General features: G+C 42.8%; 2 protein-coding genes across 12 annotated transcripts; one reads left to right on the top strand and one right to left on the bottom strand.

Moving 5' to 3' along the window:
• Positions 1-88712: 88712 nt before the first annotated feature.
• hsd17b2 (hydroxysteroid (17-beta) dehydrogenase 2) lies at positions 88713-200198 on the bottom strand. Of its 5 annotated transcripts, XM_068049177.1 has the most exons (8): positions 199752-200187; positions 195573-195649; positions 173037-173143; positions 113067-113279; positions 107167-107352; positions 100927-101064; positions 99143-99367; positions 88713-91188 (listed from the first exon to the last, which is right to left on the bottom strand). In XM_068049177.1, the coding sequence occupies exons 4-8, from the start codon at positions 113251-113253 to the stop codon at positions 91178-91180; spliced, it is 747 nt and encodes a 248-aa protein (XP_067905278.1). In that variant the 5' UTR covers positions 113254-113279; positions 173037-173143; positions 195573-195649; positions 199752-200187; the 3' UTR covers positions 88713-91177. The 5 variants fall into 5 exon arrangements, 4 of the variants coding, with proteins under 4 accessions (XP_067905278.1, XP_067905276.1, XP_067905275.1 ...); XM_068049175.1 differs by lacking the exon at positions 88713-91188 and having other exon boundaries at positions 95946-99367; positions 199688-200198; XM_068049174.1 differs by lacking the exon at positions 88713-91188 and having other exon boundaries at positions 95946-99367; positions 199752-200189.
• Positions 199916-224290, top strand: sdr42e1 (short chain dehydrogenase/reductase family 42E, member 1). 7 transcript variants are annotated; one of them, XM_068049171.1, is made up of 4 exons: positions 199916-200221; positions 212298-212384; positions 212826-212921; positions 220479-224290. In XM_068049171.1, exons 3-4 carry the CDS (start codon positions 212860-212862, stop codon positions 221575-221577), a joined length of 1161 nt encoding a protein of 386 aa, XP_067905272.1. In that variant the 5' UTR covers positions 199916-200221; positions 212298-212384; positions 212826-212859; the 3' UTR covers positions 221578-224290. The 7 variants fall into 7 exon arrangements, with proteins under 7 accessions (XP_067905272.1, XP_067905274.1, XP_067905268.1 ...); XM_068049167.1 differs by having other exon boundaries at positions 199918-200221; positions 212823-212921; XM_068049169.1 differs by having other exon boundaries at positions 199918-200074; positions 212823-212921.
• Positions 224291-226749: the final 2459 nt, after the last annotated feature.

The raw sequence follows: 226749 nt of genomic DNA on the forward strand, positions 1-226749 counted from the left end.
TGGAATTGTCAGTTGCTACTGTTTTTCTGAGGAAGGAGGATTCATCCCTGAGTGATTTGAAAAACTTAACCAAGGCTAGGCTAAAGAATTTGGAAGAACTGTTGGCATTAGAGGTAAAACCAGTAGCTAAGAAAGTAGACATAATTGAGGTCTTACAACCGGGTGAGGAAGGGGTTTCATCATGTGTGCATCACTTGATACTGAAAACCCCGTCCAGTGTAACAGAAGCTGACTTTTCCTTATCTTGGGGTGTCAAAAGAATTTGACAGTATCCCTGCAACACATCAGTCTCTTTACATCCCGGCTTATCCTTAAAAACTCTTTTAAATGTTGTGAAAAGCCTGGTTAGGTCATCATGTTGTTTTGCCTGTAAGTGCAAAAGCATATTGTCCAATTTTCCTGGCCATTCTGTATTCGCTAATCTGATAGTTGGAGGTTCAATCTGAGAATTTTGTAGGCCTGCTTCTGCCTCATCCTCATGATCCTTTTCCTTCTCAACAGTCCTGACTACCTGACATACCTGTACTGGCATATCCTCCTCCCTGGGATAATATTGCTTCAACATATTGATGTGACACAACCAGTTCTTCTTTGGTGATCAGGGACATCAATCAAGTAATCTACATTACCCACTCTTTTGATCACTCTATATGGGCCACTGAACCGTGCTTTTAATGATTCTCTCTGTAACGGTAACAACACTAATACTTAATCCCCTGTTTGAAAATCGCGGGCTTTTGCACTCTTGTCTGCCCATTTTTTCATATTGCTTTGGGATGCTTTAAGGTGTTCCTGAGCTACACCGGAAACTTTCGTGAGCCTTTCCCGCAACACAGATACATAGTCCAGTATCGAAGATTCATTCTTTTGTTCCAAGAATCTGTCTTTTATAGGTTTTAAAGGACCTCTCACTTCATGTCCGTAAACCAATTCAAAAGGACTGAAGCCTGTAGATTCATTTGGTGAGTCTCTGGTGGCAAATAAAAGAAAATCTAGTCCTTTATCACAGTCATGTGGATATTCATGACAGTATGTTCTAATCATTGTTTTGAAAGTTTGATGAAATCTCTCTAAAGCTCCCCGTGACTGTGGGTGATATGCTGAAGATCTCAACTGTCTAATCCCCAAATTGCCCATGACTTCTTGAAATAACTTAGACATGAAATTAGAGCTTTGATCCAATTGAACCTCAAGTGGTAACCCAAATCGCGTAAAAAATTTTGTTAACTTTTCTATTGCTATTCTAGCAGTAATTGTCCTCAAAGGAATGGCCTCTGGAAATTGAGTAGCCATATCCATGATAGTAAGTATGTATGGATATCCCGCTTTTGTTTTTGCAAGGGTCCTGCACAGTCTACCAATACCCTGCTAAATGGTTCCTCAATTACTGGCATGGGAACTAGTGGTACCGGTTTTACGGTCGAATGCAGTTTTCCCACCATTTGACATGTATGGCATGTCCTACAAAATTGTCCCTCATCCATTGTAAGACCTGGCCTGGCTTATGCGTAACTTGGTCTCCGAATTTCCACGTGTCCTGCAAAAGGAATGTCATGTGCTAACCTTAATCTCTGGCGATATTTAGGTGGTAGCACTATCTGTTCAACAACTGTCCAGTCTTTGGCCGCAGGTCTAAGGCGGTCTCCATTTCTTCCTCAAAACCCCGTTTGCCATACCATAACCTTTCAGAACTCCTTTCATCTCAGCTTCTGTCAGAGCTTTCTGTGTCATTCGGTGTATCTCTGGATCAGCTTGGTCTGTTAAACATCTCATTTGGATTATCTAAATCCCAAAATAAGGTTTCAGATACTTGGCTATCTGTTTGTGGTGCCACTTTTATCTCCGATAATGGATCCTGTTTAGCCATTGCTCGGGTGATTACACATGCAGAAAATATTCCCGGAACTTGTTCCTGTAATTGCTCTGTTTCCTTAATTTCACTTGGTTCCTCTGTAATTATAGGAGAAACTGATACTTTTGATCCAGCCAAATCATTTCCTAGGAGTAGATCAATTCCTCTACTGGCAAACTGTGGACAACTCCTACAGTTCTTATCCTGGATATTAAGTCACACTCTAAGCATACTTTATATAAAGGTACAGGTATATCCTCCCCGCCAATTCCATTAACTAGAACTTTAGCATTCAAGGTGCTCTCTGGTGGAAGCGTTGTATCTTTCCCCAGCAAGAGTGTTTGGGTTGCTCTGATATCCCTGAGTATAATGATAGATTTTCATGCCTCACTTACAGGATATCGTGTTACTTTCCCCTTTGGGCTATTTTATTCTTAATGTCTACATTCTCTTTTTTTTTTGTATCTGGTTTTATAGCTACTTGCCTTCCTTTCACTCTCCCACTTTCTATACTTCTCGGGTTTATGGGGGTGACGGATAAAAGGTTTTGGCTTATTCACAAGCTCAAAATTATCAGCAATTTCCACTGCTTGCCTAGCTTTCAGAACTTTCAGGTTATCTACATGAGTTCTCACTACTGAAGGAATGGGATTTTTAAATTCCTCCATGAGAATCGACTCACAAAGGTTCTCATCTTTAATGCCCGTATCCAACAGTCAAAATTAATTTGCTTCACCCTCTCAAATTCTACATACATCTGCCCAGCCAATCTTCGTAAATTCTGAAACTTCTGACGGTAAGCTTCAGGGACTAACTCATACACAGCGAGAATAACTTTTTTTGCCATCTCATAATCTGCAGAGCCTCTTTAGGAAGCATGGCATAAACTTCATGAGCTCTGCCTACCAACCTGCTTTGCATAAGCAGTGTCCAGTTTTCCTTCGGCCATTTCATCTGTTTGGCTATTTTTCCAAAAGATATGAAAATGCCTCTCCGTCCCTTTACTCAAACTTAGGAAAAGATGGTATAAATTTAATCAGCTTTTCGCTGAGTCCTGAACTGAATTCAGTTTCTTACTAGCCTGAACTTTCCCCAGATTCAAGACCACCCTTTGCCTTAGTTCTATCTTTTTAAATTCTAATTCCCTTGCTTCAAAGAACAGAGAAAAGTACAGCACAGGAACAGGCCAATCGGCCCTCCAAGTCTGCGCCGATCTTGATGCCTGCCTAAACTAAAACCTTCTGCACTTCCGGGGGCCATATCCCTCTATCCCCATCCTATTCATGTATTTGTCAAGATGCCTCTTAAATGTCACTATTGTACCTGCTTCCACCACCTCCCCCGGCAGCAAGTTCCAGGCACTCACCACCCTCTGTGTAAAGAACTTGCCTTGCACATCCCCTCATTTTCACTTTCACTCCGAAATTCAAGTCTAAGTCCAATTCTATTGCTTTTTATTTTTCCTGGTGAAACTTAAGTTTTTTCAATACTATTGCTGTTTCTTTCTCTGTTTCAAGTTTTTTTCATTTCTAATGGTATTCTAGCCAATTCTACTGCATCACTCTCTGACTTACTACCTTCTTGTTCCTCATTTTCTTCTTTTCTAATTCCAGGTATTGCACTATTAGGTCCATTATCACTGCTTTTTTGGCACCTGATTTCAATTCACACCCCAATTGGCCGCCAATTCTTTTAGTTTATTCTTAGTTAAAGTTATCAAGTCACTGAGATACATTTTCCTTATCCAGAAACTCTGCTGCAAATACTAATAGAATCATAGAAAAATTACAGCACAGAAGGAGGCCATTCAGCCCGTACCTTATTATACAAGAATTCTGTTTTTTATTTTCATAATTGGTGTTAGAGTTGGATCCCAACAATTGAGTTTCCAATTAATATGATCCCAGATGTGAGAGCAATTAATATGATGCCAGATGCAAGACCCCAATTTATGTGTTATCCCAGAGACGCGTAATTAATATGATTCCAAACATGAGCCCCAATTAGTCTGATTCTGATCCCGGATGAGCCCCCAGTTAAATATGTTATGACCATGGCGGGTGCAACACACTGTTAATTCAGTCCCATCACTCCACAGGTCACAGCATATTTATTAAATTTTACCAAAATCAAAAAAACAGCCAAATTAAACACTCTCGTATCCCCAGAATAAAACAGACCAAACCAGGTATCCTTAGACAACAGCAAATTAACTATTTCTTTAAAAAAAAACTAAAACACTATTCAGATAAACTTATGTCTAAAGATCTTATAACTGCTTGATTTAATCTAACTCCCGCATTCACGCACATACATTCAAAAAGAAGAGTGGTCTGGTTTTAAAGGTAGAGGTTTTAAAATTAGCTATCTCTTGAGAATAAAATAAATAAGTAAGTTTTTGCATTTTACGTTCCCGTTGAATGAGCTCTTCTGATGTGAAGATAATCAAAGTTCACTTGAAGTCCTTATCTGGATTTGATGTAAATACTCTGTTCTTGATTCAGCGTTCAAACAGTTCAGTTGCAGTAGCATTAAACAGTTCTTTCAACAATGAGCACAGCAATACAAATAATTTGTTGAAAAAGAAAAGCTTTTCTTCCTTGCTCGGGGAATTAAGTTAACTTGTATCTTTGTAGAATTTTTCTTGAGAGAGAATAGAGCAATTCCTTTTCCAGTGTGCCTCACTGGAAAAGATTTCAGAACAACTGCTTCAAACTGGTTTCTGCCAGTTACACACAGTCAAAATGGACACATCATACCATGTGACCTCTGTCTCTATAGCTGTTGCTCACTGTAACCAAAATGCAGCTGTGGTACACTGTCTCTCTAGATTTCTGGAATCTTCTCTCTCTTAAAGGTGCACTGTTTTTACCAGAGTCTTAAAGGCACACATACTTTTTAATCCGGGAAGAAAAAAATAATTCAGGTCTGTGACAGTATACCAGGCCAATGTAGAGAAAGGGCCCTGACCAAGAGTACGACAGATCAGGCTGTAGCTCTGACTGCAGCTGTAAGGCAAGATACCTGAGATTTATGAGGAATTCTTGTCAAAAGGAAAAGTAACTCCTTATCCCTCAAGTGAGGCAGGTAACCCATTGTTATACTGAGGGATACAGGAATCACCCAAACTCTCTCGCTGGGGAAAGACGTAATGTTTCCACCAGAGAGTGCATTGAATGTTTTAGTGAATGGTATCGGTGGGGAGGATATACCCGTACCTTTGTATCGGCTGCACCTAGAGTGTGATCAAAACAGTAACTGAAGGAGTTGTCCATAGTTTGCCTGTAGATGGAATTGGCCTTCTCCTGGGGAATGATTTGGCCAGGCGTAGGTAGTAGCTTCTCCAGCAGTCACAGAAAAACCAAGTGAAGTTAAAGAGACAGAACAGTTGTAGGAAAAGGTTTCAGGAATTTTTCCTTCATATGTAGTGGCCCGAGCAATGGCTAAACAAGTTCCATTGTTGGAGGTAAAATTGGCACCACAGACAGTTAGCCGAATATCTGAAACTTTCTTTGGGGGTTTGGATAATCTAAAGGAAATGTTCAGTAAGTCTTCTCTGACCAAGGCTTATTAAGCTGATCCATAGTTAAGTAAAGTGGTATAATTGGTTCTAACTGAAGCTGAGGCAAAGGGAGTTCCAGAAGGCTACTATAATAAAAATGGGATTCTGATGAGTAAGTGGAGACCTCCTCATAGACCTGTAGATGAAGAATGGATGGTTGTTCACTAGATAGTGGTACTGCCCAATAGCCCATCAAATTCCAATAACAGGACATGTGGGGAGCCGGAAGACCCAATATAGGTCAACATTTTTACTGGCCAAGTCTTTCCAAGGACGTGGGGTAGTTTTGTAAAATGTGCCATCTGTGCCAGATTGTGGGAAAACCGCCACCTGCTATAAAACCGGAACCTTTAATTCCCATACCAGTTTTTGCGGAACTGTTTAGTAGGGTGTTGGTAAACTGTGTAGGACCCTTACTTAAAACAAAAGTGAGACATCAATATATACTCACCATCATGGATATGGCTACTTGGTTCCCAGAGGCCATTCCCTTGAGAACAATTTCTACTAAAGTAGAGGTAGAGAAGTTAACCCAGTTCTTCACTAGATATGGATTACCGATTGAGATTCAGTCAGTTCAAGGTTCTAAAATTTTCCAGGAAGTTATGAATAGTTTGGGTATAACACAGTTAAAGTCTTCCGTCCACCACCCACAGACACAAGGACCTTTAGAACGTTACCGTCAGACCCTCAAAATGATGATCAGGGCATACGGTCATGAATATTCCCATGATTGAGATAAAGGGCTGGAATTTCTTTTGTTTGCCACTTGGGATTCACCTCATGCGTCTACTGGTTTTAGTCCTTTTGAATTAGTTTAGTTTGGACATCAGATAAGCGGTCCTCTAAAACTAATCAAAGAAAAGTTTTTAGAACATGGGATGAATATTCTGTGCTCGATTACGTATCCATGTTCCAGGAGCAGTTCACGAGAGCCTGCAAAGTGACTCAGGAACATCTTAAAGCTTCCCAAACAACCATGAAGAAATGGGAAGACAAGTGTGCCAAGGCCTGAACATTTCAACCAGGGTGAACTGCTGAAAGTATGGTTTAGTGGTCCATATAAAGTGGTCAAAAGAATTGGTAAAGTAAATTATTTGATTGATTCCCCAGATCGCCAGAAAGAAAATCGGCTGTGTCACATTAATATGTTGAAACAACATCATCGCCGGGAGGGGGATAAGCAAGCACAGGTATGTCAGGTAGTAGGGACAGTGAAGGATGAAAGGGATAGTGAACATGAGGCAGAAGGAGACCTAATTCTCAAATTGAAGCTCCCACTATTTGGTTAGCTAATACTGAATTGTTAGGGAGATTGGACAGTATGGCCTGAATTTTATGCGCCCACAAAGAGCGGGATGGTGGTGGACGGGGGCGGTGGGGGGCATAAAATGGAGGGGAGTGTCGGGGAGGCCCTTTCCAACCCACCCCTGCCTCTGCTGCCATTTTACGTGGGGTGGCGGTGGGAAATGGCTGGCCCGCCCCAGGCCAATGAAGGCCCTGAAGTGACCAATTGACGGCTGATATACTGTGCTGGCATGTCCTCCTCCCTGCATTCTTGTCTGCCCATTTTTTCATGTTGACTTGGGATGCTTTAAGGTGTTCCTATGCCCTACAAAACTGCTTTACGTCCTTTGTAAGGCCTGGCCAGTAATAATGTTGGCTTATACGTGATTGAGTCTTCTGAATCCCCCATATCCTGTAAAAGGAATGTCATGAGCTGACAATAATTGCTGGTGATATTTAAGTGGTACCACTATCTGTTCAACTGTCCAGTCTTCATTCCAAAGGTCTATGAGGTGGTCTCCATTTCCTCCACAAAACCCCGTTTTCCATATCATAGCCTTCTGGAACTCCTTTTGCCTCAGCTTCTGTCAGAGCCGTCTGTGCTATTCGATATATCTCTGGATAAGCTTGCTGTACCGCAGTTATAGAAGATCTGTTAAACATCTCATTTGGGTTATCTAAATCCCCAAATAAGATTTCAGATACTTGGCTATCTGTTTGTTGTGCCACTTTTACTTCCGACAATGGAACCTGTTTAGCCATTGCTCAGCTGACTACACATACAGGAAATATTCCTGGAATTTGTTGCTGTAATTGTTCCGTTTCCCTAACTTCACTTGGTTCCTCTGTAATTATAGGAGAAACTGATACTTTTGATCTGGCCAAATCATTTCCTAGGAGTAGATCAATTCCCTCTACTGGCAAACTGTGGACAACTCCTCCAGTTACCATCCCAGATATTAAGTCACTCTTAGAGTGCACATTATATAAAGGTACAGGTATATACTCCCCACCAATTCCATTAACTAAAATTTTAGCGTTCAAGGCACTCTCTGGTGGAAACGTTATATCTTTCCCCAGCAAGAGTGTTTGGGTTATTCCTGTATCCCTAAGTATAATGATAGATTTTCCTGCCTCACTTAAAGGATATGGAGTTACTTTCCCCTACGACAAAAATTCATTATAACTTTCGGGTATCTTATTCTGCACCTCTACACTCACTTTAGTTTTTGTATCTGGTTTTACAGCTGACGTTAAAGCTAAAGCCTGGTCTGTTGTACCCTCAGTCAGAGTCCTTTCCTCTGCATTAGTTTTGTGTACCCCACCAAGTCCTATGGGTTTACCTCGCAATGTCCAGCATTCTGAACGAAGATGACCCGTTTTGTAACAATGATAACACTTTGGCTGGCAAACCTCACTTCTACCCTCAGCACCTTCCTTTCTGACCTGAGGAGGTGATCCTGGGGCATTCCCAGCTGTTCCTTCTTATCCCCGGCTACTTGCCTTCCTTTCACTCTCCCATTTTCTATCCTTCTCGGATTTATGGAGGTGATGGACAAAAGGTTTTGGCTTATTCACAAGCTCAAAATCATCAGCAATTTCCGCTGCTTGCCTAGCTTTCAAAACTTTCAGGTTATCTACATGAGTTCTCACTACTGAAGGAATGGGATTTTTAAACTCTTCCAAGAGATTCAATTCTCAAAGGTTCTCATATGTGGTTTCCATCTTTAATGCCCGTACCAACGGTCAAAATTTATTTGCTTCACCCTCTCAAATTCTATACAGCTGTCCAGCCAATCTCAATAAGTTCCTAAACTTCTGACAGTAAGCTTCAGGGACTAACTCATATGCAGAGAGAATAGCCGTTTTGTCATCTCATAATCTGCAGTAGCCTCTTCAGGAAGCATGGCATAAACTTCATGAGCTCTGCCTATCAACCTGCTTTGCATAAGTAGTGTCCAGCATTCCTTCGTCCATTTCATTTTTTTGGCTATTTTTTCAAAAGATATGAAAATGCCTCTCCGTCCCTTTCCTCAAATGTAGGAAGAGCTTGTATGAATTTAAACAGCTTGCCACTGGGTCCTGGGCTGAATTCAGATTCTTCCCGCCTAGAACTTTCCCTGGATTCAAGACTACCCCTTTGTCTCAGTTCCATCTCTTTTAACCTAAATTCCCTCTCTTCTCTTTCTTTCTGGAATTCAAGCTTAAGGGCTGAATTTTACCCCCCACCCCCACCAAAGAGCAGGAAGTTGGAGGGGGTGGCGTAAAATGGAGTGGGAAGCTCGCCGAGCCCTTCCCAACCTGCTCCCGTCTCCGCCGCCACTTTACGCAAGGTGGTGGCAGTGAGAAATGGCCTGCCCACCTCAGGCCAATCAAAGCCCTTAAGTGGCCACTTAACGGCCACTTAAGGGCCTTCGCCCACCTCCACCGGGATTTTACCTGTGGCTGGTCGGGCAGCCGAGGACCAAGAGAAGCCACCTGACAAAAGCAGGCACCTCTCGAACGGCCCGAGGGGGGCCCTCATGAATGGGCACCCTGTGCCCAATGGAGGAACGCCCCCACTGCCCCAACCACCCCCAACACGCCCCCCTTCCTCCCAGTCGACCACCCTTGCCTCGACGGGGCCCGACCGATTAAAGCCTGGATAGGTTATAAAGTTAAAACCCGACCTAGGCCCAACCCGACAACAGCCAACCCAAACCTGAGTCCTTTAATTTTTTTAAATGCCGACTCAATCCGAAAATAACAAACATATTATTGAAACAGATAAAAATCGTAGATTAAAACAAAAACAATGCCAAACAAAACAGTACAGTCCAGCTCGACCCGACCCAAGCCCGAATGCAGAATGCAGACCCGACCCAACCAGAACCCAACACATGCAGTCGGGTTTGGGTCGGTTGGCCAGGCTTTACGACCGATTACCCCCGGCAAGGCAACCAAAACCTGCCTTTGTTCCAGTCTCTCCAACATCTTCTCTTCACGCTGGGCTGTAGTCCCAGCAATGGCCACCACTCCCTCAAGCGGATGGAAGGCCAATTGAAGCCCGGCGACCCGTAAAATGTGGGTCGGATCCCCAGGTGAGGTGGAAGCGGGTTCGCCACTGACTTTTCAGTCAGTGGCCGGCTTCCGTCTGCCCAGGGTAAAATCCCGGCCTAAATCTTTCCAATGCTATTGCTGTTTCATTTTCTTGTTCAAATTTTCTTAATTCTTTTTCCGCCTCAAATTTTTTCATTTCTAACTGAATCCTAGCCAATACCACTGCAACACTCTCTGACTTACTACCTTCTTTTTCTTCGTCGTCTTCTAATTTTAAATATCGGGCTATTATGTCAATTATCTCAGCTTTTTTAGCACCGAATTTCAATTCTAACCCCAATTGTGCTGCCAGATCTTTTAGTTTATTCTTGGTTAAAGTTATCAAGTCACTTAGGGACACATTCTCCTTTCCCAGAAACTCTGCTTCAACTCCTAATGCCATTCTGATGATACAGCCTTTACTCTTATATACAAGAAACCTGCTTCCTTTTATTATTTTCTCTTCCAAATTATTACTCCCCTTATAATTAACGTAATTGATTTGGATCCCGACAATCGAGTCTCCAATTAATATGAAACCAGACGCGAGAACAATTAATAGGATCCCAGAGATGAGCAATTAATAGGATACCAGAGATGAGCAATTAATGTGATCCCAGATGCAAGATCCCAATTTATATGTTATCCCAGAGACGAGCACCCCAATTAATATGTCACGACAGAGATGGGAGTAATGCACTGTCAATTCATTCCAAATACGTCACAGGTCGCAGCAAATTATTAAAGATTTCCCACCTACCGGAAATTAGCCAAATTAAACACTTCATTAACCCCCAGAATAAAATAGACCAAACCAAGTATCTTTAGACAACAACAAATTAACTATTTATAGAGTCAGAGTCGTACAGCATAGAAACAGACCCTTCGGCCCACCGCGTCCATGCCGACCATAATGCCTATCGATACTAATCCCACCTGCCTGCATTAATTCCATATCCCTCTATGCCTTGCTCATTCAAATACCTGTGCAGATGCCTCTTAAATGTTACTACTGTTCCTGCCTCCACCACCTCCTCAGGCAGCTCATTCCAGATACCCTCTATTCTTTGTGTGAAAAATTTACCCCTTTGATCCCCTTTAAACCTCCTCCCTCTCACCTTAAATCTATGCCCTCTAGTTTTAGTCACCCCTACCATGGGAAACAGACTCTGGCTATCTACCCTATCTATGCCTCTCATAATTTTATATACCTCTATCATGTCCCCTCTCAGCCTCCTTCTCTCCATGGAAAACAGACCCAGCCTATCCAATCTCTCTTTATAACTCAAGCCCTCCAAACCAGGCAACATCCTTGTGAATCTTTTCTGCACCCTCTCTAGCTTAATCACCTCTTTCCTGCAGTGCGACGACCAGAACTGCACACAGTACTCCAAGTGCAGCCTAACTAACGTTATGTACAACTGTAACATGACGTCCCAACTCTTGTACTCAATGCCTCGGCCGATGAAGGCAAGCATGCCATACGCATCCTTCACCACCCTGTTTACCTGTGTTGCCACTTTCAGGGAACTATGTACTTGCACCCCAAGGTCTCTCTGCTCAACAACACTCCCCAGCATTCACTGTATATGTCCTGCTCTGGTTTAGCTTCCCAAAATGCATCACTTCACACTTGTCTGCGTTAAATTCCATTTGCCAATCCCTTGCCCACTTTCCCAGTTTATCTATATCCTGTTGTAATCTTAGACAACCTTCTTCACTGTCCACTATACCACTAATTTTGGGGTCATCTGCAAACTCACTAATCATGCCCCCTACATTCACATCCAAGTCATTAAAATATATGACAAACAACAGAGGGCCCAGCACTGATCCCTGCGGCACACCACTGGTCACCGGCCTCCAATCTGAAAAACAACCCTCTACTACCACCCTCTGCCTCCTATCACCAAGCCAATTTTGTATCCAATTTGCTAGCTCACCCTGGATCCCATGTGTTCGAACCTTCTCCACGGTAAATACAGATGAGAAGTATTCATTTAAAACCTTCTCCATTTCCCGTGGCTCCACACATAGATTACCACACTGATCCTTAAGGGGACCTACTCTGTCCCTAGCTACCCTTTTACTCTTAATATACTTAGAGAATCTTTTAGGATTCTCCTTTTATCTTATCTGCCAGGGAAATCTCATGGTCCCTTTTCGCCCTTCTAATTTCCTTCTTAAGTGTAGTCCTACATCCCTTATACTCCTTGAGGGACTCGCTTGATCCCAGCTGCCTATACCTGACATATGCCTCCTTCTTTGTCCTGACCAGACCCTCAATATCCCTCGTCAACCAAGGTTCCCTAAACTTGCCAGCCTTTCCCTTCCATCTAATAGGAACATGCCGGCCCTGAACTCTTCCTATCTCACTTTTAAAAGCCTCCCACTTGCCAGACATCCCTTTACCTGTAAACAGCCTCTCCCATTCAGCTTTTGAGAGTTCCTGTCTGATGCCATCAAAATTAGCCTTCCCCCAATTTAGAACTTCAACCTGAGGACCAATTAGATTATTTTAGTTTATTACTTTATTAATAAACTAAATTTTAAACACTATTAAGATAAATTTATGTCTAAAGACTTTATAACCTCTTATTTATCCTAACTCCCCCATTCACACACGTACTTTCAAAATCTAACGGTTAACCGGTTTTAAAAATAGTGTTTTTAAAAATTAGCTGTTTCTTAAAAATAAACAAATAATTGGGTTGTAAGTCTATGTAAGTTACGTTCCTGGTTGATGACATGTCCAGATTAGAACAATCAGATGCCACTCGAAGTGTCCTTGCAAATTCAATGAAACAGTCTTTTCTTGATAGGCATTCAAAGCACTTCGGCTGCAGTAGGCATCTCACAGTTCTTTCAGGATGGAGTATAACAACAGGCCTATATTTGGATTTTAAAATTGGTAGTCTTTCAGTCGAACCTTTACTCCAGCAATAGAAATGTTCTCTTTAAAGGGGTTTTTTCTCCTTAGGCAATTAACACAGTCTGTAGCTCATTGTAGAATTTCTGTTGAGAGAATTCTCTTCCTTCAAGGCAAGCATGCTTCGCTGATCTCCCAGTTCAAACTGGTTTTGGCTGATTTTTATACACAGTTAAAAGTTACAGTAAATCATGAGACCTCCCACTCTCCTGCTATTGCCTAGGAAACAGGTGCAGCTGGCAGACTGTGCTTCTTAGTTTTTAAAGGCACACTGTTTTTAAACAGAGTCTTAAAGGCACACCATTTTAATCAGAGGAGGGAAAAACAGTTATGTGACACAACATATATTTAAATTTTTCCCCACTTACCGATACAGATTAGATTAGATTAGATTAGAGATACAGCACTGAAACAGGCCCTTCGGCCCACCGAGTCTGTGCCGAACATCAACCACCCATTTACACTAATCCTACACTAATCCCACATTCCCACCAAACATCCCCACCTGTCCCTATATTTCCCTACCACCTACCTACACTAGTGACATTTTATAATGGCCAATTTACCTATCAACCTGCAAGTCTTTTTGGCTTGTGGGAGGAAACCAGAGCACCCGATACGGTCAATCATAGACTCAATTTTTATCCCAGAATAAAGCACTCCAACCAGGTTTCTTTAATAAACAAGAAAATTATCAGTTTATTATATAACAAGTCTTAACGAGTAATGAAGTAAAGCAAAAAAACACAGATTAAAATATTAAAGTTCCATTATTGCCTTAGCCCCTCACACTCACACACATACACCAGTTAACTGGAAAAATAAAGGATTGTTTGTTTCAGAGCTCTATTACAAACAAAAAAAACACTTGGGATGAATACTTGCTCATTCTTGAAGAAACAGCAGATGAGATATGTTGTGTGCCAAAACAGGCATGCAGTCTGGCTTCTGTGTACAGGTAGACGGGTCACTCTGATCTTTTGGAACAGTTCTTTCTAGGCAGCATTGAGAATTAATTTAGCAGGCTTTTCTTCAAAGACAGGAGACGAGATGAGTTGACACAGTGGATTTCTCAGAGTCTTTTAGCGAGGTGCTGGAAAGCTGTGCTGGGATGTGGTCTTCTCTCCTTCCTTGGGAATTCTCAACTCTCCTTGGAAGTTCTATTTCCTTGGAAACTCTCTCCCTTTTAATACAGTTCAACCCCAACTCAAAACAATTCAAAAGCAAAACCAACAACAGGAGGTCAACCTCTTGACTTCCATTAGTCTTAACCTGTCACTTCTTTGTAAACAACTTGTCCAGGTGTTCAAAGTTCTCTGTTGTTTATTGAGTTGGAAGTCAGGTGGTTTCCTGGAAAGGCTTGTTGTTGTTGATTGAAATCATGTGGTTTCCCGGAAAGGCTTGTTTTCCTCAAAAGACCCCTCTGTGTCCCTTTTAAAAACCATTTACAGGACTGTTTTTCAAAGTCAAGTGGCCTTTACATGACCCACTTTGAAAACCCCAAAGTTTAACATTTCAATCTTTCAATAAATGAATCCTCAAAAAATATATTTAACAAAACACAGAGGCACTTTCGTAACAGTAGCCAGTGTTCCTAACTGTGTCGTTTATTTTGAGGATGTGCTGGTTTACAATGACACTTGGAAGGACCACTTGGAGCAACTAGAAGCTCTGTTTAGAAAGTTACAATCGGCTAATATATTGATAAACCTTGCCAAAAGTGAATTTGAAAAAGTGAGAGTAACCTACCTCGGGCATATAGTAGGGCAAGGACAGGTGTTGCCAAGGACAGCAAAAGTAGAAGCACTGGTGGAGTTACCTACCCCAAAGACTATGTGAGAAATCATGAGGTGTTTGGGGATGTATGGTTTCTACTGCAAGTTTGTACCAAATTATAGTACTATAACTGCTCCATTGACAGATTTGCTACCAAAATAAGAAAACCAAGGTAGTGTGGTCAGGGGAATGCCAAGCATCTTTAGAGAGGCTGAAAGTGATTTTGATTAATGAAGCAGTATTGGCTGCTCCAAATTTCACTAATTCCTTCCAGATAGCAATTGATGCTGGTGACTGGGGGTTGGTGCGGTCCTATTACAAGAGGATGGCCAGAATTTTACGCCACCCCCAACGAGCCGGATGGTGGCGGGGGGGTGGGGAGTGGTGGTGGTGTAAAATGGAGCAGGAGGCTCCAGGAGGCTTTCCCGACATGCTCCCGCCTCCCATTAAGAGGCCACTTAATGGCCACTTAAGGGCCTTTGCCCGCCTCCACGCGGATTTTGCGTTTGGCAAACAGGCATCCTAGAGCTGAGAAAAGCCGCCTGTGAAAAGTAGGCGGCTCCCGATCTGCGGCCTGGGGGTGGCCCTGCTCATCGGGCACAGGGTGCCTGATGGAGGGCCGCCCCCGCAACCCCAACCCCCCCCAGCACAGCCAGCTCCCATCCACTCAATGTGAAATCCCAGCCAATGAATCAGGTATAGAAAGGCCAGTGGGATACTTTTCCAAAAAAGCTAAATTGACACCAAAAAATATATTCAACAGTAGAAAAAGAAACCCTGGGCTTATTACTAGCTCTTAAGCATTTTGAAGTCTATGTCCACCATGACTACAGAGGGATACTGGTATTTACTGATCGTCACCTCCTAGCCTTCGTGGGAAAAGTTAAAAACCAGAATGCCAGACTATTCCGATGGAGTTTACTATTGCAACCTTATCACTTAAAGATTATCCACATAGCAGGAAAAGATAATGTAATTGCAGAAGCTCTGTCTAGAATCTAACATTGCTATGAGTTATCTGAGTGCCGTCATGCTAGGCCCCCACATGCCAAGAATGAGGCACATTAATTTTGTCAGGAACATTGATTTTAAACTGTTACTGGAGTGAAGAAAGGACTAGTTAAACAGATCGGCCATGGCTGGAAAAGACATTTGCATTTTAACAGACGGTGTTTGGAAGGACAAAGCAGCCATTCCCTGACATTCAACCCACAATGGACTTTTGATCACCAGACATTGAAGGTGGGGGAGTTCGCATTCCAGGTTGACTGCTAAGATAGCCGAATACACAAACGGACATGGTCAAACCAGTTACTCACATGACTAACCTGCTGGGCAAACTGTGTTTTTTGAATTTGTGCAGACAGTTTCGGCAGAAAGTCTGTTTCCTCCTGGACTGAGAAGATCTCTCTCCAGTCTGCTCCCATCTCTTTCTCACACGCCTCTGAATATACTGGAGACACATGAACCCTAAGAGAGAAAAGTCTCCTACAGCGAACAAGATTCAAGAAGAATACTGGGCCCCAATAAAAGCAAGATCTACCTACAATCAAGGACTCTACAGTGAGCTGGAAGAACCCTACCAACAACTCTTCAGATATTGCCTCAAACGTTTCCACTTTATTTTTTCTTCTCTTTTCTGTCTCTATTTGCATGTGTGTATCGCATATGCATGCTAGTGTGGGCGCGTCATGTATCCGTAGGCATCAACCGAATTAGAGTTTAAGTTTAATAAATTTCAGCTTTTCTTCTTTAAACCTAAGAAAGCCTGTTTGTGCTGGTTTCTTCACCTTATAATTGGAAAGCGGTGACCAAGCGGGAGCTAAAAACACAGTGTGTTTAAAATTAAACCCTGTTACAGTAAGACCAGGTGAAGGTTGAGAGGGACCCCTAGACACCTTTCTCACCTGGTCGTAACAGTGCAAAGATGGTACAAAGCAGAACTGTATTAGCTACAGGTAAAGAGTGAATGAGAATGAGTGTGTAAATTTGTTTTAATTTTTTTTTCATCTTCTGCTTCTTTTCACTCTTTGTAATGAAATGCATTTAAAAATGCCATTGCATTCTTCCAAGGATGGAGCTGCATTAAGGTGCTTCCATATTTTGTGTTTAGTATTCTTCCTTGAGTGCTTTTGTCTTAAAAAATCTAAAGGTATTTTTATGACCGGGTGAGGATGGGGTCTAGGTCTCCCCTCTCAGCCTTTTCCTGGTTTGGCCGTAATAGGGTTTAATTTTTAAAACACCATGTTTTCAGCTTCCCCTCAGTGTGTCCTTACTCACTGCTCTGTAGTTGTAATAGCAAGGAAATCAACCAGACAGGTTTTCTCAGATTTAAACAAGTAAGGTGTAAGTTTGTTCACCTTAAACCTCTAACTCAGTTAAAACTACTAAGAATGCGCGACGTGACCATGCCAGCATGCACACGCGATAAACACACATGCAAATAGAGACGGAGGAAGAGAAAGAATTGAAGGGGAAAGGGTTTGAAGCAATAGCTGGAGTTCAGTTACTGGCTTTGGGTTTGATGTAACGTCTTTGATTGAAGTTAAGTCTTGCAGTTCTTGTTAGGGCCCTGTGCACAATTTCAAATTTGTTTCGCTGGTCTTCTCTCTTGAAGCTTAGTTACTTCCATGGGTCCCTGGAAATTTGTGTGAGAGAGAGCGAGAAAGACGTGCTCTCTTCTTGAAGTTCAGTTGCAGTCTCTTCCCAAACTGTTCTGTGAGTATAATTCAATTAACTCCAGGTTGGCCAGCAGGTTAGTCATGCAACTGGCCCCTTGTTTGGAACAGCCTCTCCTGCGAGATTTGTGAATTCCCCCAAGCATAGATACTCTCAGTGGGGGGTGTGGAATGCTGGCTCAATGACTCTCAATGTCTCTTGATCATCACTATTGACAAAACCCATCTGGCCAATTGAATCAGGGAGGACTCACATTGTCTTTTTCATGCAACTGTCTTTTAGAATGCAAATGTGCAGCCATGTTTTCGGCCACTGTCGTGGTCTTTTAAACAAGTTATTTCAATGTCCAGTAACCGTTCAAAAATAATGTTCTATATGATGAAATTAATATGTCTCATTTTGGCAAGTGTGGTTTCTGTCACCGTATTCAAATTCATATCTTGCCTGGGTTGGTTGCCCTCCCACCCACAAATGGATAGAATTATATTGCATGTAAGTGTCACATAACTGACAGTAAGGAAAATTCCCCATCGGTCTGGAATAAATTCACACCCAAGTCTCAAAAATGAAAGTACAATCTTCCAATACAATGTGCCACCCAATTACTGATTTACTTGAGTTTAAATTTGACTATCCATTTGTATACATAGAATCTGTTACAGAAACTTGAGTGCTATTTATTTTTAATGATTGGGCCACCTGTTAAGTCACAAGTGATGTTGTGAATGAGTCATGGCTTGCAGTAAAAGTGAGATAAATCATATCCCACAATTCTTCATAATGCATTTTATGTGTTGCATACATTAAAGAAAAGAATTGTATTAAAAACTAAGAGATTGGGTTCAGTGGGCATTCAAGTCCTTTGCTTATTGTTTCTAGTGCAGCTAATATTAATTAGATTATTGTTTCACAAAGTGGATTGAGAGTGTTTACATTTTGAAGATCTTGTTGAAATGAAATTGCAGAAGTAATACAGTTTTCGTAATTAGAATAATAGAAATATCTACAATATATACACTCAATGCTGGATTTGTCCAAATTTAGCTTGATTAGCAAATTTTAGAGTCATAGAGAGATACAGCACCGAAACAGGCCCTTCGGCCCAATGCCAACCATCAACCACCCATTTATACTAATCCTACATTAATCCCATTTTCCCTCCCAAATCCCCACAATTCTCCTACCAACACTAGGGGCAATTTTTTACATTGGCCAATTTACCTATCAACCTGCAAGTCTTTGGCATGTGGGAGGAAACCAGAGCACCTGGAGGAAACCCACACAGTCACAGGGAGAACTTGCAAACTCCGCACAGGCAGTACCCAGAACCGAACCCAGGTCACTGAAGCTGCGAGGCTGTGGTGCTAACCACTGCACCACTGTGCCACCCTGAGAGATGATTCATACAATAAAATGATTCTAATTATATTTGATGCATAATTAAAATAGAATGTAATGTTGACACCAGATTTATTTAGCGAATTGATGCATGACATTGCGCTAGCAAAGTAAGTTACACCAATATGTTGAAAATTATGCCACATGCTTGTGTGATGCTCTTGAGTTGTCATTTCAAATTGCTGCCATCACTATCATCACCAGTGACATCCTACCACCCTGGAGTTCAAAATACTCTCTCCACACTCAATATAATTCTGGAAACACGCAATAAGTACTTGAACTGCTTGATGGTTTCACAGTTCAAGTGAATAAAGCATAAAAATTTCATCAGGCCACCATGAAACTGTGCTAAAATTTTAGTCAGAATGCTCTACTGATTTAACCAACTAAACACTCCATGTGCTCTCTGATTTACCACTTAGTTTTTTTTACCAAATGCTAAAGCTATAATTTTACCAACCTTTACTGAATATTGATGTGCATTGCCAGTGTACATTTTCATGCACCCTGACAAGCCTACATACAGCAATTAGCCCTTTAGTTGGATGTTGTGTTGATGGAGACCAATAAGTCCAGAGAACACGAGGTTAAATCTGACAGTCACCCTTGTTTGGCATTTGAAGTCTTGCTGAAAGCAAAGTTGTTGATCTGTTTCTGTCTTGTTTGTCCTTCATTTACTGACAGTGCAAATCTATCTAAAGATTTGTGCTGCTCTTGCAGAATCTTATTTATGCTCATGTGTAATTTTATATTGATATAAGGGGTAAAGCAAAATGTATAGAAAGCCTCCACAGTGCAGGTTTTATTGGATAATGGCTGTTATATTCTCAATGTAAAATTGAATTTGAAAAGAGTTGACTGACTTGTAAATCCCAATGATTGGTACTTTCAATTGCTTAATAAAATTTATTGTGTAAGTTTTTTACATTCTTGCGGCTCAGACTTTCTTTAGAATTTCTTGGTCTGTTTTACCATTGAATTAGATTACTTTGGCTGATTTTTGTGCAGTGGGGGCCTTTCTCTGCAGTGCTAACTGGAATCTAAAATTGCTATCTCCAGAGGCAATTTTTCTGCATTTGTAATGAATGTTACGTTCAACTATACATAACATTTATAACTGTTCCTTATTAACTCTCTTAATGTCAAATTACTTTTCCAGACATATTATGAAAGTGCTGCTGTAGTTTTTGTTACGTTTTTTTTGAGGACTCATATTTAAATTGTGGAGATGGATTCATTGGAAAGCTGAAGATTTTATAAATGCTGGACTTTATTTTGTTGTTGACAGTTCACTAAAAGGACACAGATATTGTTTGAATACAACTTTTGCTGGAAATCATGTGCTTTAAGCTCAATAAACAACAGAAACGTTGGTGGCCTGGGGGAGATGTTTACAGAGAAGCCACATGTCAAAGTTTATGGAGGTCAGGAGGTTGACTTTCTGTTTGTGATATTGTTTTAGTTCAGCTGGGGTGTAAACTGTTTTCAAGACAGTTGGTGTTTTGCCTGACAAGGAAACAGAAACCACAACTCATTTTGCCAACACATCTCTAAGAGACCCTGAGAAGGCCAATGTGTCAGCTCCTCTTTCCTCCTGCGATTCCCTGCGATTCAAGTGTGTGTTGGCTAAAACTCCTGCGATTCAAGTGTGTGTTGGCTAAAACTCCTGATGCCATATGTCTCATGGAATTGCTTCTGAAAAGATCCCAGTGACCCGTCTCCGTATACCTGGATGTCAGACCAAAAGGGACAACTGACTTCCTTCCATATCTTCTCTTTTTTCTTGAAGAATTAGCACGTATTTAGCCAAAGTATTTTTTTTGTCTTATTTTTGTAATAGACCTCCGCAGAGAGAATTTCTGTATTTTGTTTTCAGTGTGTGTGTGAGTGTGTGTGGGGGGAGTTTAAAAAGGGAACTTTCATATTTCACTCTGTGTGTTACTGCTTTGCTTCGTTTCTGGATAAGTCTTGTTTGATAATAAACTGATAATTTTGTTGTTTATTAAAGAAACCTGATGTGTGTATTTTATTCTGGGATAAAGAGTATATCATTGACTGAATCAGTATCTGGGTAAACATTAAAAAAAAAAGATATGTTGTGACCTGCGGAGAAGTGGGACTAGAGAAGACAGTGCACTCCTCCCACCTCGGTTGTAACAGACTCTGCAATAGTTTAACCTATTGAGTACCTGAACCATGCACAGCAAGAAACTTAACTTCACCAGCAACATACAAACTGTGGCTACAAGAGTATGTCAGAGGCTGGGTATTCTGCAGCGGTTGACTCACCGCCTGGCTCTCCAAAGCTTTTCCACCATCTATAAGGCACAAGTTAGGAGTGTGATGGAATACTCTCCACTTACCTGGATGAGTGTAGCTCCAACAATATAATAAGCTTGACACCATTCAGGACAAAGCAGCCTGTTTGTTTGGCACCCCATCCATCACTTTAAACATTCGCTCGCTCCATCACAGTTGCACCGCGGCAGCAGTGTGTACTATCTTCATGACATCAAATGTAGTTGGTCTGATTAGTAAGTTTGCAGACGACACAAAGGTTGGTGGAGTTGTGGATAGTGATGAGGATTGTCAGAGGATACAGCAGGATATAGATCGGTTGGAGACTTGGGCGGACAAATGGCAGATGGAGTTTAATCCGGACAAATGTGAGGTAATGCATTTTGGAAGGTCTAATGCAGGTGGGAGGTATACAGTAAATGGCAGAACCCTTAGGAGTATTGACAGGCAGAGAGATCTGGGCGTACAGGTCCACAGGTCACTGAAAGTGGCAACGCAGGTGGATAAGGTAGTCAAGAAGGCATACGGCATGCTTGCCTTCATCCGTCGGGGCATAGAGTATAAAAATTGGCAAGTCATGCTGCAGCTGTACAGAACTTTAGTTAGGCCACACTTAGAATATTGCGTGCAATTCTGGTCGCCACACTACCAGAAGGACGTGGAGGCTTTGGAGAGGGTACAGAAGAGGTTTACCAGGATGTTGCCTGGTCTGGAGGGCATTAGCTATGAGGAGAGGTTGGATAAACTTGGATTGTTTTCACTGGATCGACGGAGGTGAGGGGCGACATGATAGAGGTTTACAAAGTTATGAGAGGCATGGACAGAGTGGATAGTCAGAAGCTTTTTCCCAGGGTGGAAGAGTCAGTTACTAGGAGACATAGGTTTAAGGTGAGAGGGGCCAAGCTTAGAGGGAATGTGCGAGGCAAGTTCTTTACACAGAGGGTGGTGAGTGCCTGGAACTTGCTGCCGGGGGAGGTGGTGGAAGCAGGTACGATAGCGACGTTTAAGAGACATCTTGACAAATACATGAATAGGATGGGAATAGAGGGATATGGTCCCCGGAAGTGCAGAAAGTTTTAGTTTAGGCAGGCATCAAGATAGGCGCAGGCTTGGAGGGCCGAATGGCCTGTTCCTGTGCTGTACTGTTCTTTGTTCTTTGACACACTGCAACAACTCACCAAGTTTTCTTTTACAGCACCTCCCAAACCCACAACCTCTACCACCTAGAAGAAAAAGGGTAGTAGGCACAGTGCGAACACCAGCACCTCCAAGTTCCACTCCAAGTCACACACTATCCTAACTTGGAAATATATTGCCATTCCTTCATTGTTGCTGGCTCATAATCCTGGAACTCCCTCCCTAACAGCACTGTGGGTGTACCTTTACTACATGGACTATAGTGGCTCAAAGGCAATTAGGGATGGGGAATAAATATTGGCCTTGTCAGTGATGCCCACATCTTGTGAATGAATTAAAGAATACTCCCAAACTGTTACGTGTTCCTTGCTGAGTCTATTGAACTAAGCCATGGTACTGTAGCTGGCCAGAGTGCCTTCGGTTAGAAAGAGGATATTTGGCAGTGTTAGTTCTGGAAATGTGTGGATGCCTGATGGAGACAGTATTATTTGTTTTGATGTGCCAAGGGTCAAGTAGCCTGACAACACTGTCTAGGCCCTTGGAAGTGGGGTGGAATGGGCTGCTGATGACAGAAGTACTGGAGGGCAACTACTTAAAGATGCTACCATACCCCAGCTAGACAATGTTGCTTTTAGGAAAGGAGCAGGGAAGAGGATAATTGGCTGGAACAAGGACAGGAAAAGTAGTTTTTCTTTGTAGTTACTTCAGGCAGAGGAATAGATGAGTAAACAATCCTAAAACAGAAATGCCATGAAACTGCAATATATCTTCTTACCAATTTCACACATTTAAGGTTGGTCAACCAATAGTCTCTGCCTGAGCTACATATATAAAACATCAAACAATAAATAGGTTATGATGTGAATTTTTAAAATGATTGTTGCAATAAAGTAGTCAAGATTAAATAAATATGAAACAATACTGCGACAGAATGGTAGACTTAATATGCCTGTGGGCAAGAGAAAGCAATCGTATCTAGTTAAGGAAAGTAATTTAATGTAGTACTTTCTATTAAATCAGATAAAATACATTGCACTTGTCATTAGGCTTTCTATATTTCTCTCTTAAGAAGATATTAATGTTAATATGCTGCACACAGTAAGTTCTTGATTTGAGAGTAGTAATCCACAAAGAATGTGAGTGGAAGTGAGAAACTTTTCTTGAGGGAAGAGGGAAAATAAAAGGGTGAGTCTATCTTGCAGTGTTACTGTGCTACCACATTTAACGAGGGGACACAGTTTCAGAATAAGGAGTCTCCCACTTAAGATGGAAATGCAGAGAAATTTCTTCTCTCAGAGTGTTGTTAATCTTTGGAATTCTCTACCCCAGAGCAGTTGAGGCTGGGTCGTTGAATACATTCAAGGCTGAGTTAGACAGATTTTTGATCTACAAGGGAGTCAAAGGTTATGGGGGGCAGGCAGGAAACTGGAGTTGACACCATGATCAGATCAGCCATGATCTTATTGAATGGTGGAGCAGGCTCAAGGGGCCAAATTACCGACTCCTGCTCCTATTTCTTATGTTCTTATAACCGCACTTGGAGGGACAGCTGTTAGAAAAATTCAGTATCTGTGTCTATAATGTGGCAGAGAATGCTTTTGCATTATCAGTGGTTTAATTCATGGATTTCAAGCATTTCAACTTGAGTCTGTTGCAAATGGTTTTCATTTTCGTATCCATAGTAGTATACACACCTCCTCCCCTGATCATTTTTTGGAAACTAAGCATTGTTTTCAAAGATACATGGTAACTAAAATTTTAGCTCAGAAGTTGCTCATTAATTTTGAATTCTGTTGTGACATAGTTGTATACTGTTGAAGTAGTTATTGTTTAGTAGCTGCAGTCATCTACCTAATATCAAATTCATACTAACTTGCCATTTTCACACCAAAATCCATTCTGAACAGCAGAGTTTTTGCATTCAGCCAGTAGCTGATGGAAGAGATCCACTTGCAAGCAACTGTCTCGAAGCCCACTACATAGTGTTGGATTTTGAATTATTTTGGTGTTCAACCTTTTGCTCTCCCCGCTGCAACTTTGGAGGTGGGCAGACCATATAATCGGGCAGGATGGTGGCAAGGGAGGACCCCACCACCTTGGGCCTCCACCCAAATTAAGTCTCAGGTGGGAAGGCCTGTGAACGGCCTTCCTGCCGCACCACCAATTGAGGTCCTTAAGTGGGCAATTAATGCTCAATTAAGGGCCTCATCCCACTGCCACTGGAATTAGCCTGGCGACAGACAGGCCTGTCGCCGTACGTGCGGATTATCTGCCGGCTGCGGGGGGTCAGCGAGCCTTGTTAAAAGGCCCTTATGCCTGAACAAGGGATCCAGCATTAGAAAGGGGGGGTGCTGTCTGCTGAGAGCCAACCCCCACCCTTGCTGCCAACCTCCCTGCAGCCATCCCCTCCACAACCTCCACCCCACGAAACTCCTCCTGCCCTGACTTACCTGTGGCCTGGTTGCAGTGCCTCAGGTGAGTCAATTTCCTGCAGCAACCACCGCCTCTGTGGTGGCACTGCTCAGTTAAAGAGCTGCTGGTCTCTGATTGGCCGGCAGCTCTCAGCAGGCAGAACTTCCATCGCCGGGGTTTTTAATCCTGGGGAGGCCCACTGCTATCCATTTGAATGCCTGTTCGGTACTTGACTTGGTGGACCTTCCCTAGAACAGCAGACAAAGAGTTCTTACTGGTGCTTTAACCGGTGGCCGAGATCTCCGTCACCCAGGTAAAATCCCGGCCAATATTTCAGTTTTAGAATTTGTGCCCCAGTAGTCTGTTGCCAGAATAATCTTATATTTGTCTTTGAAAATATTCTGTTGCTTATTTCTTATTGACACTTACAGGAACGTACTAATTTTAAGAGGTGAAAACCTGCAACTTTCTTCTTCACAGAGCAGCACATTAGTACAGAAACATGCCTTGGATATTTTTAATTCATAATTTCTTTTGACAGGTTTTGCACACATCCAATTGAGGTAGGTCAGTGCTGGGGATTGGAACACTTTGTCACTTTTGAACTATTCAGTTCGATCCTGTCTGACCTGTACCTTAACTCCATTTATCCAACTTTGCTTCATATCCCTTGATACCCTTACCTAACAAAAACCTATCAATCGTCATCGTGAAAATTTCATTTGACCCAGCATCCATAGCCTCTTGGGGTGAAAATGCCAGATTTCCACTAGGTGTGAAGAGTGCTTCATAATTTCATCAATCATAAATAGCCTAGCTGTAATTTTAGAATTATACTTCCTTGTTTTGGAGTTCCCCACCAGAGCGAACAGTTTCTCTATTTCTATAAAGGCTAACATTCCATTTGCCATTTTGATGGGTTTTAATCTGCCTGTGTTTTAGCTTTTTGTAATTTGTGTACATGGACACCGAAATCATTTTGCTTCTCCCGCAGCTCCTAGTCACACACAATAACAACAGCTTGTATTTATATACCACCTTTAACATCGTAAAACATTCCAAGGTGCTGAGCCACTTAAGGAGATATTAGGACACATGACTAAAAACTGGTTAAAAAGGAAGGTTTTAAGGAGTGTTTTAAAGGAGGAGAGAGGTTTAGGGAGGGAATTCCAGAGCTTGGTGCCTAGGCACTCAAATGCATGGCTGCCAAAAGTGGAGCGATTAAAATTGGGGATGTGCAAGAGACCTGAATTGAAGGAGCCTAGAGATCTCAGAGGGGTGTACAGCTGGATGGGATTACAGAGATAGGAAGAGGGGCAAGGCCATGTTGGTGTTTGAAAACCAGAATGAGAATTTTAAAATCTAGTCACTTGCTGTACCAGGATCCAATGAATTCAGGAAATATTCTAATTTGCCTTTCTCAGATCCAGAATAGATGACCACATTCAATTCCATCTGTCATAGTTTTGCCCACTCACTAGGCCTGTCTATATCCCTTTGTAGCTTCCTGTTCCCAAATACGTAACTTACTGTTTCTCCAAACTTTGTGCCATCTGCAAATTTAGAATCTGTCCAAGTCATAAATATATATGGTGAAAAACTGAGACCCCTGTACAGATACCTCATTGGCTTTCTAAATATATGATTTGAATACATTTTAACAGTCTAACAGGGACATAGTCTGACAAAAAAGTTAGAGCCAGGCCATTAAGGATGTTTTGAACACTCTTCTGCAAAAAGCAATTGCTGCTAGATCAATTGTTAATTTTAAATCTGTAATTGATAGATTTTTTATTAACCAAAGGTATTAAGGGATCTGGGGAAAAGGCAGGAATATGGAGTTAGATTGCAGATCAGCCATGATCTCATTGAATGGCAGAACAGACTCTATGGGTTAAGTGGCCTACTCCTGTTACTATGTTCCTATAATAGTGACGGTTTGATCTGCTCCCCACTCTTAAGTTCTTCCTCGATTTGCCCATTGGAAAATAAATTTATATTCTTGCAAAAAGACTTGAATTAGAGGGAATTGTCCCCTTACCACAGATTTTTACTTATGTGGAACAGACTTCCAAGTTGAACGGTTAATGGTAACTCACTTAATACTATTCCAAAAGAGATGAATGAATATTTGTATAGTAATGGGTTTGAATGTTATAAGCATAAGTACAGATTGAGATGTTCTGCATAATATGATGATTTCTGCACTACTGAAATAATGGAAATGTACCAAGTGATATTACTAGTGAAGAATAGAAGTGAAGACTTCAGCCAATTCGATTCACTCCGCGTGATATCAAGAAACGACTGAAGGCACTGGATACTGCAAAAGCTATGGGCCCTGACAATGTTCTGGCAATAGTACTGAAGACCTGTGCTCCAGAACATGCTGCGCCCCTAGCCAAGCTGTTCCAGTACAGCTACAACACTGGCACCTACCTTGCAATGTGGAAAATTGCCCAGGTATGTCCTGTACATAAAAAGCAGGACAAGTGCAACCTGGGCAATTACCGCCCCATCAGCCTACTCTCAATCATCAGTAAAGTGATGGAAGGTGTCATCAACGGTGCCATCAAGCAGCACTTGCTTAGCAATAACCTGCTCAGTGACGCACAGTTTGGGTTCCGCCAGGGCCACTCAGCTCCTGACCTCATTACAGCCTTGGTTCAAACATGGACAAAAGAACTGAACTCAAGAGGTGAGGTGAGGTGAGAGTGACTGTCCTTGACATCAAGGCAGCATTTGACCGAGTATGGCATCATGGAGCCCTAGCAAAACTGAGGTCAATGGGAATCAGGGGGGAAACCCTCCGCTGGTTGGAGTCATACCTAACGCAAAGGAAGATGGTTGTGGTTGTTGGAGGGCAATCATCTGAGCTCCAGGACATCACTGCAGGAGTTCCTCAGGGTAGTGTCCTGGGCCCAACCATCTTCAGCTGCTTCATCAATGACCGTCCTTCAATCATAAGGTCAGAAGTGGGGATGTTCGCTGATGATTGCACAATGTTCAGCACCATTCGCAACTCCTCAAATACTGAAGCAGTCCATGTAGAAATGCAGCAAGACCTGGACAATATCCAGGCTTGGGCTGATAAGTGGCAATTAACATTTACGCCGCACAAGTGCCAGGCAATGACCATCTCCAACAAGAGAGAATCTAACCATCTCTCCTTGACATTCAACAGCATTACCATTGCTGAATCCCCCACTATTAACATCCTAGGGGCTACCATTGACCAGAAACCGAACTGGAGTAGCCATATAAATACCGTGGCTACAAGAGCAGGTCAGAGGCTAGGAATCCTGAGGCGAGTAACTCACCTCCTGACTCCCCAAAACCTGTCCACCATCTACAAGGCACAAGTCAGCAGTGTGATGTAATACTCTCCACTTGCCTGGATGGGTGCAGCTCCAACAACACTCAAGAAGCTTGACACCATCCAGGACAAAGCAGCCCGCTTGATTGGCACCCCATCTACAAACATTCACTCCCTCCACCACCGACGCACAGTGGCAGCAGTGTATACCATCTACAAGATGTAGTGCAGCAATGCACCAAGGCTCCTTAGACAGCACCTTCCAAACCCGCGACCTCTACCACCTAGAAGGACAAGGGCAGCAAATACATGGGAACACCACCACCTGCAAGTTCCCCTCCAAGTCACACACCATCCTGACTTGGAACTATATCGCTCTTCCTTCACTGTCGCTGGGTCAAAATCCTGGAACTCCCTTCCTAACAGCACTGTGGGTATACCTACCCCAAATGGACTGCAGCGGTTCAAGAAGGCAGCTCACCACCACCTTCTCAAGGGCAATTAGGGATGGGCAATAAATGCTGGCCTGGCCAGCGTCGCCACATCCCATGAATGAATTTTTTAAAAAGAACTAATAATGTAGCATGTATTCTTCCAGAGTTTTTCTTGGTTTGCTTTTGGGTGGGATGTAGCGAGCAGGTTTGAGATATCGTTTTTCAGGTGATTAAAGTATTTAGAGACCATGATGATAAACAATACACAGTCTCTGTTTAATACATTTGATACTTTTTGATTTCCTGTATTAGTGTAAAGAATTGACTTGACACTCAACTTTGTAATGAAATTAGAACTCATTAGCAAAATGTTAATATTTAAAAGCTGGAAAATTTGCATAATGTTAGTTGTTTTATGAAAATGCTTTAAGTCCGATTCCTTCTCAAAAGAATCACATCTGTTGGTTTGTCCCCTACAATGGTTTGTGACTTGAGTTATTCAACACTCACATAACCGGTTAAGTGTTAATTTACATGAATCACATTGTATTAATGTTTCTGTTGAATCCAATGTGTTGTGCATCAGAAGATTATTTACTAAAAGTAGCTAAAAACCTGTAGTAATGGTTCTATACCGTTTGGCATAGTATTCAGAAAGTTAGGCATGTTAAATTCACTGCTCAGTGGGTTATTAACAATATGGATGTGCATAAGAACAGACATTTTCTTGTACTTTATGCTGTGCTAGAATGCCCAGAAGGTCACCTTCATTCCCTCTAGATGATTAGTTGCTTTGAAGTTGTGTCCATGTCCTTGTCACACTAAACCACACTGAAACGTAAATGTATGGATGACAGTTATCTGATTTAAGTTCCTTTCTCTGATGAAGCAAGCACTATATTTGTTTATTTTTTAGAAGCAAGGAGCATTAACACTGAGGTTCAAGGGCGATGCTGTGTGTTTATTGATTTTAATTTACAGTACATTAAAATAAGACCGCCTTGCATGTTTGAGGTAATCTCAGAATTTAAACCTACATGCACAATAAAAACAGTACATCACAGTTATTAATGTATTAGCTTTAAAACATTTCAAAGCTCATCATCCAGCTGCCCCACGATTTGCTGCAGCACTATAAAGTGCTTATCATGCCTCAAACGAGATGATACACCGCAGGCCTTAATGTAACATGTTTTATTATACTGCTATACCCATTACGAAATAAGGCTTTTGAGCTTTAACTCCAAACTTGCATATGTTTTATGCTCCTAATAGATTACTCATAGAGGTCTCAGGTCTGAAGTATAGCTGAGATGTTTAGCTGCTCACCTGATATGAATAAAACAATTCAGCTACTTATAACCTGCTGAACTCAACCAGAGGCCAATTGAAATTGATTCCAAATTCCACGTCAGTAAGATTATTTAGTGTGAAAACTGATGAGTGTTATTTATATATACTGTTATATATAGTGTATATATAGTGTTATTTATATATAGACTGTTATTTATATACTAACAATGCCTCTGACGTTGTTTATGATAGATTTGTTGATGCATTGTTTTATAGGGATAGAAGTAATACACAATGTGTTATTCTGATGCTAGGGTGCAGCTGTCCTTTCAAAGCCCAAAAGTCTTAATTGTTATAAATAAGTCTAGTTTTAGGTTACAGTTTAGTAGCACTGTGCATCTTAAGGTTGTGTTGCATCTGTATTGAAGTGTAATGTATGGAGTCTTGTGCCTGCATGGTTTCAGCTAGCATTTTAATATATTGCTATTAGATAATATGCTATTTTATAAGAATGGAATTATTATACTATGTAATGCACCATTTATGAATATGCTGTTAAGGTAGATCTGTGTCTCTTGAAGGCTAGACGTTTCAATGCTATAAGTAATCAGAGCCTCAGGTCGATCAGACTTTAGCTGCATTTTGGCCAGGAAACTGCAAATTGAAATTCAATAGCTCGTCAGCTTCAGGTTCATACTTGAAAGTATGCAGGACATTAAGATTGATTTGTGTCTGTGCAAAAGTGTGATGACTCTGAGCTCAGAAGTAACTGTTTAAATTATGTTATTTGGTAGGCAGATATAGATATTAAAATATATTCTTTTACCCCTCCCAAAATTTAGTATTGAGCACTTCCATATCTAACAATGAGGAAAATCGGATCCCTTTATTCATTTGGACAGGAAAATAGTGAACAACTAGCCTTTTGGTAGTACAGAACTTGAGTATTGCTAAAAATAGAGGCATGTTGTCGAAGCTTTTCATCTTGCACTCATCAGGACAATCCACAAGAATACCAATGTAAGGGAAAGCAACAACTTTATACTGTATGAGAATGCTGATTGGTTGGCAAGTGGTCTCTGACTGGTCAAGGCATTGCCCTGAGGAATGAAACAGCAAATGGCTGTCACTTATTTTGTGCGCCCCACTGTGTCCAACATTCGAGCCGATTCCACAATTGGATAAGAGATTTGCTAAATAATCTTCAGTGTGATAACAATTATGCTGACAGCCAATTTAAGATTGTCAGTAGGGCTCGCAGTGCGTTGAATTTGCGCATACTGGAAGCTACATATATTAATACACAGGGCCCTGTTATTTGCAGACAGAAAGAACATGTACAAGCATTGCACCTGTTTCAGCGAAACAAAATAAGTGACAGCCATTCGCGCCAGGTTTAAATTTCAAACAAAGCTTTTCAGTTAACTGTCAGTCACGTAAACTGGTGCATTCTCCATGGCAATGCCTCTACCAATCACAGTTCACTTGCCAACCAATCAGCAGTCTCTTCTCATAGAGTATAAAGTTATTGTTTTCCCTTACATTGGTATTCTTGTGGATTGTCCTGATGAGTGCAAGATGAAAAGCTTCGAGAACATGTCTCTATTTAAATAGTGAACCCTACTAATCTATAAGGTTTGAAACTGGTCATTTCTTTTTCCTGGAAGCTAGTAAAAATATGTTTAAAAAGGGTGTTAAGATCCCTTGAGATTAATAGCAAGTATTTCGGTATCCATTTGAAAATCACATACGCTGTGAGATGTGAGTCTGGTCAGACAGACAGCTGGGGCCGGATTTGCAAAGGGCATGGTGTCGGGACCTGGAATTCATTTGGATGCCAGGTTCCTGACCTCAATTTGAAAATCCAGCCCCCAGAGTCAGAAGAAATACAACAAGATGAAAATAGAAAAAAAAAGCACAAAGAAAAGTAAATAGCGTGCAAAACTGGGTTAAGCAGACATATAAAGAAAGTGCCTGTCAGTATCTGAACTGTTTGTCATTTCTGTAATGTTACATATACTGTCATTGGTATATAGATGAGAAAAGCAAAAAGGCAAAATATGAAGTGTCTGATTATGATCTGAGGTATTAATTAAAAATATTCTTGCTCTTGAAGACTATATTGTAATGAAGGAATAATTTTCAAATTAAATAACGTGGTTTCGTTCCTTTGATGTAAATCCATGGTGTGTTGAAGCAATATATTGAAGCACCTGGCTTAGCATTATGGAATAGTTACACTTCCAAACCCCAGCTGTGTTGCTTTTTGATATTTCCTATCGCTCTGTGGGAAGCTCTAAGCAGGAACTACACATGTCTCCACAGGGAAGAGAACAAAATCAACAAATCATGGATCAAGCCAGAGAGAGTGAGCCCTGAGAGAGAACAGTGTGGGAGACCCACAGTTAAAAGCAGTGGGAGGGAGTCAACGGGAGTCAGAGTGAGCATGTTCCAAAGAAAGAAATGGAAATTAAAGTGTCATGTCACAGGAAAGCAGGTAGGTGATTGGTTGGTGAGTGTTTCTCTTTCTCTCTAAACTAAGGTGTTTGTTTAAACAATGAGCAGGGAGATTGCGCAAAGGAGATTAAGGGGAGATTTGATAGAGGTGTACAAGAGTATGACAGATTTAGATAAGGTAGACAAAGAAAAACTGTTCCCATTAGCTGATAGTACAAGGACTAGGGGACACAGATTTAAGGTTTGGGCAAGAGGTGCAGGGGGGATGTAAGGAAGAACATTTTTATGCAGTGAGTGCTGATGACCTGGAACTTACTGCCTATGAGGGTGGTGGAAGCAGAGACGATGAATGATTTCAAAAGGAAATTGGATGGGCACTTGATGGAAATAAACTTGAAGGGATATAGGGATGGAGCAGGAGGATGTGACTGGATTGCTCTACAGAGGGCTAATATGGAGTTGATGGGCTGAATGACTCTATGTGTTGGTTAACATGGCAGATGTATCCACTGAACCCTGAATAGCCTTTCTCTCAATTTCCTGCTCTTTTCTGTCTCCGCTCCTGAAGGCAGTGACTCATGATGGTAAAGTGGATCGATGGATGACTCCACAGTGCTGATAACCTTCGCACAGCTCACTCAAGGAGTCATTCTTCTTGTACATGATTTCCAGGTTTGTAGGGTAGATGGCTCCAAAATATATTAACTGGGCCCAAAGGTGGTAATTGTAGTTCAGTGAGAATAAATGTAAAATAATTAGTACAGGAGCAAAGAAACTGAAAGCTAGAATATGTGTTAAGTGGCAGGTGGCTAAATTATGTTGATCATATAAAATATTGGCTATAGTGGAGAAATTTGTTAAGTCTTCAGGGTACTTGGCGGCAATAAACATGCAAATAAGGGCAGTAAGCTTGCAAAACCACATTGCTAATTTTGTTAAACTTTTAAAACCATTTCACAAACTGGAAGTCTACCTTACTTTTAATATTAAAGAGATTAACTTACAGACCAGGAAGATCCCAGGTTTTATCTGTGCTAACCACTACAGCAATAGTAGGGATGCTACAATTGGTCTCAGTGTCCCTAGTTATGGAGCGAATAACAGCCAGCCTTCTACACTTGATCACTATTTGGTGATCACTGGTCATAAAGTCATTTGTGTCTGGAAGTCAGTTAAGAATAGGATTGTGTTCAGTTGTGATGTTTTTTACAGCTGAATAGTTTGATGATACTGCTGTCCTGATTTATGCATGAGGAATGGGCACTTGGATGAAGTGCCAGAGGGCTTCCAGTATTTATCAGCAAGAGGTCAACCCTTTCAGGAGTGGAAAAATAAATAAATTAACTTGACAATTAAGAGACTGAACTGAATTTCAGTTGTAATGCGATGTACATTTTCAATTGCAAGCCAGTCAAGCAGGGCCCTGGGGAAGAATCTGCAGGTGCTTATATTGAGATTAGTTGAATTAAATAGGGCAAATGAAGGTCAGCCTGCAGTGAAACTAGGTTGCATTGTGCTGATCAGTGCTAGTCCATGGATAAACAGAAAGTTGAAACATTTACAGTATTCTTTACCTTCTGTTAAAGCTTTATTTGACAGAAAACTGACAAATGCATGATCTCTATGGATTGCTTGGAAGACTTGCATTAGTAGAATGCCTTTCATGACCACAGGATGTCCCAAAGAACTTTACAGCCAATTAAGTACATTTTAATTGCAGTCACTGTTGTAATTTAGGATACGCTGCAGCCAGTTTGTGCATAGCAAGGTCCCACAAACAGCAATGTGATAATGAGCAGATTATCTGTTCTTTGCCATCTTGATTGTGGGTTAAATATTGGCCATGATGCTGGGGCTAACTCCCCTGCTCTTCTTCAGAATAGTGCCATGGGATATTTTATATCCAACTGAGAGGGCAGACAGGTCCTTGGTTTAATGTCTCATCTGAAAGACTTGATTTATCCATTTAGCGGAATTTAGCGTTGGGTAAACATTTGTAACATTCGTTGTAAATACCAACCTGTATTATTGAAAATGGAACTAGAGGTTTAAGAAATGTGAAACCAGTTGAAGAAAGATCACAGGATGTCCAGCAAAGAGGCAAGTTGAATCCAAACAGCTGATTTGTCGAGTTGGCATGCATTCGAGTTAATTTTGCTGTTATGTTGCCCAGTTTGGATGGACGATTTTGTTTTTTAATCTTTTAAATTACAATATTATCATAAATTATGTGTTCAAATTGTTATATTTACAAACTTATCTATAAGCTTAAAAATCCATATGCTGTTTTAGAATACCTGGAAATGCCATAGTTAAGCAAAATATGTAGAGGTTAGCCTTCACCTGCATTCTTTAACATCTTCAGTTTGGTTTTCCCTGTGTCCCCCTCCCCCATATCCCCTCTTTTTCATGCATTTTGGATTTTTTTTACTCACTGCAATGATTTTCTATATTTAAAAACATTTAACTGACATATTCTGCAGGTGTCAAGTGCAATATAATATTGCTACCACAATAGTGCCTTATAGTACCTTTGATAAATTGAGATTTTGTTTTGCCATTATGTGTAATGTGTAACAACATCAGCAAGTTCTGCTTTTTAAATATTTCCCATATTTTCGTTCACCTTGTTGGAAGAGATCATAGGGCATCAATTTCTCTTCAATAAATTAAATTAAAAAAACAGACACAAGGTTTATAGATTATTGCAGAGGAGATTAAATGTGGCTGGCAGATTAGAACATTACCTGAGTATTTATCGAGGTCAAAGAATGGTTAAGCAATGAAAAGGCACAAAAGCAGAAGTTTAAGACCAGAATGACGACAGGAGCACAGCAATTTGCAACTGAACTAATCAAGCAGCTGGCAAGCTAAACTAATAAAGATGGAACATCTGCCATAAGTGCTGCAAGAAAGTAACAATATGAAAATATTACCAAGCAACAAGATGACCTTTTCCTTTATTGTTTTGCTGAGATTCAACTATAATATTGAAGTAAAATATTACCCTGCATGTAAACAATAAAGTAAATTAAAATTCTGGGACATCTATTTTGACCCTAAACAATTTCAGGATTCGAAACACACACTAATATCTCTGCACCTTTTGGTTCAGTACTTATTTAAAGCGTATATCAGTGTAAAAATGTCATCTGTATTATGAGAAGTACAGGTACCCAGCAGGTTTGCTAAATCTGCATCTTATAGTGCTTTAGAATAGCTGTCAATCCCAACCTCAAAATATTTCAATACAGTGACATTTCCATGTACTGCAGTGCCCTTGCTGAGTAAGGGTCAATTTCCAGCAGATCCCCTTCTTCTGCCAAGAAAATGGCATGTTCTGAGAGTACGTGTATGTGTGTGTGTGTAAGTATATGTATATACATTTATGTATAATTTTTTAAAATATATGAATAGCTAAACATATCCATTTGTTTTTAAACTGCTTGAGAATCCTTAAATACAGCAGGGACAGGATATCAGAGGAAAGGAAGCAACTGGCAAGAATGTGCGAGACTGTCAGAGTGCACTCCATGTCGAGATAATGGCTTATGTTGCAAGTATGTGGGATAAGATATCTTTGATGTTTTTTTTACCACAATGCACACAAGTGACTGGTGGACTTCTATCACGAAGAGACCAGGTACATTTAGAAGGTTGAATTAATCTAGTGTAAAAGTTATAATTAACTATTTAACATGATTTCATTCATGCCATTGTAATTGGCAAGGAGAGTATGCACATTTTAGTGTAGCCATGATAGTACAGATTAACTAGAAATAACTGTTTTGAATAATTAACTCTCAAACTTCAGTCTACTTTGCCATTTTCTCCAGCTATTCAGCTCACAGACTGATGCTGAAACAAACCATAATATCGCTATTAAATTTGTTATGTATGTCAAGTACATCTTATTAGAGCATCAGCATTCTGACATGCCTCTAGGTGGCATCTCAAAAATTTTCCATTCTAAAAGCAGCTTTCTTGCAGCCATACCTTCAGCTGCATATGCTGGAGATATGGTTCGGAGGGACCGGAGCGTGCACCAAAAACGGCAAGGAATGAGCAGGCATGATGAAACAAAATAAAAGCAAATTACTGCAGATGCTGGAAATCAGAAATAAAAACAATAAGTGCTGGAAATACTCAGCAGGTCAGGCTGCATTGTTAAGAGAGAAGCAGAGTTAATGTTTCAGGTCAGTGACCTTTCATCAGAACACTTGATGATGAACGGTCACAGACCTAAAACGTTAACTCTGCTCCTCTCTCTACAGATGCTGCCTGACCTGCTGAGTATTTCCAGCACTTTCTGTTTTTATTGTGGTGAAACAGAAACTGGTCATGTGGGAGCGGCACTCCCTCTACATTGCGGGTAAGAACCTGGTCATCAGGTGCAGGGCGCTCTCGGTGTGGCTGTACGTGGCGCAGGTCTGGCCCATACCCCACTGCTGCGTTGTGGCAGTCACCTGAGCCATTTTCTGCTTTGTCTGGAGATCGAAAGTGGACTGTGTCCACAGGAACACGATGTTCAAACCTCTAGATAAAGGGGGAAAAAATGTACCCAACGTTCGCCTTCATCCTAATGGCCACCTTTGTCTGTGGCTGCGTCAAGCTGTGCATTGAACCCCGGTACGCAAACACCAAGTGCAACCATGTGCTGAGGTTCTGTCTATCTCCAGTGTAGCGAAGGGTGGGCCTGGCCATGTTGCCGTGGAATGCTCCATTCAGTTAGACAGTGCCGTACCACCTATCTTTCGTGGAAAAGTTTGTGCAGAAAAACGCCTTTGACCACAAGTTCATCAGGCAGTGGTCTGCACGTAACGTCCTCAAGGCCCTGCGGGAAAAGGAAATGGTGTATCCTGTCGGATGGTTCCCCAAGCAGACTGTCAAACTCATTTGCCAGAATGCCTCATCACCAGAGCTTTCAAACAAGCACCAAGACGTAATAAAAACAAGAAATGCTGGAACCACTCAGCAGGTCTGGCAGCATCTGTGAAAAGAGAAGCAGAGTTAACGTTTCGGGTCAGTGACATCCCAGGGATGCACACCAAGATAAACATCAACTGCTGCTGGAGGACTGCCAACTCGGTGAAAGATGCATTTGGTCTGCCTGAAACTTTTTGGTCTTCCAGTGCAGAGAGTCGTCCACGACCGAGTGTTGCAGACTGGCACATTCCAAGGTCCAGGACTACGTACTGAGGGACGCACTAAAGCTTGAGACAACTGCCGCAAAGACTCAATGGGGAAAGGCCACTGTGTAATGTCCTCCCATCATTGTGAACTGAGGGGTTGAAACTCATGTAAAACCCCACTGGCTGTATGCACCCGAGAGCATTTTTTGGTATGTAACAAAAGGAATGGCAAGAGTTGTGAGGCACCTCACGTTCTGTATCAAAAGAATCTGATCTCCATTGCACTTTCTGAAATGTCCAATTCGAATCGTTTTGAAATGTATTTTTTTTTACAAATTTTATAAATATTGTATATTTTTGGAAAAAAGAACTACCTTCAGCTGCATATCTCTGTCAATCGATGGGGCTTCAGAAGCTGCAGACCCCCATACCTATTCCTGCACCATCAGTGATGCACTGAAGGACACTTGCTTTGTCTTGAATTTCTGTATGCAATCACACAAGGGATCCACTTGTGAAAGTAATAAAGCTATTCCAACATCAACAATGCTGTTATGTAATCTTAACTTGTACTAAAACACATACTTCCCTTCCTTACAGCACTGTTGCTGTACCTATACCCCAAGGACTGCAGTGGTTCAAGAAGGCAGCTCACCACCACCTTCTCAAGGGTAATTAGGGATGGGCAATAAATGCTGGCATAGCCAGTGATGTCCAAATCCCATGAATGAATGTAAAAGAAAACTTAAAATTCAATTTGAAATTCAAAAAACGTCTGACTACTATTCTTTCCCTTTACACATTATACTTTTTTTCTTATTTTAACTTTTTTTTGACTTCTAGACACTTGTAACCAGTCTTCTGAAACCAACTGCTAAGTGTAAAAATGTATTCTTTTTAAAAAGCTGAAAATCTGCTACAAATGCAATTTTATAGTCCATTAAAATCTAGAAATGCCATAATTACCACTTCCCTGCCCACATTCCACTGACAGTAAATGTTTTCTGTTATCTCCATGAGCTTTTTGAAAACCTAAAGGAGTAAAGTGTTTTTGGTTGGGATCTTCAGAGTTGGAAAGAAAGAAGTTATGGGCTGAATTTTATCAGCACGCCAAGCTCCGTGGTGGCACGGTGTGAAGTCGGCGACCTTCCAACATGGAAGTGCCACCACAGAGCCCCTGCAATATTACACGCAGGGTCTCATTTAAATGGAGGGGGCAGAGCGGCCACCCCCAATGACATAAAGAGGGTGGCCGCCACATCCCTGGCAACAGCATCCGGCTTCACCGTGCCAGTGCCATTTTTAAAGGTGCTGGCTGCCAGAAATTACAAATAAAATGTCAGATAAACATTCCATCCCCTTTTCAACACCATCCCCCCCCCCCCCCCCCACTGAGTTATCAATCAATAAAATAACCATCTTCCCGAAAAAACAATTTGTAAAATTACGAACTTTCATCCCCGAGCTTCAGTATCTTTGAACCTCGACCCCTTCCCACCATCCCATTGGAGTTCCGAAGGCACGCGAGTTGCGGCTGGTGTGGGACGGCCGCCGTCAGCAGGTAAGTTTACCTGCATTTTAATTATCCTCATTTTAATATTTTAACGAAGGCCCCGCCGCCAAGCGGCAGCAGGGCTGCACCAAGGCCTCACTGCTATGTCTGGCGGGGCCTTCTTGCCATCGTGGGTCGAGGCGGGCCACTCCCACTAGCATTTTGCGGGCCTCCCCACCACAACCCACGGTGTCGAGGGGCTGGTAAGATTCATCCCTATAGGTGCATAGTGCATTATCATCCCTTCAGGACATCCCAAAACTCTGTAAAGCCAATGAAATGCTTTTGAATAGCAGTCACTGTAGTTATGTAGGCTAATGTGGCTGCCAATTTTTGCACAACAGGGTTTCACAAGTATTAAATAAGATGAATGAAAAATTAATCCATTTTTAATGGTGTTAATAGAGAAGGAAATGTTAGCCAAGAAACTAGGAGAATTTGTTGCTATTGTTTGAATTGCATCAGGGGATCTTTTGCATCCACCTAAGCAGCAAACAGGACCATTTCATCAAAAAAAAGCATCCGTGAAAATTCTACATTCCTTCACACTGTATTAAAATGTCAGACCAGATTATGTGGTCAGGTCCCAGAGTGGGGCTTCAGCTCACAACCTCCTGACTCAGATGAGAATGCTACAAAGTGAGCCAAGCTGCCACATTAAAATCTAATGCAATCGAAAATAAACAAGCTCACTGTCTTCTCTCACGTTTTTCCACTTGCCAAGTCATGACTTAACATATTCTAGCAAAAACATAGAAGCTTTACTTCACACGTTTGATAACCTTGCAATGAGTTTGGTTGCAATCTATTGTGAAAGATATATGCTGCACGTTAAGCTCCAAGCTGGCCTTCAGGAGGTTGGGAGGCGCTTGCTAATGTTAACCAATTACATGCTTTGGTTTACTAATGACTTCTGGGAGCAGTTTTGATACTAGTGGACTTTGCAAGGCTATTTGCTATCTCTCTTTGTTTTATGGGTCTAAGAGCATCATTAAAAATTAATTTCTTTTCAATACTTCCTGCTGGCTTGCAACAGAACAACAAATTTTCAAAAACAGGATAGAGTGGGGGAAAATTATTAATTTTAATCTTTTTGTGCAATCTGTCTTTGGTTTTCAGCAAGTTATTTTACAACACTTTAATGCTGTCACAAGGGACATTGAATGCTTTAAACTACGTTGAAGTTGAAGTTATTTGTATTCCTTACTGCAGAACAGTCCAGGATGATTAAAAATATTTCTAAATGCCACAAGTTCCAAGTCCATGTCCATTAGTTTTCATTACAGGGTTACATGTTCCCCTTGCATAACATTCTTACAAAATTTGAGTCATTTAGAAAGAATATTGGGTGTGATGATTGTTCTACAATGCATTTTCACTTCTTAATGAATTTTTGTCAGTGCTCTGACTGTTAGCAAGAATCCATTAAGATATTCACATAATATTTCAGAGCTATGTTATTGTACAGTGCAAAGGATGGTAAATAATGTCAGACTGGATTAACTGGAAATAAATTAATACTAATCTGTAATATTTAGAATTAAAATAGGCAGCTATTTTCAAAATTGATCTTAGTGCACCGTTTTGAACATGATAAATGTTGATTCTAAAATGGGTTCATTCATATCACTGTTGCTCTTGTTTACATGGTACAATACTAGAAATACTAGTCTAAATTAGACGTTTACATAGTAAAATCAGAATTTAGAAAATTCATGAATTCAACCTACTGTACATGTTAAAGTGAAACTGACAAATAAAAAAATGGTGCTTGAAACAAAACTGCTCACCAAAGTATGAGTTATATCGAAGAGGCACTTTTCAATTGAAAGGTTACTATGTTATGGAAATAGAATGCTAAGGCAGTGGGGTTATTCTGCTGAGACAGGATAAACTATCGAGTAGCAACAAATTACTGTTGACTAACTCATTGAGAAACCACTTTTAATGATCTAATTCTTTGAGTTATACAACACTATTTAATCATCAAGTTCTAGGAATGTGTCAACATTTAATCAACAATTTTTTGAAAGCCAGCCCTTTCTTAAAAAAAAATCAGCACCAACAGTGGATACCATTATAGAAAGGTTCTACTAAATCATAGAAACTGTTTACTAATGAAGAGCATGCATTTTCAGCAGACATTATTCATTTTATGTGTTCACCCTATGTCAGCATTATGAGACCAAACCTGTTGAGAAGATATAAAATACGTGCAAGTGAATTAGGGCATTGATTCTTCATACTTAGATCCAAAAGTAGGTGACCTAAATGCGGATGCGTACTTTATTAGTGGTGACTACAATGTAATCAGCTTTAAGATCCAACTAGAAAGGGAAAAAGTCAGTACAAAGACAAAAACACCAGATTGAATTAGGGCAAATATTAGAAAATTGAGGAGTGAGCTAGTTGAGTTGCAACGTATGGAGAAATTGGATCACCGAACTGTAACAATGGGATGTTTTTAAAAATGAGATTACAAAGGTACAGAATAAATATATTCCATTAAAAAAAGAAATTATTAGTAGATTCAGGATGCCCTGGATAGAGGTTTGAAATCAATTAGAACTGAAAAATAACTACAATAATAAATAAAGTGAGAAAAATAAGAGTTTAACTGTGGAATAAGGAAAGTTAAACGAGAGTAAAAGCAAAGCAAATCAAAAACATCAAAAAGAGTAAAATATTGTTCTTCACACTACTGGAAGAATATTGAAACTTTAGAGTGAATGCAATGCAGATTCAGTAGGATTCTGCCTAGAATAAGGAAATGTAAATGTGAAGAAAGTTTTCATAAATTAAGGATTTTTCATTGAACATTCCAGATTATGGGGCTATATGATACAAGAGCTTAAAATTATGAAATGGTGGGATGAAGTAGACTAAAGTAGACTATTTCTAGTATTTGAGAGGACATGGATGTAAGAGATGTGAGGATGGGAAAATCACTTCCAGGATTAGGGGTTGAGGCTGAAAGAATTCCGGTATTTGAGGTTTGATTGAACTGGTGGATGATGGAAAAGGGAATAAAGAATGTGGAAATAGGAAGGGTAAATGTGATTTGGATTATTTGCTCATGTGGAGAGTAAGCACCTACAGGGACTAATAGGACCGAATGCCATTGTTGTAACTTTTATGTATTTCCATAATCAAAACCAATCTATGTTCCTGACTTTGTGAAAATGGACCATTGTGTTTGAACTGTGTTTCTTCCCTGTAATCCATGCTCTGTTTGAACTGGGGATGCTCAATCATGTCTCGGATCGTAAGCAGAGGAAATTATCTATTTTTTAGAATTTTAGTCCTTCATCTCGAACACATTGCACAAGCTTTCTTCACATCAAAACAGAAGTGTGCGCCTATATCACCTTTAATGTTGAAAAATGTCCCAGAAAAAAAGTGAAACCAAGACAAAGGAAATATTAGGAAGAGTTATGAAAACCTTAGTCAAAACAGCAGGTTTTAATGAGGTTGGAGAGGTGGAGAGGTTCAGGGAAGAAATTCCAGCTTAGGACCTGGACAGCTGAGACAGGGTTGTCAATGATGAGGAAGAGTGAGGGATACACAAGAAGTCAGAGCTGAAGGAATGTAGACTCTTGGAGGTTGGAGGAAATTACAGAGATGGAGAGTGGCAAGGCCGTGAGGGATCGGAATATGATTTTATATTGAAGGTGTTGAGGGAACCAGTAGTCCATCTAGGTCACCACGGGGTGATGGATCTTTTTTCTTAATTTATTCATTCACAGGATGTGAGTATTGCTGACAAGGCCAGCATTTATTGTCCATCCCTAATCACCCTTGAGACAGTGGTGATGAGCCACCTTTTTGAAGAGCTGCAGTCCATGTGGGGAAGGTGCAATGCTGGCATTTTTTTTTGCTCGGCCATTTCAGAGGGCAGTTAAGAGTCAACTACATTGCTGTGCATCTGGAGTCACGTATAGGTCAGCCTGGTAAGGTTTGCACAGCATATGTCCTTCTCTAAAGGTCATTAGTGAACCAGTTGGGTTTTTATGGCAATCAATTAATTTTATGGTCACCTAGCTTTTTAATTCTAGATTTATATAGTTAACTGAATTTAAATTCCCCAACTGCCATGGTGGAATTTGAACTCCTGTCTCCAGATTATTAGTCCAGGCCTCTGGATTACTAGTCCAGTAATATAATCAATATGCTACACTACTTTGAGTGCTGAATAAAAGACTTGGTGGGTGTAATGATATGGACAGGAGAGTTTAGAATGATCTGAAGTCTATGGAGCATGACGGATGAGAGGCTGACCAGGAATGGAATAGTCAAGCTTGGAAGTGAGTAATGAGTGAGTAATGAAATATAATGTTTTCAGATTAGTTTCTACAGCATCCAGGGACTAGAACTAGAATTGCAGAACCAATTCCCAAAAAAGAATATGCAATATAAATGTTCGATTGAACTGAAAGTTTAGCATTCTTCAGGTTCGTACTTTTTTTCTGATTGATTATTGGATTCTAAGCTTCTAAACTCTTACATGAGTCACAAATTTAAGAAGTCTTATTGAAATGCTTATTGTTCTCCTTGTTATAGGTTATATTATTTGCATTCCTTCTGTTTGTGTCAACATTATAAAATGCTTCTAAGCTTAAATAAACCAAGTTGGCTTTTGGACATCTGAACTTTTCTATGTGACAACCAGTTAAACAGTCATCACATTGTTACAAATATGTGAAGATTTCCTTAGTAAAATTCTTTTTGAGTATGTCAGAAGCTGAAGGTCACACAGATTCTGTTTCAGTTTGCCTTCAAGTCTTTTTATATTGCCCTGGATTTTGTGGTGGTAATGATGGTGAAACTGTCAGTATTCGCTGTCATTACTCCATTGAAACTGACAGCAACTTCAGGAGCCCATTCATGCACAGAATAAAATAGTCGGTGATTTCTACGCTTCTTTGGAGAGTGTGATGTTGAGGACACCCAGAGTGCAATCCATTAGCAATCAGTAAATTGATGAGAACTTCTCCTTTGACACTATTAGTGGCACTGTAAAAACCCTAGAGAAAGTTGCACTTTGTTGAAGGAGGTGTAACTGGGTTTTTAGCAATTCATAAATTCATAATCACTGATACACGTCCTGACAGGCCTTGAAAAACTGTTATATTGGTGGAATGTCAAATTTTTCCATTATGGTAAATCCCACATTTTAAAAATATTTTTAAGGTTTGTTTATATTAGCTTCTATCTAAATTCAATCATAATTTTTTCGCTATCTAAAAATGTAAATTAATAGTAATGGGATTCACTGCTTTTAACTTCCTGGTTTGCCATCAATGCAAATACTTTATGATTAGATTAGATTAGAGATACAGCACTGAAACAGGCCCTTCGGCCCACCGAGTCTGTGCCGAACATCAACCACCCATTTATACTAATCCTACACTAATCCCATATTCCTACCAAAAATCCCCACCTGTCCCTATATTTCCCTACCACCTACCTATACTAGTGACAATTTATAATGGCCAATTTACCTATCAACCTGCAAGTCTTTTGGCTTGTGGGAGGAAACCGGAGCACCCGGAGAAAACCCACGCAGACACAGGGAGAACTTGCAAACTCCACACAGGCAGTACCCGGAATCGAACCCAGGTCACTGGAGCTGTGAGGCTGCAGTGCTAACCACTGCGCCACTGTGCCGCCCTCCTTGCTGACATCGCTGCTGCTGCACACCTGGAGATTCTCTTGAATTGGCACCAGATTTTAACAGCTGTCAGGAAAGAGGAAATCCGCACCAGACATATCGCTAGATCTTTGTGGGCAGCTTTCGTCAAGGTCAGCGGTAAGCACCATTGCTTCGCCACTGACTGCAAAATTTATCCCATTATATTTTAGTCAACATCAGTAGAGATTAAAAGTGGAAGCAACTCTATACATCACAGATGGCTACTTAGTCATATAGTTCAATCAGATCAGTACAAAAATGTACGCTTATAATGTTGCTCTATAAACGTCCATTTCAGGCAACCTACATCAGGCAGGGTGACAGCAACCAGAATGTCACCTTTCAACGTGTCCATGGAATCATGCTAATTGGCCCACTGCACGTTTGCTGACTCTCTGAAAGAGTGCTCCACTTCGTGCCATTCCTTGCCTCATCCGCGATTGCACCCATAGAGTATAAAAGGGATTTACTTGTTCTGCTTCTGATTTAGCATGAAGCTGAGAAGCTATCCTAAATCAGAGGAATATTTTTCTCCGTGAGGACCAATTTTATACCTGATTGGGTCCTTTCTGATTGTGGAAGATTTCACGCATTCTAAATTTCAATTTCATTTTGTTTCCCTAGGCTTTGTTAGGCTCTTAGGGTGTTTCCCTTTCTTTTTAAATTGTTTTGACTTTAATCGTGGTGTTTGCGCTCCTCCTGGAGGTTTCCCACACGTTCCAGGAGTTCCTGTGCTTTCTCTCCATGGTCTGGTTGAGTAATGGCTTCCAACTCCCGAGTCACCTTTTCACTAATGATCGACCTCTCTCTCTGTTTTTCTATCCCAGTGCACCGTTATCGAACAATGTCCCCTTTTAAAATTCTCTCACCTGATCCTGGACCATCGCCCGGTACTGTGCCCCGGAACCCAATCTCTGGACCTGTATGTTTTGTTGCAGACCAGCATGCTTCTGTTGCGCAGTCTGAATGCCTGCATGGCTGACTCACCGACTGTCCACGTCTTCTTTGGCTACAGAGCAGCTCTGGAGTTCTTTGCAGTCCCCAACAAGATCTGCTGTTCTCTTGGCACTAATTCACAAGGTAAGATGTTTCCAGTACTTTCTGGGCATTTTAATCAGTACCACCACAAGTGTTGTTGTTGTAGTTGTAGCATAGCTAGGGCTTGGTTGATAAAGTCTCGGATATGGATAAGGTTAACTAATAACTCTTATTATTTACACATCTCTATTTACACTTTCCACAAACCTCTCTAGCTAGCATCCTTCATGCTGTTATTCTCTTCTAAAGCCCATTAGCATGTGACTATTACATTATCATCACTACAGTGGGAGGGTTGGTCTCACTGTCTCCAACATTAACCCTTTCAGGTCCTTATATTACAGTGTGTAGTGGTAAATTTTGGTAGAAGGAACGAGGAGAAGCAATATAAAATAAAGGATTGTTATGACCAACCACTCAAGTCAAAGCCCCCAATCAAAATCTACGATTCTGAGTGTGGTGAGAGAAATGCACCGCTAATTCAGTCCCGTCCTTCCACAGATTGCCTAACATATCATTTTAAACTTTCCAAATTAAAGAAAGACCCAGCCAAATTGTACCATCCATTAACCCCCGAATGAAGCTAACCAAAGCAGGTGTCTTTAGATCAACAAATTAAATGTTTAATTAGAAAAACTAAATTCTTAAACACTACTAAGATATAAACAACATTTAAAATAGAAAAAATTAGAATCCTTGAATTTTTACGTTCCTGCCAATGTGAAATCTTCCAATGTGGAATAGTCCAATGTGGAATAGTCCAATGTGGAATAGTCCAAGGTTGCTTGAAGTCCTCACAGCCGTCTGATGGGGAGAAAAAAGGTTCTTCAACAGTAGAACAGTCCGTAGTCTAATTCAGCTGTTGAATTGATGCTGTTCTTTTCCAGCGATGAATTTCAACAATTACAGTTCAGTAGTCAAAGGAATTGGTTCTTCTCTTTTAAGAAATTAATCTGGCTTGACATCAGAATTCTGAGAGTATAATAAATAGGGCTTAAAAAAACCAAGAGAAAGCTCCCTTTTTCTTCAGTATATGCTGGTCCAGCTGTCTGTCTGTGTCTGAGAGTTGCTACAGTCTGTTTCCACTATAAGCCAGGTCAAGATTAAATTGTAACATAGGGTTGGATTTTACCTTAGGCGGACAGGACTTCGCCACCGACGTAAAAGTCGGTGGCAAACCTGCTTCTGCCTAGCCTGGGGATCCAACCCGCATTTTACGGGTCCCTGGGCTTTATTTGTCCCAAGGCAGGACTTCCACCCACTTGAGGGAGGTGGTCCTGCCTCAGTGACTAAATGTTAAGCAATAAGTTCCACCCGAATATTTTGGTTTTAAATTTTTCAAAGGTTGTCCCAATTAACCTATTTCAAATTTCCAAACAAAGTCTTCCAATTGTTTCGTGTTTTCCTTCCATGTGTCCCTATTGTCCATCACCTCAGCCAGGTGAACTGCACAGCTAGGAGCACTATTCTCTGAGAAGTTTCTCGAGTACCCCTTAACTTATGTGGCATCACTTGAGACTGGAAAAGCCTGTCCAGTGTAACAAAAGCTGATTTTTTTCTTACTCTGGGGTGTCCAAAGAGTTTGGCAGGTTTCCTCTAACACATTTGTCTCTTTAAGCCCACACTGTCCATACAGTCCTTTAAATGGAAATTTGGGTAGGAGTCTGCCTTCTTTATCGTAGTGACTTTTTTTATAGTCCCTGCCAGTTTGAGCCAGCCCACAAGGTTTAGATATCAAGACCATCTGCGAATTCCAGCTGTCCTGACTAGGTTCAACTAAGCTGCCCTTCAGTATGCATTGTACCTCTACTTCCACTTGGGCCTGTCTGTCTAGACCTAAGCGACAAGGATGTTGTTTTAAAGGAATGGTTTCCCCTATACCCACATCATGTGTGGCTAAGGTTGTACATCCTGGCTTATCCTTACAAACTTTTTGAAACGTTGTGAAAACCCTGGTTAGGACTTCATGCTATTTTGCCTTTAAGTGTAAAAGCCTATTGTTTAATTTGCCTCGCCATTCTGTATTCGCTAATTGGAAAGTTGGAGGTTCAATATGAGAATTTCCTTGGCCTGCTTCTGCCTCATCCTCACTATCCTTTTCTTTCTCAACAGTCCCGATTACCTGACATAACTGTATTGGCTTAGCCTCCTCCCTGTGGTAATATTGTTTGAGCATTTTAATGTGACACAACCGGTTCTTCTTTCAGCTATCAGGGGTGTCAGTCAAGTAATCTACCTTACCCACTCTTTTGATCACTCTATATGGGCCACTGAACCATGCTTTTAATGGTTCTCCCTGTAATGGTAAGAACACTAATACTGCATCCCCTGGTTTTATGGTAGATTGTGGTTTTTCCACCATTTGACAGGTATGGCATGTCCTACAAAATTGTCTCACATCCATTGTAAGACCTGGCCAGTAATAATGTTGGCTTATGCGTGATTTGGTCTTCCGAATTCCCCTTTGTCCTGCAAAAGGAATGTCATGTGCTAACCTTAATAATCCTTGGCGATATTTAGGTAGTACCACTATCTGTTCAACAACTGTCCAGTCTTCATTGGCAGGTCTATGACGCAGTCTCCATTTCCTCCTCAAAACCCCGTTTGCCATATAATAGCCTTCCAGAACTCCTTTCACCTCAGCTTCTGACAGAGCCATCTGTGCTATTCAGTATATCTCTGGATCAGCTTGCTGTGCTGCAATGATAGACGATCTGTTAAACAACTCATTTGGATTATCTAAATACTCAAATAAGGTTTCAAATGCTTGGTTCTCTATTTGTGGTGCCCCTTCTGCCTCCAACAATGGATCCTGTTTAGCCATTGCTCAGGTGACTACACACGCAGGAAATATTCCCAGAACCTGTTCCTGTAATTGCTCCATTTCCTTAATTTCACTTGGTTCCTCTGTAACTATAGGAGAAACTGATACTTTTGATCCAGTCAAATCATTTCATAGGAGTAGATCAATTCCCTTTCCTGGCAAACTGTGGACAACACCTACAGTTACAATCCCATCTCTTTTAGCTTAAATTTCCTCTCTTTCTCCCTGTCTTCCAATTCATGTTTTTTCCTTTCTAACTGAATCCTAGTCAATACCACTGTATCACTCTCGGTCCGACTACTTTTTTGTCTCTCGTATTCCCTTTCTTGTTCCTCGTATTCCCCTTCATCAGTATTATCATCATCATCATCATCTTCTTCTACTAATTCCAGATGTTTGGCTATTATGTCAATCATCTCTGCTTTTTTGACACTTAATTTCAATTCTAACCGCACTTTCGCTGCCAATTCTTTTAATTTGTTCTTAGTTAAAGTTATCAAGTCACTCAGGAAAACATTCTTCTTTCCCAAAAACTCTGCTGCAACCACTAATGCCATAACAATGGTATAGACTGTACCTTATTATACAATAGACCTGGTTCTTCTATTTTTTTTTTGTAATTGGTGTTAGATTTAGATCCCAACAATCGAGTTTCCAATTGCTATGATCCCAGACGTAAGAGCAATTAAATATGATGCCAAACACAAGACCCTAATTTAAATATGATATCCAAGAGATGAGTAGTTAGTATGATTCCAAATGTGAGACTTCCAAATTAGTCTCATTCTGATCCCAGACACATCCCTCCACAGATCGCCTAACATATCATTTTAAACTTTCCAAATTAAAGATCCAGCCAAATTGTACCATCTATTAACCCCCGAATGAGGCTAACCAAACCAGGTGTCTTTAGATCAACAAATTAACTGTTTAATTAGAAAAACTAAATTTTTAAACGCTAATAAGATATAAACATTTAAAATAGTAAAAAAAATTAGAGTCCTTGCATATCTTCCAACGTGGAATAGTCCAAGGTTGCTTGAAGTCCTCACAACCATCCGATGGGGGACAAAAAGGTTCTTCAACACTAGAACAGTCCGTAGTCTAATTCAGCGGTTGAATTGATCCAGCGATGAATTTCAACAACTACAGTTGAGTAGTTTAGTTACGAGATACAGCACTGAAACAGGCCCTTCGGCCCACCGAGTCTGTGCCGACCATCAACCACCCATTTATACTAATCCTACACTAATTCCATATTCCTACCACATCCCCACCTGTCCCTATATTTCCCTACCACCTACCTATACTAGAGGCAATTTACAATGGCCAATTAACCTATCAACCTGCAAGTCTTTTGGCATGTGGGAGGAAACCGGAGCACCCGGAGGAAACCCATGCAGACACAGGGAGAACTTGCAAACTCCACACAGGCAGTACCCAGAATTGAACCCGGGTCACTGGAGCTGTGAGGCTGCGGTGCTAACCACTGCGCCACTGTGCCACCCCCAAGTTAACCAAGTTAAAGGAATTGGTTATTTTATTTTAAGAAATTAATCTGGCTTGACATCAGAATTCTGAGAGTATAATAAATAGGGTTTAACTAAACCAAGAGATAGCTCTCTTTTCCTTCAGTATATGCTGGTCCCGCTGTCTGTCTGTGTCTGAGAGTGAGTACAGTCTGTTTCCACTATAAGCCAGTTAGTCTATGGGCCAAGTGCTGGAAAATGGGATTAAAATAGGTAGGTGCTTGATGGCCGGCACAGACACGATGGGCCGAAAGGCCTGTTTCAGTGTTGTATGACACTATGACTCTATGACTCTAATATTAAATTGTAACATTGTATCTCTCGATTTTCAGTTTCTGAGTGGCTGTGTCCCGAGGCAACAAGAATGCATTCTTTGACTCAGTCTCTGGAGCTTGTTGCCTTAAAGCAGTACTGTTCCTTTTTCAGCCTTAAAGGTACACCACATTCTTCCTGAAAAAAAAACTACAGGATCATTACAGGATATAATTCTAAAGGGGGTGCAGGAGCAGAGTAACCTGGGGGTGTATGTGCACAAATCATTGAAGGTGGCAGGGCAGGTTGAGAAAGTGGTTAATAAGGCAACCGGGATCTTGGGCATAATAAATAGGGGCATTGAGTACAAAAGTATTGAGGTTGTGGTGTATCTTTATAAAACACTGGTTTGGCCTCAAATGGAGTTTTGTGTCCAATTCCGGGCACCGCACTTTAGTAAGGACATGACGATATTAGAAAGGGTGCAAAAAAGATTGTCTAGAATGGTTCCAGGAATGAGGGGCTTCAGTTACATGGGTAGGTTGGAGAAGCTGGGTTTGTTCATCTTAGAGCGGAGAAGGTTGAGAGGTTATTTGATAGAGGTGTTCAAAATCATGAACAGTCTGTTCCCATTGGCGGAAGAGTGGAGAACCTGCGAACACTGAATTAAGGTGATTGTGAAATGAAACACCATTTTGAAATGTGTTTCATTACAATGTAAAAAATAGAAATTGAAAAACATGAACATTTTTGTCACATTTTTGCAGCATACGCCACCAATAATTTACAGAGTTCGTTTTATATCATCGCCATCTACATACATTAACATGGTTAAATCCGTGACAAAGCATCAGCGATAACGTTATTTTCCCCACAATATGTACAATATGACACGGAACACAAAAGTCCGAGTGTATCAGGCCTGTGTCCTCAGTACCTTGCTCTATGGCAGCGAGGCCTGGACAACGTATGTCAGCCAAGAGCGACGTCTCAACTCATTCCATCTTCGCTGCCTCCGGAGAATCCTTGGCATCAGGTGGCAGGACTGTATCTCCAACACAGAAGTCCTCGAGGCGGCCAACATCCCCAGCTTATACACACTACTGAGTCAGCGGTGCTTGAGATGGCTTGGCCATGTGAGCCGCATGGAAGATGGCAGGATCCCCAAAGACGCATTGTACAGCAATGGTATCAGACCCACCGGCCGTCCATGTCTCCGCTATAAAGACGTCTGCAAACGGGACATGAAATCCTGTGACATTGATCACAAGTCGTGGGAGTCAGTTGCCAACGTTCGCCAGAGCTGGCGGGCTGCCATAAAGACAGGGCTAAAGTGTGGTGAGTCGAAGAGACTTAGTAGTTGGCAGGAAAAAAGACAGAGGCGCAACAGGAGAGCCAACTGTGTAACAGCCCCAACAAACAAATTTCTCTGCAGCACCTGTGGAAGAGCCTGTCACTCTAGAATTGGCCTTTATGGCCAGTCCAGGCGCTGCTTCACAAACCACTGACCACCTCCAGGCGCTTATCCATTGTCTCTCGAGATAAGGAGGCCAAAGAAGATGAAGAAGATGTACAACCCTTAGATAATAAGGCTGTAACAACAGACTCCATCAAATGATTCTCGCATTTTGTTTTTTAAACTTTTCCACAAATGTTAATTATGGTCAGTGTCTATTAATATCTCTTTATAGTCCTGGCGGACATATACCTCAAAATGTTTGAGAGCCAGTAAAAGTCCCAATATTTCTTTTTCCACAGTGTAATTTTTTTTGATGACAATTCAGTTTTCTGGAAAAATACCCTATTGGCTTCTCTATGCCCGATTCATCATCTTGCAATAGGACTGCACCAATACCCAGGTGTCCAGCATTGATCGCTAATTTAAAGGGTTAAGCGAAATTTGGAACAGCCAACACTGGTTCATTAGTTAGGATTGCCTTCAGCTTTTCAAAAGCTGCCTGGCATTCATCTGCCCATACCACTTTGTTTTTCTTTTTTTGTAGCAAGTCAGTTAACGGAGCCGCCACAGTTCTAAAGTTTTGTACAAATTTCCGGTAAAAACTGCACATCCCGAAAAACCTCATTATTTCCCATTTAGATTTAGGAATAGGAAACTCCATTAAGGCTTATACCTTTGCCATTTTTGGCAAGACCTGACCTTGCCCCACTATGTGTCCGAGATAAGTTACTCTTGCCTTTCCAAATTCACTTTTTTCCAAATTTATCACTTAGGTCCATGGCTTGTAACCTTTTAAACAGAATTTTTAGCTGGTTTAGGTGTTCTTGCCAAGTGTTACTGTATATTAGTACATCATCGAGATACACTACACAGTTGGGAACACTGGCTACCACCTGATTCATTAATCTTTGAAAAGTGGCTGTGGCATTTTTTAGCCTGAATGGCATCACCCGGTATTGATAAAGACCGTCAGGTGTTACAAAAGCTGATATCTCTGGCTCAAGGAGTCAAAGGAACTTTCCAGTATCCCTTTAACAAGTCAATCTTGGTAAGAAACCTAGCACTGCCCACTCTGTCGATACAGTCTTCTAAATGCGGAATTGGGTAGGAGTCTGCCTTCGTTACTGCATTGACTTTTCTATAATCTATACAAAATCGGGTTGACCCGTCAGGTTTAGGTACAAGAACTACTGGCGACCTCCAGCTACTCTAACTAGGTTCGATCAGATTGTTTTGCAGCATGTACTGGATCTCTGCTTTCACTTGGGCCTGTTTGTCTGGACTCAAGCAGTAAGGATGGTCTTTTAAAGAAATGGTTCCCCCCATATCCACATCATGTGTGGCGAAGTTTGTACATCCTGGCTTATCCCTAAAAACTCTATGAAACATTTTGAAAAGCCTAGTTAGGTCTTCATGCTGTTTTGCCTCTAAGTGAAAAAGCATATTGTCTAATTTTCCTATCCATTCTGTATCCGCTAATCTGAGAGTTGGAGGTTCAATCTGAGAATTTCCTTGGCCTGCTTCTGCCTCATCCTCACTATCATTTTTCTTCGCAACAGTCCTGATTATCTGACATACCGGTACTGGCTTATCCTCCTCCCTGCAATAATATTGTTTGAGCATATTGATGTGACACAACCAGTTCTTCTTCCAGCAATCAGGGTTGTCAATCAAGGTATCTACCTTACCCACTCTGTTGATCACTCTATATGGGCCACAGAACCGTGCTTTTAAAGGTTCTCCCTGCAACAGTAACACCACTAATACTTCATCCCCTGTTTGAAAATCACGGGCTTTTGCGTTCTTGTCTGCCCATTTTTTCATATTGCTTTGGGATGTTTTAAGGTGTTCCTAAGCTACACTGCAAGCTTTCGTGAGCCTTTCCTAGAACACAGATACATAGTCCAGTATCGAAGATTCATTCTTTTGTTCCAAGAATCTGTCTTTTATAAGTTTTAGAAGACCTCTTACTACATGTCTGTAAACCAATTCGAAAGGACTAAAGCCTGTAGATTCATTCGGTGAGTCTCTGGTGGCAAATAAAAGAAAGTCTAATCCTTTATCCCAGTCATGTGGACATTCATGACAGTATGTTCTAATCGTTGTTTTGAGAGTTTGATGAAATCTCTCTAAAGCTCCCTGTGGCTGTGGGTGATCTGCTGAAGATTTCAACTGTCTAATCGCCAAATTGCCCATGACTTCTTGAAATATCCTAGACATGAAATTAGAACTTTGAGCTGATTGAACTTCAAGTGGTAACCCATATCTCGTAAAGAATTGGGTTAACTTTTATACTACTACTCGAGCAGTAATTGTCCTCAAAGGAATGGCCTCTGGAAATCAGTAGCCATATCCATGATAGTAAGAATGTATTGATGTCTCACTTTTGTTTTTGGCAAGGGTCCTGCACGGTCTACTAATACCCTGCTAAATTGTTCCTCAATCACTAGAATGAGAACTACTAGTGCCGGTTTTATGGCAGGTTGTGGTTTTCCCACCATTTGACATGTATGGCATGTCCTACAAAATTGTCTCACATCCTTTGTAAGACCTGGCCAGTAATAATGTTGGCTTATGCGTGATTTGGTCTTCCGAATTCCCCTATGTCCTGCAAAAGGAATGTTGAGTGCTAACTTTAATAATCCTTGCCGATATTTAGGTGGTACCACTATCTGTTCAACAACTGTCCAGTCTTCAGCCATAGGTCTATGAGGCAATCTCCATTTCCTCCTCAAAACCCCGTTTGCCATATAATAGCCTTCCGGAATTCCTTTCGCCTCAGCTTCTGTCAGAGCCGTCTGTGCCATTCGGTATATCTCTGGATCAGCTTGCTGTACTGCATTTATAGAAGATCTGTTAAACAACTCATTTGGATTATCTAAATCCCCAATTAAGATTTCAGATACTTGGCTATCTGTTTGTGGTGCCCCTTTTACCTCCGACAATGGATCCTGTTTAGCCATTGCTCAGGTGACTACACACGCAAGAAATATTCCAGGAATTTGTTCCTGTAATTGCTCCATTTCCTTAATTTCACTTGGTTCCTCTGCAATTATAGGAGAAACTGATACTTTTGATTCAGCCAAATGATTTCCTAGGAGTAGATCAATTCCCTGTACTGGCAAATTGTGGACAACTCCGACAGATACTATCCCAGATATCAAGTCACACTCTAGGCATACTTTATACAAAGGCACAGGTGTATACTCCCTGCCAATTCCATTAACTAAAACTTTATCGTTCAAGGCACTCTCTGGTAGAAACGTTATATCTTTCCCCAGCAAGAATGTTTGGGTTGCTCCTATATCCCAAAGTATAATGATAGGTTTTCCTGCCTCACTTACAGGATATGGAGTTACTTTCCCCTTTGACAAAAATTCATTATAACTCTTGGGTATTATATTCTTAAACTCTAAACTCCTTTTAGTTTTTGGATCTGGTTTTACAGCTTTCGTTAAAGCTATAGCCTAGTCTGCTATACTCTCAGTCAGAGTCCTTTCCTCTGCACTAGCTTTGCATACCCCAACAAGTCCTATGGGTTTACCTTGCAATTTCCAGCACTCTGAACGAAGATGACCCGTTTTGTTGCAATGATAACACTTTGGCTTGCAAACCTCACTTCTACCCTCAGCACCTTCAATTCTGACCTGAGGAGGTGATCCTGGGGCATTCCTAGCTGTTCCTTCTTGTCCTTGGCTACTTGCCTTCCTTTCACTCTCCCACTTTCTAACCTTCTCGGGTTTATGGGGGCGACGGACAAAAGAGGTTGACTTATTCACAAGCTCAAAATCATCAGCAATCTCTGCTGCTTGCCTAGCTTTCAAAGCTTTCAGGTTATTTATTTATTTAGAGATACAGCACTGAAACAGGCCCTTCAGCCCACTGAGTCTGTGCTGACCATCAACCACCCATTTATACTAATCCTACATTAATCCCATTGCCCTCTCACATCCCCACCTTCCACCTATACTAGGGGCAATTTACAGTGGCCAATTTATCTTTCAACCTGCAAGTCTTTGGCTGTGGGAGGAAACCGGAGCACCCAGTTAAAACCCACGTGGTCACAGGGAGAACTTGCAAACTCCGCACAGGCAGTACCCAGAATTGAACCCGGATCACTGGAGCTGTGAGGCTGCGGTGCTAACCACTGCACCACTGTGCCGCCCAATTAGTTATCTATATGAGTTCTCATTACTGAAGGAATGGAGCTTTTAAACTCTTCTAAGAGAATCAATTCTCATATGTGGTCTCTATCTTTAATGCCCTTATCCAACGGTCAAAATTAATTTGCTTCACCCTCTCAAAGTCTACATACGTCTGTCCAGCTAATCTTCATAAGTTCCTAAACTTCTGAAGGTAAGCTTCAGGGACTAACTCATACGCAGCGAGAATAGCTTTTTTTGCCATCTCATAATCTGCAGAAGCTTCTTCATGAAGCATGGCATAAACTTCGTGAGCTCTGCCTACCAACCTGCTTTACATAAGCAGTGTCCAGCTTTCTTTCGGCCATTTCATCTGTTTGGCTATTTTTCAAAAGATATGAAAAATGCCTCTACGTCCCTTTCCTCAAACTTAGGAAGAGCCTGTATAAATGTAAACAACTTTTCGCTGGGTCCTGAGCTGAATTCAGATACTTCCTGACCGTATTTTCCTTGGATTTATGACTATCCTTTTGTCTTAGTTCGATCTCTTTCAACTTAAATCCCTTCTCCTTTCTTTCACTTTCTCTCAGAAATGCTCTCTCTTTCTCGTTTTCCTGTTTTTCCAATTGAAGTTTTCTTATTGCTATTGCTTTTTCAGTTTCCTGTTGAAGCTCCAGTTTTTTCATTTCTAACTGAATCCTAGCCAACTCCACTGCATTACCCTCTAACCTACAACATTCTGTCCCTTGTATTCCCTTTCTTCTTCTTCTTCTTCTACTAATTTCAGATGTTGGGCTATTATATCAATTATCTCTTCTTTTTTTCGCACCTGATTTCAATTCTAACCCCAATTTTGCTGCTAATTCTTTTAATTTGTTTTTAGTTAAAGTTATCAAGTCACTGAGGGAAACACTCTGCTTTCCCAAAAACTCTGCTGCAACCGCAAATGCCATTGCTGTGGTATAGACTGTACATTATTATACAAGAGACCAGGTTCCTTTAATTTTTTTGTAATTGGCATTAAATTTAGATCCCAAAAATCAAGTTTCCAATTGATATGATCTCAGACGCGAGAGCAATTAATATGATGCCAGACGCAAGACCCCAATTTGTATATTATCCCAGAGATGAGCAATTAATATGATTCCAAATGCAAGCCCTCCAAATTAGTCTGATTCTGATACCAGACGCGAGCCGCCTAATTAAAATAAGATTCTACCGCGGATGAGCCCCCAATTAATATGCTATGGTATGACCATTCAAGACAAAGCCCACAATCAAAATATATGATTCTGATTGCAGTGAGAGCAACGCACTGTCAATTCAGTCCTACCACTCCACTGGTCGCAACATACATATCTTTAAGCTTTCCCAAATCAAAGAAAGCAGCAACCGAATTGAAACAATCTAATAACCCCCGAATGAGGTGAACCAAACCAGGTATCTCTAGATATCAACAAATTAACTGTTTATTAAAAAAAACTAACATCTTAAACAGTACTAAGATAAACCAATATCTGAAGACCTTATAACTTATTTAAAGAATCTAACTCCTGCATTCGCATACATATACCCAAACCAACGGTAGTTTGGTGTTTAATTAGATGCCCGAGAAAATAGAAATAACAATAAAGTCTTTGCAGTTTACGCTTCCTGACGAATACAAAGTTCACTTTCCTTTGAAAGTTAGGAATTCAGCAGCTCAGTTCAGCATTTGAAGCATCAAATTTCACAGTGGATCAATAATTTGTTTTTTTTAAGGAATTAATTTGGCCTAATTTTTTTAGAATTTTGAGAGAGAATAATGAACTAACTTCTCTTCCTTCAGTTTAAATGGTCTGAGAGCCCTTCCTTCTCCCTTAAGGTGCTCGCACACAGCTGTGTCAACTGTCTGTGTCTGTCAGCCAGTTTCAAAGTCAAACAACAATATTGCATTTTGTCTCTTCTCGATTTATATGGTTGTAGCTAAGCAACCAGAATGCACTTTCACTTACACTCCCTGAAGAGATCTCTTAAAGATGTACAGATCTCTTTACAGCCTTAAAGGCACACCGCAATATTTCCCGAGGGGAAAAAAAACTGGATCATGACAATAATCATTTGATGATTCCCTGATTCCATTTGTTTTAATCTAAATGTTACAAATTTTTTTAAAAGGTTTTTCCTGAGTATTTTAGCTTTCACCTTCAGTCCCAATCTTTAATTTGCTCTATGTAAACATTTTTAAAAGTGATTTTATTCTTCTGTTTTTTGTTTCCTGTTTGTGTGCCTGTAAAAATCCTTCAATGTGATTGGCTGTTTGGACAGCCTGATGCCATCATCCCAGTCCCACACTGGGAAATCGCCAGTAAAGAACGCTGCAATCAGTTGCAGTACCACTGCACAGTGATAGAGGTGAAATTCTCAACAGGGAGATCGCTTGATCTCTCAGCGAGGCTTACTCTGAGGTCAACAGTGAGCGCTCTTGCTTTACCGCTGACTGCAAACTCTGGCCCAATATTTTCTTTTTCAAATATTTACCCACTTTCCTTTGAAAAGCTATTGTGGATTTTTACTTTCACCACTGTCGCTGATGGAATTATTCCATTGTCTAAAATATGAAGTAAGCTTTTGTAAGTCAGGGTATGGAGTATAAAAGGAAAGAGACCAGGCTCAACTTTCTGCAAATCAAAATTAAAATGCAATTAGAACATTGTGTCCAGTTTTGGGCAATTCACTTTAGGAAGCATGTCAAGGCCACGAAATGGTTCATTACAATGATGCTAGGGATAAGAGGCTTTAGTTCTGAGGCGCAACTAGATAACCTGGGCTCTTCTCATTACAACAAAGAATGTGTGAAGGTCTGACAGATGTGTGCAAAATTATGAAGGGTTTTCATAAACCAAATAAGGAAAAACCATTTCCACTGATTGGTGAGTAAGTAACTAGAAATTCTAAATTTAAGACCATCACAAACAGAACAAAGGAGGAGGTTAGGAGAAATATTTATAGAGTGTTTATAGATAATGGAATAACTCCATCAGCAACAATAATGGAAGCAGAATCCATAATTGCTTTTCAAAGGGAAGTGGGTAAATATTTGAAACACCAGCTATTAAAATAGTGTGGGGAAAGGGCAGGGGGGAAATGGCACTAAGTGGAGCACTCTTTCAGAGAACCAGCAAAGATGCAATGGGCCAATTGGCATGATTCTATGCACATGAGGAAAGGTGATGTTCTGGCTACTGTCACTGCCCTGACATAGGTTGCCTGAAATGGAAGTTTATAGAGCAATGCATTTTTCTACTGATCTGAAAGAGCTATATGACTAAGTACCCATCAGTAATGTATAGAATTGCTTTCTTAAGTAACCAGTTTTGGTTACCTTACATGGTGGAGAGTATTGAGGCAATGGAAAAGGTTCAATTGAAGGCAACTCGATTAATAACTAGTTTACAATTTCTATCATGACAGTCTTAGAGTGCTGGGCTTTTTACTTTGAGGAAACATAGACTTTGAGGGGATATGATTGAAGTCTTTAAAATAATGAAGAAAATAGATTCTGTATACTTGGATAGGTTACTTGGGCCAGATAGACAGGGAGGACCAAGGTGCATCAGTACAAGTTACAAACGCGTAGCGTTCGTTTAGATGCTAAGAGGTACTTTTTCAGAGTCATCAAACTCTGGGATAGGTTGCTAATACATGTTGTGAGTGTGGATTTGCGGTAGGCCTCCAGAAGAGAGCTGGATGAGTTCCTGCAAGAGGAAGATATCTCAAGTTATAGAAGCTAGGGAGGTTAATGGGGCATTACCTGCAGCTTGCTTGATTACCTTCAGGGATTGGGGAAGATTTTTGACCAAATTAGTCTGAGTTCCTTTGTGAATATTGGGGCTTTGGAGGAAGATGTTGGATTTGAAACGGGCTGATGCTGTTTGTTATGTTACACCAGTCACAAAGGGGCAAGCTTGATGGACAAACTGGTCTTTCCCTGAGTTTTACTGCACTCAGATTTTTTGAATTTATTATATTTTGTCGCAACACTCTTAATTGCCCCACTCCTTTATATTGACTATCCTATAGGGAAGTTTTATAACCATTGTGAATGCAGCTTAAAGCCCTGAACATTTCAGTATGGATGAAGTGAGGTGAATGAACCACTAGATGGCCTCCTGTAACAGCTCGTGCATAAATTTATAAATATTTTATGCAATTGCACACCAGGGATGGAAACCAATACAAATGTATTGCAATCTAGTTTTGTAAAATTAATTCTGCTTAGATTTTCAGCTGGTAGTGACCTGATTTGGGGGCACCAATCATGCAGGCAGCAAAAAGAAATGGGGGAGAGATCTATTATGTTTCAATTACAAATCATATTCTATGTTTATTATTTGTTCATGGGAAGGTAAGCATTTATTGCCCATCCCTAATTGCCCTTGAGAAGGTGGTGGTGAGCTGCCTTCTTGAACCACTGCAGTCCGTGTGGTTTAAGTGTGATGTCCAGAAAGCCAGGTTGTGAAGGATAGAACTTGAGCCAATCTTTACACACTTGTATAAGCATCTATTTACAGACATTACAAACATACACCTCTAAATCCAATCACCATAGTTTCGGTCTATTCCTCTTTCGAGGAGTAGAAGTGAATCTCCAGTTAATGCCCATCACCTGCATACAATTAAATGCAATTAATATACAATTAACAGTAGGTTCACCCACAGTGCTGTTAGGGAGGGAATTTGAGGATTTTGCTGTATCCAGTGCACTCAGCTGTTTCTTGATACCACGTGGAATAAATCAAATTGGCTGAAGAATGGCTTCTGTGATGCTGGGGACCTCAGGAGGAGGCCAAGATGAACCACCACTTGGCACTTCTGGCTGAAGATGGTTGCAAACACTTCAGCCTTGTCTTTTGCTCCTTCATCATTGTGGATGGAGATGTTTGTGAAGTCTACTCCTATGGTAGTTGTTTAATTGTCCACCACCATTCACAACTGGATGTGGCAGCACTGCAAGGCTTTGACAAGTGGATTCCAAAAAGTCCTCAATGGCAGAACAGGTGAAGGAAGACTGTGCATCTCACCATCAGTGAAGGCAGAAGAAGGTAAGGAGGTCCCAATCATCATGGGTTGACACGTCACCGAAATCTGACTACCAACACCTCAGGTTGTTGGACGATGATGGTGCCCCAAGGTCCCCATGTTAAGCGAGGTCAGCGTAGGCTTCTATCTGGGTCAATCTGCCAAGTCCTGTGGCGATGGAAGATTGGTGATGAGAAAAGGGCTGTGAAACTGGGAATCCCTAATGAAGAATTTACACACAGGTGACAGATGCATGTAGGTTCATTGGACACCTGTGTTGGGACAGAGGTGTCCATGGGAAGCAGCATCTGTGACTGAGCAGTCCTCTCCGTGATACCGTCTGCTCACCCAATGGGGAGGGGGCTAGAAAAGGTGCCCTACAAATAGGCCCACTTTCTCCTGGCTGGAGAACCATACCCAGTGGGATCACCAATTCTGTGGTCAAAGAAAGAAAACTCTAAATTTTGCAACTTTGAATATTAAAACACTCATGGACAATCTCAAGAGTGACCATCCAGAAAGAAGAACTGCAATCGTATCACGTGAGCTATCAAGACTCCAAATTGACATCACTGCTCTCAGTGAGACCCATCTTCCTGGGGAGGGGCAGCTGAAGAACAAGCAGGGGGATACACATTCTAGTGGAAAGGAAAAGCTGACAGCAACCCTCATGTTCATGGAGTTGGCTTTTCCATCCAGAATCAGATCTTGGATGCGCTGCCAGAACTCCCAGCTGCATAAAGGAAAGACTCATGATACTTCACTTACAGCTCAACCAGAACCAATATGAAGCCATCATCAGCTTCTGCCCCTACTCTTGACGTAGATGACAATGTTAAGGAAAAGTTCTATTTCAATCTTGATGAAGTCCTCACATCCATCCCAAAAGAATTAAAAAATCATCATTCTGGGGGACTTTAATGCCAGGGTTAGTTCTGACTCCAAAGTATGGAGTGGAACCATTGGAAAAAATGAGTGGGAAAAGCCAGTGTAAATGGCGTCCTCCTGCTGACAAAGTGTGCTCAGCATGGCCTCATTATAACAAACACCCTATTCCACCAGGACAAATATAAAACCACATGGAGGCATCCTAGATCAAAGCTTTGGCACCTCCTGGATTATGTCATTGTTTGGGTCAAAGATCTAAGTGATGGCTTGATCATTGCTAGGACTGAGGCCTGCTGGACACATCACTGACTTGTTCGATTGGTGATGAACATCCACCTAGCACCAAGACATCACAAGGCCCAAAAGTCCAAGAGGAAGAAGATCAATGTGTCTCAGTCCTAAAAAAAAGTCTGACCAATGAGAGGAATTCCAGGTGCAGCTCAAGACCAATCTGGAAAATCTTCACACATCCAACTTAATTTCAGATCAGTCGGATCAAATAAAGTCATCTACACTAGACTGTTGTGCCCAGACCATTTGGGTTTGGACATCGCTGTCACCAAGACTAGTTAGATGAAAATGATGCTCAAATATGTGATCTCCCAGAACAAAAATGAGCAGCCTTCATTGCTTGGCAGAACAATCCAAGGTCGCAGCACAAAATGGAGCATATCAACAGCTCAAGGCTGATGCACAAAGACAAATCCGGAAGATAAAGGGGATGTGGTGGGAGAAGAAAGCCTGAGAGATCCAACAGAATGTTGATCATTATAACTTGCGAAGCTTTTTTGAAGCCACTGGGCCATCTATACACTGAGGTCAAGTGGACAAAACCCCCATCATTCAGAGGATGGTGCTTCTCCTCTTAAGGATGCCAAAGCCATCCATAAATGCTGGAAAAAACATTTTGAACAACTCCTCAACCATGAATCCACAGTGGCAGATGATATCCTCCAGACTATCCCCCCAACAAGCAATCAAAAAGATGAAAAACAACAAAGCCTGTGGCCACCAAGGTATTTCAGCCAAGGTCTTCAAAGCCGGAGGACTTTTGACTTTTGCTCACACCAAGACTCCGTGACTCATTCTATGGATCTGGAAAGAAAAAGAACTCCACCACCAGCCCACCCCCCCCCACCGCACCGACTTCAGGAATGTTACAATTGTACCTATCTTCAAGAAGGACGATCAATCATGCTGTGGAAACTATCCAGGTATTTCTCTCTTGTTCATAGGAGGGAAAATCCTGACACGCATTCTCCTGAATCACCTACTTCCTGTGGCTGAGGAAATCCTCCCAGAGACACTGTGTGGCCTTAGGCCTTCCAGAGGAACCTTTGACATGGTCTTCAAATCCAAGAAAAATGTCAAGGACAACATCAGGAACTCTTCATTGATTTTATCGACCTGACAAAAGCATTTGACTCAGAAAATCATGAGGCTCCGTGGATTGTTCACAATCCTGAAATTGCTTCATGACAACATGATTGTGACTGTCTTGAGTGGGAAATACTGTCTAGATGGAAAGCTCTTTAACCTTAGTTGCCTCTGTGCCAAAACTAAACAGAACATCAAAGATATACATGAGCTACAGTTTACAGATGACTACAGTGTCGTTGCTCACTCTGCACTAGACTTGCAAGCCCCTCTCGATCTCTTCAATTCTGTGTTCAAGAAACTCACCCTGTCCTTGGCTGTTGCAAAAAGAAAATTCATATATCAACCCACACCTGGTCAGTCAGATATTCTACCTCTCATATATGTAGAAGGAGAGATTCTGGAATATGCTGAACACTTCTCATACGGTGGCCGTTACCTCTTTCAAGAGCCCACCATTGACAAGGAGATCCAACACCCGATCAGCTGCGCCAGTTCTGCCTTCTACATATTGTGGCAGCAAGTGTTTGATAACAAAGATCTCCGCATATCAACAAAAGTCTTAGCATACAAAGCAGTTGTCGATACCATGCTCCTGTACTGCGGCAAGAACTGGACTGTGTATCAGCGACACATAAGAGCGTGAGAGAAATTCCATCAGCAATGCCCCGTCCCCTGATTCAATTCAAGGGCTGGTGAACAAACTCTAGTATTCTTTCTGAAGCCAGATCCACAAGCATTCAGGCAAAACTCCTGCAAAATCAACTCTGATAGACTGGACACAATGTCCGTATGGCTGAAAATTGTCTCCCCCACCAGGTACTGTTGTCACAACTCTGAAATGGCCAATGTCCCAGGGAATGACAAAGAAAACACTTCAAAGACACTCTGAAGCTCTCCCTGAAGCACGGCAGCATTGACCTTAACAACTGGAGGAGCTTGCTGCCTATCGTTCAGAATGGCAACAACTTGTCCACCAAGCTGCATCACGCTTCGAGTTCCAATGCCTTAATGATGAGGCAGAGCAACAGCAGAGAAAGAAAGAAAAGGAAACAAATCCTGTACTCTGGATCCCACTACCTTGTAGGACATCCTGCTCCATGTGTCGTAAGATCTGTAGACTGAAAATCAGCCTGCTCAGTCACATAAAGACCCATGGCAGAAACTTGTGATCCTGAGTAGACATCATCCTCTAATCGAGGGACAGCCAGTAATAGTTTTGGGATCTATGCTATAGGAAGGATGTTAAATTAATAATGAAGGTACAGCATAAATGCTCTGGAATACTGCTTGGTTTGAAGGACGAGAAACAGCAAAAAAAATCATGTGGGGAATAAAAGGAACAATGCTAGCAAGTATAGGAAGCAAATGGAACTGGGGAAAGGGATATGCTTGTATCAGGAATTTCAATTAGATTTGCATTCACATTCGGTAACTTTTTGATTTTCATTAATTGATTTCATAACATTTATTGTAAGTCTAATACTTTAGTGCCAAATTCTATCAGACCTTTACTGTCATATAACAGGTTCAGACTGGAAACATCTGGAAAAATAATCAGTTTAGTATTGGACAGAGTCCAATGTTAGTCATGAGTTGATTTTTTTTTATGTTCATAATTTTACCTCCTATCTGTTGTGCTGGTACTATGCAGAAACATCTGATATAAATATAATTTATCATATATTCATTTTGTTGGCAGCAAAGCTCTTTGAAAATCTACAAGAAAGGATTTCTCACATCATGCACATTTTCAATGTAAGAGTTTAGCAATGCGTTGAAAGATCAGACATGCTCGTATTTCTTGACTATATAAAGCATGATGGTTTGGATTTTTTTCTCATTAAAAAACAAGAGGAAGATCTGTTTCTCAGTGTAATTTATTGCCCACATTTTAATGAAGTTGTGGAAAAGCAGTTTTGAAACATGCAACTCCTGAGAATGCGGTTATGTTTGTAGTGTAAAATAACACCCAATCGTGATGCACCATTTCATGCTTCTCAAGCAACAACAAGCCTTTTAGAAAGTATAAGTGTCAAACTTCATTAATCGACAATGTGATTCACAATATTAAATGGAAAAAGCCTCTTTAAAAGGTGAGAAAAGCCTGATTTAACCATGAAACGTTACATGTACTATAATGGAATGCTGAAGTTCAGAATTTGGGTGGGGTAGATGGCCCCAAATATGTTGAGGAGGCAACAAGTATGGCAATTTGTCACTGCAACTGTGAACACCATGTCAAGTATTTCATGGGTTGGACAGATTTTTAGATAGCTTGATAGAAGTTTTTCTTTCAGTAAAGCATGGAGAAAAAAGCAAAATAACATTGGGCTGGATTTTAAGAGCCCGCTGACGATCTTGGCAGTGAGCTCAAAAAATGAAAGAGCCACCACAATCTCCCATGCGGTAGCTCATTTAAATAGCCGGGATGGCCTACAACCCCACCAATCACACGGAGGGGGTGGACTGTCCATTTCCAGCAATGGCATTAGCTTCCTGTGCGCAGGCGCTGGCGCCATTTTTAAAGGGCAGACAGCCCTGCCGGCATATTTAAATTTTTAAAGATAAACTCCCCCAAAATATATCAAGTTTACCCCTTCCCACCAGCCCTACACCCATTACATTTATTTGACCCCATCGCCCACCGCTCCCCCACCCCTCCCGCACTGAAAATCTTAACTCCTCCCCCACCCCCCTCCCCACTGGTGTCACGCCAGCTTTCCCCAGACAGGGAATTGAAGACGCAGGACTGCCGGTTGCCGGCACTGAGGATCGCGGCAGGCCCAGAAGATTAATGGTAAGTTTATTTCAATTTATTCATCCCATTCATTTAAATATTGTAATTCAGTTCTCGTCGCCCAGTGGCTGGGGAGGTGGGGTGTGCTGCCACGGAGCTCTGCTGTCGGGAGGATCGGGCCAGGCCTCCCTGTTGTGGCTCTGCTGGAACCTAATAAATAAGATGAAGGATTCTGAAGAAAAATTGTTTTCTCACACTCATGAAAATGGTCACATCTCCCACTGTATTTAAAGATTGGAACAAAAGTGAGTAAGCTGAGAAAGAGTAGATAAAATTCAAATCAAGCAATAGCTGAGAAGACAAAATGGTAAAGCTGTAATAGCATTGCATTATTTGTCACCCCGTGCCATTCTGTTCATTCTTTTGGTCTTCTAATTGAAATTCAGTGGACTTGTACGGCTCCGATGCTAAGGTGTTTGTAACTTAATTGCTAAGGTTTTTCCATAAATAGTTATCATTCATGGGAGACAGCTCCACTAGTTGGCATAGAAACAAAATCGCAAAATCTAGATTTCATTACCACTGAGTCAGGAGTGGATGAGCACCTGGTGATGTTACAGATGTGGAAGTCTTTGTGCTGGAGAATGTATGGGGTCAGGCAAACAGTCTGGTTCAGCATGAGATAATGGTCAGGGAGGGGAATTGAAAAATTGATAAGGTATGGAGTTTGTGGTAGGAGCCGAAGATGATGGCTTCTCAATGTTTAACTGGAGGCAATTGCAGCTCATCCAAGACTTGATTTCGGACAAGCTCTCTGACAACTCAGAGGTGGTGGAGGAGACATAGAGCTGGGTATCATCAGTGTAAGTGTGGAAGCTGACATGGTATTTACAAGTGATGCTGCAAAGAAGTAGCATGTAGATGAGGAAGGGGACAAGGCCAGTTTCAGATCCTTGAGGGACTGCAGAGATAGCAACTCAGGGAAGCAGAAAAGCTTTTGTTGGTGATGCTTTTGCTACAAAATCACAGAATTGTTCCAGTGCAGAAGGAGGCCATTCAGTCCATTGTGTCTGCACCGGCTCTCCAAGTGAGGAATTCACTTAGTGCCATTCCCCCGCCTTCTCCCCGTAACCCTCTTCATATAATTCCCTTTATGAATGCTTCAATTGAACCTGCCTCCACCACTTTCTCAGGCAGTGCATTCCAGACCTTAACCACTCGCTGCGTGAAAAAGTTTTTCCCCATGTCGCTTTTGCTTCTTTTACCAAATGCTTTAAATCTGTGTCCTCTCTTTCTTGATCCTTTCACAAGTGGGAACAGTTTCTCCCTATCTACTCTGTCCAGACCCCTCATGATTTTAAATACCTCTACCAAATCTCCTCTCAGCCTTCTTTTCTCCAAGGAAAACAGTCCTAACTTCTCCAATCTATCTTCATAACTGAAGTTCCTCATCCCTGGAACTATTCTCGTGAATCTTTTCTGTATTCTCTCCAATGCCTTCACATTTTTCCTAAAGTGAGGCGCCCAGAACTGGGTGCAATACTCCAGCTGAGGCCGGACTGTGTCTTATACAAGTTCAACATAACTTCCTTGCTCTTGTACTTTATGCCCCTATTAATAAAACCCAGGATACTGTATGCTTTATTAAACGCTGTCTCAACCTATCCTGCCACCTTCCATGATTTATGCATATATACACTCCCAGATCCCTCTGCTCCTGCACCCCCTTTAGAATTGTACCCTTTAGTTTATATTGTCCCTCCATGTTCTTCCTACCAAAATGTATCAACTTCACATTTCCTCTGCATTGAACTTCATCTAGAGTCATAGAGAGATACAGCACTGAAACAGGCCTTTCAGCCCACCGAGTCTGTGCTGACCATCAACCACCCACTTATACTAATCCTACATTAATCCCATCCCCACCTTCCCTCAATTCTCCTACAACCTACCTACACGAGGGCAATTTACAATGGCCAGTTTACCTACCAACCTACAAGTCTTTGGCTGTGGGAAGAAACCAGAGCACCTGGCAGAAACCCACACAGTCACAGGCAGAACTTGCACACTCCACACAGGCAGTATCCAGAACCGAACCCGGGTTGCTGGAGTTGTGAGGCTGCGATGCTAACCGCTGCGCCACCTGTCTGCCCATTCTGCTGCAATCTGATAGGTATGACTGGAACCAAGAGAGGGCAATGTCACTCCACAGTGGAGGAAAGATGTTGGAGGATGATGGTGTGGTCAACCATATCAAAGATGAAAGGTCACAGACCTGAAAAGTTCTCTCTCCGCAGATGCTATCAGACCAGCTAGGTATTTCCAGCGCTTTCTGTTTACATTTCCAATTTCCACCATCTGCAGTATTTAGTATTTTGTTTTTATTCTTCCAATCTATCCTTTGGCTCAGTGTCATTTATTTTTATTATGCCTCTGTGAAATGTATTGGGCCTTTTTAACCACAAAAGGTCACATTAATGCATTTTTGTTCAAACTTGCTAAAGTGCACAGCATCGAGAAATGACAGATAGGTTAATCATTCAATGTACACACAGCATCAGTGAAACTGTCTTTTCTCTTTACAGAGGCTGATTGACCTGTTGTGTATTTCCAGTATTTTGTGTTTTTATTCCACAGGTCCAGATTTACCCTTCAAAGTGAAATATATTTTTTAACCACATTGCTTTATTCATTCTCTTTGTTTAATTTCACGAGAAACCAGGACTTCAGCACATAAATATACAATGACACTTCAGTCCAGTATTATATTGTCAGAGGCAGGATCTGAGTTTAAACAAGGTCCCAACTCTCTTTTCAGGTGGATGTGGAAGATCTCAAGATTTTGTTTGGAGAAGAGCAGTAAGTTCTTCTGGTGTCAAGGCCAACAGTCATCCCTGAGACAACACCACCACTTACAGGTCTTTCATCTCATTCCTGTTTCTGGAGTCTTGCTATGTGCAGTTAACAGACTTGACATTAGCTGCTCTTGGCCAAGGTTTAGGTGCTATAGTTGGCCTCAGGGTCCCTTGGCAAGAGAGAGGAAGATTTGCCAGGATTCCTGCTCCTGATCGTTATTGGCTTTCATCTGACAGAGGATTCTAGACCTAGGGGTATCAGTCTCAGAATAAGGGTCAGCCATTTAACATTGAGCTGAGAAGAAATTTCTTCACTCAAAGTGTTGTGAATCTCTATGATTCTCTACTCCAGAGAGCTATGGATACTCAGTCATTGAGTATACTCAAGACAGAGATTGATAGAATTTGGGTGCTAAGAGAACCAAGGGATATGGGGATAGTGTGGGAAGATGGAGTTGAAGTAGAGGATCGCCATGATCTCGTTCAATAGCGGAGGAGGGCAAAATGGCCTACTCCTGCACCTATTTCTTATATCCTTACATTTCAGGAGAAAACAGTGGGTAGAGCCTCAAAGTACTCAAGATATAAATCTTATCCACTCTGAAAATTTTGCCTTAGCAAAATGTGTACAAGAAACATGAGATTGTTAGGGAAGACCTGGGATTGCACAGTAAAGAGAACAATAAGAACAAGAGATTGTCATTACAATTCTAACACGTACTACACTATTAAGACATTAAGTATGGTGGAAAACATCAGCCCAGTTCCATATGTATACAGGCCCTTAATGAAAAGAGAGCTTCCTGCTGAAGGGAGTCCATTTTAACATCACAGATTTCATCTATGATTACAGTCTCTCTTCCCTAATTTATTCCTAGTCCTTTTAATGGTTATTTTTGATGGACTAAGCTTTGACTTTATTTTTTAGCTGGTATTGTGACTCTCATTACAACTTTACAAGTTTCCTTGTCACAGTTGCTGAAGATGGTGGCTCTGGGACATTGAAATTACTTTGCTTTATTGATTTTTTTTTTCTAAGGACATGGATTAAAATTGTTTTGCCTAGCAATAACCTCTCTGTTGTGCTATTAATGTTTGAAAACAAATTGCTGCACACGTTCCAAAAACCCTACTTTAGACCAATGAGTACTACATATGTTTTAAATCTGTGCACCTCCCCAGAAGGTCAAATATATTTGCTGAATCCTCTCAACATGCTTAAATCTGTTTAATTCGAAAGAACATTGACATATTAAATATGTTACAGTCATGCATGCCCCTAAGCCACCACTCTCTTTCCCAAAAGGCAAAAATTAAACTTTCCCTAAATAATAAAACTTACTGATTTTAAAAAAATGTAATTTTTGGAAACTATCAATATGTAGCATTTACTGTATGTGCCCTTGTGTAATTCCATCTGATGCATTTGTGTCTGTTTTGTACTTATTTCAGCACATTTATTACAATTTAATGCCTCGTGCAATGTTAAATGGACCATTTTCTTCACATTTCAATTAACTGTTAATCATCATAAAAATACAATCCATTTATGTGCCAAAAATGAAACGAGTCATCTTTTAAAGATTCTGTTGGGAATATTCTTGCTTCAAATACATGCTGTAATGGCCATCATTATCACTAATCAACTGGAAGAGTATTAAACAATGTATGAATATATTAGCTTGCTGTTGCATTTTGTGAATCCAGACTAATGTTCAACACAACTATAATGCTGCTCTTGAGTAAAGTTTCTCTGCTCTCACTGGTCTTGAAAGTCATGATACAATCTTGTGACTTGTGGATTTTGCAAGTTGCAGGTTGTTTAGGGAAAATGTTCTCTCTGAGCCAGGCCAGATGCCACTAAATCATGGGCCTAGTTTTGTAAACTGGTTTATGATTCTTTTAAACATAATACACAAGGCAATCTTCTTTCTCCCAACCCGGACTCTTCGATTGTCGACTTTGATGCCTGCTACCATATTTCTCTCTGATCCTCATATTATTTAGTATGTTCACAAATCTAGGTGAAAGGCCAAAGTATTGGAGGTTTAAAAAGAATGATTTTAAAATTCCTTTAGAATGAAAGAAGCCTAGGTGAAGGAAACGAATTCCACAAGTTTAAGATCCTGAGATAGAGCTAGACAGAACAGGAGACAATGCAATGCAGTGCTTCTTTTCATCAGAGTGGGTTTACTTGATGCTCAGGAAGTTGGGAGATGGATATCTCTGCAGTTTATTGAGCCCATTCCATGTAATATCCTTGTGACTTACAGATGCAGGACAGGTTTTTCATTGGTTTTGCACCAGATTAAAATTGAGAAACCTGCAGATTAATCCCATGACATAAACTATACTTTATACATTCATTAGCTATTGTTAATGATGAACTGTAATTTTTTGGTACCCTATCTAATCCAGAAGATACTTTTAAAAATTATTTTAATATTTATCTCATATATTTCTGAAACCAGTGGTTCAAACCTTAATCCTGACAATCCACCCTCCTGACATTCTGTCTCTGGACAAACTAGACGGACAGTTCTAATGGTGAAACCATTACATCTGACTCTGTACCCTGCATAACCTGGAAAAGAGGGTCACACTGTAAAAGGGGTGGTGATGAGTGAACACAATGGGCTGAATTTTACCAAACAGGAAGACGTCCTGAAGTCAGGACCCAAATTGGGTTGCATGGCGGTTTGGGTGTGAGGTGGGATAGACCGCTAGGTCCTATTAACGGCAGACAGGTGTGAGATCCAACCAGTAATGGGGTAGGGTAGGCGGGGGGGGGGGTGGTGGTGGGTTGGCTGTGGGCAGGAGGAAGTCCTGATAGCTGAAATGCAGCCTCCATATTTAAAGGGACAGCAGCACTTGGTTTAAATGCATCACAAAAAAGAGGTGCCTGGAAGGAAGAGGAAACAAGGCTTGACCCCATTGAATTACTGTAGTTAAAGGCAGAGTGGTGCCCAGGTTTAGTGTTACCTCCCTACTCATCCAAATTGCAAGGGCACGGTGGGAGGAGGAGGCCAGTAGGCCTCACAAAGAAGGCGTGGCTGGAGGTCGCAGACAAGGTCAGCAGCCGTGGGATGGCTGCACAGACATGGTTGCAGTGCTGCAAGTGATTCTTTGACCTGCTGAGATCTGGCAAGGTGAATGAACCTCGCTATACCAAGTTCACAGTCCTGGATGTCACAAAAGGCACCAGCTTTGTGAGATAAGGGTAAGGTCCCAGGCATTGGATATGACCAGGCACTAGCGTTCACAGCAAGCCACATAGTAGCCTCACAGAACAGGCCCCTGGTCAGTCAGCATTGATTGCTGCATTGCCAATAATAAATAGCCCCTAGCAGCAGACCTCCCAGTGGCACCGTGCTGGATTTTGAAACTGGCACAGGATGATGAGCACAGCTGGGCTGTGAAAGACACACGGTTTATGTCTGTGTTTGCAGGTGAAGCAGGTCACAATGCCAGGGAATGGAGAAAAGCTAGAGGAGGATTACCATCATGAGTTAGATTGAAGCTGATAGAGAGGCATTGAAGCTAGGAGGGGTCTCAACAGGGCAGCCTGTCCCTGAGGGTGAGTTGGGTGTGGAGGCCACAGACATGCCACAAGAAGTGTCCACTGAACCTTATGACACACAATACTCATGGCACACCAGTGGCCAGTGATGAACACAGGGAGCTCCAGATGCATGGCAGCCAGAAGAAGTTGCTAGAAAGCACAGCACCCTAACATCACTCTTGTCTCTTTCTCAGGTCAAGCAGCAGATGAGACAATAACAGGGGCATAGCAACTGCTTAAAACCTCATAGGTGGGGCAACCATCTGAAGAGACATCGTCACATCATTCAAGCGTACCCTCCACCAACACAGATTCTTGCATATTGGTGGGCATTAGCACGCAGTTAGAAAGGGTGGCACCAGCTGGTGAGCATGGCACAGAAGGATACAAGCAGCTAACAGAGGGAGTGGCAGCTGCCCCATCAGAGGACTGAGGACGGGCCCAGTGGTGCTCAGCTTCAAGCAGATGATGAGCCTCAGGAGTCATCAGCAAAGTGGCAGATGCTGGAGCTGCAGCGTGAAATGTGTGAAAATCTGTCGGAGTTCGTAAAGTCTGTTTGCACCCAAGCATGAATGATGGAGAAGTCCATCAATCCAGTGTGTGATGCTAGGTCTCTGGTTTATGAGTGTATGACCTCCTCCATTGAGAGAATGGCAACCTCATGAGGAGCCACATGGAGCATAGCACATAGTGGACGCAAGAGATATGTGCTGACCTGCACACCATTGCGTCATCCATCAGCTCTGTGGAGTGATGGGAGGGCAGCATGGGTTGGAGACGCATGAACCCTTCGCCATGGGCTCAAAAGCACTCCAGGAGCGCAAGGAAGCACAGGCGGGCCTTGAAAGGGTGGAAGAGCAGCTGCCTTAAGCCAGTGGGGGCTCCTCTCAAGGTGCTCCTGTCATCAATGGTGGCTCCTTGGCTCCTTTGAAGGTAACACCAATGCTTCATGAAGCTACAATAACAGACGCAGCTCCTGCACAGATTCAGGTGATCCCTCATGTGCCAGTGCCCTCTAGGCCTCAGCCCACCAGAGGACAAACACCACGGTCATTGAAGCAGAAAGGCAAGCAGCCTGCCTCCACTTCAGCTGCATGCGCCAAGACAGCACAACACAGGAGCACCCTCAAGCATATACGTAAAACTACCAAGTTTCACTTCGGTCTCACTGGGTGATAATATTTTTAAAATTCATTCATGGGATGTGGTCGTCGCTGGCCACGGCAGCATTTATTTCCCATCCCTAATTGCCCTTGAGAAGGTGGTGGTGAGCTGCCTTCTTGAACCGCTGCTGTCCATGTGGGTTGGTACATCCACAGTGCTGTTCGGAAGGGAGTTCCAGGATCTTGACCCAGCGACAGTGAAGGAATGGCGATATAGTTCCAAGTCAGGATGGTGTGTGACTTGGAGGGGAACTTGCAGGTGATGGTGTTGCCATGCATTTGCTGCCCTTGTCCTTCTAGTTGGTAGAGGTCGCGGGTTTGGAAGGTGCTGTCTAAGGAGCCTTGGTGCATTGCTGCAGTGCATCTTGTAGATGGTACACACTGCTGCCACTGTGCGTTGGTGGTGGAGGGAGTGAATGTTTGTAGATGGGGTGCCAATCATGCGGGCTGCTTTGTCGAGCTTCTTGAGTGTTGTTCGAGCTGCACGCATCCAGGCAAGTGAAGAGTATTCCATCACACTCCTGACTTGTGCCTTACAGATGGTGGACAGACTTTGGGGAGTCAGGAGGTGAGTTACTCGCCACAGGATTCCTAGCCTCTGACCTGCTCTTGTAACCACGCTATCTATACGACTACTCCAGTTCAGTTTCTTGTCAATGGTAACCCCTCGGATGTTGATAGTGGGGGGTTCAGCGATGGTTATGCCATTGACTGTCAAGGGGAAATGGTTAGATTCTCTTTTGTTGGAGATGGTCATTGCCTGGCAGTTGTGTGGCATGAATGTTACTTGCCACTTATCAGCCCAAGCCTGAATATTGTCCAGGTCTTGCTGCATTTCTACATGGACTGCTTCAGTATCTGAGGAGTAACGAATGGTGCTGAACATCAGCGAACATCCCCCTTAGTGTGTAAGGCTAAGATTTGGATCAGTGTGTTAAATTAAATGTGCTAATGATGAATGGATGCCTATCATGACGTTCTAACTGAGATATAGTAAGGGAATTCAAGGAAATGCCAACAAGTGTGTCTGAGGGAGATAAGTGGACTCATTACATTGGCTTTTAAGTTAGGCTCAGGAGAAATGTGCCCAAATGAGTGATTCACATGTCTCCCTGGCACATATGTCGACATCTGTTGGCATTGACACCTCGAATGCAATGCCATTGGCCATCTGTACTGGAGCCCCCTCCAGATCCTTGGAGGAGGAGGGTGTTCAGTCAAGGAGATTTTCATTCCCCAAGGCTACTCCCCTCTGGAGTGCTAGGTTGAGCCTTTGTAGTGGCATGGTAGCGGTCGTAGGTGTCCTTTGTCTCTGTGTTGGAGTGCTGCACAGATGTAAGGAGCTATGTCTTCAGAGTATAGCCCTTGTCACCCAGTATCCATCCAAGGAGTCGTTTGGGTGGCCCGAAAAACTAAGGCATCTGGAACTATCTCTGGATGTAAGAGTCATGACAGCTCCCTGGGAACCTTGCACACACCTGCAGGATCCATTTGCAGCGGTTGTATTCTAACTTTACATTCAGTGAATGGGAACCTTCCTGCTCTGTGGGAGTGTTGATGGCCAAATGCATGCAGTCGATTACCCCCTACACCTGGGGGAATCCAGCAATGGCCCCAAATCCATCGCCCCTCTTGGCCTAACTGGCCCGATCCGTGTGAAAGTCTGTCTCTTGGCCTGCCCTCTGGTATAAGGGATCTGGGACCAGCTTGATGCAGCAATGAACCACTGATGGGGAGATCTCACAGATGTCTCCAGTGGATCCCTGGAATGATCCTGAGGCATAATATTGAGGGCCACAGTGGCTCTCTCTGCCACAGGCAATGGGTGGCTACCGCATCCCAGTGGCCTCAAATCCTCCACCAGCATTATGCACAGCTCCGCGCCTCCTACCTGGACAGCCACAGTCTTTGTAGATACTGATGTTCCTATTTCTCCAAGGAGCTGAGTCTTTGCCGGTAGACCTGCTCGGCTGGGTAGTGTCTTCTGCGAACATGTGCCTTCAAGCATGGCCATCTCTGCACTCCTCCACCTGGTCACCTATCACCCTCATGAGCTTGCTGCTCTTCTGGGTATTTCATCCCTGCTCCCCGTCCCTGCACCTGACTATCTCTATCAATCACCTCCTTACTGGATGAATCAAAATCTGAGTGCATGAGACCTATTGCTAATTGCTGTGCTCAGGCCTGAATGCCTCTCAGTCCCTTAACTCTGCAGACATGAGTTGCACCTCCAAGAGACCCTTCACATATTCTGCCTCTGATGAGTTTCCCCATTAGCAGTGCCTCCAGCTTCTCCTTCCCATGCGTTCCTGCCTCCCACTCCTCCTGGGTTGAAATGCTGCTGCTCTCAAGGCTTCCACCTTCAGCCACCAGTCACCTGCCACTGGAGCTCTTGCCTCCTTATAGCTGGTGAGCCACTGGAGCTCCCTGGATCTCATGTGCTCCCGGAAAAATTTAAAAAGCACCTCAAAGTAGCAGTCAATGGCTTTTTAACAGGCTTACTTGCCTGCCTGTTGCCATTACATGCAACCCCTGAACCCCTTCGCCTGACTGCCTCCAGAAAAATTGACAGGCAGCAGGACCAAATCAGAGTTCCATTCTGACGCGTTCACCCGCCATTTTACCAGCTCTCCTGCCACCAATCCCCTTGCCCCGCCGGCAAAATACAGCCCAGTCTGTTCAGTCTCTGCATGTGATCAACTGTGCTAGACATTAATGAAAAAAACAGTATTTTGCAGATGATTGGTGGAAGAATCAAAGGGCAAATGTGCATGTTTATTGTGCAGTTGCTGCTATGATGAGTTTCTCAGTCCAGCTGTTAAAAATCCTTTCAGTGATATCGATGTCAGTCCACAGCCTCGAAGTTGGGACTGGAGGATGAGTGGGAGCAACCAAGAAGACAGGAAAGAGCAGACTCAGCCATGAAAAGCGGGAGGAGAAGGGACCTATGGTAGAGACCACGCCCACAATGAGTCTTATGAGTGAACTTCTTCTAGCTTAACATCACTGAGGAACATTGAGGTAGGTTCATTTTCTTCATCAGAGTCACAATCATTTAGTTATGCCACCTGCTGCAACCAAATCGGAGCCTGTGGCTGTCAAGATTACCATGGCCCTTAGCTTTTTTTGCAACGTGCTCCTTCTAGGTGACATGAGTGGCATTTCTCAGTTTACTGATCAACATGAGAGGTCATTGAGGCTCTGCACACCCAGAGAAACACCTATATCACCTTCCCAATTAATAGAGCGAAGAACAAGAAAACACAAAGCTACACTGGCATTGCAGACTTGCCCAGAGTGCAAGATGTCATAGACTGCACCCACATTATCTTATGTACTCCCCACCAACAGCCTGGAATCTTTCTGAGTAGAAAGGGATTCCACTGCCTCAATGTGCAGATTGTTTGCAAGCACAAGCAGCAGAGCATACAGATCAAGCCTGGTTTTCTGGCAGCAATCATGACTTATTCATCTTGTGTGAGTCCTCTGTGCTGTCTTAATTCATTTCAGGCTATAAGGTTACAGTATGCTTCCTGTGTGACAAGGGCTATCCCCTTCATTTGTGGCTCACAGTTCACATTAGGAACTCAGGCATGGTTGCAGAGCAGACATACAATGAGAGCCATGCCACCACCAGAAATATCATCAAGTTGACATACTCAAACAATACTTCCACTGCCTGTATCATTTGGGAGGAGCTTTGTAGTAAACCCCTGACTGTATATCTGCATTTGTTGTCAGCTGCTGCATTTGACCACTATCAAATGTTTGGGACCACATCTTCAGGTGCAGGTATCATATAGAACTAAACGGTTAATAGAGAAGAACTGAATGAAGACGTACATGGAACAAGCTTCATTGCCATCAATAGGCTTAGGTCAATATACTTCAGGCTGTTTTTATATGTACATGATTGCACTGGCAATAGATCACAAAGAGGCATCTTGCGACAACTTTACTTCAACCGTATCATTGGATTTGTTGTATGCTGGATCAATTTGCAATACAATAAATTTATCAACATATTACACGGGGGAAACAAATCTAAGAACAACATTTACGTAGAGGAGATAATTTATGTTATTTGGACCAATCTGGCCATTCCCACTTGTTTGTTAATGACAGCTAACAACAAAATCCTGTCACAGACATTGGTGGGGGCTGGTTTTCATCTCATTTACTGCCTCATTTTCATTCAAAAATGGAGCAATAGCATCCCGTCCATTTATTGCTGGATTTAGATTTACACGTGTCTGAATTTCCAGCAGACATAATTTCTGAAACAGACAGGAGCCTCACAAATATAAGCAAGTAGGGGTCAAGCGACATGATTTAGACAATGATACCAGTTGCTGCCCCCATTGCCTGACTACTGCCCGTTTTTGCTCCCATTTCCCATAAGTTGAAAGGCAGCTACTTTTCAGCGATGTTTAAAGAGATCCTCAGCTGCTCTGAGGGAAAGCTGTATCAAGATGTTGGTGTCATTTTTATAGAGTCATTGGGCTGAATTTTGTTCTGGAGACAGTGGTCCCGCATTGCAATTCCATGGTGGGCAGGCAATTAACTGCCTGCTGTCAGGGACACCATCCCTTTAAGTGATCAATCCCTGCAGTACTGAGGATGTCCTGGGAGAGGTGAGTGGGGTGGGGGTTGCCGGGGCCAGTCAGGTAGGCCATGGTGGGGGGTGGTAGAATGGCAAGATGGGCCCTCCATGGTCTCTGGATTGCCCCCAAAGGAGGGATGCCCCCTCGACCCCACTAGGAGGCCACCAGGTTTTATCTGACGGCAATTCCCCATGGTGGTGGGCCTTTCCGTCCTCCGTTAAATTGAGTTGGAGGCGGGAATAGGCCATTAATTGTCTGCTTAAGAGCCTCAATGGCCTGGGGTGGGAAGGCCGTTCTCGGCCTTCCCCGCCTCGCACTAAATTGGAAGGCACTGAGAAGACGATGGTTGCTCCACCCACCTGTCTTCTGACACAATTTTATGGGTCCCCTGCCTCCGTTCCTGATCCTAGAGGGCCCATAAAATTCAGCCCATGGAGTCATTACAGCACAGAAGGAGGTCATTCAGCCCATCAAATCCATGTTGGTTCTCTGTAGAGCAATCCAGTCAGTCCCATTCCCCTGCTTTATCCCTGTAGCCCTGCAAGTTTATTTCCTTTAAGTGCCCATCCAATTTCCTTTTGAAATTATTCATTGTCTGCACTTCCACCACTCTTTGGCAGTGAGTTCCAGGTCATTACCACTTGCTGCATAAAAAGGTTTTTCCTCACATCCCCTGTATGTCTTGCACCAAATCTTTATCCTATGGTCCCTGCACCATCAGTTAATGGGGACAGCTTTTCTTTGTCTACCTTATCTAAACCTGTTACAATCTTGTATACCTCTATCAGAACTCCCCTCAACTTCCTTTGCTCCGAAGAGAACAAACCAAGCTTCTCCAACCTAATCCTGGTGCTCAATTCCCAATACCTGGGACCATTCTGGTAAATCTCCTCTGCACCCTCTCAAGGACACACATATCCTTCCTAAAGTGTGGTGACCAGAACTGGATGCAAAACTCTAGTTGTGGCCTAACCAGAGCTTTATAAAGGTTCAGCATAACTTCCCTACTTCGCACTCAATACCTCTATTTATGAAGCCCAAGATCCTATATGCTTCACTAACTACTATCTCAATATCTCTAGCCACCTTCAAAGATCTATGCACATGAACCCCCATGTCTCTCTATCCTTGTACACTGTTTAGAACTGTGCTTCTCCCAAAATGCATCACTTCACACTTATCTGTATTAAATTCCATCTGCCACTTGTCTGTCCGTTTTGCTAGCCCATCTATGTCCTGTTGCAGTCATTTGGTATCATCCTCACTGTTTGCCACACCTCCAAGTTTAGCATCATTGGCAAATTTCGCTATTTTACTCTGTCATTTATGTATATATCAAAAATATCAGTGGTCCCAGCACTGACCCTTGGGGAACACCACTGTCTACCATTCTCCAGTCTGAAAAATAACCATTTACACGACTTGCTGTTTTCTGTCCTCAAGCCAATTTTTTAAATCCAAGCTGACACTGACCCTCATATTCCATGAGCCTCAATTTTGTTAACTAGCCCATTATGCAGTACTTTGTTAAACACTTTTAAAAATTCATATAGGCAATATCCACTGCATTCCCTTCATCAACCTTCTCTATACTTCATCAAAAAATTCAACTAGATTAGTCAAACACGATCTGCCTTTTACAACTCATACCTCTCCAGGTGACTGTTCATTTTTTGTTCATTATTGTTTCTAAAACCTTACTTACCACTGATATTAAACTGACCAGTCTGTAGTTCCTAGCAAGGGGGCAAGGGTGTCGCATTTGCCACTTTCCAATCCTTTGGCCCCTCCCCTGTGTCTAGACAAGATTGAAGGTTATGGCAAGCCCTTCCGCAGGTATAGGGCCCGCCACTTCCGTGCAATCCTGGGACTGCTCAAATCAACCTGGGAACGCAATCTATCAGCTATGCATTCTGAAGCATAGTCAGCCTTTCCAAGTATGTCAAGCCTATCCAATTTTCATCCATCAATTATCACTTACCATCTCTTACTCTACTATATTTCTGTCTACTTCACCTGATAAGTATTCACGATACAAAGTAACACCGATTAAGTAATCTAGCCTTGCCCTCTGCCTCTAAGCATAAATCATCATTTTTGTCCTGAACAGGCCACACACCACCTCTTACCAGCCACTTACTATTTACATGCTAGTTGAAGATTTTTGGTTTCCCTTTTATGTTTACTGCCATTCTATTCTCATATTCTCTTGTTGCCAGTCTTATTTTCCTCTTCACTTCCCCTCTCAACGTATTGCATTTGGCCTGGTTCTTGCTTGAAGAATTCACCCTGACATGCATCATACACCCCCTTTTATTGTTTCATCATATTCTCTATCTCCCTCATCATCCAACGAGCCCTGGCTTTGGTTCCCTTGCTTTTCCCTCTTGGAATATATCTAGCTTGTACCTGAATCATCTGTTCATTTTTCTTGCAGGAGCACGCAATATTTTTTCACCCTAAGGTATTTGTAAGTCAGTTTTTGCTGTAAACTTTAATCTTAATTTGCAAAAATAATTTCGAATTATGAGAAACATACTTGGTGCTGGATGAAGTCTCAGCCTATTGCTCAAGGTGAAATACACCATCTCTGAAAGATTCCAGTTAGTGTTGAGAGGAAGTTCATTTCATGTTTGTGTCTGGGTAGTTTAAGTATTAGCCAGCATTAAAACCTGAGCCAAGACAGAAGTAGTGCAAAGAAATGTTATTTAAATGTTAGTAGGTAATTTTTGTGCTCATTGATTTGAAAAATGATTGTACAGCAGGATCTGTATTTGAATATAGTGCAAAGGTGAAGAATGGTGATGACTGATATCTATTGAACATACTAAATTATATGAACTTATATTATCAATGTAGTCATTGTCATAATTCAGAACTCATATTGCAAGCCTGAGCTATATGCAGGGAGAATTATAATTGTTACCTGATATGCCAACCTGCTCATGAAGCCTGTCTGCCTTACTAATCTATTGTCAAAGTAGAATTACAAGCTGCTCTGCTTTCATTGGATTTGTTGCCTTGCCATCGCTTAGTTTGGAAAATGGTCAGGGATCAACACAGAACGAAAACTAAGTCATGAAATGGGATGCGTTCAAATTTAAAAATGGGTGGTGTATGTTGTGATGGAAAGCATCGTACAGTAAATTGGAGAATATTACAAAACATCTGTTAATTAGACTGCATGACACCATTGACCTCAACGAAAAAGAAAGAAAAAATTGGCCACAGTTCCTTATTACTATCCAGCGATTCCTTCTGGAATGTGTCTGTGTGTGTGGACATTGGGTCAGGAAAGAACAGGGCTCAGTGATGATGCCTGTTAACAGTTGCTGTTTGGATGAACGCAAAGAATGGCCACTTGAGTGAGGTGCCTGTCGTAAGCTAGTAAAGGAGGGGAGAGAAAGGAGCAGTAATAAAACTCAAAGGCCTAGAAACTGGTTCCCGCAGAATTTCAGGCACCTTGATAGCAAATGACTTTGTAGGATTTGTTGCCAAAGTGCAACTTTGGTGGCAGAATTCAGTTGGCATTTGGATTGGATCTTAATTAACTCAAAGTCTCCCTTATGAGCTCTGCCTGCAGCTCTCTGGCTTCATAATGGAGGCTTTCGAAAGGATTGCAAAGGCATCACAATGGCGTAGCCCATCTGGATCTGCAGAAAAGAAAGCACTAGTACAAGTGGGTACAGAATGGAGGCCACTTACTAAGCCTGTCCTGCCTGACATCTCTGGAGTTGGACCACTTGATCCCCTTCTTCTTCCTCCTCCATAATGCAGGAACAGAGGGAGGCCTATGAGAGACCTGGTCGAGGAGGCCCTGTATGCAACATTAAGCTTTAAACAAGTCAAACATTTTTTAGGCATTTAAAGAAACTTTAACATAACTTACAAAAACTTAAAATGCTCTTAAATGTATTATTTAAAAAATTTTTAGAAGCCCTTAACAACTTAAACTGATTTGCAGCCTGATTCAAGGGTCTTGTGGCCTTCAGTTCTGCAATGCCTCTGGCTCACAACAAGCTGACATTACCTCTTCTTAACAAATGATGCAGGGACTAGGGGACATAGACTGAATGTTTTGGGCAAAAGATGCAAGGGGAATATAAAGAAGCACTTTTTTTATGCAGTGGGTGGTAATGACCTGGAACTCGCTGCCCACAAGGGTGGTGGAAGCAGAAATGATCAATGACTTCAAGAGGAAATTGGATGGCCACCTGAGAGAAATGGACTTGCAGGCCACAGGGATCGAGCGGGGGAGTGGGACTGACTGCATAGCTCTGTGGAGAGCCAGCATGGACTTGATGGGCTGAATAACCTCCTTCTGTGCCATAAATGATTTTATGACTCTACTGAAGTGTTCTTTTAAAGAGGCAGAGTGGAAAAATTGACCATTGCACTACAATATGCTTTGTGCTGTCATTTACACACAGTGGGGCATGAAAGAAATGACCATTGACATCTAAGGGAATAGGTCAACTATTCCCATTTTGTGCTCAGGAACCACCTGAAATGGTCAGATTCCTGGAGAAAATCCAGGCTATTGTGGTCTTAAAGTCAAACTATTTCTTTGGGTTAGTCACTTGCAATCCATACTTCAGGCAGATTTACAGAAGTGGTGGATGAATCTCACAGATACCAATTAAACTTCAACTGCCCAGTTGCATGCTCATTTCACTGGAAAAACAATTTGGCCCTCATTTTAACTCAGGAATACAGTACACATCTTGTCAAGCAACTGCACTGGCTCCCTTAAAGTTTTGTGTAAACTGTTACAGCCAAGTGAGGAGTGGGTGGGGGGGGGGGGGGGGGTGTTGCGCACAGTCACCCCTCTTACCCTTCCTCTTATTTGACTGCAACAGGATTTATTCCTTTTAAACAGTGGTTGTGTTTACCACCTCAGTGAGTGTTTCAGCTTTTACCTTTAATGTGATCATGAAAGAACCAATCACAGTTTTTCTTGAGTTTAAACACTCAACAAGCTAAATCCGATCTAAAATAATAAAAAATGTACTACACGTTCACGCAAGGATTACACACACACAAATAGATTACAAAGTGGAAAGTAGAATTTTTGGTTGGATTAAAGTCCAGAATAAATAAAAGCTAAATACACAGTTTGAGGTTGGATGATTCGGTGATCTTTCGGCTGGCGTTGTATTCTTGAAGTCTTTAGCTGGTCAAAGTGCACTTTGTGGCTGGCCCGCTTTGCTCAGGGTTTTCTTGGAGACAGACTTGCAGGTGGCTCTATTCCCCTGGTCTCTGGCTCTAGCCATCTGTAGGTTTGGAGGGTCCACAGTCACAGACAGTTTACAAACTTGACGGTTTCTGGAGAGAGAGAGAAAAGTAGGCACACAGCCTTCTCTGCTGTTGCACACTCAGTTACTGCTTGTCTCATGCGTTTAGCAAAACTCCCAGTTTTACACAGCCTGAGATGCAATCACATGGTACTCTCAATCCCCTTTGTTTGGTATGAGGTCCAAAGCCTATAACCCAAAACCTCTTTTATGTGGTATTGTCAGTGTTTACCCCCTGCAGGGACATCTCCATTCATGAATGCCTCAAGATGGCTTTGAATGTCTTGTTCACACAGGTGATCTGGATAATCTACTCAGTAAGCCAAAGCATTGTCCTGGCTCGGCTTCTTGTTAGACATGTGTCTCCGATTTGACCTCCTGGTATTTCAGATGAAAATTACGGTGGCCATCTTGGTTGTCAGTTTTTTTAAAAGTTAACTGCAGGATTTTTTCCATTAAAAGTTTAATGTAAGTTTAATTAATTAATATTTTTCATTTGGCATATTGTGTTTTCTTGACAAAGCAAACAGAACCTAAAGTTTTGGCCTGCAGAATTTGGTGAATTCTCTTTGTTTTGACACAGGATAAGGGGCCAGTTTTTGGAAAGGGGGCCAGTCATAAAACTGACATCAACGAACTTGGAAACCATTTTGATTATTACAACTTTATTAAATCTTAGCAAATGTTAAAGAAACGCATTTACACAAGAGCTGATATGTAGATTTGAAAGACTGAGCCGAGGGCTCCTGAGCCCATTCCAGTGTTTTCTCTTTAATACAATGTTAAGGTGAAAGTTCTGAAGCCAAGGAAATGAAGTAGCTCTAAATGAGCAGCCCATCTGAATTAGCATAATCTTCATAGCTTTTGCCTACTTATTATCTGTAACGTGGTTCAAACCAGACAAATAAAACGTCACTGTTGATGGGCATGATGATAAATGCTTTCACTGCAAAACTATTGTTGTATCTCACTTTTGCAACAAAGTGTATAAAAAAGTTACTATTTTTTACACCAGCTAAAGATTAACTATATATTGAACTGCAGCAGAAAGCTTTCCAGTTGACTTATGCTGGAAAAGGAATACACTTTAAAAGGGTTGGAGGAAATCTGGTACAAGGGTGTAAGGAGCCCAAATATTAACAGACAAATGCTTAACATATTGGTACGGCTTTCCTTTACCTGCTATTTTAGAGGAAATGTTAACTATTTAAAATAAATGATATAAAACCTACATCAAATGAGAAGAATGGAATGTCATCATCTGCTAGTAATGCCTGCAGCAATTTCTAGGTTTCTGTATTTTGAAGAAAAGTTTTGTAGTGTTAGAATAACTCATAAAGCAGTATGTGACTATCTTGCTCTGTTGAAATGGACTTCATTTGTAGAATTTGACTGTTGTTGTGTAATCTGATTATGAATTATTTATAGACAAGTTGAAGCAACTCTCGCGATTATCTCAGACAGCATTGTATGTGCGTTTCTTACCTTGGACAAACAATAGTGCCTACAGCAGCTGCATTATATCCACATTCATTTTAACTCCATAAGGTATTACTGAATCGTTGGAGAGAAGGAGGAGGAGAGGTGACTTAATAGAGACATATAAGATAATCAGAGGGTTAGATAGGGTGGATAGTGAGAGTCTTTTTCCTCGGATGGTGATGGCAAACACGAGGGGACATAGCTTTAAGTTGAGGGGTGATAGATATAGGACAGATGTCAGAGGTAGTTTCTTTACTCAGAGAGTAGTAGGGGCGTGGAATGCCCTGCCTGCAACAGTAGTAGACTCGCCAACTTTGAGGGCATTTAAGTGGTCATTGGATAGACATATGGATGAAAATGGAATAGTGTAGGTCAGATGGTTTCACAGGTCGGCGCAACATCGAGGGCCGAAGGGCCTGTACTGCGCTGTAATATTCTAAAAAAAAAATAAACCATCCTCTGGTCTCTCTCAAAGGTTACAAGTAACAATCACTCAGTTTCAGTTATAGGCCGGAATTTTTCATTGGGTGGGAGGCCCTGTCCACCGGCCAAAAAGTCAGTGGAGAGCCTGCCTCCGCCGGGCCTGGGGAGCCTGGTCGGGATTATTCGCTCCCCAGGCCCTTAATTGGTCTTGGGCGGGACATCCACCCCCTTGAGGCAGGAAGTCCTGCCTAATGGAGCTGCTGACCAATCAGCGGGCTGGCAACTCTTAGACCCAGCAGCACCACCGGAAGCGGTGGCCACTGCTGGGACTACACCCAGCCATCGCAAGCAAGGTGAAAGACGGCCCTGGAACTCAAGTACGTTTATGGGACCTTGCCAGGGACAATCAACTGGGCCCCGGCAAGGCAAGGAGGAGTCAGTCAGTGGGAGCGGTGGAGAGTGTCGTGCGGTTGGGGCTTTGGGGGTGGCCCTTTGTGGGGCACAGGGTGCCCGATCAGGAGTGCCACCCACCCCCCCCCCCCCCCCAAGAAGGCCACCAGGTTTTATCTGGCGGTGTTCTTGGGGCCTTTGCCCACCCGCCGAGGGTAAAATACTTTGTATTGGCTGAGGGGATGGTGGGAAAGGGTTGAAGGGCAAAGGTAATAAGGTTAGGGTGGGAAAGTTCGGGTTGGGAATAATATTTATTTTGGTTTGATAGGCCCAAAGACAAACATTGGGTGGGAAGGTGAGATTGGGGGGGTGGGGGCTGGTGCGAGAGTGGTGGGAAAGAGCCTCCAGTTTTTATTTAATTTTTTAAGGACAATGTCAAAAAATGTGCCTTTAAAAATTCAAATGTCTTCTAAGGGCTTGAAGCCTTTAAAAATTGTACAGGCACCTGTGTGCTGGTGCCCACCGTTGCTGAGGATGAAGCAGCCGCCCCTCTATGTTTTCGGGGGCGGCTGCGCTGTCCCCTCCATTTAAATGAGCCCCTGTGCGAAATATCACTGCGATTTGAGGAGTATCAGTAAAATTCAGGCCATGTGTTCAATTTCCCCGAGCTTCTCACTTTGCAATTGAAAAATGGCATTCGTAAAATGCCAAGTAGGGTTCCTTCTTTCAAGAGATGCCATCTTGCACTTGTAAGGACCTACCGTCGCAACATAAGCCATCAGCAGTGGGAGGCAGCTTAACTTTTGCCAGATGACTCACTTTCCCAAAGTGCTGAGCTTTATCTTAGTTAGTGCTGATCCATCCAGATATTTTAAAAACCCTCTAATTTCAGCATCCAATTGATGCTTAAATGATTTCAGGATTTTTGCTCTCATTATTCTACCTGAGAGTCCATTTCAGGTGTTGATCATTATTTCTGTGAAGAACTTCCTCATATTAGTTCAAAATTTGCTTCTTGCTAGTTTAAACCTGAGATCTCATTTGATGACCTCTGAGTTTCATTTAAAATAATTTTCCATATCTACCTTTTCAATATAATTGACAATCTTTTATAAGATATCATCGATGTCTTATTTCATCTTCCCATTCTGCCCCTGTATCCCTCCATTCTCTTCTCCCTCTTTTATGCATCAAGCCACCGCTTATCACTAACGTATGCTTCAACCACTCAACGTGTCAGCGAGCTCCACATTCTCACCAGTGTAAAGAAATGCCTTCAAATGTCTTTGTTTGATCTTATATTTATGCCTTGTTCCAGTTGTTGTTGTTGGAGATAAAGGTGGAAGGGGCAGAGGTTTAAGAAGATGGTTGGTACTGGAGAAAAGGCTAATTCCTGGAATAATTAGCAGTTTTGGCAGAAGAAAGCAGGGCCCAATAGTGATTGGTGTGGTCCAGCCAGATCTGTCAATGAATGGCTAAACCAGTTGTGGCCATATACATTTAAATCTGCATTCCTTGGAATTAAGGGGGGTGAAGACAATGGACTGCACTGGAAATACCAAGGTAGGAGAGAGGAAGACAGCAGGGCAGTGAATTCAGAGGTGAAAGGACAAGATGTATTGAGATGGAAGTTGAAATCACCAAGAAGTTGCTTAGTGCAACGATTGAGGGAGGAAAGAAGTGGGGATATCTCAATGAGGACAAGGGCAGCAAAGGCAGAGGCGTATTACTGAGCAAATCAATAGCCACAAAAGTATCATGATGAGTGGAGGGCCAAAGGCTAGACAGTTGGAAGTTTGTAAGTGCTACTGTAAGTGACTGGAGGGATGAGTTTTTCCAGGGGTGAAGGCAGAAGGAAGTGGAGTTGGAAGGGGATGTGTGTGTAGAGAGATACAGGAAATATCTGATTGAGATGGGGTATAGAAAGGCCATGTAAAATGACAAAGTCAAGGGGTATCCCTGAATATGGGTGGGAGAGTTCATTAGTAGGTTTGAGTAGCTAGATTTTAGCTTAACTTGACCATTTTCACACTGTATCCTCTGTAATACCTAACAAGGTCAAGTAAGCCAACTTAATACTAACATATATCTGTATTATATACTCTATATGACCAAAGAAGTCATTTTTGAGTCTTGTATCAGCTACTGTATTAATCAAATTGATGTATTCAGTAACACATCAAGAAACAATGATTACAGAGCAATGGATCTTGATTGCGTTGTAATTAATAAATTAATAATTATACTAGCAAGAACAAGCTTTAATTTAAAAGTATTAAGTTTTAAAACTAAGTCTTAAACTTGTAATAAAGTTCAATGTCAGTAGAATTTTGTAAGGCACTATAACACAAAGTCAGCAGAAAAAATATTGTGATCCTAATAACATTCTATAGCTTGGCTAATAATCAATTTTTGTACAAATTCATACTGTCCAATGAGATAATAACTCGAATGAATAGAACTTTTCATAGTCTTATTTCGTAATTATTGGCAATTTTTTTTTTTTTTATTAAGCCCCAGTTAGTGTAGAGAAGCTACAGACATCACAGGGCCTGGACCAACTATCAGGCAAATCACAAGGAAGTCTGATGGCCAAAAAAGGATAAAAACCAGGGTACACAATGTTTCATCATCACAGAAACAATAGAAATCCTCAGAGGTAGAAGCTCAGACCAATAGCCAAGTTCTTCACCTGACGAGAGACCAAGATTGAAAACAGAGGACCAGAGTCACTCTGCAACCCAGTATCCATCCAGGAAATGCACCTGTGAAAGCTGTAAAGTTATATCCCCAAGTTTATTAAGTATATTCTACTTACAATGCTAAGTATTATTTTACTTTCAATAAACTCTCAATTTATCAAGTAACCTGTTGCCTTAATTGGTTAAGTTTTGCCTGAATAGTAGGATTTGATTCTGCAAAAGGGCTTTCATAAGGGAAGACAGCAGTGCAGTGAATTCAGAGGCGAAAGGACAAGATGTATTGAGATGGAAGTTGAAATCACCAACAAGTTGCTTAGTGCAATGATTGAGGGAGGAAAGAAGTGGGGATATATCAATGAGAAACTTGGCATGGGGCTTGGGTGGGTGGTAGAGTACAGGATTTTAATGTAGCAGCGAGAAGCGTGAAGCAAGGTGAGGTGCTAAAAGGTGCTAGAGGAGTGGGGGTCTGACCAAATTACTAACTGTAAAAGACATTGGATCCATTTAACAGAGATTGTGACAGCAATACTGATGCAGTACTTATTGTAGACCCATAGTTTCTAACAGCACGTCAGTTTTTCTTTCACTGTTAAAGCACCAGCATACAGAATGGTATACAGAAGTGTAACTTTATTCAGCAAATCAAATCCAAGTTTCCTCAGTTCCAAAGATTTTTTTAAATTCCAGTTCCTCTATTTTATGCAAGCTTTATTGAACAGTGAGGTGTTTCAATTCAAGTATAACAATATGGCTTTTATCTGGTTACAAAAGTGGTTCCTTGTCTATTTAACAAAACTGAGAACTATTTACAGCAAAGTACCACATTTCTTTATTCAACACCGTAAGCATCTTTGAGCAACTTGAACAATTTTTGATACCCTGCTTTTTCAAAAATGCCCCACTGATGCTGATGTTCACATTATGCAGCCAGCTTTATCCAGAGAGTTAAAACAAAAGATATTATTAAAAAACAGACATGTGCCAATGGATGATAAAATTACAGCCTTTATAAGAAATTTCTCAGATTCAATATTCAGGTTTCAGATCAAAGAATCTTTATCCTGGATGTTTTTGAACATGTTAAAAGGAGATACTATTTTATCAGCAAAAAAGAATGATTTTTTTTTCATATATCTTAGTCATATCTGGTTCACGCCATTGCTACTTTCCAAAGCGGGCATGGCTCAGTTGAGGGTTACTTATAATATGAACACCTGTTTGAATGGACTTTTTAATATAAGAATTGTTATATGCGACTGATACCCCAAATCAATTGGTTTGGGCTAATCAAATAAGACATATTTTAGTTCACGAGAGGAAATCACAACAATTGTGTTGAGGTGGGTCATTTTATTTTGTAGCTCTGATTGGTATTGCCAATCCATTGCTCAGTCACATCGATGTTTTGATGTATGTAACTCAAGAATAATTTACACGCGAGGATAAAAATTCACAGGTGACAACAGTGTGCCATTTCCCTCAAATTCATTTACATACAGGCTGAGTGTTCAAGCACCCACATGATATCTCACCAGTGAGCAGCATTCCAGACATCAAGTCATTCATGACCGACTCTCAGAACAACTGAGCTCAAGAGACTCTGCATATTACACATTTTTTTTTGTATTAAGAAAACTGCCAAAACTCGCCTCATTAATGAGATGGCATGTACGCTATTCCCTTATAAGCTGCCATAAGACAAAACCTGTATGTATTTTGTATAGAATAATGCAGACATTATGTAAACTTAAGTCTCTGTAAAGAACTTTAGTTCTGTTCTCATGAATATAAATGTCTCCCTGCTTTATAAGATACTCTCACCTGTGTTTTCCTATATCCTATAGGAATGACTGAAAAAAGCAACAGCAATAATCATCTACCCATTGTGTAATGCTATAAAATGTCAGTGCTTCCATCACAAAGGACTATTATAGTCTTGTATCATTATGTAATGGTCAGCTAGCAGCAGTGCAGGCATGATGATAAAGTAGCAGGTTTAAAATGTAAAAAAAACCCTTCAAAAATTATAAAAGTATGTTTAACCTTGTAGGCAGTTGGAGACAGTCATAAATAGTTTGTGCTTTGCTTGTCAATTGGAGAGGGGCCTGGAAACCTTGACTGGACTAGTGATTTAAAAAACTCCCTTGAAAATGCTTTGAAACGCAACAGCATAACAAAAAACGTACACATAAAGCACACAATTAACAATAACCATTCCTATTTAACAAAACATGCATGTAAGCTGGAAGCTCCAGTCCGATTAGTTTTCAGCCTTGTAAATACATACAGAGAACAGGCCAGTATCAACACTGTGATGCAACTAATAATATGCACAGGTGACCAGATCACTTCTGAGCAACAAAGTCTGCAGTCACAGTGCCACTTTTTGCATTGGTGTAGCTTCAACATGAGCATTGAGAAGAAAATGACAGTGCCAGTCAGAAGTCCAGTTGACAATCAGAAACCTGAGCGCATTAAAGCCCAATTGATGGCAGTTTCTCATCATTCAGAGTGTTGATCTGCAGCAACTTTATAACATTTAGTTTTTAATGCTTCGAATGTAAAGAAAAAAATGCATACTCTCACCAACACTCTCCTAAGGTAAAACATTAATCCACTTGAGACAATAGCTCTATGTATGTGTTCATGCATACATATTGCTGAGCAGCTTTGGCACTAAGCATAAGGTGAGGAGTCATTTCAATATAACTGGGATCTGTCTGCTGCACATCACATTCTGCAGATATAGATTTGAGACCAGTAAATGTAGCATAACGCAGTCTTAGTCATAAATGAGGTTAAAAGTGGAAATTGCTTCACCATTATCACATGCAGCTAGTGGTCACATTTTACCTTTTTTTCAATTAAACAACAGAAGCAACAATTTGTAATACATTTTGTTGTACAAGAAAGAATTGAAGACTTGTTTGTGAGATCTCATTGTCATTGCAATGCCACATCAGTGAAAATAGAATTCTTATGCCCACTACTATTTCTCCATGAAAGTGTAAGAAATTGCAGTGGTGAAGAAATGATTCTAAGTAACAAATTCTTCATCACCCCTCATTCAAGTAGAAATGTGGAGTGGCATCAGTGGTCTGCACATTAACTGAAAACTGAAAACAAGACAGAGATAAACCGACACAAATAAAATTGCAATAAAGTCATTTTCAATTACACATTATTATATCATGGGCAATTGGCTAAACAGAGTTTTCAGCTAATGTTCAGTGAGATTCCAGTAATTCTAACAAATCTTCTCCAGAAACTATTAAAAAGCCATATAGCATCTCAAAATAAGATACCAAGAAGATGCTCCCATAATGTCCTGATAACAAAAGAAAACTTTGCAGATATTGTACTTTATTTCATATAGGATGTCACATGGTCCATCCCGTTGGGAAGTCATGAAAATTCTAATATTCCTTTAAAATATTTGATGTTTGCTTGCTTATGGATAACACCGAAGTAAAAACTAAAGTGGTGCAACTAGTGGTAAAGTAACATGACAGCCTTAAAACCCACTAATGCCAAAGACCGTGTACTACAGTTTGAATCAGATAGGCTTTTCATTAAAGAATGGCCAGTAAGGAAAAGCTTCCTGAAAGAACCACCCTGCACGAGACGGGATAATGAATAAGGCAGCTCTCGAACAGGATTCAAACTCAGAACGGTATAATCGACTTGGAATATTCTGCAGAGAGCACTAATGCTTGATGTAGTGGTTTGTACCATTGCTAAGTTTAAGTCAGCAGTTGCACATGAATTATTTTCTCAAAAAATGTATCCTTTTTGAGACCTGAGATTTACAAAGTTCAAAACACAAACATTTCCTTTTATAGAAAATATGTAAAAGTTATATCTTGTAACTCCCTAATGCTAAATATAAATAATGTAAAATTAGATATGTATACAAATACAGAACATTCCAATACTTGGAGTTAACTGAACATGTGTGGTGTTGCTTTACTTGACTGTTAAAAACTCTCTTCATTCCAGGTACTGGAATATCCACCTTTGGAGAATTTCATATTGCATACAGTACTTTGCAGCTACAGTACTGTAATATTTTCCACTAGGATTTCTTCTTTGGCTAAAGATTTCTATGTCTGCTGTGCCATTTGTGTTGTAAAATGACCTTTTAAGAAATATGAGCCCTAAAATGTCAGATTGATACCTGCTGTAAGATTATTTGGTTGTTGCAATGTGGATAAATGTGTGAAAGTGACAATGATCTGAAGTCAGCCCGACAATCGTCTAGATAATAAATGAACTGTACTTATAGGGATTGCAGTGGATATAATAGAACCTCACTTCAAATTTCTGAAACAAGAGATTTGTTGCAACAAAATGTTTTCCTTGGCCTTAGATCAAAATTTCCCCTTCATTCGAAAGTCGACACCTGGGCCGGACTGGAACCATTGTCCTTGGGGGTGCTTTTGCTAACGCTGTTGGGGAGGGTTTAAACTAATGTGGCAGGGGGATGGGAACCAAATGAGGAGGTCAGTGGACAGTAAGGAGGTAGTAACTAAAACCTGTAAGGAACTAGATAATGAAGTCAGCGTGACTAAGGGGAAGAGTAGGCAGGGGGCAGATGATGAACGCAAAGGGACTGGTGGTCTGAGGTGCATTTGTTTTAATGCAAGAAGTGTAGTAGGTAAGGCAGATGAACTTAGGGCTTGGATTAGTACCTGGGAGTATGATGTTATTGCTATTACTGAGACTTGGTTGAGGGAAGGGCACGATTGGCAACTAAATATCCCAGGATATCGATGCTTCAGGCGGGATAGAGAGGGAGGTAAAAGGGGTGGAGGAGTTGCATTACTGGTCAAAGAGGATATCACAGCTGTGCTGAAGGAGGGCACTATGGAGGACTCGAGCAGTGAGGCAATATGGGCAGAACTCAGAAATAGGAAGGGTGCGGTAACAATGTTGGGGCTGTACTACAGGCCTCCCAACAGCGAGCGTGAGATAGAGGTACAAATATGTAAACAGATTATGGAAAGATGTAGGAGATACAGGGTGGTGGTGATAGGAGATTTTAATTTTCCCAACATTGACTGGGATTCACTTAGTGTTCGAGGTCCAGATGGAGCAGAATTTGTAAGGAGCATCCAGGAGGGTTTTCTACAGCAGTATGTAAATTGTCCAACTCGGGAAGGGGCCATACTGGACCTGGTGTTGGGAAATGAGCCCGGCCAGGTGGCTGAAGTTCAGTAGGGGACTAGTTTGGGAATAGTGATCACAATTCCGTAAGTTTTAGAATCTTTTGGGCCTCCTTATCTCGAGAGACAATGGATACGCGCCTGGAGGTGGTCAGTGGTTTGTGAAGCAGCGCCTGGAGTGGCTATAAAGGCCAATTCTGGAGTGACAGGCTCTTCCACAGGTGCTGCAGAGAAATTTGTTTGTTGGGGCTGTTGCACAGTTGGCTCTCCCCTTGCGCCTCTGTCTTTTTTCCTGCCAACTACTAAGTCTCTTCGACTCGCCACAATTTAGCCCTGTCTTTATGGCTGCCCGCCAGCTCTGGCGAATGCTGGCAACTGACTCCCACGACTTGTGATCAATGTCACACGATTTCATGTCGCGTTTGCAGACGTCTTTATAACGGAGACATGGACGGCCGGTGGGTCTGATACCAGTGGCGAGCTCGCTGTACAATGTGTCTTTGGGGATCCTGCCATCTTCCATGCGGCTCACATGGCCAAGCCATCTCAAGCGCCGCTGACTCAGTAGTGTGTATAAGCTGGGGGTGTTGGCCGCTTCAAGGACTTCTGTGTTGGAGATATAGTCCTGCCACCTGATGCCAAGTATTCTCCGAAGGCAGCGAAGATGGAATGAATTGAGACGTCGCTCTTGGCTGGCATACGTTGTCCAGGCCTCGCTGCCGTAGAGCAAGGTACTGAGGACACAGGCCTGATACACTCGGACTTTTGTGTTCCGTGTCAGTGCGCCATTTTCCCACACTCTCTTGGCCAGTCTGAACATAGCAGTGGAAGCCTTACCCATGCGCTTGTTGATTTCTGCATCTAGAGACAGGTTACTGGTGATAGTTGAGCCTAGGTAGGTGAACTCTTGAACCACTTCCAGAGCGTGGTCGCCAATATTGATGGATGGAGCATTTCTGACATCCTGCCCCATGATGTTCGTTTTCTTGAGGCTGATGGTTAGGCCAAATTCATTGCAGGCAGACGCAAACCTGTCGATGAGACTCTGCAGGCATTCTTCAGTGTGAGATGTTAAAGCAGCATCGTCAGCAAAGAGGAGTTCTCTGATGAGGACTTTCTGTACTTTGGACTTCGCTCTTAGACGGGCAAGGTTGAACAACCTGCCCCCTGATCTTGTGTGGAGGAAAATTCCTTCTTCAGAGGATTTGAACGCATGTGAAAGCAGCAGGGAGAAGAAAATCCCAAAAAGTGTGGGTGCGAGAACACAGCCCTGTTTCACACCACTCAGGATAGGAAAGGGCTCTGATGAGGAGCCACCATGTTGAATTGTGCCTTTCATATTGTCATGTTTTAGAATACTCATGGACAAAGAAGAGAGTGGTCCTAAAGGAAGAGTGCTAAATTGGGGGAAGGCCAACTATAGCAAAATTCGGCAGGAGCTGGGGAATGTAGATTGGGAGCAGCTGTTTGAAGATAAATCCACATTTGATATGTGGGAGGCTTTTAAAAAGAGGTTGATTAGCGTGCAGGAGAGACATGTTCCTGTGAAAATGAGGGATAGAAATGGCAAGATTAGGGAACCATGGATGACAGGTGAAATTGTGAAACTAGCTAAAGAGGAAAAAGGAAGCATACATAAGGTCTAGGCGGCTGAAGGAAGACGAAGCTTTGAAAGAATATCGGGAATGTAGGACCAATCTGAAACGAGGAATTAAGAGGGCTAAAAGGGGTCATGAAATATCTTTCGCAAACAGGGTTAAGGAAAATCCCAAAGCCTTTTATTCATATATAAGGAGAAAGAGGGTAACTAGAGAAAGGATTGGCCCACTCAAGGACAAAGGAGGAAAATTATGCGTGAAGTCAGAGAAAATGGGTGAGATTCTAAACGAGTACTTTGCATTGGTATTCACCGAGGAGAGGGACATGACGGATGTTGAGGTTAGGGATAGATGTTTGATTACTCTAGGTCAAGTCGGCATAAGAAGGGAGGAAGTGTTGGGTATTCTAAAAGGCATTAAGGTGGACAAGTCCCCAGGTCCGGATCGGATCTATCCCAAGTTACTGAGGGAAGCGAGAGAGGAAATAGCAGGGGCCTTAACAAATATCTTTGCAGCATCCTTAAACACGGGTGAGGTCCCGGAGGACTGGAGAATTGCTAATGTCCCTTTGTTTAAGAAGGGTAGCAGGGATAATCCAGGTAATTATAGACTGGTGAGCCTGACGTCAGTGGTAGGGAAGCTGCTGGAGAAGATACTGAGGAATAGGATCTATTCCCATTTGGAAGAAAATGGGCTTATCAGTGATAGGCAACATGGTTTTGTGCAGGGAAGGTCATGTCTTACCAACTTAATAGAATTCTTTGAGGAAGTGACAAAGTTGATTGATGAGGGAAGGGCTGTAGATGTCATATATATGGACTTCAGTAAGGTGTTTGATAAGGTTCCCCATGGTAGGCTGATGGAGAAAGTGAAGGCGCATGGGGTCCAAGGTGTACTAGCTAGATGGATAAAGAACTGGCTGGGCAACAGGAGACAGAGGGTAGCAGTGGAAGGGAGTTTCTCAAAATGGAGACGTGTGACCAGTGGTGTTCCACAGGGATCCGTGCTGGGACCACTGTTGTTTGTGATATACATAAATGATTTGGAGGAAAGTATAGGTGGTCTGATTAGCAAGTTTGCAGACGACACTAAGATTGGTGGAGTAGCAGATAGTGAAGGGGACTGTCAGAGAATACAGCAGAATATAGATAGATTGGAGAGTTGGGCAGAGAAATGGCAGATGGAGTTCAATCCGGGCAAATGCGAGGTGATGCATTTTGGAAGATCCAATTCAAGAGTGAACTATACAGTAAATGGAAAAGTCCTGGGGAAAATTGATGTACAGAGAGATTTGGGTGTTCAGGTCCATTGTTCCCTGAAGCTGGCAACGCAGGTCAATAGAGTGGTCAAGAAGGCATACGGCATGCTTTCCTTCATCGGACGGGGTTTTGAGTACAAGAGTTGGCAGGTCATGTTACAGTTGTATAAGACTTTGGTTTGGCCACATTTGGAATACCGCGTGCAGTTCTGGTTGCCACATTACCAAAAGGATGTAGATGCTTTGGAGAGGGTGCAGAGGAGGTTCACCAGGATGTTGCCTGGTATGGAGGGCGCTAGCTATGAAGAGAGGTTGAGTAGATTAGGATTATTTTCATTAGAAAGACGGAGATTGAGGGGGGACCTGATTGAGGTGTACAAAATCATGAGAGGTATAGACAGGGTGGATAGCAAGAAGCTTTTTCCCCAGAGTGGGGGATTCAATTACTAGGGGTCACGAGTTCAAAGTGAGGGGAAAAGTTTAGAGGGGATATGCGTGGATAGTTCTTTACGCAGAGGGTGGTGGGTGCCTAGAACGCGTTGCCAGCGGAGGTGGTAGATGCGGGCACGATAGCGTCTTTTAAGATGTATCGAGACAGATACATGAATGGGCAGGAAGCAAAGAGATACAGACCCTTAGAAAATAGGCAGGTTTAGATCGAGGATCTGAATCGGCGCAGGCTTGGAGGGCCGGAGGGCCTGTTCCTGTGCTGTAATTTTCTTTGTTCTTTGTTCTATTCTGTTCTAACAGCAGAGCTTGCACAGTATGTGAAATATACAATTATTTTGGTGTTTGACTACTTCCCTAATCAATCAAATAATTCGATAGTTTATAAACTATCAATTATGCTACAACCTGGTTAAATATGTATATTGCATAGTAAAGTTTCATGCTTTGTTAAACAGGGCACAACTTTTGCAGATTGTGAAGTAGAGATTGGTAAGTGTTGCATTCATTTTTTGACTATAAATCGAGCATAATCATGCCAAATTTTGCAGCACAACTCCAGTCTGCATGGGCATTCTAACCACTGCTAAATTTATTGGGCCTTTATGAAAGACAGCTGCCAAAACAGGCAGGAGGCACCTTGCATATCTTATTCAGCGGTCTAACTCCCAATTTAGGACCCCTCTGGGAAATTGGTTTGTGATGAGCAGAGCAGATGCCGGGTCTGCTTTGCTTTGGAATTTTCAGTGGCCACTGCAGCCAAATCAGCGGGAGCCAACAAAAGGCAAGTTTAAAATAAAATGTGACAAAAAACATTGCTGAGGAGCAACAGTGCCCCCTCCATTTCCACAATCCTTCTGATTGTTTCCTCACTTCTCCTGTCCGCCAGAATGTATTTTCAGGCTATTGCCAGCGAGGCAAGTGTGTTGCCTTCAAATACAAGAGCTACAGGTGAAGCCATGATAGGTGCTGGCAGCAATCACAAATAATATTATCGATGCCTGAGACCCTAGGTCAGGATGGCCTTGAGCCTCCAGTTTGGGGCTCCCACTGCTGTTCATCAACAATGATGATATCTTTATGTAAAGCAATAGATTCAATTCTTGCCATACTGCAACATCTTAACAACAAAACTGAAATTGTTAGAAATACACAGCAGGTCAGTCAGCACTTGTAAAACAAAAACTAAGTTTTAGGTGTACACAGTGGCGCAGTGGTTAGCACTGCAGCCTCACAGCTCCAGCGACCCGGGTTCAATTCTGGGTACTGCCTGTGTGGAGTTTGCAAGTTCTCCCTGTGTCTGCGTGGGTTTTCTCCGGGTGCTCTGGTTTCCTCCCACAAGCCAAAAGACTTGCTGGTTGATAGGTTAATTGGCCATTATAAATTGCCACTAGTATAGGTCGGTGGTAGGGAAATATAGGGACAGGTGGGGATGTGGTAGAAATATGAGATTAGTGTAGGATTAGTATAAATGGGTGGTTGATGGTCGGCACAGACTCGGTGGGCCGAAGGGCCTGTTTCAGTGCTGTATCTCTAAACTAAACTAAACCCTTTCTCAGAACTTAAAATTAAAAGATATAAAATGCCCAGCAGGCTGGCTGCCAAACTGTATATTTCCAATAGTTTCCTTTTTGTTGCAATTTTTTTCTGATAATGTGCTCATATTAATTAGCTGCTTAATAAATTGATTATTGATTTTTAGTCTGTTCTAACAATACTTCATTAATTGGACTTGCTCATTATAGTTCATGTGCACAGAAAAGCCACAGCGCTTCACTGGGTCTCAGAATCCCCAGGGGTTTCCGGTTCTATTATATAAATGTGTGCTGCATCCCATAAATAGATTTTGTGACATCAAAAGATCAATACATTTTGTAAAATAGCATTGTTCCTCACTCTGTACGGTCCTCACCTCACATTACATCAAAAGTATAAAAATGTATTAAGAAAGTTTGTTCGACCTGATCTTTTAGTATATATTAGGAAAATAAAAAAATAGAGTTCTACACTGAGATGAGTTTAGCCACTCTTTTGTTAAATATCTGGGTGCCTCTCAATAACTTCTATGTTACTCTGGCACATTCAAGTTAAAGAACAAGTGCAGCTATTAAATAGAGTGGTATCTTAGCAGATCTCAGTGCAGAATCCTCAATCTATGGAAGAAAATGCTTTTCTTTGTGCACTGTATCAACTGAAGTTGCTCTATTGAGCATAAATAGTTAGTGTTATTGAGTATAAAATTTGCAATATTGCTGCTGTACCATTCTGAAGAAAAATTGCTCAATCAGATCCCAAGCTTCAGACTTGGGATGTGCTTATCCTACAGAGAGGACTTATATGGGGAATGTTATCGTATAAAGATTTGTGCAATGGAGTATTTAGTGTAGAATTTGTTGTTAAGGTAGGATTTGTTAATTGCCCAATACATGTAAAAAGGCCTTTTCTTACAAAATACCTGCCTGTGCTATCTGCAGAATGGCCTACTGCCCAGTTTTTTTTACTCCATCTGGTACATCCTGACCTGATCCAAATAAGTGGTAAATAACAAAATCAGACAGGCAGGTGGGAAGATAGTGATGGATGAAGGGAAGAAAAAAAGCACCTGGTCCGGGGGTGTAGAGACTCTTGGGATTCTTTGCTATCAGTGCAATGTAGATATCATTAAGAACAGGTTGTAGGTCAACTGATGAACTGGCCTGCCATTTCGCATATTTTCCTTTGAATGCTATGATGTAGTTTTCACCATAATCTGTTTTAACTTCAGGAGAGAGCTGCTGCACGATTTTCTTGTGTTGGTTGCTCCACTGGTCAATGGTGCCAAAGATACCTATAGAAAAACACAATGTTTAAGGGTTTAGGTAGCACACCTTTAGTAATACCCTAAAAATAGGCATTAGCAAGACAACAGTGCTAGGTGAACGGCAGAGTTACAGAAGAAATATGTATCCCTAGCACTTAAGATCCAGCTGTAGTGGTTCAACCAGTCCATTGCAAAAGGGTGTGATGTGAAGGAAGTTGAAGAAGAGTGGAATTATCAGCCAAAGGATGAATCAAGTTTGATAATGAGTAAAAGAGGCCATTTAATATTCAGGGAGAGGACAAAGCAATATGTCACATCCTGCAGACTTGAAAATCAGAGAGACAGGCTTTAAAAATCAGGATCACTTTATTTTGCAATGTCATTCCACCACTTGCCTACAGACTCAGTTTCCATCTGGTAGCTACTAGATTTTGGCACCTACTGTGCCACCAAACAGTATTTGTAGATGATAATTTCCCAGCAGCTTTAGAAGACCAATTTCCTATCCCACTACTTTGGCAAACACTCAGCTGTAGGCCCAATATGGTCTCGGAGTTTGAATATATAATTGTAGACAATTTGAGGAAATTTACCCTGCTAAAAACTGGTAGCTGCATTCTGCCCATTTTGTATGAATAATAGTGGCCCAAATTTGCTAAATAAATGTTTATCCCTTTCTCACCATTCATGCTCTGTATTTCATCCTCCTCAATTAACAGGTACAATATCATTCCTAATTACTACAGTTAAAGCTTCCAAAGCCTGCTGTTGTGCCAGTGCTAATTGGGCGGATTTGTGACTATTTTGAGCATTTGCCCTTTTCTTCCCATACCTCTTTCCTGATCACAATAAGGATGAAAATTGCCAGCCACAAACAATCTTTGACCTCACTTGCTGGGACTGATCACACTAGCTATCATTCAGCTTCATGAAGTTTAATATTAAACACTAGAGGTCATCCTCACACTGTTACAGGCAAGGTGGCATGAAGTGGTTTAAAACGTATTCATTGTTGATGCTTTCAAGGCCAGAAACTGTGCAACTTTACAGTTTTTTGATCAACCACCAAAATCATTATTTCCCAAATATGAAGGTAAATTGATTTTTGAATTACAGTACAGTGTGTCACTTGAAGCCGTTTAATTAATTAAAGGTGCTGCATTATACAAGTGATACTGGCCATTTTTCAAGCACATGTCAGAAATACAATAAAGGCTGACATCTACTATACTTTTGGACAGACTGAACTTTGACTGGAGGAATCAAATATGAAATGTTTCTTGCACACTAAAATCATATTTAAATTAAAAACAACACATTATTTCAATCGGGATTATTGCACTGGCCCAATTATGTTCTCAGACCAGCAATTCATCTACTTAACTAGTTTAATAATAAACCTTCATTTCCTTGAGCTCACTATACACACATAAATGTAATATAGAAAATCATATGCTAAGATACATAAATATGATTTGCTCTATCTTTCATTTATAGAATGTCACATGATGAAACGAAATAGGGAGGCCTTTGGAAGTTTGCCAGAATTCTCAAGGACTTGATTTTTTACCTCTGCAGATACAAACCTGTTTTGAAACCGCCAGGTTGGATGGTCGTCACTTTGACTCCCCAGATAGCAAGTTCTTGTCTCAAAATATTGGAAAACATGTTGAGAGCAGCTTTTGAAGCACCATATGCTGCAAACCCGAGCAGTGGTGTAGTTCCTATATTAGGACAAATAAAAAAAATTAACAAAACAATAGCATTAACAAAATCTTACTTACTTGGATACATATTTTCAGCATTAATATCCAAGCAATGTCCTTTAGGCTCAACTGCAAAAACAGAATTTGAATTTTTATAGCCATACATGTGCTAAAATAGAAAACTAGGACAAGCTGCCCAGAAGCTTAAAAAAAAAGACAATTATGATGTCCTAAAAATCTGAAGTTTCATGGACTGGGTGCACTATTTCAACATCTAATTCTCTGATATGAGTAAGATTTGTGCTGGGAACAGAATATTAAGGGGTAATTTTAACTCCTCAAAAAGGGGTGGCTTTGGATCTGGTGGGATGGAAAAATGTTAAAAAGCTGTAAGCTGACCCCAACCTGCCTCCAAACTGCCCACTTCCAGTTTTAATGGAGGCGGGATGGGGGGGGGGGGGGGGGTTGAGTAACCAACCCACTCACAGGTGGCAGGTTGCCCCTTTAAATAAAACGAGGTTGCAAGTCTCAAAATAAAACACTATTTTAAATTGAATCCTGGCCAGCCAGAAGTCCCAGGCCTCGACAACTAAAAGGAAGCGAGCACTGCTGAATCCAGGAGGTAAGTGCCTTTCCATTTACCTGTTTCACCCAACCCAGTGATTAGACACCCCTCCCATCCTTCCGATTTCTCCCCTGATCTTTCCGGTTTCCCAATCTGGACCTCAATCTTCACCCTTGCCTCCAGCTGTCGACCTCACCAGACCTCAGATCCTCTTGCACCCCCAGCTCAATCTTTCTGATTCCTCCCTTTGCTCCCCTCCCCAGCTGTGACCTGGTGCCTAAGGCCTACCTGCCTGATAGCCAGCCAGTCCACCCCTCAAACTGGTTGGCTGCAGCCAGGAAACAGAAAACAAACAACGGTAATCGGGTCCTTCCATTAAATTCTGCAGGATCAAGTGAAACTTGTTTTTCTGGGTTTGGCAACTTTACAACAGCACCCCTCTCACCACCACCCTCCCCCACCACTGAAATAAGATTGAGTGTGGTCTTATAGACTGGAATTTTACATCAGGTTGGAGGCATTGCCCACTGGCCAAAAAGTCAGGGGCGAGCCCACCTCTGCTGGGCCTGGAAGCCATGCCTTGATTTTATGTGGCCCAGACCCTTGACTGTCCTCAAGCGGGACTTCTGCCCCCTCTGAGGCAGCAAGTCCCACCGCCAAGAGCTGCCGGCCAATCAGCGAATCAACAGCTCTTCATAGAAGCATAGAAAATAGAAGCAGGAGTAGGCCATTCGGCCCTTGGAGCCTGCTCTGCCATTCATTACGATCATGGCTGATCATCCAACTCAGTAACCTGTTCCCGCTTTCACCCCATACCCTTTGATCCCTTTAGACCCAAGAGCTATATCTAACTCCTTCTTGAAAACATACAATTTTTTGGCCTCAACTGCTTTCTGTGGTAGCAAATTCCACAGGCTCACACTCTCTGGGTGAAGAAATTTCTCGTCATCTCAGTCCTGAAAGGTTTACCCCATATCCTTAGACTATGACCCCTGGTTCTGGACTCCCCCACCATTGGGAACTTCCTTCCCGCATCTACCCTGTCAAGTCCTGTTAGAACTTTATAGGTTTCTATGAGATCCCCCTCACTCTTCTGAACTTCAGCGAATATAGCCCAACCGACTCAATCTCTCCTCATACGACAGACCCGCCATCCCAGGAATCAATCTGGTAAACCTTCGCTGCACTCCCTCTATAGCAAGAACATCCTTCCTCAGATAAGGAGACCAAAACTGCACACAATATTCCAGGTGTGGCCTCACCAAGGCCCTGTATAATTGCAGCAAGACATCCCTGCTCCTGTACTCGAATCCTCTCGCTATGAAGGCCAACATACAATTTGCCTTTTTTAACCACCTGTTGCACCTGCATGCTTACCTTCAGTGACTTATGTATGAGAACACCCAGGTCTCGTTGCAAATTCCCCTCTCTCAGTTTGTAGCCGTTCAGATAATAATCTGCCTTCCTGTTTATGCTACCAAAGTGGATAACCTCACACTTATCCACATTATACTGCATCTGCCATGCATTAGCCCACTCACTCAACTTGTCCAAATCACCCTGATGCCTCTCTGCATCCTCCTCACAACTCACCCTCCCACCCAGTTTTGTGTCATCTGCAAATTTGGAAATATTACATTTGGTTCCCTCATCTAAATCATTAATATATATTGTGAATAGCTGGGGTCCTAGCACCGATCCCTGTGGTACCCCACTAGTCACTGCCTGCCATTCAGAAAAAGACCTATTTATCCCTACCCTTTGTTTCCTGTCTGTCAACCAATGTTCTATCCATCGCATTACACTACCCCCAATCCCATGCACTTTAATTTTACACGCTAATCTCTTATGTGGGACTTTGTCGATAGTCTTCTGAAAGTCCAAATAAACCACATCCACTGGCTCCCCCTCATCAACTCTACTAGTTACATCCTCGAAGAATTCTAGTCGATTTGTCAAGCATGATTTCCCTTTCGTAAATCCATGCTGACTCTGTCCGATTCTACCACTGTTCTCTCAGTGCTCTGCCATAAAATCTTTGATAATTGACTCTAGAATTTTCCCCACTACCAACGTCAGGCTGACTGGTCTGTAATTCCCTGCTTTCTCTCTAACTCCCTTTTTAAATAGTGGGGTTACATTAGCTACCCTGCAATCTGTAGGAACTGTTCCAGAGTCTATAGAATCTGGAAGATGACCACCAATGCATCCACTATTTCTCGGGCCACTTCCTTAAGTACTTTGGGATGCATACCATCAGGCCCTGAGGATTTATCAGCCTTCAATCCCATCAATTTCCCCAACACCATATCAGACCCACTGGCCGTCCATGTCTCCGCTTTAAAGACGTCTGCAAACGCGACATGAAATCCTGTGACATTGATCACAAGTCGTGGGAGTCAGTTGCCAGCGTTCGACAGAGCTGGTGGGCAGCCATAAAGGCGGGGCTAAAGTGTGGCGAGTCGAAGAGACTTAGTAGTTGGCAGGAGAAAAGACAGAGGCGCAAGGGGAGAGCCAACTGTGTAACAGCCCCGACAAACAAATTTTTCTGCAGCACCTGTGGAAGAGCCTGTCACTCTAGAATTGGCCTTTATAGCCACTCCAGGCGCTGCTCCACACACCACTGACCACCTCCAAGCGCTTACCCATTGTCTCTCGAGATAAGGAGGCCAAAAAGAAAAAAAAGATTTCTCTACTAATACTGATTTCCTTCAGTTCCTCTCTCTCACTAAGCCATGTGTTCCCCAACATTTCTGGTATGATATTTGTGTCCTCCTTTGTGAAGACAGAACCAAAGTATGCATTTAGTTGGTCAGCCATTTCTTTGTTCCCCATAATAAATTCTCCTGTTTCTGACTGTAAGGGACCTACATTTGTCTTCACCAATCTTTTTTTATTCACATACCTATAGAAACTTTTACAATCAGTTTTTATGTTCCCCTTAAGCTTACTCTCGTACTCTATTTTTCCCTTCTTAATCAATCCCTTGGTCCTCCTTTGCTGAATTCTAAACTGCTCCCAATCCTCAGGTCTGTTGTTTTTTTCTGGCAAATTTATATGCCTCTTCCTGGAGATAATGCTATCTCTAATTTCCCTTGTAAGCGATGTTTTGGCTACCTTTCCCGTTTCACATTTGCGCCAGACAGGGATAAACAATTGTTGCAATTCATCCATGCGTTCTTTAACTGTTTGCCATTGCCAATCCACCGTCATCCCTTTAAGTAACGTTTCCCAATCCGCCTTAGCCAACTCGCGCCTCATACCTTTGTGGTTTCCTTTACTAAGATTCAGGACCCTTGTCTCAGAATTAACCATGTTACTCTCCATCTTGATGGAGAATTCTATTATATCATGGTCACTCATTCCCAAGGGGTCTCGCACCACTAGGTTGTCAATTATTCCTGAGAGTGGTGGCCACTGCTGGGACTGCACCCAGCGAGAGGAGCAACAATAGTGGAGGCCCCAGAATTGAGGTAATAGGGTCAAAATTTTAGAACTCCCCTCCTAACAGCACTGTTGGTGTACCTACACCACAAGGACTGTAGCGGTTCAAGAAGGCAGCTCACTATGACCTTACCAAAGCTAATTCGGGCTGGGCAATAAATGCTGGTCTAGCCAGCAACGCCCACATCCCATGAACGAATAAAAAACAGTGTGTGGGGCCTCGCCGGGGATAATTGGCTGGGCCCCAGCGAGGTGGGGGGACGGGGTCTATTGAGAGGCATGAAGGGAGGTGCTCCAGCGGGGGCGGCTTGTGCCATTGGGGGGATGCCCTCCGTGGGGCACAGGGTGCCCGATCAGGAGACCACACCCCCACCCCGGGCCCGCAAAGTTTTACTGGGCTGCCTCCTGAGATGCTGAGCCACCCATCTGGTGCAGATAATATGCAATTAATTGGACACTTAAGAGCCTTAATTGGCCTGGTGTGGACCATCTGTCACCACCCCTTGCCACATGTAAACTGGAGCAGGGGTAGGAAGGCAACAGGAATAGCAACCCCTACCTCCCACTCAATTTTACTCCCACCACCCCTCCCCGCCCCCTCACCTCCAGCCTGCTCCCACGGAGGGCGTAAAATTCTAACCATAGTTTCAGGGTTAGTATGTATATGAAAACTGAAAGGGGGATAAAATCATGGAAGGCACAAGATTTATTTTCTAAGGAGCCTGGAGCATCATCTTTTCCAAACTCCAGAAAATGTTGATTTGTAATTTTTACTTGGTGCCTTTTTCAGAATTTTGTAACTTAGGAAAATGGACAGTGAAGTTTACAGAGGAACTTTTCCATCTCTAGTCGACATGCACAGAGACATGTCTTCCCCCTCCAGCCATCCCAGTTGGCAATCTTCCTATTCCCCGATGTTTAAGCTAGCATGTTGCTTTCCTTATGTCCCAACCGATAAACGCAAGCTCCGACGACTCACCGACTCCCCCCAAACAATTATATGCCATCAATTTCCTTCACTTCTCCTGACATCCTGTTCCCTTCCTTCCCCATAACTAATGCTGGTACTTCCTCACTCATAGTATACAGCAATGTCAAGTACTTATAGAAGAGCCAAACAGTAAGAGCTCTTGGGTGATGGCCCTGATCCATGCTGATTGTTGTCCACAGACAGGGAGCCCAAATTCCTAACACACCATTTTATACATGAAGAGTTGGCCTGTAGTCATTAAACCCAATCATCTGTAGGGATGAGAGGACAGCATAATTGAAGCAGTTAGTACAATTTCTCAAGATAATTTCACAATGCTGTGCTCTCCCGTTGGTGCGGCACAGTGGCGCAGTGGTTAGCACCGCAGCCTCACAGCTCCAGTGATCCAGGTTCAATTCCGGGTACTGCCTGTGTGGAGTTTGCAAGTTCTCCCTGTGTCTGCGTGGGTTTCCTCCGGGTGCTCCGGTTTCCTCCCACATACCAAAAGACTTGCAGGTTGATAGGTAAATTGGCCATTAGAAATTGCCCCTAGTATAGGTAGGTGGTAGGGAAATATATAGGGATAGGTGGGGATGTGATAGGAATATGGGATTAGTGTAGGATTAGTGTAAACGGGTGGTTGATGGTCAGCACAGACTCGGTGGGCCGAAGGGCCTGTTTCAGTGCTGTATCTCTCTAAAAAAAGTCCCATTAGAGGAAGGAATACACAGTTTCATAATATTCAGCAGCAGAGACAACTGGAGTTTTACCAAAACATTAGATTCCCCAAGTAATTGAGCACAATTAACTGTACAGTCGTAGTCTTTATGAGCCAAGCCACAATCCCGAAATGTACCTGAAAAACATCCTAATTATTACATGCCCGTTTATAAATGAATAAAGGGTTTGCAAAGCCTAAAATAAATGAAATGCAACATGCTTCGACTACCACTGTCTAATTTAAAAAAAAACAGATATGCATACTTAACGTACTTAACAACACTGACTTTCACTTGACCGGTTCCTAAATTATTAGCCTAATTATGGAGAGATGGAGAAAATGGACATTGAAAGTGGCACTTAGCTCAATGTTGAGCCTTGACTATGCAGTGTGTTATATTACTAACTTAAGGAACTATACCTGCCACGCTCGTGATGTTAACAAGTCTGCCTTTGGCTTGGCGAAGTAATGGAAGGAACATTTTAGTGAGTTCCACAGCCCCGAAGAAGTTCACCTCCATGCAACGCTTGTAAATATTCATGGGAAGAAGTTCTGCATCAGAAACAAATTCTAGGACACCTGCATTGTTTACTACACCCCAAAGTCCTAAAAATAAAGAAGCATGCTTTAGAAAACAAAATAGCTTTGCAACAAGTATACCTGTGGTTCAAAATTTCAAAGTTCATTTAAAAAAAACTAATACAATATTTACTGAAGAGTGTTGAGAAAGTAAGTACACAGAACCATTGAAATTTACAGTACAGAAGGTCATTCATCCCATTCTCTCTGTGCTGGCTCTTTACTGAAGCAATTTCAAACTAATCCCACTGCCCTGCTGTCTTCTTATAGCCCTGTATCTTCTTCTGCTTAATGTATTTATACAACTTTCCTTTAAAAAGTGCAATGGTTTTTGCCTTAATGTCTCCCTGTGGAAAACATTTGATGCTTCCAAAGCCTGCTCTACATAGAAATTGCTCCTCATCCTCAATGATATTTTTAAATTGATGATTCCTCATGACTGATTTCCCAAACCACAGAAAATGTTAGGATGTATAACTGGGGAATAGTGCACAAGTGACAATGAGTTGTTACTGCTATTGCAATCACATAGTGCCTTTAACAAAATATAACATCCCAAAGCACTTCACGGAGGCAAAACTTTACAATGACTAATGACAGGAACAGGATGATGGAAAGTGATTGAAGGCTTGATCGAAAATGTAAGCTTTGAGGAGGTTGTTAAAGAAGGAAAGAGTGGTATCAAGCCAGAGAGGTTTAAGAGGAGAGTTCCATAGCCTGGAACCAAGATGGCTGAAGATTCATTCAACAAAGGTGAAGCAGAGAAAGAGGAAGATGCAAAGGCTAGAGTCAGAAGAACAGATACTACTGGAGGAGAAGGAACTTTAGGAACAGGAATAGGCCATTCAGCCTCATGAGCCTGCTTCGCCATTCGATTAGATCAGGACTGAACTATACCTCAATTACATTTACCCAACGTTGATCTATATCCCTTGATACCCTTACCTAACAGAAGTCTATTTAGCTCAGTCTTGAAATCTCCAATTATCCTAGCATCCACCGCTTTTCGGGGGAGGGAATTCCAGACTTCAACTAACTTTTGTGTGAAAAAAGTGCTTTTTGAGACTGCAAAGATAAGGAAGGGTGAGGCTGTAAAGGGACTTGAACACAAGGACAAGTATTTTAAATTTCATGAATTGTGAAGGTATTGGAGGTTAGCAAGGAAGGGATGCACAGGAGTCCAGAGTTGGAGAAACATAGCAGGTGAGCTGGGACATAGGACTGTCGGAAAGTATACAGCGAGATTGAGTTAGGTAATGGATTTTGGACATGGCATGTACAGAGACAGGAAGAGAGAGGTGATGGGTCAGCAAGTCCACTGTGAGACAAAATGTGGGTAAGCAATGACTTTAAATAAGTTGGAGTTTGCATAGGGAAGTGTTTGGCAGCTGGCAAGTTGGGCATTCAAGAAGTGTTAGTTAGTGCAAGATGTTTGAAGCAATGCTCAGGGTAGAACAGCAAAGTGAAAACATGGAACCTTTGGTTCAGCTAGGGAAGGGGACAGACTTGGCAGCAAAAAGTGTAGGCCTAGAAATTTGATGGTCCCGTGCCCATTTTTCAGGTGCAAAACAGATGACTAAGCATCAAATATGGCAGGCTCATTACAGGTCGGAAATGCACTGCCCATCATATTGGTAAAGGCAGAAAAAGAGGTGTTATGGGCCCATCACTGAAACAAGTACATATGCAAATGAGGGCCTAACAGCAATTTGAGGCCTTTTTTGGAAAACTGAATGCAGCCTATGCTGTAATAAAAACAAGAAATGCTGGAAATACTCGGCAGGTCTGGCAGCATTTGTGGAGAGACAAGCCGAGTTAACGTTTCAGGTCAGCGACCCTTCTTCAGAACAGCCTATGCTGGACTGACTATGTTCGGAAAACAGTTGTCTCCAAGTTGTCTAACTTGCTTAATTAAAAAAAGGGACTGTTGACTTTGCTATCAAAAAGGTGAGTTTAAATGTGGAGCAGGGAGAAGCAGCAACAAATAGGGCACAGGGAAAGATTTCTGTCCTGGAATGGATAGGCCCAACGCACGCCAGATATTGGTCCTCAGGCGTCATTTAGCTACAGCTCACCGGCAATGAGGATTTCAATCTTGGGCCATTGTGTGACCGGCAAGGAAGGTGGAGGTGATCAGGAACGGGGAGAACGAATCAGGAGAGCAACAGTGCTCATCCTGGATCCACTGCTGTGCAGAAGAACATTCCAGCCTCTGCTCGACCCCCTCCTGATTCCTCTACCCCCACCTTCCCAATTGCCCGCCATCCTTCTTACCAGTGACACAACAGAACAAAACTGAGATCCTCTTTGCCAGCGAGCTGCAGCTGTAAATGACGCCCGAGGACCAATATCTAGTGTGCCTTGGGCCTGGCCATTCCAGGGCAGGAATCATCCTCTCTGCCCAATTCATGTCGGCATGCTGATAAAAACCAACTTCTAGGTCAAAGGGTCGAATGGTAAGAGTCAAATAGAATTACTTTGATTTACCTAATTTTCAACCGGAGGAAATTCTAATTTGTTAATGACTTGCCAGACAGATCAGCAGTCAAACAGCACAAAAGTCATTGCAGAAATGAGGGTAGTAATGAAGAGGTTGAGTTGGATATGGTCAGTATGTGTATGGAGACTAGTCCCTTGTCTCTGGATAATGCTTCCTTGGAGCATAATGTAAATGTAAAAAGTGGGTGTTGGGGTGGGGGGTGGGCATTGATTGAATCCAAGGTAACCCAGAGGTGTATGGATAAGTAGTTTCAAGAGATACGCCTGCTTCACTGGAACAAGTAGGAATGGAACCAGTGCCCAAAAAGTGTGCAACAGATGAGGGATGGAGGAGAAGGATGGAATGATCAACTTAATTGAGTGCCGCAGGGAAGTCAAGAGCACTAGGAGGAAATCACATTCATAGAGGATGCCATTGGTGCCTTTGACTGAGGGTACCTTAGTGCTTTTGTCAGGGTGGTAGCCAGAGTGTGGGAATTCAAGGAGGAAATTTTGGAAAATGTGTACACAGGCTGATGATAATTACACATTTAAGGAAAGAAATAAGATTACATATAGGATGGAGGAATTGAGATTTTTTTTTTGAGGAGGGAGTTTGAAGGGAAAGGAAAATAAAGTATGATGCAACTAACCATTATGAATGGTAGTTGAGCTTCAGGACTTGGGTGGGAAGGAAGTTGAGGGAGCAGGTGGTGGATCTTCATGAAGAGATACAGCTGGTGAGGGTAGGGTGAGATATGGTGAGAATGCATAGAGCTTCAGGACTGGGATGGAGAAGCTGAGAGAGATTGGAGAGAGGAGGGAACTGTGATTGCCATGCAGACAGCCTTGATCTTAGAGATGACGAAACCCGTAAGACCTTGCATTAGTGTTGGTGGGAGGGCATTAGTGTTGGTGGGAGGTTGGTGGTAGGACAGAGGAGGCAGCTTGTTGTTAAGATTTGGACTGTTCTTAGCTTCCAGGATGATCCTGAAATTGGAGGAGGAATTGGACATTGGAGAAGGAGATGCAGTCCTTTGAATGGTCGAACTAGATGCAGTGATGGTGCCAGGTGCACTCAACTCTTGAAGGTTTAGAGATAGGAACTGCATCAGGGAAAGCAGCAGCAGTGGGAGACCATGAGGGACTTGGAGAGGACAAGGGTATCAAGACCAGAGCTAATGGAGTGATTTAAACCAATGTCATGGGTGATGGACATTCAGAAGAGAAAGAGTTTGAGAACGCAACGGTAAGGGAGGTGAAAAGGATGGATGGATCCCAATCTAAGAAATAAGTAAAAGCAAATCAATCCCACTTTTAAGCGGGTCAAAAGCCATCTTGAAGTAGATGCAACTTGTAGGAGCAAAAAACCTGTCCAGTCCAGCAAACAATAGTGGCAAGCATTGTCAACCACTCAGCACAGAGAATTCTTTTGGCAGGAGAACAGATAGGGATTAATAACCAAAACTAATCTGGCTTAACTGTGTTTGTTCTCTGACTTATTTGTCAGAATTGAAACAAAGTTGCTAATATCTCTGAATCATTCTATTTTAAAATTTTATTTTCTTGTCACTTACTAATTACTTCAATCACTTTTGGCATGTTTGATGTTGTACTGCTCTAAGCTATAAATTGCTCCATGCATTTAATGGGTTTTTAAAGCAAAATTCCTAGCTAATAGTACATTTTTAAAATTTAAATAGATTCTTACTAAAAACGCAAAACTTTTCAATGTACAATGCAAGCATAGTGCCTAAAGTTTTACAGGTGCCCTATTTTGAACTATTCTACTGGAACTGGGTAACAATGAGTTGAATAATTCTGGCAGATTTAAGTAATGTCGCTTATTATTCCCATTCAACTTCATGGATATGAATGTTTTGTGATGTTGAAGTTGTACACTGCAAAAATAAAAATTAAGCTGTCTCGAGTCAGTGGTTTTAAAGGTACTAATCACAGTAACAAGAAGCAAATTATATACATGAATAAATGAAAATATCTCCTTTAATAACACCTAGGATTATGTAATAAAACAATTAATTGACACAGGGACGGCACAGTGGCGCAGTGGTTAGCACCGCAGCCTCACAGCTCCAGCGACCTGGGTTCGGTTCTGGGTACTGCCTGTGCGGAGTTTGCAAGTTCTCCGTGACCGCGTGGGTTTCTGCCGGGTGCTCCAGTTTCCTCCCACAGCCAAAGACTTGCAGGTTGATAGGTAAATTGGCCATTGTAAATTGCCCCCAGTGTAGGTAGGTGGTAGGAGAATTGAGGGAAGGTGGGGATGTGGTAGGGAATATGGGATTAATGTAGGATTAGTATAAATGGGTGGTTGATAGTCGGCACAGACTCGGTGGGCCGAAGGGCCTGTTTCAGTGCTGTATCTCTCTATGACTCTATGCAGGGTTATCAATTCTGCTCACCATGCCGAATACCAAATACATGTGCACTGGAGAAGTTGTAGATGCCAACAAGCCTGATCTCAGATGGAAAGGGTAAGGAAGAGCTATGATGAGAAAAGATTACAGAAGCTCAAGCTCTCATCTAGAAAGAATGGGGCCTCATAAATAATTGCAAGATACTAAATATTACTTCAAAGTATGCCAGGAAAGTAAGATGGGAGGAACTCATTTTGAATTACAGTAGATTTAAAAAAGACTTACTCAGCCAGTAATGTTTGGAATAACCTGTCAGACAAGACTAGTCTAGACAAAACATTAGGCACATTTAAAGTGCCACAATAAAAACTTTTAAGCAACTCACAGCACAGAAGGTGGCTACCCGTCCCATCATGCATGTGCTGGCTCTTTGCAAGTGCAGTCATGTTTAGTCCAACACACCTGCTTTTAGTCTGTAACCCCGATTAAAGAGTTAGGGTACGGGAAATATGGGTTTCAATGGCCTACCATTCTTGTAATGTTTCTTAGGTTTCTTTCTTAATGACTATTACATACTTTATTTATAATACACAGCAAGATTTCACTTTTTGAAAAAAGCCTCGGATTAATACTTAATGCATTTTTCAGCTCCTCCACACACTTGCAATACAAACCAGTTGAGCATGAAGCAGCTTTTATTTCCATGAATATTTTCCCAGGCAAGCTATAAGCTTCCATTCCCAACAAAAGAATTGCAAATCTCACTGAAGTAGTAAGTTGTAACAAAACCTGACAGCTTCACAAATGTAAGATAATACTTAAGGTCAGCCAGACGGCAGTACCAAACTCTACCCAAACATGAGCTTTTAAGACTTATTCAACACTAACCTCTGTTTTTCAGCTGTGCTTTTACTTGTGCAAAGGTTTTAGCTATCTGTTCAGAACTGGTGACATCTAGCTGCAGCACTGTGAGTCTGTTTGAGCCACCTGTCTTCAAATCCCCAGCACCAGGCCCATCGAGGTACAGGACGCCAGCAAATACAGTGAAGCCCAGTTTGTCAAGGTATTTTGCCATGGCATGACCAAATCCAGAATCACATCCTGTTTAATGACAGAAGCAAAGGGTAACATGATTTCTGCAGGAAGCATATCCTATACAATACAGACCCCTTCCTTATCAGCAATGTCCTGACAAAAAAAAACTAATTGAACTCGAAAAATATCAGGAAACATTCCTATGACATTTCTAACCAAGAGTAATTATGGTCCAGTTCAGAACTTAAATACAATGTTCAGTATGGTTACAAGGTTTAAATTCCTCGTGTTAAAAATGTAACATGGATTTTTATGGGATGAATATCCAACGTCCTTACCAACACCACCGCCCCCGCACCCAATCCCCTGCCACTGAAATCAATTTTAACACACAGGCTTCATTTATATCCCCACCTATAATGAGTATAAAGGGGAAGCTGCTGGCATGCAACCAAGTCTGGGGGCATGCCTGGGGCAGCAGAGGCCCAGACTTTGCTTGTGAGGCCTGTGAAGTATGACTGCTCCTCCTGGCCCCACAAAAATTTAACTTTCAGGCCCCCTATTCATCCCAGACAGGTTTTACTGAGAGGGCACACTGGTAAGATACTGATTAAAATGCCATCTGGGTCATGTAACCAGGTAAGGACATCATGGAACCATGACGTAGCTGTTTTAAGGAAGCTCCCACCTTAGATGTGATAGAGTCATCGAGTTATATAGCACAGAAACAGGCCCTTTGGCCCATTGTGTCTGTGCCAGCCATCAAGCATCTATCTATTCTAATCCCATGTTTTAGCACTTGGCCCGTGTTTGGCTTAGCCTCCTAAGGAAGTTAAAGCACCAGCAACTGGGAATTGGACAGTAAATTTTCTGAAGTGGTTTTAATTGCCTAGTCACCCCGTTAGAATTGGGTTAAAATCAATCCCATAGTAAAGTGTAACAGAATAATTTTGTAGTAATGCCATTGAATTAAACTAACAACCGGCAAATTAATCAATACTTAGTTATTATAACTTTCCTAAGAAGAGTACTTTGTTATGACCAGGTGAGAAATGTGTCTAGGGGTCTTTTGCGGTCTTTACTTGGTCTTATTATAACAGGGTTTTATTTTTTAAACACACTGTATTTTGAGTTCCCCCTTTTGTGAGTCCTTGTTCAGAACTTTCCAATTAGAAGGCAAAGAAACCAACACACCAGGTTTTCTCAGATTTAAAGGAGAAAGATTGAATTTATTAAACCTTAAGCTTAAACTTAAACTCTACTACAGTTTATGCCAACGGATATACAACACACCCATGCTAGCATGCATACAGAATATACACATGCAGATAGGGGGATAGAAAAGAGAAGAGGAAAATACAGTAGAGAGAGGTTTGAGGCAATATTAGAAGAGTCTCTTGTTTACTGTGCTTCAAGTTGACTTGATTGTAGGTAGCCTTGCTGTTCGTCAGGGCCCAGTATTCCTTTTAAACCGTGTTCACATAGGAGACTTTTCTCTCTTAGAGATTCGTGTGTTTTCACAAGATTCAGTTCTGTGGGAAAGAGATGGAGGCAGGCAGAACTGGAGAGGAGGTACTTCTTGCTTTAGTTCCAGGAGCCTATGGCTTCCTGAGTTCAAATTCTGTTTTTTTCCAATTTAAAACTCCCCTTAGTTGGCCAGCAGGTGGTCACGTGACAGACTGGTTTGACCAGGTCTCTTGAGCGTATTGGGCAGGGACTGGTTCCTTTGATTCAACACCGTCTGGTACTATGCAAATGTCTTTTCAGCCAGGGGCTTGCAATTTTAAGGTTTTATGTTCATGTGGCAAAATAATGTGCGCCTCAGTCTTGGCAAGTGGGGGATTTGTCTACAACTTCTAAAGATTTTCCTATCCATTTTATAACAAAGATGCACATGGTAAAATTCAAACACATTGCAAGATGGATTGTATTGCAATTTTTTTTTATCCATTCTTGGGATGTGGGCATCGCTGGCCAGGCCAGCATTTATTGCCCATCCCAAATTGCCCTTGAAAAGGTAGCAGCGAGCTGCCTTCTTGAACTGCTGCAGTCCATGTGGGTAGGTAGACCCACAGTGCTGTTAGGAAGGAAGTTCCAGGATTTTGACCCAGCGACAGTGAAGGAACGGCAATGTAGTTCCAAGTCAGGATGGTGTGTGACTTGGAGGGGAACTTGCAGGTGGTGATGTTCCCATGCATTTTCTGCCCTTGTCCTTCCAGTTGGTAGAGGTCGTGGGTTTGGAAGGTGCTGTCCAAGGAGCCTTGGTGAATTGCTGCAGTGCATCTTGTAGACGGTGTACACGGCTGCCACAGTGCGTCGGTGGTGGAGGAAGTGAATGGCACCCCATCCACAATCAAGCAGGCTGCTTTGTACTGGATGGTGTCGAGCTTCTTAAGTATTGTTGGAGCTGCACGCATCCAGGCAAGTGGTGAGTATAACATTACACTCCTGACTTGTGCCTTGTAGATGGTGGACAGGCTTTGGGGAGTCAGGTGGTGAGTTACTCGCCACAGGATTGCTTGCCTCTGACCTGCTCTTGTAGCCACAGTATTTATATGGCTACTCCAGTTCAGTTTCTGGTCAATAGTAGCCCCTAGGATGTTGATAGTGGGGGATTCAACGATGGTAATGCCATTGAATGTCGGGGGAGATGGTTAGATTGTCTCTTGTTAGAGATGGTCATTGTCTGGCACTTAAGTGGTAAGTAACATTCGTGCCACACATCAGCCCAAGCCTGGATATTGTTCACGTCTTGCTGCATTTCTACATGGACTGCTTCAGTATCTGAGGAGTCACGAATGGTGCTGAACATTGTGCAATCATCAGCGAACATCCCCACTTCTGACCTTATGATTGAAGGAAAGTCATTGATGAAGCAGCTGAAGATGGTTGGGCCTAGGACACTACCCTGAGGAACTCCTGCAGTGATGTCCGGGAGCTCAGATGATTGACCTCCAACAATCACAACCATCTTCCTTTGCACTAGGTATGACTCCAACCAGCGGAGGGTTTTCCCCCCAAATCCCATTGACCTCAGTTTTGCTAGGGCTCCTTGATGCCATACTCGATCAAATGCTGCCTTGATGTCAAGGGCAGTCACTCTCACCTCACCTCTTGAGTTCATCTCGCAATTCCCATATTCCTACAACAGTTACAGTGCAGGATATCAAATTTACATTACAAAGAAATCCAAACATCAATCGATCATTCCATCACCTTATAAGGATATCATAATCACTCAAAGGGTCGTGAATCATTAGAATTTTCTACCACTGAGAGCTGCATATGCTCAGTTGTTGAGTACATTCAAGCCAGAGGTTAATAGATTTTGGGATACTAAGAGAATCGATGGATATAGTTACTGGAATTTTATACCCTCCAAATGGCGGGTTGGAGTGGGGGTGTAAGTTGTAAAATGAAGTGGGAGGCTGGGGTGGGGGGCCCTTCCCGACCCCCTCCCACCCCTGTTGCAAATGTACGCGGGGCAGCAGCGGTGAGAAATGGTCCGCCCGCCCCAGGGCAATCAAGGCCATTAAGTGGCCAATTAATTAACTGCCACCTAAGGGCCTCCGCCCACCACTGTGGGTATTTTACCCTTGGTTGGTGGGTGGCTAAGGTTTCAAAAAGCCCTCCTGGTGAAACCAGGTGGTCTTCTTGCAGGGTGTTGGTTGGGGGAAGAGAACCCTCCTGATCAGGTACCCTGTGCCCCACGGAGGGCCATCCCTGAAGCCCCAACCACCCCTAACGTACAACATTTTCCCCCCCCCACCCCCCTAACCTACCCCCCCTTGCCTTGCCAGGGCCCAACCGATTTTTTAGGGCCTTGCCAGGGACACTTAGCTTTTTTCCGGGCTGTCCTTCATCTTCGTTCCGATGGCTCGATGCAGTCCCAACAGTGGCCACAGTTCCCAGTGGCGCTGCTGGGACTAAGAGCTGCCAGCCCGCTGATTGGCCAGCTGCTCCATTAAGTAGGACTTCCTGCCTCAAGGAGATGGAAGTCCCGCCCAAGACCAATTAAGGGCCTGGGGAGCGTAAAATCTGGTCTGGATCCCCAGACCCGGCAGAGACTGGCTTACCACTGACTTCTCAGCCAGTGGACACCGCCCCTGCACCCGCCCAATAAAAAATATTGGCCAGGGATACTATGGGAAAGTGTTGAGGTGGAAGCTAAGCCATGATCTGACTGAATGGCACAGCAGGCTCAAAGGGCCAAATGGCCCACTTCTGCTCCTATTTCTTATGTTCTTATAATAAATATATTGGCACAATGCAAAAATAAATATGGGTATCAATACAAAATGTACCCCAAAAATAGAACTGTAGAAAACTAACTGAAGGAACTGTCTAGTACAGTGAGTTCGCATATTGTGCTTGCAGGACCTGATCGAGAATAAAGTCTCCACTTTCCGCAGGCTGCAAACTGTGCAGAATTCAGAGATGCAATACTCTTTTTTCACAAAAGAGCACAACAGGTTTTTGTTGCTATTTACAATATGATAATAAAGAATTACAGAAATATGTGCTTTTCAAATGTATTCTTCCTGAGATGTTTTTTAGGATTAAAGAAAACATAGTATCTAATAACAACTCACCTGCAACAATGATATTTTTTACAATTTTGAAGCATGGAACAAATCACTTCCATAAGAAATAGGACCAGGAGAAGACCATTCAGCTTCTCAATCCTGCTGGCATTGAACAATATCATGGCTAATCTTCTACCTCCCCCATATCCCTTAATTCCCGATGTACTTTTAAACAGTGAGTAAATATATCAGCAAAGCATCTAAGATGAAGTTAGTGAATATATGCAGGGTTGGGTTTAACAGTGTCTTTTCCACAGATTCACTGTTTTTTCAATAATGGTCCAGAACAGTTAATAAAGTGCAGAACAGCATTTATTAGAAGACATTAGATAATTACAAAGGCTGCTATACTTCTCTGAATATTTAGTGCTAATCCATGATCTTGATTTTAACCAAAAAGCAAATTGGAGAGAAATGTGATAACTGTTCATCCTCAGATGAACAGACCATATATTTTCATCAGAACCCAAGGTCATCGATCTGAAACGTTGACTGTTTTTCTCTCCACAGATGCTGCCTGACCTGCTGAGTATTTCCAGTATTTTCTGTTTTTGTTTCAGATTTTCAGCATCCGCAGGTTTTTGCTTTTGTAGACCATGCATTGCCTTGCTAATCCTTCTTGGCTTCAGTTATGCCATACAGATGTAACTTTAAAGTCCAACCAGATCCCACAGTTTTATAAACTGCTGTTTGCTCCTTAATTGGAAAGTTTATTTGTGTGTTACACAATGATGATGTTTTGGCAGAACTAAAAAAAAAGAGTAACACGGAGATCCTGAATTAAAGTTGCAGACAAAAATAAGTGGGGAACAAATCATTGGCTGCATAGAAGGAAAAGCTGCTCTGAGCTATACGAACATATGAATTAGGAGAAGTAGGCCATTCGGCCCTTCAAGCCTGCTCCACCATTCAATAAGATGATGCCTGATCGGTTTATGTCTCGAATTTCACACTCCCATCTACCCCCGATACCCCTTCGATTCCCTAGCCTAACAAGAATCTATCTACCTCCACCTTAAAAATATTCAATGTTCCTGCCTCCACTATCTTCTGAGGCAGAGTGTTTCAAAGTTGCACAACCCTCAGAAAAGGTTTCTCCTCATCTCTGTCCTAAAAGGGCATCCCCAAATTTTAAAAACGGTGCCCCCTAGTTCTGGACTCACCCACAAGAGGAAAAATCCTCCCCACATCCACCTTGTCAAGACCGTTCAGGATCTTATAAACTTCAATCGTTTCCCCTCGCTCTTCAATACTCCAGTGAAAACAAGCCCAGCCGGTCCAACCTTTCCTCGTAAGACAACCTGCTCATTCCAGGTATCAAGTAAACCTCTTCTGAACCGCCTCCAATGCATTTACATCCTTCCTCAAATAAGGAGACCAAAACTGCACACAGTATTCCAGATGTGGTCTCACCAATGCCCTGTATAACTGAAGCATAACATCCTTACTTTTACTTTCAATTCCTCTTGTAATAAAAGATAGCATTCCATTAGCCTTTTTTATTACTTGCTGTACCTGCATACTAACTTTTTCTGACTCCTGCACTAGAACGGCTGGATCCGTCTGCACCTCGGAATTTTGCAGTCGTTCTCCGTTTCAGTAATACTCTGATTTTTTTATTCTTCCTGCCAAAGTGAACAACTTCACATTTTCCTACATTGTACTCCATCCACCAGATTTTTGCCCACTCACTCAACCCAAGAGTCTGCAAGCTCCTTATGTCCTCTTCACGACATACTTTCCTACCTATCTTTGTGTCATCTGCAAATTTAGTTACCATGCCATAGTTCCCCTCATCAAAGTCATTGATGTAAATTGTAAAATGTTGACGCCCCAGCACAGACCCCTGCAGGACGCCACTCGTCACATCCTGCTAATCAGAAAAGAACCTAGTTATGCATACTCTGTTTTCTGCCAGCCAACCGATCTTCGATCCATGCTAATATATGTTACCCCCTACACCGTGAGCTTCTACTTTGCACAATAACCTTGAATGTGGCACCTTGTCAAATGCCTTCTGGAAATCCAAGTACAGTACGTCAACAGGCTTCCCTTTATCCACAGCACATATCACTCCTTCAAAGAACTCCAACAAATTGGTTCAACATGATTTCCCTTTCACAAAACTATGCTGAATATTCCCGATTACTTTGAGTTTTTCTAAGTGCCCAGCTACAACCTCCTTAATGATCGATTTGAACACCTTCCCCATGACATATGTCAAGCTACCTGGCCTATAGTTACCTGTTTTCTGCCTCCCCCCCCCCCCCACTTCTTGAATGGAGGGGTTATATTAGCTACATTCCAGATGGTTTTCTTGCTGACTACAAGAGGATAACTCCAGAATTAGCTCCTCTATTCCTAAAAGTGTTTCAGATGGATTTTGTATGTGGGAGGATTCAGGAAACTCTCAGACTTTGGTGGGGGGCAGAATCTCATCTGATCTGAACCCTTTATACAGTGCTAGTTATTCATGGATACTTTGGATAATATGAATTTTTAAAGTGAAGCCCCCTCAAAAAATTTATCATATTTTCCTGCAAGGCTTGCTGCCCTTTATAAATGGCGATAGCACCTGTGCACAGGCAGATGACACCAATGCCAGCGACGGACAGCCCACCCCCTCCACATAATTGGGGGGAGGGGGGGCAGGCTACCCTGGCTATTTAAATGAGCTGCCGTGAGGGAGATCACAGCAGCTCTGGCCGCCATTTCTTAATCTTGCCGCCGACTCTTAAAATCTAGCCAGTGGAGTGTGTTCACTTTTAAATTAGACTGCTGAACTGGTTATGCAACCATTTCAAGTAGAGTTGCCATTTCACATTTGCTACTTTTAAAGGCTCTGCACTTCTCAAAAGAATTAATGCTCATCTTGTTTTGGATGCATTCAGCTAGGTGTTGTGTGATGCATCCATTTTAACCTTCTATATGTACATCTGCCTCCTTCCTTCTGAGATAACCTTCTACTTGTAACCCTTTTTCAAGGTGTTGCAGCAAGTAGGGAGGAGTGTTAGGACTGAGGCAGGAGGAGTGCACTGTTTATTCTCGTTCCACTTCTCCACGTCACAACATATATTTAAATGTTTTCTCACTTACCAATACGTCAATCATAGACTCCAATTTTATCAAAGAATAAAACACACCAAGCAGGTTTCTTTAATAAACAACAAAATTATCAGATTATAATAAAACAAGTCTTAACCAGTAACGTGGCAAAAAAAAAAAGACTGAAATATAAAAGTTCTCTTTTTATCTTAGCCCCTCACACACACACGGGGCTGAATTTTACCAGTCCCTCGACATCGTGGCGGGGGAGCCCATAAAATACTTGCGGCAGAGGCCCCCCACGACCCACAACATCGAGAAGGCCCCACTGCATTTTACTGGTGGTGGCAAGACCTTGGTGCAGTCCCCCACCCGCTTGGTGGCAGGGCCTTCATTTAAATATTTTAATTAGCATTTTTATTTCATTAATTTACTTACCTGGTCCCGGCGACTGTCCCATGCATGGTGGCACCAGACGCCATTGCCGGGGACAGAGCGGCCACCCCCTCTGTCATTGGGCGCGGCCGCTCTGCCCTTTCAATTTAAATGAGCCCCCATGCGAAATATTGCAGGGGCTCAGCAGCAGCGCTTCCGCGCCTGAAGGTCAAGTTTAAAGCGTGCTGCCGAGATGTGGAGCGTGCCAATAAAATTCAGCCAATACATACACTGGTTAACTGAAAAAAAATAAAGATTTACTCTTTAGAGCTCTAGTACAAAAAAACCAAAAAAAAAATACGTTGGCAAAAAATACTTGCTAATTCTTGAACAAAAAAAAAAGCTATGAAAAGATGTCAGAAGTCTTTTAATGTTTGGCGTCCCAAATACATATAGGAGGCTATCACTAAGATCTTCCTAGAATAGTTCTTGACAGGCAATGTTGAAGATCAGTTTGGGCAGGCTTTCCAGGGAAAATGCAGTAACAAGGGGTTCAGACAGGCCTTACAGCAGAAATGCAGCAACAGTTTCAGTCTGCTTCTGATGTTTGCTTCTCAGCTTCTTGAGAAATAGAAGACTGGCGGAGTTTTCTTTTTTTTGTTAAAGAGAGCTGGAACAGATTGTGTTGGGGTGTTTCCTTGGCAAGTTGATTCTTTAACTGTCTTTTTCAAACCTCTGTTCAGCCCCAACTGCCTTCTGTAACAATTCAAAGTGAAACCAAAAACATTCCAGAAGTCAAGCCTCCTGGCCTTTATAAATCTTGACCCGTCACTTCTCTGTAAACATCTTTGCCAAGTCAAAAACAACCCCTGCTGGTTAATTATTTGAAAAAGGTGCCTTCCAGTAACTGTTTACAGTCCGATCCGTTCAGTGACCCCTTGTAAAAAACATTGATAGGCTCCTTTTCAGGTTTAAACCACAAATCTTCAAAATTTACCCAAAAAACAGGAGTTAGCTTCCACTCACATATCTTCTGAACCTGTCTTAGTCCAGTTAATGGGTCCACGTGTCCATGTAGCACCGAATACGCTGGATTGCATCTTTCTCAGGTGGTTTTATTTGACTTTGGCATAAGGTGTTTCACTGACATCCTATTATTCACAACGTGCCATTGCTTTTGCCTTTAGTCCCACTCCCTAGCTGTTTCCCCACATACATCATTTTTTTTCTCTTTCAAGTATTTATTCAAATCTCTTTTGAAAGCTACTTGGTTGGGTCTCCCTCTCCTCCAGAGGATTACCTTTTAAGGTCGCAATTTATCATTAGCATTTCTAGTACCTGTCACATGGTTTTCCCCCCCTGGTGTGACGACACGATGGACCAGGATGTGGAATCTATTGCCATCCATTAATGTCTGGATGAGTCTAATCCTGTTATGACGTGGCTACTTCACATCTTCTTTGTTTCAGAAGAACCCATTCAATTCAGGAATGTCTCTGATGGTTTCAGGATGGGTGTAATTGACACCTCTTAGCCTGGAATGTATCCTTTTGCCCTTAACAGACAGTGAGGCAGTGTTTGATTACACAGGACAGGTCATCTGACCTTTGGCAGCTATCTTTTACAGCATGTCCACCTTTTTTTTTTATAAAACTGACTTTACCTTTTCAAGAGTCCACCTTGAATAAAGCTCATATCTTAAAAGTAGGAGTACAGTATGTCTTTACTGGGCCTGACAGTAGAATATTGGAGAATGCACTGATGGAGTTATTTTTTTGTCTCTCTTGACAATGCAGAGCATGCGCAGAGCGATTGCCGACATTATCAGTGTGTCTGAACATTTGGCAGCTTTCCAGTATGAATCCGCGCATGCACACATGATCGTCATGTGATGATGCCAGACGTAATAACGTCCGAGCGTTACCTCACTCTTCAATGGCTGCAATCACCGCCTCCGTTCCTGCCTACAGTATCACTTCCTGCCTCACCACTTCCCCTCACCTCCTTGGCCGCTGGCTCCTGACCTCACCACTCCCCCCCCCACCCCACAAACAGCTGCTTGCTCACAGCCTAGCTGCTCCTTCCCCACTCCTGCCCGCACCACCCCACCCCCCCGCCCCCGAGTCAGTTGCAGGGTCAGACAGATGACGGTGAAGCAAAATAAGCAGCAGCAGTTTGTACTTGGGCCCAGGTGAGTGAATTTCTGGCCAGGAATAGACTGAAGCTGAAAAATCAGTATAACCAGTGGCCAATCACAGGCACAGCAAGAGATTGAAGTCTCAGTCACAGCAGTGATGGGGCAAGGGCTGTAAACTAATCAAAGTTACTTCAAAATATTGAAAAAGAGATCAGAAACAGCAGTTGGGCCTTACAGTATAACCAGTGTAGTCCAGAACAGAAGCATGAGCTGGAATTTTACGTCACCCACCAGTTTAAAACAGTGAGGGGCGAGCCTGCCTCCAGCGGGCCTGGAAGCCACACAGAGATTTTATGCTCCCCAGCCCCTTGACTGGGCTCTGGCGGGACTTCCAGTCTTAGAGCTGCTGGCCCATCAGCAGGCAAGGAGGTATTACTGGGCAGCCTCCACAGCTGATGAAGTGCCCAGCCAGGGAGGAGGCCCTTAGGTGTCAATGAAATTGGCTACTTAAGGGCCTCAATTGGCCTGGGGTGGGCAGGCCATTTTCCACCTTCCCTGCTGCTGGTAAAATGGCAGCAGGAGCAGGTGGGCGATGGGAATAGCGCTCCAGGCCTCCCACTCGATTTTAAGCTCCCATCCCGCCTCCAGTCCGCTCTCGGGGACCATAAAATTCCATCCGTGGTCTTGATGTCGAAAGGAATCCAGGAATTTGGAGACAAGTTTGAGAGAAGGTCTAGATCCAAATCTTTTCCACAGCTCATAGAGCAAAAAAAGAGAGCAGATTAGACACAAAAGCAGAGTCTTACGATTTACTCCAATGTAGTCCAGTGTAGAAATGTGGTCTTGATGTCCAAAGAAGTCCAGGAATTTGAAACTAAGTTTGAGACATGAGAACAGACATTCAGTCATCTCAGTAGTGGTCAATTTTGAGCACTCTCAACCTCGCACCGGGTTGATTGGAATTGAGCAGGCAAGCTGTGGATGGGAGCCCTGATGCAGCTCACCACTACATGGCCTCAAGAATGTCAGCCGACTGTGATGCTGGCAGGGTAGGTGCTTAGGGGGTAAAACACAATACTGAGGTAAGGCAGCAGCCTTCGGTATTCTGCGTGGAGCTAAGAGGAGCACTGGTGCTCTTTCCAGCTCCACATAATATCAATTTTGTAAACATCTTCTGACCGTATACTGATCAGAAGACCGATACACATGGGTGGTACTACTCCCATGTACCCATTAAAATTGCCTTTGGGGTCCTAACGATAGCATTGGCTCCCAGTTGGCATAGGAACAAGGCCTATTGCTCGTTTTAAGCTGGTGTTTAAGCCACCTAACAATACTTCGCTAACAGTTACTGCAGATCCATCGTCGCGGTTAACAGGTGCAATAGCTACCAAACCCATTTTTAGGCTTTTGCCGGCCTGTTGACGCCAATTTTCCTCAAATGAAAATTGGCCTCACTACCAGCTTTTCTGCAATCACTGGACATATTCTAAGCATGTTACACTCCCTTAATTAAACTATGCTGCTGTCCAAACAAAATGCCTTAAGATTCGCATGCCGATCCAGATTGGTGAGCTTTTTGTGGTTTTTGCTGAATACCTCTGCCCATCAGATTTCTCCTTTATAACTTCTGTACTTGTAATTTAATCATCAATTTAACACAACACTTGGCAGCAGCCCACTGCAAACCAAACAATGTGAAATCGGTACTAAATTATGACTGTCTCATTAGCTAACACTCACTTTGGTCACCAGTAATTGGGGAACAGAAGTCTGCCGTAACTGTAGCATGTCAGCAGCTGTTTTCCTCAAATACCACAAGCTCAGAAATCCCAGTTGATAAAAGACATGGCTGTTCAGATGTATTGCAACGCAGCATGGTTTTAAGATTTCAGGAACTCAGTTATGTTGTGAACTACGATACTGAACAATTATTCACAAGGCTTTACGCTCTCCAGTATGACTTAAATACACTGGAGGAAATTGAAAGGGTTTTAAAAGTGAAGTGCTCCACAGTTGCTTTTCTTTCTTTCTTTTGGGCCTCCTTATCTCGACAGACAATGGATACACGCCTGGAGGTGGTCAGTGGTTTGTGAAGCAGCGCCTGGAGTGGCTATAAAGGCCAATTCCAGAGTGACAGGCTCTTCCACAGGTGCTGCAGAGAAATTTGTTTGTCGGGGCTGTTGCACAGTTGGCTCTCCCCTTGCGCCTCTGTCTTTTTTCCTGCCAACTACTAAGTCTCTTCGACTCGCCACAATTTAGCCCTGTCTTTATGGCTGCCCGCCAGCTCTGGCGAACGCTGGCAACTGACTCCCACGACTTGTGATCAATGTCACAGGATTTCATGTCGCGCTTGCAGACGTCTTTATAGCGGAGACATGGACGGCCGGTGGGTCTGATACTAGTGGCGAGCTCGCTGTACAATGTATCTTTGGGGATCCTGCCATCTTCCATGCGGCTCACATGGCCAAGCCATCTCAAGCGCCGCTGACTCAGTAGTGTGTACAAGCTGGGGATGTTGGCTGCTTCGAGGACTTCTGTGTTGGAGATACGGTCCTGCCACCTGATGCCAAGTATTCTCCGGAGGCAGCGAAGATGGAATGAATTGAGACGTCGCTCTTGGCTGGCATACGTTGTCCAGGCCTCGCTGCCATAGAGCAAGGTACTGAGGACACAGGCCTGATACACTCGGACTTTTGTGTTCCGTGTTAGTGCGCCATTTTCCCACACTCTCTTGGCCAGTCTGGACATAGCAGTGGAAGCCTTACCCGTGCGCTTGTTGATTTCTGCATCTAGAGACAGGTTACTGGTGATAGTTGAGCCTCGGTAGGTGAACGCTTGAACCACTTCCAGAGCGTGGTCGCCAAAATTGATGGATGGAGCATTTCTGACGTCCTGCCCCACGATGTTCGTTTTCTTGAGGCTGATGGTTAGGCCAAATTCATTGCAGGCAGCCGCAAACCTGTCGATGAGACTCTGCAGGCACTCTTCAGTGTGAGATGTTAAAGCAGCATCGTCAGCAAAGAGGAGTTCCCTGATGAGGACTTTCCGTACTTTGGACTTCGCTCTTAGATGGGCAAGGTTGAACAACCTGCCCCCTGATCTTGTGTGGAGGAAAATTCCTTCTTCAGAGGACTTGAACGCATGTGAAAGCAGCAGGGAGAAGAAAATCCCAAAAAGTGTGAGTGCGAGAACACAGCCCTGTTTCACACCACTCAGGATAGGAAAGGGCTCTGATGAGGAGCCACCATGTTGAATTGTGCCTTTCATATTGTCATGGAATGAGGTGATGATACTTAGTAGCGTTGGTGGACATCCAATCTTTTCTAGTAGTCTGAAGAGACCACGTCTGCTGACGAGGTCAAAGGCTTTGGTGAGATCAATGAAAGCAATGTAGAGGGGCATCTGTTGTTCACGGCATTTCTCCTGTATCTGACGAAGGGAGAACAGCATGTCAACGGTCGATCTCTCTGCACGAAAGCCACACTGTGCCTCAGGGTAGACGCGCTCAGCCAGCTTCTGGAGCCTGTTCAGAGCGACTCGAGCAAAGACTTTCCCCACTATGCTGAGCAGGGAGATTCCACGGTAGTTGTTGCAGTCACCGCGGTCACCTTTGTTTTTATAGAGGGTGATGATATTGGAATCGCGCATGTTCTGGGGTACTGCTCCCTTATCCCAGCACAGGCATAGCAGTTCATGTAGTGCTGAGAGTATAGCAGGCTTGGCACTCTTGATTATTTCAGGGGTAATGCTGTCCTGTATGTCCAGCTCATCCATGACTGGTAGAGACTGGGCTGCATTGAGGGCAGTCTCAGTGACAGCATTCTCCCTAGAGTACAGTTCTGGGTAGTGCTCAACCCAGCGGTCCATTTGTTTGTGTTGGTCAGTGATTATGTCCCCTGATTTAGATTTGAGGGGGGCGATCTTCTTGATGGTTGGCCCAAGAGCTCTCTTAAGGCCATCATACATTCCTCTGATGTTTCCAGTGTCTGAGGCCAGCTGAATATGACTGCATAGGTGTTGCCAGTAGTCGTTTGCGCAGCGCCTAGCTGTTCTTTGTGCAGTGCTTCTGGCTGCTTTAAGTGCTGCGGATGTTAAATCGCTGGGGGCTTTCTTGTAGTTCAACAGTGCAATGCGCTTAGCGGCTATGGCAGGTTCCAGCTCTTCATTATGAGATTGAAACCAGTCTGCATTTCTCTTCGCACTTTTGCCGTAGGTGGTCAAAGCTGACTCATAGATGGCGTCTCTGATGTGGGCCCACTTGGTCTCAGCATCCCCTGTGGGAGTGTTTTGAAGGGCTGTTACAAGTGAATTTAGAATTTTTTGTAACAGCTGTGGGTGAGAAATTCTGCTCGTGTTGATGCGCGGGTGGCCCTTCTGCTTGGAATGATGCAACTTCTTTGGTCTGAGTCTAACCTTGCTGCACACCAGGGAGTGGTCGGTGTCGCAGTCCGCAACTGTCCAAATGATGCATATGCCATCTATAAGCCCTGGCAATCTTCCAAAGTCCAGGCAATTCAGTTATTTTTGCATTTATATTTTCAGTCCATGTTCAACCGTTTAGAAAGGGCTGTTCTTACTGCTACATAGAAACATAGAAAATAGGAGCAGGAGTAGCCATTCGGCCCTTCGAGCCTGCACCACCATTCAATAAGATCATGGCTGATTGTCCAAACTCAGTACCCTGTTCCCGCTTTCTCCCCGTATCCCTTGATCCCTTTCACCCTAAGAACTATATCTAACTCTTTCTTGAATATATTTAATGATTTGGCCTCAACTGCTTTTTGTCGTCGAGAATTCCACACGTTCACCACACTCTGGGTGAAGAAATCCCTTCTCATCTCAGTCCTAAATGGCTTACCCCTTATCCTTAGATTGTGACCCCTCATCCTGGACTCCCCTGCCATCGAGAACATCCTTCCTGCAACTAGTCTGTCAAGTCCTGTTAGAATTTTATAGGTTTCTATAAGATCCCCTCTCATTCTTCTGAACTCCAGCGAATATAATCCTAACCGACTCAATCTCTCCTCATATGTCAGTCCTGCCATCCCAGGAATCAGTCTGGTGAACCTTCGCTACACTCCCTCTATAGCAAGAACGTCCTTCCTCAGATAAGGAGACCAAAACTGCACACAATACTCCAGATGTGGTCTCACTAAGGGCTTGAATAATTGCAGCAAGACATCCCCGCTCCTGTACTCCAATCCTCTCGCTATGAAGGCCAACATACCATTTGCCTTCTTAACTGTCTGCTGCACCTGCATGCTTACTTTCAGCAACTAGTGCACAAGGACACGCAGGTCTCCCTGCAAAACCCCTTTTTTTGCTACGAGGTAAATGTGGTTGTTGCCTCACTGGTATATTCTGTTGTCAGGCAAGTCCCCACCTGCCAAAAACGAGGAAAATTAATTTTGCCACATGAACATTGATTTTGGACTGTTGTTGAAGAAAAAACTGGCTTTAAAAAACAATTGAAGGCATTGGCTGGAGAGAGACATCAGCATATCAACAGACAGTACTTCAAAGGACAAAGGAGCTATTCCATGCTCCAATTTAATCCACAATGGACCTTTGATTACCAGACGTTGAAAATGGAAAGGCTAGCATTCCAGGTTAACTGCTAAGATGGCCAAATACACAAACAGACGTGGTCGGACCAGTTTGGTCACATGACTGGCTGACTTGGAGTTTTTTGAATTTGAACTTCCTACAGCGATTTTGAACTCAGAAGGCTGTTTTCTCCTGGACTGAGAACACCGCTCTGTCTCCTCTCACCTCGCTCTCACCAGCTTCGGAAACCACTTAAGACACATGAATCCCAAGAGAGAAAAGTCTCCTACAGTAAAAAAAGGTTTAAGGAGAATACTGGGCCCCAATGAAAAGCAAGACTACTTACAAAAGGATTGCAGTGAGCTTGAAGCACAGTAAATAAGAAATTCTTCTGATATTGGCTCAAACCTCTCCATTTTATTTTTCTTCTCTTTTCCGTCCCTATTTGCAAATGTATATTGTGTGTGCATGCTAGCGTGGGCGCATCGTAATACCCGTAGGTGTTAACCAAATTAGAGTTTAAGTTTAAGGCTTAATAAATTTCACTTTTCTTCTTTGAACCTAAGAAAGCCTGTTTATGCTCATTTCTTTGCCTTATAATTGGAAAGTGGTGAAGGATTCACCAAAGGGGGAACTCAAAACACAGTGTGTTCAAAACAAAACCCTGTTATATGACGACCAGGTGAAGGCTGAAAAAGACCCCTAGACACCTTTCTCATCTGGTCATAATGTCTAAATCAGACAATAGAATCTGTTAGCAATCACAGTTTAAGTAAAATAATTGCAACGTTGATTTCAATTCTCTGTAGCCTATGAGTTTCCATGATGCACACCTAAATGACCCACAAAGAAACTCATATTAAAATAATCTCTTGCTCAAACATCTAAACAGGAGGCAACTTATCAGATCAATTATCAGAACAGTCAGTTTTGCTATGCAGCTGAACTTTAAAATCAACTGCTTTCAGTACTTGTGAACTTATGACACTAGCATCAATGCATTAATCTCAGTCACAGGATCACTCCAAAACAGTGAGATAACAGAAGTTAAAAGCAATGATTAGCGACATTTGTGGAGCGCCAATAGGAGTACAGGCTCTGAAGTTTCTTCTACCGATGATCTTAGATTTAAAAATGTCATCATGAACACAAAATGGTATTTTCATAGGAGTTTGGCACTGCAAAAATGTCACTTGCCCCGGGACAAAATCATTGTACTTTGAAAGTAGTAATTTCCATTTTACACATGATCCAGCTACTACACAGTAGTAAGGGGAATTATTTTAGTCCCATGTGCATAACACAAGGAAAGATGAAATGAGAAAAAGGCATTCGACTATGACACCTTTACTTCCACAAATCCTATTGCCATATGACCTATTGTAGACTTTCCCCAATTTAATATTTGAATTTTTATTGTTGTACATGAAGTTCATGTGTCAGGCACGTGTTTCTAATGAAGGGCAATTGCCTGAAACATTAACTTTGCTTCTCTCCACGGATGTTGTGCCTGATTTGCTAAGCATTTCCACTATTTTTCTTATTTAATTTGTAGCTCTTCTTCACACTGACTCCTTCCTGGAATTCTTCTTAGAGCTCGAAAGTTTGCTGTCTTAAAGTCTTGTGCACGTGTAGCATTGGTCTTTTTATTACAATAGGATATCTAACGGACGATAATCAAAAGGACCCAAGGCTCTGAAATACTGTGATATGCTAGTAAATGAATGCTATTGTATTTACCACTAAATCCTCTCTGTTTTAGTAGAGGTGTTAATTTCAGGTCCCGTGTGATTACCTAATGCCAGGCTCCGAATCATTTCTACACTGCTTCGTGTATGATGTTAGGAAACAGTCACTTTTTACCTCTATGAAAGTGATAATACCTGTTTGAAGTTCCACTTTTATGATAACCTGCCGCTATGATACTAAAATCCGTGGGATGCTCTACCCTCTCATTTGCGTAAGTCGCTCTTTATTGGCTTGGTCACATTGAGATAGTTAGCAGTGGATTGCAGTAGCCAAGTTTTAGTTTGTTGTGTTTACTAGCATCAATTTTTACCAATGCTGTATTTGCTATCTTCCCTTCTGCTGTTACAGCCAACTTCTTGGTAGCAATTAAGCCACTTTTTATTAAAAAATCAATAATGTCACTCCACAGTTCAGCTCAGCAGGTCCATCTTTACAAAGAACTAATGGAAAAGCACTGCACCATCTTGCAGAGTGAACAAACCAACGGAAGGTTATTTCAAGCTAAAACTTCCATAATAGTTCATGGTACTCTGTTTGGATCGAGATGCCTTTCGGACACTTTATAATGAGGAAAACACTTGTCATCCAACTCCCTTGAAAATGCGCAGTGGAGCTTGATCACAAACTATAGCAATCTAGAAATGTTTAAAAAATATGGACTGTTTTACAGAAAATGCTGGAAGTGCTCAGCAGGTCAGGCAGCAACTGTGGAGAGAAACAATTAAAATTTCAGGTCTGTGACCTTTCGTCAAAACTTAGTTCACAGACCTGAAACACTAACTCTGTTCCTCTCCTCTCTGAGGTTTTGAATATTTTTAAGGCTGAGGTAGATAGATTCTTGATAAGCAAGGGGGTGGAAGGTTATCAGGGGTAGATGGAAATGTGGAGAAATCAGTTCAGCCATGAACTTATTGAACGGCGGAGCAGGCTCGACGGGCCAAGCAGCCTACTCCTAATTCATTTGTTCGTATGTTCACAGATGCTGCCTGACCTGCTGAGCATTTCCAACTTTTTATGTTTTATTTCCGATTTCCAGCATCCGCAGTATTTTGCTTTTGTATAGAAAATCTTACCTTGAATTGGTTTGTACTACACTATTATACAGTAATTCTGTCTATGCCAGACACTTTACCTGCCATAAATACTCATACAGCCTTCACAGTTTCTGTGTCACATCTATGACTATAGGTAAAATATAACATTGCCTTTTCCTGGTTGTTACTATTGCCTAATAGAGATAAGCATCTGAAGTTTTGCTTCAGAGACAATTTGAATATTTGAACTGGAACCAAAATTTTAGGATTTTTTCCAACTGATCTGACTTGTAAAAGCTCAATTAGAATCCTGGACTATTTAGATTTGACCATTTAAACTGCATCTAAAGACAGGAGGCTTAAACCTCACGTATCATCTTTGTTTTGTAGATGGTATAAATGTCACTGTGAAGATCAATAAAAAACATTTTCTACTAATATATCAAAGAATATAGTATTGCATCTCCTATGGTTTCTAAAACAATTCCATTTTTTTTTACTGTAATGCAAAAGCATAGTAATTAATGCTACACACCACATGACCTCTCAAGTTACTTGGTCAGATCCAGCTGACACAAGGGCCTAGAAGTTGAAACATATTGACCCCATTTTACAGGCCTGACGCCTGCCTGCCCATCAGAAAGTAATTTGGCAGAGACAGGGAGTGACATTGGAATAGTCGAGTGGTGGGCGGAACAAAGGCATGAATAAGGGTTTCAACAGCAGATGGGCTGAGGCAGGGGTAGAAACAGCCAATATTACAGGGATGGGAAGTAGGCAGTCTTGTAATGGAGTAGATATGGGGATTCGACACTCTGCTCAGGGTCATATAGAGTGCCAAGGTTGTGAACAACCTGGTTCAACCTGAAATAGTGGTTAGGGAGTGGATGGACCTGAGGGCGAGTGTGCATTGTTATGGTGGAAGCAGTTAACAACGGCTTTGATGTTTAACTGGGAGGAAACTCATCCAAGACTAGATACCGGACAGCAAAAGTTGAGGTGAGTAAGTGGCTGAATAGATCGACCACTGAAGAAGAACGGCGGTGAATGGACAGGAAAGGCTAGACCGATGGAAACTTGAAAGTACAGTTGCAAGTAGCTTGGGGGAAGCGTTCTTTTTAACTAGGGAGGTGCAGAACTATTTGGGGTTGGAAAGGAACAAGGGTGTGTGGGTGGTGACGGATGCATGGAAGTGGTCAGAGATGATCACATCAATGCCTGAAATGATAAGTTTAGAGAGGCTACACAAGATGACAAGTTTGAGGGAGTGCCCCTGACTATCAATAGGGTGAAATAAAAGGATCATTACATCAACCGTTTCATTGAGGTCAAGTTTAAAACTTGTTAGTTAATACGCATGAAACAATCTGCACTGTCTTAAAGCTGCAAAGTGTTTTCTACAGTTCATTCAGTAATGTATCATCCATTTGCTTTATTTCTTTCAAAAAGTAAAACATGCTTTCCAGGGATTCTGGAGTTCTTCCTGGACTCAAAGAATCCCGTGAGCATCTGACACATGTTCCATGTAAAACTGGTGCAAGACCACACTCTTGCTGTTAACCAGTAACATTCACAGTGCCAGTTCTCAGGGCAATGTTTATTCCAAGAGGTGGTTTACATTACTAAAGATGAGAGCTCTGATGAACTGTATGTTATAAATAATTGTTGTCGTGTTCTTTAGTCTTAAACTAAATCTCTATTTTTATAATGTACCTGATCTTATAAATAGTTAATTATTCTAGTCTGTCAAAACTCTAATGTATTATATGTTCTACCAATCTGAAGTGCCTGTGAGAACATAGCTCAAATTTGTTTAATCTAGTAGCATTACTTCAATTGTTAGCCCTAGAATCCACACACTTTAGGAACATAAAAATAGGAATAGGCCATTTAGCCCCTCAAGCCTGTTCCACTATCCAAAATATATCATGGCTGATCTTTGACTAATTCGGTTTACTTTTTAATACATTCATGGGATGTGCACGTTACTAGCAAAACCAGCATTTACTGCCCATCCCTAATCACCCTGGAGGTGGTGATGGTCAGCCATCACCTTGAACTGCTGCAGTCCATGTGGTAAAGGTGCTCCCACAGTGCTATGGGGGGGGAGGCAGGTGTGGAATGCATTTCCAGGATTTCGACCTGGCAACGATGAAGGAATGGCCGATATATTTCCAAGTCACGATGGTGTGCAGCTTACAGGGGAACGTGGAGGTGGTGGTGTTGCCATGTGCCATCTGCCCTTATCTTTCTAAGTGGTAGAAGACACGGATTTGGAAGGTGCTATCAAAGACATCTTAGTGAGTTGTCTCAGGGCATCTTGTAGATGGTACACATTGAAGTCACAGTGCGCTGGTGGTGGAGGGAGTGAAAATTTACGATGGTGGATTGGGTGCCAATCAAGGGGCCTGGTTTGCCCTGAATGGTGTCGGGCTTCACAAGTGTTGTTGGAACTGCACCCATCCAGGCTAGTGGAAAGGACTCCATCAAACTCCAGACTTGGACGCTGTAGTTGTTGCAAAGGTTTGGGCAGTCATGAGGTGAGTCACTCGACGCAGAATACTCCGCTTCTGACCTGCTCATACAGCTACAGTATTTATGTGGCTGGTCAAGTTAGGTTCCTGGTCAATCATGACCCCCAGGATGTTGAAGGTGAGAGATTCAGCGATGGTAATGCTGTTGAATGTCAAGGGGAGATGGTTAAACTCTCTCTTGTTGAAGATGGTGTTATGATCCTGTATTTTTTTTTTTGAGGAGAATGTGGTGTGCCTTGAAGGCTGGAAAAAGAGCCATATTGTTTTAAGAACCAGCAAGCCTCAGGAGTTAGAGAAAGTGCATTTTGGTTGCTCTTGGATACAACCATATGGAGAGGGAACCAACCAGCTTCAAAGAATGCATCCTGGTTACCCGGCAACAGCCAGAGACCAAGGACTGGATATACAATTTTGCAATTATCTTTGGAACTGGCTTTTTAGTTGAGACAGACTGTTCTAACTGAAGGAACAGTCAGACAGCTGTGTGTTCGCACCTGAAAGGAGACTCTCAGACCATTTAAACTGAAGGAAGAGAATTTAGTCTGTTTATTTATTATTCTCTCTCAAAATTCTAAAAAGTCAAGCCAAAACAGAGATCTCGCTCAGAGATTTTAAACTGAAGGAAGAGAAATTAGACTGAGAGTCTTTTATCCCTCAAAAATTCTAAAGCCAAATTGATTCATTAAAAAGTGTTTGCAAGTTGTTAATTGTAGAAATTCATCGCTGGAGAAGGAAAGCAACAATTTTGACTTCTGGATTAGACTACAGACTGTTATACTATTGAAGAACCTTTCTTCACCATCAGACGGCTGTGAGGACTTCAAGCAACCTTGGACTGTTTCACATCCTGCAGGAGGGTAAATTTGCAAGGACTCTAATTTTTTTGTATTTTAAATGTTGTTTATATCTTTGTAGTGTGTAAGAATTTAGATTTTCTAATTAAACAGTTAATTTGTTGATTTAAAGACACCTGGTTTGGTTAGCCTCATTCAGGGGTTAATAGATAGTACAATTTGGCTGGGTCTTTCTTTAATTTGGAAAGTTTAAAATGATGTGTTAGGCGATCTGTGGAGGGGCAGGATTGAATTAACAGTGCGTTTCTCCCACCACAATCAGAATTGTATGTTTTGATCAGAGGCTTTGACTGGAGTGGACGGTGGTAACAATGGTCACTGGTTGGCAATTGTGCAGTGCGAATGTTACTTGCCACTTATCAGTCCAAGTCTGAATGCGGGCATGGACTGCTTCATTATCTGAGAAGTTGCAAATGGAACTTAACAATGTGCAATCAGTGAACATCCCCACTTCCAACCTTGCGATGGAGGGAAGGTCATTGAAGCAGCAGCTGAAGATCATTCGGCCCAGGACGCTACTCTGAGGAACTCATGCAGCAAAGTACCGGGCTGAGATGACTGGCTTCCAAAAAACACCCGATTCCCATTGACTTCAATTTTATTAGGCCTTCTTGATGCTACTCAGTCAAATGCTGCCTTGATGTCGAGATATACCAATCTTTGCCCTAAATCCCTTTGATTAACAATAATCCATCAATCTCAAATTTAAAATTAAAAGTTGACCAAGTTACAATTGTTGTTTGTGGAAGTGTTCCAAAGTTTACATGTAAATGTGTTTCCTAACTTCACACCTAAAAGATCTGGTTCTAATTTTAGGCTATGTCCCCTAATAAATTTGATGCACAGTCACATCACTGGCAAATGAATTTCAACATTGATAACTGAGGTATTATAATTTTAGGAACAAAAATAATATTACCTGGAAAAAGAAACTAAGGGCTGGATTTAATGTTCCATCGCGGCTTCTGGCAGCATACCCAGAGGTGGGTGCCATCGGCACGTGTATGGTCGGCCCACCATAATCACGTGGCAGGCGGCCAATTATAATAATGCAAGCACAGGGCCTGGCCAATCTCACACCAGGGTCGGGATTCAAAGCACCGAATGCGGAGTCAGATGACTTTGGAGCAGGTACTAGTGCATATTTAAAGCCCTGCTTTCATTGCTGACTTAGAGTCAATCATTGTTTGCTGCTGAGACTGGTATTGCAGTAACTCATGAATCCCCCAGCTCTCTGTCAAGGAAACTGCAGAATGGCTCAGGCAAAATACCGGGTGGCCCCTCAGTTTAGCAATGCCTGCCTGGTGATTCTCCTCCAGGCTGCAAAGGAAAGGCGGAAGGTCCTCTTCCCCAGTTTGGTCTGCCAAGGTTAGTGCTACATACCGCTCTCATTTTTGGGGATTGCATGTGACTACACGGGAGGCTGCACGTGGGGAGGGAAGCACCACAAAAGCAATGGCAAAGGGGGATAGTCATTAACACATCTTGCCAGATGAATGGCAGTATCTCAACCACATGCCACCTTCTTTCCCAGATCACAACCATTACCTCCCCTGACAGCTTACGTGCGGATCAGCCACATATGAAACCCCCGCAGGGACGAGGGGCTGTCACTAGCCACCTGTCCTGTAGCTATTCCTGTGAAGTATGACTATCTCCCTCTTTCCACGTGCAGGACAAGCAGACCCATAACAACAGGGAGACCTCGTGGACTGGCGGAGGAATTGCTGACATACAGCCTCTCTCAGCAGCTGAGAGTGAAGCATTGGAGGTGGTGGGGACCCAGGGCATATGCTCAACCGCAGAGGGTGAGACTGGAGTCTCCACACAAGACAGCGAGGATTTTCTTCCATCGACATGCAGCACACTTCTGGAGATCCTCATAATGCATGGATATCATGATGAGATCTGCAATGTCTAACCCACACAGGTTTGTGATCTCTCATGCAGGCTGGTGTCCACAGGGAAGTAGTGGGCGGCACAGTGGCGCAGTGGTTAGCACCGCAGCCTCACAGCTCCAGCAACCCTGGTTCAATTCTGGGTACTGCCTGTGTGGAGTTTGCAAGTTCTCCCTGTGTCTGCGTGGGTTTCCTCTGGGTGCTCCGGTTTCCTCCCACATGCCAAAGACTTGCTGGTTGATAGGTAAATTGGCTATTATAAATTGCCCCTAGTATAGGTAGGTGGTAGGAAAATATAGGGACAGGTGGGGATGTGGTAGGAATATGGAATTAGTGTTTCTTTTGGGCCTCCTTATCTCGAGAGACAATGGATACGCGCCTGGAGGTGGTCAGTGGTTTGTGAAGCAGCGCCTGGAGTGGCTATAAAGGCCAAGTCTGGAGTGACAGGCTCTTCCACAGGTGCTGCAGAGAAATTTGTTTGTTGGGGCTGTTGCACAGTTGGCTCTCCCCTTGCGCCTCTGTCTTTTTTCCTGCCAACTACTAAGTCTCTTCGACTCGCCACAATTTAGCCCTGTCTTTATGGCTGCCCGCCAGCTCTGGCGAACGCTGGCAACTGATTAGTGTAGGATTAGTATAAATGGGTGGTTGATGGTCGCCACAGACTCGGTGGGCCGAAGGGCCTGTTTCAGTGCTGTATCACTAAACAAAGAGGGTCAACATTCAACCACTGAGGCTGAGCTGTCAAGAGGATGCACTATCCCATGACTCTCCTGCACCTTCGACCAGCACAGATACTTTCACCTCGGTGGGTTGCACAGCTTTAGAATCAGTGTCACAAGCTGCTGCAAGCACCATGCACACGTCTGAGCAGCTGGCTGAGGCTGAGACAGCCGAGGCCTCTGACAGTTAGAGGACTGTAGGTGGCCAGGTCCATGCTGAGCCCCAAGCTGATCACGAGACTCTGGAATCGACAGCACAGCATGCTGGAGTTGCAGATAGAGGTAAGGCAACATCTGGCAGAGTTGCCAGCGACCAGGCATAGTCATGAGCAGACGATGGAGGAGTCCATCCATGCCATGAGTGCTGCCATGTCTCAGGCATGTAAGCATGGTGTCCTCCATTGAGAGGTTGCTGACCCTCATGGAGAGCCAGGTTCCACAGATGTACACAGACGTGTGCACCATTGTCTTGGCCATGAGCTCAACTCAGCAGTGGCAGGGAGATAAGGACAAGGTGCCTGGGGTTTTCTCCGGGTCTCTGTCTTTCTCTGGTGAGCAGGGACGCTCAAGTGAGCCTTGAAAGGGAGGGGTAGAGGCTGTCCTCCACAGTTGGTGCCTCCACTCAGGGCGCGCCAAGTGTGGACAGAGGCTCCTCAGCCCCTTCGCCAATGAGCCCAGCTCCAGTAGCCATGATGCCGGAGGAGCGTCCTGCACCAGTGCAGGAAATCCTCAGGCAGCCGACGCCCTCCAGGCCTCAGGGAGTCAGAGGACACCCACTGAAGTCATCGCAGACCAAGAGGCATCATGATCAGCACCCTGCCTCCAGCTCAGCTACTAGTTCAAGGGTCACACCACGTAGAAGCACTCAAAAAAGGGTTTTAAAAAAAACTTAGACACATTTGGATTTTCAAGGATGCTTGCAATTTGCCATTTATTTTTTGCTATAAAGTTTATTTGCTTTTGATGTTGACATTCATTGTGGAAAATGCTTATTCCTTCATGCTTTAATTGAGAGATGCTGACTTCACCCTTCTCCTATAGTGGGCTGCCAGTCTAGGCTCAGCCCTCCTTTGGTAGGCGCCTCTGATGTTCCAGATCACGTGATCTGGGAGCTAGACATGGATCCCTAACAGAAAGGAGGTAAGTTTTTATTGCATTCACTCTGAGAGGCACACATGATAGCTAGAAATGGGTAAGTATGAGACTGCCTCTTGCCTCCTAGCCCTCCGTCCCTCAATAGTGCTGCATCACACCACAGGGTTCCACAAAGACAGGATGTATGAGACCCATGCCAGATGATCAGTAGGCCTCCAGAGCGCTATCTTTGCAGAGACAACGTTCTTTGGCATCTTTGCCTTTGCTACTCCCCTCAGCTTTCGCGCTGATGGTCCTCAGTACCCACCCTTACTGAGAGCCAACGCTCTCACTCAGCTGCATAGACAACCGTGCTGACCTCAAGACCAAGCCCACATGTGCAGAGCACACAGTACTGCAGGCCAACAATGGCCTCTGCTCCCCGTTCTTCCCCATCAAAAACTGTTCTCGGCTGCCTTCCTGTCGCGGCACTGAGGCCCTGCCTGCCAGCTTTCAACAGCCAGGGATCAAAATGCACGTGAGGGGATGTGGGCATTGCTGAATTGGCCATTAACTGGCATCCCTCGAGAAGGTGGTGGTGAGCTGCCTTCTTGAACCGCTGCAGTCCCTGGGGTGTAGGTACACCCAAAGAGCTGTGAGGGAGTTCCAGGATTTTGACCCATTGACAGCAAAGCAACGGCGATATAGTTCCAAGTCAGGATGGTGTGTGGCCTGGAGGGGAACTTGCAGGTAGTGGTGTTCCCCATGCACCTGCTGCCCTAGTCCTTCTAGGTGGAAGAGGTCACAGGTTTGGAAGGTGCTGTTGAAGGAGCCTAGGTGAGTTGCTGCAGTGCATCTTGTGTATGGTACACACGGCTGCCACTTTGCGTCGGTGATGGAGGCAGTGAACGTTGAAGGTGGTGGATGGGGTGCCAATCAAGCAGGTTGCTTTGTCTTGGATGGTGTTGAGCCTCTTGAATGTTGTTTGAGCTGCACCCATCCAGGCAAGTGGATAGTATTCCATCACAGTCCTGACTTGTGCCTTGTAGTTGGTGGACAGGCACTGGGGAGATAGGAAGTGAGTTACTTGCCGTATTTGTAAGTACAAATACACAAATCACTAAAAGTAGTGATGCAGGTTAATAAGGCTATAAAAAAGCAAACTAAGTAAGCACTAGGGCTTGTTTCTAGAGGGATAGAATTGAAAGTTAGAGAAGTTACGATAAACTTGTATCAAACCTTGGTTAGACCACGCTTGGAGAACTGAAACACAGAATCGTTACAGTGCAGAAGGAGGCCATTCTGCCCATCATGCCTGCACTGGCTCTCCGAATGAGCAATTCACCTAGTGCCACCCCACTGCCATCTCCCCATAACCCTGCACGTTCCTTTTCATATAATAGTCTAATTGCCTTTCGAATGCTTCAATTGAACCTGACTGAGCAAAGTTTTGGTTGTCATATTATAAAAAGGATGTAGAGTCACTGGAGAGGATGCAAAAAAGATCTGCAGGAATGATGCCTGAACTGCGAGGTTATACATATCAGGAAAAAAAAAATGAACAGGCTGTGGGTCTCTTTTCTCTTGAAAAAAGACTGAGGGATGACCTAATGCAGCTCTTCAAAATTATGGAAGGTTTTGATAAAAGGAGGGAGCATTTCCACTTGTGTGGAACTGCAAAACTAGAGGCAATCAATACAAGATATTTACCAAGAGATAAAATAGGGAATTCAGAAGAAACATCCATCAGGAAAGTGCCGAGACTATGGAATTTACTACCACAGGAAGTAGTTGAGGTGAACAGAATAGAAGCAATTAAAGGGAAGCTAGATAAGCAGATGAGGGAGAAGGGAATTCACAGTTATGCTGATAGATTTAGATAAGAAAAAATGGGAGAAGGCTCAAGTGCAGCATAAACGCATGGACTAGATGGGCTGATTAACCTGTTTCTATGCAGTGAGGTTGGCATCTTCCATCTATGAAAGATGATGGACGTGCAGCAAACAATCCATTTAGGTGGGGTGTCTTCTCTTGATGCACCTTTGCTGATGGCTGTGAAGGCCAATCCTTGAGAAGCAGGTTCTGCCACAAGTGCCGCACATGAAGCTGCCAAGTGACACGGTGAGTTATTGTTTTTGACATTGGCGCCTGTTGCCAAGCTGTTGTAGCAACTGGTTGTCGTAGCAGTGCACACCAGTCCACAGGATGTGTTGCCATTTCCCTCTTTCGCCAGCTTGTGACTCCCAGGTGCGATAGATGACATTTAGGGCATTCATCTCATGCTTGCAAGCATCCTTGAAACGGAGCTTTGGGCACCCCACTGATCGTCTGGCCCTGGCTAGCTCACCGCACAGAAGGTCCTTAGGTATGCGACCATTTTTCATCCTGCGGACATGTCCGATCCACCATAGCCTCCTCTATTTGATTAGTGCCAGCATACATGAGAGCTCTGTCTTTGAGAAAGCTGTCGCATTTGTGATTTTGTCCTGTAAGGATATACCAATAATGAGCTGCAGACAGCGAAGTTGCAAATTATTGAGCTTCTGTTCCTGGTAGCTGTTAAGCTGCCCATGTTTCACAGCCATACTGCAAGATTCTGAGGGCACAGGTCTTATAAACCATCAGCTTGGTCCTAAGGGTCAGCTTGGTGTTATCCCATGTGCATTTCATGAGTCAGCCAAAGGTGCCAGCTGCTTTCGCTATGCGTGTATCAAGCTCTGCATCAAGGGGCAGATTGTCTGTCACCGTGGACCCAAGTTAGCAGAATTTCCTAACCACTTCCAGTGGGGTGTTATTTAGTGTTATCAGGGGCTGAATCACCTATTTCTATGCTGTGTATTCTATGTAAATCTATATCTTTGTAGAATTATAGCATCTTGTTTCTGCTAAAAAAACTGCACTTCTTCCATCACCTACCACATGCTAAAAATTGCAGAGGTTCAAATTACAGTAAACATTAATGCACAATAATGTGTAAACTGGATTCTGGTTCAAAACATTGTTAATGGGAATAATTACAGACTTCGTGAAGGAAGCAAAGTCTAGTTATGTTTTTGTAATTCTAAAAATAACAAAATACAAGAGATGTTTTTTTCCACTTCAATATCCAAGATGCTAGTCAATCCCAGCCATATGGGACTTGTTCTGTGGCACCTGCATTTAATTTTAAGTGTTAATTGATACATTATTTAGTTGACAGCTGTGTTTATTGCCACATTTGTTGACTGCCATCGGAGTGCCCTTTCATACCTGCAGATGTGACAAAGGAATATCTTGGAATTAGTTGTAAATGTTGTAATCTAGATGTGCATCAAAATGCTTTTTCTTGTCTAAAGTACTTCACCAAGCATCGTTGTCAGCTGGATGGATGCCTTCTCTCTCACTCAATGTCATTAAATCTATAATCACTAATTGCTAATCTGATATTGCCATGAATTTGCAGATAGAAGAAAAATACAGTTAATATGTACTAATATTGTTCAGAAGGGACATCATCTGAGAGATATGCCATTTGGCAATGTTCTTGAACCAGGTTTGAGTAGGAGAAAATTAAAGTTTTTTGATTAGCTGGTGTTTAATTCCAAATTTGCTGTAGTACTACAACTGTCAGTCACACCTTTGTATCTTTAAAATGTGATGCCTGGCTGGTAGATCTGAGGTATAGTGCAAGGGGTGCCTTGCTGCAACTTATATAGGGATTAGCAAAAATGGAGTTCTGCATGTAGAGTTCGACTCCTCGGTCAGCTGATGTTTAATGTTTGGGAGCTGTAGGCAACAGTGTCTGTTTATTCCTAGCAACAAAAGCATTGAAAAATAAGTTTATAAAATCCCAAAGAAGATTAAACCCGAGTACTTTTAAAATGCAGCTTTGCATTACACTGGACTCATTTTTACTGGTACAAACTCAAAACGGGTGTGAGATGTTCTCTTGGAAATGCATTCGGAAATCAGATCAGAACCTGGCTCCCAAGTTAGAAGGGCACTTCCACATTGATGGGCACCTGAAGCCACTTTTCATTGACATACAAATGGCAGTGCAACTGCATCCTAACAGTGTTTACCATAATTGTGCCGAAGTGCTGAGAAAGTGGTTAATTCTGAGGACCTTTCTGTGCTGTACATATTTAACTCTTCTCTGTGTCTGCCTAATTTTAGTGTTTTATTGTGCTGTAAATTGAAAATAAAATTTTTTGTTCATTTTAAGCCTGTAAAAGCATTGATATGTTGGCGATTTACTCAGGAATCATTACGGGTAGGTCAAATCTGCATAAATTCTCATGTACCGTTTACTATCATTGAAGCAATTGCTGGTTCTGGGTCTCACAATGTCTGTAAGGGCAGTTAACAAATACAGCTGCTAGATAATGAGACAAGACCCACTCACAGGAATTGCTATGATTCAGCCTAAAGGTAAAACTATGCTTTAAAACTCCCATGTTGCAACAGACCCAATTTGCATGTAATTTAAACTGTTTATATAAATTAAATTTCTTCACTACTACTTTATATCGTATCTCACAAGTTCAATGTATATACCAGCATGCAATAAATTACAGTTTATCTTCATTAGATACAGTACCAATGGTTCATCGACATTGTGAATTGTTATTGATTACAAATTTTCTTGCTATTCCGCAACCAAAGATTTACTAAATGCAAACCATTATGTACAGCACACTACAGGTGGGGATAAAACTAAATTTAGAAAATAAGGAAGTCAAACGAGATCAATAAAATAATTAGAACATAAAGCAAAGGGCACCTTCAACAGAAACAGAGAAAGCTGGGTGGAACTATTATTTGAGGAGAAAAGGCCAAGACTGCAAGTTAAGATAATAGATAGGATGGGGAACAGCCTTTCTCTATCCTTTAATCATTCCAGAGAACGAACTTTGTAACAAAATAGTAAAACAATAAATGGGTGAAGGAAAGAAATGAAACTATTAAATCACAAGACAACTGGGGGATACTAAAATTAACGAAAAATTAGGGGAAAAGAGCAACAAAGGCACCACAGTATCTGGAGTTCTGACACAACCCCATGTGTCTTCCATGCTTTTCCTTAGTTTTGACAAGTGTGGTGCACACATCATGGAAACGATTTCAAAAAGAAAAGATTCCGTGGTAACTGCAGCACGGTTATTTTTAAACGGTCGCAAACTGGCTGAGCTGGGGAATCCTTTTGTGCTCCAGTGTGCTTCCATTCACCGAATGGAAACGAAAAGAACGAGAGAGAGAGAAAACATTTAATGGGGGGGGGGTGTTTTTTTTTTAAAAAGAGAGTTGAGGACTTACCTGTGATTAAGATGGCCTTTTCCTGGACAGGTAGGAGCCCGCTGGCTGGCAGCGTGCAGTAGCTGAGCAGACAGGCCAGCGAGAAGAGGCAGAGGCCGGGATAGCCGGGCAGAGCCACGAAGCACACGGACTCTCCGAGCAAGAGCAGCAGGAGGCTGAGGGCAGCCCGCACTCCCATCTTCAGCTCCTGCCTGAGCAGGCGGCGGATGACGGCGCCGCCGAACACAGCCGTCGCCAGGCTGTAGAGGAGCGAGAAGAGGAGCACATCGTGGTCACTCAGCTGGTCCATGCGCTGCTTCTCCTTTCCTCCCCTCTCCTCTCCTCTCCTGAGCCGACTGCCAGCACTCAGAAAGTAGCGCTACGGGACTCCACCCACCGCCACTCCCGCTCCCTCAGCAACACCTCCTCCTTTTTCCCCCCTCTCCTCTTGCCACCGTCACTCTCATTTCTCAACAGCAGGATGACCGGCTGCAGCACTGGGATGGGTAAAAGAGACACACACAAACTCCAAACACGCCCATTGCCTCCCATCAGACGGCAAGGAAGACAACCACTCAGCTACAATAGTTTGCTCATAGCCTTATACTTGCGCACCACAAGTCAGTTTATAAACTTAGACACACGTTTTAAAACTTCTGCAGGACTGTAGGGGACTAGAAATTCCACTGAATGGGCGGTATGGCATCAGCTGCCTGTTATGTGCCCGCTCTTATTTTCTGTTGCAGGTTCACCAGAATAATACCCATGGCTTCAAGGATTAAATTACGAGGACAGGTTGCATAGACTTGGTTTGCGTTCTTTTGAGTATAGAAGGGTGAATCTGATAGAGGGGTTATTTGAGAGGTTAAATACAGAGAACCTATGTCCTCTGAAGTCAGCAGATAGTGATGTACTCACCGACAAATGTCCCACTGAGCTGAACTCTATTGTTTTTAAATTCATTCATGGAATGTGGGCATTGCTGGCCAGACCAGCATTTATTACCCATCACTAATTGCCCTTGAGAAGGTGGTGGTGAGCTGCCTTCTTGAAACACTGCAGTCCATGTGGGGTAGGTGCTGTTAGGAAGGGAGTTCCAGGATTTTGACCCAGCGACAGTGAAGGAACAGCGATATTGTTCCAAGTCAGGATGGTGTGTGACTTGGAGGGGATCTTGCAGGTGGTGGTGTTCCCATGCATTTGCTGCCCATGTCCTTCTAGTTGGTAGAGGTCACGGGTTTGGAAGGTGTGAGTCGGACATCTCCCAGTCTGCGCTCGACACTCTCCCGCAACTTCCTGTCATGGATGAGTTAGATGAAGAAACCTCATCACTGGAGCTCGAGAAGACCATACACTGTCTCGCGAACAGGAGGACACCGGGCAAGGATGGAATCTCAGCCGAACTGCTCAAGCATGGGAAGTCACATCTATTGCCACACCTTTATATCCTTCTCCTTCTCCGCTGGAAAATAGGCTCTGTTCCACAGATGCGTAGTGCCAAAATCATCACACTATACAAAAACAAAGGTGACAGAGGATACTGCAATAACTACAGGGGCATCTCACTCCTTAATGTCACAGGGAAGGCCTTTGTCAGGGTCATACATAAAAGCCTCCATATCCTTGCAGAGCGAGTGTACCCAGAAGCACAGGGCAATTTCCATGCCGGCAGATCTACTGTGGATATGATCTTCTCCATATGCCAGCTACAAGAGAAGTGTTGGGAACAGAGTATACCCCTTTACCTTACTTTTGTAGATCTCACTAAGACATTCAACACTTCAGCAGAGCAGGGCTCTACAAGATTTTGGGAAAAATTGGCTGTCCACTGAAGCTCCTCAGTCTGATCCGCTCCTTTCATGACAACATGCACTGCACTGTACAGTTTGATGGCTCCGCATTCGACAATTTCGGAGTGAAGAATGGAGTGAAACAGGGTTGGGTCCTAGCCCCCACTCTGTTCGGCATCTTCTTCTCCATGCTCCTGACCTTCACCTTCCCTGCAGATATGGAAGGAGTCTACTTGCACACTAGGTTAGATGGCTAGCGCTACAATCGATCAAGGCTGAAAGCAAAGACAAAAACACATCACATCCTGATTGGAGAACTCCTCTACACTGATGATGCTGTGCTAGTTGATCACATGGAAAGTCAGCTACAAAGACTCATGGACTATCTCTCCCATGCCTATATCTTGTTCTATTGACTATAAGCGCCAAGAAAACCGTGGTCATGGGACAAGGTGTTGCATCTTCACCCCTGATCACACTAAATAACATCCCACTGTAAGTGGTTAGCAAATTCTGCTACCTTGGGTCCACAGTGACAGACAATCTGTCCCTTGATGCAGAGCTCAATACACACATAGGGAAAGTTGCTACCACCTTTGGCTGACTTGCAAAACGCACATGGAATAACACCAAGCTGACCCTTAGGACCAAGCTGATGGTTTATAAGGGCTGTGTTCTCAGTACCTTGCTCTATAGCTGTGAAACATGGGTGACTTACTGCTACCAGGAAAAGAAGCTCAATGATTGCTATTTTCGTTATCTCTGGCGCATAATGGGTATATCCTGGCAGGACACAATCTCAAATGCAGCAGTCCTCTCAAAGGCAGAGCTCCCAAGTATGTTGGTATTAATCAAACAGAGGCGGCATCGGTGGATCAAACATGTCCACAGGATGGAAGACGGTCGCACACCCAAGGACCTTCTGTATGGGGAGGTAGCTGGGGTCAGACGACCAGTGGGGCGCCCAAAGCTCCATTTCAGTGTATGCTTGCAAGCATGACATGAAGACCCTAAATATTAACTATTGCACCTGGGAGTCAGTAGTTGGCGAAAGAGGGAAATGGCAACACATTCTCTGGATTGGTGTCCACTACCATGACGACCAATTGCTACGGCAGCTTGGCAACAGACGCCAACATCAAGAACAACAATTCACAGCATCACTTGGCAGCTTCATGTGTGGCACTTGTGGCAGAAACTGCCTGTCAAGGATTGGCCTTCACAGCCCTCAACAAAGGTGCACCAAGAGAAGACACCCCACTTGAAATTTTTGAGACTGGGATTGATAGATTTTTCTTAGGTAAGGTTATCAAGAGATGTGGATCAAAGGCAAGTAAATTGAGTTGAGGTACAGATCAGCCAGGATCTGATTGAATGGAATTGAACAGACTTAAGGGGATGATTGGTCTATTCCTGTTCTTATGTTCCTTTGTACTTTACAAGTAACCTGCAATACAGTACTTAAGTAGTACTTGGTACTGAGATTTATGTTTCCAGGGATCTGCTTTTTGTCTTTTAGCTGCTCCTCAAATATAGTCCTGGGTGCTTCCATATGTCTGATTAATTCTGGCTTGAATACACAGTTAATTTGATGTACACTGTGGAAGGAAGGCCTATGCATTTCTTGGTCCAAATAATAATTTAGCCAATGAGGAGGACCAAATGGATGAAGGCTGTGATGGCGAAAAGAAAGCGGGGTGCAAAGTAGCCCAAGGTTGGAAGGGCATAAAGGTTGAAGAAGATTGCACAGGTGGAGAGGGAAAGGTGATGAAATGACACGTTGACAAGGTTGTAGATTTTAAATTTGATCCATTGAAGGATGAGAAGCCAACTTGGCTCAGCAAAGATGGGGTAATAGTTGAGTGCCAGGAGCTCATGGACTTCTTTGTCACCAGGATTGAGACCATTGTTCAGTTGCCTCAGCAGTGACCTCTTCTTATTTCTGTACAAGCCTGCTCTAGCCCTGAAACCACATCTTTCTCTAGGTAATCTATTATATCCTCTCATGCCCTCTCCATGTCCTCACCTTGCCTGTAAGATCCACCTCCTTATCCCTTGACTCTATTCCCACTAATCTGTTGACCACCCAACTTCCCTTCCTTGTCCCCATGCTAGTTGACATTATAAATGGTTATCTTTCCTCAGGTACAGTTCCCCCTCTCCCTTTCAAAGCTTCCATCATCACCCCTCCTTCAAAAAAAACACCATTGATCCCTCAGTCCTTGCAAATTGCTCCCCCCTCTCCACTGTATTATTGCATTGGTGACTCCAGCTGGCAAAGAAAAGAGACTTTTATCTCTCAATCTTAAATAGATTTGAATTGAGACCGAGTGTCATCCAGTCTCAATGTAACTAACAAGAAAAAAGTCTTTAATAGTGTTCAAAATAAGTTACTAAGAAAATTGTCCCAGAATCCATGGCTACCACAAGGAATCTTCAGTGGTCCCATACAAAGTTTTATGTAATGTTTTGTGAAATTACATAATATCTGCACAAATCAGATATGGGGTAGATTGAAGTACAAGAAATAGAAAGCACAATTATGTTAAAAACAAAGTAAAATTGCAATCTGTTTTAATCTTAAGGACAGTGATAGTGAAATAATAGACAGTTCAGATCAGAAGTTTTAGTACAGATAAAATTTAAATATATCAATTGTTCATTCATCTAAAGATATTACAATTATGGATATATAAAGTCAGAAGTTGATTGCTAATTGACTGCAGTTGATATGCATCAATTAAATTCGATTCATCTTCCAAGTATGACAAAAATATTCTAAGCTGAGTCAAGTTCTAGTCAGCCTTTCACATCCCAATGGCCAGTCTTCCCAAAAAGACTTTTCCTGTTCTATACTATATGTTAAAGTATAAGGACTCTGGGTTTAGTTAGCTCCATACTTATGCTATTTCATTGATATTTTTCATGGACTTTACACCAAGGTTACAATGGACGATCAGGAGAATACTGGTGGAAGTTCAACATCTCAATGCAACATATGATGCAAGTTCATAAAATAAAAGCAAAATACTGTGGATGCTGGAAATCTGAAATAAAAACACGAAATGCTGGAACCACTCAGCAGGTCTGGCAGCATCTGTAAAAGAGAAGCAGAGTTAACGTTTCAGGTCAGTGACCCTTCTTCAGAAGGGTCTTCGGATGCAAGTTCATGCCTGTGGCTGTATGGCAATGTGTACTCATAAAATATTTGTGATTGTACACTTAAATATACAATGACCTAAAACATTCTATATACATGTACTTTTGGTTGTACAATTGCCTCATAAAATATATGTTAATGTACACCCATATGCATAATAACTTCATAAAATACCGATTAATATAAACCTATATGTATAATGGCATAATAAAAGATATGTGTGGATGTATATCCAAATGTATAATGGCTTCATAAAACATGTATAATAGCTCACCAAGAGTAGGAAAACAGTTTGAACCACTTGCTACTTTTAAGACTGAAGCACAGGTCAAATTTTCGAACAGAGTTTAAGAGACTTTCATTCCTGTTCGGTCTTCGCCAAGAATAGTGTGCAATTTTTTTTAGTTTGTCTTCAAGAAAATAAACTTTTAAGATGTTCCCCTTGCTGTATGAGTTGGTGAAGATATAATTGCAAGGTATATTTTTGAACTTTGGGCACAAGTGTTTTATCACATTTTCTTAACTTATCAAGTGAGGCAGTGGTGATAAGAATTTAAACTAATCAATATTATCACAAACCTACTAGTTCTTTGAACAGGAAGTGCAAACCACAAAATAACAAGAGCTTGGCAGTTCAGAATAAAATGTCAGGTCAGGAGATTAAGTTGTTACTTAATTTGTAATGATTTGTTTCAACTCTTGGGAATAGGTAAAACATTCTTTAAGTTACTTTATCATTCGGCTGTAAATATAATGACAACTTTCTCAATTTCATTTAAAGAAACAAGTTATTTTATATTAAGGTTTCAAATTTCAACAAATGAAGGCAATCGAGAGTCTTCTGGAGCATAATTCGATCTGTCCTAGTACAATATTTTAACTATTGAGCTCAAACAAATTTGGATAAATTTTAGATGATTTTGCCTACCAATTAGTTGGATCTGTGATCAAAGTAAAACTGTTTGTGTAGTAGTGGTCAGACAAAGTTTCTTCTCAGTTACTTATGACCTTGTTACTGAAGTCGTTTTCAGTTCCAATACAGTTTGGCGCTTCTAATAGGACCGTACTGATTCTGTACGAACTCAGTTTATGTATCATTGTGAATGGGGATTGCAAACAAGAAAAGAAAAATAGAACTTGAATTTATATGGTACCTTTCACATTCACAGGATGTCTTTAAGTGTTTCACTTTTTGAAGTGTAATTACTGTTGTAATGTAGGGAAGAAAGCTCAAATGAGTTTTATGCATGTACATTTGGACACATATTTGAACTGATGGGGGTTGGATCTACAACACAGGTCACACAGTTAAAATATTTAGTTTATTAATATGTAGGCAACAAGGAGCTATGTTCAGAATCAAGCAGCTATTAGCCTCTCAAACTGCTTCTATTAATGATGTCAAGCTTTAAGGTCCAATTACTGTAGAGATTTTAATTAAGTATGAAAGACTCAATACAGAATCATAGCCTGCCACTAACAGTTTTCGTAACAGTTTAAAGTAATGACATGTTAAAAGGAATGGCAACTTTATATATAAGTGACATCATAGGAAAGTGACATTAGTGATTTATAGTGATTTTGCATTGTTACTGAAGATACATTTTGATATCGATGAAGTATTAATAGCAGTGGTGGGAATATTAGCAGCTATCATGACTTCATAGCAGTGACATCAAAATGGATGGATTCCAAACTGTGGAAACTGATCCAAGGTCAATAGATATCAGATACAAAGTATGGATGGAGGAAGACAGAAATATAATAGGTTCCGTTCCCGTACCCCCTTACTACAGTTCTTGGACTTTAGGAATTACAAGAACAAAATTGCACACAACACAGGATTTGGCTTAAGCATGAATTGTTGTTTTACTGAATTCAATAATACCCCGAATACAGACACCTCTATGGTTAGTTGAAACTGAAATAAAACAAAATTGTCCTCAGTACAAAGCCTCCTGCAGTAACTTAAAATTGACACCCCAATTCCCAGCTGAACCCTTTGGCAATTTGGCCACTGTTCCCAGTTACCCAAAACAAAGTCACTACGACTTGGCTCAAACGTACAAATTTCAGGCAAAAACACTACGCTTTTGTCCCAATCCCTCAGACCAAGATCACTACGATTTGGCTGAACCACTAATACGGGCAAAACACTACGCTTTTGTCCCAATCCCTCAGACCAAGATCACTACGATTTGGCTGAACCACTAATACGGGCAAAACACTACGCTTTTGTCCCAATCCCTCAGACCAAGATCACTACGATTTGGCTGAACCACTAATACGGGCAAAACACTACACTTTTGTCCCAATCCCTCAGACCAAGATCACTACGATTTGGCTGAACCACTAATACGGGCAAAAACACTACGCTTTTGTCCCAATCCCTCAAACCAAGATCACTACGATTTGGCTGAAAACATTTACATTCACCCACACGGCCGGTTGGTCCTGGTGTTGATTGTAGGTCCTAAGTCAAGACGACCAACTTTGACCCTTCTTCCGACTGCAGACCCCACAGTACAAACCCCTTCAAGATTTGACTGAAAAAACTTACAATCACCCACATGGCTGGTCATTACCAATGTTGATTGTATGCCTGGACCTGAGATGACCTGTCCCCATCCTTCTTCGCATAACTGCAGCACCAAATCCTTTGGTCTTGTCCTTTTTATGATGATCGAAATATCATAAACACATCTCCTGAAGCCATCCTGCTGGATGGTCAGCACTTACCACTTTTTCATCTCTGTCCTCGGTTACCTGCCTGGTCCAGACAGATCCATTTAGTGCTAATGTGATTTCCCTGACCAAGAACAATGAACTCCACCAAGGTGAGGTAGCCCAGGCTCCAGAGCTGATATACACGAAAAAGGTTTCTCTCCTATCTTGACAGGAGTGAATGTTGTGATCTGGGCCAGTTAGTTGTAACAATGGCCTCCCCAATTACTTAACATGATGGCAGTTATCCTGTGTCACTGTTATGATATAGTCCCAAATTCTAGTCCTTTAGCAATATCAGTTCTGTTGTGATGTTGGAATGTTTGAAATTAACCCATCAGAATGCAGCCTGCCTCTGCGTGCTTTGTGTTGAAGTTTGACTCTCTTCACACAAAAAGCAGCGGCTGGCGGACCTGCGTGGAACCTGATCCGGAGCGGCGGCTGGAAATAAAGAGCGGCGCTCGAGGCCCTCTTTCACTTACCTGGGAGCGGAGCGGAGCGGGGGCTGGCGGACCTGCGTTGAAACTGATCCAGAGCGGCGGCACACTCCCTGTGTCTCTCAGCGCGCGCTGAGACTCAAAAAGAGTGAAAAAAACTTAGTGACATCACGGGAATTCTGCAAGGTGATTGGTTGGGTAAGTAGCAGCTATTAGTGCATTTAAATTGCTTAAAAAAGGGGAATTTTTTTTTTAAACCTCAAGTGATAAGGTAAGTAGTACCACTTAAATTAGAGTAATTTATTAAGGACTTTAGATTGTAGTGGGTAGTGTTTGGAGTAGAACAAGACCCCTAGTGTAATTAGTATTTTTTAAAGGGAGTAACTAAATTAATTTAAAGGGAAGTCATGGCAGGAGATCTCAGCCCCGTGATATGTTCCTCCCGCGCTGTGGGAAATCAGGGATGCTTCCAGTGTCCCTGACAACCATGTCAGCAGGAAGTGTATCCATCTGCAGCTACTGACTACCCGCATTACGGAGCTACAGCTGCGGGTGGATTCACTGTGGAGCATCCGTGATGCTGAGGATGTCATGGATAGCATGTTTAGAGAGGTGGTCACACTGCAGGTAATGGCAGCACAGGCAGAAAAGGGATGGGTGACCACCAGGTGGAGTAGTAGGCGCAGGCAGGTAGTGCAGGAGTCCCCTGTGGCCATCCCCCTCTCAAACAGATATACCGCTTTGGATACTGTTGGGGGGGCTGACCTCCCACGGGAAAGCAGCAACAGCCAGATCCGTGGCACCAAGGATGGCTCTGCTGCACAGCAGGGGTGAAAAAGGAGCGGAAGAGCTATAGTGATAGGGGATTCTATCGTAAGGAGTACGGATAGGTGATTCTGTGGCCGCAAACGTGACTCCAGGATGGTATATTGCCTCCCTGGTGCTAGGGTCAAGGATGTCACGGAACGGCTGCAGGACATTCTGAAGGGGGAGGGTGAGCAGCCAGATGTCATGGTACACATTGGTACCAACGACATAGGTAGAAAAAGGGATGAGGTCCTGCAACAAGAATTTAGGCAGCTAGGTAGGAGATTAAAAAGCAGGACCTCTAAGGTTGTAATCTCTGGATTACTCCCAGTGCCACGTGCTAGTGAGTTTAGAAATAGGAGGATAGAGCAGATGAATGCGTGGCTGATGAGATGGTGCAGGAGGGAGGGCTTTAGTTATCTGGATCACTGCGTCTGTTTCTGGCAAAGGTGGGACCTGTACAAGTTGGATGGGTTGCACCTGAAACAGAATGGGACAAGCATCCTTGCTGGGAGATTTGCTAGTTCTGTTGAGGGGTTTAAACTAATTTGGCAGGGGGATGGGATACAGAATGGCGGTACAGTAGGGGGTAATACAGAACAGAAAGTGAGTCTGCCTGGAAGGCAGAGCAAATATAGACCTGGTAAGGCACAAGGGAAAAATGCAAGGCTGGATTGCATCTATTTCAATGCCAGGAGTCTTACTAGTAAGGCAGATGAATTGAGGGCATTGATTAGCACATGGGATTATGCTATTATTGCTATCACAGAGACATGGTTGAGGGAGGGACAGGACTGGCAGCTCAATATTCCAGGGTATAGAATCTTCAGGCGCGACAGGGGAGGAGATAAAAGAGGAGGTGGCATCGCACTGTTAATCAAGGAGTCAATTACTGCAGTAAGGAGGGATGATATCTTAGAAGGTTCCTCAAATGAGGCCATTTGGGTAGAACATAAAAACAAAAAGGGGGCAATCACTTGGCTGGATGTCTACTATAGGCCTCCAAACAGTCAGGAAGAGATAGAGGAGCAGATTTGTCGGCAAATCTCTGAGAGGTGTGAAAATAATAGGGTAATAATAGTAGGGGATTTCAACCTCCCCAATATCAACTGGGATAGTCTTAGTGCAAAAGGCTTAAAAAGGACAGAATTCTTAAAATGCATACAGGAGAGCTTTTTGAGCCAGTATATAGAAAGTCCTACAAAGGAAGGGGCAGTACTGGGGAATGAAGCCGGTCAAGTGGTAGAAGTGTCAGTGGGGGAGCCTTTCGGGAATAGTGACCATAACTCTGTAAGATTTAAGGTAGTTATGTAAAAGGACAAAGATGGACCAGAAATAAAGATACTGAACTGGGGGAAGGCCGATTTCAATATGATAAAACAGGATCTGGCCAAAATGGACTGGGAGCAGCTACTTGTAGGAAAGTCTACATCAGATCAGTGGGAGTCATTCAATGAATAAATAGTGAGAGTCCAGAGCCAACATGTACCCATTAAGGTGAAGGGTAGGACTAACAGGCCCAGGGAACCCTGGATGTCAAGGGATATTGAGCATTGGATCAGGAAAAAAAAGGATTATGGCAGATCCCAAGCACTGAAAACAGCAGAGGCACTAGAGGAGTATAGAAAGTGTAGCGTGGCTCTTAAAAAAGTAATTAGGAGAGCGAAGAGGAGGCATGAAAAAATACTGGCGGGCAAGATAAAGGTAAATCCCAAGGCATTTTATAAGTATATTAAGGGTAAGAGGATAACCAGGGAAACATTAGGGACTAACGTGGTAATCTTTGTGTGGAGCCGGAGAACATAGGTGAGGTTTTAAATGATTACATTTCATCGGTGTTCACTATGGAGAAGGATGATGTAGGTGTAGAGATCAGGGAGGGGGATTGTGATATACTTGAACATATTAGCATTGAAAGGGAGGAAATATTAGCTGTTTTAGTGGGCTTAAAAGTGGATAAATCCTCAGGCCCAGATGAGATGTATCCCAGGCTGTTATGTGAGGCAAGGGAAGAGATAACAGGGGCTTTGACACAAATTTTCAAATCCTCTCTGGCCACAGGAGAGGTACCAGAGGACTGGAAGACAGCGAATGCGGTACCATTATTCAAGAACGGTAGTAGGGATAAACCAGGTAATTACAGGCCGCTAAGTCTAACATCAGTGGTTGGGAAAATATTGGGAACAATTCTTAGAGACAGGATTAAATGCCACTTGGAGAGGCAGGGATTTATCAGGGATAGTCAGCATGGCTTTGTCAGGGGGAGATCGTGTCTAACAAAGTTGATTGAATTTTTCGAGGAGGTGACTAGATGTGTCCATGAGGGTAAAGCAGTAGATGCAGTATACATGGATTTCAGTAAGGCTTTTGATAAGGTCCCACATGGGAGATTGGTTAAGAAGTTAAGAGCCCATTTCAATCCAGGGCAATTTGGCAAATTGGATCCAAAATTGGCTTAGTGGCAGGAGGTAGAGGGTAATGGTCGAGGGCTGTTTTTGCGATTGGAAGCCTGTGACCAGTGGTGTACCACAGTGATCGGTGCTAGGACCCTTGCCGTTTGTAGCGTACATTAATGATTTAGACGTGAATATAGGAGGTATGATCAGTAAGTTCGCAGATGACACGAAAATTGGTGGTGTCGTAAATAGTGAGGAGGAAATCCTTAGATTACAGGACGATACAGATGGGCTGGTAAGATGGGCGGAGCTGTGGCAAATGGAATTTAATCCTGAAAGTGTGAGGTAATGCATTTTGGGAGGACTAACAAGGCAAGGGAATACACAATGGATGGTAGGATCCTAGGAAGTACAGAAAGTCAGAGGGACGTTGGTGTACTTGCCCATAGATCACTGAAGGCAGCAGCACAGGTAGATAAGATGGTTAGGAAGGCATATGGGATACTTGCCTTTATTAGCCGAGGCATAGAATATAAGAGCAGGGAGGTTACGCTGGAGCTGTTTAAAACTCTAGTTAGGCCACAGCTGGAGTACTGTGTACAGTTCTGGTCACCACACTATAGGAAGGATGTGATTGCACTGGAGAGGGTGCAGAGGATATTCACCAGGATGTTGCCTGGGCTGGAGCATTTCAGCTATGAAGAGAGACTGAAAAGGCTAGGGATGTTTTCCTTGGAGCAGAGAAGGCTGAAGGGGGATATGATTGAGGTGTACAAGATTATGAGGGGCAGTGATAGGTTAGATAGGAGGAAACTTTTTCCCTTAGCAGAAGGGTCAAGAACCAGGGGGCAGAGATTCAGGGTAAGGGGCAGGAGGTTTAGGGGACATTTGAGGAAACATTTTTTCACCCAGAGGGTGGTTGGAATCTGGAACGCACTGCCTGAAGAGGTGGTGGAGGCAGGAACCCTCACAGCATTTAAGAAGTATTTAGATAAGCACTTGAAACGCCATAGCATACAGGGCTACGGGCTAAGTGCAGGAATATGGAATTAGAATAGTTGGGTGCTGGATGGCCGGAACAGACACGATGGGCCGAAGGGCCTGTTTCTGTGCTGTATAACTCTATCACTCTACTATTGTCCGTGGGGGTTGGGGTTCCTTCCCCATACTCCACAAAGTCCACTTTTAAATTCCAGTTGAGGGGGAGGAATTCCAATCCCACGGAAAAGAGATATAATAAGAAAATAAAAGTGACTAAGACAAGAGAGACCTAACTTGATCCGTTTGTGGAAAAGTAACGCTGTATATAAAATATGATCATATCAAACATCTATTTAGAAAATGTGAAACAAGCAGATTTGGTGCATAATGGTGATGTCATGCCAATGGGAGGTTTGTATATTTCCATTTTAAGGATGGTGAACATTTGTAGAAAATTTAACAATGTTACAAATATTACTGAAACTGCAGGCACTTTATCTCTGTAGATATGTATATCACATCCTCTATTAATTTGTTTTTGAGTGCACAGTTATAACACAATTTTTGTTGTTTTGCTTACTAGTGAAACAAAAAATTTACATCATGCTCTTTGAAATGTGGAGGTTGTAATATTTATGTAAAAATAATCATCTATCGTATAAAAGTGGATAAGTTCATGATGTGTAATTGCACAAAAATAACTCAATCATTGTCGTCTCTTCCAATGCTAAAAACAACTTCTGGCAGATGTTTGCTCAACTGAGCATTCTCTCAGTACTCTACAGTCCAACAGTGCTAGTCTTTCAGTGCTTTCAACTTTGTATACTCAACATTATAACATGAATGTCAACACGTTCTGTCAGTTAACTCATATTTCCCTCTCTAAGCTAAGTTTAATGGAGAACTAAGCACGAGTAAACTGGTGAGCAAGAACATTGGAAAGCAGTAATATGAAGCCAAGTGGCCGTTAGGCACATTTCATGTGTCGTAGGAACACAGGAAGTGCTAGATGAAGAAACACCAAGAAACATCTAGTTCTCCTTCTATCATCCTAGCAGTCGTATGATATACCAGTAATTAAACTGTTGACTATTTATAGCAATTAATCTCTATCAATTAACATACAATAGACCCACAAGGAAAACCCCAGTGGTGGAGAGCTTTTGGAATCGTGGCCAGGATTTTATGGGCATCCCCAAGGCGGCGTCGGAGGGGGGGGGACATGGAGTATTACGACCAGTGATGGGGTGGGGGGGCAGGGGCCGCCACCAAGCGATCTTCCTGGATGGACTGATGACTGCCTTCCCGACTAGAGGCCAGTTGATGCCCTTAAGTGGCCTATAATGGCCAATTAAGGACCTCTTCCTGCCGCTACTAGGATCTTACCAGCAATGCAAGGAGCTTCCACCACTTCAGGAGGGCGCTTTGTAACACGAGGCGCACTACCTGGGGGCTTAGGGGTTTCCTCCTCCGTGGGCAATTTGTGGTCCACGGAGGACCTCCGCCAAGAACCACTTCATCCCCTGGGCCTCCCTCCCACCTGGACTGCATGACCACCCCCTCGCCCCCCCACTTCCGAACTTGCCCCAGTGACCCTGCTTCATCTACCTCTGGTCCGGGGTTCCAGCACTGGGCTTGGGTCCCAGGCTTCTGCAGTACCGGCAGTGGCCATCGTTCCCAATGGCATTGCCGATAGTGCTGTGCTGCTGGCCGTCTATTGGCTGGCAGCTTATGGAGGTGGGATCCCTGTCTTTAAAGGGACAGGGATCCCGGCTCATGAAATTTTGATGTAAAAAGACCAGAGGATCATTCCGGGGGTGCAGGGGGCGGGGTGCAGGAAAAGACCGAGGCAGAGGACACCCACCCTGCCTTCTAGGCCTGGTGCCCGGAGCCTTGCCTCCGACACAAAATCCAGCCCTATTAGTCCAAAAGTCACCTGTTACTCATTGTACAGCTACCACATATCATTTCTCAAATTACTCATATATTGTATCCCAAAATGTTCTGTATTATCCTCTGTTAAAAAAGAGGTCCATTAAGGTCAGTATACTGAAATAACTTATGAGGTGTAGGCTGGATGGCAAACCTCTGTCCAAGACACATTGGTATTTCTGAAGCCATCTCATCTACGACATCTTCTTCGCCTATGAAATATGCTCTGCTGTTCACCTGCCTCACTAAATAATAGATGAGCGGTGTCTGTATCTGGACTGCCCTTTAGTAACAATATAGGTGATGATGCTTGGTGGTTTGATGAATGGGGTTGTTCCAATGATTGCTGCAGATCATGTGGTTCATACTGCTCTATAAAGAGGAACACTATTAGTATCTCAGCACACTTTTGCAATTTTTTTTCGCTGTATCCAACCTATGAAACGTGAGCAGAGAGTGTATAGAGATGGTATAAGTTACGGACACAGAACAGCAGGGTCTTGAACTTTAATACATCAAATAACTCAATACATCAAAGTTTTAACTGTTTCAACTGCATTGAATTTTACTTCACTATATCTAGGTTTTACTTTCATATATTGAAGTAATTTGGTTCTGTCCTAAGCTCCTGGAACTCCAGTTCCCAGTCTCCTGCTTTCTCAGGCTGCTTGAAATTTAGGATTTTATCCACCAATGAAATAGCAATACCGAGAAAACATATTTCCTATGCCATTGGGGCCACCACATTTGAACAGCCAAGCCCACTGGTATAGGAATATTACTAACTGTTACAACGCAGTCTGAACCTGACTCTTCTGCACTCTGAGTAGCAGTCAGGGACAGGAGAGCGGATGATCATAAATATCCAAAATGTTAAAGTTTAACTCATTTACGAGGCAATAATTCAGTCAATGATTGTTTCGATATGTGTTCGCAAGCAGTCATTCTGGCATGCTGCTAAATCCATTGTCTTTTGTTCACCACTATATCAGCAAGAAAGCCCCCAGCGATTTAACATCCGCAGCACTTAAAGCAGCCAGAAGTACTGCACAAAGAACAGCTAGGCGTTGCGCAAACGACTACTGGCAACACCTATGCAGTCATATTCAGCTGGCCTCAGACACCGGAAACATCAGAGGAATGTATGATGGCATGAAGAGAGCTCTTGGGCCAACCATCAAGAAGATCACCCCCCTCAAATCTAAATCGGGGGACATAATCACTGACCAACGCAAACAGATGGACCGCTGGGTTGAGCACTACCTAGAACTGTACTCCAGGGAGAATGCTGTCACTGAGACTGCCCTCAATGCAGCCCAGCCTCTACCAGTCATGGATGAGCTGGACATACAGCCAACCAAATCGGAACTCAGTGATGCCATTGATTCCCTAGCCAGCGGAAAAGCCCCTGGGAAGGACAGCATTACCCCTGAAATAATCAAGAGTGCCAAGCCTGCTATACTCTCAGCACTACATGAACTGCTATGCCTGTGCTGGGACGAGGGAGCAGTACCCCAGGACATGCGCGATGCCAACATCATCACCCTCTATAAAAACAAAGGTGACCGCGGTGACTGCAACAACTACCGTGGAATCTCCCTGCTCAGCATAGTGGGGAAAGTCTTTGCTCGAGTCGCTCTGAACAGGCTCCAGAATCTGGCTGAGCGCGTCTACCCTGAGGCACAGTGTGGCTTTCGTGCAGAGAGATCGACTATTGACATGCTGTTCTCCCTTCGTCAGATACAGGAGAAATGCCGTGAACAACAGATGCCCCTCTACATTGCTTTCATAGATCTCACCAAAGCCTTTGACCTCGTCAGCAGACGTGGTCTCTTCAGACTACTAGAAAAGATCGGATGTCCACCAAAGCTACTAAGTATCATCACCTCATTCCATGACAATATGAAAGGCACAATTCAACATGGTGGCTCCTCATCAGAGCCCTTTCCTATCCTGAGTGGTGTGAAACAGGGCTGTGTTCTCGCACCCACACTTTTTGGGATTTTCTTCTCCCTGCTGCTTTCACATGCGTTCAAATCCTCTGAAGAAGGAATTTTCCTCCACACAAGATCAGGGGGCAGGTTGTTCAACCTTGCCCGTCTAAGAGCGAAGTCCAAAGTACGGAAAGTCCTCATCAGAGAACTCCTCTTTGCTGACGATGCTGCTTTAACATCTCACACTGAAGAATGCCTGCAGAGTCTCATCGACAGGTTTGCGTCTGCCTGCAATGAATTTGGCCTAACCATCAGCCTCAAGAAAACGAACATCATGGGGCAGGATGTCAGAAATGCTCCATCCATCAATATTGGCGACCACGCTCTGGAAGTGGTTCAAGAGTTCACCTACCTAGGCTCAACTATCACCAGTAACCTGTCTCTAGATGCAGAAATCAACAAGCGCATGGGTAAGGCTTCCACTGCTATGTCCAGACTGGCCAAGAGAGTGTGGGAAAATGGCGCACTGACACGGAACACAAAAGTCCGAGTGTATCAGGCCTGTGTCCTCAGTACCTTGCTCTACGGCAGCGAGGCCTGGACAACGTATGCCAGCCAAGAGCGACGTCTCAATTCATTCCATCTTCGCTGCCTTCGGAGAATACTTGGCATCAGGTGGCAGGACTATATCTCCAACACAGAAGTCCTTGAAGCGGCCAACACCCCCAGCTTATACACACTACTGAGTCAGCGGCGCTTGAGATGGCTTGGCCATGTGAGCCGCATGGAAGATGGCAGGATCCCCAAAGACACATTGTACAGCGAGCTCGCCACTGGTATCAGACCCACCGGCCGTCCATGTCTCCGTTATAAAGACGTCTGCAAACGCGACATGAAATCGTGTGACATTGATCACAAGTCGTGGGAGTCAGTTGCCAGCATTCGCCAGAGCTGGCGGGCAGCCATAAAGACAGGGCTAAATTGTGGCGAGTCGAAGAGACTTAGTAGTTGGCAGGAAAAAAGACAGAGGCGCAAGGGGAGAGCCAACTGTGCAACAGCCCCAACAAACAAATTTCTCTGCAGCACCTGTGGAAGAGCCTGTCACTCCAGAATTGGCCTTTATAGCCACTCCAGGCGCTGCTTCACAAACCACTGACCACCTCCAGGCGCGTATCCATTGTCTCTCGAGATAAGGAGGCCCAAAAGAAAAGAAAAGAAATATCAGCTGGTAAGAGGGGGACTAATAGACCAAATGTCTTTCTCTCACTCCAGAATCCTTTAGGTTCATCATTTTCACACGGACATCAATTTAGCCACAAAACAGTCGAAGCTACTGAATAGAAAAACCAAAAAGGTATACTTGAACAAAACAGCAATAAACTTCTACTCCAGAAGAAAGTTTAAATCGTAAATTGTTGCTGGTGGCTTGGCAGAGACATACAGTGTTATACATGGTTGTTTATGGGAAGTGACTACAATATCCCACAGTCAGGACCAAGCTCACAGAGTTTAAAGCAGTAGAAATTCATATTTATCTATATTTGAGTACAGGAGTAATAATTTCAATGTTTGCAGATGACAAAAAAGCTTAGCAATGTAATAAATAGTGAGGAAGACAGTCGCAGACTTCAGGAGACAGACTGATGAAATGGGCAGGTACATGGCAGATGAAATTTACTGCAGAGAAGTATAAAGTGATGCATTTTGGAAGGAGCAATGAGGATAAGCAATATAAACTAAATAGTACATGTTAAAGGAATGCAGCAACAGAGACACCTGGAGGTTCACATATACAAATCTCTTAAAATGGTAGGACAAGGATCCTCATCTTTATAGAGGTATAGAGTACCAGAATGGTACCAGAGATGAGGGACTTCAGTTATGTGGAGATACTTAGAGAAGTAGGGGTTGTTCTCCTTGGAGTAGAGAAGGTTAAGGGGAGATTTAATAGAGATGTTCAAAATCAGGAGGTGTTTTGATCTCGGGAGAAACTGTTTCTACTGGTAGGAATATCAATAACTAAAGGATACAGATTTAAGATAATTGGAAAAAAAAAAGCTGAGGAGAGATGAGGATTTTTTGAACAAAGCGAGTAGCTCTGATCTGAAATGCATGATGGACTGAATGGCCTCCTTCGGCACTGTATAATTCTTCGGGTGCGAAATTGGGCTTGGTGGTGCCCGTTGTTTGGACACTGTAGGTGCTGTTCGGGGACCAATGTGCTTGCACACTTCAGCTGCGAATTGCGCTGGATGCCATATTGGTGAAGGTTTTAGTCTGCAGGCAGTTAACGTCCACTGAAAGTATGCAGAGCAGGCAGGTCAGGACGTCAATCAACATGCAACACTGATTTGACATCAGCAGTGAAATTTTGAAGCTCAACACTCCAGCCAACGCCCTCTCTTAACCTCACACAGCTGAACACGTGTTAAGTAGCAGGAAGGACCCTCCCACCTATTTAAAGGTATCAACTACATACAGGTTAGTTGCTGGTTGATTTCTTCTACTGGCTGTTGCTGTGATTCTACAAGTTTTTGATGCTTTCCATTGTTCTTTCAAGTTGCAAAAGTCTACAGGGAGTGGTGGGGCAGGTGCTGAAGGAATTGTTGCTGACTTTAAGGCTTCCGTACAAACGATTTTCTTCCCAGATCTGGATGAGCTAAAAGACATTCCCCTTGGAATACAGCATGACAGGGATAATGAGCAGAGGTCACACAGAGCAGGACAAGCTGCTAGAAGAGGGAGGAGGAGAAGGAAAAGGGGTCTCAGCAGGAGGCTATATCCATCTATGCTGTTCAGGGAACAATTTGCCTATCTGAACCTCAACGAGGAACAATGGGTGAGATATCTGCACTTCAATAAAGATGTCCTCACTGAAATCTGCCGCATGGTGCAGCCTCAACTGCAACCTCAAAGCAGGGTGAGAACTGCATTGCCAGTAGCTGGGAAGATGACCCTGGCCACAAACCTTTATGCATCTGCCTGCTTCCAGGCTGGACCTGGAGATATTTGGAGTATCTCGCAGTTTACTGTCCACTGTTGCGTAAGGGAGGTCACTGAGGCTCACTATTAAATGAAAGCCAACTACATTGCATTCTCTCTTGCTAGAGATGTGCAGGCAGAGCAAACATGCAGCTTTGCTAGGATTTCAGGCTTCCTTGTGGTGGCTGCAGGACATCTCCTTAGGGCTGGAGAGGAACTTGGAATGAAAGGGAAAGGATCCAGCTGTCATGGTGCACGTGGGTACCAATGACGTTGGTAGAACTATGAAAGAGATTCTGCTGAGAGAGTATGAGTAGTTAGGGGCTAAATTAAAAAGCGGAACCACAAAGGTAATAATCTCTGGATTACTACCTGAATCACAAGCAAATTGGCATAGGGTAAATAAGATCAGGGAGATGAATGTGTGGCTCAAAGATTGGTGTGGGAGAAGTGGGTTTCAATTCATGGGGCACTGGCCCCAATACAGGGGAAAGAGAGAGCTGTACCGTTGAGACGGTCTTCACCTGAACCATGCTAGGACCAGTATCCTTGCCTGTCATATAACTAGGGCTGTAGAGAGAGCTCGAAACTAAATAGTGGGGGGGTTCATGTGAGGGGAGATTTGGAAATTTAAAGAGAAAGGTCAAGGAAATATTGCAGGGTAGCGATATGGGTAATGGTAACCATAGTGTGACATGAAGGGACAGAGCATACAAACATAAAAGTGCACCAGAAAATATGGTCAGAGTAAGGAAAAATGGCTTTACTTTAACAGAGGGGAAGGAGGGTTCGGGTGAAGAGAGATTTGGAAATCCAACGATAAAAGCTGAGGCAATAGAAAAGCATACTGATGTTGCTAAAGACAAGCTAAGTGGGACAGGAAGGGACAGAGAGTTTAATGGTAATAGTGCATCAGAGTAAGGTCCATGCAGGGAATAGTAGTAAAAGAAAAATTGACGTCCTTTTATCTGAATGCGCGGAGCTTCCTCAATAAGATAGATGAACTAATAGCACCAATAGAGATAAATGGCTTAGATTTAATCGCCATTACAGAGACATGGTTACAAGGTGACCAAAGTTGGGAAATAAATATTCCAGGGTACACAATATTTCAAAAAGACAGGCAGAATGGAAAAGGATTATCCCTGATAATCAAGGACGACATAAGGATATTAATCAGAAAGGATCTTGGCTCAGAAAATCAGGAAGTAGAATCAATATGGGGGGAGATTAGGAATAGCAAGGGTCAGAAGACACTGGTGGGAGTAGTTTATAGGCCCCCGAACAGGAGTTATACTGTTGGACAGAGCATTAAACAAGAAATTATTCGAGCTTGTAACAAAGGCAATGTAATAGTTGTGGGGGCCTTTAATCTTCATATAGACTGAACCAATCAAATTGGTAAAGGTGGTCTGGAAGATGAGTTTGTAGAATGCTTTTGTGAGTTTCCTGGAGCCTCAAAATGAGGTGTCAACCTGGTGAAGCTACAACACAGGACTATCTGCGTGCCAAACTGTGTAAGCAGCATGCGATAGACAGAGCTAAGCGATCCCATAACCAACGGATCAGATCTAAGCTCTGCAGTCCTGCCGCATCCAGCCGTGAATGGTGGTGGACAATTAAACAACTAACTGGAGGAGGTGGCTCCACAAATATCCCCATCCTCAATGATGGGGGAGCCCAGCACATCAGTGCGAAAGATAAGGTTGAAGCATTTGCAACAATCTTCAACCAGAAGTGCCGAGTTGATGATCCATCTCGGCCTCCTCCTGAAGTCCCCAGCATCACAGATGCCAGACTTCAGCCAATTCGATTCACTCCGCGTAATATCAAGAAACGACTGAAGGCACTGGATACTGCAAAAGCTATGAGCCCTGACAATATTCTGACAATAGTACTGAAGACCTGTGCTCCAGAACTTGCCACGCCCCTAGCCAAGCTGTTCCAGTACAGCTACAACACTGGCATCTACCCGGAAATGTGGAAAATTGCCCGGGTATGTCCTGTCCACAAAAAGCAGGACAAGTCCAACCCGGCCAATTACCACCCCATCAGCCTACTCTCAATCATCAGTAAAGTGATGGAAGGTGTCATCAACAGTGCCATCAAGCGGCACTTGCTTAGCAATAACCTGCTCAGTGACGCTCAGTTTGGGTTCCGCCAGGGCCACTCAGCTCCTGACCTCATTACAGCCTTGGTTCAAACATGGACAAAAGAGTTGAACTCAAGAGGTGAGGTGAGAGTGACTGCCCTTGACATCAAGGCAGCATTTGACCGAGTATGGCATCAAGGAGCCCGAGCAAAACTGAGGTCAATGGGAATCAGGGGGAAAACTCTCCGCTGGCTGGAGTCATACCTAGCACAAAGGAAGATGGTTGTAGTTGTTGGAGGTCAATCATCTGAGCTCCAGGACATCACTGCAGGAGTTCCTCAGGGTAGTGTCCTAGGTCCAACCATCTTCAGCTACTTCATCAATGACCTACCTTCAATCATAACGTCAGAAGTGAGGATGTTCGCTGATGATTGCACAATGTTCAACACCATTTGTGACTCCTCAGATACTGAAGCAGTCCGTGTAGAAATGCAGCAAGACCTGGACAATATCCAGGCTTGGGCTGATAAGTGGCAAGTAACATTTGCGTCACACAAGTGGCAGGCAATGACCATCTCCAACAAGAGAGAATCTAACCATCTCCCCTTGACATTCAATGGCATTACCATCGCTGAATCCCCCATCAACATCCTAGGGGCTACCATTGACCAGAAACTGAACTGGAGTAACCATATAAATACCATGGCTACAAGAGCCAGTCATAGGCTAGAAATCCTGCGGTGAGTAACCCACCTCCTGACTCCCCAAAGCCTGTCACCATCTACAAGGCACAAGTCAGTAGTGTGATGGAATACTCTCCACCTGCCTGGATGGGTGCAGCTCCAACAACACTCAAGAAGCTCGACACCATCCAGGACAAAGCAGCCCGCTTGATTGGCACCCCATCTACAAACATTCACTCCCTCCACCACCGACGCACAGTGGCAGCAGTGTGTACCATCTACAAGATGCACTGCAGCAACGCACCAAGGCTCCTTAGACAGCACCTTCCAAACCCGTGACCTCTACCAACTAGAAGGACAAGGGCAGCAAATGCATGGGAACACCACCACCTGCAAGTTCCCCTCCAAGTCACACACCATCCTGACTTGGAACTATATCACCGTTCCTTCACTGTCGCTAGGTCAAAATCCTGGAACTCCCTCCCTAACAGCACTGTGGGTATACCTACCCCAAATTGACTGCAGCAGTTCAAGAAGGCAGCTCACCACCACCTTCTCAAGGGCAATTAGGGATGGGCAATAAATGCTGGCCTAGCCAGCAATGCCCACATCCCTGAATGAATAAAAAAATATATATTATGGAACACAGAAGAACACAAGAAATAGGAGCAGAAGTAGACCATGTGGCCCATTGGGCCTGCTCCGCCATTCAATACGATCATGGCTGATCTCTGCTTCAATTCCACTTTCCTGCTCGCTCCCCATATCCCTTGATTCACTGCGAGACCAAAAATCTATCTATCCCAGCCTTAAATGTATTCAACAATGGAGCATCCACAACCCTCTGGAGTAGAGAATTCCAAAGATTTACAACCCTTTGAGTAAAGTAATTTCTCCTCATCTCAGTCCTAAATGATCAGCCTCTTATCCTGAGACTGTGTCCCCATGTTCTAGATTCCCCGACCAGTGGAAACAATCTCTCAGCTTCTACCTATCAAGCCCTTTCAGAATCTTGTATGTTTCAATTAGATCGCCTCTCATTCTTCTAAATTCCAGAGAATATAGACCCAATTTACTCAGCCCCTTATCATCGGACAATCCCCTCATCCCAGGGACCAATTTAATAAATCTTCGCTGCACTGCCTCCAGTGCAAGTATATCCTTTCTTAAATGTGGAGACCCAAAGCTGCACACCATATTCCGGGTGTGGTCTCACCAAAGCTCTGTACAATTTTAGTAAGTCTGCTTTATTCCTGTACTCAAATCCCTTTGCAATAAAGGCCAACATGCCATTTGCCTTCCTAATAGCCTGCTGCACTTGCCTGTTAAGTTTGAGCATTCTGGTATTTAGTATTGTGCAATCAGGCAGGGCTAATTAGTAATAACATAGTCAAAGATCCACTGGCAAATAGTAATCATAATACAAGCCGCTTAAGGGCCTCAATTGGCCTCTGGGCGGGAAGGCCATTGTCAACCTATACTGCCTCTTACAAAATTGCTTTGCAATGGGGAGGCGACGGGCACTCCGCTCACTATTCTCTGGGCCACCTGCCTCCAAACCCGTCTCAAGGGAGCCCAGAGGAGTGCACTGTTTATTCTAGTTCCACTTCTCCACAGGTCACAACATATATTTAAATTTTCCCACTTACCAATACGGTCAATTATATACTCTATTTTTCCCAGAATAAAACACACCAACCAGGTTTCTGTAATAAACAACCAAATTATCAGTTTATTATCAAACAAGTCTTAACCAGTAATGAAGCAAAGCATAAACACACAGGGCTGAATTTTAATAGCAGCGGCAAGCTTCCGGATTGGTGCGGCAAACACGCGAGACGTGTGCTGCAGAGCTGTCGCGATATTTCGCATGGCGGCTCATTAACATGGAGGGGGTGGAAGGCCCGCCCCCCCGATGACGTTGAGGTGGCGGGTGCTCTGTGCCCGATGCCATTTTTAAAGGGCTTCAAGCCCTTACACAACATTTACATTTTTAAAATGAAATGCAACTATGTCTTCAATTTTCACAATGAAGAAACGAACGAAGCCCCTCTTCCACCCCCCCAATGACCTAACAAGTTTTTAATTTCCCTCTCCCTCCAAAAACACCATTTTGCCAGTCCCGACCTTTCACTCCCTAACGGACAGATCTTTGCCCTTCAATCCCTTCCCACCAACCCCTCAGCAAATTGAAAGTTTTCCCCACTACCCCACTCCGCCCTGAAAAATTCACTCCGCCCCCCCATCCCACCAGTGTCATGCCTCAGATCTCCGAATGGAGATCTGAAGATGCGGGACTTCCGACAACCGACCGGAATATCGGCGTGGGACAGCTGTCGGGACATGTTAAGTGTTTATTCATTGATTCACATTTATTTAAATATTTAAATGTAGTCTCCGCCATCGAGTGGTGGGGGTGCTGTCCTGAGGCCTCGCCGCCGCTGGTAAAATGGGGCAGGGCCTGCCCAACGTCGAGGCCCATGGCAGGCCTCTCTTGAAAGTATTTTCTGGGCCTCCCCCACCACCACCCCCGCAGCAGGGGTCTTATAAAGTTCAGCCCACAGATTGAAGTATAAAAGTTCCCTTTTTACCTTAGCCCCTCACATTCACACACACACATACATGGGTTATCTGGGAAAAAAAAGGGATTTTTGGTTTTCAAGCTCTATTACAGACAAAAAAAACACTTGGATAAAAGCAAAATACTGCGGATGCTGGAAATCTGAAACAAAAACAAGAAATGCTGGAATCACTCAGCAGGTCTGGCAGCATCTGTGGAAAGAGAAGCAGAGTTAACATTTCGGGTCAGTGACCCGAAACGTTAACTCTGCTTCTCTTTCCAAAAAAACACTTGGGTTGAATATCTGCTCATTCTTGAAGAAACAGCAGATGAGATATGTTGTGTTCCAAAACTGGGATACAATCTGGCCTCCCAGTACATGTAGACGTGTCACTGGGATCTTTTAGAACAGTTCTTTTCAGGTGGCGTTGAGAATTAATTTAGCAGGCCTTTCTTCAAAGACAGGAGACGAGATGAGTTGACACAGTGGACATCTCAGGGTCTTTTAGAGAGGTGCTGGAAAGCTGAATTGGGTTGTGGTCTTCTCCCCTTCCTTGGGAATTCTCTTCTCTCCTTGGAAGTTCTCTCCTTCTTCTGCAGGCTTTTTAAAAAGATGGAACAGGCTGGGCTGAGCTGGTGTTTTATCCGTCAGTTTTTAAAAAAAACTCCAACCCCTTTTTAAATAGTTCATTCCTAACTCCAAACAAATCAAAAGTGAAGCCGGAAACAGAAAGTCCACCTTCTGGTCTGTCACTTCACTGCACACATCATCCCCCAGTTACCAGGGTTTCTGTTCTATTTTTAACTTGAGTCATGTGACAACCAGTTGTTGTCAAACAAGTCCTTTCAGTGTCCTCTTGATGACCCTCTTGGAAAAAAACTGGTGTGACATTCCTTCAGTTTGACTATGAATTCATCAAAAAATATATTTAACAAAAACAGAAGCACTTTCATAACAGAGTAAACTAGCCAGAATATAAAAACATATTGTCAGAGTTTTTACAAATATAAAAAAATGGAGAGATATTGGATGTGCGGGCTATGATATTCCAAAATTCTCCAGATTCTGGAATGGTCCCAGCAGATTGGAGGTTAGCAAATGTAACACCGCTATTCAAGAAAGGAGAGAGAGAGAAAACAAGGATCTACAGGCCAGTTACCCTGATATCAGTTGTCGGGAATCTGTTATTAAGGAAGTATTAACAATGCACTTAGAAAAGTATAGTATGATTAGAACAAGTCAACCTAGTTTTACAAAAGAGAAATCCTGTTTGACAAATTTATTCGAGTTTTTTGAGGATGTAACTTGTAGTGTAGATAAAGGGGATCCAGTAGATGTAGCATACTTGGATTTCCAAAAGGCATTTGATAAGATGCCACACAAACGGTTAATACGCAAGATGAGGGCTCATGGAGTTGGGAGTGATATATTAGCATGGATAGAGGATTGGTTAAGGGACAGGAAGCAGAGAGTAGGGATAAATGTCATGGAGTCATAGAGTTATACAGCACAGAAACAGGCCCTTCAGCCCACCGTGTCCGTGCCGGCCATCAAGCCTAGTTATTCTAATCCCATTTTCCAGCACTTGGCCAATAGCCTTGTATGCTATGGTGTTTCAAGTGCTCATCTAAATACTTCTTAAATGTTGTGAAGGTTCCTGCCTCTACCACCCCATCAGGCAGTGTGGTCCAGATTCCAACCACCCTCTGGGTGAAATTTTTTTTCCTCAAATCCCCTCTAAACCTCCTGCCCCTTACCTTAAATCTATGCCCCCTGGTTATTGGCACGTCCGCTAAGGGAAAAAGTTTCTTCCTATCTACCCTATCTATGCCCCTCATAATTCTGTATACCTCAATCAGGTCCCCCCTCAGCCTTTTCAAATTGGGGCATTTTCAAGTTGGCAAGCTGTAACTAGTGGAGTGTCACAAGGATCAGTGCCGGGGCCTCAGCTATTTATACTCTATATTGATGACTTAGAGCATAATGTATCTATGTTTGCTGATGATGCAAAGCTAGGTGGGAATGTGAGCTGTGAGGAGGACACAAAGAGGCTGCAAAGAGATATAGTCAGGTTAAGTGAGTGGGCAACAAGTGGCTGATGGAGTGGAATATGTGGAAGTGGAAAGTTATTCACTTTGAATTTAAGAATAGAAAAGCAGAATATTTTTTAAAAGGCGTGAAACTTGTAAATGTTGATGCTCAGAGAGACTTGGACGTACTCATACACGGAACACAAAAGGTTCGCTTGCAACTACAGCAAATGGCATGTTGGCCTTTATTGCAAGGGGATTGGAGTACAAGAATAATTAAATCTTGCTACAATTGTACTGTGGCAATTTTGGTCTCTATATTTAAGGAAGGATATACTTGCAATGGAGGCAGTACAGCAAAGCTTCACTAGATCAGTCCCTGGGATGAGAGGGTTGTCCTATGATGAGAGGCTGAGTAAATTGGGTCTATACTCTCTGGAATTTAGAAGAATGAGAGGTGATCTCATTGAAACATACAAGGTTATGAAGGGGCTTGACAGGTTGGATACTGAGACATTGTTTCTTCTGACTGGGGAATCTAGAACACGGGGACACAGTTTCAGGATAAGAGGCCAATCATTTGGGACTGAGATGAGGAAAAATTTCTTCACTCAAAGAGTTCTGAATCTTTGGAATTCTCTACCCCAAAGTATTGTGGATGTGCCATCATTGAATATATTTAAGGCTGAGATAGTCAAGAATTTTTGGTCTCTCAGGGAATCAAGGGATATGAGGAGCTAAAGCCCAAGATCAGCGATGATCATATTGGATGGTGGAGCAGGCTCAACGGGCTGTATAGTCTACTCCCGCTCCTATTTCTTGTGTTCTTATGTCTATATTACTTTGTGGGCGCTGCATGCCAACTCTGCCACTTATTCAACATCCAGCTGGTGTGTGACATATGCAGCGAATAATGTAGGTCAATGCCTGGTTACCTGGCAGCATTCATGGTGCCTTCATTCTGTGCCAGCTACATTAGAATTACAATTGCAAACCAAAGGGTTGTTACTGGGAGACAAGGCCGATCTGTTGATAACAGGCTGATAACTCTGCTGCGCAACTCATGCACATGTGCATAGTATGCAAACAATGAAAACCATGTTGCCACACAAAATGTGATCGAGCTGACCATTGATGTGCCAAGATGCTTTCCACTGGCAGGTCCACTCTGGGGGATCCCTGCAGTATTCGGCACAATGGGTATCAAGATTTATCGTGGTATGCTGCAAGCTGCATAACCTTGCCATCATGAGGGGACAGCCCTGGCCACCAGCTATACTGCAAGCAGCTGAGGAGCAGGAGCATAAGGAGGGAGAGCATTAGGAGGAGGAGGAGGACGACGACAAGAGGCAACTTAGACAGCCCCTTTCTGTCCGGGTTGTCCATGAAGAATTCATTCGAGTGCGATACCAGTTACCGCAACCCCAGTTTCCCATTCACCAACGGTTTCACACATTACCTTCCCTCTGTCACTGGCCAACACAGCGTCCATTTGGCCAAAACGTAAAAACAAAAGACAACACAAAATAAATATACCAAATCAAATTCATCAATGGAATTGTGCCATATTGTGCAAATAATCACCCATGTGGATTCCCATAGTGCCTGTCTTCTGTGTGCCTTTGTCCCATGCAGTTCTAACCCAGCGGCTGCAGCATGGCTGGTGGAAGGCTGCTAACTTTCAATGGAGGAGACTGCCGATATCTGTGGAGGATGACCTCGAGCAGCTCTGGGCCTAGGTCCAGTTGCAGACTGCACCATCCTGGCATAAGCAGCAGTCTATGCTGGCTGGCTGACAGGTAACAGTAATGGTAGAGTGGCAGTGGTGGGAGGAAGAATGCTGTCAACCTGAGAGGATAACAGGTTTGTGCTCCACAGTGCCACTCTCCTCAGAACCTCAGCAATTCTAGTAATCTGTTGGAGGACCTAAGGCTTGGCTGCTGTAACACCCTGCAAGCAACATTGAACACTGTAATCCACAGCCATGATGGTAGCAGTCTGAGCTTGCATATGGCAGCAAACTGATCTTGCATGACAGCAGTCTGAGTTTCCACTGCAGCATACAGACATTGGGTGGCTGCTGTTTATGCTACAGTGGAAGCTGCAACACTGGTCATCAGGTGCTGCATCATGGTTCAGTCCACAAGCGTGCATGGAAAGGATGGGCTCCGAGCTCTGAGCAAAGCCCTGTTGTAACTTGATGCTGGTCTCTTCCTTGACATTGAACATAAGCTTTCTGGCAGGTGTGCCAAGGCAGCAAGCATTTCTTTGAGCATACTCATAAGCATTCTTCTATATGCTGCCCCATTGAAGTCCTCATCTCAGTCCTCTGCAACTGAACCAATGTGCAATCTCAGACTCCAGTGAGCTAGCATCAGAGCTATCCCTGCCCCCTGCCCTGGCTGTAGTGCAATCATGCCTGGTGTCTTACTACATGCAGATCCTGCCTCTAATCCATTCTCTAACATACACGCAATTTCAGTACCTGGGCTGGTGGCTGCGACTGTGAAATCAAACGATAATACTGTGTCTTCATCATCACCTTCTTTTTAGTCTTCCTCCACTGCCTGGCCAAGTTGCACCTCCTGAAATCTGAAAGGATAAAGGCACAAGGGTAGGTTATGGTGCAGTGAGGGGTTGGGGGGAAAGTAAGAGGTACATGCTTACACCATCTGCAGCTTGTAAATCAGAAGAGACTGTGGGACAAGGGGGAAGTGGGATGTAAGCTGAAGGATTAGATATGAGGATACTGTCATCTTTGATGGTTTCAGTCCCACTGCTGGTCACAGAATCAGCCATCTCAATAATGCCTGCACCGTCTCCACCATGGGATTTAGGACATGCAGGTTAGATCCGGTTAGCTCCTGCTGTCTCCTGTTATGTGCCAAGGTCTTGCAAGAAAGAGGGCAGTATGTTAATGAGTGTCATGCAATCTTTATGGGTAATGTAGCTGTCAAGGTTGAATAGCTGGCAATTTGTTGTTAGAGTCAGGTGGGAAATGGTGTGGGTGGCTTCCACTTTTCACCTCTCAACTGACCGCAGAAATTATTTCAAAAAATAGTGTTTTATTCCCTGTGTTTAAGGGTCAATAAACAGACAATCAACAAAGTTTCTTGTTGGTTTAAAAGAAGGATAACTATTTATTAAACAATACCCAAAAATGTTCACAACCTCACCCGCTCATGCAATTTCACAGATATACAGATAAGAAAAGATCGAGAATAGAGGGTAGCATGCAATTAGCGTTCAATTTTTGTAAAGAGAGTTCACTTTGAAACCTTCTTGTTTTTCCAGTAGGAATTTTTAACAGCATTGCAGGCCTGAATGTTCCTTGTCTTGGAATTGATAAAGTCCCAAGTTGGTGGTGGAAGTCCTGGTTCAATTTCTCAGATGGGGAGTTTCAAGGTCATCTTACAATTTCTCTGCTTCAGTAGTTTAAAGATGGTGTTGGCAAGGCTTAATTGGATCGATCTCACAGCTTCTCTGGTTGGAATGGCTTTTCTGTCCCTCTCTCCCAGAGCAGTTACTTCTTTTAAGGTAAAAACTTATCAGGGTTTGGTTTTGGTCAGGTGACTCAAGACGCTCTCCCCTCGGCTGTTCAATGTCCCAGGATGTTGGAGGCCATTGTTACATAATGGTGTCTGAATGTAGTCCATTTTGATAAATAGGACCTATTATTTTGGCCTTGGCTTCAGAGTCAGTCTGTCTGCAAAAGCCTTTGCTAGCCCACTTTTTGATGATAGGATTCATTAGCATGGAATGGGCTGTTTTACATATCAACGTGCCTACTCAAGGCAATTCTAGACGTTAATAATGGTTCTATCTTCAACAGACAAACATGTTGATTGGCAGTACGGGAAGGGATCACCTGACCTCTCTCTCCATGTTGCCGGGTAGCAAAGTGTTCATTTTCTTGTAGCTTAGTTCAACAGTTTACTTTTATTTCATAATTCCTCCTGTTCATTTGATATTTCATCACGGTTCCCTCCGTGAGCATGACCATGTACAAGCTGTGAGATGTGGCTGAGAGGCTTGCAGCAGTGCTAAGTGTGTGAGGCTGAGGTGAAGTATATGAATGTTAGGTATGAGTCGTGATTGAGAGACAGTGTTGGTGGTGTGTGATGGGGATGTGGTGAATTGAGCAGTGGCTGAGGCCAGTAGTGGAGTTGGTAGGATAAGGCATTTGAAGATGCATTCACTGATCTTGACCACCCAAGAAAGGTCATCGAACTTGTAGCATCACTGCATCCAGGTCCTCAGGGCTTGTCTCCTGGAATTGGAACTCCATGGCTATCTTCTCCCACTGCCTTTTGGCTGTATGTTCTTTTGACCTCCTGCCCCTGTGGATACAGAACATCTCTTCTCCCTTCCACCACCTCAACCAAGGCCTTAAGTGCAGCACCTGAAAATACTGGAGCCTGCTCTCTCCCATGTTGTGCCATTCCTTAATGTTTTCCAGGACAGATTTGCTTCCTGTATGACTCCCAGCACCTGCTCCAGACAGAGTGCACCTCCCCTTTAAGAGGTGCAGGCTAACTTCAAGCAGTGTAGTCTAGCTTTAAGTAGTGCAGGCTAGCTTTATGTGGTGTTCAGAAGTTACGATTTTGGGTCCCCGGCTGATGTGTGCAGCCAATGAATAGCATGTTAGCACTGGCTGTATACAAAAATCGTTACAATGAACAGGGAGCACAAAGTTTACATGCTGTCTGCATTTCAAACAAAGAGCTTGGGTTAATTGCGCATCGTGATTCCATGCCCGATTTTGGGTGCTATCCAATTTAGCACCTTATTCTATAATCACTGAAAAAAGTGCAACAGCAATTTCCTCAGGGGTTCTCAAAATTGGCCAATTGTTGCCGCAGAGCCATATAGAGGGATAAATGGGGCCACAAAACCTAAGAAATAGATGCGTACTATTCTCTCACGTGTCTGAGTTCCTGCAGCCCAAGGGATTATAGATGATACTAACATCCTGTTCTACCTCTTTCTATGCCCACCACAACGATGCTGACACCTAGGCTGGGATTTTATCCAGGCGACGGGGGGGGGGGGGGGGGGGGGGCCGACCCCCAGCAAAAGTGCCAGCAACAAACCTGCGTTGCTCCTTCTGTGGGAAGCCCACTGACTCAAGTGCCAATTGGGCACTTAACTGGATAGTGGCTGGCCTTCCTTGGGATCAAGGACCCTGGCAATGGGTGTCCTACTCTCTGAGAGCTGCCAGCCAATCTGAGGTCGGCAGCTCTTTAACTGAGCAGTGCCAGTGGACCTACCACAGGTAGGTCAGGGCGGGAGGGGTCTCGCAGGGTGGGGGTTGTGGGGGAGGGGTAATGGGGTGTCAGCAGCAAGGGCAGTGAGGTGGCTCTCAGGGGATCCTCCCTCCTTCCTAATCCTGGGTCCCTCGTTCAGTCACTGAGTGCCTTTAGTGAGGGAGTTCCCCCAACCCCCGGAGCCGGGAACCAACCGGCACAGTGGCGCAGTGGTTAGCACTACAGCCTCACAGCTCCAGCGACCCGGGTTCAATTCTGGGTACTGCCTGTGAGGAGTTTGCAAGTTCTCCCTGTGTCTGCGTGGGTTTTCTCCGGGTGCTCCGGTTTCCTCCCACAAGCCAAAAGACTTGCAGGTTGGTAGGTAAATTGGCCATTATAAATTGCCACTAGTAGAGGTAGGTGGTAGGGAAATATAGGGACAGGTGGGGATGTGGTAGGAATATGGGATAAGTGTAGGATTCGTATAAATGGGTGGTTGATGGTCGGCACAGACTCGGTGGGCCGAAGGGCCTGTTTCAGTGCTGTATCTCTAAACTAAACTAACCCACACAGTTTTTCTTGCCGTGCTCTCCTTGAGGTAACAGGACCACCTGCTGCTGGGTTAATTGCGGCAGTGGGATGACACCTTTAATTGGGCATTAATTGCCCACTTAAGGGCATCAGTTGGCGGCAAAAGGGAACCTGGCGCTGCTGTCGTTCCTCACAGTGCAGCAACTCTTCACGCTTCCGTCACAACGTGTCCGGGTGGTAACAATTCACCTCTACAACCCCCATGTTCCTGTGGTGGATGTACTCACCTTTCTCACCAGATATGTCGAGGTGGCCCGCAGCAGCACTGATGTCAAGGACCCATTTGAGATTTGGACCAGCAAGCGGCAGGTCAAGGTGACCTTGAAGGTCGACGCCAATGGAGCCATCATCCACCCTCCCTCCAGCTTCGCTATCGGGGGAAGTCGAGGCTTCTTGGTCTATGCTGGGCAGCCCAGAGTTTGTCGTACCTGTGGCAAATCTGGTCGCGTGGCAGCTAACTGCAGCACGGTTGTCTGCAAGAACTGCAAGAAGGAAAGCCATCAGACCAAGGACTGTAAGCAGAGTAAGTGTTGCAACTTGTGCGGTGCGGCAGGCCACCTCGACAAAACCTGCCCCAAACGCTGCCTCAGTTATGCTGAGGCGGCAAGGTCCAAGGAAAGGCCGGGAGAAGGAACGACATGTACAACAATGCTACGCTCCGGTTGATCAACATGTACACCCCTGTTCAATGCAGCGCGCAGCTGACCGTCTTCCAGCAGCTCCCACTGCTGCTGGTGACGTCCCGGCTGGTCATCCTAGGCGGTGACTTCAACTGCATCATCGATGCAGCTGGACAATCCGGCAGAGACGACAGCAAACTGGACGCTACGTCCAGATTCCTAATAGAAACAGTAAAAAATGCCAAACTGCACGACGCCTTCAGCAAACCTGCAGACGGAACGCAGCGTAGATACACATGGTCAAGAACGGACAGGTCTGCCTGTTCCAGGATTGACTTCCTGTTTGCGTCCCATGCTGTCATGGTCAGATCCAACGACGTCAGGCTGGTGTTCTTCTCCCACCATTGCCTCTAACTGGCTGTCACTTACAGGACGACCAGCAGGTTGGCAGGGGGATATGGAAGCTCAATGCTACACTGCTAACCCCAGAGAACGTTGATGAACTCAAAAGGGATTACAAAGATTGGAGGACCGTGAAACCCCTCTTGGAGTCTCCAGTTCACTGGTGGGAGGCGATCAAGGAGAACATCAAGAGGTTCTTTATCTTCAAAGGTGTTCAGAGGACGAGAGAGAGACAGGGAGAAACGTCCCGACTCCAGAGAAGTATGCAAAATCTGCTCCGGCTGCAGACGATGGGGGTCGAGGTCAAGGAGGACCTCCATGAGGTGAAGAGCCAGCAGGCCTCGCTCTTTGCCACGGAGGCCTCCAAGATCATCTTCCGGTCCAGAATCCGCTGCATTGAGCAGGATGAGACATGCTCGCATTACTTCTTCCAAAAGGTACACAGAGAGAGCTCTGTTATCAGCAGCCTGAAGGAAGAGGATGGCTCGGTAACATCTTCGCAGTCCGACATACTAAGGATCAGAAAATACTCTTATGCTGGGCTGTATGACGCAAAGCCCACAGACAGCAGAGCCTCCCAGTCCTTCCTGTCATCTATCACAGAGGTCTTAGATGATAGCAGGAGGGAGAGACTGGACAAGCCGCTAACTCTGGACAAGCTGACAAAGGCCGTCAAGTCCCTCGAGATGAGTAAAACTCCCGGAAGCGATGACTTACCGGTTGAGTTGTATTCGGCCCTGTGGGACTGGGTCGGCCCGGACCTGCTGGAAGTATACGAGAATATGCTCCTGGCCGGCAGCATGTCAGAATCCATGAGGAAAGGCATCATCGCCCTCATCTACAAGCGGAAGGGGGAGAGGGCAGAAATCAGAAATTGGCGGCCCATTTCACTGCTTCATGCTGACTACAAGATTCTGTCCAAAGTCATAGCCAGTCGAGTCAAGTCTGCTCTGGAGTTAGTGATCCACCCTGATCAGATCTGTACTGTACCCAGCAGGAAGATCTGATAGTCTCGCGCTACTCAGGGATACGATCGCCTATGTATGGGACAGGAGTGTGGACACCTGTCTCATCAGTCTGGACCAGGAGAAGGCTTTTTGACAGGATATCGCACACCTACATGATGGACGTGCTTTCCAGAATGGGGTTTGGGGAGGGAATCTGCAATTGGATCAAACTGCTCTACACAAACATCAGTAGCACAGTCTCAATCAATGGGTGGGAATCAGAAGGTTTCCTGATCCAATCTGGAGTCAGACAGGGCTGTCCTCTCTCCCCTGTCCTGGTTGTTTGCTATATTGAACCCTTTGCTGAGTCTATTAGGAAGGATGCGAGCATAAGAGGGGTGACAATCCCAAGCAGTGGAGGCACTCAGGTTAAAACCTCCCTGTACATGGATGACGTCGCTGTCTTCTGCTCGGACCCGCTGTCTGTGCGCAGACTGATGAGCATCTGTGATCAGTTCGAACTGGCCTCGGGAGCCAAAGTTAACCACGGCAAGAGCGAGGCCATGTTCTTTGGGAACTGGGCTGACCGATCCTTTGTCCCCTTCACCGTCAGGTCAGACTACCTGAAGGTGCTGGGGATTTGGTTCGGAAGGGCCGGGGCGTGCACCAAAACCTGGGAGGAGCGAGTTGCCAGGGTACAACATAAGCTGAGCATGTGGGAGCAAAGATCTCTCTCCATTATGGGTAAAAACCTGGTCATCAGGTCCGAGGCGCTTACGTTGTTGCTGTATGTGGCGCAGATCTGGCCCATACCCCACTCCTGCGCTGTGGCAGTCACCCAAGCCATTTTCCGCTTCATCTGGGGATCCAAAATGGACCGGGTCCGGAGGGACACGATATTCAAACGTCTGGATAAGGGCGGGAAAAATGTACCCAACATCGCCCTCATCCTGATGACTACCTTCGTGTGTGGCTGCATCAAGCTGTGTGTAGACCTCCAGTACGCAAACTCCAAGTGTCACTACGTGCTGAGGTTCTATCTGTCCCCGGTGTTGCGAAGGATGGGCCCGGTCACATTGCCGCGGAACGCTCCATCCAGTTGGACTGTGCGGGCTGTATCGGGAAAATTTTCGCGTGCTGTAAAATGTATAGGGCGGCACAGTGGTTAGCACCGCAGCCTCACAGCTCCAGCGACCCGGGTTCAATTCTGGGTACTGCCTGTGTGGAGCTTGCAAGTTCTCCCTGTGACCGCGTGGGTTTTCGCCGGGTGCTCCGGTTTCTTCCCACAGCCAAAGACTTGCAGGTTGATAGGTAAATTGGCTATTATAAATTGCCCCTAGTATAGGTAGGTGGTAGGTGAAGGTGGGGATGTGGTAGGAATATGGGATTAATGTAGGGTGGTTGATGGTCGGCACAGACTCGGTGGGCCGTAGGGCCTGTTTCAGTGCTGTATCGCTAAATAAAAATGAAATGGAAGGGTTGTGAGACAACTCACTCCTGTATTGAAGGAAACTGACCTCCTTTGCACTGTTTGTATTTTTTGACTTGGTGCCGTTTAGAACTGTTTTGTATTTTTTACAGATTTTTATGAATAAAGTATATTTTGGAAATAAAAAAAGGCATCAGTTGGTGGCAGGGCAGGAAAGCCGTTCACAGGCCTTCCTACCCTGGACTTAATTTCGGCAGAGGCAGGAAGGTGGTGGAGTCTGCCCCACCACCATCCCACCCAATTAACATGCACTCCCCGCCTTCAAACCCACCATGGGGGAAGAGCATAAAATTCCTCACTTAGTGACTTTAATCTTGTAGACAATTAAATATCATATTCTTGCCACCTAATAAAACATGCTTGCAAGTCTTGACAAGAACACTGTACATCTTCAGTGCAACCAGCTTTTTAATGTCAAACCATGTCATGTGTGACCGCTTACTGTGTGCTTCCACAGAGCTTCTTTTGGTGACAATGCATGATTAATGTGCTTCAAACACCAACCTTGTGCTTTTCTAATTGTATCTCCAGTGAAAGGAACAGATGAGATGGCTGTGCTGTGTAAGCATATTAGCCTCCTGGGATCAATGTGGCCCTCTCCTTCTGGGAAAGAGGTAGCACAGGACATTAAAGCAGATTATCATCAATAATCTCTTGGGTAGTAGGAACTCATAGACACCTCAGACAGTAGTACTGATATGATTCATATGTTTTGTGGCCCCATTATGTGCCTTTGTGGTAATGCTTGGGGATATATACTTATACTATATATATATATATATATATATATATATATATATATATATATATATATACACACTTGCATCCTTGGTTAACACTTCAATTTCTTTTCAATAAAAAAATGCAAAAAGCATATTTCAGGAATTAAAATATTTATTTTTATTTTCAAAATAGAATCAGGAATACATACTCAGTTTTTGTATGTGAAAGATAACTTTATTTGAAGAATGAGAACGACCCTACAAAGGCTGAGCCCTTCCTTTCAACTTTCATTAGAACATGATTCTGACAAGGCTGCCAGAGGCAGCAGAGTCTACAAGCCTGGATAACATTCTTACCGAAGTCTTGTAGACCTGCACACCAGAACTCACCAGTCCTCTACCAGTTATTCCAGTCCAGCTATGATACTGGCATCTAGCCGATAATGTGGAAAATTTCCCACATATGTCCTATCCACAAAGGCCAGGACAACTCAAATGTGGTTAATTATTGTCCTGTCAGGTTAAGTCCTGAAATAGAGTGGCTGCCGTCTGGACGTGTTGGAATCCTAAGAGATAGAATCATTATCCATGCTTATTCTGGCCTGAGCTGAACAGGTCAGTAAATGGTATGACAGCACATCTACTGCACTACCGAGATCAGTGAAGCCTTGGCTCACGGTCCTTTCTAACTGCCCCCCAAGCCTTTTGAAGTGAGAAGAGATACCCCATTCCCACTCTGGAACCTTAGACCTCTATAGCAAGTCTTAAAATCTTGAGAAGTACCGCAAGTCTCTGGTATGAGGGTTCCACTGCAGATATTCTTGGAGTTGTCACACGCTCCATGATGGACTGCAGTATTACAAATTCATCCAGAAATGCTGCGCTCATCTGGCTAGTAGACATATCCACCCAAACCATCATCTGCAACAAACTGCTTGGCATTCAAACATACGAATTAGAAGCAGGAGTAGGCCACTCGGCCCCTCGAGCCTGCTCCGCCATTCAACAAGATCATGGCTGATTTGATTATAAGCTTAACTCCACATTCCCACCTACCCCCGATAACCTTTCACCCCCTTGCTTATCAAGAAACTATCTACCTCTACCTTAAAAATATTCAAAGACTCTGCTTCCACTGCCTTTTGAAGAAGTGTTCCAAAGAATTTCACCTCATCTCCGTTTTAAATGGGCAATCCTTTATTTTTAAACAATGACCCCTAGTTCTAGATTCTCCCACAAAAGGAAAAATCCTTTCCACATCCACCCTGTCAAGATCCCTCAGGATCTTATATGTTTCAATCAAGTCGCCTGTTACTCTTCTAATCTCCAGCATCTACAAGCCTACCCTGTCCAATCTTTCCTTAAAAGACAACCCTCTTATTCCAGCTTGTAAACCTTCTCTGAACTGCTTCCAACGCATTTACATACTTCCTTAAATAAGGAGACCAGTACTGTACACAGTACTCCAGATGTGGTCTCACCAATGCCCTGGATAACTGAAGCATAACCTCCCTACTTTTGTATTCAATTCCCCTTGCAATAAACAATAACATTCTATTAGCTTTCCTAATTACTTCCTGTACCTGCATAATAACCTTTTGCGATTCATGAACTAGGACACCCAAATCCCTCTGCATCTTAGAGCTCTGCAATCTCTCACCATTCAGATAATATGCTTCTTTTTTATTTTTCCTGCCAAAATGGAAAGTATCCAGTAGTGCTTGATGCTCATTAAGCATCCTTCTCTTAAAAGCAGGTCTTGTGAGTTCAAAATCCTGAGGCTCATCAGTCAATACAGGACAAAAGCTGGTATGTCAAATGGCAGATTTCTCCTTTCTTCTACCATCACACGCTCTTGCTCACTTCTGCTGGATCACCCACTGCACTCCACTGTGGCTTGCTGTCTTAATTCCTAAGGTGGGATATATCTGAGCTGGTGTGACTCATCATTACAATGTATGCTATGAAGTGCTGGGATGCTTGAATGCACAGAGGCCTTTCTTTGCTTCCTGTGGCATGCATAGAGGAATGCAGGTTATAACGATGCCCTTCAGAGGAGCCTTTGGTAGAAAGGATGACATAGTAAAGAGTATAAAAGTATGCTACAATAATTACATGAGAAAAGGATGAGCCAGCAGCAGAACGTTATCATGAACCCCGAGTTGACTGTAGACAGCTTATTTTCTCATCTCCAGTATACTATGGCCTCCCTTCCAAGGATGTACAGGGCTATCTTCCTCACATGGAGTTAGTTCCCCTCCTGTGCATGCTTTTTTTTTTGTTGTGGCTACCTTATCCTGTCACCTAACCACAGTAAGTAATAAATTCCTATTGTCATGATGAATGTAAATCAGCGTCAGAGCAGTGGGAGGCACTCAAGGAAGATCTAAAGAGGGTTCAGAACAAATATATACCCACAAAGAAAATAAAATCTAGGAGTACACAGAGTAGGATAAGGCAAAAAAGGAAGCTTATTTCAGATACCAAGCACTCAATACTGCAGAAACCCTACATGAGTATAAAAAGCGTAGGAATGAAATTAAAAGTAAATTAGGAAAGCAGAAAGGACATGAAAAAAATATTGGCACATAAAATCAAGAAAACCCCAAAGATGTTTCCTAAATACATAAAGAGCAAGAGGATAACTAAGGAAAGAGTAGGGCCAAATAGAGATCAAAAAGGTGACCTGTGCGTGGAGGCATAAGACATGGGCATGGTTCTTAATGAATACTTTGTGTTTGTCGTCACAAAAGAGGGGGACAATACAGGCATTGTAGTTAAGGAGGAGGAGTGTAAAATATTGGGTGGAATAAATATAGTGAGAGGAAATACTAAAGGGTTTAGCATCTTTGAACGTAGATAAATCACCAGGTCGGGATGAAATGTATCCCAGGCTGTTAAGAGAAGCAAGGGGGAAATAGTGGAGGCTCTGACCATCATTTTCCAATCCTCTCTGGCTACAGGTGGGGTGCAGGAGGACTACTAATGCTGTATCGCTGTTCAAAAAAGGAGCAAAGGATATACCAAGTAATTACAAGTCAATCAGCCTAACCTTGGTGGTGGGCAACTTATTGAAAAAATTATGAGGGATATTATTGTCATTTAGAAAGGCATGGATTAATCAAGGATATTCAGCATGAACTTGTTAAGAGAAGGTCTTGTCTGACTACTTGATTGAACTTTTTGAGGCGTTAACAAAGAGGGTCGATGAGGGTAGCACATTTGATGTAGTTTAATGGGCGAGGTACTAAATGAAATGGGCGAGGTACTAAATGAGTACTTTGCATCAGTATTCACCAAGTATTCACCAAGGAGAAGGACTTGGTAGATGATGAGCCTAGGGAAGGGAGTGTCATCATTATCAAAAAGGAGGTGGTGTTGGGTGTCTTGCAAAGCATTAAGGTAGATAAGTCCCCAGGGCCTGATGGGATCTACCCCAGAATACTGAGGGAGGCAAGGGAAGAAATTGCTGGGGCCTTGACAGAAATCTTTGCATCCTCATTGGCTACAGGTGAGGTCCCAGAGGACTGGAGAATAGCCACTGTTGCTCCTTTGTTTAAGAAGGGTAGCAGGGATAATCCAGGAAATTATAGGTCGGTGAGCCTTACGTCAGTGGTAGGGAAATTATTAGAGAGGATTCTTCAGGACAGGATTTACTCCCATTTGGAAACAAATGGACTTATTAGCGAGAGGCAGCATGGTTTTGTGAAGGGGAGGTCGTGTCTCACTAATTTGATTGAGTTTTTTGAGGAAGTGACAAAGATGATTGATGAAGGAAGGGCAGTAGATGGTATCTATCTGGACTTCAGTAAAGCCTTTGACAATGTCCCTCATGGCAGACTGATACAAAAGGTGAAGTCACATGGGATCAGAGGGGTGCTGGCAAGATGGATACAGAACTGGCTCGGTCATAGAAGACAGAGGGTAGCAGTGGAAGGGTGCTTTTCTGAATGGAGGGATGTGACTAGTGGTATTCCGCAGGGATCAGTGCTGGGACCTTTGCTGTTTGTAGAATATATAAATGATTTGGAGGAAAATGTAGCTGGTCTGATTAGTAAGGTGGCAGACAACACAAAGGTTGGTGGAGTTACGGACAGTGATGAGGATTGTCAGAGGACACAGCAGGATATAGATCGGTTGGAGACTTGGGCGGAGAAATGGCAGACGGAGTTTAATTCGGACAAATATGAGGTAATGCATTTTGGAAGGTCTAATGCAGGTGGGAAGTATACAGTAAATGGCAGAACCCTTAGGAGTATTGACAGGCAGAGAGATCTGGGCGTACAGGTCCACAGGTCACTGAAAGTGGTAACGCAGGTGGATAAGGTAGTCAAGAAGGCATACGGCATGCTTGCCTTCATCGGTCGGGCATAGAGTATAAAAATAGGCAAGTCATGCTGCAGCTGTACAGAACTTTAGTTAGGCCACACTTAGAATATTGCGTGCAATTCTGGTCGCCACACTACCAGAAGGACGTGGAGGCTTTGGAGAGGGTATAGAAGAGGTTTACCAGGATGTTGCCTGGTCTGGAGGGCATTAGCTATGAGGAGAGGTTGGATAAACTCGGATTGTTTTCACTGGAACGACGGAGGTGGAGGGACGACATGATAGAGGTTTACAAAGTTATAAGCGGCATGGACAGAGTGGATAGTCAGAAGCTTTTTCCCAGGGTGGAAGTCAGTTACTAGGGGGCATAGGTTTAAGGTGAGAGGGGCAAAGTTTAGAGGGGATGTGCGAGGCAAGTTCTTTACACAGAGGGTGGTGAGTGCCTGGAACTTGTTGGCGGCGGAGGTGGTGGAAGCAGGTACCATAGAGATGTTTAAGCGGCATCTTGACAAATACATGACTAGGATGGGAATAGAGGGATATGGACCCCAGAAGTGCAGAAGGTTTTAGTTTAGGCAGGTATCAAGATCGGCGCAGGCTTGGAGGGCCGAATGGCCTGTTCCTGTGCTGTTCTTTGTTCTTTAACAAGGTCTAATGTGGCAGACTGGTCAGAAAAGTAAAAGCCCATGGGATCCAAGAGAAAGTGGCAAGTGGGATCCAAAATTGGCTCAGCGGCAAGAAGCAAAGGGTAATGGTTGACTGGTGTTTTTGTGACTGGAAGGCTGTTTCTAGCAGGGTTCTGCAAGGCTCAGTTCTAGGACTCTTGCTTTTCGTAGTATATATATATTTGACTTAAATGTAAGGGGTATGATAAAGAAGTGTGCAGATGATACAAAATTGGCAGTGAGGTTGTTAGCAAGGAAGAAAGCTGTAGACTGCAGGAAAATATCAATGAACTGGTCTGGTGAGCAGACAAGTGGCAAATGCAGTTTAATCCAGAGAAGTGTGAGATAATGCATTTGGGGAGGGCAAACAAGGCAAGGGAATACACAATAAATGATTGGATACTGAGAAGTGTACAGAAACAGAGGGACCTTGGACGATATGTCCACAGATCCCTGACAATAGCCGGGCAGCTAGAAAAGATGGTTAAGCAGGCATAGGGGATACTTTCCTTTATCAGCTGATAGAATATTAGAGCAGGGAGGTCATGCTGGAACTGTATAAATCATTAGTTAGGCCACAGCTAGAGTACTGTGTACAGTTCTAGTCACCGCATTACAGGAAGAATGTGATTGCACTAGAGAGGATACAGAGATTTATGAGGATGCTGCCAAGACTGGAAAATTTTAGCTTTGAGGAAATACTTGATAGGCTGGGTTTGTTTTCTTTAGAACAGAGGAATATGAGGAGAGATTTAATTGAGGTGTATAAAATTATGAGGGGCCTAGATAGAGTTGATAGGAAGGAACCATTTCCTTTAGCAGGAAGATCAATAACCAAGGGGCAGAGATTTAAAGTAATTGGTAGAAGTAGTAGCGGGGAGTTGAGGAGAAACTTTTTCACCCAGAGGTGAGAGGTAGGAGTCTGGAACTCACTAACTGAAAGGGTGGTAGAGGCAGAAACTGTCATTGCATTTAAAAAGTACTTGGATATGCACCTGAAGTGCCATAACTGACAAGGCTACAGACCAAAGGCAGGAAAGTGAGATTAGGCTGGATTGCTCTTTTTTGGCCTACACAGACATGATGGGCCAAATGGCCTCCTGAACCGTAAATTGCTTCAATCCTATGAGATCTTACAGACTGGCATACACCATTCTCACCATGGTACATTATCCCTTCCCAATTTTTGTGGAATATGACACTGTTGATCATGCCATTCTCTATCATCTCTTCTTTACTGTACTGCACTTTCATTCCCACCTTCTCAAAAGAAAGGTCATCTCCAGCAATTGCTTCTTTTCCTAACTCCATGCAGTCCCCACATTCATCACCAAAACCATTTAATTCTGTGTTAGCAACTTTGCCTGCTTCTGGCCCTATTGCAGCATTTCCATCAATGAAACCCTTATCCACACTGTCATGAAGACCCCCACCTGCCTAGAGGCATATTAATTTTGTCATATGAACATTAATTTTAAATGGTTGCTGCAGTGAAGAAATGACTTGTTTAAAGAGATCACCAGACATTTGGCTGGAGTACATTTGCATACTAAGAGACAGTGCTTTGAGAGACAAAGCAACTACTCCCTGGTCCAATTAACTTAAATGGATTTTGATCACCTGACATTGAAGGTGTAAGAAAGCTTGCATTCCAGTATCTGTTAAGTTGGAGAATCCACAAATGCAGGAGTGATTAAACCAGCTGGGCACAGGACTAACCTGTTGGCCCAGGCTTTTTGAACTACACATGGGACAGTTTGAAGACAGTACTGCAGATTGCAACTGACCCTGGAACAAGAGAGTCTCTCTCCTGGCTGGCTCTCTCGCTTTCTCACAAGCCTCTGGACCCACTGAAGTCGCTTAAACCTCAAGAGAGAAAAGACTCCTCCTAACAAGTTAAAAGTGTGTACTGGACCCCAATGAACAAGACGACTTACCAGCAACCAAAGACTCTACATTGAACTCAAAGGACTGTAAATACACCCAACTATTGCCTCAAACTTTTCCCCTTTATTCTTTCTACTTTTTCTGTCTCTATCTGCATGTGTGTTTATCGCGTATGTATGCTAGAGTGGTTGCGTCGCTTACTCTTAGTCGTTAACCGATTTAGAGTTTAAGATTAATAAACTTCCATCTTTCTTGTTTAAATATAAGAAAATCTGTCAAGTTGATTTCTTTGCCTTACAATTGGAAAGCAGTGAACAAGGATTTACTGGGGGTGGGGTGGGGGGGTGGAGCTAAAACTAAAATTAAACTCTGTTAGTTAAACCAAGCAAAGGCTGAGAGGGAACCCCTAGACCTCTTTCTCACCTGGTCATAACAACACTATTGTTACAGATAGTGTCATGATCCTGTAGTTTTTTTTTCTCCGGGGAATATGCAGTTTGCCTTTAAGGCTTGCAAATGCTCAGTACTGCTTTAAGAACTAGCAAGCCTCAGGAGTTAGAGAAAATGCATTTTCGGTTGCCGTTGGATACAACCATTCGGAGACTGTGATTCAAAGGGTGCATTCTTGTTACCATAGATACAGCCACTGGGATTGAATATCATGCTACAATTGTTACAATTCAATTTTGAACTGGCTTTTTAGTTGAAGACAGTTTGTTCTAATGGGGGACACAGACAGCTGTGGTGTTTAGCAACTGAAAAAAAGAGCTCTCAGCCATTTAAACTGAAAGAATAGGATTTGTCTGTTTAATTATTATCTCCCAAAATTCTAAAAAAGTCAAGCCAAAAACAGAGATCTCTGGTAATTTAAACTGAGTTAGGGAAGGGAAGTTAGACTGTGACAATCTTTTATCCCTCAAAAACTCTAAAGTCAGATTGATTCCAAAGTGTTCACAAGTTGTTCATTGTTGAAATTCATCGCTGAAGGAAGCATCACGTACTGCTGAAGTTAGACTACGGACTGTTCTATTGTGGAAGAACCTTTTGTCCCCATCGGACAGCTGTGAGGACTTCAAGCAACATTGGACTGCAAATTTGCAAGGACTCTAATTTTTTCTATTTTAAATGTTGTTTATATCTTCACAGTGTTTAAGAATTAAGTTTTTGTAATTAAACAGTTAATTTGTTGATTTAAAGACACCTGGTTTGGTTTGCCTCATTTGGGGGTTAATAGATAGATCCAGCCACATTGTACTTTCTTTAATTTGGAAAGTTTAAAATGATATGTTAGGTGATCTGTGGAGTGAAGGGATTGAAATAACATTACGTTTCTCCCACCACAATCAGAATAGTATATTTTGATGGGGGGCTTTATCTGTGGAACGGTCGGTCGTAACAATAGACTTGATGGGGCTGAAATTCTACTGAGTGTCCACTGACCTCCTGCTGGAGTCAAGGTGGGAGACTGCTGGAAACACTACAAAATTTCAGCTCCACTATCTTTTTTTTATTCATTCATGGAATGTGGACATTGCTGGCTAGGACAGCATTTATTTCCCATTCCTAATTCCCCTTGAGAAGGTGGTGGTGAGATGCCTTCTTGAACCACTGCAGTCCATGTGGGGTAGGTACACCCACAGTGCTGTTAAGAAGGAAGTTCCAGCATCAGTGAGGGAATGGCGATATAGTTCCAAGTCAGGATGGTGTGTGGCTTGGAGGGGAACTTGCAGGTGGTACTGTTCCCATGCAACTGTTGCCCTTGTCCTAGATGGTCGAGGTCACGGGTTTGGAAGGTGCTGTCTAAGGAGCGTTGGTGAGTTGCTGCAGTGCATCTTGTTGATGGTACCCACTATTGCCACTGTGCATCGGTGGTGGAGGGAGTGAATGAATGTTCATCGATGGGGTGCCATTCAAGTGGGCTGCTTTGTCCTGGATGGTGTTGAGCTTCTTGAGTATTGTTGGAGCTGCACAAGTGGAGACTTGTGCCTTGTAGATGGTGGACAGACTTTGGGGAGTGAAGAGGGGAGTCACTCGCTGCAGGTATCCTAGCCTCTGACCTGCTCTTGTAGCCACAGTATCTCAAATATCCTTCTCACCATCATCCGCTCTCCATGAAATCAAACTGGTCTAAATCTGTTTCTTGTATCGTGTTCTCCACTCAGGTCCATTAATCTATTGTTCCTGTCCTTGCTGATCTACATTGATACAGTTCCTCCAAATTCTTCTCCTTAAATCACTCCGTGGTCTTGTCCCACCCATCTGCAGCCTTACATCCCTTCATGCACCTTTCAGTCTTCCTTTTCGAAATCTCCTTCCTCATCCATTCATAGAAGTTCTCCTTCATTTATTTGCCTTCAGCCCAATGTATTTGCAAGATTCATGGTCATGTCTTTTCACAGTTGACTTGGAAATTGAACACTTGTGGAACATGAAAAATATTTTTTTTTTCTCTCTTTGTACATGTATTGAGAGCTTTAACCAGGAAAAGTACATTGTGAATATTCTGGTGCAGAAATTAGATTAAATAGAAGGGATCTGTATTCGGTGTCAGCCTAGCTCAATGGTAACATTCTTGCCTCAGTCCGAAGGCTATAGGTTCAAGCTCAACTTCAGGACTTATCCACATAGTTTGGGCTGGTAATTCAAAGCCATACTGAACGAGTGCTTTGCTGTTAGAGGTGCTATGTCTCAGCTGATATATAAACTGGATTGTAAAAGATCCCATGGCAATATCTGAAGAGGCACAGGTGAGTTCTCATCAAGCCAACTGATAATTTCAATAAATTCACAGCATTTCCCTACTTTAGGTATATAAACATATTTCAAGGTCATTTACATAAATTGGGAATGGGGAAATTATTTAAAATCTGCACATGAACAGATTCTGCAGACATTTAGCAGTTTACAATTAAGTGGATTTGATGTCTACAAAGAGTTTGAAAGTGTACTTCCAAGATATTCCATTGGAGGGTGCGCATCAGCACACCAACACCAATGTTTATGGAATAGAAACAGAAAAGAAAAAGACATGCATTTCTATAGTGTCTTCCATGATCTCAGGACATCCCAGTGGTTAAAAGCCATTGAAGTCCTTGTGTAGTATAGTTACTATTGTAATTTAGGAAACGCAGCAGCCAATTTATGCACAACACAGTCCCGCAAACACTAATATGACAATGACCAGATCATTTGTTTTAGCCATGTTGGCTGATGGATAAATATTTGTGTTATGAAGATGCGTCTATATTTTTTGTTAAGTATTTTTTGAGGACTCATTTAAAAATTGTGGAGATGGATTCATTGGAAGGCTGAAGATTTCATAGAAGCTGGACTTTGCTTTGTTGTCGACAGTTCATTGAAAGGTTACAGATGTCGTTTAGAAACAACCTTGCCGGAAATCATGTGCTTTAAGCTTAATAAACAACCTTGGTGACCTGGGGAAGATGATTACAGAAAAGCCACATTTCAAGGCTTAAGGAGGTCAAGAGGTTGACTTTCTGTTTTGGGATTTTGAATATGGTTTTCAAGTCAGTTAGGTGTGAACTGTTTTGAAGACAGTTAGTTTTGCCTGCCAAGGAAAAAGGAACCACCCAGCTCACCTCTTTCTCTACCTCTTGGAAGAAACCCTGTAAAGATCCAGTGTGGGAGCGCTAAAATCCCTGGTGCTGCATCTCTCCTGAGAAGCTGACAAACCCTGCGTTACAAGTGTGCTGGCTGAAACCCCTGATACCATATGTCTCCTGGAAAGCCTACCAGACAATTTCTTGACATCTCCAGAACGAACTGCTTCCGGGCAGATAGGTCCTCTGTAATATCTCATCTGAAAACAGCACCTCAGACGTTGCGGCACACCCTCAGAACTACATGTCAGTCTAGTGTGCTCAAGTCTCTGGAGTGGGACTTGAACCCATAACCTTCTGACTCAGAGTGACAGTGCTATCCACTGAGCCACAGCTGACTCCAGAAAATCCTGGAAACACTCATCAGGTTAGCAGCATCTGTGGGGAAAGAAACAGAATTGGTATGTTCATCAGAACTCCAGGGCAGAAATTAGGCTGAAGAAAAGGGGATCAGTATTAGGTTTCAACCAAGCTTAGTGGTAGAATTCTTGCCTAAGTCAGAAGGTTATAGTTTCAAACTTGACTCAGGACTTAATTACATAAACTAGGCTGACAACAAAGGACATTACTGTGAGATGCTGATAGAAGGCCTTTTGGCCTGAAATGTTAACTCTTTTTCTCTCCACAGATGCTGCCTGATCTGCTGAGTATTTCCAGTATTTTCCTTTTGTACAAATGTTTAAGGACCCTACTTAAGCATGTTCAATCTTCATATTTTCAGTATATTCCTAATTTGTAAAGCAATTCAGTCTCACTGGCTGTTAATCTATTTCTTTAAGCTTAGTATTAGTTCAGTATGCATAGAAATAGCTTATGAGATGAATACAAGAAAAGAAAATCCTATAAAGATGTAGCATTATATTTTTAAGGGAAGAACCGAAAGTAACTGGGAAGAGACATGAGCTGTATAACAGATGAAATAGCGGAATCACATCTATAAAGGTATTCTAAAGTCCAAGTCATGAGGTTGCAAAAAGAACTTTTTTTGATTTTCAGGGTTATGACCATTCCCTAACTGTGTTAGCACCCAACCAGCCTGCAACGAGGTTCTACATTTGACTCACCTGCCCCCTACCACCATCCCACCTCCCCCCAGCTTCTAGCCATGACTGACTCCCCACATCATCCATTACATAGATACATTTGTCATTAGGTGAAATGTACAGCACAAACAGGCTATTCAGCCCAATTGGTCTATGCTCCACATGTGTTTCTTCTCCTCCAACTTGATCTAACCCTATCAGCACATCCTTTTATTTCTTTCTCCCTTATGTATTCAGCTTCCCCTTAAAAGGCATCTATATCATTCGTCTGAACTAGCCCATGTGGCAGCAAGTTCCACATTCCAACCACTCTCTGGGTAAAGATGTTTCTCCTGAATTTCTTTTTGGATTTATTAGGAGCCACCTTGTATTTGTCTTCTAGTTTTGGACTCGCAACAAGTGGAAACTTGTCAACTAGCCTAGAATAGTTTGAAAAAATCCGGTCATGATTGCCTCCTCTCCTGTGAGCTTCTCCACAGACTTAGTTTCTGAATTTTTCCACAATTGAAAATGCATGTATTAATGACAAATTTACAAAGCTAGGGAGCTAAATCAAGATTAGTTAACTTCTACTGCCAATTGAAGTTTGAGATTCAAATATTAAATCAAGTTAACTAGTAAAAATGTAAATTAAACCCCAAAGAAAGTGATATTCATTTAAATGTCTTCGCAGCTCTCACTTTTTAAAAATCAAGAATTCTAAAATGCTGGCCAATAATTATAATCTTTATTTTCCAACTTCATGCCATAAAAAGACAAAGGAAGACATTTTTCATTGGTTGTGATATAACCTGCATTCTATTTACAGTTCAATATTTCAATCTCCAAAGTAACTAACATAGGCACAAAACCAATTATTAATCCAGGTCAAAAGTACACTGTGTTTTCCCTCTAAATCTCGATATTCAGATCAATAGATTTAGGCTCAGTTTACCACAATGACAGAAGATACTAGATTATACAAATGTTAAAATGGAGTCAAGAATGGGGGGGAAGATAGATGGAACTTTTCATATTTAAAAAAAAAACTGTTTACTTTTTCTCACCGAAAACAATTAAATCTGTACATTGCAATTATGTTGAAGAAATGGGAGCACAAATTCATTTTACAATAGCAGCCTATAGGCAATGACTGGCATTCAGCTCAGGGTATGTGCCAGAAGTCAGAAATTAAATCAGCAATCTACAATTCGATTATCTATTTAATGCATAGCATTTCTGTTAATGCACTTCATTTTCCTGACTATGCTTTCCCAGAAGGCCAGTTTTTGCATTTTAAGAACTTCTTTTAAAGCAAGAAACACCAATCTCTGAACAAAATAAATCCATGCAATAGCATGCCAGAATTGGTACACAATATAAAGTATACAGATTTTTTATTACATATATAAAATCTTCACTCCACTGGATTTGTGGATATATGGCTAGGTAATTCTTGAGGCTTGAATGCTGTGGCAATAGGTTCTATGCTCTGCAAATGACAGACAGAAAGAAAGCACCATTTATTTTAATATTTGCAGTCAGTGGGGTTTTGAAAATAACCAAAGAAAGAAATTCAAAAAAACTTAGGAAAGTATATTGAATCAAAGATCAATTAAAAACAGATCATGCCTAATAAATGTAAGGAAGTATTTTATGACATAAAAAGGTTGGTGGAGGTTCAAAATGATAACTATCATGACTTTAGGAAAGAACTTCATAAATTCCAACTCGCGTTGTAACTAAACTAAGTTCATGAGAGCAAAGTGAAAGCAAAAAAAGGAGACAAATGTACCTATCGCAGTAATATAAATTAATCCTGAAAAATTATTTGAATTAAGCAGCTTTGAAGTAAAAAAGATGCTAAAGGTGTTATGACCAATTGTAACTGCCTTAATTTGGCCACAGAATCCTTGCTGTTAATGTTATGACATAAAGGATAGTATTTGCAAATGAAGTTTATATATTTTCAGATGATGCAAGATTTTTGGCAAAGCTGGAGAAAGGGGCAAGAAATCAGAGATCTAGTAACTAAGAAAATGATCAATTTTAATATTGACTAATGCAAAGAATATCTAAATAATGTTGAGTGGTAAATATAACAAGTGCAAATATAGTGAAACACATTCCAATTATACATGTGAATTTTCATGTATCAAATCATCACATGAAAGTCTTGACCCTTTTGTGAGTAAACAGATTGATGAAACTAGCAGGGCATCTATTAAGGATCATCACTAGGAGGAGGAAGTTAGAAATGCTTTCACGCACATGTCTATTAGAGCATAGAATGTATTACCACAAGTGGATATTGAAACAGAGACTATAACATCATTTAAAATGATTAAAAACACAAAAGGATAAGTAGGAAACAGCAGGGAAATGGGGTCAGAATAGATTGCTTTCCTTTGAAGTGGTGTAAACATCATGATGGGCCTCATGTGCTGTAATTTCCAGGATTCATTGTACAATCCAAATACCAATCTCCTCCTAACATAAATCAGTCTCACAGCCCGAGAGATTAAAATGCACGTCATTTGTATCGTACGTGGCTTCATTCCCGTGCTCATCATACCACATGCGCATGATGAAAATTTGGCAACTCTCAAATTATCCTCATCATGGTAAATGATAGAGGTTCCACTATAATTAACTAATGCAAACAAAAAAACACCTGGATATGCTATTTAGTCAAGTATTGCGAGCACTGTTTTGCATCAATGGTTGCTGAGGCAAGTACATTAGGCAATGAAGGAGCCACAGAACTGAAGTCCAACTAATTAGTACCACAATAGCAATCAAACCTACAATTTCCTCACTGTTGTGGCATAATACATAGCTACTCCACTGCATCATTCCCCAGATACTTAAAAAAAAAATCAGTACAATTGCACCATCTCACCATCCTAGGGAAGCTTCTCCACATGAAATGATAGATATGGTTGTGTAACTAGAGATCATTGAAAACTCATATCCTGAGCATCTCTAAATCAGCAGTAACAAAAAGAAAGCTGTTCCACAAAATTTGCCACAGATCAGCCTGCTGATAGGACCAAGTATCATTTGAGCAGCTGGGTGTGCAGGCCTGATACAGGAGGGAGGAGAAATATTACTCTAACATTATGTCTCTTTAAAAAAAAAAAAGGTTAATGCCATTGAACACTTCCATCGCTACTACAACTACTTGTATTTATATAGCACCTTTAATGTAGTAAAATATCCTAAGGCACTCCACAGGAGCATTATATAAAAAAAAACACAGCCACACGAGGAGATATTAGGACAGATGACTAAAAGCTTGGTCAAAGAGCGAGGTTCTAAGGAGCGTCTTAAAGGAGGAAAGAGAGGCATAGAGGTTTAGGGAGGAAATTCCTGAGTTTAGTGCATTGGCAGCTGAAGGCACAGATACTAATGGTGAAGGGATTAAAATTGGGGTTGCCCAAGAGGCCAGAACTAAACATCATCTTTAACTGTTTCACTCTACCTGATTCAGATATTCTTGACACTGAATGGATTTCTTCAGCACTTTCTGGGAGTCATTTAATTTTTGTAGCAAGGACCCTGAAATTAAAAAAAAACACATTTCATGCATAACAAAAAAAAGTACTTAACCGAAACAAACTGCTCAAAACACAAAAAAACAATTAGGACTGAGATTTCGGTTTGGATAGGGTGGTCAGGGATTTAAATATTAATTTAAGACTCATTTAAAGGAAACAATTTCCAGACTGTAGGGCAGCATGTGATACAATAGTCAGAAATGAGTTACAGCCAATGTAATCAGGATGAGGAATTACAGAGCTCAAAGGCTACCTAATTTATTAGAAGTTCCTTTGAAAAATGTTGCAAAAAATGTAAAACAAAAGCATTTGATTCTTTTCCTTTTGGGACATTTCAGGAAATAATGATTAGCAATCCTTATTCTGTTTTCAAGAGTTACATGATCATTTTTGAGATACTGTGACAAAAATAAACATTTTTTAGCACAAATTATTTATTCCACCACACGCTTGCTAACAAATAAACTGCACAACTTTTACAGCGATGTATTACTTTGTATTACTCTGTAAAAAGATGGTGCAACAGGAAAACAGAATATTCATAATTACTCTTTTTGCAGGGCTCTAGATTTCACATCTTCCAACTTATCCTCTGCTTCTGAGCAATTACTTGTCTCGCTAAAGAGTAACAATTTCAGGAGTTGTATGCTATAGTCAAGCCATAGTATCATTGTCTCAAGAAAATGATCATTGGACAGGACGTTACAAATGCTCCATCAATATCGGAAGTGGTTCAAGAGTTCACCTACCTAGGCTCAACTATCACCAGTAACCTGTCTCTAGATGCAGAAATCAACAAGCACATGGGAAAGGCTTCCACCGTTACGTCCAGACTGGCCAAGAGAGTGTGGAAAAATGGCGCACTGACACTTAACACAAACGTCCGAGTGCATCAAGCCGGTGTCCTCAGTATCTTGCTCTACAGCAGCGAGGCCTGGACAACGTATGTCAGCCAAGAGCGACGTCTCAACTCATTCCATCTTCGCTGCCTCCGGAGAATCCCTGGCATCAGGTGGCAGGACCGTATCTCCAACACAAGTCCTCGAGGCGGCCAACATCCCCAGTTTATACACACTACTGAGTCAGCTGCGCTTGAGATGGCTTGGCCATGTGAGCCGCATGGAAGATGGCAGGATCCTCAAAGACACATTGTACAGCGAGCTCGCCACTGGCATCAGACCCACCGGCCATCCATGTCTCCACTTTAAAGACATCTGCAGACGCAACATGAAGTCCTGTGACATCGATCACAATTCGTGGGAGTCAGTTGCCAGTGATCGCCAGAGCTGGCGGACAGCCATAAAGGCGGGGCTAAAGTATGGCGAGTCGAAGAGACTTAGCAGTTGGCAGGAAAAAAGATAGAAGCACAAAGGGAGAGCCAACTGTGTAACAGCCCCGACAACCAATTTTATCTGCAGCACCTGTGGAAGAGTCTGTCACTCTAGAATTGGCCTTTATAGCCACTCCAGGCGCTGCTTCACAAACCACTGACCACCACCTCCAGGTGCTTACCCATTGTCTCTCGAGACAACGAGGCCAAAGAAGAAATGTCTTAAAAAGATGCATATACACACAGATCTCATTCTTTTTCCAGTAGACCATTGTATAAGTGAAATATTTGCAACAATGCAACTTTTGGAACAGCATTGGAATCCACAATCAATTTGACAATACATCACACTTGTGGTGCTTGGCTGAGTCTTCACCTTCACAAAGCATTAACCCAGTGACAGCATGAGGGCTCAAGTGTTGTGGAACAAAGCTGACAATTTCAATGATCAGTCACCTTGGCTGGTGTTACACTTTTGTGAAGCATCTTGGGACATTTTTCCATGTTAAAACACTATATAAATGCAATAAAAGTATCTTGTATTTATATAGCACCTATTCCAACTTCAGGATATCCCAGAGTGTCTTACAGCCAATGAAGTACATACTTTTTGTACAATAGTTCCCTAGTAACCAACTCCATCCTTCTCCCTGGGAACTGTTTGAGAATGAACCAAACCGTTCACAATCTTGCTGTCATATTTGACCCAGAGATGAACTTCCGATCACATATCGGCTCCATCACCAAAACTACCCACCCACAACTCCAATGCATTGCCCTATTCCACCTCTGCCTCAGCCCAACTGCTCCTGAAGCCCTCATCCATTCATACTTCAGTTCCCTATCTTCTTCTTTGGCCTCCTTATCTCGAGAGACAATGGGTAAGCGCCTGGAGGTGGTCAGTGGTGTGTGGAGCAGCTCCTGGACCCTATCGTCTTGACTATAATAATGCTCTCCTGGTCAGCTTCCCATCCTCCATAAACTTAAGCTCATCAAAACTCCCATCCACAACTTACACCAAGATTCACCGATCACCTCACCCCTATCACTGGAGCCTCCTCCAGCTCGACGAGCCTTTGCACTCTCTGCACTTCTCTAATTCTCCTTCTTTGGCCTCCTTATCTCGAGAGACAATGGGTAAGCGCCTGGAGGTAGTCAGTGGTGTGTGAAGCAGCGCCTGGAGTGGCTATAAAGGCCAATTCTAGAGTGACAGGCTCTTCCACAGGTGCTGCAGAAAAATTTGTTTGTCGGGGCTGTTACACAGTTAGCTCTCCTCTTGCGCTTGTCTTTTTTCCTGCCAACTGCTAAGTCTCTTCGACTCGCCACACTTTAGCCCTGCCTTTATGGCTGTACGCTAGCTCTGGCGAACGCTGGCAACTGACTCCCACGACTTGTGATCAATGTCACAGGACTTCATGTCGTGTTTGCAGACGTCTTTAAAGCGGAGACGTGGACGGCCGGTGGGTCTGATACCAGTGGCGAGCTCGCTGTACAATGTGTCTTTGAGGATCCTGCCATCTTCCATGCGGCTCACATAGCCAAGCCATCTCAAGCGCAGCTGACTCAGTAGTGTGTATAAACTGGGGATGTTGGCCGCCTCGAGGACTTGTGTTGGAGATACGGTCCTGCCACCTGATGCCAAGTATTCTCCGGAGGCAGCGAAGATGGAATGAATTGAGACGTCGCTCTTGGCTGACATACGTTGTCCAGGCCTCGCTGCCATAGAGCAAGGTACTGAGGACACAGGCTTGATACACTCGAACTTTTGTGTTCCGTGTCAGTGCGCCATTTTCCCACACTCTTGGCCAGTCTGGACATAGCAGTGGAAGCCTTTCCCATGAGCTTGTTGATTTCTGCATCTAGAGACAGGTTACTGGTGATAGTTGAGCCTAGGTAGGTGAACTCTTGAACCACTTCCAGAGCGTGGTCGCCAATATTGATGGATGGAGAATTTCTGACGTCCTGCCCCATGATGTTCGTTTCCTTGAGGCTGATGGTTAGGCCAAATTCATTGCAGGCAGCCGCAAACCTGTCGATGAGACTCTGCAGGCACTCTTCAGTGTGAGATGTTAAAGCAGCATCGTCAGCAAAGAGGAGTTCCCTGATGAGGACTTTCCGTACTTTGGACTTCGCTCTTAGACGGGCAAGGTTGAACAACCTGCCCCCTGATCTTGTGTGGAGGAAAATTCCTTCTTCAGAGGACTCTAATTCTAACCTCTTGATAATCGCTGATTTTAATTGCTACCTGGACCCTAAGCTCTGGAATTCCCTCCCCATAAACCTCTCTCTCCTCCTTTGAAGATACTTCTCAAAACCTACCTTTTGTCATCTGTCCTAAAATCTCATGTAGTTTCCTGTCACATTTTGATTCACTAGGCTCCTGTGAAGCGCCTGGGTACATTTTGCCACTTTAAAAGGTACTATACGAACGTAGGTTGTTATTTTGAATTCGCCTGAATCTCTCTCCCTCATTCCCCCCAACCCAGCCCCAACTCACTCGCTCGGTCCCCGCCTTCAAAGGCACATCAAAAGCCACCACTTTGCTGGCGCCTTTGGCCCCTCTACTCTGTGAGGCGCGGCCTGGGAGTGCATTTCACCACAATAAAGGATAACATTGGTAGCAGCCACAAGCCCTCAAAAAAGGTGCTGAATTTTCAGCGGAACCGAGCGAATTAATCACATTTCATCAATTCAGAAAACACCGATTACCGAACAAGCAGCGATAGCGCAAACAGCTGACTCCATTAGCGCAGCCAGGATACAGGATAAATACCGAGAGTGTTGTTAACAGCAGCGAGTTTAACAGCCAAATCCGCACATTCAACAGCGTTTATTTTGCCCGCCATCCTCGTCCGCCCGGAGAACCGCCTCGCGGAACTCGACAACCAACCGGATAAGGAGCCAGAGCCAGAGCCAGAGCCGCCGTCGCCGCCATCTTTAGTCTTGGCAGCGCTTCAGTTGGTGACCTGACTGGCGCCATCTTTGATCATGGATGTGTTGTTATAAATGATTTAGTTGCGGATGGTTTGGTCGGAACGGGATCCTCGTCTTTGATGTTTTGGGAACCTGTTTACAATGTGAGCGTTTATTTTGTAGGTTAGTAGTAGTCTAGACCATTCACCGACCAGTTTTCACGAAGCATTCTTGCGACACGTGATTTAGCGGGAAGTGACGTTGTCTCAGGCTCCCTGGAATGGCGCCATGGTAACAGGTTGGATCGGGTTAGCGTTGGTGACAAACCAGGTGAGAGGTTTTATTGGGAAAGGGATTACTATATTAGCCAAGGAGCAGTGTGTCCAAAATAACTGAAGGTAAACCTGCCGTTTGCTGGACGTTTCTCATCATAGAATTCTTCTTTCTTTGTCCTCCTTGTCTCGGGAGACAATGGGTAAGTGCCTGGAGGTGGTCAGTGGAGCAGCGCCTGGCGTGGCTATAAAGGCCAATTCTAGATTGACAGACTCTTCCACAGGTGCTGCAGATAAAATTGGTTGTCAGGGCTGTTTCGCAGTTGGCTTTCCCCTTGCGCTTCTGTCTTTTTTCCTGCCAACTGCTAAGTCTCTTCGACTTGCCACACTTTAGCCCTGCCTTTATAGCTGCCCGCCAGCTCTGGCGATCGCTGGCAACTAACTCCCACGACTTGTGATCAATGTCACAGGACTTCACGTTGCGTTTGCAGACGTCTTTAAAGTGGAGACATGGACGGCCGGTGGGTCTGATACCAGTGGCGAGCTCGCTGTAAAATGTGTCTTTGGGGATCCTGCCATCTTCCATGCAGCTCACATGGCCAAGCCATCTCAAGCGTCGCTGACTCAGGGTGTATAAGCTGGGGGTGATGGCCGCCTCGAGGACTTCTGTGTTGGAGATACGGTCCTGCCACCTGATGCCAAGAATTCTTGGCATTTGTGTTCATAGAATCATAGCGTTTAAGGCACAGAAAGAGGCCATTTGGCCCATCGTGTCTGCCGGCTGAAAAACGATCCACCTATTCTAAAATAAAAACAAGAAATGCTGGAAATACTCAACATGTCTGGCAGCATCTGTGGCAAGAGAAGCAGAGTTAACGTCTCAGGTCAGTGAGCACCTATTCGAATCCCATCTTCCAGCGTTTGTGCAGATTACAGCACTTCAGATGCATATCCAGACTCTTTTTGAATGAGTTGAGGGTTTCTGCCTCAATTACCCTTTCAGGCAGTTAGTTCCAGACCCCCACCACCCTCTGGGTGAAAAAGGTTTTCCACATCTCCCCTCTAATTTTTCTACCAATCACTTTAAATCTATGCCCCCTCGTCACTGACCTCTCTGCTAAGGTGAATAGACCCTTCATCTCCACTCTATCCAGGCCTCATGATTTTTTACATCTCAATCAAATCTCCCCTTAGCCATCTCTGTTCCAAGGGGAACAATCCTAGCCTATCCAATCTTTCCTCATAGCTGCATTTTTCCAGTCCTGGCAACATCCTCGTAAATCTCCTCCCCACCCTCTCTAATGCAATTATATCCTTTCTGTAATGAGCTAATCAGAACTGGTTAGGGCGGCACAGTGGCGCAGTGGTTAGCACCGCAGCCTCACAGCTCCAGGGACCCGGGTTCGATTCCAGGTACTGCCTGTGTGGAGTTTGCAAGTTCTCCCTGTGTCTGCGTGGGTTTTCTCCGGGTGCTCCGGTTTCCTCCCACAAGCCAAAAGACTTGCAGGTTGATAGGTAAATTGGCCATTATAAATTGTCACTAATATAGGTAGGTAGTAGGGAAATATAGGGACAGGTGGGGATGTGGTAGGAATATGGGATTAACGTAGGATTAGTATAAATGGGTGGTTGATGTTCGGCACAGACTCGGTGGGCCGAAGGGCCTGTTTCAGTGCTGTATCTCTAATCTAATCTAATCTAACTGCACACAATACTCAAGTTGTGGCCTAACCAATGAGTTATACAGTTCCAGCATAACCTCCCTTCTCTTATATTCTATACCTCGGCTAATAAAGGAAAGGATTCCATATGCCTTTTTAACCACCTTATTGACCTGTCCTGCTTCCTTCAGGGATCTGTGGACATTCACTCCAAGGTCCCACACTTCCTCTACATTTCTCAGTATTTTCCCATTAATCGTGTATTCCTTTGCCTTGTTTGACCTCCCCAAATGCATCACTTCACACTACTCCAGGTTGAATTCCATTTGCCACTTTTCTGTCCATCTGACCAGACCATCAATCTCTTCCTGCAGCCCACAGCTATCCTCCTTGCTATCTACCACATGGCCAATCTTTGTGTTGTCTGCAAAGGACTTGATCATGCTCCCTATATTTACATCTGAATCAATATATAACACAAAAAGCAGGGGAGCCAGTACTGACCCCTGTGGAATGCCACTGGAAATAGCCCTCCTGTCACTAAATCAGCCGTCAACAATTACCCTTTGTTTCCTACCACTGAGCCAATTTTGTATCCACCTTGCTGCATTTCCTGGATCCCGTGGGATTTTATTTTTTTAACTAGTCTCCCATGTGGGACCTTGTCAAAAGCCTTGCTAAAATCCATGCAGATCACATCAACTGCACTACCCTCATCTATCTTCCTTGTTATTTCTTCAAAAAATTTGATTAAGTTGGTCAAACAAGATCTTCCCTTAACAAATCCATGCTGACTATCCTTGATTAACCTGTTCCTTTCCAAGTGACAGTTTATCCTGTCTCTCAGAATAGATTCCAATAATTTGCCCACTACTGAGGTTAAACTGACTGGCCTATAATTAGTCGTACAATGTTAGCAGGTCTCCAATCCTCTGGCCCCACACCTGTATCCGGTGAGGACTGGAAAATGTTGGTCAGACCTTCTGGTATTTCCTCTCTTGCTTCTTTTAACAGTCTAGGGTACATTTCATCTGGCCCTGGTGATTTATCAACTTTCAAGGATGCTAGTCCCATTAATACTTCCTCTCTCCCTATGTTTATCACATCCAATATTTAACACTCCTCCTTAACTACAATATCTGCATCGTCCCCCTCTTTTATGAAGGCAGATGCAAAGTATTCATTAAGAGCCATACCAACATCTTCTGCCCCTACACGTAGATTACCTTTTTGATTTTTTTATGGGCCCTACTCTCTCCTTAGTTATCCTCTTACTCGTATTGATAAAACATCTTTGGGTTCACCTTGATTTTGCTTGCCAATATTCTTTCATACCTTCTCTTTGCTTTCCTAATTTCCTTTTTGATTTCGCCCCTCCACTTTCTATACTCCTCTCTACTTTCTGTAATATTGAGTTCTCGTTGTCGGACATAAGCTTTCCTTTTCTGCCTTATCTTACCCTGTAGGCTCCTTGACATCTATGGGGCTCTATATTTGGCTGTCTCACCCTTTTCCTTTGTAGGAACATGTTTACTCTAAACCCCTTGAATCTCCCCTCTGAATGTGTCCAACCGTTCTGACATTTATTTACCTTCAAGTAGCTGTTTCCAGTCCACTTTTGCTAAATCATTCCACAGTTTAGTAAAACTGGACTTGCCCCAATTGAGAACTTTAACTCCTGTTCTATCTCGGCCCTTTTCCATAATTATGTTAAAACTGACTGAATTGTGATCACTACCACCAAAATGGTCTCCCACTGCAGCCCTTCCATCTGCCCATCTTCATTTCCTAAAACTAAGTCTAAAACTGCGCCCTCTCTTGTTGGACTTGCTACATACTGGTTCTCCTGAATGCACCTCAAGAATTCTGCTCCCTCAATTCCAGTTAATTTTGGGGTAGTTAAAATCCCCTACTATTACTGCCCTATTGTTCTTGCACTTCTCAGAGATGTGTCTACATATCTGCTCTTCTATCTCCCTCTGACTGTTTGGGGGTCTATAAGTACATTCCCAGCAGTGTGATTGCCCCTTTTTTGTTCCTTAGCTCAATCCATATGGCCTCATTTGATGAACCTTCCAACATACCCTTCCTCACAGCTGGAATAGTTTCCTTGACCAAAATTGCCACTCTCCCTCCTTTCCTATCCCTTTCCCTAACGCGTCTGAAAACCCTGTAACTAGGAACATTGAGCTGCCATTCCTGTCCCTCCTTAAGCCATGCTTCTGTAATAGCTATGAAATCATACTGCCACGTGTCTATCCGTGCCCTCAGCTCATCTGCTTTATTTGCTATACTCCTTATGTGAAATTGACGGGTAAGAAAGGAGCAACCTTAATGAGACATCCCCCTTAACCTCCTGTAATCCCCTTGCACACTCTTGAAGCAAACTTCCTTAATATTCAGAGTACTGTTAGACTCTTCCTGTGCAGTTTCTCCTATTTACAGAGTGGCTTCAGGATTATTGGGTTGGTGTTCAGTTCCCAACTCGGGTTGGACGTATTGCTAGAGGTGTCGTCACCTGACCTCCTACTTACAACTGCCACCCACACGTCTGCCGATGGGAACTCAAAATGTCCATGCTTGCTGTACACTAAAGCCTGGCTACCTGACCTGAACCCAACTAGACCCAACTACATATGTCGGTTCGGGTCCGAAATTCTGAGTCCAGTATTCAGGCTCGGGTCGGATTGGACACTGCTTCCGGGAAGTCACGGGATCAGGCTTACCCATGATTCCCCACAACTCCAGCTGCAGGAATAGCCTTCTGCCAGAATAGACAAATGATATTTGTGTCGGCTCGGGTCAGGCCCGAAAAAAAATTAAAGGGCTCGGGTCGGCTGTGGTTGGGTCGGGTTTTAATTTTATACCCGAGCCAGGCTTTACTGTACATTGCCTTTCCACATCAATTGGAAAGTGAATAGGCACTTTGTTACCCGATTGGGAGAATTCTTGAGCATCAGTCAAACAGCCTTCCCCCCACCCTCTGCCTTGCGCCCAATATTTTTACAAAAAGTAAATGTGTTCAAAGAATTTTTTTAAAAATACATAACTTTTTATCATTCATTAAACTTTTATCCTGGGATGTGTGTGGCAGTGTCCTGGAGATTTGTCTTTAATTACTGGATTCTCCAGGGCAATTCTGGAGGGTTGCAAACCCTAGGTTGGGATTAGCATTTTAAACTTGAGGTCACTGCTGTCCTAACTCGTGCGAAGTACTGTTCACCTGTCACCCCTGTCCTCGCTGACCTATGTTGGCTCCTGGTTAAGCAATGCCTTGATTTTTTAAAATGCTCAATCTTGATTTTAAATCCCTCCATGTTCTTGCCCCTCCTGTAATCTCCACCATCCCACAATCCTCTGAAATCTCTGCACTTATCTAATTCTGGCCTCTTGAGCATCCTGATTTTAATTGCTTAACCATTGGCAAGCTGTGCCTTCAGCTGCCTAGGCCCTATGCTCTAGAATTCCCCCCGCCCCCACCCCCCACTCAGCCCCCCCTCAAACTGCTCCACTTTTCTTCCTGTAAGATGCTCCTTAAAACCTACTTTTTTGACAAAGCTTTTGGTCATCTGCCATAATGTTGCTCTATGTGGCTCAATGTCAGATTTTGTTTTGTAGTGCCCCTGTGAAGCACCTTGGGGTGTTTTATTATGTTAAAGGTGCTATATAAATATATTGTTAGTTTTCGAACTGTCATTGGCAATGCATTGTCACTGACGCATCCTTCAATTTATCATCTATAATGCAAGTATCTGTTATGGAGGCATGTATCTATTTACAGGGTGAAGGGAAATAAATTTTCCAGGTACACACAATAGAAACTCAGTTTGCAATGGAAACAAACCTTTGTACATGAATCCTTTGGACGGCATTCAGAAAAATACAGAGAAAGCATAAGTATGTATATAGTGAGAACAAAGGACTCTGATGGTTGTGTGTCTTTCATGAAATGTTAGTCATGTATGTTTGGGTATCAATTCTATGATACTTGCAGCTGCTTAGTTCTCCCATTAGATGAAGCTTCACCATCTCCAGAGGACTGACAGTATCACAACTTCAGTTAGGGAAATTCACTTTGTGTTCCATTAGCAAAGCTATGGAAAATTCACTAGTACAGAGAGTCAAAAATATAATTTATATACAAAATAGAAACTAGCTCCTGTACAAATACAATTTAGAAATGTAAATGGTGAGAATGCAGCGGTGTGGGAGGGGAAGCCGATATCCTTTATAAACAGAGTAGAACTGAACAGCTCCTTCAAATTTTATATGGAGAATGGGGGAGAAAAAGATTGACAGTTGTCCATATTACATTTTAGGAATGGACCTAATTTATGCGCAGAAAATCTGGCTGTTTCAGTATGACTGCCATAAATCACTTCAAATAGTCATTCACAATGAACTGCATTATATCTCTGATCCAGGACTTATTTTATGAATATTTATTGATCAATGTTAATATGTGTTAGTGCTGTATTTTGCATGTAAGAATCATCAGGCACTGGTGAGATTTTGCAAAACTAAGTCTGTAAATATATATTTTTTTTAAGTGAGTTGTTTGATTGTGGCGTTTACAAGCCATTTGCTTGACGTTAATAACATAATATAACATAAACCTTTCTAAGAGCACTGGAACAGTCCTTGTATTTCAATAACTTGCTGTATGCTCACATTAAGGTAGGGCCAACAGGCCCATTTGTGCTTGTCCCACTTCTTAGAGGACTTTTCTCCTGAAGTGATTTATGACTTTAACCCCTTATAGGACTAAACCAAATCAGGCATACATCCCTATGAATCTCCTTTAATCAAGTTCAAACCAGACAAATTCTTAGACACTTATTTGGGTCCAAAGAATTGTACTAGCTTTCCTTCAAAGAAAGAAAACCAACAGAGAATATTACCATCTTTCGGATAGCCTATTGTAATAATTATGGCTAAGTCATAAATATCCCAGATATTTAAAGGTCTGGGAAACTCTCTTCAATACATATCTCTCCACTTAAATCGACAGAGAGGGGGTTCTTGTAATTGTATACAGAAGTATACATGAGACGATTTATTAACTTTTATAGATTTATTAAAGAATTTAACTTGCAATAAACTTCTTAAGTGGATAAGTATATCACAATATCAAATATTACTGCGATGTAACACATATTATTTCTAACATAGAATCCAAAAGTTTAACCTTGCTAATGTACAGCAAAATTATCTTCGAATATCCATCAAAATTTAAAGTAAACTGTTTACCTTAAATGTCCCTTAGTTGAGAAGCGTTTGTTTGAGGATTCAATGCTTCTAATCTTTACTTTCAAAACCTCTAATTTTTATACTATTTCTAAGGTGTCATATGACCACTTAGCATATAGTTGCTACCTTTCTGTGTGTGTTTTTCTTGCTTTCAAAATCCATATTTGGTAGTGTCATTAACTAACTCTCCACTTAATGTTTTACTGGAAGCCCCCTGTTTTTTGAAGTTGTGAGCCTTTATCTGGTCAAAATGTTTATCATTGTGTTTACTTGGCCTCTTGTCCCTATAAGTCCATTTTCATTTATTGTTTTTATTATCTATAATTTCCTTTTTATGGTACCTTAAAGCAACCTCCAGAGCCGATTTGTCTGCATCAACAACCCCATTAACTAATTAAGTTTATTGCTACCTCTTATTGATGTCACACAGGATATTTCAATGTGTGTGTTTATCTTCCAATTCCCTGGCAACAGAAATTCTATTCTAACAGTGACCTTGAAATATTTAACTGTACCTTCTCTGTGAGTTCTAAAAACTGACCATTTATTCAATCTTTAATTCTAAAAGGTATAATGTATTAACTATATCTAAATCTTTCTTTTTTTCTTTCTTTTGGGCCTCCTTATCTCGAGAGACAATGGATACGCGCCTGGAGGTGGTCAGTGGTTTGTGAAGCAGCGCCTGGAGTGGCTATAAAGGCCAATTCTGGAGTGACAGGCTCTTCCACAGGTGCTGCAGAGAAATTTGTTTGTTGGGGCTGTTGCACAGTTGGCTCTCCCCTTGCGCCTCTGTCTTTTTTCCTGCCAACTACTAAGTCTCTTCGACTCGCCACAATTTAGCCCTGTCTTTATGGCTGCCCGCCAGCTCTGGCGAATGCTGGCAACTGACTCCCACGACTTGTGATCAATGTCACACGATTTCATGTCACGTTTGCAGACGTCTTTATAACGGAGACATGGACGGCCGGTGGGTCTGATACCAGTGGCGAGCTCGCTGTACAATGTGTCTTTGGGGATCCTGCCATCTTCCATGCGGCTCACATGGCCAAGCCATCTCAAGCGCCGCTGACTCAGTAGTGTGTATAAGCTGGGGGTGTTGGCCGCTTCAAGGACTTCTGTGTTGGAGATATAGTCCTGCCACCTGATGCCAAGTATTCTCCGAAGGCAGCGAAGATGGAATGAATTGAGACGTCGCTCTTGGCTGGCATACGTTGTCCAGGCCTCGCTGCCGTAGAGCAAGGTACTGAGGACACAGGCCTGATACACTCGGACATTTGTGTTCCGTGTCAGTGCGCCATTTTCCCACACTCTCTTGGCCAGTCTGGACATAGCAGTGGAAGCCTTATCTAAATGCTACCTAATTAAGCCTATTATACCTATAATCCATCACACGCCCCTCTTGACCCGTATAAAGGCGAACAACGAAAATGGGTTGTTTAAACTAAACAATGCCTAAAATATAAACATTCAATAAAATGTCATAACCTATTATGTGAAACAGGGCAATAATACAAAAGAGTACATTGACAGCAATCATAGTCCGTGTTTTTACATGGATCACCTAAATTCTCCAAAAATAAATCTTTTAATTCCAGTACAAAGTTCAGAATAAAACTATGCGAAGCGTCCACGATCTGAGGTCGCAAAATGTTCGATAAGCTGACTGTAGCTCAAATGTTGCACATCAATGAGCAATCGATGAAACCATGTGATGAGGTAGAGAAGGAAGGAGCCGTAGCTGCCGCTTGATCTTGAACCTATAAAGTCCTGTTGAGATAAAATAAAATGTCCTTTAGTCTATTGTCAGTCACATTCCAGCCAACGTCCTCATACCAGGAATAAAATGAAAAGAGCTTAACATCAGGGAATTCTGAGGTCACCTGGCTAGAAGTGTTATTCAGAACTCGAGTATCTTTATAACAGGTGTACTTTCCATTAGAAGCTAACTTGGTGATGCAAAGAAAAGCCATTCTGCCATGTTTTCCTTAGTACCATTGCACTCTTCCAATGTTATGATGAATAAGAACGTTACTTCCCCTCCAAATGTCACTCAGGGCAAAGGCAGTAAAATGTCTTATTCCTGCTTCTCTGCAAGAAATCGCATAGTGTGAGGTGTTTAAGCAGTAAGACATCTCTGGCATGTCACATGCATTGCTTCCATACAGAAGATCTTAACAAAAGAATCTAGCAGTACCTTAATCCTTGCTTTACGCAAGAGCAAGTCCCATCACTCAGAATCTGCAGTACTTCATTCCTGTCCCACAGTGTTTCTTCTTCCGTTGTTGTGACTTGACTATCACTCGTTGCGCCGTGTGTGGTTCCCTGTGAAACCAACCTTTGAGGCACTGCGAGACCCTGCGTGAGTGAGGAGCATTTATTGACGCAGTTGGTTTCAGTTCGATTAGTGTCGTTTCTGATATCATCCTCCAGGCTGGGTCCTGAAAGACAGTGTATGACTGTACCTTGTACTGTTCCTCCATTCCTGTACCCTTCAGGACACCTCTTCAGGTTGTCTATAGAGACAATTTTAGAAGAGTGCTTGCCATTCGGCTGATTAGCAAATATTTTGACAGTTCTTTAATTAGTAACAGAATGGCCGGAATTTTACGCCGCCCCAGCTGGTTGGATGGTGGCTTGGGAGCGACGTAAAATAGAGCGGCAGGCTCCGGGAGGCCTTCCCGCCCCACTTGCACCTCCGGACAAGTTTACGGCGGTCAGACGGGGCGGGGGGGTGAAGGGCTGAGGGTGGGAAACTGCCCGCCTGCCCGAGGCCAATCAAGACCCTTAAGTGGCCACTTAACGGCGACTTAAGGGCCCTTGCCTGCCTCCAGGGGTATTTTACCCGTGGCAAGCGGGCCTGCTGGGGACGTGAAAGGCCGCCCAGCAATAGCTGGGGTGCTCGATTGAGGGCCACTCCCGCCTCCCAACGCACCCCCGGGACCCAAGACCCCCCCCCCCCCCCCACTCCCCTGAAATGGCCACTCCAGCCTCACCAGGAAAGGACCGATCTCCCTGGTGAGGCATGCCCCTGCTTACCTTCCCTCCTCGATCCATGGCATCGGCTGGGCTGCGTGATTGGCCGGCAGCTCACTGAGGCGGGACCTCCTCCCTCAAGTGAGTGGAAGTCCTGCCTCGGGCCAATTTAAGCCCCGGGGACCCGTAACATACAGGACGGATCCCCGGGCTAGGTGGAAGCGGGTTTGCCACCGACTTACATGTCGGAGTCCGGCTCCCATCCATCCACCATAAAATTCCGGCCAATGTATTTGAACGCGTTTCTTCCACTTCGGTCTCAAACCAGGTTTCTGTTCAAACTTTCTCTCCTGAACCCACTCCCTGGTTACAGGTTGCCAAGCTTTGTTAGTTACCTGTTTTTGTCTATTCTTCTCTCTGATCCTCTGATTAATTTCATGAATTTGATCTGCTATTTCTTGTTTCAAATCTAATTGTTGCTGTCGAGTCAAGGAGTCATAAAGCGTAGAGGCAATAAAAGAACTGCGTGTAAATGGTGTATGCATTTCAACACCATACATTAGATAATACGGTGTTCTAGGGAGCACTGTCCCTGATGCACAGATGGGAACATTATTTTGTGATAACTGTACTTCTGGAATGATGGTGGCCCATTTATTCCCTCTGATTCTCAACAGTTTGGTCAATAGCTTTCTTCCTGGTTTTTACATTCCACCAGTCCCGCTAACTGCGGATGACGTGTTGTGCTGTGCTCTAACCCAGTCCCCCTTTGCACACAATAGCCTTTGAAATCCTTGGAAACAAATCATCAGTGATTTGTTGATCAAATTACATGGTTCACAATTTGCCACATATATTTTACAGACTTTATATTGGTGACCAGGCATGTTTAAAGGAGTCAGTTTGCAGAATGTTGTTCGGGCACCACTATGTGCCTGACCTATACCCTCGTGAGCTTCTTTTATAAGCTATTCTCGTTTGTGACTAGGGGGGTACGTCCCAGACACCCTTGGGCAACTTAACTAGTACAATAACAGTCAGGGTCTCTGAATAGAAGTACTTTGATAGATATTCTTTTGGGTTCTCTTTCTATTCTAACAGGGACCTTGAAATATTTAACTCTGCCTTCTTAAAGGGGAATCTCAGTGAGTTCTAAAAACTGACCATTTATTCAATCTTTAATTCTAAAAGGTATAATATATTAACTATATCTAAATGCTACCTAATTAAGCCTATTATACCTATATTCCATCACACTCCATTCTGCTGCCCTTTCTGTTCTCAACCTTTCAACTCCTGGGAGAGTCAGAAACAAAGATCTAGTTTAGAATATTAGTTTAAGTTAAGTCAGTAAAGTAGGGCTGAAGGACATAAATTTAAAATGGATGAAAAGTATAATTCAAACTAATATTAGGAAAAGCTTCTGTAGTCAGAATGTTAAATGTTTGGAATAATCTGCCAGGCAGCGTAATATCAGTAATGTTGGGGACATTCAGAATGCAGGTGGACGTGGTAATGGAAGAGTTAAGGTATTAAGGGGATGAACATCACTGGACTGAATTGCATTTTCTGGCCCTTGACTTTTCTTGTGTTGATATGAGACGAGATGTTTTCGTATTTCAGAGCATACTGTGATGTGGAGAAGAGCCCTCATCTATTTTCAGTGTAATGGTGTGTGTAACTGGATTTATTGTGCTATGCTTTCAATGGCATAATGGGATCACAGCAACTAGTGGATATGTAGGAGGATTGGTGTGTCATTGCAGTGGAAATTTACCAGTATGTTTTGATTTACTCAGAAAATACAGGAAAACGTGCGTTTTAAAGCAACAGTGACGTCCTGCGGGAGCTATAGTGATAGGTCGTTGATAGGTTTTTTTTTGATCTGAGTGGTTTGGACATAAGGTCTGTGTACAACAAAATGTCTTTGCCATCTGCTTGAGGTAGTAAAACAAACCCTCAAGTAATATACTTTCTGATTTAATGATTTGGCAGGTGTTGAATTTTGAGGTGGCCATTTAAGGGAAACAATGTTAGTTTATGGAGAGAAATGCTTCAATCCTTGGAAAGTATAAGAAGACTTAACAAATGAAATATTGGTGCCATTCAAGTTACTGTATGCACAATGAATGTGACAAGATGCAGGCATTGAAAAGTATTTTCCTGTGTACAGTTCCAGTAGTAGTCTTGATCTCAAACACTTATGCAGGTAATCTGATGGAAAATACTAATTTTTTTTTCTCCTTTCAGACTACACCTAAACTCCACCTCCCATGACATTGCTTACAGTTAGTCAAAGGACACATTTGAAGTTTGATATCTGAAGTGTGACTGGAAGTAAGTGTAATGGTTATAGGAAGTGTGCACTATACGCAATATCTTTAAGATTAACAAGTAGTTACTTATTGTTTCTGCGCTTTTGGAACATTGCTTTTATAATCGGGTATATAAAGTATGATTTTCAAAAATAGTTCAAAACAAATTTGTTTTCTGAATCACAATCTTTGCTTCTATGTCTTTTAAGGAACACTTCTTATTGCCCCGTTATTAAAAACAGTTGCAAATCAGTTGGAGTTTTAGTTCATTGTGTTCAAATAATAGATGGATTATCAGGTTTGACATCTCAATTTCCATAGGTTTAAATTTTTGTTTGGCTGATAGGGATCTAACAGACACATTTCGGATAAATTGCTTTGTTCTTCTATATTGCTGTACTTCTAGACATTGTGATTTGGTTTTATCTTCAGTACAGTCATCTTTAAATTTTATTTTCAGCAGCCCACCATACTTTTAATCACTTAGCCTAAAATAAATGGAAACCTCAGCAACAGAAACGATCCTGATCACTGGCGGGGGAGGTTATTTCGGATGTAGGTAAGATCAATCATTATGTGGTATAAATTAAATAGTAAATGCACACAGGACTAATGTCTTAAACTTCTATTTGAAACTGGAACTGTTTTATCTCTGTGGGGAATTGCCTTTAAATTGTGGAAAGCAATAAACCCAATTCAAAATTGCAGCTGTATGCCATTTTGCTTCTGAACTTTCTGTTCAGGCGGAATCTGTTACCACTAATGAAACAAAACTGGACAATCTGAAATGAATTTATCCCATTAGCAGGGGCAGAGTGGCAAAGCAGCATGAAATGGATTGCAAGTTAATTGAAGAATGTGTTCTGATCATTCATGTCTTTCATGCAAGATAAACCAGTTTGTCGGTTAATAATAATCAGTCCGCCTTCTGGGTAATGGGAGAAACATACCTGTTGACACCTGCATAAACACAGAATCCAGTACACAAAAATATGATTGTTGAGGCCCCTGGGTCATGATACTGTGTAACTAGATGTTGGGTGATAAAGGTACTCTACAGGTTGTAGTCCATCATCTTTTGTAGATGGGAAGGATCCTGACCAACCAGGTTGTAGTAGATGCAAACTCTGCTTACTGGAGTGACAGCTAACATTGAATCACTGAACCATTGAACAGCCCTATGAACTGCCTAGCATAAGCTGTTAGATAATATAAAAGTCATCACTGCAATGATGTGAAGATTTAAAAAAAACAAAGGGATGCACAAATAGTAATGTGAAAAGGCAATGGTCCACACATACAGAAGTTCTGTTTCTGATGCATCTTGATTCTCACTATTGCCCTCCCTTGCCACTTATATTCGTTTGCAACCTCACTAAAATGCATTCAGTCTGATGCAAAGTATATCCCCAAAGAAGTCATAACCAGCGTTCCCTCTAAGCTGCGCAGTTGTGCGGCCATGCAGCAATCATGAATGTGCCGTGCAGGGGACTGACAGGCTGCGAACAAGCAGTGGTCTCTTTATGATGCGCACATGCTCAGCAATCTTAAAGGATCACACAGTCCAACAAACAGGCTGTGCACAGCGAAGGGACATCGGTCATAATCTATTTCTCTTTGTGGATGCTAACTGACCAACATTTGTTATGGATGAAATTATATCTTCTGTAAAACTCAATACAGTATTTAGCTGTGAAACATTCTTTTTTTGCTGCAGCTAATCTTGCTATAGGCCTGCTCTAGACTCTGAATAATGGTTGAGATTTGCAAATGTGCAGTTGCTTTGTAGCAACCATTTAGGGATAATTTCTGTGGATATCTCAATGCTTCCCTACGCTTAAGATGGATACCTGGTGATACCCGTGCAGTCAGAAAAAGACAACTGTTCTATATTTAAAAAAAACACAGCCTTTGCTTCAGTGGCAGATACAAATGCCTTATTCAATGCATCAATAACAAAGTAGTGTCAGAATATGTACAATACATCTGCACAGTCATTTATGTATACACTTCAAATTGGTTAAATTTGCATCGCTCAGACATTATCCCAAATTTGTATTTGTTGAGGGTGGCTTAATTAGAGTGCTAAAGCAAAATACTACAGATGCTGGAAATCTAAACTAAAAACAGAAAATCCTGGAAATACTCAGCAGGTCAGGCGGCATCTGTGGAAAGAGGAATAGAATTAACATTTCAGATCGATGATCTTTCGTCAGAACTGAAATTTCTATTAGAATGCTATTTGCCTTTTTCCTCCCAATGTTGGGAAGTGCCTTACCTCTATTTCGGCAGCTCCTGTTCAAGAAAATTAATAAAGTACAATGTAACAATCTGGATGGAATTTTATAGAGAGATTGGTATGCTGGTTCAACAATAAATCGAGTGTTCAGCAATAATAAAGACCAATGGAAATGTTTAAATATAAACAGCTATATCTGTTTTATTGGTGAATAGACATGCGCATCATGTAGATACAGACTCTTCTGCGTAGTTTACTAATTAACCTCACTGTTTTCAGCCAAAAATCTTGTAAAAGATCTTGGCAAAATTCACTCCAGTATTTGACTCATCCTCTTGTTAGTGATCTGGAGTTTTTTTCTTAATTTGTTCATTGCAAGGCCAGAATTTGTTGCCCATCTCGAATTGCCCTTGAGAAGGTGGTGGTGAGCTGCCTTCTTGAACCACTGCCGTCCATGTGGTGTAGGTGCATCCACAGTGCTTATTTGACTTTTCTCAGTTTGATACAACGGAGTGGCTTGCTGTGCCATTTCAGAGAGCAGGAGTTACATGTAGGTCAGGCCTGGTAAGGACAGAAGATTTCCTTCCCTAAAGGCCATTAGTGAACTAGATGGGTTTTTACAACAATCTGGTAGTTTCATGATCATCAATACAAAGACTAGCTTTTTATTCTAGATTTATTAATTAATTGAATTTAAATTCCCTCGGTGTCATGGTGGGATTTGAACTCATGGGCTGAAATTTATAAGCGTGCCGCAAATCGCAGCAGCGCGTTCTGGTGTCAGTGGTCTTCAGGTGTGCATGCGCAGTCTATGAGCCCCTGTGATATTTCACGCGGGAGCTCATTTAAAAGGAGGGAGCAGAGCAGCTGCCCCTGATGACATAGAGGGGGCGGGGGCTCCATCCCTGGTAACAGCGTCCGGCGCAGGCGCTGGCGCCATTCGTAAAGGGCTTCAAGTCCTTTGTGTAAATTTTCATGTTTAAAAGTCCCGCTGCACATGTTTCAAATAAACTTTTATTCAAACCTTGCACCTTGTCTCCCACCCAGTGAGTTCTCAATAAATAAAATTACCTATACCCTCGGAAACCAATTTTTCAAATAACGAACTTTAACCCCCCCCCCCTCCCCCCACCTTCAGAACTTTGACCCTCAACCCCTTCCCACCATCTCCACAACCACTCCGAATGGAGTTCTGAAGGCACAGGACTTTCGGCTGGCAGCCGTAATAGCGGCACGGGACGACCGCTGGGACAAGTTGATTTGCGTCTTTTTAACTTAATTTTAATATTAAAATGAAGGCCCCGCCACTCAGTGGCGGGAGGCCGTACCAAGGCCTCGCCGCTACCAGTAAAATGCGGCGGGGCCTTGTCGGCGTCGGGGGTTGTGGCGGTCCTCTCCTGGAAATAAAGGGCATACCATCTGTTTTATACATATTGGCTTGAGTTTTTTCTCACCTTCTATATTATCCTTGGATTTGATTAACCCCTTTTTTTCTTTATTCTTTATTTCGTCTCGATGTCAGGCTCTTGAGTTGTGCATTTTGCTATAATGTACAATTTCTGCTTTTATCGTTACAGTTATGGCTCATCTTGATGGTTTTGTGAATGGATTAATCAGTGTTCAGGAGTGAATGCAGGAGAAATTATCCAATGAGCTATACAGTTGAGGGAGGTCCTAGGTTTTATTCTTGTACTAATCTCGTTCAGGATGGTGGCAGAGTTCTTTGATTAGATAGGGGAAAGTCATCCAGGGCTCCCACTTCTATCCAGTGGCCCCTATTGGAAATACATTTGTATGGATATTGGATTAGCACAGGTTCAGACTTGGCTGTGTTACTTCCTGTGGTCAAAAAACTTCATGCATGAAGAATGGCCACCTAGGAGGAGTATTGGAGAGTGCCTAGACCTGTGAAACTGAAACTTAATGAGACGTCAAAACTTTCAGGAAAGTGATGTTAAAGAAAAATTGGAAAGCATTTGTTTTGTTAAATGATGACTGCCTGAAGGGTTGTGCAACAAATTCAATAACTTTCAAAAGGGGATTGAAAAGGAGAAATTTGTAGGGCTATGGGGAAGGGGCAGGGAAGTGGGAATAATTGAATAGCTGTAGGAGCAAAAACATGCACCATGATTTTATACATTGGGGAATTACCTTTCTATCTCCACAAGATTTAATTTTTTATAACTGACTGGGCTTTTACTCCTAAAGAAACTTTAGGCACAAACCAAGGTTGTTTAAAGAGAACAATCATTTATACACTATAAAATTGACATTAGGATTTGAACAACAACTTTGGATTTATGCACAAATTAGAATTTCCTAAACAATACACCTTCTGAATTCCCAAAATGCATAACCTTTTGGAAATCCAACACCTATCTTATACTAACCCTATAATGAAAGTTATATACTCATGGTTGGCTCAAGCTTGCCAGGAAGATTCCAAGTATATTGATGGATACCTTTGTAGCGTATTGTGGCATTATCTTGCAGCCTGTGAAGCAGATAACCTGGCTATCTGTAAGCTTGCATAAGCATGAAGCTGGGAAGTAGCGAGCAGTCAGGAAGGTACTAAGTGAGGTGGTGACTCCAGTAAGCAGTTGCAATGGAGCTGTGTTTCTCTTTTTACTTTGTATTTTGCCTAGCTTTAAAAGATCATTTTAACACAGAACCTGACTCCTCAGGTTGTCTCAAAGCACTACTGAACCAGGAAGTGTAGTCAGTGTTGTAATCTAGGAATGTGACTGCACTTCAGAGAGTGCTTCACCAGCTGTGGAGTGCTTTGGGATGTTATGGAGGATGCTATACAGATGCAAGTTCATTCTTTCGTTTGTTCGTTCTTTATTACCCAACCTTTCTTGCCATGAAGCCATTAAGAATCAATCACATACTCTGGGACTGGACTCACATGGTGGCCATGAAGGACATCAGTTAGGTTTTTACTATAATACAGCAGCTTTCTTGGCCATTTTCTGATGCCAGAGCACAGTTTATTTAGTTCATTGAACTTGGCGGTGGGATTATGAATTCATGATTTCTGGATTGCTAGTTCAGTACCGTAACTGCTAGGTTGTGGTAATGGGGCTGTTACAATTATAATGTAACTACTTTTGCTTAACAGAATACAGGAAAATATAGACAAAGTTTATAAGCATTTGTGCATACTTAAATGTATATTTGCAAATAACCTAGCATGGAAAAATATTTTTCATATTACATAGAATCTACAGCACACAAACAGACCATTTGGTCCAACTGGTCCATGCCAGTGCTTATGCTCCACACAAGCCTCCTTTCACCCCTCTTCATCTAACCCTAGCAGCACATCCTTCTATAACTTTCCCCATCATGTAAGTATCAGTGCTTTCTTGGAGGTAAAGGTAGATAAGGAACTCCTTGTAATAACTTCATAATGCATTAGAATGTACTTTACACTTCAGTAAACTGACCTACAAAACTACTTTGAGATATGAAAATGCAAACAATGACAAGCAGGTAAAGACCCTCTGGTCCGTCTAGCCTGTCCCACGCAATTGTAATATCCTGTGTTTCACAATATATACACTTCTCTACCCCACCCGGAACTGGTCTGCTATTCTCTGGGAGTGTTTACCTTCAAGTCCTGTGCCACAGTATTACTATTCCTTTGGTCCTAGATCAGTCAGTGTGACATTCAGCTTCATAAGCACAAGAGAAGAAACACGCCCATTAAAGGTATAAATTCATGGTCTCTCCCAGAGATCATCAAAAACGTCATCAGAACATAGCAGTGTTGATACTATTACAAATACCGATTGAAGTCACTTTGTGCCATCTAAACTAATGAGTTTCTGAGAGGGCTTGACAGGATAGATGCTGAGAAGCTGGCTCCCTTGGCTGGAGAGTCTAGGATTCGTCTCAGGATAAGGGGTTGGCCATTTAAGACAGAGATGAGAAATTTCTTCATTCAGAATGTTGTGAATCTTTGGCATTCTGTACCCCAGCAGGTTCTGGATGGTCGGTCATTGAGTTTATTTAAGGCTGAGATTGATAGATTTTGGAGTATAAGGGAATCAAGGGACATGGATATAGGATGGGAAAATGGAGTTGAGGTTGAGGATCAGCCATGATCTTATTAAATGGTGAAGCAGGCTTGATGGGCTGTATGACCTGCTCCTATTTCTTAAGTTCCTTATGTTTCTATGTTCAATACCACCCACAATTGATTGACACTTCACCTGTTTTCTCTCAATGTTCACAACCTAATGTATGCAGGTGTTCAAAATATCCTCCAGTCAGCCTTGATTCATTCTTGTTGCTTTGATGATCTATCCTGTGCTATGTGGTCTTTTACCGTGTGTCCACAATGTAACCAAGTTAAGTTAGCAGCTGTTCAAATGACCTTTGAGTCCTTTCCCTTCTAACTCTGTCTTGGGTAGTGTCATGGGATCTTTTATGTCCACCTGAACTATTAACCTCTTTCAAAAAATGGTGCCTCTGACTATATAGCACTTGATCAGTATTGCACTGAAGCGTCAGTTAAGATTATGTGCTTGTATGTTGGAGTGGGGCCTGAACCCACAATTTTCTGACTCGGGTGACAGTTTTTAAAAATTTGTTCAGGGGATGTGGGCGTTGCTGCCCATCCCTAAATGCCCTTGAGAAGGTGGTGAGCTGCCTTTTTGAACCGCTGCAGTCCTTCGGTTGTAGGTAACCCTCAGTGCTGTTAGGAAGGAAGTTCCAGGATTTTGACCCAGCAACAGTGAACAAATGGCGATATAGGTCCAAGTCAGGATGGTGTGTGGCTTGGAGGGGAATATTTAGGTAGTACTGTTCCCATGCATGTGTTGCCCTTGTCCTACTAGGTGGAAGGTACTGTCAAAAGAGCCTTGTTGAGTTGCTGCAGTGCATCTTGTATATGGTACACACTGCTGCCACCGTGCATCGGTGGAGAAGGGAGTGAATGTTGAGGGTGGTGGATGGGGTGCCAACCAAGTGGACTGTTTTGCCCTGGATGATGTCAAGCTTCTTGAGTGTTGTGGAGAGGCAAATGGAGAGTACTCCATCACACTCTTGACTTGTGCCTTGTAGATGGCGTACAGGCACTGGGTAGACAGGAGGTGAGTTACTTGTAGCAGAATTCCCAGCCTCTGACTTGCTTTTGTAGCCACAGCATTTATTTGGCTGGTCCAGTTCAGTTTCTGGTCAATGGTGACCCTCAGGATGTTGATAGGGGGGAGGAATTCAGCGATGGTAATGCCATTGAACGTCGAGTTGAGATGGTTAGATTATCTCTTTGAGATGGTCATTGACTGGCACTTCTGTTGTGCAAATGTTACTTACCACTTATCAGCCCAAGCCTGGATGTTGTCGAGGTCTTGCTGCATCTGGCTGCTTCAATATCTGAGGAGTCGCGAGTAGTACTGAACATTGTGCAATTATCAGCAAGTATCCCCACTTCTGACCTTATGATGGAGGGAAGATCATTGATGAAGCAGCTGAAGATAGTAAGGCCTAGTTCACTACCCTGAGGAACTCCTGCAGTGATGTCCTGGGACTGAGATGATTGACCTCCAACAACTATAACCAACTTCCTTTGTGCTAGGTATGACTCCAGCTAGTGGAGTGTTTTCCCCCAATCCCCGTTGACAGCAGTTTTGCTGAGGCCCCTTGATGCCATACTCTGTCAAATGCTACCAATTGAACCAAGTTGACATCTGTAATTATAGGAATTTGTAAAATACATGCACAAAAATTCTGAAATCTGTTCCAAATGAGGTAAACTTGTATCTGTTTTGAACCCCGATTTATAATTCACACATGTTCTGTACAATAATTGTATATTAGTGACCTATTCTAACAGTTGTACGCTGCCTATTACTTTCTTTTCTGTTTCAGATTGGGCTGCGCCCTGCACAAGATAGGCAGAAAGGTGGTCCTCTTTGACATCCACAGACCCATACAGCAAATGCCTGATTCAGTGGTCTTTATAAAGGGAGATGTCTGCAACTACCTGGAGCTAGAGGCTGTGTTCAGGAATGTAGACTGTGTTTTCCATTTAGCTTCATATGGCATGTCTGGAAGGGAGCAGTTAAATAAAAAACTAATAGAGGACATCAATGTTAAAGGGACAGAGCATGTGATCCAGGCCTGCCTGAGCAATGGGATTCCAAGACTGCTTTACACAAGTACATATAATGTTGTGTTTGGAGGCCAAGTAATTAAAAATGGGGATGAATCGCTTCCTTATCTTCCACTGCATCTTCATCCAGATCACTACTCGAGGACCAAATCTTTAGCAGAGATGAAGGTGCTACGAGCAAATGGCACAAAGCTAAAAAAAGGCACTGGTGTTTTACAGACCTGTGCCCTACGTCCAGCAGGCATTTATGGACCTGGAGAGCAAAGACATCTTCCGCGAATAGTTAATTATATAGAGAATGGACTCTTCAAGTTTGTATATGGGGCAGCAGATAGTCTGGTAGAATTTGTTCATGTTGACAACCTTGTTTCTGCACACATACTGGCATCGGAAGCTCTAACAGGAAGAAAAAATTACATTGCTGCTGGCCAGGCTTATTTTATCTCTGATGGCAAGCCAGTGAACAATTTTGAATTTTTCAAACCATTAGTGGAAGGTCTCGGCTACAAGCACCCCACAATTCGACTGCCACTCAAGCTGGTTTATTTCTTTGCCTTCCTCACTGAAATCATTTTTTTTGGTGTAGGCCGCATTTATAATTTTCAGCCATTTCTGACTCGCACAGAAGTCTATAAAACAGGAGTCACTCATTACTTCAGCCTGCGGAAGGCTAGAAAAGAACTAGGGTACAACCCCCAGGAATATAATCTGAGTGAAATAGTGGAGTGGTTCAAAACTCGTGGTCATGGGCACAAAGTAACCACATACAACATTAAATGCTTTATGTGGGACGTGATTTATTTAATATTGCTGTTTGCTGTTATTATGTCTTGGCTTCCAGTAGTTTCAGCATAGTATTCATGTTGTTTGTTCCACTAGACATTTCTTGTCTTCTGACTGGATTTTAATTGGGATGGTTTGAAAATAGAGACTGCAACATGAGTCTCAGCATGTTGCCCCTTTTAACCTGACTGCATAACATGTGACAGACCAAGGTGCAAACGTCTAGTTCAGTTTGCAAGTTATTTAAATATGGCATCATGCTGGGTCCTGTATAGTGATCTGTTTCTATGTTGGGCAAATAATTTTACTGTTTTTAGTTTTAAAACATTTTTTTAAATGAGGGAAATTTAAAGAAACGGGGCTTTCGCCACATGGCATTAAAGACGATGTAATGCCTATCTTGTCCTCTGCCACCAAGTCACCTTTCACGTGCATACTGAAGAAAACCAACTCTGTACGTCTCCTTCATTAATCTAAAGGCTGTTCCTACATTCTTCAACTGTCTAACACCAAGATCTAGATGAACAAAAATTTCCTCCAATTTTAATGTTAAAAAAAAAAGCCCAAGACATCAGGGACAATTTTAACCCCCACAGCACAAATTATGTAAGCGGGTAGCTAAAATTGCTCATGGCCATCCACTGTTGAGGTCCCGCTCTCTTCCGATTAGGGAGAGGACAGACAATTGTTGGAATGTGGCGTGGTCCTTAATTAAGTATGTAGATTAAGCTTCAGTGATGTCATCAGCACTGCGAGCAGCTTTGACCTAAGGGGTGTGTTGGCAAGCAGTTGGGAATTCGCCCTCAGGGTAGCCTAGTGAGAAGAGTAGCTGGGGCCAGAAGAGGCATAAAAAGGCAGTTGTTTTTCCTTCGGTTGGTCATGGCATGCTTCAAAAACAAAGGGAAGAGGAAATGCTTTGGAGGTAAGGTAGTAGTTGGTGATTGAGATTGGGCTTTCTTTTTAGGAGTGGGTGAGTCTGGTGGCTTTGAGAGGAAGTGGCTGAGGAATTTGAGCAGTCTATAATGTCTCAGCATTGGACTGAGGAAGGGTAGTTGACTAATCGGAAATTATGATGAGAATGTGTCAACAAAACATGAGATGGATCCTGTGGAGGAATTCAATCTGATGAGGACTGGGGTCCGGTTAGAGAAAGAGCTCTTGCATGGGACAACAGCCAACAGTGTTGGGGTTTGTCAGGAAAGGTGGGGGGGGTCTAGAGTGGGCTGAGACAGCTGAGTAGGTTGCCTTGATTTTGCAACAAAGGAGCTGGTTCATAACAGAAAATTGAAATTGCCATTGCCCTCCAGAATGTGTGTTGAGTAACAAGCTGGTTTGACCTGCGTGACAGAAAAGCAATATTTCATTGGTTTGAACCCCTTTTTTTTGTTCCTTTGCATTTTGTCTGTCAAGTTTATGATGAACAGGTTTATATGTATAAATATGAAAATGAAAAGTTAAAGATGAACCGAGAAATTAATCAAATATTTTTCTAACAGACTGAAAACTACAGGAGTTCTTTAAAATAGTGATAAAGCAAGAGTTTTGGAGTTATCTGAACAAATGGATAACATTTGGGGTATTAACTTAAATATGAAGGTTATTTGTATTATAATTCATTTGTGAAGATATTCACAACATGAAGCACTTTACTCTTCATACTGAGACTTGTATGAAAAGGTTTAAGTGGTTTGAAGGTTAAATTCCAGTTAAATTAATGCTATATTGCAAGTCTCTATAATTCTGCAAAACAGGATGACATTAAATGGATGCTATGGTGACATAAATTATGATAAATGAGATATTACTTCCATATATCGCTTCAGCATGCCTCAGTGCTTCTGATAATGAATTGCTATTTGAATTGCAGTGCTTTTTATGTAGGCAAAATGGCAGCCATTCTGCACAGCAGCATCTCACAAGCAGCCAGCAGATGAAGTACCAGTTGATTTCTGTTTGGGAGGAAGAATGTTGATCAGGGCAAACCAGGAGAACTCTATACTCTTTGGTGGCATGAGATCCTTAACTAAGAACAGGAAACTAGGATCTGCAGCGGTGCAGCATTCACTGAGAACTACACTGTCAGTCTAGATTATGAGCTCAAATTATGTCAGAGCTTGAAACTAATTTTCCTACTGAGAGGTGAGCTTGTGTTACTGAGACAAACTGACAGGTTGTGAAAAGCAAAGGACTTGTTAGCCTGTAGCAAGTAACTCTCCCTCAATCTTCCACAGACTCTGCACGAATTTACATTTATACATAATCGTATATTATGATTTAAAACAGAAGAGCATTCAGCCAGTTAAACAGTGAGAGATGCTGAAAAATTAAAACTTATTTAGTATAACATATTACCAGGGTAATGGGTATTGGATAATTCTTTGTTTTATTTATCAAATATTGTAAATCATGTAACTGTTCAGCTGAAATGCACATATGGGTATTGGTCTTTTTCAGATCCTTACTTTAAATTCCAAGCAATTTGTCTTAAACTGTTTTTGTGAACTAGAAATGATGGAATTGAGACAGTGCCCGTATCACTGATCACGGTATGTACATCAGTGAATTGAAACAGAAAAGTAATTTTAAGTGTGATCATTTAAAGATCTTCTTTGGCATACTAAAATTGAATATTGTTTGTGCAGATACAATGCTGTAATTTTTTTATATGATTGACAAATGTATCTACTTTTTTTGTTTAGCAAGTTAGTTCTGGTAATGTACATTTTTTGTAAAGATATTTGTATAGATACTTTTATTACTAATAAATATATCTAATGGACATGATCTGTGTGATAGAATGTATGAATATTTGAAAGAAACCTGTTTAAACAATAAGTTTCAGCTAATTTTTTTAATGTTTTATATATGACACTTCAATAACAATATTAAAAAGTAAATAAAATTTATATATGTTTCATGGGTTCTGATCAGTAGACAGCCACTTTGACTGAAATTTTTGTTAGAAATAAATTGAAAATTCTTCTTTTAATCCCTTCTCTTTCACAACCTCCTCTGCACCCCCCCCCCCCCCCCCCAATATTTAATGTAAAAAAAACTCTTCAAAATAATTGTAACACAAAATAATCGCCATTGTTGAGGTACTGGAATGTAAAATTCGTTGTTAATTGTCAAAGTACTGTTTATAGGGTTTGCATGTAGTATTCATTGATATAGCTGTACTCAACAATAACTTATTTAATTAGTGCCTTTAACATAGAAAAATATCCCAAGGCAATTTACAGAAGCATAACGGCAAGAATTGGTGCTGAACCAATGGAGGGGTGAGATGAGTTGGCTATTTGGCTCATAATCTATGTTTTTAACACCGAAGTTTTCAAGTCTGCCTTCATATTTGCTTTTTCACATACCAGTATCCTGTTGAATCTTACATACAACTGTACATTTCAAAAGTACGGCATTGGCTGTAAAGTGCTTTGGGGTATCCCTGAGGTTACATGAAAGGCGCTATATAAATGCGCACTTTTTTTCTTTTCCTAAAGCCTCAATATCCTTTAGGTGTTGAACCCAATACCACACACAACTCTAATTGAGGTCTAATTTCAATTTTCTAAAGTCTTATCATTACCTCATGGTTTTCATATTCGTTTTCATGCAAGAAATCAACATCATACTTCTCAATTTTATAGTAGGATGTCCCTGTTAGCATTGCTAGGGGCCCCAGAATAAGACAGTGGTTAGTATACTGCTAGCAAACCTTTCAAGACACTGTTCACAGTAAGTTTCATAATGCACTGTTTTTAAGGACTGGAGTGTTATGCAGTGTAATGCGTAATGCATTATTGTGATAATAAACCAAATCCCATTCACCCATCACCTCTGCTTGCCAACCTACAACGACTCCCATCCCATGAACATTTCAATTTTAAAATTCACACTCTTGTTTTCAAATCCCTCCACAGCCTCGCCCTTCCATAGCTTTAATCTCCTCCAACTCCGGAACCCTCCAAGAACTCCGCATTTCTCCAATCCTGGCATCCTGTGCATCCAGACTTCCTTCACCCCACCATTGGCAACCATGCCTTCAGCTGTCTAGGCCTCAATCTCTGGAATTCCCTCCCTAAACCTGTATGCCTCCTTAAGGCACTCCTTTTATCATCAGTCTCTGATCAAGCTTTGGCTGGTTTCAATTATTTCGTTTGATTACACGCCTGTGAAATACCTCAAGACGTTTACTATGTTTAAAATCTCTATATATAAAGTTGTCAGAGGACAATTGCCACTTCAGGCTCAGGATCTCTACAGAGGGAGTTGCAGAGATGTCTCTGCTGCAAAGAGCTCAGCAACTAATCTACAACTCCACTCACTTAGTTCCATTCTTATCTGTCCAATCGTAGATAGACAATCATCTGCAAATGGCTTCTCTTCCCACTCCCACAATTAGCTCTGGTATCCTCCAAGGCTCTATCCTTGGGCATCCACCACCCACCATTTCTCAGCTACATGCTGTCCCTCGCTGACATTATCCAAAAGCATATTATCAGTTTCCATGCGGATGCTGACGACACCCAGCTCTTTCTCACTGCCACCTTACTTGACCCCTCCACTGTCCGTAAGCTCTGGAATTCCCTCCCTAAACCAATCCACCTCTCCAACTCGCTTCCCTCCTTTAAAACACTCTTTGGCCAAGCTACTGGTCATTCGCCATAATATCTCCTTTAGCTGTTCAGTGTCAAATTGCTATCACTCCTATGAAGCACCTTGGGACAGTTTACACATTAGAGGTGCTATATAAGTTCAAGTTGTTATTGTTCTGTGACCTTTCACAGACCTGAAACGTTAACTTTGCTTCTCTCGCCACAGATGCTGCCAGGCTTGCTAAGTTTTTCCAGCACTTTTTGTTTTCGTTTCAGATTTCCAGCATCTGCAGTATTGTGCTTTCATGCAGATATTGAACATTGTCAAACTTCAACATCACAGTTCTACTAACATGGGCACTTCATCAGCACCTGGGCGATATTTTGTCTGGCGTACTGACTCAATCTGTCATGGTTCTAACTTGTTCTGAGATATTAACGAGGGAGACTTGATTTACATATGCAGCCAGTCATCTGCCAGCAATCTGCTATGACCTCCCTGTCTTATAAATGACCGTTATACCCATGTGGCATACCATATAGTGACAAGCAGATCACACCAAGCAATTTTGGAACGTGCCACTTATCTTTGCTGAATGCAAGAGGACATTGACCCCCTTCCTACACTGAACCCAGTTTCGTCGGGTGA

The sequence above is a fragment of the Heterodontus francisci genome, chromosome 17 (assembly GCF_036365525.1).
Source record: "Heterodontus francisci isolate sHetFra1 chromosome 17, sHetFra1.hap1, whole genome shotgun sequence".
Lineage (NCBI taxonomy): Eukaryota > Metazoa > Chordata > Chondrichthyes > Heterodontiformes > Heterodontidae > Heterodontus > Heterodontus francisci.

What these genes read in the sequence shown, in the direction of transcription:
- hsd17b2 (XM_068049175.1), bottom strand. Translation starts at nt 113,253, where the DNA reads ATGGCAAAATACCTTGACAAACTGGGCTTCACTGTATTTGCTGGCGTC. An exon ending in AGCACAGCTGAAAAACAGAG is followed by an intron (nt 107,353 to 113,066) that starts GTTAGTGTTGAA and finishes CTTTATTTTTAG; the next exon opens with GACTTTGGGGTGTAGTAAAC. An exon ending in TAACATCACGAGCGTGGCAG is followed by an intron (nt 101,065 to 107,166) that starts GTATAGTTCCTT and finishes GTCCTAATATAG; the next exon opens with GAACTACACCACTGCTCGGG.
- sdr42e1 (XM_068049171.1), top strand. Translation starts at nt 212,860, where the DNA reads ATGGAAACCTCAGCAACAGAAACGATCCTGATCACTGGCGGGGGAGGT. An exon ending in GGAGGTTATTTCGGATGTAG is followed by an intron (nt 212,922 to 220,478) that starts GTAAGATCAATC and finishes TTTCTGTTTCAG; the next exon opens with ATTGGGCTGCGCCCTGCACA.